General features: G+C 44.0%; 10 protein-coding genes across 12 annotated transcripts; 7 read left to right on the top strand and 3 right to left on the bottom strand.

The window, feature by feature from the left end:
- The first annotated feature begins 49,021 nt into the window (after positions 1–49,021).
- Positions 49,022–56,909, top strand: LOC128301186 (uncharacterized). Its single transcript, XM_053037540.1, has 15 exons — positions 49,022–49,451; positions 49,527–50,084; positions 50,963–51,262; positions 51,437–51,514; positions 51,585–51,680; positions 51,974–52,768; positions 52,915–53,511; positions 53,593–53,771; positions 53,840–53,979; positions 54,264–54,518; positions 54,589–54,739; positions 54,801–55,073; positions 55,136–55,539; positions 55,612–55,737; positions 55,900–56,909. The coding sequence occupies exons 1-15, from the start codon at positions 49,022–49,024 to the stop codon at positions 55,949–55,951; spliced, it is 4,434 nt and encodes a 1,477-aa protein (XP_052893500.1). The 3' UTR covers positions 55,952–56,909.
- A 3,220-nt stretch (positions 56,910–60,129) lies between these two features.
- LOC128303688 (CWF19-like protein 1 homolog) lies at positions 60,130–61,967 on the top strand. The gene is made up of 4 exons (XM_053040732.1): positions 60,130–60,181; positions 60,252–60,418; positions 60,481–60,907; positions 60,974–61,967. The coding sequence occupies exons 1-4, from the start codon at positions 60,162–60,164 to the stop codon at positions 61,935–61,937; spliced, it is 1,578 nt and encodes a 525-aa protein (XP_052896692.1). The 5' UTR covers positions 60,130–60,161; the 3' UTR covers positions 61,938–61,967.
- Positions 61,968–64,240: 2,273 nt separating this feature from the next.
- LOC128305528 (calsyntenin-1) lies at positions 64,241–145,349 on the top strand. 2 transcript variants are annotated; one of them, XM_053043019.1, is made up of 9 exons: positions 64,241–64,807; positions 113,369–113,508; positions 120,832–120,950; positions 121,860–121,935; positions 134,595–136,686; positions 136,775–137,261; positions 139,918–141,711; positions 141,800–143,168; positions 143,238–145,349. In XM_053043019.1, exons 1-7 carry the CDS (start codon positions 64,684–64,686, stop codon positions 139,919–139,921), a joined length of 3,042 nt encoding a protein of 1,013 aa, XP_052898979.1. In that variant the 5' UTR covers positions 64,241–64,683; the 3' UTR covers positions 139,922–141,711; positions 141,800–143,168; positions 143,238–145,349. The 2 variants fall into 2 exon arrangements, with proteins under 2 accessions (XP_052898979.1, XP_052898978.1); XM_053043018.1 differs by having other exon boundaries at positions 141,800–145,349.
- Positions 145,350–148,623: 3,274 nt separating this feature from the next.
- Positions 148,624–150,203, bottom strand: LOC128304145 (uncharacterized). Its single transcript, XM_053041288.1, has 3 exons — positions 150,179–150,203; positions 149,804–150,090; positions 148,624–149,640 (listed from the first exon to the last, which is right to left on the bottom strand). The coding sequence occupies exons 2-3, from the start codon at positions 150,025–150,027 to the stop codon at positions 149,505–149,507; spliced, it is 360 nt and encodes a 119-aa protein (XP_052897248.1). The 5' UTR covers positions 150,028–150,090; positions 150,179–150,203; the 3' UTR covers positions 148,624–149,504.
- A 1,633-nt stretch (positions 150,204–151,836) lies between these two features.
- LOC128305824 (farnesyl pyrophosphate synthase) lies at positions 151,837–161,414 on the bottom strand. Of its 2 annotated transcripts, XM_053043441.1 has the most exons (6): positions 160,722–161,414; positions 160,281–160,599; positions 154,842–155,148; positions 153,587–153,948; positions 153,277–153,503; positions 151,837–153,072 (listed from the first exon to the last, which is right to left on the bottom strand). In XM_053043441.1, exons 2-6 carry the CDS (start codon positions 160,502–160,504, stop codon positions 152,891–152,893), a joined length of 1,302 nt encoding a protein of 433 aa, XP_052899401.1. In that variant the 5' UTR covers positions 160,505–160,599; positions 160,722–161,414; the 3' UTR covers positions 151,837–152,890. The 2 variants fall into 2 exon arrangements, with proteins under 2 accessions (XP_052899401.1, XP_052899399.1); XM_053043439.1 differs by having other exon boundaries at positions 160,281–161,414.
- Positions 161,415–163,650: 2,236 nt separating this feature from the next.
- Positions 163,651–166,737, top strand: LOC128304268 (uncharacterized). Its single transcript, XM_053041429.1, has 5 exons — positions 163,651–163,725; positions 163,792–163,895; positions 164,056–164,237; positions 164,303–165,403; positions 165,501–166,737. Exons 1-5 carry the CDS (start codon positions 163,651–163,653, stop codon positions 166,712–166,714), a joined length of 2,676 nt encoding a protein of 891 aa, XP_052897389.1. The 3' UTR covers positions 166,715–166,737.
- Positions 166,738–167,586: 849 nt separating this feature from the next.
- LOC128302132 (ubiquitin carboxyl-terminal hydrolase 47) lies at positions 167,587–183,759 on the bottom strand. Its single transcript, XM_053038872.1, has 15 exons — positions 183,247–183,759; positions 174,111–174,315; positions 172,951–173,052; positions 171,869–172,863; positions 171,489–171,792; positions 171,193–171,414; positions 170,954–171,121; positions 170,612–170,890; positions 170,431–170,538; positions 170,016–170,367; positions 169,326–169,944; positions 168,893–169,229; positions 168,679–168,808; positions 168,403–168,598; positions 167,587–168,326 (listed from the first exon to the last, which is right to left on the bottom strand). The coding sequence occupies exons 2-15, from the start codon at positions 174,297–174,299 to the stop codon at positions 168,176–168,178; spliced, it is 4,152 nt and encodes a 1,383-aa protein (XP_052894832.1). The 5' UTR covers positions 174,300–174,315; positions 183,247–183,759; the 3' UTR covers positions 167,587–168,175.
- A 2,239-nt stretch (positions 183,760–185,998) lies between these two features.
- LOC128304584 (uncharacterized) lies at positions 185,999–189,059 on the top strand. The gene is made up of 4 exons (XM_053041786.1): positions 185,999–186,318; positions 187,540–187,714; positions 188,213–188,296; positions 188,468–189,059. Exons 1-4 carry the CDS (start codon positions 185,999–186,001, stop codon positions 188,828–188,830), a joined length of 942 nt encoding a protein of 313 aa, XP_052897746.1. The 3' UTR covers positions 188,831–189,059.
- Positions 189,060–189,819: 760 nt separating this feature from the next.
- On the top strand, positions 189,820–192,451 carry LOC128302020 (dnaJ protein homolog 1-like). The gene has a single exon (XM_053038732.1). The coding sequence runs from the start codon at positions 190,131–190,133 to the stop codon at positions 191,169–191,171; it is 1,041 nt and encodes a 346-aa protein (XP_052894692.1). The 5' UTR covers positions 189,820–190,130; the 3' UTR covers positions 191,172–192,451.
- Positions 192,452–194,494: 2,043 nt separating this feature from the next.
- Positions 194,495–200,252, top strand: LOC128302493 (patj homolog). Its single transcript, XM_053039328.1, has 3 exons — positions 194,495–195,232; positions 195,604–197,170; positions 197,228–200,252. The coding sequence occupies exons 1-3, from the start codon at positions 194,648–194,650 to the stop codon at positions 197,995–197,997; spliced, it is 2,922 nt and encodes a 973-aa protein (XP_052895288.1). The 5' UTR covers positions 194,495–194,647; the 3' UTR covers positions 197,998–200,252.
- The last annotated feature ends 21,014 nt before the right edge of the window (positions 200,253–221,266 follow it).

Here is a 221,266-nt window from a genome sequence, read left to right as displayed (position 1 = left end):
ACCTAGTTGTAGCCTTTCATAATTAGTCAAATGATTTGCCAAAAGGCGGCGTTGAGCGACGGAGCACTTCTGAACCCTGGTGGGAAATACACTCGCCACCGGTATGTGTACCGGTAACACTTAACAGAGTCCATCAATTTCCCGTCGAACACACTGGCGTCGTGCCCTGACTGATGAACTTGTTAATTCAACCGAAGCGCAACAATCTGCCATCTCTTTGGCCTTCCTTTAATCATGTGTTTTGCGGTCCGTTCTACAATTTAAATGTGATCGATCTGACGCCGATATGATTTTTCCCAGCATCTCAGGATTTAGTTATTTTGTGCAGACCATCATTAAATTGTCATGTGGTTTTAGTACCTTTGGCTCTGTTTATACCTTACCACCGAACTATACGAGATCTAGATCAATTAAGATTATGTAAATATTAAATTAGGCCTCCCAAAGAAAGCAGATTAAATCCATCCGACCAGTGTTTGATTAATGAACGGCCGTGTCTGCTGGAGAATGGTCGAACTTTTTGACAAGTGGTACAAGTCGGCGATGACGGTGGTTGTCTGGGCCTACTACACAAATCTAGAATAAACATGAGCAGGCCCGTTAAAAAGCAAACGACGAATGGATTGTTACGAGTTGTCGAAGTGTTTGAAGAACGAAGAACACCTGCCTTGTTAATGTTACTCTCTTTTATTTTTCGTCCATGTCAACCTGTTTGGGCGCGGTGTGTGTTGGCGTGCCAAAAGTGTGCCATGATGTTTGGCTTCGATTGACAGTTGAACTAGGAACTGTCGTGTTGCCGTCACTTTTCACACTGCGAGCAATTTGTTTGAATGGCAGACAAATGTGAGTTAGTGTACCAAAACCCGTGGTGATCACTCAATTTATTTGTCATTCTATGGGTCGTTTGGAAGAGAAATGAAATTTGACTTTTAAGGGAAGAAAGATGTGCTTACGTCACTGTTATTGTCATCAATTATTTTACATTACAAATCAAGCATATTAATCTTCAATTTCAACCTTCAAGTGGACACAATCATAATAAGCTAATAGACCAATATACACTTAACGCTCCCGTGGTTTAACGATAAAGCAACACGAATAATTAACACCGCAGCTGCTTACATACACGTTAACACGACAAATCTGACCACCAAGAATTGACAAATTTTAATAAATGGCATGAGCGAACCCGATTGTATCATCCACATGCTCCCGTTTGCATAATTTCTCCTCATTAGTCAGTTGATAGAGGCATACCATTCCGTATCCGATAAGCAAATTGCCACTGGCGATCGGGTGAAACACTTCCAAAAGTTTGGAGACTTCCCTTCCACACAGTATCAGCCCCCGGGAGGATGACATTGCACGTTCACTAAAAGCATCCCTCCGAAAGCTATGGGCAAGATAAGAAGCCATTAAATTATGTCAAACCGCACACGAAACGGCCCCGCTTGGGGGGGAGAAAATGTTCGACAACCATTGATGCGTGGATAACGCCTCGGACATTCGTATTACTGCATCACCGCACTAAGTATTATTGAATGATTTCACATCAATGCTTCTCGTTTAGCGATTAAAACTGTTCCCGACGCGATTGTTCCATCAATCCCGATGCTAGCGGCTAAATTTCACCGGTTTTTCTCTCCGGGAACAGCGCGTCTCAGCATAATTAATTAGTATTCCACGGCAAGCACCGCCAGGCGTTACGATCGGGCCCGCCTCAAACACGGAATCATCGTGTGGTCATCATTTAAATTGGATCTCATCTGATTTAACGCATTTTTCGAAGCAGTTTACGACCCGCCATTGCTGGTGATTGGTGCAGAAACGAGCGAGAAAATGATGGACGAACTGCAGCGTTCGGTTCACAGGTTGCATGAAATGTGTGAGAATCCGGAGTGCGACCGGATCGGAGCGGGAACTCCTTACCAATCAGCATCTCAATCTTTCAATTTCTTGTTGGCGCCTCGGATGCGTTGCTGGATCCCCCGGTGACGTTAATTTTGGAGGTAATGAATTCTTGACGTTTTAACGAGATTCCGCCTTGCCGATCGCGGGGTACGTTGCAATTATGCTTAAAGCGAAGATCGTTCTGCGACTTATATCCGATAGGGCTTAACGCAGTTACGGTTTTTGGTCGTTGTTGAAGCTTCCGTAGACTTAACTTTCGCGGTGATATGGCATCATTTTTGAATGTTTTTCACTCGTTTATGGGTTAGATATGTTTATGTTTCGTTATAAAATTCTCTTCCAATTAAATGAGCCATCCAACTTTCAGGTTCTTTTTATGTTATATGTTTTGCCAAAGTTTATCTTCTTCTTAGCACAATCTTCAAAATAGTCATAAAATAAGCTAAATCTTATTTGATAACCATTAATCGAAGAAGTTAAAGTGCAACTTGTCCCTAAAATAAAATCTCTCTCAAGTATAAGTCTGATGCTTTATCTTCAGCACATACAAGAGTGACTAAACATAAAACAAGAAACAGGAAATGAAAAGGGGACACTCAAACAGCTTAGTTTGTTTAACGATTTTGATGCCCTGCCCATTCGATAATTTCTTCATTTCACCCTCACAATCTTGGATTACTTCAAAGCATTCAAGAGCAACTCGTCTCTCCGAGTTGATTGTTGTTCTTTCGTCTGCTACTACAAAGCTGGCAGAGTTGAGATATAAAAAAGCTGCCCACCACCATTCGACAGGAACAACGCATAAATTTGTCCACGAAACGTCAGACGTCATGAGATACGCGATTGACTGGTAGGATTATTGTTCAACCACCATTATGCTGTCACCGCACATGGATAAGAAATGCAAACCCCCACCGTATGGCATGGACAAGCGACCTCGAAAGAATGCATTTTCTTTCTGTGTGCTAAAACTGACGGTGAGCATGAAATGGTGTAGTTAGTTTAGATGGGACATTTAATTTCCTCCAGGACTCTCACCAACTGACATCGATAGCTGCGGCACATTAACACGATTTGTTACGCGATGGAATAAAAATTCAGCGAAAATTGCTCCTATGGAAGGGTTGGTCAATATCTTCGCAACTCGATCATCATAATCACCTGACCGATAAACAGCAATTAATGCATACCCTCCAACATGTGATCGTGATTGCTTGTTCGTTGGAAATGCACACTTTTTCCGTGTTCGTATGCAGATAAGAACGATGCCAGAGTAACGCAATTATGAAAAAATCCCTAGTCCCCAGTACACACCTAGACTCACTAGCTCACTCTAGTTCATCCGGCCATTTTGCCATAGGGCTCGCTTCGTACCGCTAGTGCCGGTTTTCTTGCACGTTAATGAGCAATATTGAAGACTAGTTTTGCATAATTAAGTCACCTGCTTCGAGCGACATCAATCTCGGGACCACTCGCAGAACTCCGCAGAACAGCGGACTGACAGCAGAGTTGCTTGTCTGCAGAGCATTGAAGTCAGTAAATATAGTTACCGAAGGTAGGCATGCTAATGGGTTTTCTTCATAACTATGATTAAGCACTGAGCGTAGGAATGTATTAAACATTATATTCGGTCTAATAGCCTCGTTGTTAAAGTAAATTAATTTGAATTAGGTTTGTTTATTATTTATAAAAACAAATGACAAAATCTTTTGTGTGTAATATTGCGCACAGTTGTACCAACACTTTCTACAGTAAATTTAACGATAAGTTGAACTTGCTTTTTAAAACGTTATATTGTCGATATTTAACGATATTTTTACGACCTTCTTAAATTCGAGAAATGTTGAATAAGACATCGTACATGCCTACACCTCACAATTCCTAGAATCAATCCCTTTTCATCAGCTTATATTTTGCAAAAAAGGCGATCTTCTCAAACTCCACCTCTCTTGTCAACGCTCCGTCAACGGCGATTAAGCTGCCTATAAATCCAGACTAGTGAAGCCGCAACATCGATCTGCACTGGTGCAAAAATAAAATAAAAAACCTCCTGCCGACGACGCTGCCCCGGTGTTGTGCTCCTTCCTACCCATCCCCATCATATCGAGTTGTTTTGATCGTCATTTTATGTTCCGTTGAATAAAGTTAATTAGATCAATCGAGGACGTCGCTCGCATTGAAACAGGTTCCTGCAGACTCCCGAGATGGACCGAGATTCTAAGGGACTGGTTGCGCGTCTCCCGGGACAGGTGCGCCTCCCCAGTTTTCCCGTATAATGTTGGCTTCGATTTTCCGCTTGTGCCGCTTGATTGGGTATTTTCTACACCAGTCCTTAGATCATCACAAAACCCGGCAAACGGGCCACAAATCGGTCAAACTCCACCCGGTGACATGCGTCGTTGATGCCACCGGATTGTGAGCGATTGATTTCATCGCATTTCATTGGTTTGGAAGCATTCGGTGCAGGGTTTGATTGCTGTCTCGAGCTCCACCGCGTACGAACGGCCGCCGGATGGTAGCTGCTCGCTACCATAGACCCTCGTACCGTACCGATTACGGAAACAAACGGTCAGCGAGTGTGGAATTATCGGGTAGGTTTTATTGGATCTTCAAACAGCGATTATCCCGTTAGCGGCTCAGTTTGTCGTAATTAAAAGTAATTGTTATTAATTGTGTGCCATTCCTTTACGCTGACGAACGCGAGGAAGTAACAAATCGATTCCCACCGGATATCAGCCGTTCGTGGATAGGAGAATACCGCTAGGATAAGGCATTTGAAAACAGAATTGTTTATCCGTTTTTGCGCCTATGGCCATTTTGGAATGTTTAAGATTTTTGAACAAGCTCAAAGTTATAGCTGTGAATATTATAGGAGTTGCTAGTTGAAAATTTATTTAGCTATACGAAAAATAGAATTACATAGCTGTGAAAAATATATTTAAAAGTGGTGATGAGTGCTACATTATTTTCCTGGACATTAAAGTCCATTACTCAGGTGAAATATCTTTTTTTTTAGAATTCTCTATTCTGTTGTGAATCTATTGAGAGATGATTTGTAGAAACGATTATTTAGTAATGTTCTCCTTCAAGTGTATAAAAATGTTACCCCTACTATTTAATAACTAACTGTAGCACATCAGTTATAGCTGAGCGTTTAAGTAGACTATAGTTAAACATAATGGTACTTTGTTAAAGGTACTCAAAATGCATATTCTTTGATCATCGGCAACAAAACAGAAGAAACCATACCGTATACAATTAAACAATATTTATCAAGCCGCATTTAAACCCATCGCCACAACCATAACTAACCAACCGTTTCTTCGCTGATTGCATCGGTATGAGAAGAATTTATGACGTACAAAACGAGTGCAAAACGCACCGTTCGACGAAGCAAAAAACCTATCTTTATCTGCTTTATTGAAAGATTAAAATATTACATCGATAAGTGGCGAGGCACGAGTGGCGAACCACCACCATCCGCCGTTGGATTATTCTACGATCTCGCCATGATAATAATCCACCGCGTGCCCGTTTGCCACGTAGAATATTGGAACGGTTTTGTTGTTGGCTCAAACGACCCTTTCTGTGCAAGGGTTCGATGTTTCGATCGATTTGAAGTACCAGGAGCGCGAAAGCAACATGCCGCGGCTGGTCAATAATTATCCCGGGGTACACGCGCTCGGCAAACTTGTGCCGCGTCGGACGCCGTGCACGTATCGAACTTTCCTAATCTTCAACAATTACCTCAGTGTGATATCATCGTACTTGGTGGGTTTCTTCGACAAAGGCTTCCGTCGGTCTTACCGAAGGTCCCTCCCGCGATGGGTAACGCAGTTCCAAACAGTACATATCGGGTACGTGGCAGGTTGCCATACTTTTTTTCTTTCTTTCGCGCACAGCGCCGTCGTTTTTTCTTGCTTTCCTTTTTTTGTTTAACTTTGTTTGTTCTCTTTCACAGACACACACATTTCCGATCCCCGGGAGATGCTTATGGCAGGACGGGATTTTACGCCCCGCAGTAATCGCGCACCGCACAGTTCTAGATTTACCGGTTTGGTGTCTACAAGAAGGACAAGCTCCGGTCAGGTTCGTATCGTGCCGCATCATTGGCCCTACAATTGGCCTACAATCGAATCCACTAACAGAAGCCGGGACGACATGTTGCCCGTATGCGGCATAAGTACCCATTGAATGGCCAGTTCACCTTTTTTTTCTACCTCCCCTTATTATTATTCCAAGCCCAAAGTGTGCCTGTAATGTTTTATCGAGCTGCTAATGAAGATCCACCGTATCCAGCCGGTTCCAATCCGCTGCAACGGGAATCGTTTTTCAATCGATTCGTAACCGTTTCGTTCGGAACGTGTAAAGAAAAAAACGGAGGTTTGGTACTCGTGGGATGATGAGACGATAAAGTGCATCTGTCCACTGCGAGAAATCACGCTCTTAGTGCTCCCTATGCAGGCGACCTAAAGGTACTCTGATCAACAACAAGGACTAGCGAAAGAATTCGCAAAAAAAACACACGCGTATGATCTAGATTGAGTGCGTATTTCCTCTAAGCAGTCCCATTAGGCTAATTTGTAAAATATTCCGTGCCGCTTACATACCACACGAATGCTACCATTTTGGGTCGAGTCACGATCGCGCATTATCAATTTGTATCACCCCTAAACGCATTCCGTACACGGTCCGTATGCAAATGACCCGGTCGAATGCCGTCCATCGAAAAGGAAGTTGGCGTGCTCCAGTTCGGTGGTGTAATTTCATTTTCGATCGCAATTCCATCTCCAAGTCCCAAAACGATCGGAATGCGTGAACTCTTCGCTGTCCGCTGAAGGTACCCCTTTCGCGTTCGCAGGATCGGACCGCTTCTGTAAAACAAGACAGACAGACAACGAACGGGAAAGCTTTGTGCTATTGTTAGGAAGTGAAAAATCCACAAACACAAAGCGCAACACTGATTAGACTCAACCGGACGATGGAACGTGCGCGCTTTTGATTGGAAATGTCAATTCATTCGATTGACAGCAGAAACCCCAGCCTACTGTGAGCCAAGAGCCGGAATCGAACTAATGTCAACCGGTGCTAAATCTCTGTCCGACTTCACCGCACAATGGGGCGGCTAATTTTCAATCAGTTGGACGATCGTTTCACCACCAAAACATTTGTTTGCATGCAGATTACAGACGTCAGCGGACACGGGCTCACAAACAGAGAGAGAGATAGAGACTTTCTAATAAAGATTACCACACCAGCCCGATGGTTGCTTTGATAATCTTCTCCAGCATATTCCGAATGATAATTCAATTTTGTCTCGCCTGTGTTGGTAGGACACAAATCGAGCATTCCGGGAACTTCTCACAACAGGGCGATGCTTATTAACATGTAACATACTTAAAAGAGTTCGTTTTGAGGATACTTTTATGCGCCAAGAGTGTGTTAAGTGGAACACAAGTTGTCCGTGTGAACTGCTCTGGAGTTAACTGGAATCTAACCTTCAAAACCATCTTCTCTGGTATTTCGGTACAAGCAGATTGTTTAGACAAAGTCCCTTCACTACTCTTGTTAATTCCAGTAGAAAACAATTCTCCTTTTACCGCTAGGCATTTCCAATAGTGCTCCTTGGTTGGTTCTTTCCATACTAATAATTCTCACCGTACCGCATCAACCCTTGACCACTTGATGGTGTTTGAACTCGGAACCACCTGTGCTCACCGTTGACCCTTGAAGGTTAGAGTACTCACCTGTTGACTGGTTGATGAAGTCACTATCGTACTCTCCACGGAAGCTAATATACCAGCTGCGGTTGCCCGTTCGAGATTCTTCAAGTCTTCAAGTGAGCAATTGAACAAGATTCTTAGCAACTTCTTCAACCAACGTCCAACTGTCTTGCCGCATTATTTCCCATGCAAGAGCTGCACCCGATATGAGGCAGTGTTTTGTAGTACGTTCGATTATTGAGGTATAAATTGTACGATCATTGCAACGGCACCGGATTTTCCACTTCAATCCCCTAAAATGACCGCTCTCAAGTGGTTTCTTCTTGCGGTTACATGCACTATTAAACGGAATCTTGTTTCAACCGCTTCTGCGCAGCGTAGTACCACCGGTACGGCTTTCCCAGCATTACAGCAAATTAGTTGTTCTTGTCAGTTTACGATTATCGTCACCTTTTGGACTGTGAAGTGCCGACAGACACCGACCGACAGTGGTCAGAACGGGACTGTTTCTACACTTCTGCCCGATCGAATTGCCGTTCCCGGACATCATATCTTCGGGGATTTCCGTTGCGCCCGCGAGTATTTGCCATGTGCGATTATCCAGCCGGGCAAAACGGGGCTAAACCGGCCAGCGGTAGCTTCTGTAGACGGTAGACGACGAACCCGAGACTACCGAATGGTGGTAATTTGAGCGTTTCATTGAAAGGTATTGTTGGTAATTGTGTTGATTATCTAAATTTTGTATCGTTAGCGATCCGTTTGATGGCCGCTCAGCTGCACGACCTGTACAAAGATTAGTTTGAGCTCTCTCCACCTCACACCGGTATCGGGAGGCATAAAAACAGGTGCTTTGTGCGGTTTAGCGTTGCCCAGACTTAAACCACCCTCTGGTCGGGTTTGTTAGTGGGGAAGATACTTCACCTTTTCGATACGATAATCTGCAACACCGGTATGTTCTTGTGGTGCAGACAGGCGAAAGGCACCAGCAAACTATTAGAATTATGATTATTATTATTATGTAGCACTTGATGATGCCAGTGCACCGTCGCCAGTGTACCGTTCTGACTTGGTAGTTTTCCTGTTTTTATGACGATCATCCAGTCAAATTCACCCCTGCGCTTCGACTTCGACTGACGGCGACCGGTTTGCATAAAACTTGGCAACCTGCCGGGGATGAGTAATATGTGGTGCAATAATAATAAATCACTCAATTTATGGATTAATCTATTAATTCGTTCGTTTGCCGATCACGATCGTTCACGGTTCACGATCGGTAGTGCCGGTTGGGATGTGCCAAAGTTGTTGAACTTTGTAACGCGTTGCGGTGCGTTAGCCACACGACCGTACAGGAACCCCTTTCCCGCCACCATCGACCATAGCTATGCCATTGATAATCGATTTGTACAGCATACGGGTAAAAGTTTCACACTTTCTTTGCCGAAAGGTTTCACCATTACGTTAGGGAAAAACTAACGCTTCTTGAGCGTAGCGTACCCCGCAACGCCGAGAAACGAACTTTAAATCAAAAGACTCCAAGCGACGAACCCGTTTTCTGCTCGGCAAAATCTAATCTCATCACTCGTGCACCGTTTCGTTTCCCATCTTCGTCCTGCGGGGCCGCATTCGATGCTGCAAATTAAAAGACCAAAGCCCCCGGAGGCATTCCCGGTGCATTCGTTCGCTAACACCGTGGCGGTGGACACTTTTTTCTCTCTCGCCAATAAAAAAGCAGTTATTGAAGTATTTACTTTTAATGGCTGTCGCTGCATTGCCGGTGGACCATTTCTTCGTGGACGTAACCTATCACAGTTGCTGTTACCACCGCACTAGGGCCGTGACGTGTCACCAACCCCGAAACGACCCCTGCATCATCTTGGAACTGGGGATTTTTTTTATAATACAATTTTTTTTACCCATCACACGAGATCGACGCGATAGCAAAACGCAATCCTACGCAGTTCTTCTCCTCCTTTAGCGGTCTACTACGGGCGAGCCATGAACGGACCAGCTATATCGACAGCAAGTGCAACGAGTTTTTTGTGAAACAAGTTCCATCTTCCGAAGGTCCCAGACCCACATCGGTTCGCCCGGTGGATGGGGAACGCTAGATAAGTTCACCCGTACCGATTGTTGCACTGCAAAAGACCCGTTTTTCCCCTCCCCTTGGATGGGTTGATGATAAAACCAGATTTTGAAATTGGCAAGCAGCCCAACAAGTTCAATGTTTTCGCTTCCCTGCCAGTGTCTCCCGGCAGTTCCATTTGGAAATCCTTTCCCGCCTCCATCGCTTCAAGCGTGAGGAGAAGGCTCGGATGAGCTAAGGCTCGGAAGGCCGAGCGTATATAGACATCGTCGCATAGCATAGATCCTGTTACTGTTATCCTCCTACGACGCTCGCCAGATAACACCGCTCACCATCGTACAAATTATGTTGCCCCAGATCAATATTTCAATCGGGACGACCACCGCCACTCGGTAAAGCGTTGGCCGTTTTATGCAACGTCCCGGGGAAGTAGCATTTCGACCCTATTTGCAAGGAATTGTATCACCGGATCCACCCGCAATCGAGAGCCCATTATGTAAATTAAATTATCTTCTTCTTTGTCTCTCTCTCCCCCGTTCACTCCCTACGCGTACCGTCACATACGTGCGCCGACGAATCAGATTTCCGCAAATGGTTGTACGTCTAGTTACGGCATACGTTTGCCACGCAAACTTAGCGCACTTAGCTAGCGTGATCCCACGGGATCGATAAATCTGGTCCGGTTTCGGGTTCTACGGGCCCGAACGACAATGCGCTGCGTGCTATAGCTCTGGGGACGATTCTACGAACGTACATCCTACTGGTGGATGCTAACCGAAGCCCAATCGAACCTGTCGTCATAAGCGAAGGTCATAATTTATGCAACGTTTACGATTTTATTGTCTTTGGCGTACTGAGCTTAAGGAAATAGCGGAAGGAACTATAGAAACGGCCAAGCCATGCCTACTCCGCAAAAACGGATGGTTAATAACTTTTTTTTTTTCTCACCATCCTTCCCACAGCACTTGCCTTGATCGATCTGCCTCCGGGAAATTGCGAGACGCCTTTTCCCGGTACCACAAAAGATTGACTGGAAATTGATTGTCAATTGAGCTGAAGCGTGGGGATATGATCACGACCTCCATGCGATCGACCCTGCCGAGGCTTTCGCCCGGACGAACAACGGACCAGCAAGGTATGGAATGCATAAATACCCTGACGTGCCATTCTATCGTCGCCTGCATAAATGCACAATTATTCTTCCGGTACCTAGGTTGGAACGCTGGATGGGACGGTTCAGTGATTGCGATCCGATATTTAGTGAGGAAGCACGGAACGGAAGACGGGACCTAAACTGGTTCTTTACCCATCATCGGTCGCTGTCGTGGAGATAGGCAAGACTTGTTAATTGTCCACAGTTTGACGACAGATGCACCGGACACGGTCACTGATTGTTTCCGTTGATTGCAAAATAATATCAAAAATTTATTTCTTTTGCTTCGTAGAGCTGAGGCACTATGATTGAGAGATAGTGAACTGATTGCATCATAGATCTTGGTGTAGAACAGGAATATAGCCTTGCGCAGTCCACCTGAGGAGCTGTTGACATACTTTTCAAAAGGCTTCTATGCCAGCTCAAGCGACGAACCTTCCTTCGGGTCACATATCTTGTGACGACATAGATACATGATTTTTTTTTCTACGCTGCAGGTTGTACTCCTCAATGTATTCCAAAAGGATTCAATCTGTATCACCAGCGGAACTGAACCTAATTACACCACTTCCTAATGGCTCGCTAATTAACGTTTCTAGCTCGTGTTGGTTTTATGCAAACTAGTCGGTGTCTGCATGAATGACCCACGCGAGTCGTTGCCGTTACCGCTAATATTAATGTCTTCTAAACGGACACCACGTACAGAAGAGCCGGAAACGATGCTCATGACACAAAAACCATACTCTGCGCTTCTACCTTAACGGTGCCAAACAGTACCCATCTTTAATGGTTTCTTTCCTGTTTTGTTCCATTGTACACACCATTTTGCACACATATCCTCCCTTATCAACCGATCGTACGAGGTTTTGCGGAAGAACTACCTACCGAAACCCGCACCAACCACACGCACAAAGGTACGCGGAATGAAGACGTTCACGTCGCTAAAGGATAGTCTAAAAAAAAAAAAACGCTGCCACATAAAACCCGGCCACGCGTGCAGCCGCGTGCAAGATTCTGCCAACTGTCGAGAGTTAAAAGAATAAATTAAGAAATTAACGAACCAACGTAACGGCTTTATGGGTCGGAAAGAGGGTTTGCGATTTTCCATCCCGTACGCATCCCTCCTCCCTTTTGGGGGAGTACAGCGAAATGAAGAAGCATCCTAAAGAACGCTGCCCACGGCGCGTAGACATAATTGGAAAACAAATAAAACTCATACGAGGGGCCATTCTGCTGCCCGGGGTTGGAAAAATCTCCTCCGGTGAACTGGGCATGTGGAACAATAAATCAATTTTACTGCCGGTAAAGGCCATCATTTTTGCAAGTGTTTCGTGCTGGCCTGGGATCGGAAAACTGTGGTACACCACCATATGCCGAAGGTGTCCGTGAATGATCGCCGAGGCCAAGGGATCATCGCTATTTATTTTGCGATGCCATGCGTGCCATCATTCGCTTTCCCGGCCGGTGAAGTACGGGGTAAAAAGGGAAAGCAAATCTTAATCCAATCCGATCCAATACCGCTCTGTAACATCTCGCTCCGCACATGCGAAGATGATGCTTGGTTTGTAACGTGAAGAGTCACAAAAGTCGGGAACCAGCAGAAACAACACCACAGTGTCCAGTTTTTCCAGTTCAGAACTCACGGGGACCACGGGGTGGTTTCTTGTGCACCCGCAGTGTGGAAAGTAATTTACAGGATTTGTAGAAAAATCTTTCACCCTGCTTGGTAGAATGGCCCTGCTGCAGTAGACCGTGCATCGTGCGATGCCACCATCGTTTAACACACGACGGGGAAGAAATGTTGCGTGCTGCACATGAAATAGGATATGGCATTATTTGTTTAGTCTGACATAAGGCATAAAACTAAACCATAAGCAGGATAAGAAGAGAACGGGTTGACCAAGGGACGGGATGTAATCCTGTTAGAGTAACCCCACGGTAACCCCCATTGACACCTCTGGGGTAGAGAGAGTTACATGGCGGCAAGTTCGTGTTATTATTTGCCTTGATCAAGAACTACAACTTGTTTGGAATGCGGAACAAAATTGTGCCTTTTCCTGAATGCAACGCAATTTGTCTTCACTACAGGTTTAGGGAAAACCCTTATTGAAGCTCATTCTTCTGTCTTAAGGCAATGGTTTGCGTTAGAAAATGAGTATAGCATAATAATTCATATTATGAAGTGTGTCCTTTTAAGCACGCAATGCTATCAATTTATAAATTATGATAGATAAATGTGATCACGCAGAGATATATTTATAGTTTTTAAAAATATCTAAACATTCTTACAAAATATTACAGTTTGTAAAAAAATCAAATAGACAACAAGATGTCCGCAATGGGAAGTATAGATATCTAAAAGAAGATATTCATTTACTTAAAGTTCATATCACCTAATTGATTTTCTCTTCTTTAAAAATTTGCAAATAAATGTACATATCTGTATGACAATCCAAGCTTCTCAAATATGCAGTGTCGACAACCAGAATCAAAAGTAAATACCTATCATTGAATAAAATTCATTGATTGTTTTGACAATATAAAACCCCCCATCAACGCTGCTTCAAACGTTTCTTCTCTATCCAGACATATCCATCCTACGACTGCGAACGAATAATATCCCCACAGTAGCACGCACCGCTGTAAGTACGCAGACGCAAATTAATAGCTCTTATCAGTCATGAATATTTATGATGCGCAGCCACGATGCACTTCGATCGAGAAATTGCGCACCCATGCACTCCTGGAGGAACTCGCGTTTATAAACTAGGCACCCTGTTTTTTTTTGCTATTTGTTTTGATCAATCGTTTTCTTGCTTGTTCATAGTACCTCCCTTTTCAGCGCTGATTTAATCAGCGAAAGAAAAAGGAAGTGATGCGTACACCATTAACGCACCACAACCTGATCGCTGAGTTGATGCCCGTTTGTCGCATTGCAACGCGTTCCTGGCATTCGACTCCCGTGCGTATGCAGCCCACGAACAGCGTAAGCTCAACCGCACCCCCGATTCCTCTGGCGAAGAATGCGACGACGCATCATCAAGATGCCAATCTGGAGCGAATCTAACTGTGCATTGAAACCTGAACGTCACCATGTCACCAAGAACAGAATATCAACCGATGCCATTTAGCAGGACGCAACATTTCGCTGACAGATCGGTAACGAAATGCGAAGTTCAATCGCAGACCCTCGTCCATCACTTACCCAGATTCTGGTCGCCTTCTAGCTGAGGAACTCGTCTAGCGGGTGAGCTTTTTCCTAACTTCTCGCCCTGATAAGTAACACCGGTGTGTGCAGGTCTGAAAACGGAAAATTGAGAGAAAATAAGGTGGAGTTAATCATCGTGCGGTGACAGTTGAATAGCAGCCTAAGCGGACAGTAAAATGTCATCGAATGGGAAGAGATAATTTGATGAAAGCACCAAACCTCGATAAGATCTGGCGTGGTTTGCTTCGTTAGGGACCAATCGACACCTTTATAAATAAATCATGCGAAAAACGCTGAGCAGATGAGCAACTTATTTTATACCACTTAGAGTGATTGCGGTGGTTAATTCGAGCAGATAATGCGCGTTGGAAAACATAGCCGTTGAAGTGACCAAACATATGGTTGTGAATTTTATTAACCCGATTTTTAAATATATTACACGCACGCGTAAAAGTTTCCTTGCATCGTAAAAAGCTATTTTCCACGAAAACCATCAATCAGAAGCTTATAAAGATACAGATGAATGTTTAAACCACTAAGCCACGGTTGAAATATTTCACCACTGTTGCATCGAACCGATTCACCTATCTCAACGCTATCTTTTAAACCCGCTTGAGGAAGAAAAAGCCACACTTGTGGCGTGAAAAACCGGAAGGATTTTGTAGCTTGGTCGTAGCGTTTGTGCGATTTTTCACGCCTGCAAAAACATTGCGTTTCGATGCAGCGCGCGATACACGCGCGAAAGGATCGCTGGAGAAATATGAAGAAAAATGATCGCCGTTCACCCACCGGGACGCGACGGGCTCCACAAAACGGACGGTTGACAAATGACCAATTAATATGCAATTCCTGCACAGGGCGCGTCTGCCGCCCCCCCAAAACACGCGGTATTCACTAGATGCACTTATAAATATTCATTCCCTCCGGCATCGCACAGTAGAAAGCACGTATAATTATCATTAAAATATCATCTAGCGAGCTGGGCGATCGTTTGGTTCTGCAAAACTGCACCCTCCGCACACGGTCCTTCGGTATGTAATCGGGTGAGAAAACATGTAGCAAAAAAAAGCAGGGACCAGATAACCCAAAAGACTAAATAACCGCAGAACTGGGTAACCTACGGGTTAGTGTCTTCTTTTACCCCGAAGAACCTGCGCATCTGCGGACTGTTTTGTGCTTCCCTGTTACATATCCACCGAAGTGATGGTTAATCGACCAAATGGTCACAACTGGTGTCTTCTTTGTGCAGGTTTAGGCATGGAATCTCGATCCGCTAGGATGGAAGATTACGGAATCGAGTGGATGCGGCTTACGTAAGGACGTTAGCTGCTACCGATCAAGGTCACGGCACTTGGTGCATGGTACGACCGGAGGGAATTACAACAGCAGTCGGCAAACCTCAAATGACCGTTCGAGATGCAGAACCGTATGAAGTGTTTGTGTGTGTGGTGGTGGTTGTTCGTGATTGCGGTTTGTGAAATGGTGGCTATTAAAATTATTTAAACATTTGATATTTCTTTTGCAACTTATCTTACCGCCACGGCCGTCGCGAGACGATTGAATTGCCGTTGGGAGCGCTTTATTACCACCCGACTTGGCCGAGGTCTGTTCCGCTGAGTAATGGGTATTGATCCCGGCAGGCAAAATGTTGCATTCCGTTAATAAAAATGCATGGGAGAAAAAGTGGGACTTTACGACTTGCAGATGGATTTAAGGCTATTTATAAGAAACGATTTTTATTCCATGAATCTCTTGGTGTTATTGCGCTACAGGCAAGCTTTTAAACAAGAAGACTTAATGGAATTCTAATTTTAAGGTATTTCGACTATAGAAAATACGTTGATGAACAACATTTTCACAACTTTCAATGAAATTTTTGTGTGCATAAATAGTTGTTATTAAAGTATTTATTTGGTTCGTTTCTAACTTCAATCAGATTGTTGTTTCATGATACTACAAAATGACATCAATCATCTTTAGTGTGAAGAGAAATGACATCTCTTTGCATGGTGCTAAGAATGACACGAAAATGGCATCTAGTGATCTGCTGTCACTATGTCAAACGTGTTTATGCGCAAGTTACATCTTTCTATTTTGTTTTCTTGTGACCATTAACCTTCACCTTGAACTTCGCTTGTTCTTCTAATTATTTACCTTACTGATTAGCGAATCGTTAAAAGTTCGCTTAATACGTGACATCACGCCAGATCCTATAAATACACATTCGAAAACGCTCTTGCCATCAAATATCAATTTTAAAGGCACTTGCAGCTCACATAAATCCCTCACGTCTGCCATTACCGTTGCTTCTTACCGCTTCGGCTCACAGTTCACGATCTCAACTCATCCTCACGCTAACGATCCTGTCAGTTTATGTAACAGCACCAGAACGGGAACCACCATATGATGGTTTACTTTATGGTTCATAAGAAACGACCGCAAACGGATCGTCCTGTGGGTGATCATATTCAGAGCAAAGGCAAGGGTCTGTATCACCTGTACCGCCTCCCTGCGCAAATCTACGCTCCGTAAACCTAATGCTGCAATCGTAAAGCAACCCCTTCTCCCATCCTGAACGCTAGACCCCCATAATTGTAGTAACAAATTCGTACCATTTATTAAACGGTCAACGGCGAGTCGTAAGGGAAGGATGAATGCAAATGCAAACCCCTGTCCTGTCCGCGGAACGAGGTGTTTTTTTTTTGCCAATGAATTCCGAAGAATAGACCAGTTTTTCCGCTTTTCAACGCGTTGCCACTGAGCATAAATTCTTCCTCACCGTAACATAAATCAAAGCTCGGTATGACGATGGAACAGGCGGGTGAAGGTGGCGTGCGATGATGCTCGTGTTTGCCGCAAAAGTCGGAAGGACCGTGCAACGCGGTGGGATTTGCGCAACTGGCTCGCGCCGAATGCGCGACGTCCGCAGGTTCGGGCTGGAATGAGATCATTAGTCGACACGCCAACTGCCCTTGCCCTTGTGCGTTTCGGGCCCGGTTGCCCAACGCGTCGCGAAGGACTACCGGACGGAACCGCCAAGTGCATAGGCGTAATGCGAAGACATTGCAATGTACTGGGCGACGCATGTTTCCGTACCCCGTTAGTCCACGGTCTTCGCATATCATGCATTCACCGCGCAGGGAGGAAACACACGTACACAGGGAGGAAAGATTGGTGGAGTAATCACATGCAAACGAGAGCAGGCTGTTGGCGGCAGGGATGAGCAACCAAACATGTCCGATGCGAATTTTTGTAACATGTTCATGTGAGAACGACCGGTTCATATATTTAGGCAAGAAATTATTATAAAATAATTATCTTTCAGAAACTTTAGAATTAATTTACTCCTCGGTATCCTCAAAAATTTTCAGATATTAAGAATTTCTAGTAAGCTAAACCCACAAATACAGAGGTTTATAATAATAAGGCCCAACTAGCAATTTCCCTAATATGTAAAAACGCACATGTATACTCTATAAAAGTGTTTCTCACAATAGCATTTGCAAAATTGGAACTGCATGAACAATTCCTTGAAAGTGGTTTTTGAACATTATATCAAAAAATTGATTTTTATGAGTCTCACGTTTTTTTTTTTAATTTTATTGAATGTTACAGAATGGTTTATTGTTGAATATTGATCTTTAAGTCGTATCAAATTTATGCTATTTCCTCTTCAATATTTCTGATAGTTTCTTTCTATTCCCTTTTTTCTAAAGTTTCAGAACGATTGTTCACCACTGGACAACGAAGAAGCGCATCTTTCGCTGCAGTGATTTGTAGCATCCAAATGTCGCTTCGGATCTCGCGTATGCAGATAGGATGCGGTCGGTGTGTATGTCTTTTCTATTCTTCCTGCCACTCAAGAGGATTACGCGTGGTGCAGAGCACATCAGCGATGCCGGAAGGTAAGTGCTGGTGCCGTGTCGCACGACGAGGATTGCACCCTTTCGGTAAAGGATGTGGAGGTTAATTATAGCCCTCTGCACGCACGCTTGTCAGCTCGCTCGATCAAACACGGTCCAACGCGTGGTGGTTCCGTGTGTGCCGTGTGATTTCATTGCTGTCATTAATAATCAGGTGACAGGCGGCAAGGTGATTCGTTTGTGATGCGTTTCTTGATTCCGTTTATTGCTTTCCTCCTTCGTTGGAGAAGGAGAGCAACCCCTGAAAATTCATATCCTAATCGCTAACAACCTTCCTTCGCGCATCAACGCATCATCACCAGCAGTTGTTCTAGCAGTACCCTTTCCACTTAACGAGCCTAAGCATCCAAGCGTTCCAAGAACCGATCGGGCACCGGATGCTGGGCAGGAAAGAAGAATGGAATGAAAACGGGAAAAACGCACTGGCTTTTGCTACTGTGCATTTGGTTCTTAACCACAACACGTAAGAAAAAATCCACGCGCAATGCAGGATGCGTACGATCGATCGAGAGCCCATTACGACGCACTCAATTTCCATTTCCCCATACACTCGTCGGATCGCATCAGCTCGTCCGCCCGTAAGTTCCGCGTACGGTTGGGAAATGTTTCCTTCCGCTGTTTTGAACTGTTTAGCGCCCCGGCTTGCGTGGTTGCGAACCGTGCTGACGAGATTGGTTGCGGTTGTTGCGAATGGGGTTCCAACTCGGTTCCATCGCCATCATCATCGTCGAGCAGCATGCCGTAATAATGCTATAATCGATTTCAATTAGTTCCGGTTGATTTTTTCGATTGGTGTTTTTTTGTATTTTCTTGCTGCTCCTACATAGACGGTTGCACAGAAGTTTTTGTTTGTGCCGAATTGGATGGTTGCCGTTTTTATTGTGTGTTTACTTTGTTTTTCTTTGCATTCTTATGGATTTAAACATTTCAAATCAAACTAAAAATTAACAAAACGAATGCATTTGCTCAATATTTCGCAATGGATGATTAAATGACTAACAATTCTGCAATGTTCTTAATTATTTGTAATAATTTCGATAATAATTTTATGTAACAAAAGTCCTAACAAATTCTGCACTAACAAACACCACTGATAAAACGCCTCCCTCCATCATTCCTTTTATCACCAGATCATATCTCCCTTTAGGTATTATACCACAGTAGTTAAGACAATTGGTTTTTAATTTTATGTGCTGGCAATTCCTGCCACCCATCACCAACAAAGCCCAACAAGATCGTGAGATAAGAATGCACTTCGGGTGCATGGAACTTCGCTTTTAAGAACCTTAAGCAAAAAAAAGCCAACGCACTCACACATCACAAGCGAACCGCCCAACTGCCGATCGATTGCTATCCGGTTTGGAATTTAACGGAAGCTGCGCCAGATTTATCGATCGAAGATTGCCACAAGCCATTTTTCCCGCACCCTTGCACATGCAGCCCCAGTATTCGAATGGAAAATGCAAACAAAAACCCGCTTCAGAAGATCATCGATCTTCGTCCCTTCCACAGTGGGTCGCAGTGAAGCTACCCTATTATTTTATAGTATGCAAATAATGCGCCACGATACGCGACGCACCCATTGGCGGCTGTATTGTTTTGTCCACTATCACACAACGCTTTTGCAGGAATTGCGCCTCCGCACTGCGCAAAGATTGGTATCGCATCGTACCGTGGTAGCGACGTGTCGGCTAATGCTCACCCGTAGGGAATACGTCCATGAAGTTACCAATTGACCTACGCATATCGGGCAGAGAAGAAAGATTTCCAACCATCCCGAACTAACCACCCATTTCCACCAGCCAGTAAACCGTTTCCTTTTGGTACACGGTTCGCCAGCGTAATACCGGGTACGGTTAGGGAAAACCTTCCGAAACGGAATCGATCTTCGGCTGGCGGATTGCATGAACCGGAAAGGAGTAAAACTATCCAGCCCGAGCAGCAACACACCACGCGGGAGCTGGTGAAAATCTATCTTATTTTAAGAATGGATGAACGATCGTTCGTTGACCTTCGTCGGGGAGATCCAACTAGCAAACGAAACAGCAGCAACAAAAAACCATGCTTGATTCGGTATCGTTCGGTACTTAAAATCAATGCAAAGAAATGCCCCTTCTCCTTCAGCCCGGGGGTGAAAGAACGGGGCAAAACCCTAAAGCACAGAAGGTTCAACGACCCGGAGGCAAAATAATTCCCAAAAAAAAAACCCCCGCCCGATCGTGCGTATTTCACGAGCTAAATCTAAACACTTCCGGCACAGGCGGCAGCAAAATATTCTTACAAAAAATGAGGGAAAATGCTGAGGAGGCTGAAAAAGCAGCACGTAATGCCGAAAAGCAACGAGAGCATCCCGGTCTCTGGGTGAGGGTAGCAAAGGAAACAAACAACTCAACACACGGTTGTACGGGAAGAACAAATCTAACTTTTGGGAAATTAAAGTTTTCGATCGATGCTGATCGCATGGAAATTGCATCGCATGGAAAGACAACAGATGGTAAAGCAATCTTCAATAGCGATACAGCAAAACAACAGGCGAAATGAATGGTTTGGATAACTTTGTTACTTTGTGTTTAACCGACAGCGCGTGGAGAGCTCTTCTGATGTTCCTAATCAAACGCAAAATTCTTCACTCCACTCGCTTCACGATCGCGGTTGCAGATATTGCGCATTCTTGTGAGTGATTAAACTCTTCCTTCTGCGGTAGACGTACCCTGCCAGCATCAAAACACTACCCAGTGGTACGGTGGCTAATTAAAGGTTTTGATTAAATTTAGACATAACCACCTCCCACAATAGGCGAACACAGCGCATCAGCAAAGCCACATTCTTCCACCGATCGGACAAGTTGATCCCGTAACACGATCAGGCTCTGCCTGCTAAGTGACAGTTACCATTTTCTCCCCCTTGCAACACCATCCCTTATATCGTATCGGGATCAACGAGACAGCGTACACGAGATGCTTCGTTACAAGCGGGGTTCGTCGCTTGCTGCAGAAAGACTTGGTCGGGTCTTTATTTTGTAGGACACTCGGTGCGTTTATCTCGTACTCGGGATGCTTTACAACGCATCGGCAAGTGTCCGGTTTTTCATCTCGCTATGCCACACTTGTACACACATTGTGTTCCTCCCGTGCGTCGTTTTATGCCTGGCAGGCAACGCGTCGAAAAGCAGCTGATATAGCGCAGTTGGTTAAGATTTACCTACGGCGAAGCGGAGTAGCAAACGCTTCAGACACACACTGACAGTTAGTTTGCCCCCTTTTCACCCGCAACTCGGTATCCCACCTGCCCGTTTTCCGCTTAACGCAGATTGGCAGCTTTATTGGTTTATTGAACGAGCAGTCCATGGTAGTAGCGATCCGGCAAGGGATCACTGAACGCTTTTAAATTGTATTAATTTGTTTGTTGGCTCATCGAGGGAGGAGGCGAAGGTGTCGACCAACAAGCAGCACTCTAGCAGAACGTTGACAGGGAACGTTTTAATGCCTACCCGATCAGTTGCAATTTGCATCCCACCTACACTAATTCCCCCCACCTCATGAAATGTAGGGGGAAAGGCAGGAAAATCCATGTCCATTATTTATTTCTCAATCCCCCAGCGTGAACGGGGTACCGTTAGAATTTTGCCAAATCTATCACCCCTTCCTGGGTGGAAAACACAAAGTGTGAGGGACGTGCTGCATCTTCACAGCCACCCCGTCCCATCCCATCCCCTGCTCCATATGATTGATAAGCATCGCATGAACTTCCGGTTGTAGTTTTACAGTTAATAGACAACCCACGCGCATGTGCACACGTTAAGGGGGGGATGAACAAGCTCCAACATCAACGCCAACCGTAGCGTCCAGAAACTTTTACAATCTCGCGATTGCGCGGAAACATAATTGAAGGTGAAAAATCATCGATGCAAAGCGAATAGACATGTTTCCCTCCCGCGGTTCGGAGCTGATCATCGGAACTTTGAAGAATTCCAGTGTGTCCAGGCTTCCGATTTTTGCTATTTTGATCAATTTCACTCCAGCTGTATCGGGGATTGCATAACAAGGTGCCCGTTGGTTTTGTTCCGCGCTGTCATCCCTTTTTATGCAAACAACAACGGGAACAATCCATGGCCCAGCAGATGGGATAAAATGGCACCTGAACTTAAGGGGTGAAAACTGGTGGAGATAGTTTTGAGCCTCCCGAGCAATGCAATGCTGCGAGCGAATAAAGAGCGATGCGAACAATAGAGCGGATTGTGCTGGATGGTGTTGGACTACTGGGATGGTAGAGGGGTGGATAGCCGGAAAATTCATGTTGTTCCCGTGGGGGCGCGCAATATGGTGAAATGATGGCGCTGGTACAGTAGGGTGAGTACCGAGCGATCATTGACACCTGTGACTCTGTGGGATAAAGAGAGAATGCGTTCCAAACGGATGAGCATACGGCTGCAGTTGGAAGTGTGTGTGTGCGTGCGTGTGTGTATAACTGCTGTTGGGGATTTACCGGAGGGTGCTGAGCCGTGAGAGTTTAGATTGAAGATCTCAGGGCACACTAGATCAGTTCAGGGGGTTGAAATGCACACTGAGATTGTAAGGTCGTTTGAGGAAACAATTTATTATTCACTTATGCCCATGTTAATCTAAAAAATATGGTTAGGTTGACAAGTTATAATTAAAAGAAAATTTTAAGAAAAAGGAAAGAGATACATATTTTAGCAGTACCACCAACCAATTTACTTTGTATTTCACCCGAATTTATCCTAATTAGTCTACAAGCTTAAAACCACATCCACATCGGAAAGTAAAACCTAATCACTCTCGCTCACTTGCATCACCACACGTCAATCGATACCGAAAACCGTTGCCGAATGGGCTGTTGTTTGCCCCAAAGCGTAACTCGCACAAACGCCTCCATCTCGCATCTAATTCATACTTCACCTTATAAATAAAACATTCAGCGATACTGTGTGCCTTCAGAGTAACGAGTAACGAACGTGGTATGCCATGGCTAGCGTTAAAGATAATAGGAAAATGAAGTTTCATAGGAAGATGGACATTACTTCAACTTCTTACCTACAACAGAGGGAGAGCAAAGGAGAAACAACGAAAACAAATAATCTTAAAGTTCTATTATCGAACGCAGTGGTGCATTACCGGTGTTTTGAAGCCGACTAATGAAGTTCATGCCTTTTCGTTTTTTCCCCCATTTTCATTCACTGTTTGAAGATTATTTCGCTAATTTCAACCAGCATAACGCGCACATCGAACCCACTGTTCAGCCATCGAAGCGCAGAGCACCAGATGGCCACTCAGATCAGAAAGCGAAACACACTGGAGCCACACGGTGGAGGGTATCTATGTACGATCGTGCAGGGAACTAGTAACGGTGGGAGCAGGACTAGTGTGTGGTATTTGTATGATGTACGAGAAATGTAAAAATGGAGATAGCGAGATAGAGAATGAAAAGTACACAGCCCGTAAAGATCACCATTGTGTGAAATCATTCCCGACCGTAGCGCAGGTAAATAGAATAATAATCCGTAGGCGAAATAATAATTTCGAAGCCTCGAGTTTAATGAACGACGATGTGCGCGCGTTGCTGCTAATGCTTAGATTCCACGATCAGACTGCATACTGATCCGTCTGTTCGGTTCGAAGCAGTTGCCAAGAATGGGGGCTTTTAATGAAAGCATTTGAACGAAAGTGCTTCTGGGGAGCGTGAAATTCCGCATACTCACGAGCCGATTTGAATGACCAACAAAGTAGCGGGTAAATTGGAATCGTACGAAATTCGACAGGTGGCCAATGGCGAACGGATCGGCGTCACGGGTTAGAATGCAAATCATAAGTCCCCTCCCTCCCAGCGTAACTCGATTGTGTGTACTGCAAATTTATGTGCGATCGTTTTAGGCAGCTGGAATTGCGGGATCAGTACTTCTGGTCGGGATAAACGGTGAACTTTTCTTTCGAAAGACCGTTGTTTTTTTTTCTCACTCTTATCTCAGGAGGCTTTAGAATGCAAATCTCGGTACCGTACACCGGTTGGAGTATGTATTTTGGAAAAGGTCTCGGAGGCTCGCTGGCCGAAATGGAGATGATCATCTGGAGAGAAAATTTCCTTGTTTGTAAGTTGATGTAAAGCGATGCAAAAGTTCACCGCTACTGCTTCTGTAAAGCAAACACAACTCACCCACAGACAGCTCAATTTAGGGATGCTAACCAGAAAAGAAACTTTCGTCGACCATGTAGCTAACATAATCAAGATAAGCGTTGTGGCTTCCACGGTGGAAAAGTATCCACTAGAATAAAATAGAGACATTTCCACCAGCCTTTCCCAATTCCTCATCTCTACCCCCCAAAAAAAAAATACACTCCACTCACAGTGAAAACTGTCCAGCAGCTACACCGACCTGTGTGCGAGTCATCCGAAAAGAACTCGGAAAAACTCTCCCGCCCCACAGCCTTTCCTGTGCCAACTTCATCCACCGGCACGAAACCTTTCCCTTATTTTCTCACGCATGCAATTAATTATGCATTTAATTTTCCCTATCGTGACCCGCATCTCTCATCTCTCTGCCCTCGGTTTCGGTTTGCAGTACGCGCTGCCCGGGAAAATTAGCACTTGAATTAAGCTCGAGTGAAACGAGTGAGACGCACTGAAGTACTCGCAGCCATACCGTGCACACGCGTTAAAGAAGGAGGGAAACATGCCCGACGGTTTGGGACAACTGGGCGGCATGTTTGCCGGCTGGTCATGGCGAAAATTTTCCAAAACCCTTGTGGTCCTGTCTCCCCGTGCCCTCTGCCGGAGAAAACCGCTGTTCCATTTTCAATGTGCGCGCGGGAATACCGTGGGGGTTCGAACCCCGAATGCGCTCAGTCGGTCAGTAAAGTCATCAAGGCTGTTTCGGATGAGCTTTTTAGCCTCGATTTTGTTTTGTTGTTACCGTCACCGTGTGCGCTCTTTTTTTTTCTCCTTTTCGAGATCATCTAGATCTGAAGTGCTTTGCCTGCAAGGGAAAACAGGTGTTGGGGGTGTTTTTTTTTTTTTTTGGAGGGGGGAGGGAAGATGATCACGGCCAACTGATAATTAGTCTGGGAGGAAAAAGAGGCACGTTTTGTGCCGTACTTTGTCTCGAGGTTCGGTTTTTCACTGATCGCTTAAGTCGTTTTCGTTGTAACTCATCCTAATTACTTCCGCCCACCGGGGTTGATTGTGAATTAAAAACCGACCAAAAAAAGACAAGTTAAATTAAACGAACATCAACTTAAAAGTCTGCTTGTTTTTACGATTGCAGTATCGGAAGATTTATTTCACGCCTTTCTCGCTCACACACATACACACACACAAGCGCGCGCGGAGGTCATCGCTTGTAAGCAGCTTGTAGTCGTGCCCTATCAGATCACGATATTGTTCAAGGCGTTTCATGCTGCTCCAGGGCAGCTCTATTTATTTTAGAAACATAAACGTAAAACAAGACATTCACCCCGATTTTTTCCCCTTTATCAACAGGTCCGATCTGGAGCTTTTCTTCGGACCGCGAAACCAATTAGCTTTAATTTTATGTGCAATATTCCGTCACTCAATTACGGAAAGGATGGGCCAAGAAACCTATCCAGATCCATCATTTCTCCGTGGCATTTCGCGGAAAGTGAATACCATTACACGGGCTTCTGGGTAGCGAATCCGTACCATGACCACGGCGAAGGGTGTTCCTGTCTAGAACACTGCACTAGCCGAGCCCCCTGCGGGTCATAATTCATTTCGCAGTTCGTTAAATCGGTTGCGTTACCTATACCGAACCCGGTGCAAGTAACCGAGAACTTTGAAAATAATTAATAACAAAGCGGAAAGCTTACACCGGTGTGCTGTACCGGTTTTGTGGCTACGATTAGAAAATCACGAAACCTACCCACCCAGAACCGCCTTTCCACCCTTATGGGTATGGACCATACCGGGACCTTCGGATTCTGGTGGCGCATCCATCCATAATTCATACCGGCCGGGAGGTTAGCCGTTCCGTTCCGCGCGGATGCATTCGCCGGTGTATTGATGCAGGATCATGTTTTAAACATACACATGCAGTGGGGTTGAAATATACATGAACTTGCCATCAGGCACGGGACACCTTCCTTTCACTGGTGGTTCACCCTTTTTCATGCCAACGGGAAAGGGTTGCAAGCCAACGGTGATAATGCTCGTTCTTAAGTTAAGCATGATTTCCATCCGCAACACTGTTACCATTTTTTGCTTTCTTTACGGTACTGTCCGATTCTGTCATTTTCTGCACCTTCCAAGTGAGCTTTTATGACTGGAACATGAAGTATGACAGTGGAAATTAATTAACTTTGCCGTAAGTCCAATAAGCAAAAACAAGACAAAAATAGTTAGTATTTTGAAAGCATGTTTCCAAGTAGTTTTTAAATAGTTTATTTGTTCAACAAACTTTTTACAGCCAATTTTCGAATTACTTTCGTTATCTGAAGGAAGCTTTAGAGAATGTGCAGCCAACTTCCTTTCACATTTTATTTTATATCCGAAAGCCCATAATTTCACAGCTTCTCACTCAATTACACCCACTATGAACCGTGCCCAGAGGAGCATATTTAAAATCTGATGAGCCATGAAACTACCACCACCAGTGTGTGAAGCAAACGGTGGTATACCAGACTGCATCAAGGTGCATCGGATGAAGCTGCATGCATTAATTTCGATAGCCACACACTTACCCATCAAAGGGCGAACAAAAGTGAAACTGATAGCGATTAGCTTAACTGTCACGCGATGTGAGTGTCTTTGAGTGAGCGCGCTCGTTCGTATGCAATCGTCGCTCGAAACCGTCTGGGAGTGGAATTGCTACACCCATGTCTTTATTCGCGTGCATTAATTGAGCGAACAAAGTACGGCTGGGAACGACATGGATGCAGTAGTGAATAATCACGAACAGATATTATAACTGCTTTCTAGTCATTGATCGAGCGTCACAGTTGATTGAAATTGTTGCGATTTCACCCGCAGAGCAACTAGAAGCAACCAGACGAATTGTGATAAGCAGGAATTTTGAGCGACTTTTGGTTTTTGTCTTGCCGCAAAATGATCGCTCATATGCAAATTTCCCCAGACAGGTGATTTGTTCAATAGATTTGTTTTCTAACTTCTGGTTTTGTTCGCATTCCTTTCCATTGCTCTGTCAGATACATGTTTGCAAAATAGTAGCGAAAACATGGAAACCAGTTTAACGGCGACGCCTTGTTCTGGAATCCCAGGAAGGTGGTCGCAGACAGCAGACAGAGAATCGTAAAAATGGGTCACTTAAACATTTGTATCCCCGCTGATTCGGGCCTCCCGAAAGTTATCCCAATGATGGCCAAACAGATTTAAAACCAGCGCCAAATGATGATTGACAGATGCCGTGATTAATTTAGACTAGTTTTGTTTCTCTCCTTGTATCGACGTGGTTTCTTCAGCGATCGGAACAGGTTCCATTACAAAAGAATATCGAATGACGAACGAATGACGAATTTTTAAATGTAAATTTGTGCTTGGGCTTTACAAACAACAAAAACATGAGACACGCATGACATGACCTATGCGTGCTAGATCTGACCCGGGTTGTGTATTAAACCCTTTTAAAATTGACCGATATTTCCACCAAATTCCCGGTTCCGTGCGTAATCCCAACCATGCTTCGTCTCAGACAGACCTAGATCAATCAGCAAACGAGCTTTTCAGTTCTTGTTTTCCGAATGACCTCAAAAAATTATTTCCTATTAGCATAATTAAAAGAGACGGAGATATGTGGGGAAAGTATCCTGCCACACGGTGCGTAGATTATACCGAAGGTGGTCCTTCAGTCCTTTGGAAGCTGATTGATGCCATTCGTTTCCAACACTACATCAAATTCCAAAAATTGAGAAAATATTCTCCATCCAATTGAAAGGTTGGCAATGTGAAACTCAACACCACATTCTTCCAAATTTTAACATTGCTCTCTATTCCATTTGCGTCATACCACGCAAACATTGCCTGTTCATATTTCAGATGAATTCTTGTTCATGCTCAAAAAGGTTCGTCGCTTATACCATCGTTGTATTCTAGTGTACCCATATATTAGAATAACATTAGATTTTACTCTATTTGAAAGTTGTTAGTTAAACCATCAACGAACGTAAACAGTGACGACCGGAACGAGCTAGATTAACCTTAATTTTATCACAAAAACCCCACGCGCGTACCAGTATGGCTTGCCTTAAACTGAAAGCAATACGATATGCCTGTCGGGTCGCGTCGGTGTGGACATCAATAGCATAATTAAATGTTTCGCAGTCCGTATTCCCACTCAATCCCACTGCACTCTACCCAAAGATTGTTGTACTCTTTCGCTATTTAGCAAACCCGTGGAACAATTATTAGCCGATGGACTGGCTTGAGCCGTCGTTTGCGGTTCCCTTCCTAGAATTTGTCTCCTCTCATTTCACGCTATCGCTTCGCTGATCTTGCGTAACCTCAACACGTGCCCACACCGCTTTGGTGTGGAGTGTGTCCATGGGTACATTTTATAAGTGAGACGAAAAAAGAAGGTAAATAATTTGTACGCGCCATTCCATAATTGCGCTGAGCGTTCAAGAGCTCCTCCCGTTTTAAATACTTTAGGATCGTTTGTAATTATTATGACCTAGATATTTTCTTCTCTTCTCTCATTCACCTTTCATCTCAACGGAAGGTTTTCAACTTGTGGCATCAAAGCGATCGACAGTTTTTAAGTGTCACGAAGCCGGCTTTACTTCTTCCGCGTCTTCGCTCTTTCCAGTTTGGGTCTCATCAAATCTCGTTAGGCCAGCAGTATCTGGCCACTGGTCTGTTGGATAGTAGTGTTCACAAAATAAGGTGAAAAAATTGAGGAAAAACACCTCTCCATACCATCATATCTACCGCATCATGGTCAAGGTTATGCATGACACGATTATGCTGTGTGTACCTTTTCTTTTGTTTGTTTTGTAGCATGATCGTCTACCGATCAAGTGGTACTAGTTTTTTTATGTTTCCCATAACAACTCATTTTATCATATTTTCTTAGAGTGTTTTAAAGACATGATTGACTCAGCATAAAAAAGGCACATACTCTCATCGTTCAATCATCAATAGATTCACCGATGCATAACCAATCGGGTGCCTTATCAACGAATTTCCTTTCGGCAGTACCCTGATGGAACCTTCAAAACATGTATGCATGCAAACAAAGAGCCTGCATCGTGTCGGTTATGAGTTTATTTGGTAGATTTTTTTACCCAACGCCATCAGACTCGACAAAAGCATTACAAACAATCTTCCCGACAGCGGGATCAAGATGGATAAAAAAGCGAATTAATGTGTCAGAAAAAAAACGAAGTAACTGTTCCGTTCAGGAAGCAACATTAAAGGCAGGCAATGAAAATATGTTGGTGGCAGCTTGTGATTAATTAATGGGAAATATTTTTTTAAACATGAAACAAAAAGCAATAATTATGCCACCAGTATTAGTTCGAAAGTAAATAAGAAACCCTCCAGAAAAGATGCCGGTAAAGAACGGTAATGTAATTATCCAACACATCAGCTCGTGTGGTAGCTGTAATACAGAACAAATTCAATTAAAATGCTTCCCCATCGTGCGGAAATTTGTCTTTCATACTTCTTCACATTGTCTCCTATGAGGGTTTTTCCTCTTCAAACACGCTTGAACGATCTGAATCGAATGTGTTGTGAACGAAAAAAGACACCACACCACACCACTGTTGAAAATGGAAGGGAAATTCTAACGACATTTGGAGCCCTCCTTAAATAAAGCCATCACACGGAGGAGGATGTGATAATTACAGTAGAACCAAGAATCGGAACCAAAATACCCATAAAGTGTAACAAACAACCCAGACAGGGAGGCCAAAGGTAGAGATCTTGTAGGTGAATGCATGCAAAGAACATACACCGCAGTTCCGCTTCATTTCAATCTGGACAGATTCAATCGGCACCCGGCGTCTAGCGTTGGGCTCATTAAACGTTACCATCCTTCGTATCTTCATCCACTCACGGGTGCTAAGAATACTTGTCGCTAGCTTAAACGCTCTGCGGAGGGCGTTCGCATTCCTTCACGGTGTTTTATTTACGAGCTGCTAATGGTTGCGAAGTCTCGCCGGGTGATCCTCTCGAAATTCTTGCCAACCGTACACCCTACGGGCCACCCTTAAGTAACGTACGTATCTTTTCCCCATTCCTGCTGTCGTCTCTGTTTTGTGGCTAATTGAATGGAGAAAATGAATTAGCGCTGCGGGGATGCTTCACGGGATGGCAAACAACCGAATGTCGAAGGAATGTACATTCGAAGATGTTTCAGCTAATGCAGTGTTGGGTTGCTTTTTTTACTTTATTTTCGTTCTTTTTTCATTGTTTTTTCTGTTTGCAAACTCATCTAGCACCCGCAGGCAGTATCGGCCCCAGCATCTGTTTCAATGTTGTGTGCTCGTTTTTCGTCCCCGACTTGATCACGCGATCTTTTTTGCGTTTGTGTATAGCGTTGAGAGGGACATAAGCGTTAATACCTATTCTGTTTCTATCGAGAATTGGCACATTTTTATTATATGTTTTATATCGTTTTATGAATAAGTATATTTGACAATAAGATGTAAGGTTCTATAAACTCTAAACACATTTTTTAATTAATAATCAAACAATTTTAACCTTTAGAAGCATTGCCTATAATCAGGCGTAAGATGCTTGACGTCAAACAATGCCTAAAGCAATAACCTTAAAAGTACGCACCTATTTCAATGGCACCAGAAAAAAAAGTAACTCAAAGCTCCGTTAACCTTTCGCCAAATTTCCATCCAGGTGTTGATCGGCAAGCAATCAATATCGACCTAATCACTAAACACCATCTTTCTAGGATAAGCCACCTTTAACCACCATCGGGAACACCTTCCCACTCAGCGACCTGGAGGCAAGCATTAGGTTTCGTGATCCCAAATTTTAGCTACACCCCTCGCATGTTTGTACGCCCCAGCATGGTTCGATAATGGGTAAAAAGTCATCCACGACGATACGAAAAAACAGCAACTTCATCGGACCACTTCGCGCCAGGTGCGATCGTCCAAGGTGCGAGAAGCGCGGGTAATGATAAGCAAATAATTATTAAAATATAATGAAGTAATTTGCTACGCTCCAAATATTGCACAACCATACCCCTCCAGCTCAAGACTGGAGGTGGCTTGAAGATTAAACATTACCATACCGTGTTCGGCCACCACGAACGCAGGCCATAGTTTCGCGGTCGTGCCAATCAGTGTTTATAGCTCGGAAAAAAGCATACTCCCCCATATGCCTTCATCATCATCTTCATCATCATCATCTCATCGTGGCCGTCGTCGTCAGGCTATTGGCGAATTGGAATCACGGCGCGCCTTGTTGATGAGCCACCGAACTATGATCGGTGTGTGTGTGTGTTTGGGTTCGATTTCTACTTAAACGATGAAGATGTTGCATGCAAAAATAGGAAACGATCACGCTCGCGAGCTCGATCTGAAGCTTAAGCAGGCGATGAGCCTAAAACAAGCCGCACTTAAGCGGCCGACTGTGGAGGGAGACTCGTCTAAAACGAAGCTAATGCACCCCATGATCCACCAATTGGTGGGCAGATCTGGTGGGCAAAGGATTTCACCTTCGCGAGATGGAACCACCGAGGGTGAGGAAAGCATCAACAATGCGTAGGTCCCGGTGGAGTGCACGCTTGAGATGGTGTTATGTTTGGCTGGTGGAATTAATGCACCAACCAAAAGTTACGGACTGACCCTTGCCCATGCTGGAACTCTGCAGGACGAACAGTGCTTGCGGTAATGCGGTTATGAAGGAGCGACAAAAAAAAATCTTTACGCTTTTTTACCCCAACAACATTTACGCAGCATGCCCGCGTAAGAACATTTTATTCTTCAGCGTACGCGGAACTAATCATATTCAGCAAGAGAAAGGTTTAATTGGAACTGCAGGAATGCAAACATCATTGTTAGTGTTTTTATATGCATATGGAAGTTTCTTTGTTTCATGCCAGCATCGTTACGGTAATGAGCATCGAAAGGCAACACATCGTAGTAAAGAGATGGTTGTTGGCTACCCACTGGACATACTGAAGAGGAAACTGTTGTACTCAGCAAACCTGCCGTGTTGGTTGAAACTGAGGCATTATCGAACATTCACTGTAGCAGGTACTCATATACACCAAAGAGATTCTTTCCAATACACCAATGAGAATAATTCTTTTCGCAAACTGATAAAACCCTCTACTCTGCATTTGTTGGAAGACATTTAGAAAGATGCTTGGTGTTGTAAAAAATATGGATGAATTACGAAAATGAGGAATCTTAAAAGGATGTAGTTAATTTGGAACGACAAATGGTTTAGATTTTCTGTCTGTTTTTAAAATTCATCTCCAACATTATTTAAATGCAATTTATATTCGTACTACAAATGAAAGACTTGAATGCCTTATAGCAAAAAGAACTTTTTTAATCTGTTCTTTTATTTTGAATTCTTCTTTAACATATTTAATCATTCTGGCACATATGGCGTTACATTACACTACATTAATAATAATGTATGAAGTATTTTCCAGTTGACAATACCGGATCAGTTTTTATCCAAAAGTTCCGGAAGCTTCAAATTAAACGCATCGAGAAAGTGTGTATAAAATGCAGAGCTTACGATTATTTGCAAGCGGCATGACACTTGTCGAATGCAGTTTGCACCACTTTCCAATCACACCGAAGGACCGAAGGACAAAACTCCTTCAAAAAACCAAACGATTGGACGGCCCGTTAAGCGAACGGCGAACCCAAAGAGATGAAGAGAATGGACTGTCTCGATCTCGATCCTAATTTATCTCGAGGGTCCCATCGAATTCGAGGCGTTAATTGAAAGCTTAAAGAGAGTGGACCATTCAATCTGGTTGCTAATCTGCACCTGATCATTTATGAACCGGGCGTTAGCTCTCTGCTGGGATGGATAAGTGAAATGAGTGAAAACAACGAAAGTGTCTCTGGCATGAAATTTAAATTTAACCGAGCTACTAATGACCATATGCAAAATCTAAGTAAAAGTTTAATACAGTAAAATACATTGAAGTGTGTGTCCTCAGTTGCGGTATTAATTAAAATTTAAACGTTAAACCTTAAAGCATTCATCATCAGATGGATTTTAAGTATTTTTTAATAGATTATCAGAGAAGAAAAGTAACAAAAAACGATTCAATTGAGTGATTATTTTATCTTCGTAATACATTTATTATGGGGCGGCCCGGTGGCATGATGGTAGCGGAGCCGGTCTTCACACGAACGGCCCGGACCAAAATCCCATCCGGACCAATCCCCCGTAGCAAGGACTGACTATCCGGCTACGTGGTAAAATAAGTCGATACGGCCAGGCCGTTCTAACGAAACAAAAAAAAAAAATACATTTATTAATCCGGATGGTAATAAATAACGAAAGTTTCCAACCATTCCAAACAGTCAAGTGTCAATCAATAACATGTTTATCATCTGGGACACTGTCGATGGCCCTATGTCACAAACCAAAACAATATCGTTTTACATCTCCAACAAACAACTTTCAAAACTACATAATATCTACCCATTTCTCGAAACGGAAACAATCGTAACGTTGCGTCACCGCGGGGTTCGTAAGCCCTTGGTTGAGCCCTTCAGCACCATAAGAAAAATCGATCAAATCACCCTAAATCTGTCAAAAAGCAGCCAGCAAACCGGCGCGTGAGAAAGAGATCACTTTCACGTGTCGAAGGAATCCGGATTGTTCAAGACCACAAGCTTTTCTTCCAAAAATTAGTTGACAGATTCCTGCCTACGCTAGCAAACAACAGCTACAGTGCTGTGGCTGAGAATATTGAACCAATCAAAATACCTCGCGAGCATTACACCGGAATCAACGTTCGACTCCAGCTCCCAGTAAAATGTTGTTGTCATTTACACATTTTTTCCAAGAGTTTCGTTTTCAACTCGGCTATCAATGCTCGATTTCTCCACTATCTAATCAGGCACCCTGCGGTGGATAAGTATTTCATCGCATCTTTCTTTTCCTCTCTCTCTTTAATGTACTCACCGCAGTCAACCTTTCCGTGCCTGTGTAGAACATTATCACCTGCGTTTGATATCTCATCGTCAGCTATCTACCGTCGCACACGATCGCGTCTTGAGGCTTTCGAACGGTGTGCACAAATCGTCACGATTCTGCAGTAACACCCAACGCACCTCCCAACAGATCATCCTATCGTGCGAATGAAAAGTGAAAAGACCATCCCACAGCCAAAGGTGTGAATTTTCCTTCCCATCATGAAGCCCTTTGGTGCGGCATGCCAGCGGGCTGTTTGATGCGTTCCCACTTCCCCGAACATGGTGCAAAAACGAAAAACATCAATGTACCACATAAGTCACGGTATGTGACACCGGGTAGATAGAGAAAAATGATCCCTTCAGGGACGGAAATTTTCGTTTTTCCGCATCCCTCCAACCCTGTCGGTTGGAAGCTGGCACTAGTGTAACAAAATGTTAAGCAAAAGGGCAATGCCAAAAGTTGCATGTGACCAAGCGTACCTTGTGGGGGAAAAAGTGATGGTTCCTGTGTGAAAAAAAAACTACACCCAGGCCAAGGTGATGAGAGCCTCCCAGGGAAGAGATGCAGTGTGTATGTGATTTTATTTCTATGCAATTTTTCTACCACCCCTTTTTGACTCACCTCACTCCACTTGGATGACACCAACCTGCCGTCTGTTGGACTAATTATTGCATTGTATTCTAAGTTGCCATACACGAGGCACACACTCGCGCAATCGCACTGTCTCACGTGCACCAGGAGGAAGTTCGCTAACTAGATCACCGTCTCATACACCTTCACTTCCTTGGCATGACTTTTGCTTTTCTTCGTTACGTTTCGTATTTTCCTGCACACAAACTTCTGCCGTATCGTTCTCCTAGCCTCGGGCGGGGAAATTTTGCAATCCCAGCATAAGGGATGACGAGCTGAAGCCGGCTACCGGCAGTCTGAAGTCATGCAAGCGGGAAGATGATACGTCAAGGCCTCGGCGAGAACACTCTATTCACACTAACTAGCCCTAACGACAATGGTGCGTGTTGGATTGCTACGATCGGACTCCGGTTGCTATGGGTTAGGTGGTGTGAGAAAATTCATCCCTCATCTAACCCATGCACAAAATGTGCGTTTAAAACGAAAATGAAACTTGTTCGTTGCCGGTGTTTGTTCTATCTTCAACGTCACTTCACTTCACCGTAGAATCACCTTAGAAGCTGCTTAATTTCACTATTCAGACTGCAACTGATAATTACTTATTTCTGCACTGGAAAGTCGTGAAGTTTTGAGGTGAAATTTCGCCGTCTGTTTCAAACGTTTCACTTTTCACATTCAAATGAGCGCACGAATTGGCGACAAAACTATTTCGCGTTTTGCCTCTTTTTCGGCTGTTCGTTGTCTAACGATCAATAAATCACCACAAAGGAAGGCGGAAGCGGATTCGATCGTGATATGCGCCCGGAGACAACAACAAACGCACAGCAAGCACACACTCAAACACTCGGAAATCGGAAGCCAAAAATGAGGCAAAAGAGTGAGCAAACCCCGAAAAAAATGCTCCCCGGCATCAGACAACTGCCACACGCACGCACAATAATTTCGCGGAAGTAACGAATTTCGGAAGGAAATCACGATCAACGCCCTGGAGTTTTTTTTTGTTGGTTAAGATTCGGCACGACACGAGCCGGTCTTTGCGCGAGTAACGCGCACAAAAGAGGGGCGAAAAGCGCAAAAAGTCCGTCAAGGCCGCTGGTCGAACGGCGAATGCAGACGGGTGCGCCAAGACGATACCAAAGAAGGTGCCCTCGGTCGGCCGAAAGAGAAGAGACCGATTGGCCACCTGGTAAGGGGGTTTGGGTGGAAAACTTCACGTTCGTTGCGGGGAGCATCATAGGCGTGAAGAAGGTGTGTGTAAGGGGGCAAACGCGATGATTTCTCATTTCTCCACACTTTGCTTTGGCGCTATGCTGTCGTTGCCGTTCGTTTCTTTTCGTTCGTGGTTCGTCTGAGTGCCGTGGTTCACTGCTTTAGAAGGGTTTTTATGAGAGTTTGTATTTTTTCATGTTTTTTTTCACTCAAAACATCGGTAGCACCGTTTGATCATGTTCGAGAACCGGCGGGAAAAAAAACAAAATCAAACGACTTCAACGCTGTATAAAAAACAAACCGGGATTTTAGTTTTTATCATTTTGTTGCCATGGATAAATTTATATTTTTAACACGATTTCCGTGAAACTATTTTCCATTATTATCATCATTATCATAGCACAACAAATAAACAAACAGATAAATTCAAACGAGACAAAATCTGATTATAAAATTCCCTAAAAGAACATTAAATAATACGTAATTTCTAGCTCATCTTAAAAACCTTTCTGTACTGCAATCGAAATAGGAACGCAAAGCATATAGCATAACGCAACATAACATAACATTCAGCACGTCTGCCTTCGACATGCTCTCCTCTGGAAGTGAACGTCCGTGTACGATCGTCGTTCCACCAAACCCCACGATCGTCTGAAGTATTCACCCGAACCATGATCATGCTCGGCATGAACACGTCGTTGAGTTCCACCTTAAAGAAAGAGACCAACGTATGCTCCCAAGTTCGGGAAAACCTCTCACTAGCATCTCGGTGAAGCATGTATCGTGCGGGAAAAAGGAAAAGCAATTTAAAATGATTTAATTTATCCAGCCATTACGCAACCTGATAACGACATAACGCCTGTCTGCGCAGTTTGTATCTCCACTTTGAGACAATTAATGTAAAGTGTGTCAGGTTGTTCTGACCAGTTTTACATTTTAGTAATTATTTACAAAATAATAATTTTAGCCCATCATGGCATTTAAATATTTATTTTATTTTTTATTTAATTGCAGTACGGAATTTAATCATAATACGTTCGTTGTTGTCGTCATCCACACAAACACTTGCGCCCCTTTCAAAGGCATGCCAGAAGCTGGCCTGCACAATACGAAACAACCGTGGCACGATCATTAAACTTTATTACCGCCTCTGGTACCCTTTTACCATCACAAACGAGATGCTCAATTGTTCGGGATAGAAATGAAATAAATCGGTAAGTAGCAACTTATTTCGATGTAATACATGCGGTTACCGGCATTGTGCGTTGATTGCTTCCCTTTTTTTTCAACTTCCCGGTACAAGAAGGTAATGTACCACAAACCGCCGTCGAAGATCTTATTGACGCAATGGTAATCCATTTGATGGATGGATCTTGTGGTGCGGCTACCAACGTGCCGGCAGAACATTGGTCTATTTTTGAGCAGCATCAACACGAGAAGAATAATGCTTAAAAAGCTCATCAACGGTACTACAAAACGGAAGGAGATTGCTATTGAAAGTAGCGAAAATTATCATCTTGTTACGGTATGTTAAATAGACTTTATTCTATTGTTTTGTATTGTTAATATTGTATGGATTGTATAGCACAAACAAGTATCTCTCGGTATAGATTCAATCTTAAACAAATTTTAAATTTAATTTACAAATTAAAAACTAATTTTTTAAACTGATCCATCTGACAGATTTGTTAAAGAAAATGTTACACCTAACAATTTTAAACAAGAACACCTGTACACATTATCACCCCGTCACCCTTTCAGAAACATCACTTCTGGCCAATAATTTCCCCCCTAAACAGCTCGTTTACAGCAGGGAACGCATCAGCGTATTTGGTCCACTTTTAAGGTACCGGTCCCTAATTATGTCATCACTGCTGCCGTACACGCAACACCACATTCTAACTTCAACTATTACCAAACGTCCGATTATTTCACCAAGGACCGACTCGGCTTAACGGGAAACTCCGACGAGGAAGAAAAATTAGTCTTCTTCTTCCAACGGGCTAGCAAAACTGTGCACGTTCAAAGACAAGCGCTCAGTGTTGCTACCAATCCTCTGCCGTTCGTATGTGGCCCACTAATAGTGGAAACCGGAAATTCAAAACTGGGAAAAATCGGTGCAACTCTGTCCACGGACCAATATCACCGGCGCAGGCAAATTTATTTCCTACACAATCTCTTCTTTTCTGATAGTTTTCTAGCACCTTCCGTCTCGCCACCGGGTTATGTTGGAAAGCTGCTCCAAGCACAATCAACCTGAATCCGGGAAACTGGTTCCGGAACAGCATTTTTCACAGCATCAGTTGAGGCATCGAATACTTGTCCCATCTTCCCTCGTGGACGTTTTGCTATACATTCGTGGGGTGGAAGATAGATGCAAAAATCAAGCATTGGTTTCAGTTTGCTGCATGAAACCGTTATCCTTGCTTAGGTTGGTTTTAACTAGCACTGGAACAGGGAATGGTCTATCCTTTCTACTTGATCATTCATATGTTTCCTGAGAGATGTTTGGTGTGACCTGAATATGGACGAAAATTGATGATTCTAGTAATATGTCGTTTGATGTTAACATGCCCCAGGCGACGTGAGATTACATTTTATAGAAAGATATTAACCCAAAAAAACAAATGAATATATTTTGTTTTGTTTGTTAAAAGCTTTTATTTGTCTTTTACACACACAATTCAAAGTTAACTTAAAAAGGTTTTTAAAATGTTTCAGTTTACTTTTGAAAATTTTACAATTAAGTCTTATTTTCCTGATAATACGTTATTAACAAGAATGTATTATAGAAAGACTTCAATATGATTTTGAAGCGACGAACCCGAAATATGAATTTCATGAAAATAAGAAATAAAAATTTAGTCGATGAATTGAATGAATGAATTCATCGCGTTACATATCTAGTATAGCATCTAATTGTAGCTAACAATATAGTGAGATATTAAACGGTTAGATTCGATTTTTTACTGTTCCATAGAGCGTTATAAAAAATTAAAACTTTAATCTATTCACACCATTCACAAACAAGCAATCAACCAAAAGCAATCAATATTTAACGCCTCATCACGTGTGGTAACCGAGGTGATAAAACTTCTCAACCGATCGTCCACGCTTGATCGCTTCACGTGTTTTTATCTTAACTGTTACGGCCCTACCGCACGCTTCATCTACCAGAGCAGTAGGATAAACAAACAGAGCAAGCCATGAAATGACACCTGCTCACAGTTCGCCGTTTGTCACACTCGGATCATTGTCCTACTCTCGGTTGATAGCGCCCAGTCTCGGCAGACGACCATTTGCCCGAAACAAGTGCACAGAGCATGTAACGACGCGCACTGAAGCAACCCTTACCCATAAACTGGCTCTACCTATTTCGAAAGAAATGCAAAAAAGGCATCCCCGATACGGTTTGTCCCACGAGACGGCGACTTTATGTGGAAATGAGCTTGCTAGTAAAAGCTTCAATCCCCTGCTCTGTCACCGCACACCCTTTGTTTCCCCCGTAGCATGGACTCCCATGGTGGGACGGCAACGAAAATGCCCTACGCCCCATAATGTACGCATAGGGCGGGCTGTGCGCCCCGTGCACACGCAACCGGTTGCGCAGTTACGGTACAAACCCGAGCTATCTGTAAAGACAAAATCCGTTCCCGGGGGCGTCGGATGGACAATTGAAGAAATTGAAAACTTCATAAATATTTCATTAGAGCCACAATACCTATTTCATCTACTGGGGCGAAAAGACGGTGCGGCTGTCGCCATAGTAGCATCGTACCGCATGGTTTATACGAACAAAACACTCGAACAGAGACACAAACTACAACGAAAAAAAAAAACAACCCAAAGATGATTCAACCGATCCGCGAGCGAGCGCATGAAGATTCGCCGTAATTCATTCCGTGAGCAATCAGGGTAATTTATTGCGTCCCCTGGGAAAACTGGCCGCCCGGACCGGAGCATACAAAACCATGCGTAATTCCATCTTCCATTTTGCCGGGCAAATGACGCGCATGTCCACCGTGCGGGATCGGTTTATTTATGTGGCTTTTGAATGTTTTGCTTCCAACGCAACAAAATGCCAATCAATGTTAAGACGCACATCGCAACGCTGTAAAAAATGGACGCTTACGATCATTCTCATAGGTTTGCTTTTCTAAGTAGGAAATTCTTGATTCATGCATTGATTGTTGTTGGGGTGAAATTCAAACTTTCCCAGCTATTGCGTACAATATGACGATTAAATGGCACCATTTGTCCATTTTGGGTACGTGTGGTTTCTGGTTCCCAATCTGCTGAGATATGGTTTTGAAAGCTGCTTTGACTTAATTAACCTGGGATGAAATTGTATTCAAACAGGTAGCAGTTATAGGAGGCTGTGACATAGATTTTATTTATTTATGAGCTCGGGTGTTAATGATTTGGGTATGTTGCTAAAGATCATCACCATACCATGTACAGTTAACTGCACTACAAGATACAAGATAATACTGCAGATATACTAAAACATGACATTTGTGCACGAATATTACTATGATACGCTCTACATTAAACACTGAGCATTGCACATTCGAGATCTAAATTGAGAGCACATAAAATCATTGCCCCCCTGCCCGACTACCAACTCCAATATCAAACCACTCATTTCATGGATATAATTAACGGTTCACCCATAATCGTTGCAGATCCGGGTGCATCCGGATGCCGACCTATGAGCATGGTGCTTCAAAACACCGAACTTGCTTCCCAAGTGCCGCATGCAAATAAACGAGGACGAACGCCATCGATGCCGCTAAAAAACAACTAAAACTTGCTTTCCAACCACCAGTTCAGTTTAAGGTCGGCTAAAAGAGGATTTGGGCTCCATTCCCGACAAACCTCTCAACAACCCGGCCTTAACCATCGAGAGGGTTCTCTCATCTGTGTTTTTCTTTATGAACAAAAAATGACCGCGTGTAAAATGCTTCCAACCATGTCTGCCAACGATGGCAACGAGGGCCACAGCATCACCATGCCCTGTTCGATCCGGCTCGACTAGATTTTCCACTTTGGCCTTGTCCGGCAAACACACGACGCTATTAAACACACATTACGGTGCGTTTATGCTGTCCAGCTGACGAAGAGCAGCAGCTTCTCGGGCCGCCCGCGTCCGCCGCCCGTATATTGATCATAATTTATTTGTTAACAGCAACTTTGCGCAGTTTGGCGAGTTTTGAGGTACATCTCTGGAACGAATGGTCAAATACTTGTTTCGAGTGTATGCGAAGAAAAATGCAACGGGCTTAACGGTACACGGAGCGGCTGTAAAAGATGATATCAGATTGTATGATTAGATATCATCTGCTTGGTATGGGGCATTCAATTCGATGCGTGAAGATGGTCCTTCTTCGAACAAGTATCGCGAGTTATTTTATTATTTAAAATCTTATTTTATAATTTACAGCTGTTTGTTTTCCATTTTAGCCCAATTTAGTATTCGTACTGCAACATTGAACCTCCAATGAACTTGAGGTTTCAAAAGTAAAATATTATCATACTAATATTTTCCATTTCCTTTAATGATTTTTCCCCGAAATACCCCTCTCTAATCGTCATACAAACAGGCGCCTCATTAGTACTCCATCATATCAAAACAAAATGGTGTCGATTAGCGTAAGCGAAATAGCAAACAACCTCAAAACGGGGTGCTCCTCATTTCGCGAAATGGCCACCGGGTCATACCACCTGGCTCATCATTCCAGGAAGCAAACAACGCGCAACAAACGACGCCAGACTGTGCATAGTGTACACCGGAATTCGCTTAAGATGGTCCCGTTTTGAATGGCACGGGACACATGCCAGGCGGGCGTGCGTACACGCGCACGGCAACATATTTGTTCGAGTTTTGCTCGCATCCGGCATTTCCTGCCGGTGATGAGGTTTTTGTTTCCCGAATTTTTGGGGGTCCATCAGGGTGGTAAATTTAACACTGCACTGGTTGATTGATGTTCCCGTTCGTAGCCAATTGTATCGGCGGTACACTTTAATGAACTATTTTGCCCAGGTGCTTTCCTTTCTGATTTGCTTCCTCGCCTTTTTTTTATTGGATACAAGTTGGCTAAAGATGTGGTATTATCATAAATTTGTTCAATGGGATGTGTTTAGCGAGTTTTTTTTAACTGACTTTTATCCATTTATTCCATTTTCTATTAAATTTTATCTATTTATTTACATTTAAGCCGTTCATGTCTAATGTACAATCTTCTACTCGATTTTCAAACCTTTTTATTTGAAATAAGCATAACATAAGATGGGCATATAAATTAAATGCAATTATGCTAATATTTCAAAGATTGATTAATTCAGAAGATCAAAATACAAAATAATACAATGAAGGGATCCAATGGGATAAGATAACTAAATCTATTGTAATACAAAGCAGACACCTAAAAGGATTTTAAAGTGTGACTCGTTTCTGATTAGTCACGTATTTTAAAAGTCCTGCTCAACTAGATTTTACATTTTTAAATGCAATCTATTTGCTAAAATCATCCACAACGACCTTCAACCGCACGTAATGTTTGTCCAGAGGACCATGAACCTGTCGCTAAATTGGTGAACTAAATGTAAAACTAATCAAAACCCATTCGACGCAATTTGGTACGCTATTCGGTAAAGCATAAACCACGCCATAGCACAGGGATTATCCGGTCGGATTTCGATTGAGATCATCGATAAAAGTTTGTTGACCATCGCAACCACAGCTCGCACCAGTTTACAATCCTGCTCTATTTTGAGTCGTTTTGTTTAGTACGATTTGACATAAATCATTTCAGGGAGTTCAGGGTTGGAATATGTTGCCGTTGTTGAGCTTTAAATGCAAATCAACACCCATCACAATGGCCAAGCGGTGGCCACGATGCAGCATCAAATCGGTGGTGGTTAAGAACTCTATTTTTACCCTTTATTTTGGATTCATTGCATACCGCGAACTGATGACCTTCGCACCTGACTGCCCCGAAACAGTTCGCCGCAGCAGGCGGGTTCTGGGGACATAAAAATTAACACCATGAAACCGCGTCGTGACCCACCGTGAAGGTGTCACCCGAACACCGAATAACGCCCCTGCCGCAGCGTACCAATTGATAGGGATCAATGTGTGAAACCGCCTGGTGGTTGGTACACCGAACCGAACCCGGTGGAAGCATTCAATTGCGGACTCTTGCAGATACTGGCATCCACGGGTGGATGGTCTGCCGAACATCCGCTTCGATGCAGTTGATGACCGTCAGCCATTATACCCAAGCTCAATACATCGTTTGTATATTTTAAAGCATTTATTTTTAACCACCGTTTGATCTTGCTCCACATTCCATACCCGAGCTGTACTCGAAACGGCCTACGTTTGGAGGACTCTGCAGTCACTTTGAATTGCTAGTGACCACCGTTGCGCTAGTGTCGATGCGATCGTTTTCAAATCCATGATCACGTTGTTTAATTTTCACCTCTGCGAGCTGATTTTAATCTGTAACGTAGCGAAAAGTCCTAGGGAAAAGTCGCTATCGCTTTGGACCGCTGTTGAAAACCTTCATTTAGATTGTGATTTGCAGTGGACGAAGTAAGTTATCAACTTGTCATGATCTACGAGCCGAAGGCACCGGCCCTCCCGATCGATGACATGCACACCAAACATACAATCTTATCGACGACGAAGGAAAATCGTTCCCGGGTCCCTTCCTAAACATTCGATTACGGTGCTTGCAAACGTTCACAAATGATTACAATCGTACATTCAACTTCAAATAGGGCTTCGATTCAAACAGATTTATAGCCACCCCGATACGAAGCGTCCCGTCGTACAGTAGCACATTGCAAAGACATTGCCCGAAGGGAGGCATCTTTTCTCCTCCCATTCTATTTCCATTTCTCTCAACAGTCCGATTGATTCCGGTGGAAATCTCGGCATCTTGGAAATGCTAATTAAATGCTTCACTTGTTCTTGTGTCAGTCGGTGTGCAGTAACAACGCTGTTACGATGGTTGTAACCTCCAGCACACTTCTCGAATGCTGCTCGGGAATAAAAAGAATCGCTTCGTTTGAAGATATAAACACAAAATTGCAATGCGTGAGCTGGTTTTTGCTGCTTTCATCTCAAGAATCGATGTCATTCGGGAAGGGAATGGAGAATCAAGTTGATCAAATACCTTGCAATTGCAGGTCACTTCCAACAGATACATTGATAGATACATCATCTAGAGCAGCTTTTTTAGTGATGCTGCTCTATTGACAGTTAGAATGATGCAAGGAATTCTGAAACAGTTTTTCTCTTCGTTTTATGTCGCCTTTGAGCAGAGTAGAAGGAAAAGTTCGTTGAACTGCCGATGAATGCTTTTCGTAAGTATTGTGTCGAATTTAATAAAAACTTATTTATCACTTCTTATAGAATGCACAACTTTAAAACAATAATATAAATGATCTACATCCCTATCTCTATCGTACTATTATACTTCCATACGATGGCTTGTAATTCTCTGTAGTAAATCAGTAACATAATTATCGTTTATAACATCGCTTAAAATGCAAAAAGTGTCCTCCCTCAAGAATGGCCTTTTCCACATCAGTTAGAAAAACACATAAAGAGAGATCTCTGCTCGTCGCAAATCATTTTTTCCCTCGCTGACCATGTGGAGCTCCGGACGACACCACGTTCAAACCGATGGCTTTGTTCGGTTGAACTTTTCTCTTTGCTCTTTGCGAGATCACCCAACATTAGCCACCAGCTCGATACGTCACGGTAAACGCCAACATTAAACCAGTCGAACACTGGTGGCGTTTTCCAAGCAATTCGTCACCCCTGCCCCTCACCCGGGGTTTGTCGTGTGTCTGTGTCCCGTGGGCTCACTATTCTCACACAGCCAACTTTCCGGATGCGTGTAACAAAAGAACTTCCGCTTTTATGGCCCACCACCACCACCACCCGGTCTTTTTCCAACCTGTCCAACCCCACGCCGTGGGTGGCGAGATGGAGTGGAGTATGAAAATCGCATTTCCATTTCATCACCTCCGAGTGCTCCCTGTTTGCTACCCCCCCGAGGACGCGCACCCGATGCAGTAGGGGAAGAGATGATCGTTCGGGTCAACGAAGCGTTCAACCTGACGCGATAGATCACAATTGATCATACGCAGATTGGACCCACGCTACCAACACAGACAAAACCCCCTGTCCAGCACGATAATGCATTCCATCTTTTTCACCAGCCATCGTATGTAAAACTGTCCACCATCAGTGGGAAGATGTACAACAAACAAACAAAATGCAAAAAAAAAGAGTCAACCAATGCGTCACGAGCTTGTAGCATAAAACAGTTCCCCAGTATGTTGTTTTTTTTTTGTAATTCGTCCACACACACGCGCACACTCCATCCCTTTCCAGCGCGTGCTTTATCGTGCCCGGTCGGGTCAGCAGCTAATTTGCTTTCCACGGGTGGTTGGAAAAATGGGGACATTATAGGCAGAATATTCTGCAGCCCAATATTCAGTACTTTACGAGATCTCGCTGTGAACGGTTTATTGCGAAGCCGGAAAGTTTTGGGGGTTTTGGTTCGATTTTCCCAGTTTGGCAAACGCTTTGTTACACAACCGTTTGCATAACCATCATCGACGATCGATCGTAGCAAGCACTGCCAGCATCATCAACAGTAGAAGAGTGTTAAAAGTGGATGTGTGGACGTATAAGTTCTCGATCGCATTTTATATCAGTTTGTGTTGTTAGTGCGAATCCAGAATGATTTTATTGACTGCTTAAAATATTGTGTGGTGATAAACAAAAATGTTATAAAACCGGAGTAAAAGGAAATAATTAAATACGTGGATTGATTGTGAAACTCTATTCAATACTTTGTTCATCATCGTGCAGCGATTGAATGCCAACAAATAAACCAGTGCGTAGAGCAACAAAGTGCTTTGAAAACTGTGCTAAGGAATCGTTATAAAAAAAACTCGGTGTGTTACATTTAACAGGTGAGTAAAATATGTCTAAAAATAGAGCATTAAGTAAGTTTTTGCACAACTGTGAGAACAATGCCTCAAGGCATGTAAAAGTGATGTCTAGCATCTATCAAGAAAAAATTATACACCAAGTGAAGATAAGTAATTCTTTATAAAACCATTTCTGGAAATTATTATAACTTTGTGAGTTTGTGAATATGGTTTGTAGTGTATATGAAGGGAATATTATCTTACATTAGCTTCGAAAGACAATTTCTCTATTATTAAATTTGAATAAACAGAATGCGGAAAACTGTTATTATAAAATGGCGTGTAGTCGTTACTAATTTATACTATTTTCTATTAAAATCTTCGAGTGATTGATTAGTTGTTGTTTGTACATAATTCTATGTATGTGATATTTTATGTCCGTAAATATAAGTTTATTAACTTATTTCACATACATTAGTAAAATTGACATGACTTAAAACTTATCTATTTTCTTTAAACGAATTATTGATTTACATTGAGTTTGCGAAAATAATTACATTTTGAGCTTATTTGTTTCATTAACCAAATTTTACTAAGTTTATAACTAAATTATTTTTTATATAATTAGAAAATGTTGATGTGAACATAACAAAAAAGAAAAGTTTTTTTATTAAAGAAATACTATTTTACAATTTGAAGAATAGACTAGCGTACTATAAGCTCCACTAGCTATAAGGTCCAATTATTTCCCACTATCAATAAAACAAGAAAATAATTTATTTGAATTTTCCAAATCCCCTTCCAAATTTGTTCATGCGTGGTACATTAAGTCAACCAAATTTAAACTCGTCCCTTAAAATTATAACTGTTTTCCCATCCCTAACCCCAGACAAGTTGAGTGTGTCCAAAATACCACCTATTGAACAGTTTTATCACACCTCCAAATTACTTTATCGATCGGAAAAAAACACCTCACCTCAGAAAAAAGGCGCTGCCTAATTTGATTGAAACACATCAACCAAACTGCCTATGAGACAAACCACAAACGCACGCGCCCTAACAGCGAGTGTGGCTTGTTCCCGGTGACCCCACAGCGACACACGAACGGCCATTTAACACGCCAACCCCGAGAGCATTCGTCACACTTGAGCTGCTCGTCGGTTGGTATGGAGGTTTTTTTTTCTTTCAACCTCAATCGGTAATAAATTGCCAACCACAGTCCAGATCGGTGCATTGGTTCTCCTTCACCTAAATCACAATCTCGTGCTGATAACACGCGCGGGTTCGGTCTATTGAACAACCTGCTGCGAACGATCCGTAGGCGATCTGATTCTGATGGTCCAATTTCAACGATCACGCTCGGCTTCACTGGTAATATTCTAACCCAAGCCACAGCAAACATTTTTTTTTCGGAACACAGAAAAGGGTTCCGCACGCTTCCACTTGACCGCACGGTGCAGCACAAGGGACAGGGTTGAATCCAAACCAAAGTAATAATTACATTCCATCACTGCTCTGCATTACTCACCCACACACAGCCCCGAACACGCACGATCCTCCCCTTGTCCATCCCCTCCACAACCGGCGGGGTCTGTTCTGGTCGTTCTAGCCCATTTTCCCTGTTTATTTTTTTGTGCTCGCAGCCTCGCTGTTTTTGAAACTCATAAACCGTAACAAATCAACTGTTCCGATCAGCAGCGGAAGTTGGTTCCGGTTTTTCCTCTTTACACTCTTTTGAACCATTCTTCGTAACGCACACGGTCCAACCGCAAACAATTCAAAGTGTACAACCCTCACTGGTCCAGGGCCACCGAATGCCACCCCACTCCCCATCATCCCTTAATGATCACATTTGATGATCAAAGTGGCTCTTTAGGCTGATACCACTACACGCACATCCCCCCACATCGGCGAGGGAAGGAGCAGAAGCGCGGGTAGAAAATAGAATTAAGTTAAACGCACCCTGACACCGCACTGGTTGTGGGTTTGCGTTTGGCTGCGAAAAATTTCTCTCCCGGTACAAAATATTTGTGCGTTTGTACGCTGGGCGTTCCACTGTTGGACGCTATGGGTTTTTTTTCTGGTAACTTAAACCATTTTTCCTGTTTTTATTCATGGCACCTTAATTGTAGCTGTTGCGAGATGATGAGGCTTATTCTATGGTGTCGGGATTGTGACGCTACCGACCAAAAACTAGCGAAATTTGGCACCGAAAATGGAGGTCAATGTGGGCAGGAACGTGTTTGCACATCCGTTGGAGCTAACAAGCACATAGCTTACGAAACGTATAATACTCTGCGTTGAATTCTCCAAAATGTAAAAGGAAATGTAGAAAGAGTTTACGCAATAGACTAATTAGAGTAAATTCCTTCCATTCAACTCCTTGATCGGATGTGACATTTCAAAACGCTCGAGTTGTGCAAATATAAGCAAATTGGTTTTATGGAAAGAAGCGATGCTGTTATTCTCAGTTTCTTCCAATCGAAGTAGCCACACTTTCAAGTCCTTGTAAATAGAACTTACATCTTATCCTATTTTCTTTTAGACCTAACCAATCAAACTCTGCACAAAGAGTTGTCCGATGTAGTTCTCATCACATCGCTTGATGTTTGACATTTGACATTTAAGAATTCAACTATTTAATGCACCTGTGGAAATTCCTAAGATTGAACTCCCTGATTGTTTAATGGCTTTATATTTACGTTCTTTAGACTTTAGTACAAGAAATTCAAAGGCAGCTGATTAGCGTTCCATCAATGTTGAAATGTTATAATGTTAACCTTATATTTAATGACTAATTTGTTCTAAAGTCATATAATTATTTCTCGTCCATTTCCTTCATTCCAGATCGGTGGATACTATGAAGTGGTGACATGCACGCAAGATGCAGAAAACATTTTCTGTTTAGGCCCTCACCTTCGAACGATACCTAATAGTTACTTCAAACCACAAATTCAAATCCACACCCCTAAACCTTTGCCAATCTTGAAGGTGCATTTTTTCGGGAACTTTAGAATTCAAACCCCGCTTCTCATCATCCCATACGGACGTTGAGCTCACCGGTGACATTGGCAGCTGCTGCTGCTCGAGTTCGCTATGCGCAAAAAGCAAAAGCTCCTACCGGGGCTATCCGATCTAACAGTACTCGTCCTGCTCGCTCGGTTCGCACTGGTGCTCGGTCAAACGACCTGCAACAACGGCCAGGGACGTGTACTGTACGAGCGGCTCCCAAACCAACAACTTCAAGGCTTCGACGATGACGTCGTGCGTGATTCGGCACCCCCGTTTCGGGTGCTGGAAAAGTGTCAGGACCTCTGTTTACGTGACCGAACTGCATCGAACAATCTTGGGCGAGCCTGTACAAGCTTCGACTTTCAGCCCGGCAGTCGAATTGCATCGTTCAGTGGGAGCGTTGAGTATGAGGAATCGACGTGCTACCTAACGCGGGAACAGGCAGCGCCCGAGGGCATCGGTAATTTGATGCTCGTACCGAACAGTGTACATTTTACGGAAGTTTGCATCACCTGTAAGTAGAGAGTGTCATGAACTCGGCTTTCCAATTTTCCACTTACTGATGCTTTTGTGTGCTAAACTCCAACAGCTAGTCGACCTGATCGAGAATGCCCCAGCCGACGGTACGTGTTCGAGCGTCATCCCAGAAAGAAACTGAAACTTCCCGTATCCGACATCAAGGAAGTGACGGCGGCCAATCGTTCCGACTGCGAGGATAAGTGTTTGAATGAATTCTCATTCGTGTGTCGCTCGGCCAACTACGATTCGACACTGCGCAGCTGCGCCATGAGTCGATTCACCCGGCGAACGCATCCAGAGCTCCTGGAGGACGATCCAAACTCCGACTATCTAGAAAACACTTGCCTGAACGCGGAACGACGCTGCGATGGACTGATCGTATACGTGAAAGAAGAGAACAAGCGTCTCGGTGGTCCTTTTGAGGTGGAAATTTTCAACAACATGACGCTGGAAGAATGCCAATCGCTTTGTTTGCGTGCGGAGAAATACTTCTGCCGCTCGATCGAGTTTGACGATCAGACCAAACAGTGCATTCTATCGGAGGAAGACTCCGTGTCACAGAAGGACGACCTTAGCATCAGTTCCAGCCCGACGCATCATTTCTACGATCTGGTCTGTCTGGATAATCGTAAGTATCCTTCAAGTGCACCAGTCTCAATCCTTCCTGACTGGGAAGGATGGCTAACCTCGCTTTGCGCTTCGCTTGCCTTTACCCCCCGGGATGTGGAAGCGACATTCCCGGGTGTGCGGCCGTTCGGTGTTTTGGAGCTCATTGGATTCTCCCATCAAGGTTCAATTCTTCCTGAGGTGGTGGAATAGGTACTCCACCGAATTCGGTAGAATGCTCAATCGCGCTCTTATCATTCGTTCGGAAAAGTAAAACCGCACGCTTAACCGCTACATAAGCTTAAGTATCTCGAAGGCACGCTTGCATAGAAAATGTCCATATGAACTTCCGTAGCTAATGTTCTTCCTAGACCCACATCCCACAAAACCTTAGATCATGCATCATGCATCTCAAGGGACGCTACCAATGTTTCCTCTTCCATTATGTCCAGCTTCTGAACTGTTGCGGTCAATTTTTTGTTTTATTTTATACACCCTTTGCAATACGTACAGTTGTGTAGTTGTAGTTTTCCACCTCGCGCTGGTGGCTGCTGAGACGACGGACCTCACCCAAGAAGGCTCCGCCAAAGCATTCGCCGACCCTGTCAGCGATTTCCTTCCCATCTCATTCGGGAACTCGCCCATCAGGCTACTCACTTGTGCCGGGCTCTCTTTCGACAATTTCGATCAAATACTACCAACAATCGCTACCATTTACACACATCCTTCCGGCTTTGCCCAGCATGAACCAAACCAGGGGGAATCCAATGGGCTCAAGAACGCCAAACAAACAATCCTAAAAAAAACCGCGCCAATACGTTTAAAAACAAAGTGAAACAACATCCAGACTAAACAGTAAACAAAACCGTTTTGTTCTCGTTTGTTCGATCCTCGTCCCAGAGCGTGGTACCGAATATCCGGACAACTCCGTCACGTCCCATCTGTTTGCGAGTGGCCGCCGGCCCGATACCGCCTTCCAGCGCTATCGCAACTCGCGGCTGGGCGGTGAGTTTCACTCGGAAATCACTGGCAGGTCGCTTAGCGAGTGTCTTGACGAATGCCTGCGGCAGACGAGCTTCCAATGCCGGTCGGCCGTCTATAGCGATCGGTTCCGCACCTGTCGTCTCAGCCGCTACAACCAGCGGGACGGTATGCGCATCATCTACGATGCCGATTACGATTACTATGAGAATTTGATGCGTGAGTATCTTGTTGCCTGCCGGGGCGGGTGGTTCGGTTATGATTGAATCCTTCCCTTCCCTTTCCCATCACCTTCCCGCTGCTTTGTTACACCCTTGCTATCCACCGATGCTCCTTGGGTTCCCTTCAACCGCTTCATCTACGAATGCCGTTTCTCATTGAAATCTTTCAAAGCGCACCTAGTTGGAGGAGACACGGACACGACCAATGGACGACCGGACCCTACCGATTGGCGACCACCGTACGGAGGAGGTAGGTCCTACGTTCGAAGAAGGCAGGGTTGGGTTTCAATATTCAATTGTATATCTTGTTTTCTTCTCAGATCGCGATCGGGATCGTGTGCCGGATGATAGGATTCCTCCGGGACGTTATCCACCGGGTGATCGGTACCCGATGGGACCGCGACCAGACTATGGAGGTACGTTACCTGTTTTACGCCTTCCTTGCATTCGTTGCACCTTGTCAATAATGTGTATGTGTGGTGGGCGTGAAAAATGCATCCAAAACTAAGTTCACACACTATCCTTCTAAGCAATGGGCCAGTTGTCCTAACGCATCTGGTGAATAACTGAAGGAATGCTCCCAAAGAAAACCTTATGTCATTCTCAAGTACATGTGCTCACCCTGCATAAAAAAACCACCCCAAAAGGCACTGTGAACCGTGCTGGAGTACAAGTCCTAAGCGCACTTCCTCACTTCCCGTTCTTGCAGGTGAACCTTTCCCCGGTGGCTATCCACCGACGGATCGCTACCCCGGGGTTACCGACCGTTATCCGGCCGGACCCGGTACCGACCGCTATCCGACCGGAGGCGGTGACTACGATGGACGCTATCCGCCTGTGTACGACAATCGCTTCCCAGGCGATCGGTACGGTCCAACGGATCGCTATCCCGGAGATCGTGACCCCGATCCTATGTACCCGGGACCGGGAGGTCCCATGCGCTATCCACCGCCTCCACCTCCGCCCGATTCACGTTATCCGTCCGATTCGCGCTATCCGTCCGATTCGCGTTATCCGCCCGACTCGCGCTATCCTCCAATGATGCCGGATTCACGCTATCCGATGGATCGGTATCCACCTCCACCGGACTCACGCTACCCTTCTGATTCGCGATATCCGCCTGATGCACGCTACCCACCATCCCAACCGGACTCTGGCCGGTATCCACCCGGACCGGCGCCGGATTCCCGCTATCCACAGCGGCCAGACTCGCGGTATCCAATGATGGCACAGCCGGCGACACGGTACCCTCCACCCCAGTACATGCCCCACATGTACGGGTCGGGGGTGTATCCTGTGGTACCGTCAAGAGCTCCACCGAACCGGGGTTACCCACCGGATCCTTATCCGGCACCGGTTCGTCCAATAGAAAATAATCGCTACCCAGCGCCGGAAACGCGCTACCCACTCGAACCGATCGGTGCCCAGGGTCGTTATCCTCCTGCCACTTCACCGAATGTCTCACCGTTCCACAAGTACATGACCGGACCGGGTCGTCCGACGGGTAAGTATCTACCTTTTTTTAATGCAATCCATGTTTACTCACCACGTTGATAACATCAAACGTCAAACTGTGTCACATTTGAGTGTGGTAAATAACGAGTTTAATCAGTAGTGGACAATAGCTAACCTTGCTGTTATCACCCTTAGGATACGATCCTTACATGGGAGGTTATGAACCGCAGCGAGGCTATGGCGATGATCGGTACGGTGGATATTACCCTACTGGTGGAGGTCGCCTACCACCACCACCGCCAATGCCGGCATTCCCAGACCGTGATCGAGGCTATAGACGACCAGCGGTCGGTATGGCACCGGATGGTGGCGGCTATCCGTTCGAAATTCCCTACGGACCGTCGGGTACCGGGTACGATAATACACTCGGCGGAGGTGACGGTTTCGGCGGTTACGGACCACAGCGACCGTACGAAACGCGCTGCGACAATACGGACGTTTTCAAGCAGGTTGCCTCGAAGCGCAAGATGCGCAAACAGTACATCCGGCGCGTAATCAATGCGCCCTCGCTCGGCATCTGTCAGCAGGAGTGTGTCGGTGCGCGGGACTTTATGTGCCGTAGCTTCAACTATCGTGAGAGTGCGCCGTACGAAACCGAGGGCAACTGTGAGCTGAGTGATCGGGATTCGCGCGACCTAGAAGTCCCGAGTACGCAAATGTTCGAGAGTGACAGTTCCGACTACTACGAGCGTACACCGGGACGTGGAGGTCCTCAGGATGAGTGTCTTGATGGTAAGCTCGTGTGGAGATAATAAAATGAGCTTTGAGTTGTTTCGATTGCAATTCGTTGATGTGCTTCGTTTGTCTTATCAGTCGGACAGGTTTGTAACGAGGATGGTATGGAGTTTACGCTCCGCACACCGGAAGGCTTTGTGGGACGTATCTACGCGTACGGATTCTACGATCGGTGCTTCTTCCGCGGAAACGGTGGCACAGTGAATGTACTGAGAATTAGCGGTCCACAAGGATATCCAGAGTGTGGAACGCAGCGGGTAAGAATGGTTTTCCACCATGACGCATATTCCACTCGCAATTGACACTTCATTCCGTCCACTTGCAGTACGGTGACACGATGACAAACATCATAGTGGTACAGTTCTCAGACAATGTACAAACTGGACGTGACAAGCGATTCAATTTGACGTGCATGTTCCGAGGTCCTGGAGAAGCTGTCGTCACATCGGGATACATTGGCGCAGGGTAAGAAAAGTGCTCACAGATTCTAAATACTGCCTTACTTTAAGATGTCTTGCATGCGTAAAAGACTAGCAAGATCACCCACGTTACCCTGCATGAATTTGAAGTAACTAGACCTAGACTAGCGACTAACAATATGTGTACCGATTGAAAGAACTTTGCTTCGATCATGTTATGAAGTGAATGAGGTCGCATTCCACACAGCACCATGACGCTGTTCTGCCTCAACCCTTCCATGAACATGATGCGCAGACAAAGAACATCCAATGCACGCTTCTCACGCGCAGTTTTAATGCGATTGACAGATCCGGCAGTCCGATTCCGATTGAGTATCTGCCAGCGGAGAACTCGATGAGCAACAAGGTACGTTTGATGATATTGTACCAGGGCCGTCCAACGACCACGATCGCCGTCGGTGATCCACTGACGTTCCGGCTGGAATCGCAAGATGGCTACAGTCACGCGACGGACATCTTCGCGACGAATGTAGTCGCCCGGGATCCATACTCTGGTCGAAGTGTGCAGCTGATTGATAACTATGGGTAAGGTTTAGGGTGATGCGGTAAAAGGGACGTCAAGATGTCTAATCTGTCTTTCGTTTTGTGTTCCCAGTTGTCCTGTGGACAGCTTGGTGTTCCCAGAACTCGGAAGATCCCGAGATAATGATGCGTTGGAGGCACGATTTAACGCATTCAAGATACCGGAATCAAACTTCCTCGTGTTTGAGGCTACTGTACGAACATGTCGCGGAGGATGTCAACCGGTAAGTAGTAATGTCGTGAATGGTGACTATGAACGTCATATGATCGACTTCTCCTCGTTAGGCATACTGTCCAGGACCAAGCGGTCGCTCAGAACCTTCGTTCGGTCGTCGCAAGCGGTCAATTGAGAATGCTACGGAAACCATCGGTACAGCCGAGCCCCTAGTAGGTGGAACTGATGACCAAGAAGACGATGAAGTGTCAATCGTAAACGGTACAGTGGTGAACGAGAATGCAACCAACGTCAAGGAAAGGGACGCCTCCGATACGATAGCGGCCGAGGCAGATGTGACGAGCCCGGGTGAAATGCCGGAACAAGTGCGCGAAATGATTGAGGTATTGCGGGGAGGGCACTGAAACATTCACCGAAGCTTGACGGTTTAAATAATAATTCAAAGTCTCGCTTCTTCCGCCCACTGCAGGTGTTCCAATCCCGTGAAGAGATGCAACAGGACACGGTCGCACGCAAGATGGTGGCTCCGGTCGAGTCCGTCTGTTTGACACACGCCGAATACTACGGGCTGATCAGTGCGGTCATATTGCTGATCATTCTGCTGATCAGCATCACTTTTGCTGCGGGAATTGTGTATCGAAGCTACTGGAAGGTGTTTGTCAAGAACCGTACACTCGATCGCAGCTCGCCAGTGAACTCGTTTAGCCCATCCGCACTGCACAACGTGTCCGGCAGTCAGTTTGAGGCATCCGGGCGGACGCACTCAACGGCAAGCCGGGGTGGACCTCACGTACGTACACCAGGTGTATCGCTGTTTGGCAGCGGGCTACAGAAAACGTTCGCTACCGGGTATGTACCGGGTGATATCGGATGCAACGGGTTACTGATGTTACTAACCCTTGAACAACCTTCATCCCACAGAAACCTGTCACGCATGTGTCAGATACCGGTGATGAACCCACTGTCCAGAAATGGTGCTGCCAAAAGCGAGTTTGATGACCCCAGCGAACCGATCTACACCGATCCGTCGCTGTTCGAACGATCAAGGTAGCGTTGCGCATCATTCTTTTCTCAGCATTCCATCTTTCTTCCACCGATCCTCGAGGATCTCCTGCTACGTCTATCTCTCTACATCATCCTGATCCTCTTTCTTTTGCGCTTTCTTGCAATTGCAGAATATAAAACCATCCACTTTGAACACTATTTCAGATCGCTGCGCAGCATTGCCGTCGATCAAACGGAAGATGCGAACAATGTCTGAAACACGGAAATGTCACGGAATTTTACAACAGGCGCAACGCATCGGAACCATAGCATTATAGGATTTCTTCAATTTACGCACCCAAAACGAGAGCAAAGTGCGCATTAGAGTTTCATTAAGTACTGGAGGTAAGTGCTTGAACGCTGTATTCCACGGTCTATGGTTATCTTGCTACCATGCCGCACAGGAGGGGAACATATTTATTTGATAGAACGGGGGACCAAGCAGCTACACTACAAGGAATCACATTTCAATACACAGTTAGTAAACCAGAATCTTCAGCTGAACCTCTAGAGATGACATAGCTTAGCAATAAGACAGAGTGATTGCGAGTACTTCCGGCCCTTGCTGTTAGCAGGGCGTGATTTGCATTAGTCTACAATAAACACGCAGCTAAACCAAACTTAAGCTCATAACATTAAGTACTGTGATTGAAGTGAAAGCACACTCACACACAAACTTACACACACTCCTTCCCCAATGACTCGAAAACGATAGTCGAGGCTGGTTTTGTTTGTAGCTTCGTCATCAGATCGCAAACATGCTACCGAAGCAAACTGGTTGAAGAATCACCATACGTAAGCGTAATTGTACGGAGGCGTAGGCATTAGGCATATAGAAATATAAATACATATTTTATTAATAACCATTAATTCTTTGCTGGAAGGATACCGCGTATACGGGAAGTAGAGCCGCCTGCAGCACTTCATCTACTACCAGCGGGTGTCCGGTGTATGATATGGGGTGGGACCTGAAAATGAGAGACGCGATTGTTGCTGTTCTATATTTATTCGACTTAATAACAACAATTTAAAATAACAACCCCCTTCTAACCATTCTTCTTCTATCGTAGGCTTAAGCAATCGTAAGTGGGAACGCAAAATGGCGTCCACCTGGAAGCTAAACTTTTAGCTATATTAGCACCCTGTCTCTAACAGCTAGGCTTTTTAATGGAGAAAAGTTAATAAATAAGCAATTCAAAATTTTGAACCACTACGATGTTTATTTGTTTGTTTTTTTTTCTATGTTCCTTTGTTTCTACTAATGCTTCAAGGTTACTGCTAGATCGTTGCCGATTGATCTGAGCGAAAGAAATCACGATCGCCATCAAACGAACGTGCAGTCCAACGAACGTGTTCACCGAGGGTGGCTTCGTAGCCAGCGGGAGTTTGGAAAAGCGTGACAATTTTCCACACTTCACACCACATAGTAGACCGAAAGGTGTGAGATAAACAAAAAACAATCACGGGCAAAGAATGTGACTAATTCACAACATGGCTAGGGTTATGCTGGTGGTTGATGAGTTTTTGGAAGAGCGCAACCACAACCGTCTACCAGTTACGGTCAAGCGTTCGCTTCCTATAGAACGGGTTTAGTTTTTTCTTAGATTATTGCTCAATGCTCCCATTTGGTGGAATTAAATTTTCAACCGGATTGTACCATTAGCTGTGACCATGGCGATCGGGATGGGAAAATTGTGTCTCTTAGTGCTGGCAATTAAATGTGCAAAAATTGCTGTCGGTACATCGGTTCAGACACAAACAAATGAAACGGGCGTTTGTGAAGCGGTAAGTTCGATCAGGGCTTCCCTAAACGTCAGTGAAATATTCAAACGAGTTCTCTCTGCCCTAGAAACTCTGTTCCAAGTTGGAGTACTACGATAAGCTCAAGCAAAAGTGTCGTGATTTTCCCGGCGGAGGGTTTCTTGTCATTATGGATCACGTAAGTGTTTCAACCGTTTCGAGTGGAATTCTTTTTGGTAAGGTAATTTTCTCTCTCCCATGTAAAGTCTACCAAATGTGCCAACGGTGACAGTGGCTTGCATACGTTTAGCAGACGCGATTTCTACTACGTTTGCCATCCGGATGGCGTGATGATCGGTCTATGTCCAGATAATACGGTGAATTATACATGCAATGATGATTATACACCTGTAAATTCTTATCCCAAATGTATTATATATTGCAGGTTTTCAGTGATACAGAGAAACGTTGCATTGGACAAACGTTGAACCAACCCAACACGATCAAGGTGCATGATGAGTCACGAAACTGTAACATTATCGTGCCGGATTGCAGTGGAGTTGGTAGGAATGCTTACCCTGTGTGATTCAGTTTAGAGTGATTGTTTAACATGTGTGCCATTTTCCATTTTCCAGGACTATTCCCGATACCATCCAATTGTTCTTTTTATTTCAAATGTCAAGAGCATAACTACAACTTCCACCAGTACGTCTATCAGTGTCCATCGGGGACTTTCTTTCATCCGGATCTACAAAAGTGTTCGTCTTCGAGCAAGTGCTACGAAGCGCAGGCAAGTGTTACTGAAAACAGGGCATAAGATAAAGCCATTTTTATATCCTTCATTATACTTTTCCCATTCTAGGAGGAAATTATACACAACTTCAGCAAAGACTATTTCCCTGAGTGTCACATACATGGTCAGTTTCGTACGGCGAAGGATTGTATGCTGTATTATCGCTGTGTTCCCAACATCGATGGATCTTTTTATCAAATTCGCTATGAGTAAGTCAACAACAGAGTAACAAACACTGTTTTAAACGGAACACTGGTTAAAATAATTTTACTACTCTCCAGATGTCCTTACAAGATGTATTACAACATCGAGAAGGAGATTTGCGTACCAGAACATTTGCAATGCTGTGACTATATTCCACATGAACGAATCATAGAAAACTATAAACAGCAACACAACATTGATTCCAGTACGTCGAATTCATTGCCTACGACTGTTATAAGTGCTATCAATACGAAGATTACATCCAGCATTCCAATGTACTACGATACGACACAATCACTCTATGTAGACGGAGCGGAGTCACTAGTGCGCGAGACAAGTGCTAGCTATACCACTACCGAAACTTATGGTGAGGATGAAATGATTATAAGCGAAAACCTTCCTGATTCTAATTATGACGAAACGAATGAAAATGATCCGTCCAACATGGCGTATACGTTGGATCCTACAGAAGAGCAATACTACTCAACCCTGGTATATGGAAAAGACTCCCAAAACTCTACGGCCCACACAATAGTCGAAGATTATGCATATCAGTCTAGCACTGAACCTGACATCTCTGAATACGATCTGACATCTATCACTAACGACGACACTCCGACAGAAGCCAACAAAATGGCCTCTGAGACAGCCAGATCAAAGTCCCGTCCGGGTTACGACGAAATGGAATGGGATGATGGTGCTTGGGATATTCCTGGACGGAAACGTACTAGCCAAAACCCATTAACCACGGTTCTACCCGAGGATAACGATGAGTCTGTAAGCGTATCAAAGGATTACATAAATGACGATGAAGCGACTACGGAGTGGCCTGATCACTATCCCACAAGTGAATCGCAGTACGATTCTTCCACCATCGCACCATACGAAGGATCGGCATGTGAACTGCTCTCTTTTAACGCGGCAACGTGTCTGGATGACAAAACAACCAACAATGCTTATTCTCCCGACGCCAGCTCTGTCTCCAGCAATCCACAAAGCAACATTACGGACCAACCGTACACCCTACAATCGACCGAAGGTATGCTTCAAGAAAATGAAAACACCACAACAAGTAATAATGAAGCAATGGAAATTAATTGTACCACGGACACAGACGGAGAAATTGTGTGCAATGGACAAAAGTTAAGCATAAACGGGTATTTGGAGTTGCTAGGATATGCGTTCCAGTTCACCAAATGGCAAGATTTACCAGATGATCCGGCACGCGGGATAAAACCTACTTTAAAGTTTCACTTTACACTAGAATATCCGTTTAATTACGCGTTCAAAGCACAAGCATTAAACTATCGAACGTCTGTTAGCTACGATGATTCCTCCACGGCTACGGTAGCACCGACAGTAGGAGAAGCTGAACCTGATAGTGATATATAAGGCTAGTAGTAAAACATTTTGCAATCAATGTTTTGAATACCTGAAATAGTATTTAATTTATATTAGAAACTGAGTAATTTAAAAAAAAAAGTCATGGAAAATTGGAACCAATAAAAAAGCACGTGGTGTGGTCTTCATTTCGTATGATGTACAAACCTTGGTGTGCAAGAAAATTTTATTGTGTACAATTAAATCAGGCAAAAATCATTTCTCAGCAAAAGAACGGACTGTCAAATTGGTTGTGATTTAGTTTTGTTTACAGCAAAGAATCGCTTGCGTCGGAGGGAATTTCACCGAAATGGAGCAGAAATTAAAGCTGTAAGTCGATGGCATTAGGTGGTTTACAGAAAAGAAATGCAGTAACGTATATGCAATTATCTTTTTCTAGGCTAGTATGTGGCGATGTACGTGGGAAACTGAAGACATTTTTCGCGCGCATTGAGAACGTAAACAAGAAGAGCGGACCGTTCGATTTGGTGCTGTGCGTCGGAGATTTTTTCGGCTCCAATCCTGAAGTGGAAGTACTACAGGAGTACAAAAGGAATGCAAAGACAGGTAGCGGTTTGTGTGAACGTTTGGTGATGACGATAAGCGATAACACATTGTTTCCTTTGCAGTTGCTGCACCGGTTTACATACTTGGCCCTACTCGCAAGGAACTCGCTCAGCACTATGTAGACACCGATGATGGAGATATATGCACAAATCTCAGCTACCTAGGGAAACGAGGCGTTTATACAACATCTGGTGGTCTTAAAATTGCTTACCTCAGTGGCATCGCAAGCTCAGAGGAATCGTCTGAACGTAACGAGTGGAGTTACGATAAAGCTGACGCGATTGCCGTGCGTGACTCGTGTTTAGCGAGCAAGGCTAACATGGGAGATTTTAGAGGTATTGACATACTGCTAACATCCCAGTGGCCCTTTGGTATGCAGGAGAATGCAAAGGACAGTTCGAAGTTGGTTTCATGGCTGGCAAATGCCGTAAAACCAAGGTACCACTTCTGTGGGTTTAATGATGAATTTTACGAATCACCACCGTACCGGTAAGTTGAAAATCTCATCGTGTTAAGACCATTTAATAATATTTGTACTCGTTCGTTTCATATTAGAAATGTACCGGACAAAAGCACACAGATGGAGTTGGCAACACGTTTCGTTGGATTGGCTAGCTTCGGAAATGCGGAAAAGAAGAAACACATTTACGCCTTAAGCATAACGCCGGTCGAAAAGATGCGTGTGCTGGATTTGATACAGAAAACCACCGATGAAATATCTTCCCCTTACGTAGGGTTATCGCTGCTCACAGAAAGCCAAAGAGACGTAGCTGACAAGAAAGACGATCAATACTTCTACGACATGAACACTTACGATGATAATCGGCGAAATAAGCGTAGAAGCAACGAACCAAACCAAGGCCAAAAGCGTACCAGGCCAACGTTCGATCAGGAAAAGTGTTGGTTTTGTCTGTCTGCCGGTAGCATCGAGAAGCATTTGATCATATCGGTGGGGGATTATTTTTATCTAGCCCTAGCGAAGGGACCCATCACCGAAACGCACATCTTGATCCTCTCCATCACACACATCCAGTGTGCGGCACTGTTGTCCGAGGCACAGTGGGCCGAGCTAGTACGCTTCAAAGAAGCGCTTACACAGTTTTACGCCGACCGGGATCAGAAAGTGTTCTTCTACGAGCGCAACTTCAAAACGGGCCACCTGCAAATCAACGCCATCGGTATTGATGAGAACGTAGCCTGGAAGATACAGCACGTGCTGGAGGATAAGGGTGAAGAGTTTAGCGTTCAGCTGGAAAAGGTACCGACACTGAGCGGACCGAGTGATCTGCCCGAACGGGGACCCTACTTTGTGGCGGAAATTCCCGACGGGACGGTAATGCTGACGCGACAAATGAAAATGTTTCCGTTGCATTTCGGACGGGAGGTTATCTGTGCGGACAATTTGCTAAACTGTGAGGAAAAAGCTGACTGGCGGCAGTGCAACTGCACGAAGGAGCAAGAGGACGAAATGGTGAAAAACTTCCGCGAAAGTTTCAAACCGTACGATTTTACGGTTTAATTGAAATCATATGTAATTAAAACACGAAACTTTGTAATGATTTGTTGCTTTTCTTTAGTGATACAATGAGAAAATCAGCACCAAAGGGGTTTTTTTTTAATTCAAATAAAATCACACAATTTAATCGAATTGAATATGGCGTCCAGCTGAGCGTATGATATGACCTGCTACTTTGTGCAGCAAAACAGGACCTTACTGTCATCTTACTTGTCCCGCTAATCCGTGCTGCTCCGACTATCCGTCAACATGTTCAAACGCGTTTTCTTGTTTTTTCATTCGCGTTGAAGATTTTACGCAGCTTACATACGCTGCTGTCGTGCGGTGCTTGCCGGAGAAAATCGTCGAAAAATCTGTCACTGCTGGTAAGGAAGCCGGAGCACGGTAACATTTACGGGTGCGCGTAAGTGGGCAAAATTCACGCGTGCGTACTGTGATGGTGATGCACAACGGGTGTTCGCCGTACAACATATATTCACGCAGTGCTCGCAGGGTGGCAAGCTTCCCAGTGCAAAATCGGTATGGAGTTTTCGTCGCGCTGACGCGTTCTCGTCGTGCTCGTGAAAGGTGTCACACATTGTGCTGTCAGAGCCCTGGTGGTGCTTTAGGTGCATAAAACAGCAGTGCTGCAGCGTCACACCGTGCGTGCGAGGTGTGATTTTTCACGCGTACAACCCATAATTCACAGCAGGGTGGGGGAGTTCGTTCGACGGGTTGTGTGTGAGCGATTAAGGTGGTGGTGCAGTGCATACACGGAAGGGTCGCGGTGTGGAAAATAGGGTGCAAAGGTGGTGTGAGAATCGAAAAAAAAAACAACAAAAACCAATTGTATCCGATATGCGTGTGTGAAACGCCGTGTGTTATCCTGACTGTGTGTGCGTACAAGTTCTAACAGTGTGACTCATCATCATCAGCAGCAAATTGTGTTGTTACGGGGTTGTTTTTTTTTTTTTTTTGCTCGTCTTACCTCATGTTGTTGATGTTTGGCTTTAACTCCTTTCAATTCCTTTCCACTTCCGGCAATTCCGGCATGGAGAAAGAGAAAACACCAAACCATTCGACATTGAAGGGTGGTTTTTTCTTGTCGAAATCCTTCTCGTTGCCGCACTTGTATGTTCAATTCAGGTGTGCGTAACCTTTCCGAAACACGCACTCTAGGTCAACGCAAGCATGAAACACACCCGGTGTGTTGATTCAAGTGTAGTTACTCTTCAGTAGTCCCCCACCACCAGATGAATGTTCGCAAGTGCGTGTAACCATAGGGGTTGAAGAAGTTACCCCTATTTTATCACATTTTTTTCAGTCAAATTGTACAAGTGAAAGCAAAATCCCAACATCGCCTCCTCTGGTTTGAGCATCTTGTGTTTCCCGTTAGAATGTCATGGGCTGCCTTGTTGTGAGAGGCTGGTTTGTCCAACATCGCGCGCGGTTTGCTGCAACTTCTTCGAAAGACTTCGAAAGGCCCTCGAAGCAAACCTGTTTTACGAAAAAGGGTTGGAAGTGTAAGCTAAGAAACTGCACTCTGCTGTGTTAGTTGCGAAATAGTGTGGTGCATGTTGCAATTGAAGAGCAAATTTATAACTGTGATTGAGGGTACAGGTGCACTGATGTTTGTCGAAAACAATCCCAAAGTTCGGTGCATGCCACGAACTTTCTTTGTAGACAAACTTACGTCAAAGTTGTGAACAAAGCAGCATGCTGTGATGAACGTTTAATGTGACATCCCTGGGTTTATTGATAAAGTTCCAAATGGTATCTAAAGTGGAACAAAAGCTAGAAAATGCACACGTCTAGCAGCAAGCATCAAGGAATTTCAAGGATTTTACGCCATCAAATTCACCTGCTTCAGTGTGCTGCTGCTCTTGTTGGGTGTATTTGTATTGCGGGTTCCCCATTTACGTTAGTGTGCGTGCAAGCACCGTACCTTATTTGTCGTTCGTCCTGTTTCGCCGTGCGTGTTTGTGTGTGTGTGGACGCACTCATCAAAATTTTATGCTGTGGTTAAGGAAAAAAAGGATTGCATACATTAGCAGCGCACACTGGGCAGCGATGTTGTGTTGCTTTGATGTATGTTGTGTCTATTGTGTCGGGCTTGTTTTTGTTTCGCGTATGCATTGAGGCAAAACAGACGTATTTTCACGCTGCTCCTGCATTTATGCCAAAGTTCTTATGAGCGTGGTGTGTGTGTGCGTTTTTTTTTTCTTAAATTAAAAGTGTTTCCTCGCCTGCCTTTGTGTTTTGTGCACTTTTCCTAATTAAAATACGTTTTTTTTTCTGTATCTTCCAGTGTGTTAGTGTATGCGTGCAATAAAGGTGTGAGTTTGTGGTTATCCTAAAGGTTTAATATAGTGTCGGATTGGAAGAAGGATCCATCCACACCACCAGCCAGGAGTTAACAGTGCCGGAGTGGTCTCCGCAGTGTGTGGGAATAGATTTCCCACTGGCCCTATCCCCAAGCATGGAATAACGGTGCGTACTGCTGCAGGGAAAGCGTGTGTGTGTGTGTGCATGTGTCCAAGTGTTTTGTGTAGTGTTCATCTCGTTGATTTAGTTACTTGCAGCTATTGCTAGTAAACATCGGGGAAATTATCGCAAAAAGTACAGTATATACACAGACGACAGTCCCAGTGGGAACCGTCGAAGATATTTGATTCCTTTGTGTTCCCCGCGCGTGTAGGAGTGGTGCCGAACGTGTTTTGCTTCGAAACAGAAGCATCCGTGTTTGTGTGCGTTGGTGCGTCGTAACGCAATGATGCCGGCGAAAGGATTTCTCCTTACGCTGCTGGTGCTGGTTGCTAGCAGCAGTTTCCATGGCCATCATCAGGTGAAGGGAGAAAAGTATGAAGATGAGGACGACTACTACGACTCAAGAGGTAAGTTGTGTAGCGGAATGATTACATTGCTTATCTTTTATCTAAAGTAGTGGGAAAAATAAACCATTGGTGGGCGAAACCTCTGGCCCAAGCCCAAGAGAACAATCGCATATTTTATAATCTTGAATCGTCGGATCTGGGTACTGGCCTTCATCAGTAATTCCTCCATCCAATTGATAAGGGAATGGATAGAAGTTACTAAATAATAGTTGGAACTTGTCATAAGATTCTCCCCGCCTTGTTTGAAAGAGGAGATTTGAACTCAGGACGGCTAGGATGAAACAACGCTCATAAGCTTTCATGTCTATGAAGCTACGAAATTGAGGAGACGAATCAGAGCATTGAAATCGCTCCTGCTACTTGTTTGCTTGCTTAGTTAGTATCAATATCTAGACACATTCAAACGAAAGTCTACAAAATTCGGTATTCACCCATTGAAATACATCGTGAATCGTGTTAATTATGTAAAGTAGCCAAATTATTTTTCATATTTAGGCCATATTAACCAAGTCGTTTTCACCGTTCTACAATAAGAAGCAATTTCATCGCAATTAAGATGCTTTCATTACCATCCACCAGCAGCGGCGAGACCATTGCGAGTGATGCGAGTGCGGGGTGTTTCCATTTCGACGGAATATTGAAAGCAAAACCATCTCATTAAGGTGCAACAACGGTAGCAGCTGGTGCTACTACGTGTTACCTTTTGCTATAAGAGGGCACTCGCCTTACCCGACAATCTGCCCGTCTCCATTTCACCCTGTCTTTTCCCGCGTCATCCCTGCAACATAAGTTGCTCATTACGCTTAAGATACGCCATGAATTCCGTTTTGAAATAAACTCAAGATGTTGAAGTTCGCTAGTGAGCACTAGAGAAAGGAGCAGTGAAATTATTGTACAAGCAGTTTTTAAAACGCGGATACTGCCCATAAATCTTACAAAACAGTTTCTTCGGTCATTATTTAACATGTAACACCGAACCTATCTTGTACTTGAGCATCCATCTTATCGTTGCGTATGGTAGGTGGTTGACGTTACAACTCTTATCAGTAACCATCTTTAGCAGTATAGTGGTGGAGTGTTGTTGGAATTATAATTGTATTTCCTTTGTCCCTTCATATTGCAACCCACATCTCTAGCTCCGACTGACAAGCAGCACGATGACAGAGCCGAAACTGGAAACGATCCAGAGTGGATGTCTTGCGTTCTGTTTGATTTGTGTTTCCATATTTCCCATCTCGCTAGTGAAGCAGAGAGTGTTTTATTTTATTATTTTGAATCCAGAAAAGGAATATACATAACATACACAGCACCACTCCATTATAGTGTCACTCACACCCGGTGCGCCGTTTGGTGTGACACAGTCGACAGTGCCATCGTCGTGCTATTTATTCTCAATCTAAATTCAGTCAACCAAATTGAAATTCCACCCGCTAGCATGGTGTAAGGGCCCCCGAAAGCCAATGGTCTCGAATACGTCCTACCTAAGACCCTCGTGTTGCCTTGCTGTAGCTTGCTTTTATGCTCCTTTCTTTGTGCTATATTGTTTTGCGTCATTTGTTCATTTGTCCTCGCATTTCTCATCGTTTTGCAGTACCGAGTAATACAAATAAAAGATTGCTGCTTGTTCATAAAACAAAACGTACGAGAGCAGGTCGCGTTGAATGTTTCGAAACCAGTCCAGCCTGTGCAGTGAACTTTTTTATGTTGACCTTATATGACTCTGCGAGAGTCACTCCATGGGTATGTTATAACTTCGAAACTGAACTTAAATTCTGTGTATTATACAGTAAGTCAACATTTTCCTTACCAACCGCAAAATTGTCTTTCGTATCATATCTTGGTCATCGATGGTCCAGTGTCAAATATGGCACAAAATACTCCATTCAATATGTTCACGCTATTGCACTATTATGTCTTCGCTTATTGGGTAACCCAGCCAAAAGCTGCCTATTCAAATCGTTGACTAAATTGCTCATGTCTATCGATCCATATGGTACATACCGCCCCACAAGCAATGATGTGTAAAATGAGCTTCGCTTGTCATTTCTTTTGCGCTTCTCCAACATTAAACAATTATGCACAATGCCGTGTAATTATGATGCCTCCCATGCGAAAGGATAGTTATTATGCTGAGCGGCCAATCCCGTCCAAAGTTTAACCTTTTGATAGTTGCACGGCGATAAATCTTACCGCAATCAGGATTAGCAACCGAAAGACGACCCAGTTTTGCGTCCCACCGAACACATCCATCCCCTGCCGTCGACCACGTTGTCTGTATGTCGTGAGGAAGGCACGTCTTGATCGGGTCACGAAACATGGGTCTCATTATTAATCCGCCAAAGAAGCATAAATTGCATCTATACGATCTCTCGTTCCTTTCCGGCGCTCCGCCAACATTGGGGACTAACAGAGGCAACTCAAACAATGGATCCTTTCGCTTGCGCTATTGTGTATTGTGCCTCCTGTGCTGCTCTTCTTCAAGTCCTCATCACGTTCAATTTCTGCATGGGACTCCTTTCGATTTCTCGATTGATTGTATTGTATGTGTGTCTTTGCCAGCTTTACGTCTTCAATATGTCCACACACACACACACACGCACGTACGCCGTATGCTAAAAGCTCACTTGAAACCATTCGCCCACGCAATCCCATCCGACCGAGGGAAATAATTTTGGTTGGTTGTCGCAGAACTGACGATCTGGGATGATGACTCCTCGTTCGTGATTGAGTCACGGTTGGTCGGGTGCTGTGTGCGCACTGATGATGGCATAGCAAAATCGATCCAAAGCTTTGTATAATGGCCGTAGCTCTCAACAAGTAACAGTCAGGTACTCAGCAGTACTTTATTGGCATGAAAGGCTTTGTAGGAGAATCGAAGTGGAATACAACCCGGCCCCGGCCCGATGCGTGTAGAATTTTGTAGAATCGAGCGGCAGTGGAAGAAAAAGTTCCATACTTGTTATGATAAATGCATAATACAAATGGATAAATGAATAAAACAAGCACTCCGACAAACTGACCCCGTGGTGTGCTAGTGGTTGCGATATCTGTTTGTGGACTTGTTGCGTATTTTGTAAAGCTACTCTCGCACAGTTACACTGCAAGCGGTTCAAAATCCTTCCCGGTTTGTTTGGTTTGACTGCTCTGCGATTGGCATCCATGTGCGCGATCAGTGCGCGAAGTACACTTCACATTGGAGCGTTCCTATTTACACGCGCGCATGGAATGATCTCCTGGGGGTGTGGAATTTAAGATAGTAGGGGGTTCGTTTGCATTCACATCGCGACATTTCTGTGGATGACTGTATAAGGTGGGTTTAAATGCATGCCATGTGGTGGTTTGCAGCGCGCCAGCAGCTTAGACACAGTCGTGGCAAAGCTTTCATATACGCCGATTTGTATTTGTCCGAACCATTCTCGTACGGTCGGTGATGCATGGCCTGATGAATGTCGCTTTTTTTTTCGTTTGATTTAAAACTTTCAAGGACTTTGCGGTGTACTCATTGATACGCTCACCGTATTTGCTCATTTATGGTGCGTTTTTTTATTTCGCTGTGGTACGTTCGTGGGGTTGTAGCTTAAACAGAGTTATTAAATTTTTGGTACATTCAATTCAAAGTCCATGAGTTCTTTCGATAATTAAAAAAAAGAGAATATTTGATACCCTGTAAAGTGATTATTCTGTTCCGGTTCGGGAAAAGTAAGGGATGGGAAAGGGAAAGTCAGAGATCTGCAATTAGTTTTATGTTTTCCTAACATTTACAGGTAGAAAAAACATAAATGATTAATTATAAAACAAATCATTGCATACTTTCAGGCTTATTGTACACATGACTTTAAATAAAAATAATGCAGTAATTAAGTTAATTAATATTAATATTAATATTCTACCACACGCTGTTTTTTACACTTCCAGCCCACTTAAGCATCTTTTTGAAGCTTTGAAATTAAGCAAATCAGCATATGTAAAAATTGTACTATACTTATAATGCCAGTAAAGATTGTATCATTTGGCTGTAAATGTACACGAAAATGCAACATCCAGCCGTTAACCTAATTCCCAACGATTTCCCCTTTTTGGATCGGTCATGTGAAAGCACTTAGTTTTCTACGCTTATCTTAATGCGTTTGGAAGAAAATAAAAGAAAAGTGCACACAAAAAGAACCGACCTGGATAAAATCCTCATTTGAATGCAATTGCATTGGCAAGATTACTGCACACTTGGTGCGGGCACAGTAGGCAAACCCAGTTCGGCTGAGAAAAACGAAAACGAAATAAAAGGATATTGCAGTTTAGAACGTGCAATAACAATAGTAATGGAAGCAAGAATTCTGCCAACCCCCCAAAAAAAAAAACAAAGGACCAAAGGGACAAGGGAAAACCCGATGCAAATTGGAAGGAAGGTACGGGGGATTAAGACCAAACCAAACCAAACACTAGGTGGGTACGAACGTGTACCAGCCCGATGCTTTGTTACATCCGTTGGCTTATGCCTTTCTACCAGAACGCGGCCAGTGCAATGTTTCGCGTGGATTGCTTTTTTTTATTTTATTTTTGCTTTCCTGTCTGCCTGCAAGTTTCTTATCTTTATGTGCATCGTTAGCATTGGTTGTAGGAACGGCAGCAGCACACTGTTCGAAATTATCAAATTGCACGATACACAAACACCGAAGTCCGATCCTGCAAATCCTCTCTGCCGATGCTCGAACGCCACCTTATTATGCTCGGTTTTAGAAATGTTTCGTTCTGTCGCATTTGTTTTGTTTTTTTCTTTGTTTTACTTCCACAAAATAATTTGCACTGTCGGATGCGGTATTTCGCATTCTTGGTGTGAAGGAATAAAGTGGGAATACACTTTGAACCCAATGCCCAACCATCCGCCAAGGATCATCGGCTGCAGAACAGCTGGCTGATCTGTCGGTCTTTGTTGTGCGAGCCAACAGATGGCTGCTGAATATTCATAGACTAAAAACAAAAGGCCAAAAAGGGCTGAAGCACCCAACCCATCTTTTGCCATCTGTGGACGGTGCTCTGGGCCGCCAGAGCCACCGCTCATTATTATTTACTTCCTTTCGCCCAAACGCAGGATCGTTCGCCCGTTCGGAGAGCACATTCGTAATTGTCAGGGATTGAAGCTAGGAAAATGAACCCCCCAACTCGACGGTACTTCCAAATCAAACCCGTAGCATATTGTCCCTGTCTCTATTTTTGTTGCTTCCTCTCTTACTTTTTTAAATGCAAAGTTATTGATTCGATAAAGATGGTTTTCGCCCTGTTCCCGCTGTGAAGGATATCATTCTCGACGCCGCCTGAAATCTCTGTGTCGTTCCATAAATGTTGATGGTTAAGGCAGCGGTGCGGTGGAAAAGCTGAGCCACTTATTGGGGAGCGTTTTTTTGTGGAGATGGAAACGATATACGCCTCGTATATTTTCATCATCGTTGCCAATGGACAATGGATGGTGGATGACTTAGCGGTGGCTGGCTGGGGATTAGCTTAAATCAGTCCGTTTCCTTAACGAATCTTTAGCGCAGAAGCGAAGGAACTGGCTTTGCCGAATGGAAGGTCATCCATTTATGGAAGGTTGTAGTGCCCGGGATGGACTGAAGTTGAAGCTGAAGTTGTCCGTGTTTAGGAAGTTGCGTTCAGTTACAGTCAACCTACGCTGTTACGATATTATTACTCCCGACTCTACGATACTGTCATCAAAAGCGCCAAAAATGCCCCCAACGTCGAATGTGGTGTAGGAAAACGAATAAATTCCAAATCTTAAGATCTTGATATATTTCTCAAGATTATTCCTATGTGGTCTTCAGTTATATAACATCAGTCGTTTAGTTAATTTATATTAAATATTCTACAAATGTTGGGGAATCATTTCGAGATTCCGTTCGTTATCCACGTTAATTTGACCTACAGAAATCCGCAATATACACCAATTACATGAAATGAATCTCTGGAATACTTCCGTCCGAAGGCACACGGCACAAAGCATCAGTTTCGCATTACTCAGGCCGGATTCTTCATCGCTAACGTGTTACTAACTGCAATCAATCCATTCCTAGCCCGAGGATTCAGTAATGAGCATACCACACAATTCTGCAGCGCGCTGTTTCGTCAGTGATACTGGTAATTATTCCGGCATTAGGTGCAACCCTCACCAATTACAAAACTGACCAAATGCCTCTTGCATTCGCTGCACTTGCTCTCGCTGGGTTTTGTTGAACGGTTCCCTATCGGAAACGATGCATCTGAGCATATCCTTGGCCCAGAGCCCGGGGAGAGGCTAAAGTTCGATCGATCCTGGTGGGAGAAGGTCAGCCGGGGGAGTGCCTAAGAACGTTGAACATTATCGCTGGCAACCAATCTCTCCGCACTTATGTATGTGTGTGTGGCCGTTGTTGTAGTGGCACAGATTAGTCACGTTCTGCCAATGACGGTTTCAGGCGCGTCGTTTCTTATTTGTCCGACGTTGAACGTGAGTTCGGTTAAAAGTGCAAAGTTAGCATATCTGCAGCCCGGCACCAGAATGAGGCAAATTCTTGACGATTCTTCGGGAGGCACCACTGGCTGGTAACGTCGCCGACTAGCAGACAAGCCAAGCGCAAGGTCACATTGGGCATTTGGAAAATGCCTCCGTTCCACGTTTCGTTTCGTTTTGCTTATGGTGTCTTGGGTGGATTTAACCCTATCGTACACACACCAGCTTCATCGGATGCTTTTGACGTTGATGAGAAAATATGGTAGAGAGCTGGTAGGAATGCTTTATCCTGTCGCGTATTGCTACAAACACACGCATCATGTTCTATCCAAATCCCACCCCCCGGAGCAATGGTGCTTAGCACAGCAGGGGTGAAAAGAAAAGTGGCCTCTTTTATGAAATTGAAATGCAATTTTCTTCGCAACGCAAAACCGCAAACCATTCACAAAAAAAGGCAGAAAATGCGAGTTTACAATGTGATAAAGTTTAACCCGATACCCATGAAGGTGCGTGTCCTCTCCGTGTTCGTCAATTAGATCCTCCTTTTTCAGGCGACACATCAAAAAAAGGGCCTCACGGCACACAATATGGCACGTTTTTCCGAACCGTCGGACCGCCCTCGCCCGTCTTAAGGAGAGACGCTTAAGTCAACAGGCACAGTTGGGTCTCTCGAAACAAACATTCCCCGGCATAAGCACTCCCCAAAGACAAAGTTGCCGGGGCCGATCTCAGGGTTACACCAACCAGCAATGATGTTTTCGGTTTTGTAAGGCTCTTGAAACTTTCTTGCTGAGCTGAAGGAGCGGGAGTTTGGGAGCGGGAGAAGGGTGGTGTGCAACACGTTCACCCACCACCCCCCGGACGGAGGGTGAAGATCGCGCACCGCGGGGGAGTTGATCAAAATGCAGGATCAAAACCAACCACCCAGTAAGGCAGAAGTTTCCGGCGGATGAGCAGGATTTCGATAATTGCTGTCGTAAACAAGCAAACGTGTCTCTCCGTGCTTGCTGGGAACGCCCTCCGGTACCCGGTTACAAAACCGTGTCGTCCCCCTGCAAAGGCGCACGTGATTCTTTCGCCGCTTTGATGTCGGTCGGTAGTGATTGAGGAAAAGTTTCACACTGCAGCAAGCACCGGCGGGAAAAAGCAGCGCCATTTGCATCATTTTCGCATATCCTGCTGTGACAGGGTGTGCTTTTATCGGGTGTGCTCGTTCGGTTGGGCAGAAAAAAAAGCTCTCGCTCGATCCCTGCAGAATGTAGGGTGTTTCATTTACATGCTTTACTATTTTGGGGGGGTTGGAAAATTGTGGCCAAATTCGTTCATTAAAAATCATGCCGAAATGATATGCATCTAGAGTGAAGAGAAGGGGAAAAATTTGCGTTGGAAGGAGGTACCATTTGTAATTCAGGTTAATAATCGAAGTTTTGTCTTATCTAGAGGGAATGGGAAGCTACATAACGGGGTGAAACGCGACGACTCGTAAAATGATCCAATTTCAAGAAAATGGTACGAAATGAATAAACTTTTTAAGTCCTACATATAATCCTATTCCCAGGTTCGCTTCTTCGTGTAAGCCTCATTCGTTACTCATTATATGAGATGCAGGAAGATGGCAACGTCTAGTGCTGTGCCACACACTATACATCGAGCAAGTTTGCTGTACAAAACAAACCGGCAACAGTTGTTTGTTGTTTAGTTTTTGTTTGGGGCTTTTGTTTATTTTTTTTTTTTGCTCGACGCTTTTTAAACCATTGACCCACAGGATGTAATGCAGACGTTACAACGTAGAAACAGATGTTCCAGTTTTGAGGGTGGATTGCAAATCGTTCACAAGAGTTCGTCTCGAGCGGAAGATGATTTGCCAAAGAAAGTTCCTTTGGCCGTGTTTAAAATGCAGATTTTAAACAGTCCGATTCTTTCGTTTCCTTCCATCACGACGCGGTGATGTTGATTCGGTGTGGCAAGTATTCTGCCAACTTCCGCAAAGTTTTGTGGGAGTAACTTCCAAGTAAATCGCAAGTTCGCCAGAATCCGCCCTCGATGTTTGGACATTAAAAAGAAAAGAAATCTTGTACAAGGTGCAGTAGTAGCTAGCGGCACACAAAGAGGGCCGAAAAATCGTTCTTAAAAGAAAATGCTGGCCAGCTTGTATGGGGGTGTGGTAATAGCAAACTTCAACACAAATTCTTGTACGGAAGTTTTCACAAAACATTCAGGGCTCAAGAACCTAAGAATCAAATCCACTTAGCGCCTACGATCATATGGTGAAGCGATTCGGTGGAACGGGAGACGGGATACCCTTGAGGCGGCGGTTTTGACGGAATCTTACGTAAAACTAAAAATTGTGCCGACAGGAATCAATTAGCGCGAAATGGCGCGTACTTGAGCTTTTAACAAAGTTTGGCGTCGGACACAAAAGGGCATGGTTTTGAGAGAGGGAGAAAATTACATCACAACACGTGCGCTGGTGTTAAGGTTTAATCTTTGCTGAACGATGTTGTATCACCACCACTGCCATCATGCTGTGGCCACATTATGTGCGAAAGATGTAACCGATGTTATGTTGGCGGATATGGGCCATTTTTTCTTCTTGGAATGTTTCGTACTGATAAAAAAGGTAAAATTGCCATTTTAAGCAGCTCTGGCAGCAACAGCGCATCAGATTCATATTAGTTTCATATAAGTGTTTGCTATGTTCTAAATATCCTCCAAAATGTATTTAAATGTCTGCACTAATTCGGATTAAGATGGTGAAATAGTGATACGTTTCGAATTTACTTTTACAGAAATACTTGGGAGTCTACGAAATGTTAAGTTATTTATTAAATATCTGCCGAACAATGGACAATATATCGAGAATGAATTGAAATCAAGATATTTAATCCTCTAAAAACTCTTTCGATATGTTTGAAGCATATTTAATGCTGATATCCTGTCACTTCTGTAATGAAAATAGCCTGAAACCCCCAAGTTCTTATAATAGATTGTTGACTTGAACACCTCTCGTTATTAAACAAACTTTAACAATCGCTTTGAAGTAAGTTCTTAGTATATTCTTTCCTTCACTTCGAACACCTTGGCATGTAGGAGAAAAATGGACCATCTTCTGGTTATCTAAACTTCCCCGTATCCTGTCAGGATGCATCAAGCAGTGGTCGCAACAGTCACATTGCTGAAACAGCAACAAAAAAGTCACCTCCGCATCCCAAGAAGAAACAAAAGTAACTGCTCTCATGGGGGTCTTGGAACTCTACGAAACTTGTCCCTCTGTGTCAGCAGTCTCCATTTCATTTTCCTACAACACTTCCCACCCCCCATCCCCTGAGCTACCCTTACACGATAAGGGTTTATGTGTGGCTGTTGCACATTTGACGGTGGAGCAAACTTTTTACTCCAGGATGACCCTTACACCCCGAAGCGAAAGTTAAATGGAAAGCGACAAGTTTGCCCCAAAGTATGAGAGCATTCTCCGGAGCGTTCCCAAAGTACGGTTGGGAAAGCGTACAGCAGCGCAGAAAGGGATGTTGCCATCGGGGATGTAACTGGTTCATTTTTGTTTTCTGCAAATAGTTGGGCGTACGTTGCTTACGGTTTGTACCGTCGCTACATTGACACGTTTTTTTTCTCATACCCTTCTTTTACCCAAAGTAAACTCTTTCTTAACTCATCTTCATCACATCCTGTTGATGTTCATCGTTGTGGATGTGCAGTTTGATGGAAATTGGCCAGAAATTACACTTTATAATGCAGTTTCCTAAAGTTTCCCTCATTGTTGACACCGTTTTTTTTTTTGTGTTTATCTTATCACGCAAAGGAGAAAAAACCTACACTTTTGGGTGAAAAAGAATTAAAACCCCGTTGCAACTTTTGCTGTCCGAGGTGAGGAAAAAATCTTCTTCAACAACACTTTTCATCTTATGTATTTCTACTGTTTTGTAAAAGATGTTGTCCCTTAAAGGAAGATGATTTAATTTACCCAGTCCCTCTTCCTTCCTTTATATGTGTACGTGTGTGTGCGTTATCTCATGTTCGCTACGATTTGTGTCGATGGTTCGCAACACTCGCAGCATATTAAATCGAGAGTCGAGAACCAGGGTCTCCGAGATGGACATAAATCATCTCGCGGTGGAGCGTGGTAAAAACTGGGTTTGCCCAGAATTGGCACGGGTATCACTTCCAGCGCCCGATCGAGTACCCTGCGGGATATAATAATAATTCTCACAACGCGGCGCATACACCGGCGCACAAAAGCGTTTGGGGCAAATGGTTTGCAATAAAAATTAAAAACAGAAAGATAAGAACGCGACGGTACGGATCCTGCACGACGCTTCCAGGTCGCGCCCGGTCGGTGTGTCCTCGTTTTTTGTTTTATATTTTCGTTTCGTAATTTCCGAAAAGGGCAAATCCTGGGCGTAGCGAACTAACGCATGCACACCTTTATTCTGTAAATCTCTCAAACATGCTGAAGTTATATCTGAGTTTATACCAAACAAAAGGCAATACATACACACAGACACTAGAATAGAGCTCAAGGATGAACTCTAATGGTTTTTCTCCTGTATTCGCACAAAGCCCTTTCTATTAAATTCCGGTTTTCCTCCTGCAGACAAAGAAAGCATCTTTCGGTGTGTCCAGATATAGCTCCATAATTCAATGTAAATCCCGTAGAAAAGGAACGTGGTCAAAATGGCAGCAAAATTGGGACCTTGTGCGGACCCAATTCTAGAGCTTTGTTAAAATACTGGTCCATCCCGGTCACGAAATGAGCGGCGAATGGAATTCACTGGTACGAGATGGAATGTTGGACGCATTCGAAATCCTTTATATGAGATTTTGAAATTGGCTTCCCGGGAAGTCATTACTACGGGAGACGTGTGCTTCAAAAGCTCTTGGCAGTTGTACGGTGAAAAAGTTAAGGTGTGCTTACGTAGCGGATTGTAACCTTGCTATTGTTCATCCGGAATTGTTGTGCAGCCCTTTTGGGATAATTCATGTTTAATCTCTCTTGTGTTTTCTCAGCCTCCTTCAAGATGAAACGAACTAACCACACACGCACATCTAGTTCCCCTTTTTTTTTGGTAGTTCCCCTTATTTAAATGTACCTTTCACTCTAGTTAAGCGTTGCGGCGAATGATTTAAGCTCGTTCTTAGCAGCATCCTTAAAAAAAGCAGGAACCCTTCAGCCAAACTTCAAGACGCATGCGTGTATGTGTACCACGCATGTGTTCAACCGCGGACTCGGGACGCATTAACTTTTAAATCTGCTTTGTGGTGGAGCGTTTTTAACCTCTTCGTTTTCGTTTTCGTTTTTTTCCTTACACATATGGTGCACTTCATTTTATGTGTGGTTGCGTTTGACCGTGCAACGCGAATTGTCAGCGCTGTAAAACGCGAAGGGTTCAACAGGCGGCAGAAGGAGCAATTGGTGCAAGGTGGTCAGTTCGGGGCAGTTTGCTGTCGTTGCAGAATCGTGCTTTTAATGGTTCGCCAAATGTACCGAAAAAACGGACATCTCGGTGCAGTGCGGTCCCGATCGTCAACCTTGTTGCTACCGCTGCACTTCACTGCGCCTGTACGGATTTCATTCGTAGTGCTTAGCAAATTCTTCTACCTCGATTTTGTTTCACTCCGTTTGCTGTTTTCATGCGGTGTTATGTTGCCTTCTGCAACGATCAAGTTTCGTGTGGCGTTGGATCATTGTGAAACAGTTTTACGAGGCAGCAGTATGCTTTAGTTCTTTGGTTCTCCTTTTATTCACTCATTCTCATGTTTTTTTTTGCACATTAAATGAATTCTCACGAGCAGTAATTTTCAAGGGCCCGTTCGACGTTGAGGGTTGACGGATAAATTACTGCCGGTACTCAGGTTTTGTTGAGCTGTAGCCTCAAAAGAGGGGAATCATTTTACAAACATTAAATTCCGTGAAAGTTGGTCCTGCAAAACAAAATGATTTCCCTGTCCAGTGGTAAATTAATGAGGATTTTTTAAAGTTAAAGATAATGTCAAAGTTTTTGACACAAACTACCCATTTAGAGGATCGAAGTTCAGTACGAATGACAGAAGAGGGCGCCACCATCCGAAGTTTGCAACAATAAAGTTCTAGCAGCATTCAAATCGTTAGATTCTCCAGTACATCGCATCATGATGCATGAGAATTACATTAACAAATTCTCGAACTGCGCCGTTACTTATGCAATCCGCATGAAAAATACCCTGCATTTATGTAATTTGCACTATAAGAGTAGTTTATTAACTGCTTGTTTGTCTCGTTTGTGGAACAACAATTCATGCCCTCGGTGGTGGTATATTGATCCACACAACCTCCACCTAATTGGGAGCCCTCGTTTGTCGTAACCACACATTACGAAATTACGAAACAAACAGAAAACCGTCCATTTTACCGTCCGCGGGTGTCTGACCCCATTTGTTTAGCAGCAAAATCGATGTTTATCCTATCGCTGAGAACTTATCAATCCACACTATCACACCATTAGCGCCGCTCACAGCAAGGCCAACTGCAGCAGGAGCATAGCGGCTGTGAAGCACGTTCGTGGCTCGTGCTAGCGATCTGCACAACTACTATCGTTTGACAATTCGTACACATTTATGTCGCGTTGCCGTTGTGAGTGTACCGATCCATGCGCTGTCATTCCCGGCACGGTGAGACGGTCCGCAGTACTTCCAGCACCAACAAACGGCCACTGTGTCGCCAGCTACTCGAGGCGATGGGAAGGACTTGCGATAAGCTTAAAAGAATGATCCATGCCAGGTTCCACGCGAGGAATGTGGAACGCGACGGAAGACGGTCCGTGGCGTGAAGGAAACGCGACCATCATCATGCCCCCGGCCCGGGGTCTCCTCGCCCCGGTGTTGTTTTGGTGATGGGAAAAATATATCTCGTTATTTTCCGTATCAGATCCGGTACCGACCGAAGCACACCGTGGGCGTGTGTATGTGTTTGCTGGAGGAAAATGGTACGGTTAAGAAAATAGTATGTGCACTCCATTTCACCTTTCGGTTCCGAGCGGGTATGTGGTATGCGTGAAAGTGTACCGGTGAACCATATCGTCTTCCCGTGCGATGCGAGTATTTTCTTACACCTCGTGTGCCTTCAAAGAACGATACTTGAAGATTCTTTTCCAACTTGTCTTATGTTTCCTTTGGCTTTTAGAGAATACGCTCATCGCACCGACGTCGTGCACAGTTTTATCAGGTTTTCTTGCCTTTCGGTGGTATCTTCCCGGCAGATAACATTGCCATCTTTTTTTTTTTGGCCGAAGAGGCAAGGCTTTGTATCGTGTGGCGTTCGCATTAATCTAACCTAGAGCGACACAGCCGCACAACATACTAAGTAAGTAGTAAGGGGAGGAAAGAAAAAAAGAACACACATTAAATACACCAAAAAGGACTCCTCCACATTCCATTCAACGCTAATAGTGTTAGGATTGTAACAGTGCGGTAGCAACATAAAGCGAATAGGAACGGCACGACTATTCTATAGGAGAAAAAAGAAACTTGTTGCTTCCTCGGTGGGGCCAAAGTTAATTACTTTCAGCCATGGTAAATGTTCACTTCGGGGACTCAGCGCACTCGATAACGTATAAAGATAACCACCTTTCCACTCTGCGCCGCCACCATCGCCAACTCCTAACGCATGTAATGCTTGCCGAGAAAAGAAGGATCTTCTGCCTGGCCCAAGTCATGCGAAAGGAGCTTCTTACAATAAGAAATGTCGCTTCGTTCCTATGTTTTTTTTTTTGCTACTCCTCCCAGGCAAGCTAGGACCACATGGAAAAGCGCATAGGAAAGAGATAGCAGTAAACGATTTACTTGCGAAATGTCTCCCGGTAACGTACTCATTCTACCCGACCCGTAGGGATAGAGCAGTTTGTGTCCATTTAGCACATTGTCGGGATTGCAGCTCACTCGAGCGGCTGACTTCGAGCCCGGGGAGCTTTATAGGAACTCCCAGAACGGCCATGCATACCATCATGGTTACGTGAGCACCGGCAGGTTCCTTACGGTTCTGCTACGTACTGCTCCTTTTCAATCGCTCGCACAACCATAGCGTACGCCTTGCCTGTGGGGTGGTATAATTCGCACAAAAATTATGACCCAACCGAGGTCGCTCCGGTGGCTCGGTGCTTGGCTAAGCATTCAGTTATCTTTTTAATTAACTCCATAGGGCGCTACATACGGTACACGGGGTCGCCCTGGTACACTGGTGGCCCACCACCTCCCCATGCGGACTGGTTGAAAGGTACCCCTAGCACGTTATGATGATGATGATCCCGATTCCTAGTTCATCTCCCGCCTGTGTGTCCGTGGTTTTGTACTATTTATGGCCGGCTCAGGTGTTGAATGGGTGTGGGATGCCCTTGCCTTTTTTCTCACTTTAATTTTCCATTCTTCCATTACAAGAAGATAGACATACAACCACAGCTGCTGCACGTTATGCTACCGAACCCTGCTGTATATCATCCCCGGGTGATCCTTCATCCAGCCTTTCGTGAGCCAAGGCCTTGGGACGACGGGCCATGTATACTTTGTGCCTTAATTAATTTTATTGCGCTCGGAAAACGAACCTTCTTCCTCCCCCGCCGACGAGAGTGACCGGGGAAGGATATTTCGGAACAGTGGACGATTGTGGTGGGTGTCTAGGTCTTTATTCTGCGCGCAAAAGGTAAGGGTTTTCTATTGTAGATACTATTTTCCTTGCTTATTTCTGGGCGTACGGTGTTGCTGGTTGCAAAAGGTCAGTGCTGTAAATAAAATGGGAAAATGGGCTTTTCTTTGCTGGAAATATATTGTCCCGAGCCCGATCTCTTTAAAGGAAGGGAAGCAAATTTAATACACGGAAAATTGTTGTATTTTGTACTTAATTAAAGAGTTTGTGTGTTTCCCAAAGAACGTTATGAAAACAGGTTAAAGCGTTATACGTTCCCAACACGAATTGATCATTGAAACCTTTGCTGACTACAGTGAAGCCCGCTCGAGCAACCGAACTCCTATTCCGAGATTTTCCCTTCAGGTTGAATGCAACGTATCACTCTGGTGGTCTGTCTACCTGACCGTCGATGGTTGTGTGTAAACAAATCCGTTCAACTGCAGGGAATTGGACAAGAGAACTGATGGAGCTAAACCGTTCGGTTTTGATTTACATAACACCGACCGGACTGTGATGCGGTTTGAAACCCCTCGCACACACGCCGTGCTAATCAGCTGCTTATTAGAGTACGGGGCAACTGACACCCCGTTGCTAAACGCAACCGGAGTAAAGCTGAAACCCAGGTGAAGTTTCCCAGCCTAAAACCTACACCCAAAACCGCTTTATCAGTGAAGATGCATGGCACAAATCCCGATTTGTCAGTGCTTATTAGAGCGCATCGGGTAAGTATTGACACTGGTCGTTACCAAGGAACGGTTAGTTGATGCGTGTCAGAATTGTTGGAATTCAGGTGGGATTTCAACAAAACTGCTGCTGGATCTCAAAACTCTCGGTATGCATAGATCCATTGCTAATCAAAAACCTTTTGGGAAATAGATTTATCCCTAACGTGACTTTTGTCGAAAATAGCAATAAACTACACTTCACCACAAACAACGCAATGGAGGAACACGGTGAATGGGGAAATATTTCGATTTCATCAAGGGAAATATATTCTGCTTTTGTGTCGGACGTAGGCGACCGACCCATTCCAGCAGCTAATTGGTGCCGTACTGTCAATGCGGACCTTCGGAAGCAGTTGACCACATAGAATATATCCTGTGTGGGTTTGAAAAAAATAACTTCAAAAAAGGGCTTCTCCCGGGTTGTTCAGGTTCCCTTTTTTTCCGTTCCCAGTATATTCGTCCTTTCGAAAGACCCTTTTTCCCTCCTCAAAATGACCACAAATGGAAGTCCAGCGCTGGAAAACCTCAACGATTTGTGTCCGATTGCCGGGCCCGTCCATTGGACGATGCTTCTTCATAGTACCGGTGGCAAAGCAACGTTGGAAAACGACTGTTCGTTGGTGGAAAAACAGAATGAGGCACATTTATACCACTGCAAAAACGCCCCCTGTTCAAGCACATCTCACAAGGAAATGGGATGGCGCGGTGCCATGAGTGCACTCTCGCTTCCCTGCCTTTCTTCCATTATTTTCTCTTTATGAGTTTGCTATTAGTTTTTTTCCTCGCACCATAGCATAGGTGAAATCATGACGGCTATATGAAACAACGGTGCGCGAGGTACCCTTTATCTGACCCGGTGTACTATGCTATATTATGGTCTGCTTTCGATTTTATTTATGGCGAATGTGACTACGGGTCCTGCCGCTGCTGGTGCTGCACACCGGAAGAAGCTCGGGCTCGGGTTTTCGAAGAAGGTGTGGCAAGGTTTGGCTACCAAGGAGACAATTTTGCACCCGTCGTGGAGAACTGTTCACTTTTGCTCTATTTTCAAGTTTGCCTCTAATTCCGACTCTGCACCGGCGGCCGCACCCGGATGGAACAGGTCCAACTATTGCTGGAACCAACCGTTCCAGGCCGGTTGTGTGAGGTCAACCGTTTCAGTTGTCTTTTAAGTTGGTGTCCCACTTGAATATTGGCTCGTGATCGAGTGGATGTTCTACCAGGCAGGTTGTACCATGGTGCAACCGGAAACAGTCATTCGTGGCCTAGATGTGTGACACGTGGGGTGAGGACGGTGCGTTAGGTTTGAACGGAAGAAGCGGAGGCGCCGCCCGATACGAAGTTTTGTTTCCGAAAAGAAGTGTCCAACGATGCACATTGGAGTGATGCTCAAATTGGGAACACTAAGATGTGCACTACACAAGCGTTCTGTCTTTCATGTTTCTAGCTCGTTTGACAGAGCGACTAGAACCGGGAACACACTCTCCAGATAAATGCTTTTTGTGGTGTGCTTCATGATGGCATGACCTCTTGTGGATGTTTCACCTTGCCATTATTTGTCCCGGCTGCACTGGAGACTGGTAGCCCTGAAAACATTTGGCATACTGTATTGTGAATGCTGAGGGAACGGGGCGTGTTGGTCGTGTGAATGTATGCGACCCATGTAACAGCTTGTTAAAAAAGATGTACAATCCGTTAACAAACTAAAAACAAGACTTTTTTATGCAAATTACATTCCTTTACACGTTTTGTTATGTGGATTGCATATTTTTAGGCGATCTGACTTACCCCTAAAGTTATGCAACAAAACAACACTATGAGGTTATTGTATTTTGAACTGCTTTTAAGTGTGTTTTAGCAAAATTATGGTCCATAAATAACTAATAGTAAACCTCAACGAAAGTGTTTTATGCGAATTACATTTATTTACACGTGTTGTTATGTGGATTGCATATTTTTAGGCGATCTAACTTACTCCTAAAGTTATGCAACAAAACAACACTGTATAGTTTAAAGTGTTTAACAGCTTTTAAGTGTGTTTTTGGCAAATTATGGTCCAAAAATTAACTAACAGTAAACCCGAACGAAAGCTTTGCATATCTTTCTTGCCCTCGTCCACAGTCTTGGTGAAATGTAGAAGCTGCCAGGACGAACCCATTCCTAAAGGTATATGTTTACCAATCATAATAGTCTGACCTTTCCTTCTTCTCATCGTACCGAAGTTTCAGCAGGGGGGAAAATGCGTCCAGAACAATAAAAAAACGCCTAGAACCAACTAAAAATGGGAGTTAAAAAGGGCCACAAGTTTACGTATGTGCGTGAACATTGGCTGTGGGAATTATGAAGCCGGCTGTTGGAATTGTTTTCGTTTGTCTTACCGGTTTTCGCCTACACCCGCACAGCATCCAATTTGTGAATGTTGCAAACACAAACATCAACTTCCCTTTCCCTTCCTCTTTTTCCCTTCCCCCCCGGCAGGTTGTGGTGCACCCAACGGTGGTGATGTTGGTGTGGGTGTACGTTTATTGTCAGCAAGCCGATCCGAAGTAGTTAAGCCCTTTTGCGGATGCAGCTTTACGCAACGGTTTTGGGTCTAATAAAAACAAATTGGAAATGGGAAGGTGGGGGGGAGGTGAGACGACCGTGATTTTCATTCGTCTCTTCATAAAAGCGTCACGTTCGGCGGTTCCCAGGAGGGCAGGATTCCGTTCGACCGAAGCAAAATATATTCATAAATCGTTAAAGGTCTATTCGGCCGGTAGCAAAAGCAACTGTGCTCCTTTTATTTTGCATTGTCTTTCGAGCAGATCATGTATGTGTTGTTCCGGTCGAAAGTTTATGTGACATTTGGGCTGTGGATCGAAAAGTTCAACTCCCCCTACCCAAAAAGAAAGTGAGCACCGTTTGGTTACAGTGTGAGCAGCCACAAATTGGATGGGATTGCTTGCTTCGTAGCAATTAAGGCTGGGCATAAAACCAAGGTGGGTAGAAATAATGCTGAACCCATACTTAAACCTTCTGGCTTTTTATTGTTCACCGTCACGAATTGTCGGGCTGCTCTCCCCGTATTGCTTTATCTGATGCTGTGTGCGCCCCTCCGAAGTCGATCGATGACTGTTTCAGTCCCATACATAATTTGCTGGTACGATGCCAGAGTGAGTTTGAAATGTGGTACATTGGAGTACGGTTATATTTGTTTTCTTTATGTTTTGCCCTATTTCATGAGGTCGTAGTCATTCGTTCTGTGCTTTGCTCCTATACCTGAAACGATTCCGAGCACGAGCTTTACTACCAAGTATAAGTCGCAGTAATGTCGGGGACATCAATAATACGCTGGAACCATGTTCAATATTGAGGTCTGTAAAATATTTTTCCTAAATTACTGCGTTATGCTATGGCTGGTCAACCTCCTTGGTGGAAATATTTCTTCATATAAAATGCGGAAAAACAGTATCATTCGTTTCGGGAAGTTGTAGCTGCCCGTGTAATCCGTTCAGCGATCAATATTTTTCCCGGATGGCACCAACGGGTTTTGTCCGGAACCAACATATGTTCCAAACTGAAGTCAACTGGCGAGACACACGTTACGGTATCCACACACCGACAATGTAAGTTATATCCTTTTTCCCCGTGCGTCTGTAACAAAAATGTACAAAACGGGCAAATAAAGGCAGATTGTTGTTCGATTAATATCACTCCACTCCCAGTTCCAAGCGAAGCGAGCGGCAGGGTGACATTATGCTGGAAGTAGTGCAGAAATATTGATAAGGATACGAACAACAACCTTATAAAAGCGCAAAAAAAAACAGCAAAATTCGCTGCCCAACGAACGATGCTTTTTGGCTGGTTGTGCTTTTTGCCATTATCAATTCAACGGTCTTCGGATGGCTTGTGACATCGGAAAAAGGTCTTCAACGATGATGTGTTTTAGTTGCCTGCTGTCGTCCCGTTTGTTTGCTGTTGGGAAGCGTCTTTTTTTTTCACGAAAGTGAGTTTTGCGGGGTTTATTTTCTTGTTATTCTTGATGCCACACAAGATTGAACTCGTTCGGTAAAGCTCGTTAGTTGCTTTCCTTCCTTGAGCTTTACCATTAAAAATGGGTGAACGATAATCAAAAGTGCATTAGAGTGTCGTATGAATTGCCATTAATGGGTGTTGATGATGGCAGTAAGATAAGCTTTTTGCAGGAGAAAACTTTGTGCTTTTTTCATTTCACTCTCGAAAAATATGCTTTTCTTTACAATTTTGATGTATTCTTGATGTATTGATCATCTTCAAACCCAAGCATTCCTCACATCGCTAGTATGTACACTCAGCATACAAAATGTTTCCCCAAATTAATAATTATCATTAGAGCTTTCAATTAATAACAATTAATAAATCATCCTGGCCTAGAAAGTTGGAATTCACGCTGGGAACAATATTAATATATGTTACCCGCTAATCTTTATTGGACATGTTTAAAGCTTTGCATCCAACAGAACATAAATTTGCTCTCGCAAGTTCGGCGGAAAAAGCTTTTGCTAATCGGTAAATCAGCATACCACACACCCCCTTTTTGATTGTCGTCTGCTGTGACATAATGTCATCATAAGCGCATATTAATGTTTCAAGCCACGCTACCCCATCTGAATGGGTGCTTAATTGTATCGGCTCAGCATATTATCCCCCTTTTCACAAGTGCCAACCGAAACACACCGAACGAACTCATCAAAATACTCGCATTGTGCTGCGAGCGTTACGGCAATACACACGGCTTTAGCACTAAACTGCCCGAAGCTCGACTCAATTGACGTCCGGTCCGGGTACCCCCAACACACTGAAGCTGACCAACATAACCGGAAGCTCGTTTTTCCCCCGAGGCAATCAGGACACGGCATTGTTGTCGTGCGCTGCATGCAAAGTGTCTCGGACCGGGGGGAAGCAGCGCGCGTCCCTTCTATTCCTGGGGTGGTCGCGTGCGAGATGACCAGAACGCTGGCGAGTGTTCGTATTATCGCACTGTACCCACCCTTTCCCAATGGATTCTGACATTATCTGCCAGAAGGAATAACGCCTCCAAAATCGTTTGCAAACTAGCGTTCGAAAATGTGTTTAGAATTTTCTGAACTCCCATGCCCAGGCCGTATTGGTTTTGGGTCGTACGAGAAAAGGCACATCTTTCTGCGCGGTGCAAATATGCTTCTCGTCCTGTTTCTCTGGCGCACCACTGCCTCGGGTGGAACTTAATTCAATAATTTATGTCCCACAATACGGCTCGTGCACCCGTTGTAGGTCAGTTGGCCAACCGGCCCTGCTCGTGTACGTTTAGCCATATGGTCGCTACCACCCGTCCGTGCCTTAGGTACGGTTCTCTCCTGGCGTGGATTCGCTGTGACACTCCGATGCCTGCATCATGAATCTTTGGGTGGATAATGGAATCGGTGCATCCAGCTCGGGTGTACGGGTTTAACCTCGGCTTTTTGCTCGCGATTCCCTATCGCATTCAGGAAGCGACAAATTGGCGCTAACATGCAAACGAACAAAGCTGCACGCAATATGCAAGTACACCATTTGCATGTCGGAAAATATTTAGTCCTACACAACTCCACGATCGGGCTATTGCAATAAGGATTAAATTTCGACCTATCGCGCGCTGGTGGAGTAGTCGCTTGGCGCTTGGATAGTTCCACACTGAAAATAGCTAACGCGGAAGGTTGGCATACCAATCGGCAGGACTTCATCATGATTATGATCGTGTGCGAAAATTAGATAACCGTAGCACCGTAAGGCACCAATGCAGAGCATCGCCATAAGAATTGGGCGAGAAGCGAACACGCGGAAGCGTTTCCGTTAAGTAGCGTATGACAAGCACGGAAATGAACTTTGACAGATCTCTCGGTGCGCGCTCGATGCCTCGGTTGGTAGTCGATTTTTCATGGCTAATGGCCATGCTTGTAGGTCGAAAGTTTGCGCGTTAATTAGGTGACTCCAGTGCACCTGTACATGCACTTTTGCGGTGAAACTTTTCGGCCACAGCGACCGCTCCGAAGTTGACGCCGAAGGAATGTGCTGCTAATATCCTTGAGCAAGCAAACCACTTAATGGATGAGTGGATGAGTGTGCTTATGATGGTAATGATATTTTCACGTCCAATAAGTCCGACCACGGCTAGGAAGGTTTAAAAAGAGCATCCTTTAGTGGTGCTTGTGAGAAATTTCTAGCTAGAATTTCAGAAAAATTTAACTCTTATTGCACATTCCTTCCTTGTAATCCCTTTTAGTTCATGCTGATTTCATTCGTTATAAATTTGGTTTATACTATTTACTTGAGAGCGTTGTCTGTTCTCTATCTTTCCTTAAATTACTGTAAATTTATTGTGACTTAAATTACTTAAATAAACGCTTAGTTCCAACAAATGATATTGAAGTGGTTTATTAGATCTGCAAACGGTGTTGATACGAAAGTTAGTTGAAGATAAAATAAACAACTGATATAAAAGAGATATAATAATTGATAAAGAAATATCACATACTCCCACTGCAGACTGACTGTGTGATAAGATAAGAATGTTGATCGATTTAAGTGGTTTCATTAAAGTTTTGCTATCAAATGCGTAGCGTAAAAGCAAAACAAAAGCAGCGAATACAATTACTAATTCACCAAGAACAGCAAGTAATGTTTGGAAACATTTCGCATGAATCACTTTCTCGTTCTCGGTGTTTGTACAGTTTTTGCATCTACTATTGATCAACAGTGTGTAAATCGATTGCTTCCACCGCATTTCGAACGATTCCATTTCATTCTCAGTACGCGCTGCTAAAACGGCACAAGTGGTACGAAATTCTCATTTCATTTCGATTTGCTCACGTTACCGTGCCATCCAACAGAAGGTTCCGGACAAACGAAACCTTTGCCACGGTGACGGTAACGTTCGGAGAGCAATCATTCTTTTCCGGATAATCACATTTTGCGCTACAATCGAATCGAGCAAACGTCACAACCAAACCAACCAGGACGCACCCAGCATTCGATCGGTTTGCCAGTCCACTGTATCACTTTGCTCATTGGTTGTGTTCGGGTGATCTGGAACAAGATTGGGTACGACAACCTTTTGCCGCGAGTAGGCGTATGGGAAAAGAACAAACCACTCGCTTCTTTACCAGCTGCAACCTGCAACAGTCGGATGGCGAAGGAAAAATCAACCCCACCCACACCCAAAACCCCGTCGTCCTTCGCAATGAACCGGAAAAATCATGTTCCGACCACGATGGAAAAGTGCAGAAGCGTATGCGTATGTATGTGTGCAGTACATGCGTAGGGTGGGAAACTGGATACCGTCACCTTCCGTCGGTTAGGTTGATGGCCTTTGGTCACTGACCGGGTAACTCTTTTGTAGTTGATGGAAGCAGAATCATCCCACACCACCACCCTAATGCCCCGAAGGTTTATGTGTGCTGTGCTGAAAGCCCAACCGTACACAGCCGTCCTTGTCGAGTTTTTGTTACTACAATCGCACTTCGATGGCCTGTGCCTGCTGAAGCCCTCCCGATAACCCAACAAACATCTTTCCCCCCTCCGGTGCTAATCCGTTCTTCTAAGGTCGTTTTTTTTTTAAATTCAAATCACATCGCAATCATCACTCGATCGCTGGTATACAATCCTGACCGTGGAGCTATCTGGTGGATCGTTGCATGCGCTAGGAATCTTTCTGCACTGCACGCATTTCCAATAGCTCTTCTATTCAAAATAGACAGCTCGGTGCGACATGTGACGATAGAATTCAAATTTTCATTCGCGGCTAGTGCGCAAGAAAAAAAAATCACACACAAATCACACAGAGCAGTTGCAAAAGCTGGACATAGTATCTGAACCATTTTGTCCGCGGAAAAGCACACCTCACGGGGATGTATGTCCATTGTCGATTTTGTTTGTTTCGCCCTCCATATCTGCTGGTGCAAATCCGTTTTAGCGTTATCCTATGCATCAAGAACAACGCGACTGTGCTCACCCCAAAAATTCCACCAATTGTTGGGCGAATGGTTGCACCATGGAACCTTTTTTTGCGTTACGTAGTATTTTTTAAAAGTACACCATACAAAAAAATGTGTTTAGCCTTTGAACTTGCAGTTTCGGAGGGGAGTTGTTTTTTTGTGTACCGCCATTTTGTTGTCCATTTTCATCTCATATGATTTCTTCCCTGTTTTCCCAATGCGGATTGTTGTTCGGTAGTACCCTCAATGCTCTGCACAACGTCCCGAGCAAGATTGTTGTATGCATGATGAAAAATCATGCTTTTTGTTTGCTTCCTTTCAATAAAACAACGAGATTCGCTTGCGCGCTGGTTTATGGAAATGGGAATTTTGTTCACCCCCACCCCCCTTCCAGCCTCCCGCATGATCGGTGGGTGAGATCCTCCTACCACTTTCACCACCGCACAACCCCCAATGATACAATGTCCCATATCCTGTATCACAATCACTGCGAGCGTGTGGTTTACTCGCGCCCAAAGTGGGTTTATATATATGTATGGGTGTGTGTATGTGTACTCTGTATGGAAAAACACCGAAAATGTGACGCTTTTTGCTTGCAAAAACAGTAAAAACAAAGGCTTCGCAAAAATGATTGCAAATCTATCCGGCTGATGCCCTTTTGCCGCGAGGGTGGGGATGAAAATGAAAACCCCCCACGGGGACAGCAAGGGCAGCTAGGTAGAAAGGGGTGGGTGGGTGCTCTTTGGTTGATTATTGTTTTTTGGATTCTTCCCCGGCATTGAGTTTCCCGCAACGGTGTTTTCGTCCGTGATTGAATACCATCGGTGTGTGGTTGTTTTCTTTTGTTTTTGCATCTGTTTTGCATTTCACAACACACACTGTGTCAAAGTTCAACCGGTTGTTGTTGATCGTGTGCTTCTGTGTGTGTGTTTGTGGGGGCGCGAAAGGAAATAAAACATGGTGACACTTTCCGCTTCCGCGTGCGTTCGCTTCATCTGTCGCGCGCACTGGTGAGATTAAATGGAACTGTACGTACGCTCGCCGAATGAAATGCACCGGATATGGGACTAACATTTGTGCCGAATTCAAATATCATCTCGCAGTGGCACCACCCATGTAGCCTTCATGCACAATTTATGCACTTTGTCAATGCTTAGGTTCGATTGCCTTTTTTCACGGCTTCTCGAAAAGTGTGAACATATATATGCTTTTTCTATGTTTAACTCACGGCCGGCTTTCTATCGGTGTTGAATACACCACGCCAAGGCAGATAAATTGCAAATGGTTTGAAGTGTGTATAGATTTAACTCGTGGCAGCGCGAAAAATCAGACAGCTCGAGAACCAATCATGGATAGCGAGTGTCACACAAATACGCGCGAGCAATGCGTGGACAGAAGTGGGTGATTTTTCCCGTCCACCGGAAACCCGGCCCTGATCTGGGAAACATTTCGAATAGCATAAAATGCAGATATATGATTTTCATTTTTCCGTCGGCAACAGCGCCCCGATTCCTTTCAACAGTTCGTTTGTCTTTCGCCTCTTGCCCCGCAGGTGGGTTGGCGTGTTGAAGTGATTGCGAAGCAAGTGGTTCACCTGGTTCTCGTGTGCTTCAATTTTTCAAAAAAAAACCTCATTCTTGGTACTACCTATCGTGAATAAGGATTTAGCACTGACACCAACCAGCCGCGGAGTGGATGGAACCGTGGGAAATGGTTTTCTTCCCCCCAACCTCAAGGAGTGGATTAACGCGCGAGCGAATAAGAAAGAATAGTGACAGTCTGTGGAGCTGTGGAGTGGTGGAGGAAAATGTGCCAGCACTTTTATTGCCTCACTTTTCGCTCTATGTGCCCGTAGAAAGTGGAACGTTGCGACATCCGCCACAGAGAGGGAACGGTTTGACGGTACTGCAGTTCCGACGGTGGAGATCGTGGGCTCAATAAAGGTCAAAATCATTTGTGCTCTTGGCAGCCCGAAAGCAGGTAGTAGTGCGGACACGGGATCGATATCTCCCACTCGCCGTAAACGTCACGCCGAACAAGCGATATAAGCTCTGCAAAACCAACCAGCGCGATATGAAACTCTCAATCACACTCGGCACATAAGGAATTAGTAGTAGCGGGACCAACGCGGGACAGATTTTCCTTCCTCCTCCCGGATTCCGGTGAGGTACCGGTAGCGACTGACATAAAAAGGTACTTTAGGGATGGAAAATGGGAGACCACAGAGGAGACGGAGATGCTTCTGCCAAAGGACATGGCGGGATGAAATGAAGGATAATTTCCTTTTTTCGGTTCCTATTTGTTCTTGCTCATTTTGGTGTTTGGTGATGAAAACCCAGGGCTGCAGGGCCCCGGTACCGTAGGAAATGATGGCTTTTGCACGGTGTTCCGTGGTGCTTGAGACTTTTTAATGAGCATTTGTGTACAAGGTGTACGGAAGCGTCGGAAATGTATGAAAAAAAAAATCCTACTACCGCAGTCGAGTAATGAAACTTTAGCTGTCCTTTGTGGGAATGCAGGAAACATTGTCTATTTATAACATAAAAATAAATTTTTCCCTAGGTGAGCTATAAATGTGTATTTTCACAGAGTTTTTTTTACAATTTTTAGAGCTGACATTAAGGGAAGCAGAGCTTTTCTATTGAGTTTACCGAGCTAAAATCTTTAGACCAAAGGTTAATTTTTTATTTGAATTTAAATTTGGACAGTTTTGATACAAAACGCAATTCTTTGATAGCTTTTTCTTGGACTCTTATCGAACAATTCTGAAACTGTTGACAAGGCTCTGATCTAAAGGACATCCACGTTTAATCACGATCACCAATACATAGCTAGACACTCGTATCTGCTAGAATACATGATGTTAATGTTAATATTGATTATTAAGGTATCTAATTGACTATTGAATGTCCTCATATGTTACACAAATTTGAACCTTGTTTAATTGCGATATTAACTAGTAATATTGTGTTACCTCAATTTCACTTTTGACAATTAATTCGAATTAAACGAAACCTCTTTTGTAATGCAGTCGTTTATTTATTTTTACTTCAAATAAATGTTATTTGGGAGATCTATCTCATGCTGTCAACATCCTTAAATATTCTGGCATTCCAATAACCTTTAATATCGTCCGGGAGTTTTTTTTTCTATCCTTATTTGCTCAGACCCCTCTGAAAAGGAATGTTGAAAATCTGTCGCATTTGATTATTCCAGCTGAGGAATCCTTTGAAAGTCAAACATTCGCTCACGTATTTTCCATTACGGGGCTCGGAAAGCTACCCAGCTTTCAGTTCCCCGACCAATGGACGATTTTCTTGTTTTCGTTTCTTTTCAATCCCATTCGATTATAGTTTTCGCTTAGAATCGTTCATGTGAACTGGTGGAAATAATGGCGCCTGTTTCGGAGAAGCATCTCGGGGAGCTCTTAAGAACCTTTAATGGAACAGCTGAAGTTGTTGGGAAGTTTTGGCGACGCTGGTGAACTTCTAATAGGTTACGGTGCGAAATGATACTTTCGAAAGACTATTTTCATTAACTTCTGCTCGCAGCATCCGCAGCATGAAGTTTGTGATGAATTTTTCCCTAGACTCGAGTTATCATACCGGCTCCTTGTTGTCAATCGGTAACGGTGAACTTGACGTTCGGGCGTCGCACTATCTTACTGCTTCGGCCGTACCATCCGCTCTAGGTGATTGCATTTTTCGTCCAACTCGATCAACTCGAGCGAAGTAAATTCCTATCCTACCGGGTCGTTTATCACCGTTCACTGTTCGTCGACCTGGCCTGACACTGAATGTGTTTGTCCACCCTTTGGCTGTGCAGGGGACAACATCCGCAGGAAGCGCACCTATTTTTAGCACTCGTCACCTTCATCATGTGACGTACGTGCAAAACGGTTTCATGCAGTAATGTTATATTGCCCCCATCGTGTACCAACCCTGCCGGAACACCCAGTCGAGTAGAGTATACATCGGTTAGTCATACGACCGACCTACAGCAGTCGATTAAAATCGTTTGCAGACGAAATCAGATTTACATGAACGTGTTTGTATGTATATTGTTTTCATTTTACGAGGTGGACATTTCTTCAGTGAAATGAACAAAAAAACACACTCACACATACAGTACGAGCACTTGTGCTTCTTCCCTTTTGCTTCTCTCTCTTGACATCTCTTTCACGATGTCTCGCACGCAAAGATTTTTATGATACATTTATTTATAACCCCACGCCAATTTCAACATCCCAATTTTAATATGATTGTACAGTGAATCATTCCTTCCCCTTTTGCTTTTTTTCCATAACGTTATGTTTATATTTTCTCTTACCATAAAATGAATGCTGCTGCAATGCGCCTGGCACTCTTGCGTCACGGAACGGTTTGCTGGACAGAGAGAGAGCGAGAGGTGAACAGCAATATCTTTTATGCTTTTGAAACTCTCGCCCCCCCCCCCCCCCCCCCCCCCCCCCCCCCTGTTTGTGGTTTACCAGTGCCATAAAGGAATTTATATCAATCCGCTGGCTAACGAAAGGTCGAGTTTAAGGTTTTACATGGTTGCAAAATTAAATTTATTGCCCTTCAAAGCTGGTGTGCGGTTTAATAAACGATTTTCATGACTTTCCTTTCACTGGCTGGCTTGGTTGTTTGACCCTTACTCACGGAACTGTTAAAGCATTAAAATACCGATAATAACCGGTTTCAGCTTATCGATCGGTTTGAAGATAAATCACTTTGTTTGTCTGCTGTCTCCGAGAGGTGTAAAATATATTTGTTCTACTTAATTCATGCGTCAATGATTGCAGTAAGTCGTGATGTGTATGTGTTACCTGTTGAAGAAAATTGAGCATTCCAATAACATCCAGCAAAGGCCATTCAAAACATAAAAAGTTAGTTTTCGGAACAGCTCAGTCGTGATCCTAGGATGACCGGCTGCTCTTCAATTTTGGTTTCCAAATATTTGTGGAGTAGATTCTTTCTTGGAGGTTTGCCCAAAAATGTTCCGTCGGTCAAATTTGATTAACGTTGGAACGGTTGGTGGTCTTCTTCAGATCCTGGAACTGGTGAAAATTTACACCAAAAGTTTTAGCCACTTCGTCTGGGTGTTAAATTACAGAATTATAACAGTATCCATCTTGTCCAGGTTATTCTCCACTCCATGTTTGGTCTGTTTGGCCGCGACCTTCTGGGGAATTACGTGGAGAAAGCCTCCTTCTTATCTCTACTGTACTTACGGCGGTATCTATTTTTGGGCGGCTTAAGCTAGACTTCTGTTCGACTCAAACATTTCTCTAGAAAGGAAAAATGTTTAAAAACGTCAGATTGTCTATATCCAGTGTATAAAAAGGGCCCCAAGCTGTAAAACTCCGATGCATCGCTCAAATATGTTCTTCATATTTTACAACGTGTTTAGTTTTAGTTTTTTCGTAGTAACTGCAAACTAATAAAGGAAAAAATAATACAATAAAATAATTAAAATGAATAAAAAAAAATAATAATAAAGGAAATGAAATGTATGAAAACTCCCTAAAATCAGTTCATTTTTAATGCATATATTTATTTCTTACATTATATATAATTAAAAAAAAACACAATAATAACAATGTATGAAAACATGCATTGGGCTTTAAAGCAAATTGTAAACAACCACAAGTTCCCACGATCAACCACGATCTGCTTCTTGCCATTTTCAAATGCAACCCAACTCAACTGATTAGCATGATCGTCATGATTCATGATCTTCCTTCTTGTCCCGCTCCCGGTGTCGTGCAAGGTTAAACGTTTGCTTTTCCTAATTAAACACACAAACGGCAACGGCAAAGCTTTTCCAATACCGATTGTGTAACTTTCCAGTTAGTTCGAACTCGTGCCCAACCGGTGAAAGCTTTCCCATCGCACGGCAACCTCCAGAACCCGAAGGATTACAGTAGCGAAAGAGGAATTTTTAATTTTTATTTCCTTTACGCTTTACTCCCAGAGCCAGGGTGTCAGAAGCTAGAAAAGAAGGTGCCTCTCTTGCAGCGTTCGCTGCGGAGGCAGAAATTTCAAATCCTTTCCTACGTTTTATTTTTTATTTTTTGCTGCTTACAGTTGCAAGCACAACTTTTCAAATTAACTTTCCTCACTTTATCCGTTTCTTGTTTGTCGTATTCGAGCGGGAAATAAAGACGGTCGAAAGTAGACGATAACATTTCTGTTGGACGTTGTTCTTCTACCCCACCAATGGACGGGTTGTCTTCATTATCTAGTCAAGTGCGCGTGCTGCTTTGGTGTCTTTATTTTATTCAAACTCGAACAGCATCGAAATGGTATACGCGTAGAATCGCGATTCCTTCCCAGCAGCAGCAGCAGCAGCAACAGAGACTGTTAATTGTACCACTCTCATTCGTCAGCCGTACGATGGATGGGTGCCTCCAATCGGAAAGTTGTGGAAAGGCATGTGGCTTTTTTTTGTATGCACACCGAGGCCTCGCGCGCACGGGAACGGAAGTTATAAATTATAGAAGCGATGAAAAGCCGAGTGGAAAAGGATTCCATTTTTCCGGTGTGTTTTTTTTCTGTGTGGGTGGCGTTGTGTCGGTGCGCATTTGTCGAGCGGTGTGGTAATTTTATATTCTTCCTCGACGAAACAAAGTAGCGAAGAATTTGTGGTCGGTGTTGAGTAAGGAATATTGTTTTTCTTCACCCGCACGGTGGTCCTCAAGAACGTTGCGTCTCCACCAGTTGCAAACACAACTGGCGGCAAATTTGATGCACAAAAACTTTCCAGATGGAAAAGCTTCATTTTCGTGGGAGTGCTGACACATACACATGGTGTGTCTGCCAGTTCTCTGCAGTCTCTGACGGATGCGCTTTTCGGGTTTAATCGTTTTGCATAAAATTTACTTCGGATTTTTACGCAAAACTATCATCATGACGTTGATGCGCCTGTCTGAGTGATGGAAACCCGCCTCGCACCGTATTCTGCCACCAAGCTTCACTGCAGTATAATTTACACCCTGCATCGTTGGGTAGCGAACCATTATAGTTTGTAGTGCATTTGGGAAAAGAAACAAAAATGTGTAGAGAAACTTTTTACCGCAACGGGCAGCAACAGGAACAACGGCTGGCACACACACCATACGATTCGGCATCGACAAGGCTTCTTTTATAACACTCACGCCCGGTGTCGGAACATGGCCGGAAGGAAAAGTTTCGTTGCTGGGCTGTGTGTGGCCTCCATGGCCAAATATGTTGTTCCGGGTAGGGTTGCTGCACTCGAACTTCAAATCCATCCTGAGTTTGCTTCCGTTACTCCTACTCTGTTGTTGTTCCGATTCGGCGACGGTTGAAGGGCTTCATTCGGAAAGTTTTCCATCGGAAAAATATGATTTCATCAGGTGTTGTGTGTGTGTGTGGGGCGCTGATGATGGTGTTTTGAGCATCTCTACCTTCCGAACGGCAACGACCAAGGGAAGAGCGAAAAAACGGCTAGGTTTTGAATGTTAAACAATCTGAGGGCACGAACTCATGGGGCAGTTGTTCTTCTCATTGTTTCTGCCTTAGTGAAGTTTCTGGCACTCACCAGCTCGGGGTCTGGATGCGCGTGTTTATTATTTTGAGGCTCTCCAGCATCGTCCTATTCCTCGCTCATTACTGACAAACAGTTAGCGCCTTTTTTTTTCTCTTAGAAGCGCCTGTTGGATTTTAGAATGTGTTGATTTATGTGTGTTTTATTTTTGTTTTCCCTGAATGCCTTGCCCTGAGGCTTGTCCCGATATTATTATTTTCCTTTTTTTTGCTCGTCTGGAAAATGTTTGCCTTCAACTGTACGGAATATTTCGAATCCCCTTTTGCCAGCGGAAGAAGAACTAAACGCGCTTTCCCTGCTTGTTCTCTCTCGGAACCGTCCGGTGTATTTTTTTCTCGCGCGTGCAAGCGAGCACAGAAAGAAAACAACTTTTCTCAAGCACTCGGAAATTGAAGTGATTGTGAACCGTGAAAAAACAGGACTACCATGTGCAATGGCTATTCGGGTCTGCACATCTCTATCCACTCCCGGTTTCGGGGCCCCCGGACAGTTTTTAGCTTCGAAGTCCTTCTGCTGGTATGTTTTTTTTTTCGCTTCGCCTTCTAATCACTAACCGAAAAGTTTCTCCTTGCGAAAAGCTTCACCCCCCCAAAAAATGGTGTGCAGAAAGAGTTTGCTGTACGCGCGCACGTATGAATGATTTTATTCGATTCGGGTGCGCTTTTTTGTGGGTGTGGGTGAATTGTGCTGTGGTTGGGTTGAAGCATGAAACTGCTTTTGCGGAAGTTGTGCCGAACGATGCCCGACCGGGGTCCGACCATTGTTGATTAATGAGTTTTGTGTCCAAGTTGTCTGCAGTGCGGAAAGGATTGCTATCATTTTTATTCGCCCTTAATTCTCCTTGGGCCGAGCACCTTCTGGGTTCGCCCGTTGAAGGATGTACTGTAGGGATTTGAAAACAGTATGGTTGAGTTAAAACAGGGCCGCTGAAGGTGATGCGAGGTTTGGGAATAGACAAACAAAAATAAGATAAAGAATAATTTTATTTTTCACATTTAAATTACAACGACTGTACTCTCAGCTAGAGACGTACAAAATTGACGGTTCGTGTTGTTTCGCGAACATGTTTCGAGCAAATGTCAAACGTAAGTGGGTGCTTTAGCAGCAAAGTTAAGTACCATTGGATGCCCGTGAGGAATCATTGTCTCTTTGCAGTCTTTCAATTTCCTTCGCTCCACCTTTTTGCCGGTGATTGATTGTTTGATGCGCATTTATTGAAAGGTGTCAACCGTGTGATTGAAGGAGCGCGAAGCAAAGCTGCTGTGGTTTATACTGTTTGCTCCCGCTCGAAGACTACGACACTCACACACACACACACATACACGGCCTTGTGACGCTTTCGAGATGAGTTGTAAATTTCTGCCTCTCGAACGGGCGGATGTATCATGCGATCGAACGTTAAAATGGAAAGAAAAAACAATAAAGTAAACATATCGCCATGCTTCGCGACGGCAGCATGAGGGACAGGAGTATCACCGTGCAACCGCTTCGGCAAAGTTCGTTTCGTTTTGAGATACATGCGTCAGTTTCACGGCCTTACGCGTTGCTGCTACTGCTGCATTGTCATCGATCTTATTTCAAATGGATTTTATTTGTTCGTATCTGCTTCTTGTTTTTCCGCTGTCTTTCGTTCCAAGAACGAGTGGATCTGGCGAGCATCACTTGGCACGACACGTGATACGGGAAAGTTGCCTGAGGTTGCTGTAGCCGTAATGTAGCGGGGTTCAATCGTTGGCCGTTAGCACTGATCACGGATCCTTTATTAATTCATGAGATGGCGTGCAGGGCACGCAGCATTGAAAATGAGGTTTTTCCGAAGCCATAAAGCGTTGATTGACTGAGTAACTGTGAGTGTCTCTCGATTGAATGTGTTCCCTCCTGACCTCTGCTTTCTTCTTAGCTGGAGATTTTGTTGCCCTGTTTGAAGAAGATACTGCGTTCCGGTACAGTTAAAAATGTTGTTGAAACACTTTTATGAGTGAAGTACAATCTAAAAAAAAAAATTGATAACAAAAATAACAAATCCTAGTTTTTCTTCATTCTACTAATCGGATGTTAATTTATGAAAACTCATCTTGATTTGTGTGTTATTTCTTTCGCGTATTGATTTGCATACAGCTTCATACCTTTCGGGGTTATGGTACGTGCAGTTCAACGATTCTGCTTACAACAAATTCTGCTGCTTTCTTTCTGCTTATTTACGTTCCCAAAAATGCTCCGAGCACGAGACAACCACAAAAGATTTGCCAGAAAACCCCCCTGCAACTGTCGAGAAGTTTTTCGCGAGAAAAATAACGTTGCCGGCATAGGAGAAGGAAAATTCTTTCCATAATAACCACCACGACCACGACCACCCCAGTCGGGTATGGGGCCGCCTGGTAATCCATCTCGAGGCCAAAACCCCCGAAAGCTGTGTGACGTAATGTTCTCCGTCGCCTTCTCCGTAAACCTCCACCCCGCGTACCATCGCATTAAAACTCGCATTCGGAAAATGACGGTTGATGAACTGGGCGATTTTTCTTTTCTGCAAACGCAACCAAGCAAAACCCGCGGTGTGGAATGGTAAAAATTGCTTTATTGCTGTGTGCCTATTTCCATACGAATACAACACAATTTGGCCAAAGCCTTGCCGTTCAGGTGCCGTCTACATCTTCGGTGGTTGCGTTGAAAAATCATTTGCTACCATTTTTAAAATGGGCCCCAGACCTTATGCTTCTGTGCGGGGGCCTTATTTTTGTTGCGAGATAGCGGCACAATAATCGTTGTGTACAATGAGAAGCACAAACGTTTATCACCACCCACTTCACGTCCATTTTCGACCTCAGTCATGAATGCGATTTTACAACAACAAAAAACCACACCTTTTATAAAAGATCTTTAAAGGTGTGGTCATGGAGAGAGAGGGTGGTGGGGAACTGAAGCCCTTCCGGGTTTCATCAAACATTTCGATAGCACACGGCATTTTTTGGTGCCGAGGAAAAAGAGGAAATGAAACCGAGCTGATGAGCGGCTCATGACCTAATCCTAATGATTTGGATCCCGTTTTGTTGTGATGCTTCCCATTGAAACCGACGAATCCTTTCAGTCCTTTCAAATGCCAGCGATTTAAGCCTCGCAACCCGCCCTTTAACATCGAACCGACCAAACCAACAACCAAGTCATCAACCACACTCACTCTCACCTGTTTTTTTTTGTGTGCTGCTGTGTTGGGTTGGAAATTCTACACCATATTGGACAGAGAGCAACTGTGTTCGGTGGGCGCATGAGTGGGTTCCGGCGAGGTGTTTATTGGTTAAGCAATATACTAAACGGTGTGTTGCCTCGAGCGAAAATGAACTCTCGTGTTCGCATCACACACACACACAACACACCCTTATGGCCCGGGCCCGCAGATAATGGAGGTTTCGCGCTGGAATATTTTTGGTTTCAGCAGAGTATTTTACCGGAAATAGGAAATTCACATATGTTTTCGTGAATTGCGTTGCGCATTTTCTCGCTCACCACACGCTCTCTCCGTTTGATGGTTGGTAACCCTCAGGGCTACACGGGGAACGCGCTGACGAATGGAATGGTTGGGATTTCGATTTTTTTTTTATTTTCGCAAATGTGTCGATAATTACAGAGAGGTGTAAGGATCATGTGCCGTCCTGATATTTTATGGGAAGCGGTTTAATGGCAGTACTATACAGAAAGGGTAGCTGCACGATGAAGTGCTATTTAATTTTGTGTTTAATGTTTTGCTATTTTAGCGCTTTTTGTTTCATATCGTTGTGGTTGTTTCCGTGTCATACTCACCACGTGATAAATTAATCGAAATTTTAGTTTTAGATATAACATAGTTTCCAAATGAACTCACGAATATAGGGATGTAGCAAAATTTAGGTGTATCTCTGTACTTTCTCAATGAAAAGTTCCTAGTTTTAAATGATGAGCGGTCTATCAGCTTCATATCTCCCTCTGAAGCATGGAACCACCTACGTTATTCAGAAGATATAGCTGCTAGACGTAATGTAATCAAATAAAAGTCAACCCTCTCCCCCCATGTTTCTCACGCACCCTAATGCTGGTGAAACGTATTGTTAGCCATTCCTCACTCATGTTTACTAAGTCGCTTTCTTATTGTGGTGTGAAATTTTCATCCAACTGTAGTGTGTATACGCCGCGCCATCACCATGCACACCTTTATACCGTCAGTCGTCTTGATGTCGCCTTTATCTCGCTCCTTCAATTAGACGCAAGATGGATGCGTTGTGTTGCATCATTTGCTGCTCGGCTGCAGCTGTTTACCACTTCATTAAGCGAGACGCCGTAGCGTCAATAAGTGTGGGTGTCTTTCTTTGTAGCCTTTCCCTCACAAGCCTGCCAGGCCAGCAGCAAAGGCATCCGGCAGTTGGGTGTGTAGTATGTAAGAATTGCAATTACACACACACAGACAGCATGTTTTGTGGGCAAAAAGACGAGAGAAAAGGATCGTAGCTGTGTTCTTAAGATCACTTTTGCAATGGCTCTCGGGGGATAGAAGGATGGAGCACCATTATTGAAATGAATTCCACCGGGAAACTGTGGTGACCATTACGGGGATATGCGTTTGCTTTTGCTATCTGTTTGAGCTAGCCTAACAAGGATTATGCTGCTAACAACCTCCGGCAACTACCATCACCACATCCGCTGGCACGCGCACCGTTCGTCGGTAACCAAAGCCGGAAAGTGATTCTGTTTGCTCAACATATCGCTCGGTCCAAACTATGGTTGCCAAGCGTCACCCACCCGCCCATTCGACCCGCTCGATGTCTTCATATATGGTGTGCCCTTCTTCGCACGTTATGTAGGGCATCTGGTTTCGCTCTGGGGATCCTTAAATCGCAAATATGGAAGATCAATAAAATGTTGCCTAAGGGATAGGATGCAGCCCTGTAACGTATTCCAGATTGGATTTGCAACGATAGAATTAAGTAGGTGAGGATGTATCCTCTTCGGATTTTAAGTGTTCTCCATTATTATTGCAGTTTTATCGATTTGTTCACAATATGCTATGCTATGGTTGAGGGTTTGTAATTGATAATAGTTGAAAATGTCACTAAAAAAAATATTACAATCGATTAGATGACTCAAAGAGCCACTTTGAAAAGAAAACAATGCTAATTAATGTCTATTTTGTACACAAAAAGCTATTAACAAACGATATTGTTGTCGTTTTTTTCTATCCCTTGTTTGGGTAGCGTTACCCGTTTTACTGCTAAACCGATTCAAAACGAGCAAGCATAATGGGAAATTAGTTTACATCCATTGCTACCATCCTCTGCTGGTGGGTCTCTGCTCAATAAAGGGTAGAGTGTATTATTTTTGCGTAGCAATGGGAATGTAAATTTCAATTAAACGCCAATTAATAACGTTTCTCTTTTATCTCGCTTTTTCCACCCCTTTTCACGCAGGTAAGAACATTGGCACCACCATTTTCCACGGTTCCACGAATGGATGACACACAGACGCGCCCACGATCACAGAAAGTGCGTGGCAAAGCGTACACAAACCCAGCGGACCGAGAGTTATGGTTGGTAATTTTGTGACACCGTTGCCGGTCCGAACTACAAAAGGCCGCATGCCATGACTCGCCGGAGGATTCAGAGGATGTGCTCCGAAACGGGACAAATATAAAAAAAAAGATACCAATTCCAAGCAGCACTTCGCAAGATAAAGCGTGCCGGGGTGTTGTATCGTGCAAAAAAAAAGGACTCTTTAGATTTAGCGCTACTTCACCACCCGGGTTGGGGTCGCCCAACAGGAAAAAAAGGATTCCTACTCGATCCAGTAAGACTGAGGTGTATCTCGCGCTTTCATTATGTCTGTACCAAAAAAAAGCCAGAACAGAAGGACCTCTACCAGCACCAGGAGGACCCCGTGTCTCGTGCAAGCCGGCTCTAGCTCGTGTTTTTAATTTCTGTTCATTTAATTTAATTTTCGGCTCACCCTTTGGCGTGTAATTGTTTTTAATAGCCGCACATGATGGCGACTGGTCTGTGCGAAGCCTTTGGTGGTGTGTCCTTCCGAAAGGGCTACCCGACCGACAACCGACGCCGACGGTCCGTCAGCAGCAGTTGACGAGCGAACAAGCACCAATCAGGGTGGGTTTCCTGCAGGGTGTTTGAACCGTTTCGGGTGCGTTCTTGTCCTTCCGATTACAAAACTGTGCGTGGATGTGATTCCGTTCCGGCACCGCGCGCCATCGACGCGGCGAGATATCCTGCTGGTTTGGCTGTTTTGACTCGTTTACCCATTTCTGCCCGGCGGTAGCAAAGATTTCGGAGTTCTTTTGTACTGCTGTTTGTGTGTGTGTGTGTGTGGCGCCGCCGAACAAAAAGCGCCCGTTGCCCGGAGTAGTAGTAATTGAATCGAAATATAATTCGATTTAGTCCGCGCTTGCTGCGCTTACATCCGGCAGAACGGCGCACATCGATATCGGAAGCGCGGCATGAAAAGCACCTGTAATTGGCAGTTACACTCCATCACACATCCACCGATAGGAGCCAATTTTCTTTGGCACGATCGTTTACGTTTTGCCCCGTACCACGCGAAGCTTAGTTTCGGTGCGCTGTTCGGTGGGAAGTGGTTCGTCCAAAAAGGTCGTCTCACGTACGCGTGAGTCAAGTGGAGAAGATTGGAATGCTGCCGGATGAAATGATAATTATTTCCAGGAGATTTTTGGTTTATCCAACTGGATTAGGAATAAATTCTAGCTTTTGTGTGGTGGACCTTAGTGGTGTTGGCGGTCATGGGCGGTCAATAAAATGTAATCGCGCTTATCGATAAAAAGGTCACGTAGTGTCAATTTCGGTGTGTTAATTTTCGACTACAACACACGAATTTCTTTGTTGATGTAATTACCTATAATAATATGCATCAAATTGCTACGATTGTACTTTTGCAACATTTGCGATTGGGGTTGTGACTCCATTTTTCTAACTATTTCTATTCAAAGTCCTGGAATTGTGTTCATATTGAAGTCTATGGGTGTTATAATAACATTCAGGATTGATTTTTTTTGCACAAACACACTCTAGTATAGTTAGTATTTGAACAAACCGACCACCGTAATAATAATAACTGTAGTGACCTTCCTTTTATCTGTATCATTATTTTGCAATTTTGTATCCTTTCGTTTATTATTCAAATCATTTCTGCATCGTTCCGCCGAATGAAAGTGTGGGTTTCGTGTGCTATCATGTTGCGTCGTCTTTATACTTCTCGGTGCTGCACATAATTTGCCGTACCTTGCCCTCAAATCGATAAAAACGTGACCAAACGGTGGCGAGGGAAGCGGAAGGACACCAATACACCGCGCACCCATACACACACGGAGCACACCGAACCGGAATAGACAAACCTAAATTGAAATAAACTGAAACCGGAATATACCCCCGGGTGATGATACTGCAGAAAAGTTGAGCACTGTCCCAGAATTGTACAGATTCGCATTTTCGCAACAAGCTCGAAGCAAAACTGTGCTTCCAAACCAACCACCTTACCAGTCACTACTGTGTTTTGGTGTGTGAAGGTGTTGGCTTTTTTTTCCCCTGTCGTGACACTTCCGGTTTGCCGAGTAGCGCAACATTATGGCAACAAAGAATACTGGTACAAAACGTGCCATTTTGCTATTTTGAAACAACTATAAAGGCGCGTTCTTGGTCTGTTTCGTTTATTATGGTACGGTTATCTTTAATGTTCCAATCGAAATGTTCTTCAGCAGCAATTTAAAGTAATTTGGGATATTTGTTTGAAGTTGTCCCTTTTTATTCAATAGTGACGTTTATTTCCATTTTTTACACTGCCATTTCTGAAACTACTGGAATATAACAGTTGAACACACCATTGCCAGTGGCTTCATCATGTGCCGCTTTGGAAGCGGAAAAATCAATAACAGTACGCATTCGTCTGATTTAATCCTGCCTCATTATAGGGTCGGGGGGAACACATAAACCCCTAAGCCCACCATTATTTCCCACTAGCACTAGGACCTGACCATCGAAACAGGGCGCTCTTGTGGAGGCCTTGTCACGATTGCTGACCGTATTCAACACCGAATTACTTATTCCAGCAGTTCAGGGGTTGACCTTGGGGCAAATTGTTGGAGGACGTCCTGTCCTAATGTTTATTTGACTTGCAGAGCCTACACGCCACTTTTCCTTGTACTCCATCTTGGCACAGCACAGGTTTGTATGAAGTGCCGTTCAAATCAGTTGAAAAACACACGATGGGTTCACATTTGCCTCTGTGTTTCGACCTTTGCGTGCGTACTACTACCACACGACGGTCCGACTGGGTTCCAAAAGTGGTAACGTCACACTTCGTACAACCTCCTTTTTCGCACCGATGTTAATTTTCACGTGAAAATTGTGATTGGTCAACAGTTTCGAGTCCGATTTCTCATGGAAACGGTTGCGAACGTTGTGCGGTGGTACGATTCGTGCGTGCGTTGCGTTGGTTTTCTTATCTGAAACAGCAAATCACTGCCATCGACATAGAATGAAATGATTTATTTTCTTCGATGGTTCAACTAAAGCTATACATTATTTAGTAACTGGGTGGGAAAAAAAAGAATGCTGCCCGCAAGCAACCGAGCGGCAATAATTCTTCATGCTTTGCCAACGGTCAATGGCCAACGGCAAGCGAACGCAACCGGGTGGTAAATGCGATCAATTTTATTTTATTTACCTTTTCTTTGTGGTACATAGCGTAATAACTTAATACGATACACTAGCTTTTTTGCTGCTTCAGTGCTATAGTTTTATACATATAACGTTTATAAATTGATGTTCGTTGTATGGCGACTGAAAAAGGAATAAAAAACAATCATGGTTAACGTGGTGTTAAACAGTAACATTATGAAACTTATTGTTATAGAAATTTTATTTTCCTTTGAATGCATACAATATCATGTTGCACATTACGTGCATTATGAAGATGTACAGCCATTGTGACAGTTTTGCGCACATAATGCATATTTTAAGCCGTTGGCATGATCTGGTAAGGTGGAAAACGATTGCCTGACGGTAGCTTTTGCCATGGCATCGCTTGTCACAAGATATCTAAACTGCTAAACAAAAGAAACCACTTGGAGCCGGAGTGTCATCCGTTCAACTGTTGTACGCCTCCCGTACTTCCGTCGGTGGTGCATTTTATGATGCACAGTTATTTTTAGCCACTTTCCCAATAGCGAGAACCTGGTAAATGGCCCGAGCCCCGAACCTGTGCAACGACAAAAACTATTCCATGGTGTAAAGCTTGCCGAGGTGCAGATAAGAAGCACTCAGCTGTGTGTTGAAATCACGTTGTTTACATACTAAACTCATTTATCTTCCTTCCGAGCTCGATGTTGCCGGTGTTGTTGTTTGTGTGTGGCGTTGGTGTGTGCTGTGAAGAAGAGATTTCACGGCTGCTGGTCTCTGGGATTGCTTTTTCTTCTTCTTCGTGACATCGGCATATTGGCTTTCACGTGGCGTGGTTTGCAGATAGGCTTCTTTCTTTTAAGCGCCGGTGGATGATTGTATCTATTCCGGAAGGCAAACACGTGAAGGGGTGGGGGGATGGCAATCCAGCCGGCGGCAGCCGCACCCCTTTTGCTTCTCCTGTTTGCTTGTCACGGTGGGATGGTTTTGTTGGAGTTTTAAGATGAGATTGCCGGTCGTCCTCAGGTTGGCAAAATATTGTCATCTCCACCGGTGTGTTTGTTTGTTTGCCCGTTCGGGTATACCGTACGGTAATTGCAACCCTCGGGTTTCCGTATCAACCGTACAAAACAAGTGCACCTGTCGGAGGTGCTACTCTTTCTCTGGCTGGGGGTGGGTAGTTAAGTATGTTTGGTGGGACAACAGAAAACTATGTCTTGTCTGACTATGAAGCCTTTTATTTAGTAACAGCTTTTACGATTTAATGATTAGGGAATACTATGTATTATTGGTTTTATTTGATAGATTTAGTGTAACAACAAGTTGAAACATAACCAAAAATTAAAAGAAAACAATTAATTTCATGTTTTATGTACAAGATTTTTGCATTTTTATTTCGATTCAATGCGATTCAATAACAACCACCTAATCCATCCTTACTGTGCTTATACCCCAAAGCCCACCGGAAACCGCCCGGTGCGATTTTTGTTCACAAGGAATAACATCAATTTCATTTTAAAGGATTAAGAATAGAACATCGTCAAACAAATCCCATTACCGGTGGGGGAAACTGTTGCAGCCTCCCATTCGAACACAGATTACCGGAACGTTCGCTTCACCGAAAATGGCGCTGAAAAATGACTACAAGAATAAAAAAAAACATAACCTCGAATCATTCGAGCGCAAAATATGTCCACATTTCAGGCAGTGTTACAAAATTCGTGGAAACGGTGGATAGGAAACTACCCGGAAAACTCCAAGCGGTGATGTAATTTAGGTCGACTACGGTAAGGCACGACCACCACCGGGAGGATATTGACATAATATAAAACATAATGTAATACAACCATTCCGTTTTATGTGTGCCCATTGGCATTTCGGGCTTGAACTTTGTAACACTCCGTTCAGCCAAACTGCCAGATACAGTCGGCAATGTGAGGATGTAGGATTCGAATTGTGTCACCAATTTTCGGGGGAGCGCGAGAGATGGAGGTTTGGTTTTATGTTTCTGTATTTGCCAGTTTTTTCCCCAATTGACAAGTCGTTTTTTGCGACCTACTTCAAAATGGAAGTATCGAAACAAGATGGTTACTAAAATGGGAGTTAGGGTTTTTTTTTGTTGAAAATCTCCATTTAGTCTCTGGACTCCGGACATTCCATATCCTGTGTGAGTTTGTGTTTTTTTTTGTATTTGTGAGGAAAAATCAGCGTCATTGCGGATGGAATAGTGTTGTGGGGGAAAAAAACACCCTCTCGCACACGAAATATGAGCACACAATTTGGTGTACGAGAGCCTTGGACGCGTTTTGGGTGTGTAAGTGCTTTTTGCAGCCAAGGACGATAATGGAGAAGAGAGACTACCAGCTCCACAAGTCTATACGGAACCAACTGTGGCAAAATGTATTCAACACCGCAAAAAAAAACTACAATAACATGACGAAACATCAAATCCTCTAAAGTACAAAGGGGTTTTGTTCGGTGTTTTATTGTGCGTGTATGTGTGGGGCCCTTGATGGATTGATTAAACGTTACGCGAAAGTGCACCGGAAACGAGAGATGATCCCTGAAGGAATTTTCGGGAAAATGGATCTGAGTGCAATAGCGGTTGAATGAACTTTACGGTGGAGGTTATTGGAGTATTATTCTAAATACTTTCTGGAAACTTAACTTCTAGCGAGTATCTCAAGTAGAAGCGTTTTACATGCGATATTAAGTTCTCTGAACGTAATGCGAAACATGTCTATAGCAATTGCCGTTATTGTAATCTTTCGTGACAGGGTCGCCAATGCCGGACAGCGCTGGGAATTGAAGATTTTTTATTAAAATCCATTCTTGCAGCGACTTCATCATATGTGAATATGAATCCTTGTATTGTATTTCATTTGTTAATATTCATCATTGGCAAGGACCTTAAGATTATTTCGTTTATATGCCTTCTATCCACCGCCATTAGACCACCAGAACTGGAGCTATCAAACTTAACTAATTTAGAGCGTATTTTAACTTTTGCCCACAAATCTTCTTAGCCGCAATCGCATTCATATCAAGCTGCAGCTGTTCGCTGCAGAATGTAGCAAAGCTCCTGCAGCATCGTCCACACGATGCAATATTGTCCCTGCAAACAGGCTTAAATCGGCGCAGCGCACCGGTACAGGGATCTAAAATGATCCCTCCCCGAAGAACACTAGAAGGCTGATGCAAATATATTGCTTTCTTCGTGTGAATGTGAATGGCTACGGGTGCGGGCGTGTTGCAGTCGGGTTGGGATACGGTTTTCACCGCCCGTCCCGGAAGCAAATGTGCCTGAAAGTCGCGAACCTTCACCAACAACCCGCACGGAAAACACAATTTATGCAGAAGTATTAGACTCTGGGATTATGTATGTAAAACGATTGTGTAAAGCTCCATTCGCGGCCCTTGGTTTTGCTGCTACTGCTACCCGCCCGTGTTTGCCGTCATCGTCGTTGTTTTATTTGTGATGATATACTTTTTTTGTCGCTTCTGGTTGTAACTTGCAAACGCCCGTCTTGTTGTCTTCTGTGGTTTAAAAGAAGATGCGAGTATTCTTCAGAGCCGGGCTTACAACAATGAGGTGAAGTGTGTTTGCTGTATGGATGTGTGCGGCGGCCCCGTTGCCGCTGATGGTAGCAGCGTGAATGATGATGGAAGATGATTTTTCAAGACCGCCCTCTGGTCACGGAGCACGGTTGAAGGTCTCCCCATCTGCCCCCCCCCGCATGCCATGACCGCACGGTCAAAAGGACCCTTTCGCATCAACCCGCCTGCTCGCAAAGTTCGAAAGGGAAGTACCTTATTTGCATAAATGCTTAGAAAGAGAAAGCAACCACCGACAAGCACACGCTCTTCCCAGACGGTTTAGTAGCTGCCTCCGAATGGCCCATCAAAACCGCACCACGTTCGTGCCACCTCGGCAGCATCCCATCGTTACCAGCTCAACAATTAGTCAATAGTCTATTGCAGACACGTTTCTGTGCCGCTCCGCAGCTTCCTGCTGGAATAGTTCACGCTATAAAGATGATGGAAGGAAAGACGGGCACGTGAAAACGTAAAATCTGCACCCAGATCCGAGGAGGGACCCACGCTCAGCTCAGTATCAGATACAGTCAGACGTGTGTAGTGTTGAGGATATGCCGCAGCACAATAGCGCTCGGAGGACCCGGGGCTCGCAAGGAAATTTCAAGGCAAAGGTTTTATTATTCATAACCAGAGCCCTTGCGATGGTCGAGCTAATATGGGGGCACCTCATTTAAATAAATGCAATCATGGCCGTAGCGTACCGCGATAGTTCCGTGGTGGTTCTCCTACATTATCCTGCTCTTTAGATGCACTTTAGATTTGGGACGAAAGTTAGTTTTAACGTTTTTTTTTTGTGTGATTCACAGTATGTGCAAGTGGCGCAAGTGTTACTTTAAAATTTGAATGTTTTTAAACGAACAACGAAACAAGCTATGAATAATATCATCACGAGCTAATACTGTCATTTGAATTGCATAAGTTTCGGCATTTTTAATCTGCTACTTACAACACCGGTTTACAACATTTCGTGGAAAACTTGCATCATTGCACACATTTTTAGAGTTTATTCCCGTCGGAATATCGAGAGCGCGTTGGAGTTCCAAACATTGTAGAATTTTAGCTTCTTTCTGTCCAGCTTAAAAATATCACCTTTAACAGCTACAAATGGTCGCTAATTATCTGCGACACCCTAAACGCGTGCCACGAAAGCATCCATCATTTTCAGTACATCGTTACCGTTTTAAGCCGCCACACCCTTGTGTGTTCGGAAGGCACTGGCTCAATATTATCGACTTCGCCGCCCTGGACAGATATCCAAGATACTCGGCGTTAATTTCACCGTTCAAACATTGGCCGCTTCGGGGGACATTGATTTATGTCCGCACGCTCGGATAGGTGATTAATACTGACCCCAAAGCAGATATCTAATTTGGGTGTATTGCTTTCATTTTGGTGGTTTTCTCGTCTCTCATACACTTTTCTATGAACCGATCACCAAAAATATCGCCCCACCACCGGGGATCGGGTTGTTCTACACAATAAAAAAAAATAAAGGTTCTGCATACGTAGATGGCGCGTCAACCGATCGGATCAAATGAAGCCGCAGGGGTTTCGCCCGTTCCGGTGAATACATTTTTGTCTCGCCACAACGCCCACGTGTGTGCCGGCGGAAGTAGCGGATGGCGTGCGCTCATACACACGCCCTGCAGTCATCACTTGGAGCGACATCATTCGCTGTTGCGTCTCGCCCTAGACAACTGCCAATCGTGGCTGTTTGTTTCTTGCTTTCAAACTCCGTTTTTAGTTCACTTTGTCTCCTCTTTTTTTCGCCTTCGGATTAATCTATCCAGTGGGTGTTCTAGGGTGTTGCGTTGCGCTGCGTGCTGTCATTTATTTTTGGGCAACGAACGTTTGTTTCTTTTCTTGTCCACACCGTTGCACCGTTCGGTTGATGCACTCCTCGTCCTGTCGTCACACCAGCAGAACAAACGTCCGTTCCGGCGGTGTAGATTTTATGATTCGGTTATTGGACTTTTTAAAAAGTGTTCTACTTTTAGTTCGCTTATACCCCACTGCTGTGGAACCGTTTTTTGTATGTGTCTGTGTGTGACTCTTTCCCATGGTGTGAATCATGTTTCTCTTCATGGTGTGCCCCTAGCGGACTATCCCTATAGTGCCATGACGATTATTCGTTAAGATTACCCATGTCGAATAATGATCCTGGTCACGGCACCAACAAAAAATAATTATTTTATTTTTGGTTTTTGACGGAAAAAGTGTTTAAAGTACTGAATTTATGATTCATTCAAAACATAATAAACAAATCACTAAACCACCAACAATGAAATGTTTGTCTAAGGGTTAATATCCCCCAACTTATGTCGAATTTCATTGCGCCACAACCAGCAAACAACAAACAGAAAAGAAATGATACATTTCCTAAAATCGACGTGTCAGCAAAAAGGAAAATAAAATGCACACACGGAAAAACGTTGACACTTTCCGTCCCGATCTTGGTGCTTTTTTCCGTGTCGTTTTCTTGTAGCTGGTGTGTGTGTTTTTTGCACTTCTTTCAGCACTTTTACGGTTGTACAAGTGTGCAGAAGCACAACGTAATCGTTCAACACGTCAGAGTACGTCGACACCTTGCAGCTGGTCGAATCGAAACCAAAGTCCGGTATCGATCAGCAAAAACCGTCCACAACAGTGGTGGTGCAATTGAGAGGAGCAATTCAGCTCCTCTGCTTTTCTGACCTCACAAGCGCTCATTTGGGGGTTCGGGGGCCGTTTGCCACACTCCCTCCCTCGGGCTAAGAAGGTGCTAAGCTGAGGATTTCATTTTACGCCATAGGTGCCTGCTGCCTGTGAACCTGAAGGCGTGAAAATTGGGCAAGTGCTGCGAAGGAGAAAAAAAAACACAGTCCCGCTCGAAAATGGGTGGAAACGAAATAAATCACGCTAGAAAATGCTGTGGTTTGACTGTGTGCGCTTGAGTCATAGGGCACGTAATCTGTTTTAATTCCCTGCTGAAGTACGATTTCTTTGACCACGCCGTTTGAATTGCATGTTTTGCTTGCTATTGATTTTTCCTTTTTGTTTAGCATTGAATTTCGATTCCGGTAAAGCTGGTTTGTTTTTCTCCAAAGCTGGGTGTTTCTTCTACATTGCTAACGCTTTACGGATGCTATTAAAAATATTCCACCGATTAAACCTTCTAATATGTATTCGACTCGTCAAATCCAAGTTTAATAGGAATAGCTTATCCGATTTGCAACGGCTATACAGCACCTCGGAAGCAATTAAAATGCTCTATAGTTCCTTCCATTCGTTTTCCATTTTCCCGGTTGAAAAGGACTTCCGCTTGGGCACTTATGGGTGGTGGTTCATCTGAAGTGTTGGTAATCATGAGCAATGAATGACTTTTTCTATGTTACTACTACCTCTTCCCATGCGCTTATCGCAACGCACACGCCACACACACGGTCCATGTTCGGTTTCGAATCGAATCCAAGATTTAGCAATTTATTTTCCTTCCATTTTCCCTCGCCGGGGGTGTCCGACGCGCCACCGGAAACAATCGATTGATGCGAAGGAAAAGTCCGCATTATAGCCGACAGCCTTCAGGCGCTATCGATGGTACGCGCGTCGGATGGAAAGGTATTTTGCCCGGATCGTGTGTTTCGGACAATTCTCGTTCGATCGATCGATCGATTGGCGGAGTGTAAGTAAAGCTCCATTTTAGTGAGGATTTATGCGGGGTTTTATTTGTGTGATTGATTTATTCGCCGGCGGGTTTACAGTAAATCAATAGGGGGATTCTTTTATGCTATTCTCTGTTCTGGGATCATTACACTAATCCTCGCTTCAAGCTAAATTCTTTAAGCGAAGCAGTGATTGGATGAATGTCTAAAAAACATACGCACTTTAATTAGGAAAAGAAATCGAATATGAAAACTTAAACTAATTTCCAGCTTATCTTTGTATCGATGGAATGTGATTGGTCATAATTTAAATTAAAGCTACTATAATTCACCTCCTGTATCAAAATTTATAGAAGTATAAAATTAAAAGCATTCAAAACCAATCAAACGATTCATTTTCTGTTAATATTTTAACGTCCGAAGGGTTGGTTGTTGGTTCGCGAACAAACAAATCCTTACAAACCATATACCAGTGTGTTACCTGGTATGACTGGTGTACGTTTGCAAAACAACCCCCGTTCCTCAGGTGCCAATAAGGGTTCAAATTAATAAACATAAAATGAACCTAGCGGTGCATGTTCTCACACACGTATATTATTACCACTGTTGTCGAAAGTAATAATAAACCTCCCCAGCTTACAGTGTTTCAAACTCACTTCTCAGTACCAATTACACTAGGACAATGTTTATGATTCCAGCATGAATATCGATGGCAAAGGTTTTGTACCATCAAAGTGTACTCACCGTCACTAGTTCGACGTTGGGTTGGGGACAATTTGGCCACACTAAAATAATGCGCACAACGATGGGCTTGAGGCAATGATAATGTTTTGAGCTGGATGCATTTCCAGGACATGATGATGTTAACGATGGACAGAAAATTATTTCATTTCCAATCGAACCATACACGAATCCAAATAATATCCGGAAATAGAACTAATTTCAATCGTGTGTCAGCGTGAATAAAAACCGAACGCGCTCGCCGGATCGAATGCGCACGGAAATGTAACATCATATTTTCCGATGCGTGTCTAACGATATTGATGGACAACTGTTGAAGTAGATCAAATATCCTCGTGGCATGCAACAGAACGAATAACGTGGACTTGGAGCTACGTGAAAAGCATGCTAATAAATTATAACACCAAGTTCAGCGACTGGTCTTTTGTCGTCCTTTGAAAGGTTTCATTTCAGATAATTGTAAAATTAACTTTTTTTTTATTTTTAATTTTCTCTTACAGAGCGTGTCCTGGAAAACTCGTACCACGGGCTGATAAAGGAAAATGAAACATTCGTTGAGATAACGCCACTGATCAAAGTCGACGAGACGAAAATCTGTGGCTTTCACATAATCAAAAAGAACAAGGAAATTCCCTTTCAGGTAAGCTATACATTTTATAATGGTCCGGTTTCTTTCAATCATTACTTTACAAAAAAACGCATATTCCAGCACTTGTTTTTTAAGTAATCATCAATAAAATCGCGCAAAAAAAGTTCTAAAGTTAAATTAGTCGATTATGCATTATTTATTATTGTATAATGGCGGCTGTTCGAAGGTCGAATAATCAATCGAGATTTAAATCTTTACGACCATTAACCAAGGCCTCTCAAATTCAAGGCACTGCTTGTAAATTAAAATAATAAAAAGTCAACTTCCTTTTGTAGTAAGAAAGTGTCAATATTTCTTAAGGGCCATTAAAGGCCAAGAGTTTCTTTCCCATTATGCCATTTTCGGAACGAAACAAATCGTTTTTCGTATTTCCACAGCGTGCTATCGATAACGAAGTGAAACACTCGATTATCAGGTAGTGGTAAAAGTGGCACGATTTGCGAGAAAGTCGCACCGTTTCTTCATTGCTTTGGAGCTATTTTTTTTTTTGCGTGTAAGATCCATCGTCAGTGGATCCAGCAGCTGCCGGACCTCGATATCACCATTCGCCATCAGGGACGGAGACGTGCTTCGGTACAATTTTACTCACCGAGTTGCTGCTATTTTATTCCGGCACCCACTTACGAACCGGCGAGTGAAATGTGTCCTCTCGTAGCATGCCGACTAACTGAACTTTTAACATGGCCATATATCAACTCGCGCCCATCGTCGTCGTCGTCGTCGTCTGGACCAGAATAGCCAATGTCCTTTTCGCGTGCTGCACGGTGACCGAAATTGCTTGACAGGAGGTAGAATTTGCTTGATTTCTGCCTTTACTTTTCTTCTCTTTCTTTACGTATGCCTGTCAGCTCCGGTTGTTCGCTCCCATCGTCATTTCCAGCACATTTCTTATGCGGACCCAGCATCGCAATGTTGGGTTTTTTTTTCGATTCATTTTGTCGCCTTTTTCTGTCAGCGGTAATGCCTCTTGAGGCAACCGAAAAACCCCAAGCACTGGATAAGAAAGTTCATCCTTTTCATCTATTCAGCGGCAACGGGTATAGGACGCTGCTTCTTTACGTCCATCAGTCCATCAAATACAGACCTGAATAGCCGGCATTCACTTGAGAAGGTTTCACGGGACACGGCGAGACACAGGCTCTTCGTCCGTTTTTTAAAACGGTATCGTATTTACTGACAAAATCCACTTGAAATTGCTGCTAAGCTTACGGGGATAAGGACCCTACCTACTGCCGAGCACGCCCTGTGGCGTCGACGTTCCCATGATGACGACTGGAATTTTTGCTCTGGCTGATGGGTGGGTGGTGGTCAGGGTTCTGTTTTACTTTCATCACCAGTGTAGCCAAAATGTAGGCAAACTTTCCACCCTACCCAAGGGGCAAGAAATGCTGTGAACAAAAAAAAAACGGCAAAACACCACGATCATCCATCCAAATTTGTCCACCACTAACGACACGATACACACGGGGGCGCTTACCGTCACGCAAAAATGGCTTTGGCTTTGAGATGGATGGGATTTTCGGAGGTACAGGTTTTTGAAGCATCTTCGAGATTCCCGATATTGTTGTCCGTTCCGGGAACGCTACGTTGGACGGTAATTAGCGCGAATGATTATTCCTTGATGTCCGCAGTAATGAGACTTTGCGAGCACCCACCGTGGAGCGTATGCTTCTGGTGGATTGTTTCCTTTTTTATTGTACTCTTGGTTTTTTCTTTCTTTTTTGCTTTGTTTTGGACATATTACAGAGTCCAACATCTGCAACTCTCCCTCCCACATGTTTTGTTGGCATGAGTTGTTTAATGCTGTTTGAAGGTCGTATTTTTTTAGCACGTCTATGCGTGTTTCCAACCCTGGAATCCTGGAAAAGTGCGTGCAATGCTAAGTTCCTACTGTCAGGTAGTACACCTACTTCTTCCTCACGTTCCTCCACGTTGTTCGGGTGGAGGGGAAGAGACTCTAGCAAACCTAATACCACCCCCCGACACTCTGATGATGCCGTAACGACAAGGCGCCAAAGCTTCACGGATCGTGATCATTAGCATAAGTGTTGCCAGGCATCATCGTACCAAGGGAATACGGATAAAGTCTCTCGGGTCTCTCCTTCCTACACGAGCCTTCCCTTCCATCCCCCGTTTGCTTCGTTCCTTCAAGCGAATGTAGGTTCATATTACTAAGTTTTGAGAACGCTAGAAAAAGTCTCAACTTTTCCCGGCGCGCTCCACCCTGGATAATTGTAATGCAGACCTGGAGTTTTCTCGGTTTTACAATGTTTCTTTCCAATTCGGGACGGGAAAAGTTTCCCGCAGAAAAATATTGGCATATTCGATCGCCGGCCGCTTGCTGGAGGTAAAATAAATCAACAATGGCGACAGCTTACATATTTCCGGTAGAAAAGAAATTAAATTCATTTGCAAAAAAAAAAGTTAAACTTTCCGAAGTGTAAGTTAAATTTGGTATGTTTCAAGAGCGGTCACTGTTCGAATTGAATGCGATCTAGAGGCCGCGTAGGCGTACAGGACATTGTTTTGTTAAAGAAGTTTAATTAAACACAACGACAGCTTCTTCCAACATATTTCACTCCTTAATTGATACATTTTGTTAGTTTAGAATGGCTATAAGTGAAGAATTTCTTGATTAAATTACGCAAACAAGTAAATAAAAGGGCCCAAATGATGACGCAATGAAAAACAGCTCTTTTATCGTTAATATGCGAGAATGCTTTTGCACATACTTTGCAAACCCGAAACCCTAACCTTTCGTAACCGGACGTTACCAGCATCAAAGAATCTTGTGTCCGCTCATTTTGAAGACTCATCATGTCCAATATTTGCTTAGGACATGAAAAATTATCACCCCCCCAGATAATGTATGCGTGTGTGGGAGTTTTGCGAGCATAGGCGTGCGCGCGCGCCGACGGTCGTTAGATAATTTATTATCCATAACATCCATGGAACTGGTGGTGCGCGTAACGAGTCGTCAAAAAAAAAAAACAGCGTCACTTCTGTCCCTCGTTGCTACGGGCGGCAGAGAGAGAGAGAGAACGTGAAAACCGATTATGCACACCACCAAGACCACACACCGCATTGTGCCACCTTTGGGTCCCAAGATGTGTGCGGTGCCTGGTGACGTCCTGTGGTCTGCGGTACCGAGCGCCATTGTGGGCGATCCTACCCCACCCCCCGCGATGCCGATGCACGTTATTGTGCGGTCTACCGACTAGCTGGAGTCAGAATCCGGACTCTCCAATGCTGTGTGCGGTGGTCGTTAAATTAACGGCCGGAAAAGGACGTCTAGCTGCCAGCGTACAGGTGCAGCACACATTATTAGACGCTGCCTTCACCTTTGGGAAAGTACATTCCGAGATGGTGATTCGTACATGGTTCGTACAGGCTTTGGCCACGCAAGGAATATTCCGGCGGCAGACGTATTATTGCAATTTAAATGAACAATTAACGAACCTCAAGCCAACGCTATACACGGGCGTTTCCTTAGGTCACCTGCATCCGTAGCAACCTTCCTGTCGGCAAACGATTATTGGAAGCTGGTTTATTGCGCAACCACAATTCCCTCCACACCTTCTGTAGCAAAGAAGCTTGGCTGAAAAAGCCCATCCTATCCTTGCACATTAGCAGCAGGTTGTACAGTTGCCTGCCATCGTTCAAACCGCAATAGTGTTTTTTTGGGTCGGGAGCACAAATGAGCACAGCTTAATGGGAAAACGAGAGGATGTTGATAGGAATTTTCATCGAATTCCCATGCTGCTCTAATCTAGATTATACACACAAGTTTTAATGATGTTTATTCTAAACAAGACAAAATTAAACTCAACCATCTGCTCTACAATGACTATTAAATGGCAAACGCGATCATGCAAGCTTCCCTTCGCGGTAGTCGGCGAACATTTGTATCCATCATCCTTTTCTGTCTATTCAACGGTTTAAACGGTCACTAAAATGGGTGGCTAAAAGGATTCACCTGTGGCTGAATCATCTCGTCACCATCGCGGTGTGGAAATATTTGAATGAAAATGTAAATTATGCAAGCAACAATTAATTAATTATACATTCCCGCTGGCTTTTCCCGCGATACGGTAATTTGTGGGAAGTTTTTAGTGAAACGCGAAGAGAGGAGATACTGAAGTAGGTAATGAGTAACTGGTGTTGTTGTTTTTTTTTCCATACAAACATTAAACTTATTTATTTAATGTTCAGCGCACAGCGCATACAATTTCCATTTTATAATTTTCAATATTTTAGTTGAAATAAACGTGTGAATGCTGTTACTGTAGGTTGTTTTAAAATTAAAATATGGAGCTGCATTTCCACTCGAATTACACTCCATTTTCCAGTAGCGCTAATGTCGACGGGGCACTCATTAACCGCAAACCGTGGGAGGAAATGCAACACTAAACGTCACAAACACTCTAAATGGTTTATATGATTGCTTCGCTTAATGCTTAATTTAAAAGTTAATTAACCTTGTCGACTTTCAGCTTTCAAAAATTGCTTGCAAAACTGGTACGTGCTGAATTGTTTGAAATTTAATTGAGCCCCCGCGCATTGAGCCATTGATCTCTGGAGTTGAAGCCCGTGCTTAGCATTTTGCCTTTTTGGGCACCCTCAGTGAATACGCTTTTATCCTTACAATCATAGAAATAAGCCGGCACCACGGTGTGCGTTTGTGTGTTGTTACGACTAATGCGAGGGAGGTCTTCGAGAATTCCTGCATCCGCAGAAGAAGCCATCCCAAATGTTTAGGCGTTATTTTCGTTTCAGCGTTTGACACAACAAGCATGGGTTTTCGAAAGACCCTTCTAGTTTAGAACCCGCCAGAAGAAAGGGCGAATGTGATGGGGGGGCCGCGTCCCTTCTTAAAACAAAACATTAAAGTGTTACTTTCCCCTGGGTAGATTTGTTCTGACCCCAAACGGAAAGTTCGTTCCCATGGTGGAAGATAGAATATCAATTTATTTTTAATCGCCATCGAATCATCGTGCACCACCTGTCGTGACGTGAATCAAATAACCAAATGGATTTGTTTCGATGACACCGCCCCAACTGCCGGGGTGCGATTTGGAAACACGCATTACTACACCCAACCCGCAGCTCGAGGCGCATCCCTGCGAGATCGTGGGGGAACAAACGCGGGATGGGGTGGTGAGGGGGAAAACAACAGAGCGAATGCAACCAGCGAAAGCGAAAGAACACCAACCAGAACCGCGCACCCGTCTGCTGGTGCCCGGTGACCAGGATTGAGCACGGATTAGCATTTTGATGAGGGAACGTGAAATTCCGTGAAACGTTCGCGCGCTGTGCACACGGGTGTTGTTAGACGAGATACTGCTGACGCGGCGGTGTGCCAACGGGATTCCCATTTTAACATTCCATTCCGACACATGGGTTCCACCACCGCGATCAGTTTGTTGGGTGGCATTTTATGTTACAATTTTGGTGTGAGTTTTGGTGTGTGCCACGGTTCGGAAAGGTGGATGCAATCGTGTCTCCTACCGAATGGTGCATAATCGAAATCGGGATTTTCTTTATTGAAAACCGTGAGCTGTAGGAGAACGCAGAAGACTTGCGAGTTAAAATTAGGAAATTTATTAGGAAAAAGTTTAATTGCACAAGTTAGGAATATCTCTGCTTAATTTTTTAAAATTACATTATTACATTATATAAGAGAGAAAGTATTCAAATTTAAATGGAAAAGTTTTTATCCCTAGACTTCCTTCGAGTAGAAGTGGAATATGCAGACAGAGATGTAGAGTTCCACTTATCACGAGCTTTTTCAAGATGAGTAATATTATGCGGAAAGCTCAATTATGCAATCAACTTGTACATGATCCAGAAGAAGAAGGGAAAGACTCCACATCTACCCGTGCATATTTGAGTTCAACTTGAAAAGAATTAAAGAAGTGGCTCCACTTGTACTCGCAGCACCCCCCCAGTACAACATTAAAAGTGAATTAATTTAATTTGGGCTTTACTGGTCATTTTGTGTTCCATTTCATTAAACCATTTAATTTAATTGTAGCTTACCCTAACCGCGTTCTGCTTAAACGTCATCAATGGTGCTCACATTGGAACGTGAACGAAAAGCCATTTTATTCGGCTTAATTAATTTATTAAATTGTTCCGATCGTAACCGGAGTTATTTCACCTCACAATGCTTCAGCATCCCGAATGTGTAAGGTCTGTTCTGCCCTGGCTCCAGTTGGTGTCGATTGGAAGTTTTGAAAGTGAAGTTTTCCAACTTTGTGCATAAATAAACCGCGTGTCGCTTGGTGGTGGAACAATGCATTCCCCCCGTTGCTCTCTTCGAAAAGCAGTTTTGTTTTCCTTTTTTTTTTGGGGGGTGACTGTTCATCCTGCGCTTCGTTTGCCTTGGCACCGGGTTTGTACTCCGCAGCATGCCGGTACCAAATTTTGCAATTATGCAAAATTGTATCCGCGCAACCGTAACTCTGCCACTGTGTCGATAACTGAACGATATTTAAACGACTGCGTCATGCGTGTGTTGATGAGGTTGGTGGTTCGTTTGCCGTTTTTATTTTTTGCTGCTGCTCCGAAATACTTTTATTCGAAGCAAAATAACCATAGTCCCGCAGATTCCAATTGGCCAACCAGCCAGCATCAATTGATCATCAACAAAACTGCTGGCCAGCGCTGTATTGGCGGGCGAAACCATTTCAATGTGTATCGCTACTTGAAAAAAAAATAAAATATTAATAACGACAACGCACGGACGGAGTGTGGTGTGCACGGCAGCGGAGCAATCCACAAAAAAGGTATCTGCAATTAACAGATGGATGCATTCATTTTTGCCTGCCGATGCCCCGATGTGCCGAACAAGGAAGAAAAAAGCACAGTGTAAAATGAATTTATGATTCCGCGTGGAGCATTACCGTTGTTTCCATTCATTTGTTTTCCTTTCACATCGTAATACATCCGATAAACACGTGGGAAAACAGACAATGCATCAATTTTACAATTATGCAAGATGTATGTGTTTGGACAGTGCGCGGGTTCGTTTGTTTTTTTATCTTTCTACTTACCATTGAAATTTCAAACAATCAAACGACGCTCCGCACCGACGTTTGCAGTCGAAATTGTGCGCATCCATCGTACCCCACCGCCTTGCATGAAACCCTCCCTCCCTGGACAATCAATAATTTAGTGAACATAAATTTTGAATCCATTGGGCTAGTATTTACAGTGCCTGTTAAATGTTTTTATTTATTGTTTTATGTCCCATAAGCCGCAGCCGCAAAAGTTCTTTGTTAATACGTCCGTGTGATGTTCCTTTTTTTCCAGATTGAGCTTGTCAACGAGCTTGGTATCCTGAAAGCGAAAAAGACACTGAACTGTGAAAAGCGGAAAAACTACAAGTTTGACATTACGGCCGTTTTTTGTGATGGATCACATTCGAAAAGGTAAGGTTGTGAAAGATGGTTCACCAGCAATGCGGCCTGGCCGTTCTGCATGATTAACACAAGTTAGTTAAATAATTTAAGCATTGCATTTGATTTTTGAAAATAGCAAGGACTATTTGAAAACGCCTAAAAGTATGAAAAATAGAAATACAATTACGTTTCTTCTTTTCTATACATCATAATTCTTATTAGCTCGTATAATTCAGCGATTATTAGCTAGTGGCAGGGGTATTAGTCAGTGTTAATGCTTTCATGAAAAAGCGGCCAAATTATCGAATAATAGTTTCTCCCTTTAAATTAGAGTTCAATGTCCTTCAAATTGCATAACTCTAGGCGTAATTAAATCGAACTCTCACATTCACATCATTTGCAAAAAAACTGATTTAAAATTATGTTTTTCTGTCATCAATTTTAAGTTTAACGTTCTTTTTACGTCGAAAAATGCATGCCGTTAAAAAATAGCAAGCGTCTACATTTCACACCAGCAATCGGCTGCTATCAATTTACGGTGAAATGTGTTCCGTACGAGCATCGACAATTTAGCCGAGTATTTGCGTTCCCGGGCTAACATTCAAAACTCGGGGCCCCGGTTCCATCACTCAAGAGACACCGAAGCAAAAGTTTATCTGACAGGCGAAATATGGACCCACTTTCCCTTGCCAGGGCCTGATTACACCGTTCGCCGTTGCGTGAAGTTACATGAATTGCGTACGCTTATCCTGCAACACACAAAACTCACAAAGTTGTTGGCCGCCGGTACTGGTGTGGCACCCTCTTCGATGTTTTTTTTTTGTTGTTCGTGAACGAGATAGCAAAGGGGATCTGTTGTGGGGTTTCGGCTGATTACGATTACATTTTTCTTTTCTGCCGTTTTTTTTCTCATTTGCTTCATTTTCTTGTTCATTTCAGCGCGAGCGTACACATCTCCGTGATTGACATTAATGAATATTCGCCAACATTCCTGCAGCCCTCGTACGTCACAGAGGTAAGTTTTTCATGGGCGCTGCGCTGGTAATGCTGTGACCGAAGTTATCAAACCGACCATATCCATGGACCCAGTTCTAGACGTACTTTCGCTGTATCCACTGCAGCTATCAAAATACTTTTCCCGATGTACCGTTGTCAACTATGCGTCAAACTTGTTGTGACACTAGCGTACCGGGGTATTTAACAACTCCAAAATATGCCAGTAATTAGTCAATGCTTTTCTTTTCCTCGTGCCTCGTCCGCTTGGTCCTCGCTTGGAAAAGTCAGTAAGGGACTTCCGAATAATCCGAATACATTGGTAATTTATTGCTCTCCTGTCATTCGCTCCGAATGATCATTCGTCGTGAGATTGGATTCGGTCCGTGCAGAGGGGGTGGAAGAGGTGCGCAGAAAGTTTGTTAATATTCATCATCCATCTTCCGTTGCGAATTAGTTCCACACCAACCACCAGGCGTCTCCATGGGCCGTCGGTTATTTTATTTTCCTTTCTGCTGCTCCCTAGCAAGAAAAGACGCTATGTTACAGCTAGCGTTGGCAAGTAAGGAAAAAAAAAGCGAGCCAATGGAATTTACTGCCGGAACGCCATCAAAAGGACCGAGTGAATTGAGCACAGTCAATGAATGTCCTTTTTCACTGCTGTTGCGCTGATGTGATGTTACGCGTTCGAGAAACTCAATTTTCGGCACCTTTAGTCAGGTTCGTTTTGGTGTGTTTGCTGTTCATCACCCGGAAAGGGCAGCGGCAATGCTTTAGGGGATGTGTTTTTTTTTTTTGTAAGGAACTCCCTCCCGTATTCTATTTCCCTCTTCAGCGATAGATTGTAGATTGCAACCACTCTGCGAGTCCCGGGATGATTTTCGCCGGCTCGTAATTAATTCAATGTTGGTCGTATTGATTTTTGCGATGCTGGGCAAAAAAGAATCCCCCAATCGACGGTACCTACCGAAGGACGGAAACGTTGAATCAAAGGTCGCTACGGTTGTGAAATGTGGTGAAGTTCAGCTGAAACACTTCAATTATTGTAAAGTGCGCTCACTGTTCTCGTGTGTATTGGGAAGTGATTGCGATTTTAATGAAAGCTTTCAGCGAAAAACGCTGGCATTGAAAGCTGTTGAAAATGGGAAGATTTCGCGAAATGGTAAAGATGTAGTGAATTACACGCTCCCGGCCCCAGTCCTTAGAACAGAATATTACGAGCGAAACATTTATATGCTTTTCATAGAAAAATGGCGCTACATAGCAACGAAACCCCAGTTGGAATTTTCCTTTTTTTGTCTTTTTCCCAGTTGTACGGTTTTGGGATTGTTGTGCGATCCTAATGAAACGCTTTGCGCAATTAAAAGGCAAATTTTGAAAAGTGAAACATAACAACCCACTAAAGCCTTAACACTCAGTGCAGTGCGTTAAATTGATAGATTTAAATGTTTGATGAGCGTTAATGTTAGCCGTTTTCACTCTATTATCGTTTCATTCCATCCATTGCAGACCGTTTTGGTAAATTTGAAATTCATCCCTTTCGGTTTTTTTGGACCCCCAGTGAGAAAGAGACGAGGAAGGTTATAATCGCGGTAAAAAGCAATTAAAAATACACAACAGCCATCCATCCATCAACTGCGTTATGCGAACGTCGCCGCTGCGGCCCGGCAAGGAATGTGTGGGCTGTGCGTCTCCATTACTGTAACTCTTTGACAAGGGATCGTCATGCCCAATACACAGGGCATGAAGTTCGCGACAGTAACTTTTCTTCGTGCCGGACGGGGAGGTTCAGTTCTGTCGCGTGGAAAAGGAAAACAGCAACCCCCTGTTAGCGATTCATTATCCTCTGACCTCGGGTGAATTTGCGAAAGTTTAGCTACCATCAACAAGATGGAATAAATGTCATTCGTTGTCCAGTTGGGCGCGGAGATGCTAGAATATTCATCCTTTTTTTTATGTTGACAAGTCCGAGAATCTACAAATTGTTTGCTCTCTTTTTATTTAGCGCAAATAAAAACACTAACAAGAGCTGAATTTCTTTAACGTTTTGAGCCATTCTATAGAATTCCCGCTACCACCGCGTTTCAATGTGGTGCAACAAGCGGCTACGGCTCCCTGAACTGTCCACGGTGTCTATCTCTTTGTTATCCTTGCCATGTACGCATCGCACCAATAGGGGCGAATGCGTTGTTAAGCACATCCTGCAATATTTAATACACTGCAGATAAATTGCGTGCAATGGCGTTCGAAAACAATAGAACCAGAGTTTAGGCGTTGAAAACAAAATGGGCCCAGCACAATCTCACGCCGCCGCTCTCACACGATGGCCGATAATCGATAAGGCAAATACGTGCGCAGTAGCACCAATACCGGCACCGCCAGTGGCAAAGATGCATCATCAGTGGTAAATCGGAGTTCCCCCGGTCGCTTTTGTTGCCAACTTCCTGATGGCGGCTAAGCTCGGATGGCAGGTGGAGGGGCTATTGTTTCCGGCTTCCGGGGCCTGATATCGTACCCGTTTATGGGATGCGTCACCGTTCTGGGTACGATGTGCATCCGTTTTTCGTATCCTAACTTTTACACAACAACCGTACACTCACCGTGCATCCGTTTGGCGTTTGGATTTACTGTAAAAGTAATATTAATTTCGAAAGCTTCATGTAGCACGAAGAGGGCTGCTGCTGCAAAGCGACTCTAGATAAAGTCCTCAACCTTTACACACTGCGGAACGGGACGGGATGGATATCATGGCAGTGCACATGTGTGCAAAGGTGTGTGAGTGTGTGTGTGGTCGGGTATTAAAATAACGTTCGTTTGTTACATTCAAAGCTGAGTGCAAAATGCTAAAACACGACTCAAACGCAAGGTGAGATATAGTTCGTACATAGTATTCAGTCGGCTTTTACCGGCAGTGAGCATAACAACGGGCACATAAAAACGGGATAAAACACAAACCAAGCCAGTTACGTCCAATACATTCGTTGTTGTTTTCCAACCATTTCCCGCACCGGCGTGGAACGGCCATACATCATCGGGTGGGAAAGTTTCGCGCGTTTCCAAAGCGCTTTTTCATCATGCATGAGGTGAGAACTTTCCAAAGCTTTTGAAGTATTAACGATTTCCTCATCTTGCGAGCCTGTGTTTTATCATTTTTATGAGTAGTTTTGGTTGTTTGCAATGTTTTTATTATAAATCGTGCAGAAGTAAGAGGATTGTATAGTTACTGTTCTACTTCAATTTATTTTATTGCCATATTTATTAGTCTTTGAGTTTGTTTTTTTTATCAATGGGATCTTTTTGTATTGTTTTATTCAAACTTTATTAGTAAAGTAAAGTTTCGCAATAGTCCTACCTTTTTTACATAATATGGTGTAACAGGTGTAACCTAAATAATTTGTACATCTGATAATAATGTAATATTTAAGCTTACATAGTTTGAACAGTATTTATTATAAAATTTATCATGTTTTCGGCACTCTTCCCTTACACAATTGCCATAACATCGGGCTTGGTTATACTTTCAGGTAAAGGTAAATGTTTCATTTTCCCGGGATATTTCTATAATTAAATTATAATGGACCAATTTGGGTAACTTATTGGAGATTTCGTTTCTGTTTTCTTGGGTACTGGAAACCCTTCCTGGAAATATCAAACTCAATCCACCGTGTGTACACTGAAACACCCTCAGCTACCATCGTGATTGTTGTCTTGTTTTGTCGTTCAGTGAGGCCTTTTTTTGTTTCGAGTGCGTGTTTCGTACAGTATCATCATCGCTTCCCATGCTCCTGCCGCCGCCTGCCAACCTGAAGAAGAAGAATCACCTGTCAAAACTGTAACCGACTGGGTGGGTTTCGATACGGGATGTTGGCGAAAGACGATTGGGAGGGCAACGACAAAAATGCTTGCGATGAAGTTCACCGGGCAAGACACAGACAACGACGACCCTAGGTTCTCCGGTGTTGCCGAGTTGTTGTGATTGTTTCGAAATGTGTGTTTTTCCTCCTAAGCCAACAAATCCCATCCCTTTCCGAAACCAAGCAGCCAAAAAAAAAACGAAATAAATTCAAGGACAATCAGATCATTTCCACTTGGGCGGATTTTGGTCGGTCCCATCCGAACCATCGTTTCTTCATCGATTGCCAATCGAAGGGAGACACCAGTGTAGGTAGGGTCCAATATTCGGCACACCGATGACAAAACAAATGATGTACCATGTTGAGGTTCGGTGCGTGGTGCGTGGATGGAAAAGGCAAAAAGGGTGCGGTTAAGAGTCAGTGGTTAAATGGGGAAGCTTATCATGAGATGGTTGCCGCGTCGGAAGGAGACGGTACGACCAGGACCGACCGTTTTCCTGTGTCTTGCAATCAACCATCGACAGGACATACCCATTATCTCTGCCATACCCAATGCCTCTTCCGAGTTCCGGTGCTCGAATGTCACAAGGGCTACGGCTGTACGGACGAAATGTGACTACGATGAACCGGGCAAGAACCGAATAGCAAAAGGATATCGGTAAACCTTTTGATGATGTTCTTAATCATCCACTCAATTGCTCTGTATAAATTTTATCGTTCGCCGGGTCGACTCCGGGCCGGTTTGTACGAAGACTACAAACGAAGCCTCGAATGATGGGCGCTTTTCCTTCTCTTTCGCGTCTGCTGTGCCTCCAAGTGCCGCTGCTACCGATCGCAAAGTACCCCAAAACAAAACATCTTGCGGGTCGTCCACAAAGATCCAAATTCTTTCAGCATTTTGCTTCCTTTCGTGGTAGTTTTTTGAGTGTCATTCCTTTTTGGTATGGCTACCGCTACCACTACTGTTAGCTCCACTATCGCAGCTACTGCTCTTTGAAAGATCATCATCACAAGCCGATAATCCTGATCTCGGGATCTCCGGATCACAAGGTTGCTTCCTGTCGAAATGGATGATGCTACAATAAACGTGGCCGATACAGCTGCTGCTGTGTATCGCTGCACGGCTAGTCATTTTCTGCAAATTGCTCCGATCCAACCAATAACCTTCTCCTTTCGCCACACGCGCGCATACCTTTTGAGGTGTCCTTTTGCCAGGAACTGTGACTCGCGCCAACAAAATGCAATGTCCGCCCTTCATCCCGTCGTTCTCACAGCACTCCACTGTATCGCTTTCGCCGTGGAATCCAACCAACCGACTAGATCGCTTTTATTGTTCCCGCCACGTTTCGCACAGTCCTTTGCCGACCTCCCGACCTGAGAGGACTCACCTCGGGTTTGTACGCGCGCGTGTTTGTGTGTGTTCTTTTGCACGTTTAGAGAAACTCCAAGGAAAATGAAAGACGTTTCCTTCTCGGTTTTTGGGGCGAAGAAAATGGAGTCGGTGGTGCGACGTCGGTACAAATAAAAAGCATTTTCCTCAGGTGCCAGTGTTTGTGTGTTGGTGCTTGAGCTGACCCCAAAATGCAGGACAGCGTGTGGCATCGGGCGCGAGATACAGTTCTGGAAAATTCCCGAGAAATGCCACCGGTACGGGAATGGTTGGTTTCGAGAATTGAAAACGAGAAAACTTCGTAGCTACTATTTCCTGCGTCAGGAACTTGACTTTTCCATCGCTTTTTTTTTGTTCTCGCTTCCAGGTTTTTGCGCTACCGTGCGCTTTCTTTATTTAGAATGTTTTTTTTTCTTCTTTGGTTTGTTTTTCCTTTTTGCGCACAATATTCCGACGCGCGGGACCAACCGATGCGAGGTAGGTCATCATCGTCCTCAGCTCGGTTGTTCGTCCTTGGATGCCACTCGTCGGTGCCATGGTGTCTTTCCTTTCGAGAAAGCGAATGCTTCTTCGCCAAAAGCAAAACCCAACCAAGAAGATCTTGCCCGGTTCCATCCCATTGCACACGGTGCTGCCCCCGATACGTCTTACGACACACAAAACCGAAGGCTTGGCTCTCTCTCTTCACGGTTTCGATTATGCTGCTGCGAGTCTTTGTACGCCTCCGTTCGAGCAAATACTTACATTTAGAGCAGCGTGGGTTCCGGCCCGGTGGGGGTGGAAGGGTATGGGGTTGGTGGCAGGAAATGATGGAATTACATTTCCTTTCCAGGCGAAGAACTGCCAGAGGGAAGGATTTTTGCCACGATTCCGTTCGAGTACCAGTTCCCCGAAGCCGATTTCTTCCCACTACCCCATTTCGCCGCTGCGAAATTCAAGTCAAGCATCGAAGTTCCGTTGAAGAACCGCGAGGTTTGTCTTTTACTCGGATGCCCCCACAAAAGCTACTGGGGCCCCAGCATATCAACCACCTCGGGAAAAGGGTTTCATCAGCCCCATATCCCCACGTAGGGAAACAAGGGGTTTGGATCCCACTCTCCCCACCGCACACAAATTGCTGCGGCCTCTTGAGACGTGCACAATCGACTTCGGGTTCTGGTTTTGATCTTCCCATATAATACCCCACGTTACCACGTTCTCCCAGTGTGCGCGTGTGACCACTATTGCCAACCAATCGTGGTCTCGCGCGCGCACCGTAAGATCACTGTCAAACACTGAGACAGATGGCGCTGACATACGACCATGCGGCGGAGACCGGTTTCTCGAATCCACAGATATTTGTCATCGTTTCCGGCGCTTAGTCGGTCGAGAAGGATCTTCCACTCCGTGCCGGTGTCTCATGCCCCCTTGCACAGGTGCGAGGAGCAGGAGCAAGAAAACTCCCAATGAAAAGGAAAACCACAACCACCACGGGTATGGTTTAGCCCTCCCCGATTGTTGGCAAAAACGGGCACGTCGAGAAATATTGATCCCCTGTAAACTACATGACAATAAAATACCATCGGTTACGCTCTATCAAACATGGAATTCTGCTGCCCGCTGCTTGGTGCCCCCTTCGTTCCAGTGTGATATATTAAACGGCACTTACTGCTTGCCCTCCTGTACCTTTAATCACGTTTGACAAATAAATTAATAACTCTGAATTGGAGAACTTTTCCGGCGGCGCAGAATGTCCTTTGCTCGCTACCAGTACACGGCCGAATATAATAGGAATTAGGGTGTATAGTGCCGCGCTATTCCACGTCCATTTCTTCCTGAGAGGCCGCAAGCGCTACGCAGCAAATAAAAAAAAACACAGCCTGCGTTGATAGTTACTCAGGCTCTAACCTCAGTGGAGTGCCATGGATCCGCATTTCATACATCCCTAGACATCCGCCATTCGCCAGATACAGGGACGAGGGTTGAGCTGAAGCCTTGATGCGCTTACCACACAATGTAGAAGTTTTCGCACATTGGCCCTGCATGCGAAATGATTACACGTCCCTCGTGTAAGTAGTGTGTGTGCCTGCCCGATCGCTGCAGGGAGTTGAGCGAACAACACCGAGCAGCGGCCACGGTACAGGATGAATAGGCAAGGATACACACCAATGAAACCGCCTTCGGGGTGTGTTTCGGCTTTCGCTGTGCCACAATTGCTACCTTAGCTTCCAAAACCCTTCCCTTGGAGTTGTGGCACGCATGCTTGAGGACGCCGGATGAAGTATTTATGAACTGCTGTCGCTTCGTATAATGGCGTCTGGGGGGGAGGGGGGGGGGGGGGTGGGGGAGGAGAGAGAAGAAAAAAGGATATGAGAGTGAGAGTTGCCCGCCATTTCTTAGTTGGACCGCGATAGGCACGGCAGGCCGAGACAGGGCAGGGGCAAGCGCACACTTAATTGAATGTTAATCCATACAGGCGAGGATCCTCGAGATACTACTTCAGGCAGGGAAAATATCCAATCGAGCCGTGGTGGCGCAACGAAAAAAAAAACACACACACACTGAGCACCAGGGAAGCACCGGAACAGAAGAGATAGTACACACAAACACGGTGTTTGCTGATCTTCCTACCGCCGCGTTCCTGTATGTGTGGCGCTGCTCATCAAAAGATAATGGATATTGAATCATGCCAGCCAACCAACCGGCGATAGAAAAATAGCATCAACTTGGGGAAAATATGGCTTCAATGCTGGCCCCACCTATGTGTGTGTGTGTGTGTGGGTTTGACATGTGGAGCTGCTGTCTGTGGACAATATGGGCAAAATGTGGAATGTTTAAGTTTACAATGTACGCGAGATAGCACGTGTTTTTCGCCACGGTTCGGAGATTGGTTTTTGTTATCAGTGAGGGTGTAGGGGGGAGATTAATTTTTCTGTTGTTCTTTGCTATTAAAGTGTGGCGTAATTTGATAGAGAGATAAAGTATTTAATTTTTGTACGAAGCCTACCCCCCACAAAAAGGGGAATGAAAGCTCACATCGTATTGATATGATACACCGTATGAAAACTGATCACTTTCGCCCGATGTAATAATCGTTTGTTTGTTTAGTTTTTATTCGTGCTACTATTTTTAGAATATTTTTGGTATTTATTTTCAATTTACATGTCTGTTTGAGGTACTACAAATCTGTCAATAGTTTTTTGTTTACATCCTAATTCGATCGTTTCTTCAGATTTCCATGAAGGCAACTGCACATAATTATCATAAAACTACACAGGGTCTTGTTTCCTTCATTTGTTTTCCTTTTTACGGTCACTGAACTTTTCTTTAGCCTTCTGTCCTTTTTCGGTGCAGTTGCAAATTTGTTTGTCGAAAGAAATTGAATTTCCAGCCCGTTCTCTCGCACAGCTGGCTTTGATGTCTTCTGGTCTGATCCGAAACTTTGCTGGAAGTGGCCTTCTATTTTTTTTTGGCTGCTCAAACCTTTTGCCGTACGTCAACTGTATTCGTCCAGTGCGAATGTAAGATTTTTCCGACGGGAAAGCACACACAGCCGTAAGACGGCAAGGACCAGGACTCGGCATTTTCGGCACATGCGGTCGCACAACACACTGTCTGTTCGCAAATCGCAACTGAAACTCGGCACCAATTTGGCTAATCTACTTTATATTCATCCTGCATAATATTCGTTGGTTGAGTTTGTCTGTTTGTGTGTGTGTGTGTGTGTGTCTATTTAGGGTGAATTTTCCCAACAGCTGTATGTACGGGGGGAAGGGAGAAAAAATGGCTTCGAAACGGACATATCATCCATTGCCAATTATGTAAAGAAACTATATTTACATGGATAATTACAAGCGAGAAATATGTAAGCAAAATCCATATATGTTTACGTAATACAGATCGATAACGTCTTCATCTTTTTTAATTTTAGCTTAGACAGGTTTCTTTCTATTGGTCTATCGATTTATGGCTTTCCTTTTCTTATGTTTACCTGCCAATCAAAGCTGGATAGTTCTCCGGGCGTGATTTGATATCGGTCCAGTCGTGAGCAAGACCGACACCGTCTATTGTAATCAATTGTAATCAATAAGACGAGACATAAAAAAGCTCAACAATCATTCAATGTTTTTCTTCACACCCACTTGAAATGCTTTTTAATTTCTCCGCCACCCTGATAGTTCCATTAACACTTGATGCAATAAATAATCCCTCACTTTAGCGTATTTTCATCAAAGTTTTTCATCGCGTGACAGCCATTGTGCGGAATTTTCTGGTGCGAGACCTGCAAGCTTCTTTTTTTCTGTACGATACGCCACTGATGACTCACTCTTCACCGGCGCGCTACCTGTCTCTTTGCGTTAGTGGCGAGGCTAGTGGATCGTTATAGTTGAGGTGAAATTTATGAGCTTGTCGAACACGGTCGTTTGTTGCGCCACACCAGCGCACCAGGGTTCGAAGGAGCAAAGAATTCGATTTGTAGCTCATTGGTAAGGTGCTACGTATCCAATCCAGAAGGTGGTAAGGATGGGATATAAAACCTCAGCTATTGAAAAGTTGTTGCTTGTCAAACTTCATTCGCAGCGGAAGTGTGGCTAGACCCCATGAAGGTGAGGGTTTTCGTAGTAACAAATAGCCAAACCACTTCGTCGGTAGTAATACACCCGATGAAGTCCACACTGTACTATTTACCGGCCTTATTTCTCACCCCACGGGAAATTAGTAAAGGACGAGAACTAGCTCACTAAAGCGAACACCGAAAGCGTTTTCTTTTCAACGTTCCAAACGGTGGCGTGTACTTAGTCGATCCGTCGTATCCGAGAAAGGTGCGCAAGGAAAAGCGGGCGCCTTGTAACGAAACGTCTTGCGTAACATCGTTTCCGCTATCCGTTTCCCAGCCGTACATCAACCTTAAATCAGCGCAATCACTTTCGAGGACTAGTTTTCGGTTGTTTCCCATCCGTTATTCGCTGCCACCGGCGGGATTGTACGTACGCAAACATCAATCATGTCAACAAAACGGCAATTTTGTGTGCTGGAAAAGGAAGGTGTGCCATCAAACGGGGCTACCAATCATAGTGCGCCTGCAGAGACTGGATGATGCGTGTCCCCTCCCCAACATCCATTTCGATCGGTCGCATTTCGGTGCCGTTCGTTTGTCCACTTGTTTAACATCGATCACATCACGTCCGAGACCGGAACGCGCCAAGACTTGGAAGCTTTATTTTTTCTCTCTCGGTTGCTTCACAGCCGCAGTCTTTTGGTGACAAAATTGATCGTTTGAAATAGCGCACCGTGAGGGCGCAAAGGAGCGCCAAAGTTTACGTTTCAAATTGTCGACTTCGGGGGGAGAGCTGGTAAACTGGTTGGTTGGTTAGGTTATCCAGCAAATTGTTGAGTCGCAGATGTACACCATGCTACCGCAGTTGAACTTGCCGGGTAAATAAGTGAGAAAGTGAAATGCTTTGGGTGTTTAATGTTGGATCTTATTTAGATTTTAATTATGTTACGAAGCTTTTTTCACGATCCGCATCCATCCAAATATGGTTTACTCATTTTCAGTTGTATTCAACCTCTGGGTTAAATTTAATCAAAACCTTAAAGTTTTTAGCAATCCCTTGACATTTTTTTGTTTTCCCCATCTACGTTGAACCTTCTCGTATTTAAGGAACCGAAAGCACGAATCCAATCTTTCATCGGTTACTTTTAACTAAATTCAGTAACCGCATCGTATATCAGGTAATTTTGCCCATAGAACCCACAGTACGGTTGCTGGGGGAGCTTCCAGCGATGGACAGACGAGACGAATGGTAAAAATAACCGTTCCTTCCTTCGAACCCTCCGAACTAATGGCACACCACACGTACACACCGCTCTATCAAAAGGCTCTCGCTTTGTAGCTTGCTCCTTTGCCCCCTTGATCATCGTGCCGCACGGTCAACGAGAATAAATTTTCGGTTAACGATTAGCATGGGAAAAACTAATTTTCACACCGCGTCTCCATACATCCACTCCACACCCGCGCTTTTTTCCCTCCCCTTGGAAGCCTTTCGTCATCCTGCTCGTACACATTGTTTATGTTTGTTGGCGTCTAAAGTTGTTTTTTTTTTCACTCCTTTTTCTTTATTAAATCCGTCTCGTTCGCTCGCATTGCAGGTAAAAAATGTGGATGGGTCCCCTGCGATTGGAACGGTGGTCAAATCCTGGAAAACCTTTTCCGAAAAGCTCCGAAAAAATCGATATCGACAGCAAACCCGCGTCATCGTTGTCCGTTAGTGCTCTTGTGCTAGCAGTACGGTCAAAACAGTAGCGGCGGCATAAAGCGACTCGAAGAAAAATGGAAGCAAACGAACGACCAAACTACTACCACTGGGGTATAGGCAGCAGCGTATTGGTACCAGAGCTCCGGAGTCGAAAGAAGCAGGAGAGAGTTTTATTACATCGCAATCGGTTAAGCCTACCAAGGGCGTGTTTTGTACGATGATTTGTCTCGCTGTGAAGGAAAACTTAATCTTACCTTTTTAATCTGCCTGACCTCTGGTTGCCCATTTTCCCCGGGATGTAGCTCTGTGATGTTGCCTTGCCCGAACACCACAGCGTGACGCATTCCAATGCCGAAATGGTTATGCCGAGCCGGCCCAGAATGGGGGTCTTTCGAGGGTAACGATCGCTTTTAGTCGCATACCTTCCATAGCTCATTGATTGCCGAATGTCGTTCTGTTTCATGATTCGAGGACTCTATTTTTGGATGAATTGCTCCTGTTTTCCATCACGTTCCACAACGAAACCCCCCCAAAGTTATCAGCTTCAAATCTAATCCCTTTCCACGCCGGACCATGCTGCTGATGGATTGAAATTCGAAGGATATTTACAGATTTATTTATCGCAAACGTGTGGCGGTGGGAAACGAGCTCCTGTGGCTTCTCGGGCAGTCTTACACAACCTCTCTGGTGGTTATGTTTTACGGTGGCGTTTATGCAGGCGCCCCAAACGACCCGTATCAATGAGAAGCCCAATCTCGTTCGGTTATGTAATGTTCGGTTTCATTACCGGCTTTAACAGCAGGGTACATTACTATTTACAACAAACCGTGAATAGTGTGGTGATGGGTAAAGCTGTTGCTTAATCTACCATCGCTCTGCAGCACAAAATGGGTTTCTCCCTTTAGAATCTTAATATCTTAAAGAAGCTAAAAATAATTCTAAGCATAAAATTGGGTCAGTTCAACAAACATATTCCTGTTGAATCCTATACGGGAATTCAATGTAATAGAAACTTTCAAATAATGTGATAAAAGATTGAAGTTATAATGTCTATGTCTATCAGGCCCTCTTGTTAACATGTCATGTTAAAATTTTGCTGAAGTTTTTACTTCGAGGTCTTCGAGGTCTTTGAGGATTTATTTCAAATACCACTATTGAAACGAATAATCAATATGTTATTCTTGTTTCTTCCTCTCAGGTTGACGAGGGTCGCCTATACCAGGAGATCATCCGTGTAGAGGCTACGGACAAGGACTGCACGCCACTGTTTGGCGATGTGTGCAAGTACGAGATCCTCACCAACGACCAACCGTTCACCATCGACAACGAGGGTTCGATACGCAACACGGAACCACTGTCGCACAAGATCTCGCACAATCACATCCTGTCGGTCGTGGCGTACGACTGTGCCATGAAACAATCCGCCCCGGTCATGGTAAACATCCGCGTGCGGCGTGTGTGCGAGGCGCACGTTATGGGAGTGGCGGAGCGTATCGACTACATCGCCAACTCGATGGAAAGTGTGTCACTGTTCCCGAAGATTCATCTCGAGCTGTGCGATATGCAGTGCAAGGGCGAGGACATGGTTATCCAATCGTCGGTATCGCTCAAAACCAAGCACATCTCGTTCGGTTGCGATCGGGACGCGAGCCAATGCATGCGCCGGCTGAACGACAATGGACAGCAGCGTGATGGTGACACGTCTGGATTGGTTGACTTGCTGCAGAAGAATACCGACTGGACGAAGGACCTAACGTACGATGAAGGTGCCGAGGCGATCTTCCACTTCGATGGCAGCTCTGGTGCGATCGTGCCGAAGAACGTGGTGCAACCGCAAGATTTTGCCGCCCATCAGTTCAGCATCGTGACGATGTTCCGGCATCATAGCATCGCGACCAGTGACAAACACACGAAGGAACATATCGTCTGCAGTGCGGACGACCACAAGATGAATCGACACCATATGGCGCTGTTTGTGCGTAACTGCCGGTTGATTTTGTTGCTCCGCAAGGACTTCAACGACGGTGATCTGAACATCTTCAGCCCGGCCGAGTGGCGCTGGAAGATCCCGCAGGTGTGCGATAACGAATGGCATCACTACACGATCAATGTCGATCTGCCGAAGGTGGACCTGTTCATCGATGGCATACGCTTCGAGAGCAACGTCGAGGACCGCCACAGCAATCCGGAAGTCATTGATGATTGGCCGCTGCATGCCGCGCACGGCATCAACACGACGCTTGCCATTGGCGCCTGCTACCAGGGCTCGGAAAATCGGCTCAAGCATGGTTTCAGCGGTGACATTGCGGAGATCAAACTGTCCACGCGCAAGGTGCTGACGGCGAATCAGATCCGGTGTGGGACGGATTGTGCGGAGAAGCTTCTGCCACCGGCTGACCACTACCTGGAACCGGAGCAACAGATCCAATCGAACACGCAGATGAACAAGATCATTATCGAGGGCAGCAACAAGACGAACATCGAGCAGCTGTTGCAGCAGATTCAGTACATCAACTCGAAGGAAAGCCCCACGATCGGACGCCGCAACATTCAGGTGATGACGACGGTTAGCTGCCCGAACAAGAAAGCTATCCGGTTGCCAACGATCGATACGTACATCATGGTGAGCGCGGCAAACAACTTGTCCGGCGGTAGCACGCTATCGTCCTCTTCGTCGTCATCTTCCGGGCTGTACAACAAGATACTGGTCGACAAACCGCTCGCGACCGACCAGAAACCACAGATCGTGATCAGCGGCAACTCGAACCACCTGGTGTCGTACCCGGACATTAAGGAGGGTGTGAAAATTCTGGCACAGATCAACATTAGCGTTTACACCGGCAAGGACATCCGGCCTGAGCTGCAAAAGCTCGACTCGTGCAACGTGAACGTATTCCCCAGCCTTAACCCCGACCACGAGGAAGTCACAATTGACGATAAGGACGGTGCGGATGAGTCGCTGTTCAAGTTCGACATCAAGACGCAAATCAGCAAGGAGGGCGTCGAGATGATCGGTTACGACACGATCGAAAACTATCAGCACGTGCTGAAGTCGCTGGTTTACATCAACAAGAAACCGGCCTACTATCTGAACCGGGTGTTCAAGCTGACCTGCTCCCAGGTGGACGATCATTTCCGCAGCGCGGAATACACACTGACGCTGACGGTGTTACACCCAAAGCAGCAACCAACCTCGTCGATCGCTTCCGCCGCACCGTCTTCGAACGTTCTGCTCGCCATCTCGACGGCACCGTCGGAGCAACATCCAGCCGTAGCCGTTGATTCGCACGGTAAGTTGTGTTGAGCATTGGTCAGATGCATCAACCACCCAGTTAATGATGTGTTTTAATCATTCATTTCGGTTCCGTTTTTGTACAGACAACACCAACCAGTACGCGCACGTGATGCTACACTCGCACGACGTCCAGGAATCGCAGTCGAAGGTGCGCAGCAGCGGCGGTGCCACCCTGCTCGGGCATGAGAAGCTCGCCTCGTCACACTCGACCATGTTGATCGTGGTCATATGCGCCTCGTTCGTGCTGCTCATCTGCGGTGTCGGTATCGCCCGTCTGCGCAACAGCAACGCTGCGATGGCCGGTACCAGCGGTGGACATGGAGCGGCCGGTGGTGCCGGTGGTGCGTTTTCGCGCAACCTCACCGACAAGCATCTACCGTGCCCGAAGGTCGCACCCGATCAGCAGCTCGACTGGGATGATTCGGCGCTGACCATCACCATCAACCCGATGCAGCACGACGCACTGTCGGACGAAAGTTCCGAGTCGGAAAATTCCGATTCCGAGGATGAGGAGGTGCTTAACGGGCGCTACAAAAACGTCAGTCAGCTCGAGTGGGACAATTCCACAATGTAAGTTCCGGTGTGATGCGTATGTGTGTGTGGCGTTCAAACCCCCAATTGACAATCGGAAATCCCTCCCGTGGGCGATAGAAGAATCTATCGTGAGTTATCCTATGAGAGCTATGGGAGGGATGGGAAAAGAGTAGAACAGCGGAATGGGGTGAGGTTTGAGTTTCCCAGAAATCCCCATTGTTATTACTATTCAAATGGGTTTGCCATTTCCGTCGGACGGATTTTCCAACGTAATCAACATCCAGCGCCGTCTCTCCTGTGGCGACCGTTCACTTTTCTACGAACCTTTTCCGGTGCCGGCAACGTGACAGAATCGAATAGGATGTGTAAGGTGACGCATTCATGCAAACGCTTGCCGAAGCGTAACGGAAGACCCGTTCGTTTGTCCATCCGTACGTCCTTCTGTCCGGTGGCCAAAATATTTCAACGAAACCCAATCCAAATCTACTTGCCCTAGCAGTAGCCGTGCACCTTTTGTACCAGGAATTTCATCCCTTTACGGTTAAAACCATCGAAACTGAAGGTCCCCTCCGCTGACTTTCTGGATAGGCAGCGCTTATAGCACGCTTTCGGACACACGGACCATGGGCCGAGGATGTGTTTTCTTGACTGGGTAATAATGAAGTCCCAATCACGTTCAGACGAACCGCGTAAGCACACAGCTTTTTTTTCGGCACGGTCGAAAATGGGTAATGGATGGTAGTTTTCGGTGGTAAAAAGTACAGCAAAAAAACACAAAATGCATTGGGAACGTGAACGTGTGACGGAGGAATGGTGTGTGTTGCGTTTGCTGAATATATGTGACGGATGAAATGGGTTTGCCGCATAGCTTCTAGCAATTCGGCCAGGGATTCTGGTGAAATTCACACAATGTAACGAATGAGAAAGGAGATGGTCATGACGCGGTGTGTTGTTGCCGTAGGCATGAACGAAAATTATTAACCTGAAAGACACTTTAGCCTAACGATATATTGCTATCCAATGGATTGTATCAATGTACCTTTGCAATGTTAATCAATGTTACGTTATTTATCTGGATGAATGCAAAGACTGCTCTGAATAATTTGAATTATTAACTCTTTTGTATAATTTCATTTAATGAGATATTAACGTAATTGATACAAACTAAGTGTAAAATTTATTAACCATTATCAAATGATCTAAACTACGTCAAACTCATTAAGACAATTCTTTGCACTGAACCGTATCCAGTCGATTCGAAGAAAGTTAGTGAAATTTTAAATTCACTTTACCTAAAACCACATGCTGCACATTCCAAACAAACAGATGAAAAAGCCATGTCCGGAGTTACAGCTGCCACAGAATAACTGTTCCGTGATTAATGAACGAATTAATAATTCATGAAACTCCTTTCCTTTGGCCGTATCACTTTGACAACAGTTGAATAATTTCTGACAGTTGGTGGCTTTCTATTACTCACTGGCCTTGTTGAATGTGTAGCTCCTTGTGTCTTCTTCTTCGCGGCGCTATTTGCGCAACGCTGCAAAGTAGAAGCAGAGGATCACAAAAAAAACTTCCACCAAACTTGCGCCACTGAAACTTGTAGCACTTATCTATCAAAGTTTTCCGAACGCTGCCACTGAAGCTAAACTTTGCTGAGCAGGAGTCTCCCCCGTGTGTAGGTCTAAACGGAAAGTGGTAAAGGACCACCCTTTAATTCAATCTTTGTGTATCCGATGCTGATGTGGATGGTTAACCTCATACAGACACACGCACACACACAAACAAACCCACCCCTTGCCTGTAGTTGCGATCCTTTAACTTCGATCGATGAAGCTCCTGGTTTCGACATTTGCAAATTTGGCATCGGATTGATGGGATTTTGATGCTTCTGACAGAATGTTCATAAATTCGGCACAGATGGTACAAAGCAACGTAACGATGCTGGTAAATGTACTTTCCCTGTACGGTGATGAGATGGGCATCATAATTACGCTGCTGAAGTAAAGCAACATTATTGCATGCACAATATTCGGAGGATTTCCAAACATGTAATGATTGAATGTTGCGCGAATTGATTGTTAATACCCAGAAGGGGGAAAGAAAATTATTCTACTTAACAGGTAAGGGATGTTTAGCGTAAGCCTGTGCTAATATGTTATTCAACAACCATTCGAGTGTTGCGCATTTTGAAATACTGTGAAAACACCTATTCCTGGAAGGCTATCAATATTGAACTTAAACAAATACCGCAATGGAAGCCCGCCGTCAATACTTACTGTACACAACACAACACCATCGAAAAGCATATGCAATTGCAGTAATTAGAATTGGCAATATAGCCGTTTAGAATGAAATGTTTTTGGGTAATCGACAACATGGACAAATTAAGCCGCCAATAAAGCCTACCAGCATGTACCTGGGAGGGGAGAAACTATCCAAACAAAGCTAATGATGGTCAATAATAGCATGATTACGCTTTAAATCATGCCTGTATGATCAAACATTATAACCGCAATCGCGGTGGAAACTTGGAAAAGGGAGAACGGAAATTTAGGGGAGGGAACGGGTTTTAATCGATCGGCCGCCAATATCCATCCAGCCGATCCGGGGGGACTGGAAAACAAATCGCATACTATTACTGTTAATCTCATTTGCTAATGGTTCAGTTCGTGTGCTCTTCTCTTTTCAGCTAAATGAATATATCAAATATTTTAAAGTATGACAGATTTATTACAACATCAACCCAACCACAAGCGCATTGCAAAATCCCTTTCCTTCTGCATTATCAAAAGCGAACAGTAGATGCAGCAGCAGCAGCAGCAGCAGCAACAGCCATACATTCAAAACAAACGATTCCCAGTACCGTACAGGCTAAATACACCTCTATATATATCTGAATATATATATAAATTATATCAACAGCTATACTCTCATGCATACAAAAGGATTTACCCTTGGGAAGTGAAAAACAACATACACACCGACACATCAGTTTTGCGTGCAATTAAAGTACGACAAATACGCTCCGGAGGGGGAGGATATGAAAACAAGGAACAAATTAAATAATTTGCAGACACACCACTTACAAAATCTGTATGTGTGTGTGTGTGGGAGAGATTAAAGGGTAACAAACACTCCAGCCCCAATCTCCAAAGTGACTGCTTTCTAATGCCCACAACCCACAAGAGAGCACAACAACCCCCCCAACCACCAAAAGAGCCACAGGATGGTCACTTGCCCAGTTTTGGTTCCGGCCGAGCAGGAACGTAAGAACCAACAGTAAAACAATCGCAATGTACTTACCAATGCTGCAACAATGCATAACGATGTGCCGTGTATGCAAATGAATCGTGCACGAATGCACCACACAACATACCACCACCCACTTATGCTCGTTTTGTGGTCCCCCTCCCACTCGGTGTTGGTGGTGTGCAATGCGTACACCACTTCAATTTTGTGTGTGACCAGTAACCGAGACAAGGCTGTTGCAACTTCTCGTCCGCGAAAAGTAAGAGAAATTCCGGCACACTGCACACTGGAGAGGAACACGACGCGTGCGTGTGTGTGTGTGTGCAAGCCGAGTAACAGCATTCATTAAAACCAGCTCTAGAAACCAGCTTAATAATATAAAAAAAGGATTCTATATTATTAATAAAACAAAATCTACAGAGAAACAAACCGTAGCTATATACAGTAACAAAACAGATACGGAACGATAGTAGCGCAGACAGACGGCAAGACAGCTAGCATAAAGAAGATAAGCAAAAAAAACCTGCAGAAAGGGTAGTGAGAGAATAAACGTAAAACGTGTGTAATAGTGTGTGAGATGTATAAAATTGATTAAACAAAAATGAAAAGGGATATAAACTGCAGCCGGCGAGCAGGTACATTAGTAATGCAACACAGTCCGTCTGCGTGTAATATGTAATGTGTAACTGTTTTGTGTTTTGTGCGTTTATGTACCGCTGGGCGTATCTCCCGTTCTACCATCCATCCCATCCCTCACATGGTCGGTGAAGCACAGTGGCAAATCAACACCGGCACTAGCGCGTATCCTTCATACGATTAGTAATTGAGGAAGCGACATAGCAAACAAGCAACACAAATATAGTGGAGAACAACACAACACGGAACATTTTATGATAAGACGACTAAACTATCATTAGTACTATCGCTCTATTACTCAAACCTGTGCTATCATCACTATTACTACTACTACCGCTACTAGTACAGCTGCTATCACCTGCACAGCGTAGTGTAAAGTACTGTTTTACTGCATTACCAGAGAGAGAGTGACCGAAAGAAGGCAACAAATGCGTCGCAGCTTTACAACCCCTGAACACATGTGAAAGCACGCACTTGTGAGCGATTGTTGGACACATCATCTAAGCGAACAGGAAAAAGGATAATTCAGTTCATCAAGCATTACTTCGTTACAATGCGAAAAATACAACAACGCCACAATGGACCCACGAAATTTGAGGTAAGTAAAGTTGATGATTTCATTATTTTAATGTATTTCTCTAGTAATTTCTTCTAACGCTGTGTTTTTGTTATTTCTATCGTTTTAGTGTCATTTTCTGTCAGCTCAGCTGCGCAACTTCTACCAACAATTTGGGAAACACCAATGAGCACACAATGGTGCAACAACATACGTCTTTTTAAGGCTTAAGCGCTATGTCCATTTACACTTTCGTTTGCATATTTCTTAGAAGAAATATAAGTTGGAAGATGAAAAAGCAAATGAAAAGGAAAAGGAAGATAGGAGGACAGAAACGGACAGAACCTAATTACTCTTGCACGGTCCTAGTGTATCCTTTGAACTAGAACCCACTCGCCTTATTTCAACATTTTGTACAATTTATTCGTTCCGTGTGCTTCTGTTGCACTGTTTTTTTTTTGTATTGCACTATCATAAGAGTTTTATCACATTTTTGTGGGGGTTTCGACTCTTTTGCACACACACATCGTTAGTGACAAGAAGGCAGCTTGTAATGTTTATATACTATCCCTTTTTTATATGCCATAAGAGTTTTGTTTTGTTTTAATCCTTTTTTCCATCCACGAGCTGTGTGTGTTGCTGCTACTAGGGCTTACTCACGTTCACTCTCCTTCCCAGAATCAGTGAATAATATGCCGGGTAAACATGAGTTTACCAACAACAACAACTAGCCCACGTACATAAAAAATTCACTTTAATGTCATGGCTTGCTGTAAATTTTGAATCACTGTCAAAAGGTGTGTGTGAAGTGTAAGAACGTTACAGTCGTCACATGCAAACAGTGCGCGTATGCCATTCAATTGTGTAGGCGCCTGTAGTTTGGAAGGCGAGATTATGCGACACAAAACAATAGCGCGCAAATGAAATGAAGTATTGTAAATGAAATAAAGAATACGTATGGAAAACAACCCGAAAACCGAGGGCCATCATCGTCCATCAAAATTGAAGGTGTTGGAAATTGAGAATAGAGCGTGAGCGTCGCGGTTTGTCCATAATAATGGCGGTGTTTTGTAGGTAGTGTATTGGTAGTAGCAGTAGTAGTAATCCAACCCTCCCAGTGCTTCTCTCCTTGATTCTCCCAGCCCATGTTCCCACTTCCTTTGCCTAACACTCTAACATATCGTATTTGCGGTAGGCTTACTTAGCGAAATGTAAAACGACAGCTAATACAAAACAAAGCAAAACAACACAAAAACCTTGTATTAACAAAATGTGTCCATATAAAAATATGTATGTGTGTGTGTGTCTGTGTGTATGATAAAAATTACACGCGCGCCACGTGGCAAAATGGCGGAGAAGAATGAGTAACACATAGAATAGTGTCAAGCCGACAACTATTCATAAGCGAGATATAAGATCCTTACTTTTGCTTTTGTTTTTGAGCGTATTAAATGGCCTTTTAAATGCAGGTCACCAATGGATAAAAGTTTCTGCGGAAGGTAGGATAATGATGTGGTGTAGTAGTAGTCAGCTGTTTTAATTTTGTATTCCTTGTTTTGTCGTTTTAGAATGATCCTAATTGAGTGCAGAAGGGCAAATAAAAGAAGAAACATTATTTCATCTCTCAAGGAACAAAACAAAATAATGCAACAGTTGTATATGAGAAGCGATGGAAAGTATCAGCAGCAAATGCCCAACCTCCTTCGATCGCGTTCGTATATCTGCTACCGGGTCGGGTAGTGCTTGTTCTCTTGCGTCACTGTAGTAACTGTCACCGCTGGTTACCGGTTAAACGCCCCGCATGTGAGGCGTGCAATCGAAGTAGTCGATGGTTAGCCAAGTTATGCTCATAATGCCAAACACACTCTCCCCATCTCACTCAGCTCAGAAAACCGTCCAACAAATGGAAAAGTTATAAACGTTGCCACATTTGAAATTGAAAATGAGTGTTTTTTTTTTGCAATCATCAAAAGTCAGATTCTGCGTATCAACAGATAAAGCATACAAATGCAGCGTTCAGTTTGAATAACAAAAGTGACATGTCCTGTGCGTAGCATCGTTTCTACGATTAGACGATAAAATGTGAATGGTTGGTGTACGCAGCCTCTGTTTGGTGTAAAATCCTTTTCTTTAGAAAACTAAAGTCATCCCTTATTAAGCTCGATTGTGTAGCAAAGTAAGCAAAATTGTAAAAGAAAAAATTGTGAAGACATACTTCCATAACAAGAGGTTTTGCATTACGAAAAAGGATGGATGGGCGTTTCTAAATTACCAACGCGATGTAGAACATATTAAAGCGAAACACCACCTTTCTTTTGATAGTTTTTAGTTTGGGAATTCTGATTGCAACAAGAAGTCATTGTCACAACTTTGTCTAAACAGCATTGTGTACTTGCAAACGAAGAGTGGGGAAAAACATAGTAAAAAAGCATTAAAAGAAACGAGCGTGTAGAAACAGAGAAGAAATTTAATCATTGAAACAGTGAACTACATTAAACAAAGTGACAAACAGTAACATCTAATAGCAGACACAGATTCAGTACGCATGGTAAAAATGAGAGAACAGATGAAAATAAGCACATATAAAACATATAAAAGGAAAACAACGCAAGATGGTTAAGGGAATGTTGTTGAGTTATAGCAAAGAGATGCAGGGAAGCTGTAAAAGACATGAGCAAAATGGAAGCTGTTCTCTTTTTGTGTGAAAGTTAGGAAAATAGAAGGAAAAAAGCGAAAAACAACAACACAGATAGTATATATATATATACACACACTCACTCACCTACCCTATATACATTATATAATTGAGCCATGAACAAGAAACACACATATACACACCTTATAACAAAGTATTATGGCTTGCTTTTGTTTTGTTATTCGCAAATAACTTTTATTCTGCGTAAAAGAAAATTAAAAAAACCCACAGAATGTAGGATAAATAATAAGAAAAAGTAAACAACAACAAAAGTAATAGAAAACACTGGTACGTGTGTAAAGATGACGAAGTAAGTTTTTCAATGATCTCGATCTCTGTGAATTAGCGTCGTGAAAAAAGAAACCGTCGTGGTTGTTTTTGACCGAACAGGATTACCTTTTCTTGTTTTTTCAAACCCATTTCCTCCTGTTTGAATGTAAGCAAAATAGCGACAGAGCTTCAAATGAATGTATCAACACTTCAACAAATAGCATCGATTAACAAAAAACACACAAAAATTTGAAAACTACCCCAAACGTCCTTATTGTACACTTTGCAACCCCTGGAAACGGTCATGTGTTTTCCGGTGGTTTGAAGCTGGCCATTCAACGACCAAAAACGTCAAATCGAACGTGTGCAACAGATCGTCTAAATCTTTTTTCCTGCAAGCTCCATAGATAGCTCCGAAACAAAGCAAAGCAAACACAAGAAGAGTTTAAAACTAGAGAAAAGAAAGTATAACATATGCAACAAAAACAAACACACAAGACACAGCAACAAGCATGATGCTAGAAGGGGAAAACATACAACAGCTGACAACAAGCGTGCATCCTGCAAAAGTTATGCCACACCTTCCCTCTGTAATAATCCCAAACAAACGAACAAACAAAAGTTCTATAATACGTCAAAACACATACAATACGGTGCCGCCTAATTTTGTCCGTTTCGTTTACTTTACCGAATAAAATTTACTTAATAAAACCAAGTGGGTGTACTGTTACTCTTATGTTAAATTATAATCTTTAGTACGCAGGCAGTTCCTCTCCGTTATAGAGAGACGACAACTACATTTTTCTAATCCCTGAAACATTTGCGACGTTGTTAGACTGAAATTGTTCTAAAATCCATACGATTTAGTGAGATCTAAACTAAAACAAGAACATGAAAAAAGATACTTGAAGAAATCAAGTATGCATTGATATAAAAACGATGTATTCAGTGAAGCTATCATAGTAGTCTTGCTAAAACATTGTTGGCAATATCGTGCGTGCTGAAAGTGGTCTCTTTTTTTGCACTGAAAACTCAGTTTGTTTAATAAAAATTAGTCCAGAAATTCCTGGATTTCTTGACGCACGGACAACCGACCTAAAATTGGAACTTAAATTCCACACAAAATTATAATGCAAATTTTTGAATTGAAATGTGCTAACATTTGTTTTCAACCACCCTGTAGTAATCCGGTTAAATATCACCTCCTGATTTGGATGATCTCTTGTTACATGAAACGCAGCTCTGGTGCAATTTTTCTACGCGTGAACTCAAACTTTCCGTCGGCAGATGCGAGATTCCATACAAACGAACCGATTTTCGATTTCCGACACCAAGAGAGCATGACTCATGAGAGGTGACATCCATTCCCCTCCAGCAAACAGCTGTTCCGATCCTCTAATACATTGGCTAACACCACTGCGCATACCATCAAACCCGTGAGAACGATCGCTAGTGCAAGTGAGATAGATGACACGCATTCTTTCCCTAAGGTTCTCCCTGTCTGATAAGCACACACACGATAATAACATACAGGAAAAGTACCGTTATGGCAGAATTGTTACAGGGTTATTACAATCCGTTGCCTGCTAACTATTTTATTATCTTTGCGTTTTTAATAATACTAGTAAAAGAATACAAGTTTTATTAGCTAATAACAACACTAAAGAGTGGATGTTTTTTTATCCTCAACAATGTAGACACTATCGTGATCTTTCTTACTTATATTTAATGTTTAGTTATAAAAATAAAACAAAAATAAGTTAAACAATAACAAATCTGCTTTTGCACAATTTATCAGACCGTTCATTGTTGAGACAATTGTCAAAACAGTGAATAATCTTAACATTGGAATAAAACCACAATTATTCATTAATCAATTTACCGGCAACTAATAACAACCGCTTGATAGTTTACAAACATGCAACAAATAATACTCACTTAAAATCCACACAAAATTATAATGCAAATTTTTGAATTCGTTGTGCTAACATTTGTTTCCAACAACCCTGCAGTGGATAAATAAGGTTAAATATCAGCTCCTGATTTGGATGCTCTCTTGTTACGTGAAACGCAGCTCTGGTGCAATTTTTGTACGCGTGAATCTCAAACTTTCCGTCGGCAGATGCGAGATTCCATACAAACGAACCGATTTTCGATTTCGGACACCAAGAGAGCATGACATCATGAGAGGTGACATCCATTCCCCTCTAGCAAACAGCTGTTCCGATCCTCTAATACATTGGCTAACACCACTGCGCATACCATCAAACCCGTGAGAACGATCGCTAGTGCAAGTGAGATAGATGACACGCATTCTTTCCCTAAGGTTCTCCCTGTCTGATAAGCACGCACACGATAATAGCATACAGGAGAAGTACCGCAGAACTGTTGTTCCGTCGGCAGATGCGAATCTCCATACAAACGAACCGATTTTCGATTTCGGACACCAAGAGAGCATGACATCATGAGAGGTGACATCCATTCCCCTCCAGCAAACAGCTGTTCCGATCCTCTAATACATTGGCTAACACCACTGCGCATACCATCAAACCCGTGAGAACGATCGCTAGTGCAAGTGAGATAGATGACACGCTTTCTTTCCCTAAGGTTCTCCCTGTCTGATAAGCACGCACACGATAATAGCATACAGGAGAAGTACCGCAGAACTGTTGTTCCGTCGGCAGATGCGAATCTCCATACAAACGAACCGATTTTCGATTTCGGACACCAAGAGAGCATGACATCATGAGAGGTGACATCCATTCCCCTCCAGTGAGCGAACAGCTGTTCCGATCCTCTAATACATTGGCTAACACCGCTGCGCATACCATCAAACCCGTGAGAACGATCGCTAGTGCAAGTGAGATAGATGACACGCATTCTTTCCCTAAGGTTCTCCCTGTCTGATAAGCACGCACACGATAATAGCATACAGGAGAAGTACCGCAGAACTGTTGTTCCGTCGGCAGATGCGAATCTCCATACAAACGAACCGATTTTCGATTTCGGACACCAAGAGAGCATGACATCATGAGAGGTGACATCCATTCCCCTCCAGCAAACAGCTGTTCCGATCCTCTAATACATTGGCTAACACCACTGCGCATACCATCAAACCCGTGAGAACGATCGCTAGTGCAAGTGAGATAGATGACACGCATTCTTTCCCTAAGGTTCTCCCTGTCTGATAAGCACGCACACGATAATAGCATACAGGAGAAGTACCGCAGAACTGTTGTTCCGTCGGCAGATGCGAATCTCCATACAAACGAACCGATTTTCGATTTCGGACACCAAGAGAGCATGACATCATGAGAGGTGACATCCATTCCCCTCCAGTGAGCGAACAGCTGTTCCGATCCTCTAATACATTGGCTAACACCGCTGCGCATACCATCAAACCCGTGAGAACGATCGCTAGTGCAAGTGAGATAGATGACACGCATTCTTTCCCTAAGGTTCTCCCTGTCTGATAAGCACGCACACGATAATAGCATACAGGAGAAGTACCGCAGAACTGTTGTTCCGTCGGCAGATGCGAATCTCCATACAAACGAACCGATTTTCGATTTCGGACACCAAGAGAGCATGACATCATGAGAGGTGACATCCATTCCCCTCCAGGAAACAGCTGTTCCGATCCTCTAATACATTGGCTAACACCGCTGCGCATACCATCAAACCCGTGAGAGCGATCGCTAGTGCAAGTGAGATAGATGACACGCATTCTTTCCCTAAGGTTCTCCCTGTCTGATAAGCACGCACACGATAATAGCATACAGGAGAAGTACCGCAGAACTGTTGTTCCGTCGGCAGATGCGAGATTCCATACAAACGAACCGATTTTCGATTTCGGACACCAAGAGAGCATGACATCATGAGAGGTGACATCAATTCCCCTCCAGCGTGCGTATAGCTGTTCCGCTTTCGCATGATATCATGGAGTGTGATAGCATATCTTCTAATAACTGTCCATAATAAATATCACATACTATCAAACAGTGGAACACGTGGAAGTTATTTTATTGGTTTTTTTCCATTCTGATGAAAGCAGTCATCCTCCGCTTTCTTTCTTTCAATTGTGTCTATACTCTCTTCCATTTTCCTCTCTGGTTCAAGAAAAAGGCTAACGAGAAGCTAATAATAAATAATGTTTGTTTGCTGTCTTCTTATTGTTTTACAATGTTTATCTGCCTTTCCTCTGTACCCTAGAAAAATACCGTTTCCCAATAATTAACGATAGTTCACGCCTGTAAATGGTTAATCCAAACTCGCCCTATTAGTGATTGAGTGTTCTATAATTTTGTATAAATTCTAACATATTCGAATTTGTTTTCTGGCTAACGCCAAAACAAAAAAAAAACACCACAATTTTACTAATATAACAAAAAAAATTAGCACACTTAGCCATCACACACGTACGTATTATTCCTTATTCTGATTTTCAGTCAAATTTAACGCTTAAAACGCGTGCTTTGTGTTGCTTTTCCCTTTCGAACACTTTTCAATTTGAATAATTACCACCAACAGCCGAAATGGAAGTCACCGCTTATCCTAAAACATCGCATCGTTAGAAAACTTTTCCAGCAATTAATGGCCCACGACATTTGTTTTCACAGACTATTGCTTTCGTATAAACCGCCCCACATAGAAAATCCGAATAGCGCACTGGCGATTTATGCTCTTCTGCGCGTTCACTATTTTTAAATTTCACTATCATACTGTATGACCTAACCGGTTGCACATTTACGCTAAACACTAAACACGCCGTTGCAATATTAAGTACGGAGAGTGGAAATGATCTAGTTGGCGCGGTAATATCTGTCAGAATGTTGAAAGTTGAACATGAAGTACGGAGAGTGGAAATGATCTAGTCGGCGCTGTAATATCTGTCTGAATGTTGAAAGTTGAACGATGAAGTTGAAAGTTGACGTGCAAAGTGTTTGAATTGGGCTTCTCTACAACCGCGACCACCTTCGATCAGTCTTCGATTTGTAACGGTACTTCTGTGAAACGTTAAAGTAAATTAAACAAAGAACCGCGTGAGAATTGGCAATAACAAGCGAATGCGAAAGAAAGCGTTATGTGACAGCGGAACGGCACAAATTGAGAGAATCTTTACCGTGGAGCAAACCCCGTCTGAGTGGCGTGTTATACCATTCTTCTTACCTAGTACAACAGCCTCTAGCCGTACCCCATGCCGATCGATGTACATCGCTGTTATCAGGAAGAACAAGGATCTCCACGAAGGAGGTGCTAAATAATGCGTACTGCAGGGCACGGAACTTGATCAGCGGTGGATCATCATCCGGTACGGACTGCAGCAGCCCGACGGGAGAATTTTCGGCCAGCTGCGACAGAACGGCTATTGTTTGAGTGGGTTCGAGGTTCATGTACGTATCGACTGATAATGCATCAGCACTCACACGAATTACTAGTTTGATCGCTTCCGATATCTGCACGGGTGGGAAACACAAGGAGAAAAGATATCGATTTAGATTCCATTTTTTATTGTTGGCTTGCTGCAACACTTATCACACCCACAAAATATGGACTGCCGGCATCACCGACTACCTAATACCGAATGCCGGCATCACTGGAGATAAGGATCTGGAAAGCTTAAACTCAGACTAATGAGAGCAGGAGCACTAGTGCAAGTGAGAGCGATGCCACGCTTTCTTTCCCTAAGGTTCTCCCTGTCTGATAAGCACGCACACGATAATAACATACAGGAGAAGTACCGTTATGGCAGAATTGTTGCAGGGTTATTACAATCCGTTGTCAGCTAACTATTTTATTTTCTTTAACTTTTTAATAATACTAGTAAAAGAATACAAGTTTTGTTAGCTAATAACAACACTAAAGACCGGATGGTTTTTTATCCTCAACAAAGCAGACACCACAAGATCGTTATCTTTCTTACTTATATTTAACGTTTAGTAATAAAAATAGAACAAAAATATGTTAAATAATAACAAATCTTATTTTGCACGATTTTTCAGACCGTTCATTGTTGAGACAATTGTCAAAACAGTGAATAATCTTAACATTGGAATAAAACCACAATTATTCATTAATCAATTTACCGGCAACTAATAACAACCGCTTGATAGTTTACAAACATGCAACAAATAATACTCACTTAAAATCCACACAAAATTATAATGCAAATTTTTGAATTCGTTGTGCTAACATTTGTTTCCAACAACCCTGCAGTGGATAAATAAGGTTAAATATCAGCTCCTGATTTGGATGCTCTCTTGTTACGTGAAACGCAGCTCTGGTGCAATTTTTGTACGCGTGAATCTCAAACTTTCCGTCGGCAGATGCGAGATTCCATACAAACGAACCGATTTTCGATTTCGGACACCAAGAGAGCATGACATCATGAGAGGTGACATCCATTCCCCTCTAGCAAACAGCTGTTCCGATCCTCTAATACATTGGCTAACACCGCTGCGCATACCATCAAACCCGTGAGAACGATCGCTAGTGCAAGTGAGATAGATGACACGCATTCTTTCCCTAAGGTTCTCCCTGTCTGATAAGCACGCACACGATAATAGCATACAGGAGAAGTACCGCAGAACTGTTGTTCCGTCGGCAGATGCGAATCTCCATACAAACGAACCGATTTTCGATTTCTGACACCAAGAGAGCATGACATCATGAGAGGTGACATCCATTCCCCTCCAGCAAACAGCTGTTCCGATCCTCTAATACATTGGCTAACACCACTGCGCATACCATCAAACCCGTGAGAACGATCGCTAGTGCAAGTGAGATAGATGACACGCATTCTTTCCCTAAGGTTCTCCCTGTCTGATAAGCACGCACACGATAATAGCATACAGGAGAAGTACCGCAGAACTGTTACAGGGTGGTTATTACAATTCGTTGTCAGTTAACTATTTTATTATCGTTACGTTTTTAATAATATTATATAATAAGGGGATTGATCCTTTCTTTTTCGGATTAACGTGTGAATATCATTCGATCCCTCCTCCTCGATTGTATTTTTATTTCTTCTTCTTTATTAATAATAGACAATAAGAAAACGTAATGTTTACTACTTCGCCAATCAAATCTTATCTCCACTATTCTTATCCTTTAATGTATATGCATAGCTTTCCTCTGACTGGTGTATCTTGCTTTTTCTCGTACCTCTTCTATTGCTGCACTTCCTCTAATAATGCATCCTGTGTTATCCACTGTCTGTCTATCTATAATTGATCTGTTGTTTTGTGTCTCCGGAAGACTCTTTCCACTGCTTTTTTTTTGCTTTAGTTCCTTACAATGCTTACTACACTTTATTGTTAGAGTACGTATTGGGGCGCACGTGTTTCTATTCCTTTTCTCTAAAATTACTGTGTCTGTTCCTCTGTGTTTGTTTTTGTGGTGTGTATCGTTCGTTCGTTATCAACCTGTTATGAGTTCGGTCTGTTCTATTCACACCCGCAGAACATCGGAATCATGTTGATGATGGGAAAGTGAATGGGATTTCTGTGGGATGTACCATTCTCCTTTAGTCCACGCGTTGTAAAGGAATGTTTAATCGGGGGATACGGATAATGTAAATGTATACTGATGGGGGATAACAAATGACACAATAGGTAAATCAATTAAGTAAAACACTATCTCAAAATGCAAAGAATAAATGTGGATACAATCGCAGTTGCTGGTTTGCAGAAGAAGTTAGCCCAACTTTCGTCGGGTCTAGAATCCCGAAAAGAACGTGAAAAAGTATACTAGAGGGGGGGATGGGAAAGCAATGTTTGTATGTATGTGTTGGTTTGTCTGTAAACTTGTTTCATTATTCACTTTATCTTCCTATGCTTCATCTCTTCCAATAATCAATCACAAACATTACACCTACTTCACAAACCGTGAATCTATATAATTCCGATAAACCTCTTTTTCTTTTTGTTTAGTTTGTCATGAAACCGGATTTCATGAACATTTTGCTTTTCTTCCAAGCCCGTTATTGTTTTGTTTTGGAAAGATTTTCTAAAAACCCTTCACACTACGAACACAATGTAACGTAATTATCTCATCGATCGCATTCGATGATGGTGCGGTGACGCCATGACTTAAACCAACAAAACAATATACGTTAAGTGCGATTCCGCTAGATTCAAACGGAGGCCAAAAGGACCATAATGATGGGGACACACACAAACACACACAAACACCATTAGTACACAACGTTAGTAGATTATTGCGAGTGGTTGTGCCTTGATTTTGGTGCTGCGTCGTTTACGCTTCGCGTCGATAGATTTTTTCCATAATTTTGAAAAACAGTTCGTGCGGCAACCCGCGCGAAATCTGCTGAATGTGCGTTTTGATCATGTTGTACGATTCTTCCTCATAGATGCTGTACGTGGTTGGCAATCCGAGCTGCTCGTACAGCTTCTTGACGCGCGCAATATTCTCCGGATCTGCAAACAAAACAGCATAAAGGGAACATTAATTATTTTATATTAATTTTAAAAATATAACAATCGAACTGGTCCCGTAAATAATTGATGAAGGTGCTTCTGGACGAAAGATTACACTATAACAAAAATTCATACAGAAATCGTATCGTCTAGAGTCGGCACCGTAACATTGTTTCATTAGCTAAGAAAGGAGGTTCAACCTACCCGTTGATCCATAGCACGCCTTCATTATCTCCTTCTGCTCCTCGGTCGCACGTTGCATCGCAACTACCGCCAGCCAGCTACACTTGCCCTCGGCAATATCGGTGCCAACTTTACCGATCACGGCCGGATCACCAAAGCAATCGAAAAAGTCGTCCTGCGTCTGATAGAACTGCCCAATTTCAAGCAGAATCGTTTTCGCCTGCCGGAACATCTCAGGATCGGTGTAGCTACAATCAGAGGATACACGGTAGTTAGTAAAAGTAACATTCTTCAATCAAAGCAAGCCAAACCGCAGATTGTTGATAGTTACCCAGTAAGGTGCATGGCCATCGCAACCGGGAGGTAGAACGTATAGTAGGCAGTCTTGTGGAATACGATCGATTTGTACAGATCCATCGTGTAGTCCGTCACATCGAGCTTGGCCGAGCGCAGATCCAACGATTGGCCGATGGTTGTGATGAACTTCATATCGTTAAAAAGCTCCAGCAGCCGCGGATAGTACGGCTCGTTGCCGTACTGTGTCTTCACCAGGTGTGCTATGGCTGCCTCGATCATGATGCCATCATTCACACCGGCCAGCTTCACATCATCCAGCGTGTGCCAGCATGGTTGACCACGGCGCGTAACGCTTCCATCCATAACGTCGTCCATGATCAGGAACATCGAATGCAGCTGCAATAGAAACAACACACAAACACATGCGTTAGTTATCACGCACAAGAAGGATGGTTGATGGACGGTTGCTTCCATTCCACGCTTATTCGTGATAAATCAAGCCACGTGCGTCATCAGTAAAGGTCACGACATACGCTTCGAGTGTGTTCCGTTGTGGAAGAAGTACGAAAGCACGGGGTATCAGCAAAGGTTCTCAATAAAAAAAAAAATCAGCACAATAAAGAAAAGGAAGGCTTACGACACAAATAAAAACCTCGCGCGATTACATGATTGGGAATTTGCAAATGAAGAGGCTCGTCGCGTACTTGAACAATCACCAAGAAACTCAAGATGGGTTGCTACTGTAGTTAGCTAGACTTTTCTCGATCTTCTAGAGCAGCACTGATTATCTGCGCTCTTGACAAAAGGTATTCTTCACGTTATGGAGATGGTCGCTATGGAGATTACATATGTTACCAAGCTCTATTATAGAGTGCTTTGTTGTTATTGCGCTGACGTTCGTCACCACCTCGACATTTATGATAAAGAATAACAACTTTTCTAGCGGATTTAGTAAACAAGTTCTTAGACAACATCTTGGAATTCTCTTACTACTTTACTCTTCTCTTAATCTACTAAATAATCTGTTATTTGGCGAATAACTAACAGCTTTGAGAGAGATAGCTCCAAGCAATGGCATTTGCTAACAATCGCTTCCTATGCTCTCTATTAATCCCTCACGTAAACATCCGAAAACTGGTAAACAGAAACATAAAAATGATAAATATGTGTGTTTTTTTCCTACGATTCCTTCCATCGAACATACTTCGAAGGTCATCGGGTTAGTGGTGGAAGTACTTTACGTCGTGTCTAACGTTCTGCCCAGTCTTCGCCAACAACCTTCTCCTTACCATTTCAATCGCCCAACCAAGGTACTGTGCCCTTCGGATGTTTTCCGGCGTAAGTTCTTCCGGACGGGCCAGCATCCGGTACGCATACACACAGGCCAGTCCCCGATTCTTCTTGCCCTGTGGCACATTGTACTGCAGGGCCCGGACGAACCACTTGGTCGCCACGTTCTTGTCGTACTTGCTGGCGTACGCGGTCAGATCGCGCACCACATCGGGAAAGACGGCCATAAATTCGCGGCTCTCGCTTTTCGGTACGGCCGTATGTGCTGCCGCTTCCGGCACGGATGAGTTCAGCGTCGAGAGAGTTCTGGAATGGAATGGGGGGGAAAAAATTGGCAACGATTAAGTATAATGTTCTGTTAAAAGCACGCTTATTTTCATGCCCGGACATTGATTGCACAGGTAATTAGCAGATGCGGAATCTTCGAACCCGACCAAATTTGAAACAGAACTGATTAGAGCTTGCAGAGCTGAAGATTAAAACACCTGCCTGTGTTCCAGCGGGTTTTTTCTCTTAAAACGAACTTTAAATTAGAACCAGACGCGCCATGTAATTAGTAACTCTCAGGCAGCAAGTAATCAATAACTTATTTTTGAAACCAAAATTAAGCGGCCTCACACTACTAATTGTATAATTTAGCAGATCTGATTGATGACTTGAGATCATCACGATAGCAATATTTGTGGTACTGTAAATTATAGTGAGTTATCCAACAATTTTAGACAATACTTGTACAAATCATCAGCATTATTACATACAAGCAAGAATTCCAGCTTAAGTAGATACCCCTAGCCTCCAACGAACTTTGGAACTTTAGTATAATTGCTGAGTTATCAGTTCAGTTTCTACTTCTTACGTACGTATGACATGATTTATAATGCAACTTCAAGTACAGCGAAAGCTGCCTAGCCCAAAACACAACTTCAATATAGTAGATCTTTATCTGCTTCTACCTCTAGATAACCAGTTCTCGTTTCCCCAAAACATGGTCATAAATCGGAATCGGATAAAATTAATCTCTAGCTGTGGGAGACTCAAGTGCCACTAGCACATGCCATAGTGAGACTGAACGGATTAAAGTTCAACAACGCCCTAAATGCGTCATAACCGATACAAATGAACTAATGTTTAGCAGCATTTTCACACTACACGCAACAAAAAAGAGCAATCTTTTGTACTTTCCTGTCTCTAACTCGATCGTACATGAACATCGTTGCTGCTGTTTGATCAGCTTATTAGCATCGAGCCGTTAAAAGGAAAGGATGACACAAACTCCACATGGGGTCACATCTTTAAGGACACAATTTGCAATTCCTAATTCCTTCGCTGCATTTGTTCAGCAACGCTAGCCGTCTCAAGTTTATTTTACTTTTATTTGCTTGAAATAAATTCACGCCTGTCCAGCCAGCCGGTCCGAGGATCACAATAGGCGGAATAAATTTAGATCCACCTGGAAGTGATAAAAGTAGTGACGACTTTACAGTTTTTTTTCCCTCACCTAAACAAAGCCCCAGTTCTCAGTTGTGCCGTGCTTGGTGGTGGTATCAACACCACGCAATCATGTTTGCATCTTGATACAGCAGAAGAACAACAAATATGTTTATTTCATTTTCCTGGGTGTGTACAATCGTAGGGGATCGTACGAGTTCGAGTCCGGTATTGTGTTACAACAGTGTGTTTTGTGTCTTGTCACTCAAAGCGCCATACACTATCAGGAGCTTTACTATCGATCAAATCAACAAACTGATTATTAAGAAGGTGGTACACTCTGCGGGTGTAGAAAAATTGAAATTTTGTTTTGCTCAAAATAATCTTTAAGAGTGTTTTCTTTATCGTAAACTACACCTAAACTCCATGAGACATTCCGCTATCGAAGAGACTCTAATGCGGGGACTCGAATCAGGATCTTCGGGTGCAAGCCTTTAAGTCCAGTTTCTAATAGAGAGTTCTTTTGACAATCCATTTTTTTTCCGGTCAGGAAACCGGACCAATCCCCCGTATCCCCCGTATGTGTAAACAATGTAATAGAAAGCCAGGAATGGAAATAGATCATATTTATAATTGATGTTGGAATTCTTTAGCAAATCTTAAAATTGCCATCCAAATAGAACGTCATAATGTACACCCTCCTTCAGTGAAATGTATAGAAGCGATCCAGCAGGATTGCCTTATCAGGACGCATTCAAAACAGCATTCCGATCGGCCGCAATTACTTGACCTTTCTCTAGCCACCGACACGAAGGGGGGTCTCTCAACGTGCACACAACAGATGATGTGTCGTTCTCTAATCATTATGCAATTTACTGTTGGAGTCGCAACTGCAACACACAACTTTCGCTTCTGGGCAATTCTGTATTATCGGGAGAAGAGGGAATTAGGTAAGCGGCTAGGCTTCCAACTTCAAGTGTGGTGCTATATTTTTGCGTCGTAACTCCAGGGCACTAGAATGAATTCGAATCGACGTGACTGGCGCACGGGGTGTCCGCGTGTGTTGTGCTTCGCTCCCTCTCACTCGCATTTACTTCATCCGGCCGGCTTTTTGACCTTGGTAGAAGCGCGTTCGTCGAGTGAGCTCATTTCATCGCACGCCATTAGGGGAAGCGATCGATGTTGGATTGTTGTATTTGGGGTGGTGAATGGCAAGTAGGCGCTACCCCGTGCGCTAGAACCTGTTTACATGGCGTCGAACAACAAAACAGCTTCCAGTAAGCGTCGACCATAAGCCATTAGAAATATTATTTAACCACGTTGCAGAAGATGTCTTGAAAATCCTTTCTCTCCGCCAGGGAAAAAGAGTTCCAAAGGGGTGTGTGTTTGCGTGTTGTTCCATTTATCTGTTCCCAATTCTACACCCGGGGCCCGGCTTTCATATCAACTTGACGCCACGCTGGCGCGCATGTAACCAAAAACTGCGCAGTTAATATCGCAAAAAACAACAATAACCTGTGGCGGAAGAAAACAAACCCCACACCACACCTTCTCCACACCCTGGGTTCGAGGTTCGACACATCCAGCTTCAGCTTCATTCGTGGCACATTCCTATGCGTGTAGCCTGCTGGGGGTCTCTGTGTATATATTTCTCTCTCTTTCGCCTATTGGTGTGTACACTCAAGTGGTTCGCTCGAAAGATAACGACGCATTATACAGCCGATGGATGGGCAGATATTGCGTACGTTAGCCTGAACCGGGAGAACCTTTACGCACACCAGAAAGTTGGAGTTCAGTTTCGAGGTGCTTGGTCCAAAAACCTCCGTGGTGGAATGAAGAACTGTGGCTATTTTTAGCCGCGTTCAGTATTTTTAAAAGTTAAACTAGCCAGAGATAAAAGAATTCCTTTTAGAAATCGCAGACTCTCTCTTCAAACTATACCAACAACATCGACACTGTTCGAAATATTCTTCCAGAAAGCACTCTGTTGCCGGTTTCTTCTCAACACACGAGATCGCTGTGTTACCATCGCAACGGAAAGTTGCGTTGAAGGTGCGAAACAGCTCTGAATACCTAATCGCCGAGAAACGAGTTTTCTTTATGATGTTCCGTCGTGTCTTTTAAGAGCTGGGGACACAGTATGGATTTCTTTATTCTTTGTTTCTATGTTAAAAGCAGTCACACTGCGATGATGCCGGCTTTGCTGGCTGTTGTCCAGCCCCGGGGCGGATTAAATCGAAACCGATCAAGAAGTACAGTTACTACTGGAGCTGAGATGTCGTACGCTGATGACCGCATGAAACACTGTGTGCTGTGATTTTTATCATATGTGAAGAAACTCGATATAGCCCCACACAACGCGTTACCATGGCAAGAATGCTGAGGTTGGGTCCGATTTCTTTCTTCTCTTCCAAGGTCTCTGCTTTGTCGCTGGCAAGTGTTACAGTACACATCTTCCGCTATGTAAACATAGGGCGTCTCCTCCTTATTTATTCCATACCACACCTAAATCAGGAATTCCATTATAGTGTTGTGTGGATTTTATGTATTTATTCGCAATTTTGACTTCTACATTGCAATTATATGAAAACAAAGATCTGTCTGATATTCTCCCATATTAGAGCCAGAACTTGTGACTCTTTACGGATCCCCTCACTGACGAATATCACAACTAGTGTTGTGGGTAAATCTAATTGAGATTTATGGATTTCTGAACTGCCGGAATGAAGCTGGATCTTTATTCCAAAGATTCATGAATCGTCTCCATTCCCATTTTACCATTTCGCTTAGAGCCTTCAAGTTTTTGAATCTTTTAAGAGTCGATTTCTGATTTGAACGACTTCTCGCTAAAGAATCATAATGTAAATTACTCTTCTCGAAAGATTCATTAAACAGAACAGTAATTTCACCAAAACCTGTCTACGTGAGAAAAAGTACCCCCAAAGTAAAATGCGTCGTGGACGCACACAGTGTTGATGTTTTCCTTGCCTATTCTATTATTGCGTACAACCCGTCTAAGGTGTTGGTGTGCGTACTGTACACCACATGACCGTAACAAAAAGGGAATCGGCTGATTATGTGCTGGAACGCAGAAGAAAATAGGGCAGAATCAAGGTGGCAACAAAAACAAACAGACTCAGCAGGCGATGCGTGTTTTTTTGCGAGTGTGTGTGATGTGGAAAATGCATCTCTCCCGTACGCACTTACTCACAACAGCGTACAGGGAACAGGTTCTATATTTAGCTTCGATAAAAACCTTTCCCAACGACTGTGTGTTCGTATGCGTGCGGTGATGTTTTGATTTTTGTGTTTTTACAGTGATGTGTAGCAAACGCATCACGGTGATGAGGTTCCTGATGATATCACACTGTGTTGGCCATCTTCTCAGGGCCAAGATAAAGAGAAGCGCGGCCCGCGAGAAGAGAGATGTACCAACACGCACATATCAGCCCAGGGAGCGATTCAAGTCTATGAACTTTGGACTTTTTGGTTCCATCATGTGTCTTTTCCTACCTCCCTTCAAGATGACCAGTTCGAGTAGGGGAGATACAAACAATATCTTGAGAAATAACTTGCCGCGCGACAGATAGATACCGGTTTCGACATATTTGGAGGCACGCCCGAGTGTTTTTTTTTGTTGGCCCAAATTGAATAATGGATCGTGCGGCGTGCCGTGAATTGGAATTCATTGCATATCATTTCGGTGGAGCTAATCAGCAACCGCAGCGGCATAAGATCGGCCATCCCAAGAAGGGCTTTTCCATGCTAAAAACCAACTCCAAAGCGTACTTCGTCGTAGTCAAAGGCAATCGACGATTTTGTGAGTTCATTCACACACGGAAAATGCACCGCCCCAAGCGGAATCGTTAGTCACGAGCGTGAAAAGCGCACCGAGGAGTCAACACACACTTCCGCCTCGTACAAACACCCGATCCACGTAACAGTTGCGCCATCGCAGAGCCAGACCAAAAAAAAACGCTACAAAACAAACAAAACACACCATAACTTACCTCGACACCTTCTTCAGTCTTATCTGTTGCTTGCTGTCGCAGTTGCGGCTGTTGGCCACCGTCTTCTGGTTCTGGTTCTCCGTGCGGATCGTCATGAAGTCGGAATTGTTCACCTCGCTGCTCTTCGAGATGTTGCGCCAGCACCCGGCGGACAATCCGCTGAGCGGTGCTGTCACCCGTGGCGTCACCACGCTACCGTAAACCCGTGCCAAGGTGGAAAGCATCGTTTTCGTTGCTCGTTGCTGTACGTGGCTTCGGCTATTAAGGAACTGGCTCGGAAAAGCCGGTGTGGAGTGGGGAAACTCGCAAAAAGCGCAAACTACCGACAGTCAGCCGCCAGGTTTGGGGAAGGTAGAGAGAGAGTCACGTTATTTTTTGGGGTTGCAGATCTGCTACTTTTTTGTCCCTCACTGTACTGCACACATGTATACACACACTCACACAATGACGATGATGGTGTGATGATGACAACGGGCTGCGTGTTTCACCGTTCGATCGAAGCAATCAGGAATCGGTGTTAATCGCTGTATTGCAGTTTCTTCTTCACATTCAACGCAACTTTCCTTCCGAATCGAGCGATGAGCGCAAAATGTTAATTTCTCCTGTTTTCACGGTTTGCCGTCTCGTAACTTCTGTTTATTGACTTTCCGACATTCCCGACACAGCGCTAGGACGGGAGGTGACGTTGAGGGCATACAAAACCGGTTAAACTGTTTTCTTCAACTATCACCAGCGATTTTTGGGGTCGTCACTAGACTCTCTGACTTTTCTCCGTTTCGACGGTCAACTAAAGTCACACTTACACAACACAAAACACGCGTACACGCACGGCCAAGAAAGGCGTCTCGTAATCGTATCGTACCCGCTGACGTCAGTGAGAAAAACTGTGAAACCTTTAGTCCACTTCGATTAATGTATGCTTTCTTCCACGCGAATGCACTTTTCTTTCTACGGCACACACTCTCTTTGTCACTCTTCTGGCACACTCAAAACACGTACGACATCACTGTGTGGTGTGGTCCTTTACACTTTTCCGCTTTGATATGAAAAAAAAAGAAAGATTCTCGCCAGGATAGTGGTGGACGCACCTCCGTTACACTCAAGCACTTGCAAACAAATGTGAATCTCTTCCCCGACGCATCTGCTTTTCAATCGCACTCGCGGGATCAAAATAAAAACCCTAAAATGAACCCATCCGCCGTCACGCACACACGCTCGGTGAGCGGTATGCTTATACAGAAACGATAAGCGGTAGTGGATGCTGGTGTTAAACGACTCGCAATGTTGCAATGGTTGTTTTTTTAAATCTTATCTTCAGAAAGTTATTTATTATTTAATGAAATGTTTGATATTCACACATGATGTAGAAGTTGGAAAATTGAATCGATTATACATCGAACTCCAGTGTTCATGCACCTACACCATCGAAACGCACACACAATAGCGCTGTGTTCATTCGGCGCTGTAATGTTCGTGCACGCGTGCTTCATCGTTTATGCGGTACACACACTCGCGCACGTATTCCACCCCTTTTGCTATGCATGCATTGTTTACGTCGCAAAACGTGTGTTGCCGATGGTTTTTTTTCGAAAAGAACCGTGTGGGAAATGTTTCATTAGTTTCTTCTAACACCAATCCAATGATGTTGTATTTGAAACTTGAATTTATGGTAAAAACTATTTAAGGGATCATCAGTCAAACACAAATACAAAAACATAGCCGAAAATCAGATGTTTATGACCCCAGACGATTCACCTTACAAATACCTTGTCAGCCAGGAAAATGTTTACAACGGGTTTCAAATGTAAATAAAACGTTGCTTACGCACATCACACATTACGAACCCCCAAACTGTGCTCATCTTCAAACAAAGTTCGTTATTGCAAAAATGCATCTAAATATGCAAAATAATGCTATTATCGCCTCATTGCAATATCAATATCGCACCATCGCGCCAATCGAAAGGCATTATTGCTGATAAATGTTTACCGCAAAAGAAAAACACGTTACAAAAGCTTTTTTTCGAGCTAGTCAATTGCCAGAGAATAGAAAGCTAATAAAACCTATTTTTACTACTGTTTGTACCGCTTGTTATGAAGGTAGGTATTATTTTTGCACCGCTGTTTTGTACCTTCACTCGGATGGCACACCAGCGGGCTGCGATATTAACATTCGTGCTGCTTCTTTGTGGCGTTTTTTTATTGGACGGATTTCCCATCCCCTGTAGCTATGCTATGTCACTTTCGCGGGGTGCGTTCTCATTGCCCTGCTGTTATGTAGTCACGTAGGCAACTGTGGCCGGACAAAACGCAATTTCAGGATTCATTCCTATGCTGCGCGATCACACGCACACACGCGCACTGCTTTCGTTCATTTCCGTTGTGTCGTGCGGCGTAAACGAACACGAGCATAACAATGGAAACGCACACGGATGAACGCCATGTTGTGGAACAGTGAGAAATGGAACGGGCAATGTGCATTCGAGCTGAAATGAATGAATGAAGCGCTATGTGCAAGGAAACCATATGTTTCGAAGGGGTGCGCACAGGTGGAACGATTGACTACACTGCCACAAAATTGTTTGAGTACGTGCGGGGAACTGAGCAGGAAACTGTTTAAAAATGTAACACTCTCAGTCTTGGAAGTTTAAAATATTTCAATAATAATAGAATATAATCAATTATATATTGAACGTTTCAACCCTAACATCACAAGACATTCTATAATCAACAGCCTGAATTCAGGAGCAGATAAAAATCCTATGCTACCGACACACGATTCGAACGTAGTGGCACGCATTCGAACGAGACAGCACGCGAATCGAAGCAAGCGGGGCACGAGGTTCAATGTACAATATTTTCAACGTAGGTGGATACAGGCGTAAAAAAAATGTTCTAAACGACAAATTTATCATAATTATTTACCAAATCGAATTCCATTATGAGCAAATCCTGTCGAATGCACATAAGATCTAGAACCGAATATCATTTTGACTGGGTTCCGTCTAAGCAAATCCTTTTCCATTTCAAAAACCCACCACCGACAACTAACTGTCTCTCACCATGACCTACAGACACATAACAATTCTCCCGAAAGTACAAACATTTGCCAATCAACAGGTAGTAGTTTGTTTGAAGGACGGAATTCGCAACGTGATGCAGAAAGTAGGTCAAGTTCAACGTACGCTAGAATCAGCACGTCTACAAGAATTGTTTGTTTGATCGATAGAATTTTTCATCGTTTCGAGCAAGCTTGTTCGTCCTGGTCACAGAGAATTTGCGTTCCGTACAAGCGAGTTAAATAAAAAGTATTTAAAACAACTTTTGGAAGGTGTTAGCCAAGGAAGTCATCAAAAACACACGCATCCATCATGGAGGTTATGGAGGAAGGTAATCTTATGGACAGAATTCCGATTCTGCTCCAGCGTGATCTGCAGTACTATGAGGTAGGTGGCTCTATACCCTATCAGAGATTACAACTAAGTACTCACCTTCAAACCGTTCAACCGCAGGCGAATCAAAAGGTGCTCCAGGAGAACATTTGTTCCGGTGTGGTGGGTGGCAAACTGGACTTTCCTCGGTCGGCATCATTCGCGTCGGTGAAAATCGTCATCTGGTAGGTGAACTTCAAGGTGTTCCGATGGATCTTTTTAGAAGATTCATTTCTATTAATCTTCTGCGCAGAGTGGTGATCTTTGAAATATATATTCAGATTTATGAATCTGAATCAAATTACCTAATCAGATAACCTAACTCCCGTACGTCTGGTCGTGCAGGTTGGAAGATGAATACTATGCGGCGTACCGCAAGAATTCGGGTTTACTACATCTTGCTGATGCCCTCCAAGATCAGCAAGGGAAGGACCCGGAAGAAGCAGCGGGCTGCGGTGGTATCGTGAAGTCATCCGATCCGGAAAAGTTTGTCATTCTCGTGTCGAAGTCGGTGGACAACTTGTTGGGTACTCGACGCTCAAGGGCACTATTCCGAAGCGGATAAGCAGCTGTTATTTCTGTTTACTTCCAGAGCACATTCATACCTTGTCGCAGGAAGCGCTCGATCATGCAGATCTGACCGTACTTACGGCAACGATCGGTGCCGCCGCGCTGGTGAAGAACAGTCTGTTCGTGTGGCTGCAATGCGTGACCAAGAACGTGTGTCCTCCGAAGGGTGACGAAAAGGGTGGTTCGCTGAAACTGAGCTACAAACAATACTCGGAGATGACGGAAGCGCTGGCAGAGCGTTTACTCGATCTGCACTGCCGTCTGTTGACGCTGTACATCATCCAGGATGCGGACAGTTTGCACTGGGAGAGTACCCATCCGTTCTTTGAGTCGGAACGCGGCTCGTACACCATCCAGATGTGGTGGCTTTACATGCAGGGTACCAAGCAGGATCTCTGGAACTCGGTACCACCGACCATGGCGCAGCGTGTCTTCGCTGGTATGCTGAACGAAACGTTAACCGTGCTAACGGTGCGCTACACGCAGACGATACCAAGCCGGGCCCGGTCCCCTTTGCTGCTGGTCGATGTCTCGAACATACTGCTGTGCGTCGGAGAACTACTGCCCGCCATCTGCGCGAATGGTGAGGCCTTCGTTGGGCTGAACCTGCCCAGCCAGAGCAAGATCATACGCGACATACACGCCAAGTGTCAGGAGCTGTTCTGCTGTCTGCTGTTGCGCGGAGTTCCGCTCGGTGCGCTGTACAAGATCGCCAAAAAGGGCGTCCAGGGTGGAATCGCTATGTTTGGCCAGCGGCAGGGATTGATCGTACCGTGGACCATCTTCACAATGCCACGGCTCTTTCCACCGAACCTGAATGCACATTGGGCTGCACGTTGCTCGGAGCTGCCGACTAGCACGGCACTCACACTGGAGCTGAAGGTACTACTGGCAGCTCCCCAGGCAAACTGGTGGCTGCTGCTTAAGGTGTTGCTGATGCGTGAAGCACACCTGTCCTCGCTGATCTTTCATCATCTGATTCGCAATTTGCCATCGTGCGACAACTTCATTCCGAGCGCGCGTCAACCATCCGTCAACCGTGACTGTCTGTCGAAGAAGTGCGAGGGTTTCCTGTGTGGGTTGGAGTGCAACGACATCGTACAGTGGGCTCTGGAACAAAATGGTAAGAGAAAAACGATATTAACAGAAGAAAAGAACAGATTACAGCGACGGTTGCTTTGAAATATGATACTCAAATACCTTCTCCTCGATCCGTGTAGATCCGATCGGACAGTCAAACTATCAGGTGCTGATGGGTCTTACGTACATCGTCATCATGGCCGGCAAGACGTCCGATATAAACAAGACGCTCATCTCGGCACTAGAGAAGAGCAAAATGAACGATTGGGCGTCGTGCCTCGATCGGCGTCAGGTGTGGAACCAGAAGCGACCGCCATGGCTCGAAGCCATCCTGCATCTGATCTATCCCATTCTCGGTCCAGTCGTGCATATGCTTGTGTCGGCCGTCCAGACAACGGCCAGCATGTATCAAGCAATGTCCCTGTCGTTGTCCTGCTTTTCGGAGATGTGGGATTGCATCCCAGACTGTCTGTACACCGTCACCAACTGTTTGACGGAGATTCTGCCAGCGGAGATACGTCCCCTCGGTGATTCGGTGTTAATACAGCTGCTCTACATCGCGCTCTACTCGAAGCTGCTAGAGGTGGCCGAAACCGAAGCCGAAGCGGAAGCGAAGGAGCAAACAAATGGCCCGGTCCCGCCGGAAGTTTCCACCGCTCCAGTGTCGACCATAAATATGAAACCGAAGTCGGTCATTTGTCAGACACTGGCCGAAGCGATCTGCTTCATCGATGAGGACAATAAACACACCGAACAGATTAACTCGCTCATCAGTCAGGCCCGGGAAAGTCAACGCACGATGGGACAGTTGGAGAATGATATTGACGATGCGGTCGGATTGGCGAGCTTCGCCAGCACGTCGCGTGTGGACGATGTGGAAGCGTTCCTACGCCAGACGACGCCGAGCGTACGGTCGGAGGAAGAGTTCGATGTAGAGAACGCGGAGTACATTGCCGAAATGCTGGTAAGCGATGTGCTGGTGACAAGCGTCGGTAAACTGAGCATGAAGATGCTCTATCAGTACATACGGAAGAATTTCGACTGGATACTGCAGCAGCTCGGGGTGAGTGACATCGAGCACAATCCGCTTCAACCGAACCCGGGACAAAGCATTCGCGAGGAGCGGCAAACGTTGATTGATCTGATGTTTCACATCGGTCATCGGTCGTTCGATCAACTGCTTAGCGGTGGGTTGGATATTGACTACACCAAGTGGTTCCAAACGCCCATGTCAATGAGTGTTGAGAAGGCTTGGCTGCAGGTATGTCAGCGTTGGGAGTTTCAAGAGAGCGCTAAGTTGTCCGTGCACGAGGCACTCATGGTGTCTTTCATTACCTCGCAGCTGAAACCATGAGCGTTGTCAAGCGAATTTTAAACGGCAGCTTAACGGCTACTAGTGGTTTTAGAACATAGTTCGATCTGTACTACATCACAACCTCACCCTAAAACGTGAGCTTAAAAGCAATTTTATGATTCAATAAATATTTCATACATTCAATGGAAAGTATCCTCTTGCAGTAGTATAATAACTATAGAAATGTCCGAACGTGCTCTATGTTGAACTGCATAAGCACAAACATGAGATAAAGATCGGAAGTGACTCATTTTCTATCTTACCACAGCGATCAAATACTTTGCTGATACAAACATACTTACTTCCTCCGGGATCCTCACCAGTTCGATTGGAAGCTCATCATTACACTGATTACACCCACACACAAAAAAACGCCACTCCATTTTAGATAGTGTTCATGATATCTGAAAATAAAAAAACTTTCCTTCTCGATTAAACGTTTCATCGTCACATCGTTCAGTACATTCGGATATGTCTGCCTAATGTGTTGCCAGTTGCCTCCTTGTACAGTTTTATTACTTACATTTTATTCTCTTCTTGTAGTATTTTTTTTCTTTCATTCCGCAAAGCTTACGTCGTTTCGTTATCGTACGACTCGTTCAGCTCAGTACCTCCCGGCACCCAAGCATAATAATACAATCATATTCTTTAGCATTTATCTAAGGTATGTATCTTTCGTTCATCGCCACTTCTTCCGGAGCAGCGAAAGCATAAAGCGTTCAAAGGTTCACGACTTTGTTTCCAGCTTTGCAGGGTCACCACTGTACATAAATTGCAAGCAGTAGCGAACGGAACAAAAAAAAAACAATCAAACAACCTTCGCTTCAATATCATTAAATTGCTGCAACAAAAATCAAGAAACGAAAAAGAAATTAAAGTTGGATGTTTTACTTACAAACCTGCATATAAATCAACACATGAAAAACATACCGTTAAGCTAACTTTATACCAAAACAAAAAAAAAGTACAGTACAGAAAAACGCCACCGTCACTGTCACCGTCAGCGTACGGGGCCCACCGTCTTGCATCATCATTCTCTCCATTAACATGCCTATACATAATAAGTAATAATAAATGTTCTTCCTGCTGGCAGCCTCCCCTTCTGGGTGTTAGAGACAGCGAGAGGACATCTCTAAACGAATCAAAAAATCCTCTCCCATACTAAGCTGAATTTGCTTCCGGTGAAATAATAATCCTGCTGTGGAAGCTGTGTGTAAAAAGATAAATAAACATTAACTGACGGTAATACGAAAATACGAATCCGGTTGCGCTGCTGTCGAGATTGGCTAATGGTGATCGACGTACGAACGTGCAAACAAAATACAGCCTCCGTGTTTCTTGTTTCGTTTTACTCTCGTTTTCATCCTACCCGCCACTCTAATGCAGCTGTTCACGGCTTAAAGGACATATTTTCTTTCTCTTACTAACAACAACTTCCCCATCGTCCGAAGGTGATAATGATCAGTCGTCGGCCTTCTTAGGCGAAGCATCCAGATAGATTTTGAGCGCACGTTCCTTGCGGGGTGAGTAAGTCGAGCTGGTTCTGCTGTCCTTCTTCGTCAGTTCTTTGCGCTCTTCCGGTGTTAGTTCCTTTAGTGGTTCTGTGCTATCACTGCAATCGTAATAGAACATGACATTATTGTTTCAGCAGGCATTCACATAAGAGAGAGTGCATTCCAAGTCCCTACCGGTAGTAGAGTAGCGTGCCGACACAGTAAATCTGACAGTCGTCTGCATGCTGCGGCGTTGACACCCATTGCAATCCGTTCTGTATGTTCAGGACACTGTCACGATGCAGAGTCGTCTGTGGTATCTTCACGTACTCAATGTTTTCCTCCGCGATTCCGCTGATGCGGGCCAATTGTTTCGTCAGCTCAAGTTTGTCTACACATGGTGAAATTATAACGCATTAATTAATAATATTCCATGACACGAAAGGATTCATGGTTTAGCAGTTCTTATACCGGTGAATAAAATTTCCTGGAATTTGCCTAATCTCATTTCTGATGGGTACCATCTTCTCACTAACAATACCACATCATTGATATCGATCGGTGTGAGGCTGGCGAGATCATCAACTTCTTGCAAGAATACCTAATGATGATAGGAACCAATAAGATAGGAAAAATCGTTAAACAATTCTTTTCCGAGAGTTGTTTGGTAATTTTCCCAACTTACATCAACGTTCGTTGGCATGCTGATGTCCCTACCGATACGCTCGTCATCCTTGTACACCGCCGACAGATACTTGATGCCTTTGCGGCGCAATCGACAGTTGTTTGAGTGCAGGTGGGCATACTTTTTGGCCGCTTCGCCAAGCGTTGTGGGCAGGTTTGCGAGAATGTCGGCCTTTATCTGGCCCACCAAATCGCCATTTTTGACAATCGAGCTGCAAAGGAACACCGTGTTGTCCATTTCCTCCGTCATGTCGTTCACGTTAACGTAGCTCACGTTCAGCTTATACTCGCCCTTGCGCAACACACGGCCCAATTCGAGAGCAAGACGATCATCATCTCTGCAAACAAAACAAAAATACAACAGAAGTGTTAGCGAACAAAATTCAAAATACCAGCAAAATGTATCTGAAGACTTTCGTCATCTTTTCACTTACTTGTAATCCAGTTCTTTTAGCAAATTGGCGCTGTCGTTCGTTGGGCAGAGAACATCCGAGGAAAATACTTTGAAGTAATCCATGGATATCTGCAGGTACGACTGCAGTCGGTATTTCAAGTAAGCGTTACACGACCGTTTGTCGATCAGCACCTGTATTAGCTTCTGACTGTCTGTGCTGTGGCTGCGTGTGCTATCGTCCGCCGAGCTGTTGCCGTTGGTGTTGGAACCATTGCTGTTGTTGTTGCTACTCGCCGTATCCAACGGTGCCACTTTGAAGTAGTATTCCAGCGTCCGACACTCCTGCAGCATTTCCGCCAGTTTTGCATCTTCGTCTTCTTCCTCGTCGTCATCCTTGAAACCGTTGGTGGTCGAGGTGGTGGTAGTGCTCTTGACACCATTGCTCATCACTCCGTTCCCTCCGTTGGTCAAATGCAAATCTCCGTTCAGCTTTATGTGGACAAAGTCATCTTCGACCAGCGTACGGTCGTTATCACTCAGGCTACTGTCCTCGCTGTTGCTGTCTCCGGTGCCGGTACCGGCCATCGGATAGTCGGCTCCAGCGATCGTAGCCAGGGTCTCTTTGGATAGGCGCGGAATGGAGAGGCTTTCAAGAGTATCTGCGGAATGTCGAAGCAAATTGAATGTGTATTTATCTAGTCAAATGAACTACGTGTTTCTCCCACCATACCTGACTCCATGTTCGGTAACAGTATGTACAGCGACACCAGGTGATCCAGCCGCTGCATAAACTGCCGGAACCGTGCACAGTATTGTTCGGGATCGTCCACCGTGGGCTGAGGTGCCGTCGTTACAAACACCTTGCAGTATTCGATGAAATGTTCGTCCTCCAGCGTTGTGTCGTCGTTCTGCAGCAGCTTCGCGCTGTCCTTGTGCACCGTCATACCGATAAGTATCGTTTTCGGGTTCAGCTTAAGCTTTCGCGCGATCACAGCCCTGTATTGTGCTACCGTTTGTGATAGATTGACTCGTATCGACAGTGGACCCTCCACGTCTCGGGCATTCACGTCCACTTTGTACACCTGTGTTATGGGACAGTGAATGAAACATTCTCCAAAACATTTCTTTGCTGCGATTAATCTTACCTTAGTCATCACGCCTTGCACTAAATATTCTTCGAACGTTTCACCCTCCTCCCGGACCTCCAACAGTAGTGCATCGCAGCGTTTCAGCATTCTCATACACTCGTCAATCTACAATCGAAACGCATTTGTTTGAAACGCACTTAAACCCATTTTCAAAAGAAAAACACATTCTAACACGTACCGATTTGTCCTCATGCCCTTCGAAGCTACGCTCGATAGTATGCGCATTGCTATCATAGCCGACCAAGCGGCAACGCTCTACAGGCACCGTTCCCTTCAGATGCAGCACTCGAATGGCTTCCTGCACTGTCTCGGCCAGTGTAGAGCTTGTAAACACCGCCATTCGCTGTCCTTTCACAGTGCGTGTACGTGGATTTGCATATGCTACCGTGATTCGGGTCATGTCTAGGTGATCGCGGCTATGATTGCCTTCGTTGGCTCGAATTTTCATCACCAAGCGCTGTAATTGGATTAAGACAAATGTTAACAAACGCCAATGTTTTCATGTGCTCTTTCACATTACCTTAATATGCTCGGGAAATTGTTCCTCCGAAATCGGTAGAGCATTCTTCTCACTCTCAATTTGACGATACATTAGCATATAGGCATTAGTGCTGGACGTGTATGCACCGGTGTACGACGTTTTGAACGATCCACCTCCGTACGATTTATGAATGTCCTCTTGTGTTATCTAGTTAATGATGCATAACGAGAAAAATAGTACAATAATCTGCAAAAGCTACAATATAAACTATTCCATACCGGTGAAACAGTTTGATCGTTAAACGAGAACCAACGACCGCTCTTAAAGTCCTTGATGTATGCATAGTAATGGCCACCGGAAGCGCTGCCAGCGTGTATCATGATGGCAAACAATTCATATTTGTATGGGCCAGGCGCGTTGAAGCTGTTGTTCATCGGTGACGATTTGCTGTGACTATCGCCATTGGTCGTCAAATCCATATCGATACCTTCATCGTCATCCTGTGCAAGTGCAAATGTGATCGTTCTGTTAATTTTCGTCCAATATCTTCAATCCTTCATCCTGACAGACTTACCTGCGCCATAAACTGATCATTGGGAGTGGTAGTCGTTGATGATACGGATGTGCCACCATTCTGGAACGAGTCCTCCTCAAGCGCCGAACCACTATCCGTAGTGCTGCATTCATCCGATTTCATAAAGTTTTCTGCCGTCTCCATCATCATTGGACCGTTACCATTAACTACACCGTTGGTGGACGAAGATTCGGCTGCGGCAGCAGCGGCCGCAGCTGCAATCGTGCTGGTCGTAAGCTTGTAATCGGACGTGGATGTCGAGCTAACAAAATGGTTCAAGTTCAGCAGCTCAGGAAAAGTTACTCTGGAACGAGAAGAGACACCAAACACAGTTCAATTACAGGCCCAGCTATCCTGCATTTTTACCGAGAATAACTTACTTATCATTCAGTTTGATCCGATGAAACGATTGGTAATCGAAATCGAAACGCTTCAGATGCAATGTCAAAATGTACGGGAACTTGGTAAATTTCAGCCCTTTGTGCGCATCGCACTTCTTGTTGCAAGTGTCGCAGAAGTACTGGTTGCTTTCGTTCAAAATTTCCGGCTTCACAAAACCTTGCAGCGCATCCTCGACGCACTCGTTCGCGACAGTACTTCCGAACGGACGCACCGGCAACGGTATGTCCAGAAATTTGTCCTCCCGCTGCTTCTCCGTATTACACTCCAAACACTTCACGTAATCGATCATGTGGCCCTGGTACAGCCGATTGATCAGATCCGACTGCTCGGTGCGCTTGAACTTGTGCTCGAGCGCGTCAAACATCACGCGGCACAGCTCCTGTATGTCGTGCTGCTGCCAACCTTCGGCCGAATCCCAACCGAAGCTGCGCGTCAGATCCGTCGTCTCGACGGCCGACTTTGGGGACGTTTGCAGATTAACGAACAGCTTTTGCAGCTGGTAGGGTATTGATTTTGCTTCATCCTCACCGTCAAATTCCCAGTTGTACAGCGCGTTACGAAACTCGGGCGTCATGTACAGTCCCTGCAGCAGACTGTTTAGATAGCAGGTCATTGCCTGATTGACGAGACCGCGGAAATGTGGTGTCCGCTCGCTCTCCCCATCGCCGCCAATTCTTCTTCCCCTTCCCGTCGTTCCTACTCCTCCACCGCTCTCGCCACCACCACCATCACCGTGATGGAAGCCATTACTGATGATGCTTCCGCCGCTCATGCTGTTAACCGGTGGTGCACCGATCGCTGGCAAACTGTTGCTCTTGGCAGACTGTTGGGCTTCGATGTCGTTGTTAAAGCGCCGCAACATAGGCGGTTGAATTTCCGGCGGTTCTGGGATATTGTAGTTGCCGGAATCTACCGGGCTAGCTGATGCACCAAGCGCTAGATCATCATCGGAGTACATATCATCTGGTGGTAACTGGAAACACGAAAGGGAATTTAGTTTAAAAATTGCTATAATTTCCCTCTAAAACAAGATCCCTTCTCGATAGGATCATTTACTTACCGAATATTGTGGATTGCGCGGAAAAATGGTAAGATCGTTCACGGTACCAAACTTTATACCGACATCCGAAAGCTTCTCCTGTTGCCGTTCGTGTAAGGGAATCTTGAAAGTAAAACAAACACACGAGATAACGCATTAAAGAGCACGTTGCCACTCTATGCAGCTAAATACTAAGTGTTAGTATTCGAGTTCAAAATCCACATTTTAAAAGGAACCTTACAAGATCACACTTACAGACCCGTGTGAAGACTGTGGGTAAAAGCAAATTGTTCAACATCCATAAATCATCTTCATCCGGGTGCGAAAAGCGTATCACATTCTACAGCACCAAAAATAACTTTGGCCTCGCGTGTTAACGAAATTGTTGTCAACACACCGGAATTAAGCAGCTATGCACGGGCAGCAGACCATTAGAGATGGGAAGAAACGACATGTTTCATCAAACTATCTGTTGCGACGAAAATTCCCACTACTTTCCTATTATCATTAATGACTAGAAGGCAAGGATACGCCGGAAAAAGTACATCCTGGCCTACAATGGTGTAACCTACCAGGTACATTTAGAAAAAAAATAGTGGCAAAAGGTTATTGCCCTGATTTATTTTAAGCTAAAGTGCTGTTATTATGTCACGTTGCGTAAGTGAATTACAGAACAATAATGATTCCGTGTAAGATTATAGCGACATCGATTTCAGTGCATCTTTCCTAACACAGTATGGAATTCACTGATAATGGGCTGTACGGAACCAACAATGGTTGAAGTGTGAATAAAGTTCTTAGACCTGCGAGCAGGAGGGAAGCACCACGCAATGATTAGGACCGATTCTAAGGTCAACTGCAACTAAACAACATCACTGATGTTTACAAACATTTACGTATGGGCGCAGAACGGGAAATGGGAAGGGACATTTAATCCCTCTGAGCATGTTCGCAGTGGTTCCATTGATTGAAAGCAGTAATGGTTCGTACTTGACATTGCCACTCATCATCACCGTTGCATAATAAGGCACCATTGATAAGAATTGTTTCTAATAAACAATAAATCACGCGCACAGTTTCATTTGAGTACGCAACAGCCGCAAAGTGTTTTCCCCCAAACCGGCACGGCATTTGTGCGTAACCTCCGGGCCTTATACTTACACCGTGGGAAGTATTCTTACCTGTTCATCTGTTTCTTTATTGGTTAGATATAACTCGAAGTCAGTATGTTCCGCTTGTAGCCTTACATCCTCGTAAAGCGCGGCGACGGTATAGTGCGGACGGACGGTTACGGAAAAGCGTTTCTGTACTGCGTCTAGCCGTTCGTCTCTGATGGTGCAGAGCGTTTGGTCGTCCTTGGCGCATACCATGTTATTTTCGGTGTGCCTAAAACCCCGCAACCAGTCGCGCGGTGCGTTTTTGTGCGTATCGTGTAGTTTGTTTTCATTTGCATCGCATTGAAAGGGCGGTTCCGATTGATTTGTGGTGCGGAGACCGGTGCGATTTGGTAGGTAGCCGGCGGTTGAACCATTCGATACCATCATCGATTTGCGCAGCAGAGTTGCAAAATCGCGAACAGCGAGAACATGAAAGGAAAGAAAATTTCAAAGAATGTATTAATAAGATGATAAATATAGTATTAGATTAATGTATTAATAAGATAATAAATGTAAGAACGTTCTTCGATGTTCAAAAGAATGCCTATTTGTTTTGTACACGTTTTTTTACACGAAAAGTATAAAACATCGCATTAAAGAACCATAAAACTAAACCTTTCAGATCACGTGTTTGGCCGCACGTGACTTTGTCCGTTTCAGGTCAAATCAGACAATTTCTGTTGCAGGGATTCCATGTTCCTGCGTCTCCACCACTCTGCAACGCCGTCAACTCTACGCTCGTCAAAGTTTTGGCTATTAATTGACACCTCCAACAACAGTTTAACTTTTTTCTCGCATCAAAACACACAAAAGTCAATGTTTGCAACCGTGGTGTAGGACAAAAAAACACAACGGTTTGTTCCACCCTTTCGTCCCCAAACGCGCTAAAATACTAGCTCATTTGCGTTACAAGATTTAGCCCATGAACCAAATAACAAACAACCCCGCTTTCTCTTCGTTCCTCTCCTGGGCATCCTCTCTAGAGCGCGTTCGACCACCATTTGACCCCACCACACACACACACAACCACAACAACAACGCCAACGCCAAGGAGGCCCCCACCGGAAAGGCAAAGGAAGCCCATCACATAACCGCCGTTCCTTGTCCTATCAACCTGTGTGTATGTGGTGGTGGAACCGTATGTGTGTTTGTCGCAAAGCAGTTTTGGGGGAAAAACAACTGTGGCCAACCTCACGTTTCATCGCCGCCTTCTTCCACACCTCCGCTGTGGGGTGGGTTCAAGAATGAAACACACCAAACGGCCGCGATGGGTTTTTAAGCGCCGTGCAAAAGGAAAACCCATCAAAGATTCGCGACGCCAAAACGTTAAGTAAAGTGCAAAAGAAGCGAAAGCAAAACCCAAATATTCAGGCCTAACAGGCGAAAATGGTAAGGGGTGATGGTGATGGTGGGGCGTTGTTGTATGGTGGAACGTGAATTTTAAAAATAAAATCCCCCCTCCCAAATAAAAAAAAAAACACATTCACGCGGCCATTGCTGATACAGCAGCAGAAGGACAACGCACATATGTTGGGGAGAAGGATGAGGAGAGGGATGGAATGGAGCAAATAGGGTAGCAAATTAAATAACAGTAAATGTGTCTGTGTGTGTGTGTATGCATTAGGGTTTATAGGCACTTATTTGATTTTCCTGAATTTTCTTTTACTTTGAAACATAATTTTCCAATTTCCTTCCAATAAGGCAAAAATTTACACCAGCAGTTTGTGGAGCAATATTGTAACAATTCCTCAAAATCTTTAAATCTTATCATTAATAGACATACAGAAGGATTTGTAATGCTTATCACACTCTACTTCTCCCCCAATCACACTGAAGATAAAGCGATCGTCATTTTACATAAATTGGATTGGACGATCATCATTCCTTCCTTCACTGTATGTTATTCTTGCCACTTATTTACGATGATGAAAAACTGTTGGGAAAATTAAGGAATGTTACTGAGTTGTGTTGCGAGACTGTGTTACGAAAAACAAAAGCATCATTTCCCCGAGGGAGAGGACACTTTCTTAAAAGTAATAATTAAGCTTTCGGTTCGATCGTACGAAACGGGGAAAACATGGGCAACAATGTATACATTCATAAACAGGACATTATTTACACAATTCTTTACCGACAGTCATTAATAACCTCGATAAAGAATTAATCCCACAATACAGCACACAAACAACGATGATCTAATGAAATTGATATTAATATAGCACCTCTTCAAAAGCAAATTGGATCGATAAGTTTCCCCAAAATGTTTGTACACCTATACAAGTTAGAGAACATATAATTAAAATAGAATTGTCCGGAGCTCCAAATCTTCTGTCTAAACCTCCTCCTAAACTAATATACACACCGAACACATGTTGACGGCCGGCTGGATGAGGCCGTGTGTCGCCACAATCGACCCCACACACACACGCGCACGCACGTCCGCGGGGATTGTGGAAATTCTTGAACAAGAAGACTTCTTCTGGCCGGACAGTAAAACGAAGTTGACGTAATGTATCCGTTTGATGGAACGAATGAAGCAACTACACGAAAGGCGCTCTATATGCCGTCTTTTGCGTCCTTACTTCTTTAATGCAGTATTTTGAGGAGGAAGGAAAGTGGGTGGGAAGTCTATTTGACACGGGCCTTTAATGCGCCACAACACATACAGCAGGTTCCCACAATAGGAAAATATGCCGTAGCGGCCACAGTAGGACACAAGACGATTGTCGAAGGCTTTACCCAATTTGTCGCACTTCTACACTGCTGTCCTTAGCATTTTTCATTCCAAAGATCTGCCATTACGTGTCACACAGTTGAGTGGCTTTTCGCAAATAATACGCCCGGACTTAGATCACCGCACGTACACACATGAACAAACGGCGGCCGTATGATGCTGTAGGGTTAATTTTCCGAATCAAATTTCCATACGGGGCCAGCCAGTGTTGCCTCTGGCAACTGTTCATCTAAACACGCACACATGGGCGGACGCGTAGGTGTTTTATTTTGTTTTTTTTTTTTTGCATTTACGATCGCAATCGGGTGGGAAAAAGAAAGTGATCTACAACCACATACACACACGCACACCACACCACACAGGGGGTTTTTAGAAGAAAAGGAGCAAAAATTGCTACGGACGGCCACGGGCACGGACGGTGGAGAGATTCGCGCGCGCCAGCATCCGATCGGAAACTGGTCCCATAGCAAACCGGGGGGTTGTGCCAAACTTCCCAAACCGAGTGTGTTCTAGGGTTGTGCGTGTCTGCGATCAGAACCGACAACAGGACACTCTCATTTTCTCTACTTTTGTTACGAGATCGCTATACTTTCTCTCTCCCAATGTGGCGGGGTCGATTGGTCTTTCTGCGAGGATGATGATGATGATGATCTTGGCATGTTCGGACACACACACACCGGGGCCATATGCCAAAAAATCTCACCCTGTCCGATCCTCCCGTTGAGAGTGAGAAAGCGTCAATTCGTTGGAGACGACAGTACCCGATCGCAACATACATGATGATGCAGCGGCACATAATGATCGGGCTGGATAATCTCCCAAAACAGCGTGAGATTACACACCATCCCACGAGCAGATCGGCTTTAGGTGGCGGGGCGGATTAGGTTTTGATAGATCTCCTGAATTCTTCTCTAGCAGAGTCTCTATCTGGTGGTTCTCACCCAACACGATCGTCAGCTACCACAGCGTGATGCGCAGGTCAGCCCAGTTGAAGATGGCCACGACGAGGTGCATCCACACACAATCTGCGTTGCACGTTCCACGAACACATCAATTGCAAAAACATTCACTTACGAAGCGTCGTGTTCTGTGTGCACACCCGAACGCTCTCGGTGGACCACCCGGCACTGTTTGGGGTGGTGGTGAGTTGGAGCGGAGAAAAACATTCACACGTGAAGGAGTTTTTCTCACGGAAAACCGTACCCAACCGTCCACAGGCAGAGGGGAACGTAACCGGGCGCATATTCTGGGTTTACTATTTTTAGCACGATATCAACGGATGAGAAGGAAAATTGAGCATGGTTTCGAACAGCCGGTGCACGATTACAGTGAAAAGCGTAAGAATTTGCCACTCCCAATACTAACTGACGATCGATATGAGGAATGTTTATCAAATGTGCTAGCAAAAAAAAGCGAAGCAGTGGGATAAGTTGCTATCTGCAAATGAATACAATCCACCAGTGGAAGTGAAGAACATGAGGGGGGGTTAGAAAAAACGCAAACAATTCTGATCTTGGGCAACGTGAGAAAAAAAAGCGACAAGAGGTAGACAAATATGCAAAAACAATGTGCAAAACGGTTTACGAGTTCTGAGCAGTGTCTGTAACTAACTTGTAAACAGAAGAAATTTCATTGCACTTATTACCGATCGAAAGGGACATCCGTTGTGAGTACATTTTTGGGGATGTGATTGCCCAAATGCATAGAAACAATTAAGTACGGTACTTGAAAATCATTTAGACAGGTTTAGGTTTCTAGAATTTCAGAGACATTCAAGTGGAATAGCATGGTGGATAAGACCATATAACGTGAAAATGGTTTGAGTATAAATTCTAGAACAGAGGACCACAAATTGACGGCACCAAAGATGTCATAGGTAGTGAAGCAATTGGTGTGTAAATCTGTGGAATCGGTAATAAAACCTGTACCGGGAGATTAGCTCGTAGAAGAGAACAACACCAGAATGAAATCTTGACTAGACTGTGTTTTCATCTTCAAAACATCAAGATTCAGATCTCAGGAACCCTGGAGATCCCTGGCAGATTCATGAATCTTAGAGATCTCATGACTCTTAGTTGATTTATCATGACCTTATGACTCTTAATTGATCTTGAAGGATTCATAAATCTTAGAGGATTGAAGAATCTTTAAAATAGAGACTCAGTATAGTCATTGGTATAGTCATTGGTCATGTTCTCGAGAAAATCCCAACAATATAAAACAAAATTCAAGGACCTATTCCGTGTGCAACGCAAGGTCCCGTATGTGGGCCAAAATTATTGAATGAAATATAACCCGCCCAGAACACCCACGTGTCGCAGTAATGAACATTCATTCTTAGCCGTTAGTGAGATGGTGTGTAGCGACAACAACAACCGCAAACCCACCAACGATCCGAGAAAACTTATTCATTAGAACGAACTTAGACATCTTGCTCACCGATCACGCTGCTCTGCTAGGCAAGTGCTGCATTAGCGGGCGACTGTTCCTGTCCATTCCTAATGCAGTCAAGCAGTTGTGTGCGCAAGTCTTCCCACTACACACGGGATCCTTCCACAACTCGTGGCTAATAATTTTGCCTTCACGCGAAATGTCTAATGCGAAACGGGTGTAGTTGGCAGTAAAGGAAATAAGGAAGCATAAGGGAAGCATGGAAGCACTCCCGCCCATGTTTGCCTCCAAAAAGGGAACGCGCACACAGAGACGTTTTGCATTGGTGCCCCAGTCCCGTAGCTGTGCGTCTGTGCGCGTGTGTCTCACAACTCTACCGGGAACTATATTTAGTTCCCGGTTGATCCACTTGCGCCATATGCTGTTGTTTTGTTCCAATTGCAATGTTGTGTCCATGTCTTTTCTCGGTTGCAAGTGAAATATCGTCTCCCGTTTTCCGTCACCGATGGGGTGTGTTCTCGCGCACATCATGATTCACCATCGAACGATCGAACGATGGAAGCGGCACAAAGTAAGCAAAAGCAAAGTAGCAGCAATGTTTTACGTCATAAAGTGCCTCCCCTACAAAGAGACGAAATATGATGACGAGTATGAACGAACGAATAAACCAACCAACCTGCTGCCAATCTCACGTAGAAAAGAAAAACACCGCCTACACACACTGAGCAGTGCGTGTGTTTCGTAATCCCCACAGGTAGATTAGGCCGCACTTTCTGTCAATTAGAACGCACACTCCCTGGTTGTGATGAAGTGGGGTAAGTGTTTTGCATCAGCACTATTCGTACACTCCCGGTCGACGATGGGTACACGATCGTACACTTGCAATCGAATGATACACGATCGATTTCTCACATACACACTAAATAATCATGCAAACACCACTGATAACAGGACCGTAAGTCCTGCTTCGTCCACCTCCACTAGGACCATATCTGCTCGTGAAGCTCTAGAGCACCGGCACTACACGACACTCGATAACGCAGCACGCGCGATGCGACCGACTAGACCGAGAGCAGGAGACAAACTTCGACCAGGAGACGTTCTATCGTGAGTGCGTTCCCCCAAGCAAACAGCACCCCAGAGATCTAAAGGATGAACGGAATGACATTTGCGTGTTAAAACGTTACCACCCAGTCACCCGCCCGTTCGCATCACACCACCCTACTCGGATTCCCGCCCATCCCACGGGGGGAGTGCGTAAGGTAGGCTATAATGGCGTTGTGTCCGACGGATCGCGTACAGGAACGACAGACGACACGGTTGTCACACAGAAAAGAACGTCAGTGCTTCATTCGCGCAATCCTGCCTCTGGTAGCAGGCGGCCCGCCATGGTGCGTCGTGTATGTGGCGCGTATTTTTTGGACGAGGATATTTTTAACATACGATACGATGCCACCACCATGCCGTGTGAAGCAACGAAACGCAGCTCCAACGCTCGTTGGTGACAAGAAGCAGGAAGAACTTTGCCGGCAACATTGCGCGCACTTTAATAGGGTCGGTGGTCGCGGCAACAAGAATTGCTACCCGGCACGCCACCAAAAAGGCGAGTTTATCCGAGATATTACTCCGCAATATATGGAAAGCGGGAAAACAGCGTGTATTCTTCATTGATCGGTCACGCGGCCATACGGATCTGTTCGCATGTTTTTCCTGTCTTGGGTTAATGCAACCTCCGGTCGCAACCTCCGAATGTTTACTCGTACTTGTACGAGTGGTGGAAAAGAAATCTGTCGCGCTGTTTCGCGAATGGTTATATTATGGGTGCGCAAAAGTGGCAGTCCTTGAGGACGAAAAGAGTGAGGGGTTGTGTAACCCAGTTTGCGCGTATAAAATCGAACTGGTCGATTTTTAATGAATTTTTACCTTTTTTCATCAAAAAAAGAACAAAGTTTATGAGGGTTACCCGATGGTGTAGCGAATAGCGTTGACAGTCTGTCAGGAGGAGAAGTTAGAAGAGGATTTATAAATGCAGATCTCACTTCAGATTTTGATGTCGAGATGTTAATAACAATTGCAAACAGCTGTTCTGGTTTTTGCGTATAACCAAGGACAATCGATTCTCCATTCTCACGCAAATGTATGTATGTATGCTAATCCTCGCTAGATCTACACCTGCAATCTTCCCTTCCGTTATTTCTGACATTTGACCGAAGAATCTTATTACAGTGCTACCACCGACTTCTATTCGCCTGATACGTCATTGATATTTTCATCTTTCGCTTTCTTCTTCGCAATGTCAAAGATCAGTTAACGATAGAAGGGAGGGTAATACGAATACCTTTCCGTGTAGCTTCACTCATTATCACTTTGGCCTACGTTCTTAGGAGGGAGGTTTGGCCATAGCATTATCAATACAATAGGAAACAAAAAAGAAAGATGACTCCACGGGATGGAGCGATACATTGTGTATGGCAGAAATGAAAACAAAACCTGCACCAGCGAGCTCTTGTTTCGTGCGCACATTCCACATACTGCACGGTATTGTTCAGCCCGGGGCGACCGATAACAGACCCACAGTTCGAGATGTCTATGGAACAATCCCATTGGTTACAATTTCACGGCCAGGTTCTAATAGAGATCACGGTGCTGCGAAGAAAATTTGCCACGTACGGGCCATGTTCTTCGATCACTTCTTTGTCAGTTTTCGGTGCTTTCTTCTTGCAATGGGGATGCTCCTTCTAAATTATTGCTTCATTATCTGTTTATGGAGTGTATTTTAAAGGGAATCCTAATGCCGGACAGCCGTTAGTCAATTGTCCTAAAATGAAACGAAACGTATAGTAATACCAATTTGAAGTGCAACGTCATCGACTTGGGCGAGAACGAAAGAAACAAACCACGCAAGAAGCATGATCAAATATGCATCCGTATTACGAAAAAGCTTATCATTATGCAAGCGCACTGGTGGTGCTCGAGTGCCGTTTGCCTCTCTAGTGACTGCACTCCCGGGCCGATCATCAACGGTCAACGTTCTAAGTCCGGCGGTGGTCTATGCTTACGTCTCTGCGCTGCGAGAGAATGTTGTGAATGTTCCTCCACGCTATATTGCGTCTCGCCGTATCTTCCGGAATGTGAATGGATGCATGTACGGGACAATTTCCCAATCAAAACATCCGGTAGGTAGCATCGGACAATTTGACATAAGCTCCTGCCTTTTGACGTGCTATTCACTGATTTCACACACTTGGAGTGTGGAGTATTACTTTTAACTTAATTTCTGCACAGCTTAAAGCACATCTGATATGGGTTTTATCTAGAGTCGAGACAAGGTGGACATATATCTTTTTACCATCGTTTGCCACACGTCATGTGTCCACCACTGGACTGTGGTACGCGGCACCTACGCAACATGCACACCCTGTTACTAGTTGATATGAATTTTAATCGCAGTAGCAAGAAACATTACCAACGAAGGAAAACGCTGTTCAATGTCGCAGTAGGCACAGATTTTGACGACCGTACAAACACATTTTACACTACTGAAAGTTCCTCGAAGTGGTGTGAAAAACGCACTGCGCCGAAACTGCGGTGTTTCGTTCTTGCCGCCCTCGCCCTCGTATCCTTCCTTCCTTCCGTTACCGTGTTTGCATTCCATCAGACTCTGCTGCTCCGGCAGGTCGCGCGTAGGAGCGAAAGCGGTTTCGTCTGCTCCCTAACGAAACGATTGCTTGGTGCTGCATCAAAATGAAAATGGCTCTTTCCAGGTAATACGTACGTAATGTACCAGTGCAAAATATAACGCAAATCGAGCAAGTCGGCAGCGGTTGAACGGGCACACACGGATTGTATGGTGTACGCTGCGTATTATAAGGTACTTGCAGCACAGTTTCTCCAATCTGCTTTTCTCCCGAGAGTAGGGAACAAAAAAGGGCACCACAAAAGGTGTTTCCTCCCTGATGAAGTACAGTTCCTTACATATAACCCTGCAACAGAGCGGATTGCCGTACGATAGCCATCTTTTCTCCAGTAACTCACTTGTATTTTTCCTATTGGTTCGGGTTTGCTGCTATTCGCTGCCAGACAATCACGCACAATTATGGTTTTGGAATGGAAATCGAGCGATGATAACAACTTCACTTCTTGATGCACCACCATACGCGCACTGGAATTCGTAAAACCTGCAGCAGAAATGCGTGGGGAATCAGCAACCTCTCGACTTCCCCAAAAACTCCTCGACACGACGGGATGTTGCTGCCGAAATTGGGTTCACCAGCTAAAGGGCTTTAGGGCAGGCACCAGAAACAAGCTCACACACACGCACACGCACACACACACACGCAAGTACGTACGCTGTACACAATCTGCAATTAGCACACTCGGCACAACGAATTATCCCGTATGGGAAATGATAAAACTTCACTTCAAATCCACCGCTGACTTTACGCACAACTGCTGTCGCAGGTCGACCCCGCCGTGGTTTGTTGCCGGGACGATTGTACTACTTTTTGAGCGAGAAAATTTAGCTCCACCGTCCAAGTGTTCGATTGTTTCGTCGTCGCAGTCGGACGAGCCCAAAGAAGAGGAAAAAATCTCGTCAACTGCACAGTGGGTCACCGCACCACTGGAGGCCAACCAAACTGTCGACAAATCGGTACAGTGACATTTCGTAACGTAATTTTTTGAAATTCTGATTGTAAGAAAAAATGGTATGGCGGAAAATTCGTTTCAATTTATTCGTGGACGATAAAATGTGTTTTTTTCACATGCAGCACACAAAAAACTAATTAATTAAACTAATAATGTCCGGCTTTTCATTGCGCACAGCTACTGTGAGGCATCGAAAGGAATGTTGACAGTTCGTTGGCGGTAATATTAGCAGCTCGCGGATACACATGTGCAGCGTCAAATATGCTCTTGCAATTGACTCTGAGGAAATACAATGTATTGTAATGTCCTGTAGGATCATGACCGGTCGTATATCATTGTTCTGATCGCTAAACGTCAAAATGTAAATCCGTTAATTGGGCATGACAGCTTGCTGCGCAACTGTCATGCAGAAATATATTCTTGATTTGATCGTCGTTGAGAGAACATCTTCCGTCTTCCGTTTTTCCGTTCTTCCGTTCTTCCGTTCTTCCGTTCTTCCGTTCTTCCGTTTAATCTTTTCCGTTTGGTGCAACCATTGTAATTTCTGCTAGTGAAATTATTGATTTACGAGAGTGTAAAATAAAATCAGTGCATTACATCTCAGAAGTGGGATACCCCTCGTGCCTCCGCACCGTGCCGCCTTGGCTTCATCATCATTATCATCATGCCTACTCGTGACGAAATGTTGTGCGTCCTGTCGAACGCGGGGATTGTGGTTCCCCCTTCCGTCACCATCACCCAAATTCGGAAGCTGTTTTCCGAGGTAATGGGCATTAATACCTCTTCGTTGGGGGACGCGGAAGCATCCGTCGAAAAACCTGTTGCCGACGCTGATACCACGCGCTCGTCCGCCATTTTGGACGCTTCCATTGTTACGCTCACAAAGCGCGATGACGCCATTTTGGACGCTCAGACCGGCGCGTCTGCAACGTGCCTTTCTTCCATTCTTGCTGCCGCAACACATAATGGAAATGATCCCATGGCCAAAAGTGATCCCTCTATTGCTCCCGATGACGAAATTCGGCAACTTCAGCAACGCGTCGAATTACTGGAATTGCGTCGCAAGATCCAGGCACTGGAACTCCAGACAGGCTGTGATTCACCACCGGTTGCTGACTTGAAGCTGGATAAGACCATCGAGCCCTTTACGGGCGATGATGAGAGATGCATCCTACAATGGCTGGACGACTTGGAATACACTTTTTCGCTGCATCGAGTCAAGGAGGCGGATAAATTCGTCCACACTCGCCGGCTGCTAAAAGGATCTGCGGCTATTGTTGCCCAATCCTCTCGTGCCTCTACTGTGGAACAGTTAAAGGAGGAACTTATCTCCACTTTAAGCGTACCGCCTTCTGTTGAAACCGTACTTCGACAGTTACGATCCCGTCGTCTCTCTACAAAGGAAACTGCTTTGCGTTACGTGCTGGATATGCAACGTATCGCCAGTCGTGCTCCTGTTCCGGAACCCGAATTGGTCGACATCATTCTCGACGGTCTGGGTAACCCATCTCTCACTGCCGGAATGCGGTTCATAGCAACAAATGTAGAAGATTTAAAGCCGATGTTGAAGAAGTTCGAAGCGCTCCGGTCTCGAATAATCTTTAAACCAACCTCACCTTCTGTTCCGGAAAAAGCTCCTGTTTTGAACAGCCGAGGTATAACATCCAACATTAACCGATGTTATAACTGTTCGGAGTTTGGACATCACAAAAATAATTGCACTCGTCCCAACCGACCACCAGGGGCTTGCTTCAAGTGTTTCCAGATGGGACACACCCACAAAAATTGTCCTAAGACTGCTGCAAATGCTGCTGCCTATCCGGAAGCGACCAGCCATATTTCGGTAAATGATCCTGAAGTCTTGGCATTGGACGAATTGCAAGAAGTGAGTATTTCTTTTCTAAAATTAGGAAAGCCGGTTGTGATAGTTCAGGGAATCCAATCTTTAATTGATACAGGTAGCGCAGTAAGCTTTATTAATGAATCAATAGTGCCAGTAGGACTTCTAGCTGCACTGACGCCTTCCAGATATCGTGGCCTTGGGAATTCTCATCTTTATACCCGTGGTCAGGTTATATGTCGCATTAAATTCAGAGAAGTGATTCTCAATCATTCCTTCATTATATTACCTGAAAAATCAATGGCCTGGCCAATTATTATAGGTAGGGATTTACTTCCGTCGTTTAATATTTACCTTACGTACCTTAAGAATTCCACCCCTTTCATGAAGTCACCTCGAAATGAAATTATATTACCAAACCAGGATGCGTTAAGCGTAGCAGCCACTGAACTTTCTAATATTGATGTTTATGAAACAGAGCTCGAACTTGACATTGGTCCCTCATTACGTTCAAAGGACGCTGCTCTTGTCTTATCAATTGTAAAAGAAAATTACCTGAACGATTCTATTCAGCGCACTAAGCTGATAGATTATAAAATGAAGATTAACCTCACTCACCAGACCCCCATTTTCACTAAACCTCGTAGACTCTCCTATGCGGAACGAAACCAAGTTAGGGAAATAGTTTCCAAATTATTAGATGAGCAGATCATAAGACCAAGTAATTCTCCTTATGCCTCCGCCCTGGTGCTCGTTCGGAAGAAGAGTGGAGAGATACGTATGTGCGTGGACTATCGACCAATCAATAAGATTACGGTAAGAGACAACTACCCCCTTCCATTGATTGAAACCTGTTTGGAACACCTTTGTAATAAGAAGTTTTTCAGTCTGTTAGATTTGAGAAGTGGATTTCATCAAGTGCAAATGGATGAATCTTCCATTCCCTACACCTCTTTTGTTACTCCCGATGGCCAATATGAATATACGAAAATGCCTTTTGGACTTAAGAATGCTCCGTCTGAATTTCAACGCTTTATTAATTCGATCCTTCGTGAATTTATTGCTGAAGAGAAAATAGTCGTCTATTTGGATGATATTATCATCGCTTCCGTTGACCTTCCGTCTCATTTAAAAACTTTAGAAGCTGTTCTACAAAGGATCAAGGAGTCTGGTCTTGAACTTCGCATTGATAAGTGCAAGTTTGCACATGAAGAGTTAGATTATTTAGGATACAAGGCAAATGCTTCCGGTATCCGACCAAGCGACAGGCATATTAGTGCTCTACGAAACTACCCGATGCCTTTAAATACAAAACAACTTAGACGATGCTTGGGATTATTCTCTTACTTCCGACGTTTTGTTCCATCATTTTCTTGCATAGCTAAACCGCTAACCAAACTCCTTCAGAAGGATGCTACCTTCAACTTTGATGTTAATTGCCGTGAGGCTTTTGAGGCTCTTCGTGAGAGGCTAATTCAATCTCCCGTCCTCGCCATTTTTGACCCAAAAAGGGAAACCGAGCTTCACTGTGATGCAAGTTCATTTGGGTTTGGAGCAGTTCTGTTACAAAAGCAAGACGATAATAAACTTCATCCGATTGCCTATTTCTCGAAGACTACTTCGAAAGAGGAAGCAAAGTTGCATAGCTACGAGCTAGAAACGCTTTCAGTAATTTACGCACTTAAAAGATTTCACACCTATGTCCATGGACTTCCACTCAAGATCTTTACGGATTGTAACTCATTGGTTGAAACCTTAAAGAATCGTAATGGTTCTGCAAAAATTGCTCGATGGTCCCTATTCTTAGAAAACTATGATTATTCTATTCATTATCGTTCTGGAACTTCCATGGCTCATGTCGACGCCTTGAGCCGAACCGAAGCCATCGGTGCTATCAGTGAGTTGGATCTGGATTTCCAACTACAGATTGCACAATCTCGAGACCCTTCTATTGAATCCCTGAAGCGTAGACTTGAAACTGGTTCCGTTGAAGGATTTATCTTACAGGACGGTTTAGTATATCATCAATCTTCTGTCAATCCTCTTCAATTATATGTACCCTTTGAGATGGTGGATAATGTTATTCGACATAACCACGAAAAGATTGGCCATTTGGCCACTGTTAAGACCTTTGATTCTATTCGCCGACATTACTGGTTTCCTCAGATGAAAACCCGAATTGAGACTTTCATTAAAAATTGCATCAAATGCATCCTTTATTCAGCACCACCTCGAGTCAACGCTCGAAATCTATTCAGTATTCCGAAAGTACCCTTGCCGTTTGACACCCTGCATATTGATCATTTAGGTCCATTACCTAATACCGGTTCCCGTAAGAAATATCTTTTGGTTGTTATAGATGCTTTCACCAAATTTACAAAACTGTACGCTACTGCGACCACTAATACTCACGAGGTATGTGATATTCTTAATCAATATATGTCTTATTATAGTAGGCCAAGGCGCATTATAAGCGACCGTGCGACCTGTTTTACATCAACCCTTTTTAAGGAGTTCCTTGAATCTCACAATATTTCTCATATATTAAACGCTACAGCTTCTCCTCAAGCTAATGGTCAGGTCGAACGTGTTAATCGCGTGATTCGTCCCATATTAAGTAAATTATCTGATCTCGCCGATCATTCTGATTGGAACTTGCACTTACGCACTGCCGAGTATGCTCTTAATAACACTGTCCACAGTTCTACGAATTTTCTTCCATCTGTCCTTCTCTTCGGAACCGAGCAGCGGGGTGAGGTTGTAGATGAGTTATGCGAATTCCTTGAGTCTAAGATAGAAGATGGAGGAAAGGATATCAGTCATCTCCGTTCCGAGGCACAAACAAATATTAGAGCGTCACAAGACAGAAATGAACGATACGTTGCAGGAAAGACTAGACCAGCCCCTAATTTTAAGGAAGGAGAGTTAGTTGCCATTCGATATACAGACACGGCTAATGTTAGCAAAAAGCTTAACAAAAGGTTCCGCGGCCCTTACGTAATTCATAAAGTTCTTCCCCACGACAGGTACGTTGTTAGGGATGTCGAAGGATGTCAGAATACGCAGATGGCATATGATGGCGTTTTAGAAGCGGACAAGTTGAGGAAATGGGCTATCAGTGCTGAAACATAGGAGAACTTCTGTAGTAGTCAGAATTGAGGTCAATTCTAGGTCAGGACAGCCGAGCTGTAATGTCCTGTAGGATCATGACCGGTCGTATATCATTGTTCTGATCGCTAAACGTCAAAATGTAAATCCGTTAATTGGGCATGACAGCTTGCTGCGCAACTGTCATGCAGAAATATATTCTTGATTTGATCGTCGTTGAGAGAACATCTTCCGTCTTCCGTTTTTCCGTTCTTCCGTTCTTCCGTTCTTCCGTTCTTCCGTTCTTCCGTTTAATCTTTTCCGTTTGGTGCAACCATTGTAATTTCTGCTAGTGAAATTATTGATTTACGAGAGTGTAAAATAAAATCAGTGCATTACAGTATATTATCAACACCAAGGAAATACTGGCATTAAATGGTTCTGTTTTTGGTAAATGTTCAGGTAAAGTGAATGTTGAATGTTGCTTAACCGTTGTGTCAATAACCAAATCTACACCTTAATCTCTACGACCGGCATTCCCGGGTATAACTAGATTTTAACTTAGACTTAAATAACTTTTTTTGTATTGGAAATTAAAAATTTCAAATTTGGAACACAAAAACGGACATTAATTTTCTATACAAACGTGAAAAAACAGAATTTTAAAAGTTCCTGTAGTATTTTTAACGGTGTTTTCGTGTCTAAAAACCCACACATGCAGAATTAAATTTAAACACTGCCAACTCTGCTGTTCACATTTTGACAGAGTTGTGATGATCCCATTTGGAAATTCGCAGCCAAATAGAAATAAATTGAATTACCAACCGCATTTGCGGGCTTTATTCTCGAATAAACATTTCTCGAATCGTACAGTAGAATCAGCGCGTCCACAAGACGGACGGTTATTTTGACATTTGCGTTGAAGTTTCCAGTCGGTTGTAGTTTGGCTTCGAGAAGCATCTAGAAAAAATGTTTTCATATAAAGCTTCCGTCAGCGCTCGCAGGCGAAGGTAATGAAAGTCGAGCAAGCAACAGAGAAGCAATCGTTTGTTATTCCCGAAGCAAAGCAAACTGCAACGGCACGTTGTTGTGTGTCGAGTTTGAACAGAAAAACGTAGTAAACTGGTTCAAAAAGAAAGCAATTTGTGGATATTGCGATAGAAGAGTGAAATTCCAGTTGGAAAGACTTTTTGTGAGAGACGCGTTACTGTATTGAAATTCCAGTGCAAAAAGCTAACGGTGCATAAGGTGATAGAACGTTCTGGAACATATCGACCGTGTATTACGGTAGTGCGCAAGAACACCGTTAAGTAACAGCAAAACAAGAGCAACAGTATCAGCCACGATGGGGAAAGATTTCTACAAAATTCTCGGCGTTTCGAAAAGTGCCAGTGATGACGAGATTAAGAAGGCGTACCGCAAGCTTGCCCTGAAATATCACCCGGATAAGAACAAATCACCCCAGGCGGAGGAACGCTTCAAGGAGGTGGCCGAAGCGTACGAGGTGTTGTCGGATAAGAAAAAGCGCGACATCTACGACCAGTACGGCGAGGAAGGTCTCAAGGGTGGCGCTGGTGGTATGCCTGGTGCGGGTCAGGGTGGACAGTTCCAGTACAACTTCCACGGTGATCCGCGTGCCACGTTCGCACAGTTCTTCGGCACGAGCGACCCATTCAGCGTATTCTTCGGTACGGATGGTGGTGGCAACATCTTCCACCAGGAGATGGATGGCGATCCGTTCGGGTTCGACGGACGGGGCAGCGTTGGCGGTTTCCCCAATGGTGCCTTCCGTTCGCAGTCGTTTAACGTGCACGGGTCACCGCAGCGTAAGCAGAAACTGCAAGACCCAGCGATCGAACACGATTTATACGTTTCGCTGGAGGACGTTAATGCAGGTTGCCAGAAGAAGATGAAGATTTCGAAGATGGTGATGGGCCAGGATGGGTCCGCACGGAAGGAAGAGAAAATCCTAAGCATCAACGTGAAACCGGGCTGGAAGGCGGGCACAAAGATCACATTTCCGCGCGAAGGTGACCAGATTCCTGGCAAGGTCCCAGCCGACATTGTGTTTATCATCCGCGACAAACCGCACCAGCACTTCAAGCGCGAAGGCAGCGATATCAAGTACACGGCGAAGGTAACGCTGCGGCAGGCACTGTGCGGAACGACGGTGAATGTACCCACGTTAAGCGGTGAAATGTTGACCATCTCAACCGTGGGAGAAGTCGTGAAGCCACACACGGTCAAACGTCTGCAGAATCGGGGGTTGCCATTCCCGAAGGAACCCAGCCGGAAGGGTGATCTGGTGGTAGGGTTTGACATCCTTTTCCCCGATAAGGTGTCCGCAAGCACGAGAGAAATCCTAGCGGATCTGTTCCCAATGTAAGGTGTGGACCAAAAAGAAATAGGAGCAACTCAACGACCCTTAAAAACGGTACGCATCCGCTCGGTCTAACATCATCCAACAAGGTTAAATGCATCATCATCATCATCATCATTCTCGAACGTTCCAACACGTTCGGCACGTTCGGGAAGAAAGTGACGAGTTTCGAATGTGGCATGCGAACGAAAAGATTCAACGAACACAACAGGTGTAATCGCAGTCACTCGCGGATGCATTAGCGGATGGCGCGCAACAAAAATCGCTGTGCCACCCCATAGCTCACAGGAGCGAAGGTTCTAGTAGCCAGCAAAACCTTCAGATAGTGCACGTTTGAAGACGGTCTACGTGACAAACTGTGCGTGAGCAAAATAAAGTGAATCAAAATGTGGACGGACATCGTATGGGTCGCCAGCTGGAATGCATCACAGTTGAAGGGTGAGGAATCATCTCGATCAATCCCTCCTCCGCCTTCTGCTGTTGCCCCTACACCTATACGCGCCATCCCAATGTCTACTACGTCGTTAAGATACACGGCAACGGAACCGATGTGCAAAGTGTATCACTTAACGGATGTGTACGTGTAATATGTGCGCGCGCGCGTGTGTGTAGGGAAGTGTATTTTAGCGCCCTCTATTGGCATACCATAGCAACGATAACCAGACAGGGGAGCATTTTTGCCGTAACGAAGATTCTAGAAGAAAATGTGCGCGGATCGCGTAGTACTGTTTAAATAGCCAGTCATCATCTCATCCACATTCGGGTGGCGCGTGTACTGCCGTATGAGGCGCATCGTTTAGATTCCAAAGAGAGGGAAAACTACATTGGGGTAGTAGAAAATCACTGACCGTAGGGCGCGAAGTTGGGGTGTGCCACCTACAACTCTCTAGCGAGTTGAACAGAGAAGGAAGTTAGAGAGAAAGCTAGCATGTAAATGTGTACCTTGTTTTATGTTGATAATGTTTCAAATCAGAACAGCCGGAGGATAAGGGGTTCGCTGGACGAGGACGAGAAAATGTGTCGCAAACACGTTGTATATATTCAATAGTAGTGCGGGGCTATTTTAAGGGAGGGTTAAATGCGTTATTTAAGAAGCTCACTTTAGTTGACATTTCGAGACAGGGAGGGAGGTCGAGTCGAGACAAGTAGGAAACTGCGATTTTTGATTTATTCAAATTAGGAAAAGCAATCTGACCGGATCGTTACTTTGCCAAATTTAGTACACAGCAGCACCATCCGCCGAGGGCCAATGGGAGGAATTAACGGTGTTATTGTGGATGCGTTTGCGAGTAATTTGCTTCCTTTTCGGAAAGACTGAATGAACGTTGTAAGCGGAAATTGTAATGGTATTAGAAATGAAAAATTCTTCAGTGATGAGGAAAAAACGCCCTTAGAAATATTAAATTAGCAAAATGCGAATTTTAACAACGTCAAAGAACAAAGAAGCACCACCGGAATGCATCCTCCACAGCACCGTTGTGCCCCAAATAACCCTGTGAGGGTGGTGTGTGATTGTGTGTTTTTGTGTAAGCGATAGGCGAATATACGGATGGTAGTTGAATGTTTAATATTATTGAGTACGTTCTAGTACACGCAATCGTCATCAGTGGAAAAAGGGCCGCAACAGATTTAAGTTTACCCCTTCGATGGCCCTTCTTTCCAATCACCTTCCTCCCTCATATGAAGCTGTGTACTCATTTCATGTATGATTTTTTATGTTTAACTCAAATTGAGATCGATTATGGAGTTTTTAAGCTTACGTTAGTTCTAATAAATCACTCGAAAGCTTAAAAGTATGTTAAATCAAACATTTCTCGTATTTTTGTGTTGGTTGTCAGTTTATTGATATTGAAAGAAACTTCGGTCGTAATTGGAGGTCAGTCCTATTTGTAGTTGGTAGGAAAGCTCCACAACATTGATCACCACGATTGACTTTCTCAACAACGTTCGAGACGTGGTTAGCAGAGCACAGTCAGCTGTTTTGAAGCAACACCCCGTTCCGTGGCATTTAATTTTTCATTTTTTCTTCTTCCAAAAATGTCACCACAATGGCTCATTCAATGTTGCTACAATAAAACGGGTTTAATCGTAGAGGAATATTTTGAGTTTGTTTGCTTGATTTTTCTTTTCCGTCTTAAAATAAGCAGCGTGTCGGAAGAAAGGAGCCGCGCATAATCCGAGAAAAGCAATACGATTGATTACGCCATCAGGTGATAGTTTTTTATATAGTGTTGGAACATAGTAGTTCGTTGCTTTGCATGTGTATTGGAGTGTGGATTCAACCCGGATCACGTTGTTCGGGAAGGCTCGATTGCGTTCGCGGTTTTAGAGTGGGGGTATGAAATTGGGTGGAGAGTCGGTGGAACACGCGTCACGAAGGCACGTGCCGTCCCCGGGTTTTCCATTCGGATCAAGACTGCTTGTTTTGGTCCGTGGTCATGTTAATTTACCGCTGTCCTAGAAGGCTAGAATGGAACGTTCCATACGTGAAAGTCTTCGTTAGAGATACTGTAGTATCTGCTCCAGTTCTCGTTATGATAAAATCCGTATCAAGGCGGCTATTCATTACTATTTATAGCAATAGATACAAAAAGGTGCCTGCAAGAGTGTGATTCGATAACAGATAATGAAGACCATTTAAATGCATATTTTCTTATCATGAAACTTTGATTTGAATGTGGTGGTCATTTTTTACACCGCACAGCAGCATTACTTAAATATAGTAACATTTTAGATGTAATTTACAACAATCAATAGGATATAAAAATATAGGAATCAGTTGCATTTTTTGGAATATGTAGTTTCGTGTAATCTTACTCTTATGAGCAGTAGTGTAGATATCACAGCGAGTGGGTCATCTTCAATCTTGGTCGCATTTTTAATTACAAAATATTTGTATTAAAATATATTCAACTAGGATTTATCTTGCTATTATTTTACTCAATTTCATCTGATAAAATATACAAAATTTTAAAAATGATGAAAAAAAATTGTTATCGTTTTAGAGAACTTTGCTTTGGTGGAGCTTTTATGCAACACAAAATATTAATATTTGAATTGTCGTTAATTCATTTCTTCGTTTAACACCCAGGTTTAATTAACATTTTTCTAATAATTATAAGTATTGTACCTTTAATAAATTTGAACTAGCAGTAGTAACCCTGTATTGCTCTAGATCAATTTCTTGCAAAAACAATAACTGTCAATGTCATCCCACTGACAGTTATTTGTGTGTGGTTTTTTTTCTCTAGCTGTGCGCACGTAAACACATAATTGGAAAGGAATTTTCTTGTGCGTGGAAAAAAGGAGAGAAAAGAGGCGTATCTTTCTGCAGCGCAACATAGTAAATTGTAACAAAAGAGCTTTCTTACGGCATTTGTGGCAAGTTCGGTTTTATTTGAATGCACGAGTGCATTTTGCTCTGTTCGTGTCGGTAGCGTGTGTTGAGCCCTGTGAGTGTTTTCTAGTGGCCGTGTGGGTGCATGCATGCGAACGCCAAGATGCATCTCTCCAGCGATGTCTCGAATGCGCTGAAGCACATCGAAATCATCAAGCAGACGGTCGAGGAGATGGAGCCCAACAAGCTGCAGCTCAATGTAAGCGACGACCTGAAGCTGGTGCTCGATCTGCTGCAGGATCCGGTATTTCGCAACATCGTCCAAATCCAGGACTCATTGGCGGAATTGAACCATCAGATCACGCAGCACCCCTCGATACTTCCGGGCGACTTCGATATTGCGAACAGTGGCGAACTGGTGCTGAGTGTCCCACCCGGTACGGATTTGTTCGAGGCGGACTACCAGGATGAGCAGCGGGTCCCATCGGCCCAGATCTCTCCCGGTAGTCCCGGTCCGGGTGGTATGCTGGTTGTTACCGGACAGCCGAAACTGAATCTACTCGACCATGCCCAGCTCCAGGCGACTGGAGGTGGTTCAATGGGCCAGACGGGTGTTACGCCCGTACCACAACACCTGCAGCAACAGCCCCTGGATGCGCAACAGTTGCTGAATGCGTCAATGCAGCTGACCAACGACACGTCGCTGTTCGAGGTGCCTTCGATTGTTCAAGTATTTTACTGTTTTACTTCATTTCGTCTTCTCAAGGCCGCCACATGCACTTGTCGTTGGATGTGTCAATAATCGATTTTCTAATTTTAGCGAGCATTTGTTGAAGAATGTACAACGAAGACGAGGAATCATTATTGCAGATAATTGCTTAGCTCATTAGCTGCACTGAAATGTACATTTGCTGTTTAAGAACGTCAAGAAATCAAACAGAATCATTGAATTATCTTTTTGCTATTTGTGAAGAAAATGTCACCTAAAACGCACCCCACTCTTTAAAAACTTCCCCCACAGACAAGTGCATGTGGTACATCCAACTGTATCCGTCTACGTATTCCTTTTTCCTTTCTAACCCTTTCGTTTTCTATCATCAGGACCACCATCACAAGCTTCAGCCGGAGCAGACAGATCAGCATCCACTCGGAGGGCCGTTTAACGATTCTCCCAAATCGGTACCGGAAACGATCGTTGCTGGCGGTTCTCCAGCTGACTGGTCCCGCATACTCGACATCGAGCTAGTAAACGATGGGACCGGACTGGGTTTCGGTATTATAGGCGCCCGTACAACAGGTGTCACGGTAAAAACGATTCTGGCGGGTGGGGTGGCAGATCGCGATGGAAGGCTGAAGAGTGGCGATCAAATCCTCCAGATCGGTGACGTTAACCTGCACGAGATGGTTTCGGAACAAGTTGCCTCCGTTTTGCGACAGTCCGGTACGCATGTACAGCTCGTAGTGGCACGACCGATCGATCCGGCAACGGTGGGAACAACCGAGTACGATCATTCCGCTATCGTACCAACGGTGCTATTGGCAAACCCGCTGAAACTGAAACAGTATCTAGCGGATTCCGGGTTCGGCGATATCTACGGTGTGTACTCCATCGCAAACCTCGACAGCCCGGGGTTGGACAATCCGTTCGGCAAGGAAAGCCCACTGCCAGACTTCCCCGAGACGGAGGTGTTTACGGTGGAGTTGCGAAAGGATCAGAACGGGTTGGGCATCACGATTGCAGGGTACGTTTGCGAGAAGGAGGAACTGTCCGGTATATTCGTGAAAAGTGTTTCACCGGGCAGTGCGGCCGATCTGAGTGGCAAGATACAAGTGAACGACCGTATTATCGAGGTGGACGGTCAGTCACTGCACGGTTTCTCCAACCATCAAGCGGTAGATGTGCTGAAACAGAGCGGTCACGTAGTTAAGCTGTGCCTGGAGAGGTATCTGCGTGGCCCGAAGTACGACCAGCTGCAGCAGGCAATCGCAGCCAACGAGATGAAACCTCCAACACCAGCCACACCACCGCCACCACTCGGTCCAACCGATCTGTCCAAGTATGGTAGCAACATACTGGACATCTTGCCTCCGCAAGCACTGCAACGCACTCAGGGAAAGGAACTGGATGGGCCGGGTGAGATTGAGGACGAGCTAGATGATAGCGATGTAGTCGGGATGGGTGGAGACGCATCCATCGTACACGTGGCCGGACACAAGAAATTGTCCCGGGCGAAAGATTCGATCGATACGCAAGAATATCGAGAAAAAATCAAGGAGGCCACAATCATTGCTGAGGCAGGTGCGTTGGAAGACAGCGCTCTCATGGACGCTACCAATCCGGTGGCAATTGCACGACACCATCAGAGTACTGCAAAGTTGCGTAGTTCGCTAAAGGGCGCTACCACCGTGGAGGAAGTCTCCCCGGACCAGGATCCCGACACGACGTACATCGTGAAGAAGTGGACCAACATACTTGGCCCGGAGGTTCAGATAATTGTGGCGAATATTCGCAAATTCGCTGCATCGAGTGGGCTCGGAATCTCTCTCGAGGGAACGGTGGATGTGGAGGGTGGGAAGGAAGTTCGTCCACATCACTACATTCGTTCGATCTTACCGGAAGGTCCGGTAGGACAGAATGGGCTGTTGCGTTCGGGTGATGAGTTGCTTGGTAAGCTAACTTCAATCGGCGTTTCAGTTGAATTGTACTCATGATCTTTTTTTTTAGAGGTTAACGGTCAACGCTTGCTCGGAATGAATCATCTTAAAGTGGTGTCGATCCTGAAGGAGTTGCCACAGGATGTGTGCATGGTGTGCGCTCGAGGTGATCCAGATCTGTTGCGATTTACCGAGGAGCAACTGATCAGCTCGCTGGAGGCAGATGTGGCCAAACGCAACACTCAGCATCATCACCCGCAGTTGCACGGAAGTCTAACGCCGTCGGAACGATTGGTGAAAGCAAAATCGGACGGCAGTTTGGCCACTACTAATGGTACGGGGATGGGCGGTGGACCCGGCGGTGTCGGTGTGGGCGATGGATTTTCCAAGATCAAATCACGCAGCCTCGAACCGCTCACTGGGCTAGCAATGTGGAGCTCGGAGCCACAGATCATCGAGCTGATCAAGGGAGAGCGTGGGCTCGGGTTCTCCATACTCGACTATCAGGATCCGCTCGATCCGAACGATACACTGATCGTTATCCGATCGCTCGTCCCCGGCGGTGTGGCCCAGCTCGATGGGAGACTTATTCCCGGCGATCGTTTGCTGTTCGTCAACGATACGATCCTAGAGAACGCTTCACTCGATCAAGCGGTACAGGCATTGAAAGGCGCCCCGAAGGGTGTAGTGCGTATCGGTGTTGCCAAACCACTTCCCATGCAGGACTCGTCACTCGCGGCACCACCGTTCGACGAGAAGAGTGTAGCGGACAGCAATGGGGCCGGTTCCGGTAGCGGTAAGATGTTGTCGCTGGCCAAACCGGATATAATAATGGAATGAGGATGTTTAGTCATAAGCAGAAATGAATATGAGCGCTTTTCGGAGCTGTACCTCCGGTTGGACGCCCTGCTTGAGTTGATTGACGGTGCGACCCATGCCGAACGGTTTGTCGTTTAGTTCGGTCCCGGTTGTAACACCGTCTCTGCCTCCCAATACCACCACCGCCACCACGACCACCGCAAATCGCTATCAGCACCTTCCTGTGTGAAGGAAACGCAAGGCAACGGCGAACGAAGCAAGACCGCTACCTACCATCACCAAACCTTTCCCGAAAGCTTTTCTACTAAATAATTCCGCCCCAATGTATGCGCTTTGCTTTGGATTATTTATGGTTTTTTTTTTCGTTTGACGACGCATTTCCGTTTGTCGTGTCCCGGAACAGTGCTCATATTTCGAGCTACCGGTAATCCGTCTTCCATTACAAAAAAAACTCTTGTTTTGTAAAGAGATAGATCTCTTACACTTCCACCCCTCCCATTGACATCGTTCTAGTGTAGTATTGGTTCATTCCTCATTACGCATCAAACCATCCTCGATCCCGGATAACTTCCCCCGCACAGTCCGACCGCACATTTGCACCCAAGAAAGCCAAAAAGAAGAGAAAAAAATCATAAGAAGAGAACAACGCAATGGCATTATATTTAAAGTTGTTAATATAGAACAATGTTCAGCATACAAGCAAAACAAAAGACGACTCATAAAGCAAACGTCATCATATTTTCTCACTCAATACAATTGCACACGAATATCCGGAATGCCAAAAACACGCGCACCCACCAAAAGAAAAAAAATATTGAAGGGAAGAGAACAAAGGTACTTAAGAAATACTTGCACCATATTAAGAACATACACACACAGCTTTCACTAAGGTGCACCCAACTTCTGTCGTTTGATCTTGTCGTTATTGCACTTTGCACTCAAAAAAGAAGGAATTAACTCTCCCAGTTTCGTTGAGTTCTATCTATCTACATCCTTTCAAACCAAATGTCGTTGTCAGTAATGGCATCTATTGGGAGGGATTTCAATTTAGTTAATTGTTTTAGAAAAATGTACGCACCCGACAGGTATTGGCGTACTAATTAGCTTAATTGTTTTAGCATAATTTATGCAATTTGTTTTATACTACTATGTACTTATTCGTTTGTGAAGAAGGCAACGACAAAGAAAGGCTTTGTTTAGAATTATACTTTGGTTTTACTACACACAAAATGCAACTATACTCACGTGCACATAAAGATGCACCTCTCAGAAAAAAAACACTCATGAATATACCCATGGCTATCACACTTCACGTAGTGCACCCCATAATCAAAACAAAACTAGCGTGTAGAGTCGAATAACTCACCTTATCATCTGTATTATTTGATCTAAAGTGCATACTCTCACTCACCTTTCTATCATTACTTTGTTTGGTAAGGTTACACGTTTTCTAAGTATTAAATTGCTATAATGCCAGATAAAGCTTCAAGCGTGCGTCTGCTTGTGCTTGAGGTGCTGACAATTTACTTCGTGCGTTTTATAATTGGACCTCGACCTAATCGTACTTACATTCTCTACATTGAGTTGATCAACAAAACAAAAATGAAACAATTGTCCTTTACCATTTACTTACTTTCCTAAACAACTAAACAATCTTCTCGCTCGTACTCGCGCGATCTTACGCAAGCAAGAATGCAGAACAGAAAAGCTAATGGTGGATTATTGATTTCTGACTTATGACGTTAATTGGAAGATAATAAGAACAAAAAACAACATGAAAGAGAATGAAAAAAGAAATACAAGTGGAAAAAAAACACCACTTTGTAAAACAAACATGCGTTAACGGAAAATGCAGATAACGGAAGCAAAGAAGCACGGGAATAAATGCAAATAGGAAAATATAAGTAGCAGAACATAGAAGAACTAACACACCATACAAAGCAAGCATTGAATGGTATGAAATAGCAAGTGATATGGGTTAGAAAGTAGAGCAGAATAGAAGACAAACGCATGCAAAAAACGTAACTAGAATATGAGTGAATATGAATGGAAGAGCCAACAGGAAGAAGGGCGTACACATGTACAAGCAACCGTTGACAATCGCGGTTCATGTGCGTAAACGTATCCTTGTCAGCTCAGGTGAACTGAGTTCACATCGATTGAATCTCGTAGGACCGGCGGTAGATCAACACCCTAATCTCCTGCTAACGGATATGTTCGGCTACATGGGAATGTTTCGTACAGAATAGGTACTTCCTATACGGTGTTTGTGTATGTATGTAGTATACTAGAACCATATCATCCACTGCGACATCGTTGGCTGTAGATAGTGCATGGATCAGAGGTATGTTTACATTGCATCATTCGCGCTACTACTAAAAACCAATCACTTTGCTATCTAGATAGAAGATCGGTAACCACGTAGAGGGTTACGATACAGCAGCAAATGGAGTCACATTTTTTTTCATAGAGAGGCGGTACAAATCGCGCTGCGGGAGTTCTTATCGTTAATAGCCCATCCAGTTGCATTCTCGGTGCTTTAGGTCATTTGCGATTAGAGGGAACACGATCTTATCTACTGGCTTTGGCGAGACCGAAACAGATCCACAGACAAACCAACTCTGTTAATTAACAAGGGTGTGCGGGTGTGTGGGTACATGTTTACGTTTCATGTCATGGCAGAAGATCAAGCTCCTTTCCCATTTAGACATGTCTCCTCTTGCCTTGATAGCTAGATCTGGAATACATTCCAAAACCCCCGCTGGGCATTTTACGGTGTGTAGAAAAGCAAATACGGATAGCATCTTCGTTCCGTATGACGTCAAACGATCAACGTTAGTGTATTTGTCTCTTTAACATCAATTTTAAAAGTATTTTTGAAAATGACATTCCGTTGAGAACCGCGTGAAAGCATTACGGAGTACAGCTCCGTTGTACCTCTCTTAGTCTATTGTTAATGTTCAATGATAGTTCTTGATTTGACCAATGCATAAGATCTGTAAATGATGGTTACACGTTTACTTTTGTTGAAAGAGTGCTTAAATGGATCAATTTGTTATACAATTTACTAAAACAACCCAACAACTACAACACCAACGTGATGATCATAGGTACGATCATCGCACCTATAGTATGCGGGGACAAGTGTATCAGCCAAACCAAGTATATCATACACCTCTCCTACACCTTCTCCTGTTCAGCATACTGATAACATAGTTCTTACACCCATGCGATATCTTTCCCGGTTATGTCACACTCACTTCCTAGCTGAGCAGAAAGGGAATTTAATCTAACCGAAGTGAAGATCGGGCGTGAAAAAAGTGTGCAGTGCGAACAGAAATGTGTTTAATATTTGTTAAAAGTTTAAAGAAGCGAAACAAAACTCACCGGTACGAGTGGGTAAAAGTAGCAGGAGGGATGGAAGGAAAGGAATATTGAACGCAAATATTTATGACCATAGCGTAGAACATTCCATCACAGTTTGTACGTTTAGTTTAGTCAGTTGAAAAGATATATAAATGTATTTTATAAATATATTGACGTGGATGTATATGATATTGAAGTTTAATAAATTTGTCTGATGAAAACATATATTTGGGGGTTCGGTGGATGAAGTCTTTTAGTCACTCATTTCCTGTTTACTATCACTTAACTGGCAAATTTCGTGCATAAAAAAAGCTTATTAACTCAGACGATTTTCAGTGACAGTTATGCTAAGTTTAAGTAGTGCTCCCAAGCGTGTCAGAATCCGCCATCGAGTTACTTAGTTGCGCATCCTTCCTGTCAAGGCATCAGTGCGCAAAGGAAGCTATGAGCGTAAATCTTGCCCGTGCCCTGAACTTGCCCTAGACAAACGGTCATCAGATTAGCGTACCGTTTACATCTACGTTACCGCATCTGAACATGATTCATGTCGTAAGCAAGGTGAACGTTTTTGTTGATACGGCACTGTGATGAATCAGTTTACAACCGTGATGAACCGCACATGTGTGAAGTTCTGTTCTAGCACCTGTTCGCTTATCTAGTAAGCTTTGGAGCTAGCGATCCGCAGTACAACAGCTGACAGTGACCCTGTGTGTTGGAGCAGTCTGTATGTGCCGAAGGAGTGGAGTAGATCAGTGCCAGTGAAGTCACTATGGCAACGGGCTTGGTGAAAAGTTTTCTCATAAAGTGGTGCGATTTTCCCGTCTAATGGCAGAGGTAAGTCATAATTCTTAATATATTTTTAAGTTGAAGTTTGAACAGTCTAGCCTATAATGGTAACGCCAGCTGATGATGAACAGAAATGTCGGAATGTCTTTCCATGGAGAATATTCGTCTTGTAGTCAGGTTTTCCAATACGTATGTGTCCCTTTCTTCTGAAGACTTTGAAGTGGAGCGTTACCGGAGTCACCTTGAGCATGTCAATCCAGAGCTTGTAGATCTACGGATTGTCTGTCTAATATAACTCACTACCCAACCCATTGTTTAGTAGAGTTGCAGTTGTAAATTCCAAAGTTCCAACAATATGTTGGTCTGTAATGTTATGTAGTGTGGGATGGGATAGAAATATCACGGTCTTTGATAATTATTTGATGTTTTTCGAGTCAAGCGACGATCATCTATGACCGCAATCACCCCATTGCATATGTTTCAAAAGGAAATGCCAAATACTAAAGTTGATATTTAATAAATTCCACATGCTGACGTCTTTTAACCGGTCTCTATCGGCAGGGTTTCAGTGGTATTATCAAATCAGCTAGACATAATGGAAACTCAATTTTAACGCTTGTTAATACAGCCGAAAGTGTGTCGAATAGTATTGGAAGCTTAGACGTCTTCGCGGTACTTTTGTTGAGGAATAACTTCAATAACTTCTAAAGTAACTATGATTTACTAATCTTTCTTTTCTGAAATGGCAATCATTCAATGGACGATTGCCGGCGGCATAAAGATTCTTTCTATGTGATTCGTTTCTTGTACTTAACACCTGTTTGGTTTAATCTGCTTATAGTATTTACTATCTTTATTGTTTCTATAAACAATTGCCATGTGGTGTTATTTAATTCTGCTTCATTTCTCTTTTTAAAAAAGTGCATTGCAGTTTTGGAATTAAAAGCAGCTAATGTAGATTAAAAAAATATTCTTTTGATTCTAACACGATCAAGTTGTTTCAAATGTAATACACATATCGATTGCTAAAAATATATTCCGAAAAGACACCTAAAACCCCCTCGTTCCAAACAAGGGGTGTTCCGGTCCGTATCAGTGTTCAGCTCGAAAGTGTCGTGCAAAACTTTACGAAATTACCGAAATTGAATTCTAGCGCGTTACAAAATGCGTTTATGTCTGCTCTATTTCACATTACCATTGGCGTTCATTGTCCGTTGACACAGGTTACAAGGGGGTCAGCGAACAGTAATTCAATATTTATGATTTTTTTATGATATCCTCCCGTACACTCGCGAGTCTCATCCTTATTCTGGGCCAACGCACACCGCGCCACCCCATTATTGCCCGGCTGACCAATCCCAGTGATTTCTCGGTTCCAGTTTGCCCCGTGGCAATGTTCTCCAACTAAAGGAAGAAGCTGGTAATAAAGATTATCCTTCTTCTCCTCTTCTATTGGGTAGGGAATGTTCACAGTCCGTGTCTTCAAATGTGCAAGCAGAGGAAAAATATGATTCTGCGTGTGTTTTTTTCCCTTGAGTTTACTTATTGATGTGCAATTTCGTTTCTGTCACCTTCCATGCTCGGATAATAAACGGGATAGCAAAATAAGTTCAGTGAAATTGAGAAATATTTCTTCTTCGAGTTTCGTATACATAAAAGCGATTGACCCTTAACTTACTTTCGATGATTGAATTCAGGAACAGAGGAAATTTAGTGGATGAAGAGGCACGGCATCATTTGTTCAGTGAAAATGAGGAGTGAAAATGAAAATATTTTTTTAATAGAAGCTTCTGATTTTGTGAGATCAGATAAAGTGGCGTAACACTTCGTCCTTTATATTACATGGATTCTATATTGAGAGATAATAGTAATTTCATTAGTGACCTTGAAAACCTTTCAATTAAAAAGTCGCCTTCTAATGTTCTGCAGGTCTTTATTTTACTGCTTTGGTTTATCTATTTCTAAACTCCTGATTCATTCTTGATAAAATATGTTTTAACTAAGAAAAGTATTGTAATTAGCATAGGCAAACTTGTATTTAAAAATTTACTTAAGGCTCATACAACTTTCCAAATGTGCGACTATGTTTCTTTAGTTTAGAAGAGATGGCGCTCCATACTCCAGTCAAACGCTGCTTGGTCGAACAAAGCTTCTGTTGATAGCTCTTTAAGCTGTAGAATAACATAAAAACATAATCAATACACTACCTGAAGGGTATAAGATACGGCAGATAAAGCACTAGTTGTTCACGAGGTCTTCGCCACATGAAGGAACATACATCCGTCCCATCTACTTCACTGTCGAAAAGATATATCGAAGATTGTTATTGCTTCGTTAAGAAGGAGTAAAAAAGCAGATCCGCCTGGCCGTAGGTCAAACCGCATCATCAAACCCGCTTGGCCCTTCACACTATCGAATACGTACTGACTGACCCAAAACCCTCACCACCGGATCATGCCATAACTCGTCCCCAGGATTTCCCGGGGAAAACATAATCACAATAACAGGAAATAGGGAAATAAGCCGATTTGCATCGCTTGTTGACAATGTTCGGGATGTTCGCTCCCTCGACCGGGTGATGATGGGTACGGTTGGTAGCATCACCATCCGCCTTCACGACGGCTTACGGTGGTGAGGTGATGATAGCGACAATAAATATGACCGCCATCAACAAACTACACGTGACGTGACGGGGATCAAAGAACACACCGCACCACTGCTTGCTACCGGGCCGCATCCGCACACCGACCGGGCACACCAAATTAGGCCAATAAAATTTATCATCCTTTCATCCACCGGCACACAGTAGCAGAACTGACTAACGGTGACCCCCCGGCGGGATTTCACACATACTGTGGGTTCGCATAAGGGTTCGTAGGGACCAGTATGGTTTTTCCGCTACCGAAATGGCCCAAACGCTATCCCTTTTCCGACGGCAATCAAGCAAAGCCGATTTTTAACTGCAAGGCTGTATATCTGAAGATGCTCAAGAGTTGTCCCCGTCGGGTTGTCCCTCCACTATTGGAAAAGTTCGTCTCCCCCATCTGGCTTTTCTTCAGCGTTTGGTCGCTTAAAATATAAATAATATTCTTCCGCTGATTGCACCGCTTAATCCGACAATATGAGAGATTGAAGTTAATAATTATCTAAGGGTTTGAACATTCGAACAGGATGGCAATGGTTCCCATATGGTGGAACAGCACCGGGCACTCTCATGCATTTCGCATTCTTTCCACCGGTCGAAGTGGCGCGAGAAGGATAATTTTTCCGATGGGAATTGTTGTGCAGCCCATCAAACTATTCGGCTGGCGTAATAAAACGATTAGTGAATTTTTTAAAAGTAAAAGTCTTTGTTTGAATTGAACATTAAAAATGTGACGTAACGTAAGCTAACCAAGGGTACAGATTTGTTTAAAAGTTATATTGAGAAATATTGAGAAATTCTATTGTTTACAAAACAATTCGAGGAAGCATGATGTTTTCGATGGTTTATGCTGTTGCCAAAACTGATTTATATATACATAAAATATAGTGAATATATGAGCAAGAACAGTTGACATATTTTGTGAACTACTCTTGAAAATAGGATTTTCATTACGAATGAAACAAATTGAAAAGTTAATCATTTTCCTGTATTTTCCGGCTTCCACTTGTGAGGTGATTTGAAAACAAAAGTAGATAACAAACTTAAAAGAGTAGTGGACAAATTCGCCTCAGTTGCTAATCATAATTTCTTGTAACAACAAAGAAAGCTGGATAAGAAGCGGCTGCGGCAATCATTACATCCATCATGCTAACAAAACATAATAACCCTCGCCCCTTGTGCGATTGTTATCGGCGTGAAATTCAAAATCCCAAACTGCCCAAAATCCGTGACCGTTTCGCGGTGCTATAAAGCAATTTTCCATATCCGAACTCATTGGAAATTTTCGGTCAGCAACATTCTAATGGTTTTACGGCTCGAAAAGAATTTTGTGACACATTCATTCGTCTCCATAACACGAAGCCTTGGTGTTGTTGCGGTTGTTTCGGTGGCGCTACCAGTGCGACAATCGGAAATTGCTCATTTCCTTCAGAAGGTACCACCCGAAACGACTCGGCGGAAAAACAATAACCAACGAGCCGCGTTGGCGCTGGCTGTGGAAAATATGATGCCGCTTTTATTGTTGCCATAATCATATAACCGTAATGAGTTCTTCCAACTGTGCTGGGTACTAGACGGGGAGCGAAGGGGCTGCTGCCTAGGACTAACCCGGGGGCTCATTTTGCTTCCAACCAAGTCTCCTCTCAGCGTTGCTTGAGCTGCAGCAAACAAGGACTCCACTCCCTCGATTTGTGCACAAACGCCGACGACAGTGATTTCATTTCCCCGGGTTCGGCATCATTTGAGCAGTTGATTACAAATTAAATTTCCACCACGGTGCGGCCACCGTTTGCGGTGATGCGCGGCGATACCGCTAACGATAGCGATCTCTCAATTTCACTCGGGAAAACTTCGGTCCCCTCCGACCCTCCCGCGACCACATTCGGTCCACTTCTTTGCGTGTGGATTTTATCTTGCACGGGTATACGTTAGGGCGGAGATGTTTCCAGACAGCTTCTCTCGGTGCGTCGTCGGTTGGTTAGGCCGAAACGTTGTTGTTTTAGTTGTGAGTTTACTTTAAAAAAAAAAAGATTGTTCCTGTCGGGAAATTGGAATGTTTTAGCTTCGAGAAGTGTTTTGCATATCTTTTCCTTCCTTTGTTTTGCCACCGAAAATTGCTTCTTCCGGCACCCGATGCGACCATGATTGTTTACTTAATTGACAGTTCTTAAATGAAATCAATTACAAACATCCTGATCCTTTGACCCCGCTGCGATTAGTCTGACGAACAGAAGTACACAAAAACTGGCACACTTAATTTTAAATTAAAGATATGTTTTCAAAGTAAATTTTTACATTCTTTAGTTTATAATTTCAGTTTTTAGTTTGTAATTGGTTTACTGTTATATTTATTTCTAAGTTGTTTTATGTTTCTTTTCGTTCTTTTAACTAAAGGAAATAACTCAATTTCGTCAAATTGCAATAAATCAATTAATAAATAATGCGAAAGACCGCATGCAGTAAAAAAAACAAACAAATATTTTGAGAAATAAGTATACAACACTCAAAACAAAATACATAAAAGCATAAAATCTACACAATAAGTAAAAAGGACACAATTTCATTAAATGAAAAGAAAACAAAAAAGGAGAAAGGACTTGATTTCAAGCAAAAAAAAAATGGGTGTAAAATTTCAACTATTACACAGCCTTTCTCTCTACATCTTTAGAAAAAAAGCACACACACCGAGCTGATTGTACAAAGAAAAGAAGAAAAAGTGAGTCCAATTTGTAGCAAACATTGTGCAAACCGTAGGAACAATAGAGTCCCTCTGTCGGCACGGTACCAACCAAGCGGCAGAGAAGAATTAACTGCGCACAGATAAGCACCAGTTGATAAAAGAGCAGTCATTTGTATTCGGTTGGAAATTAGCATAATAAATTATGACGTACATACGTACCAACCCGCGAGAGAGCTGAGACGTCGTTACGCGTTACGCGATTCGCGTGCCTTTCTCGTGGCCTTAGAGAACACAGCAACCATTTACCCCCTCTTGCTGGCAGGAGCCTTCTTTCAGCTGGCTTCAAAGTGATTTTTGAGTAGCGTAAAACGATCCCATTTAAGGCACTAAGGGCCAGGGACATGGGTGGGTGTGTGATATAACGGGTGGCGTTTGAAAGGAAAGTACCACAAAAACGTTACTCGCTTTGATTGTTGAACCTGCGAACCGCAGGCGCCAGTGGTGATGGTAGTTCGCGCGCCCAGGTACCGGGCAGGATACGTCACGTTCCGTTGAGTCTCGCGAGAAAAGATTGTTCGGTGAGAATGTTTCCATCGCCGGTACGCTGGTGCGAGGAAATCTACATAACCTGCTGCTTGTCGATCGTCATCCTTGACGGCCCTTCCCTTCGACGAACCTTTCGTTGCCGTAAATGATGCTTATCGTGGAAGCCTTTTGCCGTTTTGCCGCGCGGGCTCATGATTTACGAGGGTTTTATCAATTTGCTGAACGGCTACGGTTGCTGGCGCGGGATGTTACGGTTTGTTAGTAGAGCAAACCGGGTGGAGTGTTGCTAAACGGTTGAATGTATAAAAATCACCCGATGGTATTGCTCCCGTTGCCGGGATTACGATCAAATTATGCTAATGAGACTAAGGATGCTGTGGTGCTTTTACAATCCTTATCAATCGTACCCACCCGGGCCACCCGTTTGTTTGTGAGGTTAGTTTTCTTTGCTCGTGATTAGTTTTAAAACGAGCAAAAAGAAATACGTTACAACGTGCATAATATTGTGAACTAAATAAACAAAAATTATGAATATGTAAGGTGTTTTAAAACACCTTAAGTACCTTAAGTAAATACTTTGGGAGCTGTGCTAAAATAATTTCATTGAGCTATGTTATGGAACAATTTTAAATCTTATTTTTCCAGTTTTCGTTTGCACTTTTGTTGCTGTAGAAAAATCTTCCTTTAGAACGATTAACTGCCCTTTAAAGCAGACCAAAGCAGGTTCTCTTTAATCACCACATCACATGCCATCTTTGTTCCCGCAGATAGCTACTACTAGAAGTTAAAATTCGTTTCCCCAACGAATTCCCTACCAACAACAGCCAAGCACGAATGTCAAAAGAGTTACAATACCTTCACAAATTTCTACAGCCAAGCCTTGGCCAAGCTTCCGAGATAGGGTTGTGGGGGAAAATATTATTTCGATATTTCAGGGCGTTAAACAATGGCACGAGTTAAGTCAGCCGTGAGGCAACAGATAAGAACCAGAATGAATAAATCTGCAAAACATTTTCTGATTGAATTTTCGACCAAGGATGGAAACCCGACACGGGAGCTCCATTTTCGGTATCCATTGCTCCGAATTCCGAATTATTTGCCCCAAAAACCCGAACGCACCCGATCCACCGCAGAAGACATCCTTTCCAGTGGTATGGTCCTTTCTGCGTCCACCATTGAGGACGGATCGTCGTGGCGGTACTACTAGCTGCCTTACAATGGCAATCGATTTTTAAGTTTACGATTCACCTGCTGGCGAAAGGATGGCCACTTTGATGGTGGATTTGCAGGCGTTCTTGCTATCTGGCTATTCCGGGCCACCGGATAGCTGGAGTTGTTAAAATTTCTCTCAGTTACCGAACGTCGGAGTGTCCGCATTGGTGCAACTTTCGTTCATTCCTTGCCGATCGAGGTAAAATTCTTCGTTCGAATAGGTAACTGATAGCGTAAAGGATGGAACAATTGATATTCTTAGCTTTTTAGGAGAATAGGTCTATTTAAAATAATAGTAGAAAATAAGCAAAACTCAGTTAATTTTCATATTGTTTCACTATTTAAATAAATCTCACCAAACGACAAACGTCTTCCAGCAGGACTCATGGCAGATGATTGATACTCCTGTATCCCGTGCGCTCGTCGTTAGCAGCTTGTTGCAAATATGCTTCAAACCGCACACTTTACGATTGTAGCAATCGTATAAAACCAATTAACAACATCCGCCGCATCTAACAACCCGCCAGCAACACGGCGCAATCCCTCCCGGGACCGATCGCATTGGTAACGCTAGGATGACCTCAGAATGTCACACCGATGGCAATGGCGAATGGCGAAGTAGGAATAAAAAAAATATGTTGCCTTCAAGCGACAACCATCCCCTGCCCGGGTGTCTATCCCAGGGAACACCCTCCCTACAGCGGAGGGTAGCGTAATGAAATGTGACAGATGATGTGGCACCTCAGCACACTCATTGCTCGGGCGCACTCCGCATCCTTCCGGGGCGCACTTCATCAGAAATGACTTCATCATTATGGTGTACTTTTTGTACTGGGCGGGAAAAGATTCAAACCCAGCGGGTACTGCTGCTTGGGGTTTGAGGTTAGACATTTCGGGTAGGACCGTGTGTAACAAGTGTTCAAACATGCACCACCTCTCTCTGAACGAGTCCCTAGATGCGGGAACTGAGTGAACTTTGAACTTTGAGATCTTCCTTTAATGTTGCAATTAATATTTACCACATACTTTCTTCTAAACAATGTTTACTTTCATAATACAAAAAGCAGTAAAGATGCTGTTTCAATTACAAAAATAAAGCTTAAATGCAGCACTTAACTATTCTAGCAACTTTTCATTCCTAGACAAACGATCTTTAGCGCTATGCCCTCGGGTCACCACACTTGCTGGCTGGTCCGATCCAATTTCATCCACCCCTCCATCCCTCCGACTGCAAAAAAAAGGAAATGTCTACCTTCCCTCACGGCCAAGACACCGGGGCACTTCTGCACTGATGAAGAGATCCTTTTAATGTAGCGCCGCGGTTTCGGTACCATATGTCACCCTTAAAAGCAGTAATAACAGTAATCATCGTTCCGGGGCGACACACACCGGTGTATGGGTGTGTGTGTGTGTGTGTCGGCGAGTCCATTACAATGCTATAAAAATCTAACTCAAAATCAACCTGCATGCATCGGCCTCGACCCTCGGTAAAGCAAGCCCTGCAAAAGGACGACTGCATAACCTGCGGGTTGTAGTAGGGTCCGCCGCGTCAGTAAGGGGTGGATTTTCAGTACTCATTTTTTTTTTCTTCTGTGTGTCTTCTTTGCTATTTTGTTAGCCTATCACCGGTGCACATATGTCAGCATATTTCTGCGCGCTATTGTTTGCTAAAATGAGATGCTGTGTGCCCGGTTCGCCGGTTACGGGGATAATCGCAAACAATGTGCTAAACATGTGGGGCACACCGGCACACCGGCGGGTACGCAGGATATGCACCAGAAACAAGCTGTTCGTCGGCCCTGCATCGGGGCCACCGTTAGAGTGTGCGGACATGATTTTCACTTGTCGCGGCGGGAGTGTGAGTGCCAACAGTGAAAGGGAGGGAGGCCGAGGAACTTGACAAGCAGAGCATAAAAATGCTAACATAATGTTGGTCTCGCAGGGGTTGTGCTGGAAGCATACGTTAATGAGCTAGGAACTAGAGTGAAATAGTTGCTGGAAATTGGTATTGGAAGGAAAATGCGACACGGGATGATAGCCGGGGGTAAAATTGGAAACAAGTAACAGTGATTCGTGATAAAAGCGTAAAATAAATTATATTTTTGTGGTTGATTGTGGTGGTTGTAATTTGTTCCCAAAATTGGAATTTATAAATAATAATTTCTGTGCAAATTTACCAATTTTCAAACTAAAACTCGGCGGTTTTTTTCACGACAGCAGAAGCGTTAGATAATTAGTTTTTAGTACATAGTGGAAAAATTCGGACATTTGTGGTAAATTAAGCTGAGCACGAGAACTTGAAACTAAACCAAAGCACACACACAAAAAAACCCTCGCCGACAACATACTGGCCAAACGCATACGGCCGCAGTCGGACCATTTCGGTATGCATATGCACGGCGGAAAAACAAATGGCCTTTGCAAGGATCGGTCGGAAAAACCGAGCTGGGAAAGTGTAGCAGCCGCTTCCACCAGTGCGCTGACACAGTCCGTCTGATTATGCACATAAATTTGCTGCATTTTGCTGCGCTGCGTATGCTGTGAGTTTTTCCTTTCTCATTCTATGTATGTATGTATGTATGTATATGTACGTGTGCACTAGAGTTGGAAAATAATGAGCAGCAGTAGCTGTAGCAGCAATACACACACAGAGACAGGTTAGTGGCAGTGGGGATGCAATGCAAAATGGACCACACTGTAGTAGTACAACCACCGCCACACAGTGAGACAGACAGAGAGAGAGAGAGAGAGAACAAAAAATCGACAACAGGAACTGTAAACAGAAAACCTATGCGCAACGCAAAACAATATGCTCAACTGCATGGATCTGCCAAGTACGGCGCGGGCTGAACCGGGTCGGGAGGTAGTACACTACAGTGCCCGCTTGTACACACTTATTTATGGGGCCGTTTGTTTTGATATTTAAATGCCACCGAGCCACCGACGAGGTTGGGAAAAGTTGCACAAAATGGAACAGCTTTTCCTGGCCGGGAATGGCTAGAAAATGGGAGTGAAAAATATGCTCGGACCCCGGTGTGTTTTCTTACGTCCACCACGGCCAGAGGAGCGCCGGGGTCAGGAAAATTGAGGACCACCGCAAAGTTGGTCCTTTTGCGCACCGGGCAATCTTTACGTGCAGATAAATATGGAAATGCAATTCGGTAGGCCATAAGGCAAAACCCAACGGGCGTGTTTGTTGGTTTTGTTTTTCCCTGCACAAAAGCTTCACCGTCTGGTGTGATCGATACACCACCGTGTAAGGTAATCGGGGGGTGTTGTTGCATTCCATGTTCCGCTTACGATGGCCAAACGACACTAAGATCAACTTTTGTGAAGTTCGACGTTTGCTGTGTTGTAGCGTTGGAAGTGAGAGAATATTTTCGCAAGGCCTACTTGGAACTCCCAGGCCAGTGGTTGATGCTACACTGGAGATGCATTTCTTAGTAACGTCACAACTTGCCACTTCATCAAAGCTTATAGTATTGGGCGTCAGGATACAGTTGAAAAAGCAGAACTTAAAATTACCTCTGGTTAATACTACTTGGAAACCTCACGAACTTGTACTGGGGTAGATGGGAGTGTACTGCAAGTAGATAATATCAAGTGTCGGCGTGCTCGTGTAGTTTCGAGAATATTCTAGAGCTACTCTTAACCATTGCCGGGAGTTGCTGGGTTCCAAATAGTGTTGGGTGAATCAGATTCAGTTCTTCGATTCAGAATTCAGAAGATAGTACTGCTGACCCAAGTACTCGTAGTCTTCGATTGCGAAAAGCAACTCAGCATAACATAATATCGTGAATATATCGAGATTTATGTATTTTAGATATTAATAACGAAGCGATGGAGTGGCCCGGTGGCATGATGATAGCGGCGTCGGTCTTCACACAAACGGGCCGGACCGAATTCCCTTCCGGACCAATCCCCGGAATGCAGGACTGACTATCCCGCTACGGGTACATAAAGTGGCAAAAAACCAGAAATGGCAGGCCTCTAGACCTGTTGAGGACGTTGTGTCCATAGAGAAGAAGAGGAAGAGAAGAGATTAATATCTGAAGATATCTATCGACATCCGTGATTTTTTTTGTTAGTAGACTGATGATTCGAATGACTCTTCATTGAAGATTCAGGCTAGTAACGTGCTCAAAAGTTTCATTGAGCACTATACTAGTCCAACCAACCAATAGGATGAATCGTTTAAGAAGTCCTATCAGGGAGCCTTTCTTTTGTTCGACTCACTTTTCTATAACTAAACTAAATAGTTATATTTATGTTTAAAAACTATATGGAACCCACCAGTTTGTAACAGCGAGAAGAATTTTACTTTAAATTTCCATTCCATCGAATAACTTAACAGCCAGCAGAATGGAACAAAAATACATACCGCTTCGATTTACATATCTTTCATTGTATGTTCAAGTTCATTTCCGCTCTCGCCATAATTCTCACGAGGTTAAAAAATGATATTCATACATCAAAACGTATCAACATTTCTTTCACATGACACCACCGTACGCTACGGGCGCTTCAAACACCAAACCCAAAGAGATCGTTTCCAGCTTGACCCCGTTTTATACATGAATTCGTTCTGCGTTCCAGTGGGTAACGTAAATAATCTTCACCAAAAAAAAAAAGGATAGCACAAGGATAGCGTCGTAGAAATAACACCGCACTGCAATATTCTCAATTTCCATAAAGCGTCGTAAAAAATAATAACATTCAGCAAACATTCAGTTGGGTTTTGGGGTTCGAGGGTGGCGGACGAACAAGATCCGAGGTCCTTCCATTTCGACCGTTTCGTGATTTTTCTCGTCTGTTTCTTGCCTTCCCTGGAATAATGCGGACGATCTTAAGGTACGCATACAGGGCGCTGCTACACACAAAAAGAAAGGAACGAAACACAACCAGCCCTCACAGCAAAATGTGTTTCGAAACCATAATACCGAGCGATAAAGCGCTGAAGCACAAAAAAGGAAAAGCTTCCACCATTTTCTTCACATCGTGTGGAGCAGATTTAAGGGTTTTTGGCGCTGTTGTGGTGTGTGAACTGCTGGCAAACGCGACTGCGGGACGCGAGGAAAAACCGTGTGCTGGCCTGGCGTCCTTTGTCTGGACGAGAGAAAAATATGAAACATGACATAAAACTGCCTCCGCCCTTATATTTTCCATCACTCTGCGTTGGCGGACGACAGCGGTATTGTGTGTTTGTTTGCTACTGTTTTTTTCGCTAATATTTTCCAGCAACTTATGCTTCCCGATATGCTTCTGCTGCTGCTGCTACTCCTGCTGTGGAGTTTTGTGAGCCTGTGAGCGTGTAAATATGGACGTGTTAAATTCGCGGTACGTTCGGCAGGGTGGGAAATTTGGGAAAAACTTCCCACCGGAGCATCAGCCTTCAGGGCGGACCGGCGACGCGGGCCCAAGCTTATTTGCGCGCTAGTGTTGGTGTGTTACGTCCACAGTACCTAAACCATTCCAGTGCGCCTGTGTACACGCGGGTACGCGTTATCAGACGCTTCACGGTCGTCGTCCCTTTCGGACGGCCATGCTCTTATCATGCCCTAACCGAAACTCCGCCCTTAATATTTTCCATTGTACATAAGGGGCAGCGCATCCCCATTTTGCGACCAGTGCTCCCTTTTCTCGAGTCCCTTTGCTCGGCGAAACGTTCCTCAGGTGGAGTCCTTTCGCTCGCAGCTCACGATCACGATGCACGGCGGAGGCACTGCTCCCAGTGTGTGCGTGTGTGTGGCGAGAATCATATTGTTATTTACATAACTTTAGGCGCTACCGTGTGCGGTCCCGCGGTGGCGATGGGGTGTGTGGGATCGCAATCTTTTGCTTCCTTGCGGCATCCACCATTAGCCAGGAACGGTTCCGTTCGAATGCTTGTTTGTGCCGAGGCGAGACTGGGCCCGGGAGATGGGATGGCAAAATCAGGCGAATGAATAGTAATTGAACTACGCTGCCCGAGGCACATCACAGCGCTGGCCAGCTATTAGCATAAAAAGGGATGATTTTCATACCATCCGCTGGTCAGTATGTTTCTGAATGTATGTTTCTTGTTTCAGGAGCTTTTTTTTTGTTTGTGATTTTGCTATGCAAACTGCAGTTTGTCATATTTTGGTCGTATAATGGGTTTTCCTTGCGGTCAGCAATCAAACAAGCATTAAGGGGGTACTACCCGTGGTTGTGGTGCGAGTAAAAAACGGCAAAGGGAAAACTCATAACTTGTAGCTACTTGTATCCTTTTTTATGCCAGTCTTATTTCCCTTTTTTCTGATTACATTAAGAGCATTTAATATTTTATAAAGAAAATATAAAAAAAAACCCTTTTAAAAGCTGATATTCAAGACTTTCCAAAAAATATTGTTTTTTGTAAAAAACTGCGTTGAATCGCACATTAATTAATTTTATAATAACATCTCAGTTCTTTCAAGGATACTGAGAATAATTTTTGAAAACGTTTTGTAGATGTTGAAACGACGATTGCATCAACTATTGTTCGTTTATCCCACCCTCAGTTCTACTTAAGGTATACTCTTGATCACCCTGAACTAATGTCAATGTTACTACAAAACACTATGTTGTAGTAAAATGTTGTTTAAAACATAAAATAAACAATAATAAATGGTCCTATTTAAAAAATGGTTTACGAATGGAGCAATGAAATATTCTGTCGGTTGAGTGATAAATTTAAAATTTTCGCTCATTTATGGTCATCTTGCATGTTGTAATGATCTTGATATTGTATAAATGTAAAGTTTACAACTTTCTTAACAATGCTAACATCGATTAAGAAGATGCCCAAAAAAATCTTCATTGATTTATAGTGTGTTGCTCATTCATTTCTAGTTGGAATTACTGCAACATATAGGCATTTTAGCTGACGAAGCAATTGATCAGATTACCAGCAAACAAGCGCGCTCAAAATTCATGCGTCGTAACAAAAATGCTCAGAACATTTTTACACTAGCTCAGCAAAACAATCGGAAAACAAAGAACGGAGAAGCTTAGAGTGAAAGTTTCATAAATCTGGTACCAGTTCCGGACCGGCACCGCCATGTGGATGTTTGGGAAGGAAAGAATTTGACAGTAATCCTCATTCAAATTTTAATCCCCCCCCGGTACGTCCTTTGTTGACCTTATATCCTTTCGATATCAGCGCACCGGCACTGGTGCAGGCAGCCTCCATATAGTGTGTTGTTGGGCGCCAAACACCGACCACCGGGCTGCTAATAAATCACAATTCCGTTGCCCGTTCTCTGGGCAAGCGGCGGAGCCCACTTGTTTTAACCGGCCGCGATAGAAAACCGGCCCACGGACAATATGGACCCGGAAGGAAACGTGTACGGTCGGGAAGATCCCCACGATGATGTGGGGATTATTTGATAGTAGTTCGCATGCACGCTGTTCCATCGTTTGTGTGCGGTCGCATTCGCGTGCTCTGGACCATTACCGTTCGGTTGGGTGGAATAAATTTGTAGTACAATTAAATGGAAAATGTTTTCATGTTTTACACCACACCGGGGGGATGTGCGCATGCAGAGCTGGAAAGGGAAAACCCACACATGGGGCCACGCACCGAGCGTGGAGAGTTTTCCGGCAGATTTATCCGACCGCCTTTCTTTGCCGGTTTTACAGTGGCCACCGATTCGTTGCTGCGTTCGCACTGTCTTCCGCATGTTCTTGCTGCATGCAGCGTTACATTACACGACGCTTTTACACCGCCGCCATTTGCAGCGGATCGGGATGCGATGGCATTGGGGTGCATTTAAATAATAATGTAAAGGATGCAAGCGGTCGACTTCCGTACGGACAAACAGCAGAAGTCTGTGCAGTACCGTGTCCGTTGCGGTGACTCACGAACAATGGGTGAATTCTATTAGTGAAGCTTCGGTACCGTGCCAGAGAAATAGGAATGCAAGTTAGGTCTCACAGGAACATTAACAAATCAATTCAACAACAATTTTCAAACCCAAAAACATATAAATTTCTGTAATTGAATTCTTTTTACAGAATTTGCGAGTCGAAATGGTAAAGTTGAAGTCATTTTTGGATTGATTTCCAATAGATCCAGAATGTGGCTGGGTAGTTTTTTCAATATTTACATCTGAAAAGCTTACAGTTTGCAAGGATTCTAGCTATTATTCATAAAGAACTCTCTAATTTTATTTAGCAGTAGAACAGTGGCAGAATGTAAAAGTCATAATGCAGTTTAGTTCAAAAGATTATTACAAAGGTTCAGATACAAATTAATCTTCGATAGAAATAATGTTCTGATATTTGTTTAATCGATAATTAATTTTTAATATTCTTCGAAAAAATCCGTTTAATTTTGATCCAATGAAAATCTTATTTAATTTTAGATATGTTATCTAAAGTTTACGATTAGTTGCCTTTTGACTTTGAGAAGCCTTCAAGTGGGCAATTCTATTTGATGTGTGATTTTTTAAAACTAAAATAATATGCTCCATATTAATATGTCTTATGTATAATTTGATTATGTTTTTTTTAGATCCAGAAAATCGCCACAAATATTGTAGCTTTTATTCGGAAAAACGCTAGAGTAAACTTTTCTCGCACGGAACGAAACGATTGCAACCACCGTTCGGAAATTTACCGGATGGTTTTGGTACTGTGAATTTGTCCCAGTATATGAGTACCATCGTTTCCGCCTTGGCAGGAAGTTTTAATCGCAATTTTACTCTCCCATACCAATTGCTAACGTTTCTTTCCGAGGTACATCTTACATTCCGGCAAAACCAGCAAACCGTTTCCGTTGTGTGTATGCATGACCCAAGAGTTGGCATGCATTATTTTTTCCCGTTGTTCCCGTTGCGGTACACATTATTACCCTTCGCAGTATCCTGTGTTTCCTTCCTGCGGCTTCCTGAAGCAAAGCGTATCCGGAACAATGGGAAACAACACCAGGAAAAAAAGGAGAAGCAAAACTTCGTATTATTGTTTCTGGTGAGATTTATCTCAAAAGTTAGCACCACATTCGCACCCAAATCGTTAGCTGGAAACTTCTGTTAATCCAATTCTTTTTCCCCCGGGTTGCGACTGTTTCGCCACGAAGCTGGTGACGGGACGGGATTTTCCACAGCCAGTGACGCAGCAGCACCGGGAGTATACACGTTGGGCATAATCAAATTAGCATAAATAATAGCCGAACATATTAATGCCGTACGGCCCGGTGTCAAGTCAAACAAGACCAGGGATTCGGTCGAAGGGTCATCGGACACTTCCTTGGTGACGCTATCACCGGGCCTCTCCACGCTCCACTCCACCTTTGCTAACATCTTTCCGTTTATTGATATTAATGAAGCATAATCATCCGGCATGGACGACTCGGCGAGACAAACGTGCCGACAATCCACAATTTCCCAAAGTCCACGGCACTGGACGGAGTTTACGAGCAGCAAATCGAATCACAGCCAGCGGAAGTGTCGGTTTATAATCCACCGTAAATTGACGGCACGTGGCCCTGCACGGCACGGCATGCGGTGGGTGGGCTGGTGGTGCGGGTTCTGTGCGCTTTGTCCTGCACCGCCGAAAAGGACACGTGCTCGAGCTCAACCGGAAGTACCAGATTGAGTAATTTATGAGATGGCGTACCATATCGTACTTACGTTTGCCCATCGGGTTCCACCCACCAAGACCCTTGGGTGCGCGGTACAGTAGGATGGTGTGAAGTGATGTCTCAATATCGACCTCAAAAAAAGGGCTCAAGGGATTTCGCCCAGTGAGCGGAGAGAAGAGTTCCAGCGGAAAGGAACGACGTTCGCGCGCGGTTTGACACCTTGGCTTATGTTTGGGATGCGTGTGTCGGCGGGAGCCCGGTCGGGTGGCTGCCGGTTCGGGTCCGATAAACAGATTAGCCGTTTTTATTGTAATTCGATAAGTAGCAACAACACGCACATTGAGCCGATAATCGATACTCGTTTGTTTTTGGCGGTTGCGATGTTGTGCGTGTGTGTGTTTGTGTGGAAACAGCATCAAACAAAGCACCGTGGGCCCCGTCGGATATTGCATGTTGTGGGTGATTTGTAATCGATGCTGGCTGGTGTGGGCCCGATTGTTTTGAAGAATCGACCGCCGGCCCGCTGTTGATGTTGATGTGTTGTATTGTGTAAATAGTGAGATTGTTTGGATCGCTAATTGATCGATCATCACGATTCGGTTTAGGTGTTGGTGTTAAAGGATCGTTGATGTACCAATAGGTGGTATGCGTTTAGGTTTCCAAAAGAAAGGAAAAAAAAGAACGATTTGGATTTATCTAAGGCTAACATAAACTAATTTTCCTGTACTTGTTAGCAAAGCATTTTTAAAAACTAATATAAACATAACAAAAAAATATAAGGAAATTTAGAAACCCTTTTTAATAAACACAAATACGTATGAAGAAATAAAAATAAAATAAGTAGCTAACTAAGTAAAACTTAAAATAAGTAATATAACATCCAAAATATTGATGGAAAAATTGAGTTGATGTGACAAATTTGAAAAAAAGAGGTATAATTCTAAAAAGAGCATATCATCTAAGTGCATAAAAAAGAAGTGCATCAAAGTATAGATACAAAACAAATAATAAGCTAAACTCGTTAGAAGAAAAGTTACACAAAAAAAGAGACGAAAAACAGTATAAACAATTAACGAAGTTTAAATAGCGATAACAAACTCACAACAATCAAGGTATCACGAAAAACAATAATGATAACTGAGCAACAGGAGAATCATTCCTTTACGCCCCACCTACAGTGCCACCTTTGATTGAGCAATCACTGGTGTGCTTTCACGCCTGATATGGGAAACGATTCACTCTCCTGGGACGCATTTCTCGTTACGATCCTGTCAATTGGAAATGTTTAATTGTTTTCTTTGGTGTTGTTTTGCGCTTTTCGAAATTTCTCACTGCTTGCCGCTGCGTTTCGCTGAACGAATATGGATTTCTTATTACATTCTGACCCCCTCCCACACAACCCACTACGCCGGGCTACTCCCACTTGAGCAAGAATGATGATGTAGACGGTTGGGAAATTATGTTCCGATTTATTTCGTCCCTGCACATTGCTCCACAGGAACACATCGTCAACGGGAAAAACGCATGCCACCATGAAAATAGTTTTTGGCCCCGAAGGGTAAACAGGATGTGAAGCGACGCTAGAGAGTGCGTTGCCGCTGAGGAGGCCCGGTGACGGGTCTTGGTGGCAGACAGGCTTCAGTTTGAGTGCGCCGAGGTGGACAAGTCAATCGAAAAGACATTAATCAAACTGTCGCCCACCGGAGTATCCCGGGGGCCGTGTGTGAAGATGGAGAAGTAACGGAGAATTGATCGGTGTGTTCGGCTGTGCACGGAATACTAAGAAGCAGTTGTTAGCTTTAACTCTTACGAAAATGTTTCCGATTCGGGCGGAAAAGTTCCGCGGGTTCGAATCGTTTGTCTCAAGCATCCCAAACGAAGTGACCATCTGTAAGGGAACTGATGCAGAGAAATGATTTAAGTGGTTCCGTTTGGTAGGAAATGATTGTCTGGTGGTGTTATTTTGTTTTCAATCAATGAACCGTTTTTGTGCTTAAAGAACTCCATTTCAGTTGCCTGTGAATAATTAGGAGTCTACTATGATAATTATTTGTCACACTAAATTATAATTGCATAAACAAATTGTTTAAAAATCACGTCACACATTAAAGCGTAATTTGCTAAACGAACGTTACTGCAGGAAAAAAATACTCCTCAAGTTAGGCAAACTGCACAGCAGAATGCATGCAATAAGCTTGACTCAAATCCGTTGTCATTTTAGTTGAGTACGATTTTTACAATACTTCTATCATACTTCAACATTTGTTTAATCATAATTTATGTATTTTTGTAAGTGATAATCCTGTTTTTTTTACGCTAAACATGATCTCTTTTACGACATATTTGTAGCGAATGCATTGATCCAATTCATCTTAAAACGTGTGTAATGTTATAGGGGTAACTCTAGATTGCCGTTACACCAGACAGGCAGGGGAACTATTTTCCACCATGCAGCCATACACCCGGAAAGGAC

This window comes from Anopheles moucheti, chromosome 3, assembly GCF_943734755.1.
Source record: "Anopheles moucheti chromosome 3, idAnoMoucSN_F20_07, whole genome shotgun sequence".
Lineage (NCBI taxonomy): Eukaryota > Metazoa > Arthropoda > Insecta > Diptera > Culicidae > Anopheles > Anopheles moucheti.
This window is presented reverse-complemented; position numbering and strand designations above follow the sequence as displayed.

Bases quoted from the DNA above. Each gene is read 5' to 3' on its own strand.
- LOC128301186 (XM_053037540.1), top strand. From the start codon at position 49,022: ATGCGCAAAAAGCAAAAGCTCCTACCGGGGCTATCCGATCTAACAGTA. The intron at 49,452-49,526 runs GTAAGTAGAGAG...AAACTCCAACAG, and splicing joins TACGGAAGTTTGCATCACCT to CTAGTCGACCTGATCGAGAA. The intron at 52,769-52,914 runs GTAAGTATCTAC...TATCACCCTTAG, and splicing joins CGGACCGGGTCGTCCGACGG to GATACGATCCTTACATGGGA.
- LOC128303688 (XM_053040732.1), top strand. From the start codon at position 60,162: ATGGAGCAGAAATTAAAGCT. The intron at 60,182-60,251 runs GTAAGTCGATGG...ATCTTTTTCTAG, and splicing joins ATGGAGCAGAAATTAAAGCT to GCTAGTATGTGGCGATGTAC. The intron at 60,908-60,973 runs GTAAGTTGAAAA...GTTTCATATTAG, and splicing joins TACGAATCACCACCGTACCG to AAATGTACCGGACAAAAGCA.
- LOC128305528 (XM_053043019.1), top strand. From the start codon at position 64,684: ATGATGCCGGCGAAAGGATTTCTCCTTACGCTGCTGGTGCTGGTTGCT. The intron at 113,509-120,831 runs GTAAGCTATACA...CTTTTTTTCCAG, and splicing joins ACAAGGAAATTCCCTTTCAG to ATTGAGCTTGTCAACGAGCT. The intron at 136,687-136,774 runs GTAAGTTGTGTT...GTTTTTGTACAG, and splicing joins CGTAGCCGTTGATTCGCACG to ACAACACCAACCAGTACGCG.
- LOC128304145 (XM_053041288.1), bottom strand. From the start codon at position 150,027: ATGAACCTCGAACCCACTCAAACAATAGCCGTTCTGTCGCAGCTGGCC. The intron at 149,641-149,803 runs GTAAGAAGAATG...AACGTTTCACAG, and splicing joins GCTAGAGGCTGTTGTACTAG to AAGTACCGTTACAAATCGAA.
- LOC128305824 (XM_053043439.1), bottom strand. From the start codon at position 160,504: ATGCTTTCCACCTTGGCACGGGTTTACGGTAGCGTGGTGACGCCACGG. The intron at 155,149-160,280 runs GTAAGTTATGGT...ATTCCATTCCAG, and splicing joins AGACTGAAGAAGGTGTCGAG to AACTCTCTCGACGCTGAACT. The intron at 153,949-154,841 runs GTAAGGAGAAGG...TTTCTATTGCAG, and splicing joins TTGGTTGGGCGATTGAAATG to CTGCATTCGATGTTCCTGAT.
- LOC128304268 (XM_053041429.1), top strand. From the start codon at position 163,651: ATGGAGGTTATGGAGGAAGGTAATCTTATGGACAGAATTCCGATTCTG. The intron at 163,896-164,055 runs GTAGGTGAACTT...CTGGTCGTGCAG, and splicing joins TCGGTGAAAATCGTCATCTG to GTTGGAAGATGAATACTATG. The intron at 165,404-165,500 runs GTAAGAGAAAAA...CGATCCGTGTAG, and splicing joins GTGGGCTCTGGAACAAAATG to ATCCGATCGGACAGTCAAAC.
- LOC128302132 (XM_053038872.1), bottom strand. From the start codon at position 174,299: ATGGTATGCGCCAAGGACGACCAAACGCTCTGCACCATCAGAGACGAA. The intron at 173,053-174,110 runs GTAAGAATACTT...TTTACTTTCAAG, and splicing joins ATAAAGAAACAGATGAACAG to ATTCCCTTACACGAACGGCA. The intron at 171,122-171,192 runs GTATGGAATAGT...ATCATTAACTAG, and splicing joins ACGATCAAACTGTTTCACCG to ATAACACAAGAGGACATTCA.
- LOC128304584 (XM_053041786.1), top strand. From the start codon at position 185,999: ATGGCCTGGCCAATTATTATAGGTAGGGATTTACTTCCGTCGTTTAAT. The intron at 187,715-188,212 runs GTATATCATCAA...CTTTTTAAGGAG, and splicing joins TTATCTTACAGGACGGTTTA to TTCCTTGAATCTCACAATAT. The intron at 188,297-188,467 runs GTGATTCGTCCC...GTTGTAGATGAG, and splicing joins AGGTCGAACGTGTTAATCGC to TTATGCGAATTCCTTGAGTC.
- LOC128302020 (XM_053038732.1), top strand. From the start codon at position 190,131: ATGGGGAAAGATTTCTACAAAATTCTCGGCGTTTCGAAAAGTGCCAGT.
- LOC128302493 (XM_053039328.1), top strand. From the start codon at position 194,648: ATGCATGCGAACGCCAAGATGCATCTCTCCAGCGATGTCTCGAATGCG. The intron at 195,233-195,603 runs GTATTTTACTGT...TTCTATCATCAG, and splicing joins AGGTGCCTTCGATTGTTCAA to GACCACCATCACAAGCTTCA. The intron at 197,171-197,227 runs GTAAGCTAACTT...CTTTTTTTTTAG, and splicing joins TTCGGGTGATGAGTTGCTTG to AGGTTAACGGTCAACGCTTG.